General features: G+C 43.5%; 1 protein-coding gene and 1 long non-coding RNA gene across 9 annotated transcripts; both read right to left on the bottom strand.

Moving 5' to 3' along the window:
• Positions 1–28,222: 28,222 nt before the first annotated feature.
• Positions 28,223–33,789, bottom strand: LOC131420667 (uncharacterized). The gene is made up of 3 exons (XR_009223612.1): positions 32,373–33,789; positions 31,185–31,314; positions 28,223–28,435 (listed from the first exon to the last, which is right to left on the bottom strand). It is a non-coding gene; the product is annotated as an uncharacterized LOC131420667 (long non-coding RNA).
• A 3,150-nt stretch (positions 33,790–36,939) lies between these two features.
• FYN (FYN proto-oncogene, Src family tyrosine kinase) lies at positions 36,940–249,032 on the bottom strand. 8 transcript variants are annotated; one of them, XM_058566437.1, is made up of 16 exons: positions 248,960–249,032; positions 220,668–220,707; positions 157,359–157,428; positions 152,138–152,219; positions 105,211–105,302; positions 100,796–101,053; positions 97,234–97,330; positions 90,339–90,437; positions 87,534–87,637; positions 86,422–86,571; positions 83,216–83,380; positions 79,979–80,158; positions 78,162–78,238; positions 77,907–78,060; positions 50,426–50,557; positions 36,940–38,565 (listed from the first exon to the last, which is right to left on the bottom strand). In XM_058566437.1, exons 6-16 carry the CDS (start codon positions 101,040–101,042, stop codon positions 38,357–38,359), a joined length of 1,614 nt encoding a protein of 537 aa, XP_058422420.1. In that variant the 5' UTR covers positions 101,043–101,053; positions 105,211–105,302; positions 152,138–152,219; positions 157,359–157,428; positions 220,668–220,707; positions 248,960–249,032; the 3' UTR covers positions 36,940–38,356. The 8 variants fall into 8 exon arrangements, with proteins under 8 accessions (XP_058422420.1, XP_058422421.1, XP_058422419.1 ...); XM_058566438.1 differs by lacking the exon at positions 105,211–105,302; XM_058566436.1 differs by lacking the exon at positions 152,138–152,219.
• Between the last annotated feature and the right edge of the window lie 10,752 nt (positions 249,033–259,784).

The following is a 259,784-nucleotide window of genomic DNA, read 5'->3' as shown; positions in this document are numbered from 1 at the left end:
ACTGAGAAGTGGTTGTCACCTCCAAGGAATGGGACTGAGGGGAGTGAGCGAGAACAGAGGGCCCTTACACTATTTACACATATGGGCCCTTTGATTTCCTTTTCCACAACAAGCATGTGGTACTGTATTCATTAGAAAGAATAAAGATTAGGGGCCAGCCCCGTCGGCTTAGTGGTTAAGTGCATGCGCTCCGCTGCTGGTGGCCCAGGTTCGGATCCCAGGCGCGCACTGACGCACCGCTTCTCTGGCCTTGCTGAGGCCATGTCCCACATACAGAAACTAGAAGGATGTGCAGCTATGACATACAACTATCTACTGGGGCTTTGGGGGAAAAAATAAATAAAATTATATATAAAAAAAAAAGAAAGAATGAAGATTAAAAAAATAGTACTTATTACCTTGGCCTTGAACTTTCTGCCTTGAAATTATTATTATAATAATCTTTTTTAGGTTAGGGAAAAATAGCATTCTCTGTGGAGAGTTGGTACTGGAATACGTTGAAAAGGCTATCAGTGTTCAGAGATGAGAACAGCAAAGAGAGGAAGAATGTCAGGGGAGGAAAGGAGTGAGAACAAAGACAGGGGCAGCTGAGAATGGTTTCACGTCTCTTAGGTGCCTGTAAATGGATTGGGGAAGCCTGGGAGATGCTTCTGTTGAGAACTATCTTTGCAACACAACCCATCTGCAAGAACAAGGGGAATCTTTTCCTCCATTTCTCCCACCAGCTGTTTGCCCAGATGTGAGGCCTAAGGGCCCTATAGGACGAGACCAAGTGCTGGAGTGTGACTTTTAATGGCTCTTAGCTGGGCCTTCCTTCTGTCTCCATTTATCCTGAGCAGAAAGGCAGGCACTTGGGGGAATGAGTTACTGTTCCTACTTAGAGGCCTTCGCTGGGGCCCCTACTGAAAAGCAGCCTGAGGATGTAAACTGTTTGGAGAGGATGTCCTCAACATGAGAAACTTCTGTCTGAACACGACTGAGGCAGTCACAGTGAAGTATAGATTACAGGGGAAGTGTCAGGGAGTCTGGGAAATGAACACTTCCGGCCCCCAGGAGTCCCCACTGGTGTTTTCAGGCTAACACATACCACTTTTTAGCCGCCGTCACAGGAGAGTGTGCGAGATCAAGATTTGGCCACCCTGAAATATATCTCTTTACCTTGATTGTTTTCTCTGATGGACATTTGACCTCCCCCACTAACTGCCTAAAGAATTTGACATAGAACATCTGTTCCAGGAAGGAGTTACTATCTGATGGCTATAATATAATGTAAAATAGATGTTACAATAGGAAAGGCACCAACAAGACCATCTTATCGGAAATTCTCTCTCTCTGGCCACATTCTCTAGATGGCCCTGCAAGGAGTTGCCAGACAAACATTTACATTTATAAGGGAAATCTCCATTTGTAAAGGTATCTCCCTCTCTGTATTGGGAAGAGGGAGGATGACCTCATTTCTAGAAACTTATCCTTAAGGATAAGGCCTTAAATCTGCATAATAACCTTACTCTTGTTTACTGTGCTTTAGTGGTGATCTCCTGTAACTGACTCCCCCCACCCCCAACATCCTCCTTTGTCTTTAGCTGAAGATGGTATTTAAGACGAGAATTTCTGCTATTGTGCTGAGAAACTCAGTGTCCCTGGTTTCTCTCATGTATACATGTTATTAAACTTGGTATTGTTTTCTCCTGCTAACCTGTCTTGTTAATTATTTGGCCAGCCATAAGAACCTTAAGAGAAAGGGCAGAGGGAGATTCTCCCTCTTCCCCCACAAGAGGAACTCTTCATGGAGGACCTACCATATACTACTTTAATGCATTTAATCCACCAAACAGTCCTGTGAGATGTGTTTACCATCATTCCCACTTTACCTTTGAGGAGTCTGAAGCTCAGAGACATTACGTAACTTCTCCAAGGTCACACAGCTAGTCTGTGGAGAAGGATTCCAGAACTGTCTCACCATCCAGGTGGATGCTACTTCCCCTCCCTTCATGCCTTGTTGTAGTCTGTTCCTACCTACATGCTTGGGTGGAACACAGGTGACTTGCTTTCTTTGTACAGCTCTTGACAATGCTTAAGAGGGAAAAAAAAATGTGTAGGCAATAGAAGGGTGGGGCTGAGACTGTGTCAGTTACACTGGTGCTGCGTTTATAGGGTGATGGCTGCTGTATAAATAATGGGTGGAGTAGTCATGTGTGGGTCGGCCCTCTGCCTCTGGTTAAAAGTCTAGGAGGAGAGGATTTGTGTTTGCCAGATTCTTGAGTTGCTCAGTCTTCTTGCAAGAGGCATAATTAGATAAAGGTCAGCTCTCCCCACCTCCGTAAACAAAACAAAGCCATTTGGACCGAAAGCTCAGAAACTCTCCATTCTACAGCATTAAACTATGAAAAGAAAGGAAAGAAGAAAAAGGAAAGGATTCATTCCTTGGACAAACCTTGATTTTCCATTTTTAAATGCTACGATTTCAAGTGCTGAAAGTGCAGAGTGAAACTATGACACACCCTGAGGAAGAGAAGAAACTCCCGTCATGCACTTCCCTGAGAATGGCCCTTGTTCAAAAGGCCCCCTGGGCTCAAACATCGCTGGCAACTCTCCCCACAACCTCTCAGTCATAGAGCAGCTGCTGGGACAGAGGCAGGAAGAGAAGAAACACCCAGGCTCCCAGTGTCTGGTCCTGCCCTTCAGGGTTACTCCAGTCCCACCGCCTCTAGTGAGCGCTTGCTTTATTCCAGACATGCGCTAGGTGCTAGGCATGCAAACCGAGAGATTCTCAACATGTTCTTGTGTCTCTTTCAAAAGCAAAAACTGTGGCGATGCAGGCAGTTCCCATCCAACTAGCCACTAGACAAAGCTGAAGAATCGCTGATTGCTTCTTCTCCACGGCTTTGGTTGGCAGCTTCTAGTCCAGAAGGGCTGCCAGCCCCAGGCAGATGCCAGGATCCATCACTGCCCTCCTCCTCCACTCCCCACTGAGCACGTGGGCTCTGCTCCACTAGTCCAGATGCCCCTTCGTTCTAGGTGAGTTCCCCTCTGGAACTGTTTCCTGTTCTGTCAGCAGATTGAGTCAGGACCTAACAAATCTAGCAAAGAGGTCCTGGTAACACAGACTCTCACAAGGAAGAATTAGCTCTCAATCTTTTTCTTTCCAAGAGGTTCCTTGACCCCAGTACAGACTTTTTCAACTCCTTCCCCTACTAAGGGGATATTGGGAACAGCAGCTTTTGTCCATCTACGAAAGGTCCTGGCATACCATTTCCCCAGACCGATGGGTGCCTATCTACCTTACATCTGTGTGCTTAAAGGGGATCATTCTAAAGTTCTCAGAAAAGCCAAAGATTATCTGCTCCCAAGTGACTCTCCTCATGGTCAACCAGACCCAAAGTTGTTGGCAGCTTCTCTTGCTAAAAAATCATTAAGTCTTAACACACTGGGGTCCCCATTACTACCACCGTTACTACCACCCCATTACTACTACCAATAATGAGAGCTAACCTTCAAACAGTGCTTATGAAGTGCCAGCAGTGTTCTAAGAACTTTGCATGCATTTACTCATTTAATGTTCATAATATCTCTATGAGGTATGGACCAAACATTGACATTTGGGTCAACAACAGACTGCATACTCAATGGCGGTCCCATAAGATTAGTACCATATAGCCTAGGTATGTAGTAGGCTATGTCATCTCAGTTTGTGTAAGTACACTCTATGTTCGCACAAGGATGAAATTGCCTAATGATGCACTTCTTAGAGAACATATCCACATTACTAAGCAACGCACGACTGTATAATATTGGCTAACATTTATTGAGTATCTACTATGTGCCAAGTGATTTTCATTATCTGCATAATGAAGTGGAGAGATGTATTCACCAGAATCCCAGACAGCTGCTTTCCAAAAGAGAAAAGCAGATAGAGACCAGATTCTGCTTCTTATGGAGGCCGAACACAGCAGCGCAAGTCAGATGAGAGAGAGGAATGTTTGGAAAGGGGCGATAAGAAGGTAGCCTGAGCCTTGCAGAGGAGGTGGAGGAGACACAGCAGTGTGGTAGTGAGGGCCTTCATGGAACAGTGTGGCAGGGAGAGAGCAAGAGGGATCCCTACACCCCTTCAAGAAAATCTATGATAAATAATCCTACATTATTCTCCAAGTCTTCTCTAGTTGGATGTACTCAATTCTTTGACTTTTGAACATGCACATGGGCAGCTTTATTTAGGTTACATTTAAAAATTAGGATGTTACTATAAAAAAAAATAAAATAACAAGTGTTGGTGAGGATATAGAGAAATGGGAATCCTAATGCATTGTTGGTGGGAATGTAAAATGTTGTAGCATCTATGGAAAACAATATGGAGGTTCCTCAAAAAATTAAAAGTAGAATTACCATATGATCTAGCAAATCCACTTCTGGGTATATACCCCCCAAAATTGAAAGCAAGGTTTCAAAGAGGTATTGGTATACCATGTCATAGCAGCATCATACACAATAGCCAAAAGGTAGAAGCAACCCAAGTGCCAGATAATGAATGGATAAAAAATATGTGGTATATCTATACAATGAAATATTAGTCAGCCTTAAAAAGGGAAGGAAATTCTGACACACGCTACAACATGGATAAACTTGGAGGACGTTATGCTAAGTGAAATAGCCAGTCACAAAAGGACAAATACTGTACGATTCCACTTGTATGAGGTACCTAGAATAGTCAAATTCATAGAGACAGAGATCAGAATAGTGGTTATCAGGGGCTGGAGATAGGGAGGAATGGGGAGTTACTGTTTAATGGGTACAGAGTTTCAGTTTTGCAAGATAAAAAGAGTTCTGGAGATAATAGTAGTGATGGTTGCACAACAATGTGAATGTACTTAATGCCACTGAACTTGTACACTTAAAAATGGTTAAGATGGTAAATTTTATGTTATGTGTATTTCACCACAATTTAATTTTTTTTTAAACTTAGTGGTTTATTTTATTTATTTTTTATTTTTATTTTTTCGTGAGGAAGATCAGCCCTGAGCTAACATCTGATGCCAATCCTCCTCTTTTTGCTGAGGGAGATTGGCCCTGGGCTAACATCCGTGCCAGTCTTCCTCTATTTTATATGAGACGCCGCCACAGCATGACTTGACAAGCGGTGCGTTGGTGCACGCCCGGAATCCGAACCTGCGAACCCCAGACCGCGGAAGCTGAACGCATGCAGTTAACGGCTATGCCACCGGGCTGGCCCCTCACCACAATTTAAAACAAAATGAAAATCCCAAAGCAGCCCTGCATGGTAGGTTTCATTACCCTCATTTTACAGGTGAGGAAATTAAGGGGCACAGAAGTTAGGCAGCTTGCAAGGGCTACACGGCTGGGTTTCAAACCAGATCAGACCCTAAGAAGGCCACGCCTGTCTCCTGCACCATGCTGCCTGGTACCCACTGTGGGGGCAAGGTGGCTGTGGGCGTATGCTGAAGCCACATGGATTCATCTCCTTTCTGTGCCCTTTTCCCGCTCTAGACTGCCCTTCCTCCAACACTGTTTTTTATAGTGTCCTTATTCTCTCCTCTGCCTTTCTCTCATCAAAAGGTGCTCTCAGGAAAAAACCTGATCACTCATTTATACCTAAGTTACATGGTGTGAATTTAAATCAATATGCTACCTCTCAGAGGGGTGCTTGCATTTTAAGCCTCATCACCCTCTATGAGATGAAAGCCTTTGTTCCATATTAAAGGAATTTCAGGCATCAGGGAGCCAGCGGGGAAGAACTGAAGGGTGGTGGTGGCAGGGAGGGCAACCATAATCCGAAGAAATGCACTAAATGGTGGAAACTTGAGGCACAGAGTTAGAAGAGAGGTATATTTTATGGCTCTTCAAGGCTCCACAAAGATGTGAGGTGTGGATGCGTAGGAGGTAGGTGGATAGTTCAATTAAACCCCACCCTTTGAGCAAACTTGGCTGCCTGACTTCCAGACTCTGAACTCGTGTTTGTCATCAGAACTGTGCACATCCTAGAAAAGAGAATGTAGAGGGTTGATTTCCTTAGGGTGTCATTTCCCTGACAGTGCTCAATGCCTCCTCTCTTCCTGCTACAGCGTGAAATTCCAGTCTAAAGCAGCTGGGTGCGGTAGCTGGAGATGTCTGTCCAAAGAATCTGAGCAGTCATTCCTTTAGGGTCTAGAATGCACTTTATGCACTCACTGACATACTGCATTGTGTAGAACCTAAGGCAAATCACGTGGACGTGAATGCCTGTCTTCTGGGCCCTCACAACCTAAGACTGAGCTTTTCCCAGGGAGTGGGAAAGACATTACGCCAACAGCATCCAGGTTAAGAGCCCCAGCTCCAAGTCAGGCTTCTGGTTTGAGTCCCTACCCCACCTCCTGCCAGCTGTGTGATCTTAGGGGAGTCTCTTAACTTCTTCGTACCTCAATTTCTTACTCTGGGTAATGGGACTAGTAAGGTGTCTTTTACATGGGTGGTCAAGGCTCCAAATGCATCAGTTCTGGCTGCTGCCTTGGTGTGAAGAAAACATCTCCTGTCCTCCAGGCGAATGAGGACTGTCCCCCAGCCAGAGCTTGGGGAGTGGGGACTTTTAGCCCCACTTGCCTCCTCAGCCAGGCACAAACTGCACAATTGTACACAGCAGCCTCATGGGATGGTTATGAAGATTAGACAAAATGACAATTGTCTGGCATTGTGCCCAATAACTATTAGCTACTATTATAATAATAAGTATTAAATATTAAATAAATGCATAACTCAGTATACCAAGAATCAGTCAATACTGTAAGGGGAAAAAACTCAACAAAACAGTAGATAACACTAAAATATTCATAGGCAGCAATAAGACATTTCTATGCTAACAACTGAATAAGATGTATTGTGTGTCAGAGTCTTCACTGCAGATCAGAGACTACAACTGATGCTGGCCCTGATACCAGTTCCCCTCATTAAACCCAGCATATATGGGGTTAAAACCAAAAGCACTCCTCCCCTTTCCCTGCTTCTCTAAGTTATATTCATATGTAAATATCGTTTTTTTTTTAAACCTTGGTATCCCTGAACTTTACAAGGCCAATAGAAGTTACAAATTGTTAAAAGCCCAGGTGGCCTCACACTGGGCTTCCAGTGAAGTTTTGGCTAGTTATGGGTCTTTTGAAGTTTTATTACAAGGAAACTGATATTCAGAGAATATCAAGAAGCTAAAGCTTCGCAGACTCTAACTCCTTAGCTTCCTGGCACCAGAATCCACCCTCCACCATGTAGGCAGACAACCAAGGACACCCATCTGCGGATTCTGTTATCTTGCCATTCTCTTCCCTGCAAGCAGCCTCACAAGGCCAAACGCAGGCTGGTGGGAAAGCACCGACCAGCAAGGCCACAGGCTCCCCCTCCCTACAAGCAGGCGCGTTCCTCACCACCTTTAAAACCCCTTGCCTCCCATCTCTCGGGGAGATGGGACAAATTTGAGAGCTCTCGTCTCCCGGCTGACATCACTCAAAATAAAAAATCTTTCCCTGCCATAAGCCTGGTGTTCCAGTTTTATTTGGCCCCTCTTATGTGGTAGGTAAAGAACCTGTGTTTGTGTCGGGTAACACAACCACATGTGAGGACCCAGTTGAGGAAAAACCAAAGGTGGAACCGCATTCATCTTGAGGGCGTTTGCCAGCCCCACTCGGCACTTCATTCTGGGGACAGAGTGACTGCTTCACCTCTCAGACCACGTGAAAGCTCAAGTACAAGTCTTTGCTCTCTAAGCTTGCTGCCTTGGTGCTCACCCCTGCCTGGCTGGAGAAAAATTATGTATTCTTTTAATTTAAAAGATCTTCCCTTTCAGCTTTGCCTGACTGGCAGGATGCATATAGAAGTAAGAGTAAATGGGGTTAGTGATGCTATCTGTAAGAAAGATGTTCTTAGAATTGCATCTGAAAAACAATAAGGCCAGGAAATTTTACTCTGTGTGTGTGTGTGTGTGTGTGTGTGTGAGAGAGAGAGAGAGAGAGAGAGAGAGAGAGAGAGAGAGATTTCACTTTGAGATTATGTTAAAAAGAAAAGAAAACAACAATCCCACAGCCCTTTTTTAATCTATAACTGTTCTACCTTTCCTCATGAGCTCCCATTCCACTGCAGAGTGGGGAAAAGACCTTATGATTGTCTGTCAGGGTTAATTCACTCTCTTTCAGTTCAGTCTGTCTTTGGTAATTTTTCAGTCTGTTGGCATTTTTCTCTCTTTCTCTTCAAGTTAGGATCTGGATGTAGAGGAGAGCCTGTGTGTCTTCATGTTAGTAAGGGCAGGGCTTCAGGTCCGTGGCAGGCTTTTCTGTTCTCTGTGGAAATAGTCTTTGTCCCACTGGGCACGTTTCTCTTATCTGAAGGTAATGACAATGCATGACAAGCAAGACGCTTCTAAAAGCTCACCTTGGCTCTCCTGGAAGGGTAAGCTGACTTGCTCTTCACCTTCTCCTGGAGACTCTCTCAAGGAACTAGACTGAGCTTGGTGCAGCTCAGCCAAGTTTGGGTTGTTGATGTCTGTAGCAGAGGCTGCGAGTGAACTCCAGTATCCATTTTCTTCTTCTGCCTTAGTAATAGACTCTTTAGTTGGGCAAATGGCTACCCAGAATAAAGACTGCATTACCCAGCCTTCCTGCAGGTAGGGATGGCCATGTGGACTAGGCTCTGATTAATGAGATATGAGAAGTGCCATGCCCTTCAAGCAAAGGGGCATGCCTTCCTCTTCTTCTTTCCCCTTCTCATTGGCTAGACCATGGATTTAGTGGTGGGGGTGAGCCGTTGGGGACCATGTGGTTGACAGCAACACCCCAAGGATGGTGGAGCAACAACACGGAAGGAGTCTGGGTTCCTGATAACATCAGAACCTATATCCTAGGTATGTAATATTCTACAAGACTCCTATTTGACTTTGGTTTGATTGTCTTATTGGGATTTCCTGCTATAACTGCATCTTAACCTCCCTTCCCCCGCAAGAACTTTAGGTAGGAGATAGGTTTTCCTTGAAAATTGTGGGCATTTCCATTATTAGTAATCTTGAGAAGAGCTCAACCATAGACAGGATTTGAGGACTAGGACAAGCCTTAGACCAGAATGGGAGAATAAGCTCTTCCTCTCTCAGGGCCTCCTGGATAGGGCTAGGACTCTGGATAGAAGGCATATCTTCTGTGGGGAGGTGAGTTAGTCTAAGGGAGGAAGTTGCAGGCTGGGATTCCCTGAAGATGATCTAGTTCTAAGTCAGAAACAGACAAGCAAAGGGGAGCCTGCTCCTGACTAGCATTGGGTCTGACAAGGAAGCCATGAAACCCTGACAACCCATGAGACAACCTCTCTCTCTCTGTCATACACACGCGCACGCGCGCGCACACACACACACACACACACACACACACGGTGGAAACGTCAGCATTCTGGGGAGCTCTCAGGTCCTTTGAGAGAGCCCAATTTCTGGCAATTGATGGGGCTCAAGCCCTCACACTTTGAATAATTTAAGGGAAGTATTACTTGGCATTTGGGTGAGAGGTGGAAGGCCAGTGCTAACCATACCTGGGAAGGAGGTGATGTTTGTCTTTGACTCCTTTTCATTAATCAATTTCCTTCATTGGTTCCGGGTCCCCTTCTTTGAGGGTACCATCTTCCCGCGAGACTCCTCTCACAGGGCAGGGGGCTGTTCCATCTCCTCACTGGCTCCACCCCTCCAGGCCTTCCAGTGTGACTGCCACCAGGTCCTTTGCCATCCTTGACCCTTTCCTGCCCCAGATCTGGCCAACTCTCTGCCTTCCGCATGCACACTGCCTCCTCTGACACACTTCTGGGGCTGATAAGGAAGATACAGAGCAGGAAATGGGAGCTTAAGCTACTTGCCCAAGGCCACAAGGCTAGTAAGTGGGAGCTGGGATTTTAACCCATGCAGTCTAACGCCAGGCTCTGCCCTAAACCCTCCAGACTTCAGAGGTCATCCTTCCTTTAACAAACAGATAAAATGACTCAAGTCCTCCTCCCACATCCTGTGGGAAGTCCAGCAGTGTCCCCAACATTCCCAAGGATTCCTGGGTGGTAGGGGTTGAGTTATATTCTCCTGGTTATTCCCACTTAAATTCATGGTCCCTTCAAGTCCTCTTGCCTCCAGCATCTGCTGTCCTCTGTCCCCTTCCCTCACCCAGTGCAAGAGCACTGTCTCTCCCCCTTATTCTCCAAAGCACACCTAAGCCAAACCAGCGCGTTAAACCTGTTCTGAAGGATTGGAGATATTTGGTGATAACAGAGGGTCACCATGCCATGGCAGCTCAGCAAAGACCTGCAAATCCAAAATGGGGTGTGACAATTCTGCAGGCTCGCCCCTACATTTACAGGGATGGGGCAGGAGTACACATGGAGGTCCCACTCTCACTCCCTCTCCCACGCTCTTCCTGACACCAGCTCCAGCCTGCACATGAGGGACCCCAGGTGAGAACACCCCGGGGCATGTTTAACTCTGTAGCAGCCTCTTTGGGAAGAGGCCTGCATAGGATCGGGGAATTCCATGGTCCTGAGGGAGGGGAGAAGCCCAGTGTGCACACACCCGTTGGCCCCATGCAGCGCTGTGCTGGCTCCTGAGAGCCAAATCACCTCTCTCGAGCTCCACTTTCAGTGCATCACACCGGTAGCTTGAAGTTAGCTATGGTGTGGCGGGGATATTTACACGGTGCAAACTGGCAAACATTTCAATCTACAAATCAGGGTTTTTTTCCCCTAGAGAGCCTGTTTAACAGTACACCACTGGCCCATGGACACCTCACCCCGTGCACAGGGGCACAGCCAGAAAAAGGCCAGAATGGAGCCCTCTAAGGCAGTGGTTCTCAGATTTTGCTACATTAGAACAACCTGAGAGCTCTGGTGGTGGGCTGTCAGTATTTTAAAAGTTTCCTAGGTAATTCCAATGCACAGCCAAAGTTGCAGGCCAATGCTCTAAAACATCTCTTATCAAAATCTAGTGTACATATAAATTGCCTGAGGATCATTTAAATGAGAGATTTGGTTCAGTAAGTCTGGACGAGGCCTGGGATTCTGCATTTCTAACAAGCTCTTGGGTGCTACTGATGCTGTTATTCTGTGGACCACAGTTTGAGTAGCCAGCATCTAAAGCACAGGAGCTTTGCTGTTCTGAGGCCCTAGGCTTTGCCTGTCAAGGAGAATTTCTTACTGGAATTGCCTTTCTCCTTAAGCCCTGACCTCAGCCATTTTTTGGAGCCTATTTGGACCCCTTTCACCCTATTTCGGGTAACAGGACACCAGTCTCCCTTGATGCCTGGAGAAAATCCCCAAATTCCTGCCATCTCATTATGCAGATCACTTCGGTTCTCCTTCCAGACTACGCTGGGAGGCTCGCCTTTCATAACCAAACAGGTGTTTTCCTAAACAAGCCTTTTTTTTCTTTTTCTGTGAGGAAGATCAGCTCTGCGCTAACATCTGACGCCAATCCTCCTCTTTTTGCTGAGGAAGACTGGCCCTGGGCTAACATCCGTGCCCATCTTCCTCTACTTTATATGGGACGCCGCCACAGCATGGGCGGACAAGCGGTGCGTCGGTGCGCGCATGGGATCCGGGCCTGCAAACCCCAGGCCGCCGCAGCGGCGCGAACGCACCAAACCGCCTGCGCCCCTGGGATGGCCCTAGACAAGCCATTTTGCTTCTGCTTCACTTGCCCACCATGCTACACCTTTAGAATTCAGACATGCACCTACACTGATTTATTTTTTGTATCACTTGTTTTCCTTTCCTGTTACACGCGCAAAGACTGAGACTTAGTGATAAGGGCCCTGATGCGGGTGTGAACACCCTGCACAGAGCAGGCCATGGGGGATGGGAACAAAGCGGGTCGCGCAGAAGAGAGGCTGGACCAAGGAGCCCGAAGGTGAATCCCTTAGCCCCACAGGCTGCTGTCCCCAGACCCTTAGCGAACAAAAACGCAGGACTTGTCTCAGAACTAAAATGATGGCAAGTTTTTTCGTAGTTTCTTGTGTAAAAGTGTAACTAGAGACTAATCAGACTACACCTAATTCTTCCTACAGAGTGTGGGTCCAGTCACTTTGACAAGTCTTTTGTTGCTTAAAGTCTTGATTAAAGAAACCTCCTCTGTGTTTCTATAGATGGATCTCTGGACAAGGTGACCCTATCTGAGTATCAGAATCAAGGTTCTGGTACCCACAGTGACCTTACTGAGGCCGGCAGCACTTTCCAAGATCCTGCTGCAGTGCCGGGTTGTTCTGTCTGAGCAAGTCCACATTCCAAGGCCTGTCCTTGCTCCGCCTCGCTCAGGGCTGAGCTGCCCCAGAGCGACTTGTTTGGGGCTGTTCCTCATAGTGATGGGAAGTTAGATCTAATCTAAGCTGCCCTGATGTCCCCTACTCCCTGAAACCCACAGAGTTCTGTTTCACAGGCTGTGCATTTTGCCAAAACTTATCTCTGAGAGGGCGAGTCTCGGTTTTCCGCCTGTTGGAACGTTCACTAAGCAGGGCCTTCCTGCGGCATATGACGCTGGGGCTTCACTCTTGTTCTTCCTACTTGCTCAGGGGGCCGCTATCACAGCTCCATTGCACATAACAGAATTTAGCTGAAGGTTTAGAGAGAGTGGAGGGGAATTACTGCCCAGGGCAGACCAAGTAAGATTATTAGAGCAATTTAGAACCAACTATGAGGCTAGAATGCTTCATTGGCCATCTTTGCCTTGGTGAATATCTCATTGGTCATCTTTTACTTTAGGATCCGCTGACCTCGGCCGTGTGGAGCAGGGTCCCCTCCCCCCAGAGACTTCTTCTCGCCCTCCTTTCAGGGCCCTAGACCACTGTCTCAGCCCACTCAGGGAAGACAATATTCTTGCAATTATATCAGGCAGTACCATCTAGTTCCTTTCTTGGTGGTAACTTTCTCCTTCCTGACCGTTAAAAGGAATCTCACCTTTCACAGTCAACCACATCCCATCAAGGTCATTCCATAAACAACCATCTACCACTGACATCAATACTGGTCCCTAAACACCAAAAGTGATCATGTTATCTTTTTGCAATGATTTTTTTTTCTGTTACATAAGAAATTTTAGGAATATTAAAAACAAATTAGGAAGCTGGCAATTCCTCAAAAAGAAACATATACCCAAAAGAATTGAATGCAGGGACTTGAACAGATATTTGCACATGCATGTTCATTGCAGCACCATTCACAGTAGTCAAAAGGTGAAAATAATCCAAATATCCATCAACGGATGAAAGGATAAACAAAATGTGGTATATCCATAAAATGGAATATTTTCCAGCCTTGAAAAGGAATGAAGTACTGATACATGTTACAACATGGATGAACCTTGAAAACATTATGCTAAGTGAAATAAGCCAGACAAAATTCAGAGAAAAAGTAGAATAGAGGTTACCAGGGGCTGGGAGAGGGGAGAATGGGGAGCTATTGTTTAATGGGTGTAGAGTTTCTGTCTGGGATGATGAAAAAATTCTGGAAATTGATAGTGGTGACGGTTGCACACTGTTGTGGATGTACTTAATGCCAATGAATTGTACACTTAGAAATGGTTAAAATGGTAAATTTTATGTTATGCATATTTTACCACAATAAAAAAAAAACAAATTAGGAGTCTTGGCTCTTTTATCTTCTACAACTTCAGGCAAGAACCTCCTCCCTACAAGTCCCTGGAGAGCTCTAGAGGCGACAGGTGGGGCTGAGGGCAAGGTCAGCTGGTTGTTGCTGCACAGCTGTGCCTGTGAAGCAGGAGGACTGTTTCTCAGATTCTGCTTCTCTTTGGGACTCGGCATCAACGCTTGGCTCCAAGGTAAACCTTCCTTCTCAAGATCCCAAATGTTTTGCTGTTTTCAGTTTTCGCCTGTCTTTTGATTGGGTTGAAGCCAGCTCCCTCCCTGGGATTCATATTCACAACAAGCAGCGAGCGATTAATTTAGCCAGTTGAAATTTATTGTGCACTTGCCTTAACTCAGAGCCGGCTTCTGCTGGGTGTTTATTTCTCGCCGTTGATGCATTGCACATGACAGCCCCTAAGCATCTAAATTTAAAGCACACCATCGTACAGAATTCCTGCTGCCCTGTTCCTCTCGCCGACCCCCTGAAATCTACGGAGCCCGGAGTGCCACACCACGTCTCAGAGAAGGCAATTCTGGATGGCTGGCCTATGGGAACACTTGGGAGCCTTGAGACAGTTTAAGATTGCATTTCATGCCTGGCACATCAAGCTGGTGACTCATTTCATTTCAGGGAGTTTCAGTCAATAAATTTTGACTCTAACTTATAAGCACATCCCACTCCACCCCAGCTGTCGCAAAAAACCACCAAAGAGTCTGAGCCTGGCTCTCAGACCGAGCATGAAGGCATCTGTGCTGGGTCCATCCTCGCTCAGGGTTCACATGTGCCATCAGGCCTTGGGAAGCTCATCCAGCCCCAAACTCTTTTCCTCCTGCCTCACCCCGCTTCACCTCACCCCACTGGCCCATCCTGCCAAGTACTGTCTAGAGAGGACTCTAACGGCTGGTGCCTAACAAGGCAGAACAAAGGCCCGTGTGCTCACCGAGTTCCACTTGGAGTGCGCGACAATTTCAGAGCACAAATGGAAAAAGAAAAAAAAAAAAGGTTTGAAATCTATAGCTGGCTTTTATCAAACCAGAACTTGTAGCTCTCGGCTGACAATCAGCCAGCAGCTAAAACCCGCAAGGGACGGTTCTTACTCGAGCTACTGGCTGGCTATTAGCCACCAGCAGCCTTCTGACCCTTTTTCCAGGGAAGTAACAGCTGGCAGCTGACAAAGGCACTGGCAGAGTGGGCAGCTTTTGCTTCTCCTGAAATGGATATAAGACTGGCAGGAAATAAGGCATTTAAAATACGATGATGATAAGCATTTTCACTTGCCTTTCTTTATTATGCTTTTGGATTCTGGCTCTGATTGCTAAAATGTATTATGTGCTAAGGAGCTTTGATGGCATTTTTTTGCAAAGTAGATGTCCCAGCTCTTTCCCTGTCACTAAAACCAACCCAGATAAAGGTGCTTTCTATGAGTGTTGTTTACTTAGCTGTCTAAAACAATTATTAATAAACAAAGATGATAGACTAGTGGCCATGAGATTATAGGAGCTTAAGCGTGGTGCTGCTGACTAAAACACGGCTTGATCTTACCTGAGCCTGTCGGGCAGGGCTTTCTGTAGTGTTGTAGGAGTTGAAGAGAAGTGAAATTGGGATGAAGTGAAGCAGAGATGGATTAACTAGCTGTGGGTTGGGTAAAGATCAATTTAGCTTAACTTCTCTGTTCTATGCACTGCCCAGCCCTCCATTTTTCTGTCAGAAAGGGCAGAGGTGGTGGGGATACAGCAGGAAGCCCCAGCTGATGAGCAAGTGATTGTGAGATGGGATAACCCTCCTCGGAGAGAGGAAGGACACGGTGTGAGGACCCCACACCTCAGCCACTTTGGTTCTAACTGCTTTGCTGCTTCCTCTCTCATTGCAGGGCACAGCACTGTGGGGTTGTAGCCAATACACTATTTGCAACATTGCTGTTTTTTTTCTGGTAGTAATATTACAATCTGCTATTGTAATGGTTGATCTATATCAAAAGTTTTCATTAAAATGTAGATGTTTGAGGTAATGTCCAAAGATCCCCAGAAAGATGAGGATAAAAATCCTGGGTTCTGAACCCAAGTGGCCAACAGGGTAGAGAAATATCTAGAAGGTCAAAAGGACTAGACTAGATGGAAGAAGTATGTTTCCATTACAGGCTTAAATGACACACATATATGTACATTTTGATTTAGTAACCAGAGAATTTTCAGAACACTGTATTCTGTTTCTTATGTTCTTGCCCAAGAACGAGTCAACTTTGAGAGGAGGGCTTACCTTTCAAGATGGTGGACTGAGCACATGAGTTTCTATCTGCTCTCTCCCAAGGACCCATTAAAATACTAATGAAGGAATATGAAAAAGGTATAACCGCACAACATGAAGAGAATTGAGGATCAGGAATCAGTGGACTGTGGGAGAAGGAAGGTAAGTGCAAAGACAGTTGATTTTCTAAATAAGTTCTCTGTACCATTTTTCTTCTAAATCATGTAGATACATTACTTTGATAAAAAAGATTTTTATTTTTAAGTTGGAAGGAACCTTTGTCATCTTGTTCCTACTCTGGTCTTTAATCAAAACCACACTTTCACCATCCTAAAGACGCGAGCTTCCATACTGTTTTAACAACCCCCAGAGAAAGGCAACACCAGCCTCTTCTTAACTGAGCCATTTCATTGTCTGACAGTCCTCATGGTTTTGATTCACGTTTTCCTTGCAGCCTGAAGGTGACAACGTCCTGTCTGAAGGAGCTAATGCACACCCAGGGAGCAGCCCAGCTCCGTTCAATGAAATAAAATGTCCAGAGCTGTCCTCTTTATGTTTTATATGGCAACACACTTTTATGTGTGATTAAGAAACAAAACAACAAAGGGAGGAATGTACTGAGCTTATCAAAGTACAATAGTTGCTGCTTCACCAGAAAAACTAGTGCTTTCATTCTATTTCTGGCGCTGTTAGGCTGACCCTGGGGAACCGAAGACGCTTTGCTCTCAAATAAAGATGAACACTTAACAGCTGTAGTCAGCTCATGGCAAAACTGTGAAATAGGCAAAATTTGTCATTAGGACTTTTCCTTCATCCCTTGCTGGGTATTTCTTCTTACTGGTCCCTCTCTCAGCTCCAAGGCACTTATTGCTCTCTGGGTGCCAGGAAAACAAAACAAACCATTTCACACTAAAATATCATTGACTTTTTGTGAATTTTACCCCAAGGGATCCAATCAAGAGAGAGAAACTACATGGTAATTGAGATAGGGAAAGTACAATATAATATAGGAATTATTAACTATAACAGGGGATTAAAGTAACAAAGAGTTAGTAAGAAGTCAAGAGAACTCTGAAGACTATAGGAATGGCAGATAAGGAGCCACAACTACCCTTAGGGCTGAGATAGGGTATCCAAGGAAGAGGCCTCCTGGGTTCAGATCCAGATCTCATTGAAGAGGGCACAGCTTTGGCTCACTGGATGGCAGAGAAGATGCTGCATTGGTGGAACTTGCTGGAAAGCTGCCCTCTAGGGTGTCAGGGAAAGTTGATTACAGGGAGCTATCTCACCAGAAATACTCTGCTGCAAAACCACTTGAGGTGGGGGAGGGCCGGGGAATCTGCTGGCCACTGGGTGCTGCTGGTCACTGTGCATTATAGGAGCTGGGCGCTGGAGAAGCTGCTGGCGCTATAGAGCCTGGTAAGCTACAAGAGTCTGCCAAGCAAGCATAAGGGAACTAGGACAGAAAACCCCTTCCCTTGCAGTGTCTCTCTCCAGCATCCTCTATTGACAAGGCTTGACATTGTGCCAGCTGCAAAGGAAAAATATTTAAAGGGTACAGGTCCATTTTTGAAGAACAGGCAATTAAGGGTGAATTTGGACTTGAGAGGCAATACATTGATAACTGGGACACTTTTTAAAAGAGAAAGAAAAGATCAAGACAATGTTGAACCCAATGGATTTACCTAATGGTAAAGTTCCTGAGCAGTCAGACTAGAGAAAGTATTTTGGAGCAGGAGAGCTTTCTAACGGTCCAGAAATCACACTATGTGGGTGACGTAAATGTATATGAGGGTGGAACGGGATTATTAGATGTTGCTTCTAGGTAGGACAGGGGTGCCGTTAGGCTCTGAACTCCTGGTTCAGGTTCACCGCCACTGGATCAGGTTCAGCTGGCTCTGACAGCTGGATTCCCACCAATTCCATTTCTTCTTTCAAGCACGTGAGGAGACAACATTCCCCAGACTCTTTGCTTCTAGATGAAGTATGCAACACGTTCTGGTTGATGAAATGTGAGAAGAAGTAATAAATGCCACTTCCAGATCCTGCCTCTAAAATGTCCCATTAGACCATCAGTTCATTGTCCCTTCACTGACGGCCAGATGAAGGCAGAGGATCCAGTAGAGGGCTTCAAAGGAGCTCTAGGGGATGGTGGTGCCATAAGATGGAAAGAGCCTGAGCCACAGCTCAGAGGAGAGACATGCAGGAGAGCTGCTCAACTCACATTAGACTAGAATGTGACTAAATAGTGTCAAGCCTCTGAGATTTCCGGGATTTTTGTTACCGCAACCAGTGTTAATTTCCATGACTGATACACTGAGCAAATTAAGACCCTAGGATAGCCTCAGTCTTAAACTTAAATAGCAGAGAGATAGTACCCATCATTTCTTTTGTTTGAGCTTGTCAAAACAAGGAAGTTAGATCCTATATTCTCTTCAGTTCTATGTCTCATAAGTGTGGGATATCAGAGACCCAAAATTTTCCATGGCCCACCATGGAGGGCAAAGCATGGCGGCTAGGTTTCCCTACTGAACAGAACAAAGACTCCCTCAAGGTGAGCATAGGGGTGCATTCTTCTCTAACTTCTGGGAGTTTGGTACAAATAGGCTTGACATGGAGGCCCATACTTTGCCTCAGTGCACAAGGGAACTTATCCGGTGCAAGAAGGGAGCTGTTTCCCACCATAGCTCAGCCTTGGCCCCACCAGGTAGCTCTACTCCTGGCCCTCACCGGGTGTGCCTGGAAGAGCCCCGAGATCTGGGCTCCACTCTTCTCTCCATTATTCACTGAAGAGCAGAGGCAGATTTGGGTGCCTCTACAAATATTTAGAAAATGCTTTGTCTTCCATATTTAAATATATAGATATATCTTAAATATGTATGTGTACTTTTTTTCCCTTCATTTTTTCTTTTCATTTTTTTCCTTTTAATATGTACAGGCTCTTTTCGGGTGTGTATCAGTAAAAAAGGAAGGATATTGCACACGGCTTTTCTGCCATCCACAAAAGCAAGTGAGAAATACTTCTGTGGCCTCTTCTATTTTACAGCTGTCGGGCTTCAAAGCCAACAGGGAGACACCTCTACCACCTCAGCCTGGGAGAGGCTTCACCCCAGACCTCTGTGATTCCAGGACCTCCAGAGAACTGCTCTGACCCTTGGGTGGTGTCTTTATGTGACGCCCGCAGAGTTAGCAAAGTCTCCTGAAGGTCTGCCTCCTGAGATCTGACACCTCGTGGGTAAATCATTTTTAAGAGCGCATGGCACTGTATGAAGTTTATGTAGGATGGACATAAATTGGGATCTGGAAAGAGCCCAGTTTCCTGTGGTGACAGGCAGCTAGGCTGGTGTGCTTTAACACTCGGTCACCCCCTTTACTGGACTGCATTCTATCAGCTGGAGGCCTTAGGAGAATAACAGATGACAAAACGAAGGTCTGCGGAGGGAGAGAGAGACGTCAGACACTGGCACACGGCACCGCCCCCCAATCCAAACTCAGAACAGCTTCTAATACTGCGAGGTTTGCTTGGTGCAGGAAACCTATTACACTGAAGGCGGCTCCCTCTAACCCCAGACTGACCCCTTTCTGGAGGTTAGGATGATGGACTTCAGACAAACCAAAGAATTAGAAAGACAGACGTGGGGGAGTGTGGGTGACAGTTTTATTCTCTGAGACATGGTTACATGGTTCTACTTTAGAATTCTGATTTGGGACAAAGGATCGCCAAAAGAACTCACTGAACCAAACATGTTTAGGGGCTTTTTACACTGAAATCCAGATCAGCCCCCCAGATTCGCTGCCGGATCCACATTTTCAGCTCTGTCTTTGGTTCAGTAGGGTTGCACAGGTTGACCTTTGTGAACGTGAGGGATCCTGGTCTACAGAGTTGAGGGCTGTTCACACACCTAAGCCCCAAACCACATTAGCCCTGGAAGACATGCTTATGGCAACTGCTAGGCTGCCCAAGACGTTACAAATCATTGCTCTCCAAAAAAGGTGGATGTTGGGTTTGGAAGTGTGAAGGGGAGGCCAAGGGGGTGGTGGGGTGGACGTTGGAGGAAGGGAGGGTCATCTTCAAAAATGTGAAGTGGCACATCGGGGTGAGACTTGGAACACCCCCAAATGCCAGTGCCTTAGAGGCAGCTTTGCAGGTTTGGAACTGGGTGGGGCCACGGAGGACGCCAAGTGGCATTGGGAGCCACGAACTCTGCTCTGGTGAAGACCTGGGACACTAATGCTGAAGTGGCTCCTTCAATCCCAAGAAAGGGGAGGTGGAGAAGAGAGGAGGCGAAGAGCTTCAAGGCGTGATCTGTGACCGAGGAAGTTTCCCACATGAACTGACCCGCGCTAGAGGCAGCGGCACAGTGCAGAGACTATGAGAGTGGATTCCGGCACGGGGCAGTTGGCACTTAGTTCCTGGCTTCCCCACTGATTGGCTGTGTGACCTCGAGCAAGTCCCTTAGCCACCTTGTTTTCTAGTTCTCTCAATTATAGAGGATAATAAGCTTACTACGTGTGAACTGTTTAGAACAGAACATGGCACTTCAGGGGTTAATTTAGGAGGAGGCGTCATCTAAGTACCTGTAGGGGAAGAAAAAGATGGAAGTCCCTCTTCTCCCCTGCTCAAGGCCACCTTATGCTTCACCACCGTGGAAACTCTATTGGCAGACCAGAGGGCCAGGCACATACAAATCAATGCAGAATTAAGACTTCCCCGGGTTCCTCCCTTGTGTTCAGGCAGCATGGAGTGGTGGAAAGACCCCTGGGCGGGCAGTCAGTGGACCTGGTTTTCCATCACAGCCCTGTCACAGGAGTCATAGGCCATGTACTCAATCTTCCTGGCTTTCATTTATTTACAGATTCCTACAGCAGCTGAATGGGGCCTTGAAGTTAATCTAGTCCATGTTCGTAATGTCGACAACGGCTACCATCAGCATTTATTGAGAGCTTCCTGTGTCAGACACCATGCTTAGTGTTTATGTGAATTAGCTCAGAATTACCTTCTGATATGAGGTAGTTACTACTTTTACACCCATTTTACAGATGGGGAAACTGAGGAAGAGAGCAGTTAAATGACATTTCATATATATTACCTCATTATCAAATTAATATACATGAGGTAGATATTATCTCTATTTACAGATGAAAAACTGAGGCTCAGAGAAGTGAAATATTCCACCTGTCCCCCAAAGAGAGAGTAGACTTAAATTTAAGTCCTTATAAAGTCTCTTGTAATATGAGTAGTCCTTCTCAATTATTTTATTCTTTATTGAGGAATAACTTACATTCAGTAATGTGCACTAGTCTTAAGTGTACAGTTCAGTGGATTTTTATTTACATATACACCAATGTAACCACCAACCTGATCAAGATTTAGAATATTTCTTTCTCTCCAGAAGGTTCCTCTACACCCTCTCCTGGTTAATATCCCCCAACCCCAAGATAGTCACTAGGCTAACTTCTATCACCATTGATTAGTTCTGTTTGTTTCTGAACTTCATATAAATGGAATCATACAGAAAATACTCTTTTGTGTCTGTTTTCTTCCTCAGTACATACTAATTTTGAGATTTTGTCCATGTTATGGTGTGTATCAATAGTTCGTTCTTTTTTATTGCTGTGTAGTATATTTCACTGCATGAATTTATCCACAATTCACTGATCCATTCTTCTGCTGCTGAACATCTGGATTGTTTCCAGTTTTTGGCGTTATGAATAAAGCTGCTATGGATATTCGTGTGCAAGTCTTTTTGTTGGCATATGCACTAATTTCTCTTGGATATATACCCACCAGTGGAATTGCTGGGACATAGGGCAGTAGGTATACGCTTAACTTTACTGCCAGTTTTCTAAAGTGGTGGAACAAATTTATACTCCCACCAGTTGCTCCATGTCCACTCCCAACATTGTATTGTTAGTCCTTTTGCAGTTAGCCATTCAGTGCTATCCCAGCGTAATTTTAATTTGCAGTTCCTCCATGAGTAATGTTGTTGAGACATTTTCCTATGCTTATTGGCCATCTGGATATCCTCTTTTGTGAAGGGCCTATTCAAATCTTTTGCCCATTTTTAAATGAATTATCTTTGTCATATAGATTTGTAGTTCTTCATATATTCTGGGTATGAGTACTTTGTAAGAAATGTGTATTGCAAATATCTTCTCCAAGTCTGTGACTTGCCTATTCACTTGCTTAATGCTGCTTTTGATGAACATAAGTTCTTATTTTTAATAAGGTCCAATTTATCGTGGTTTACATTAATAGTTGAAATCATTTAAAGAAATCTCTGTGTACTCCAAGGTCATGAAGATATTCTACTCCAAGGTCATGAAGATATTCTACTATGTTTTCCGCTAGAGGCCTATTGTTTTACCTTTCATATTTAGGAAAATAATCTACCATCAAATTAATTTCTGTGTATGGTGTAAGTGTGAAAATTCATTATTTTCCACATGGATATGCAAATGATTTGGCACCATTTTATTGAAAAGACCATCCTTTTCCTACAAGATTTCAATGGTGCCTTTGTTGCAAATCAAATAACTCTATATGTGTGGGTCTCTTTCTGGAGTCTCCGTTCTGTTCCATTGGTCTATTTGTTTATCCTTGCCCTAATAACACTCTGTTTTATAGTTTTATAGAAAGTCTTCAAATCTGGTAGTAGAAGTCCTCCAACTTTGTTATTCTTGTCAAAATGGTTTTGGCTCTTCTAAATCAAAATGGTTTTGGCTATTCTATTCTATTTCCTTATAAATTTTAGAATCTTCTTGTCAATTTTCATAAAAATTTCTGCTGGGATTTTGATTGGGATAGACTTGACTCTGTAGATCAAGATAGAGAGAACTGACATCTTAATAGTATTAAGTTTTCTGATCCATGAGGATGGAATATCTCTCCTCGATTATTTAGTTTGAATAACAATAATTTGAGTAAAACTTTAGTATTTTCAAATGGTTAAGGACAGACTTACCATATCATCCAGTAATTCCACTCCTAGGGTGTATCCTAGGTATACACCCAAGAGAATTGAAAACATATATCTGCACAAAAAGTTGTACATGAATGTTCATAGCAGCATTATTCACAAAGGCAAAAAGTAGAAACAATTCAAATGTCCATCACCCGATGAATGGATAAAGACAATGTGGTATATCCATACAATGGGATATTATTTGGCAATAAAAAAAGTACCAATAAATGCTACAACGTGGATGAACCGTGAAAACATTATGCTAAATGAAAGAAGCCAGTCACAAACGACCATATATTGTATGAATCCATTTAAATGAAATGTCCAGAATAGGCTAGTCTATAGAGACAGAAAATAGATTAGTGGTTGTCTAGGGCTGAGGGGATGGGAAGGGAATGGGTGGGCGGTGATACCTACGGGGTGTGGAGTTTCTTTTGAGGTAATGAAAATGTTCTAAAATTGATTGTGGTGATGGTTATACAACTCTGTGAATATACAAAAAGCCATTAAATTGTATACTTCAAATGACTGAATCATATGGCATGTGAGTTATGTCTCAATAAAGCTGTTTAAAAATTTTTTTAAGTTATTTTGTCCATAATATATTGTTATGGGTTTAGACGCATTTTAACACACATTGTGTTCTGACGCATTATAGTCACACTCTGAGGTACTGGGGGCTAGGGCTTTAACATATGAATTTTGGACATGTGCCATCAAAAGAAAAAATTTTATGTATTTAAAAATGTAGATTTCTGGGTCTCTCCCTAGGATCAGAAGAGTCCACAAATCTGCATTTAACTAAAATTTCAGACCCTGTTCTCTCAGCTGCCTGAGTCAGCAGTGAGCCCACAAGGAGGCAGCCAGCCAGGTCAGAGCTGATAACTTGAGTGTCCAGGGCTGGAGACACACTGCGGGATGCCCCTGTGAGCAGGAGGTGGAATTCGTGCCCACAACTTTACCTGAGGCCTTTTCAGTTTGAAGAAAGCCACGTGGGGCATGGAAGCTCTAGAGTCATTCAGCTTCTGGAGAAAGTCTCTGCAGATGTTAGAATCCTCTCTCCTCAGCAGTCCTTCTCCAGCCCGCCGTGGTCTCATCCTCTGGGGAAGCACATTTGACTCTCTAAAGGGTAAGGGGAGGTACTTGAGATAGTTATATTTATCAAAAGATGGCATAAGGAGTGAGGTAGGGTGTTCCTTCAATGTGGCCAGCCGAGGGACAGGACACTGGAGGCCATTCCACATGGAGACATTCTCATTATGAAAAAGACAAGGTAGGGGGGCAGGAAAACAGCCAAAGGGAGTTTTTAATACATCGTTTGACCGGTTTCATCTATAAAACTAGGAGTTTGCCCAGAAAAACAGTCCCTTGTGCCCTATAATTTTGAGATTCTGGGACTCTCTGCCAGAGGTCAGGTTCATCAAATCCAATAGGGCAGCACCTCCTTGAAGTGCTGGTGTTGAGGTCCTGGCTGAAGCTCTGCCTTGTAGCCCCAAATCAAGTGGGAGAAGAGATGTGAGCTGGGCATCTCGCCCTGGTATGACGGGAGTCCTGTTATCCTGGTCCCCAAACCTCAGTCCAAACACACAGCTGCTTGCAGAAGACTGACCACAGGTCACTAGTTCCTGTTGTAGCAGGGACTTGCTTTCTCAGGGCTTGAGTCAGGTCAAGCCCACCTGGCCTGGCCTGGCCGGCTTCTCTAAAAGCTGAAGGCCCCATGGCCGAGACTGCCCTGCTGCCCTGCCCTGGGGGAGCACCCGCAGCTGTGCCCTGGGGTGCTCTGGTCACCAGCCCCTTTGAAGTCCCTTCTTGCCAGCAGGGGCAGACTGTGATGCGGTTGCCAGGGCTGCCCAGACCAGAGTTGAGGGTGGGAGCCTTCCATGGGCTGAGGCAAGTGGGCTTAAAAGGAACACAAAGAGTGTCATGTGGTTGTTCTGCAGCTACAAGTTTCCAGTGGGAGGAAGGTGAGAGCAGGAAAGGGCGTACATGCTCAATGCAAATTCCTGGGCCTCCAGCCAAGGAAGCCTGATTCAGCAAGTCCGGGGAGGGGCCCAGAAACTTGCATTTATTTATTTATTTATTTATTTATTTATTTATTTATTTTGTGAGGAAGAGCAGCGCTGAGCTAACATCTGTTGCCAATCCTCCTCTTTTTGCTGAGGAAGATTGGCCCTGGGCTAAGATCCATGCCTGTCTTCCTTTACTTTATATGTGGGACGCCTGCCACAGCATGGTTTCATAAGCAGTGTGTAGGTCCACGCTCGGGATCTGAACCTGCGAACCCCGGGCCCCGGAAGCAGAGTGTGAACTTAACCTCTATGCCACTGAGCCAGCCCTCAGAAACCTGCATTTTTCAAGATTCTCTTAGGGAATGCACAAGCAGGTTTGGGAAGTGCAGTTTTAGGTTCCCCTGGTTGGAGTTTGTTCAGAAAGCTTGGGAAGGGTCAGAGGTCAGTGTGAGACAGTTTGCATCAGGAGTTGGGAGCCTCCCTCCCTCCCTGGGCTCAGGGGCAAGGGCTTGGCTCACCCCATGACCTAGAACCCCCAACCCAGCCCCCTGGTACAGAGGGAGCCTGGGGCAGTCGGGCTCAGAGGAGCATCAGGCTGGGTGTGCAGCAGGAAGAGCCAGCCCCGGGCTGAGCCCCAGGCTGAGGGCCCAGGAGGAGCCGCCAGGCCCGCAGCTGCAGTCACGATTCTGACCGGGCAATTCTCTCACGTTTGCAAAATGCAGCTATCGTTGCAAGCACTGTGTGCACGAGCTGCTGCTTTCTAGTCTCAACATGGGTCCACGGGATCTTGAACCCGAGTGGACATGTGTCTGCATGCAATACAGACGCACCCTCTCCTGATATGTTTGAAGCCAGCTGTGCCTGGAACTCCAGTGAAGGGCAGTGCTCTGCAGGTTCCCGGTCAACAATGGAAGCTTCTCCTAAGTCAGGTCTTCTGGATTTACTAGCCAGTTTCAGCAATAGGCACAGGCGCTTTAATTTTAGACAATAACAATCCTTACGACAATAACAATCCTAACGTTTACCGTAAAGAGGCAACAGACTCTCCGCCAGGCTACAAGTTTCAGAAAGTTTTATATTACAGCACCAAATCCAGCGATATGGTTCCAATCAATTCAGGAAATAAATGTCTACAATTTATTTGGTTCTCTAAAACTCAGAACTCTTGGCCAAAAATGTGCCCTTTGATCTTCATCCCTTTAATCTGAAGCATTCTCTAAATGCATTTCCATTTTAATGAACAATGCCTTACATTGGCATAATAGTCTTTGTTGAAGAAACTCAGATTGTATTTTAGTATTCCAACTCTTGGATTAAATTCAGTATAACATCCGAGAGCCTAATGTGTGGCAAGTTCCTACCCTCGGTGAGCAGACAGGCGAGGAGGAAAACTGAGGGAAAAGTGGGCAGCGAATGCCATGGAGAGACCAGAAGCCAAGCGTGGGGAGTTCTCAGGAGGGAGCTTTCACTGTGATGGAGGGATAAGAGAAGGCTTCATGAGAGACCAGATGTTTGAGCTGGGCCTCAAAGTTTAGATAGGCTGTTAAAAAGAGGAAAGATGGCAAAAGAACATTCCAGGCCAGGGGAAAAGACTGGAGTAGTGCAGAGCACGCTTGAGGAGTTGCAGGCAATTCAAAGTAGCTTGGATCTAGGGCGGGGTTATGGTGGAGGTGAAGGGAGAGATGAGGCTGGCAAAACAGTGGAGCTGGACTGCAGTGGCCTGAACACTCTTGAATTAGCTCAAATGATGAGATGATGTTCTGCAAGGGTTCGAACAATCTCATGGAAATGGCACGCAGGAAATACAGCAGGACCTCCAGATACAGGAGTGTGGACAGCAGCTGTTTCCAGTCACTCTCTCTCTCGTGGCCCATGATCTCCAGCCACTGCTCCCCCTTTGTCCTGGCTCCTTATATGCAGACTGTGTCCTCTGCTCCCCCATGGGGCCAACTCTTGCCCTGACTCAGCCTCACCTGTGGGCCAAGCGTCCATCACAACAGCCTCTTGATCCTTGGTTCCAACTCGAGGGAGACAATATTACCTAGGGGCCCGTCGATGGATTGATTCCTCCTGGTCAGGTGTCTGCCCTTGGTAACATTCAGCTGTTCTGGTGGGCGCAAGGGTCATGTGGTAAAAACGTGACCTTCAACAGAGGCTGTAGTGTTGGGGAGAATTTAAAGAAAGAGGTGTGGGCTGGGCAGGCCCTCCAAACATGTCTCCTTCCACTAGTGGGGTTGTGGGAACCATCATATTTTTTGAGGAGAACAATACAATCAAAGCTGTGCTTTTAGATTTCTGTCCACCCTGTGAAGGACTGACTGAAGATGAAGGGGAAGATGCCCATATGGATCAAATGTCTACCATGTACCATGTACCATCTACCATCTATGCTAGATGCTGTATGCATATTACTTGATTTCGTTTTCACAAGAGCCCATTTTACTTCTGAGGAAACTGAAGCTAAGAGGCTCGGAGAAGTGAAGTAACTTGCCCAAAGTCACACAGCTAATAAAGTGGTAGAACTGTGATTTGAACCTAAAATTGGTCTAGATGTGAAATCCATGTTCTTCCACCATACCAAGCAGGAAATCAGCCAGGACAGCCTCTCGTGGATGTCTGCAGGTGCCTCATGTGCCACGAGTCCACAGCAAATCCGTCATCTCCTGCCTATTTTCTGTCCCTCCTCCTGGAGGGGACAGATATGTTTTATCTCCATTAACGCTATCACCACCTACCCAGGTATCCAAGCCCAAATCTCTCTAAATCTCAGTTTCCTTCTCTGGAAAACAGAGGTCAGAACAAGATGTCCCAAAGGTAACTGTGAAAACAATTAAATGAGATGATTCTCGTGAAGGGCTCAGAACCGAGCTTGGAGCTTGGCACGTGCTGTATGCCAAATTGATAGAGCGAATGATTGGATGTGGGGGACAACAGGAGTGTCACTTGGAGTTTTATTTGTCTAATTCAAGAGTTGGCAAACTTTTCTATAAAAGGCCAGATAGTAAATATTTTCAGCTCTGTGGATCATATGGTCTCTGTTGCAATTACTCAACTTTGCCATTGTAGGGAAAAACCAGCCAGAGACAAGTGAATAGGTACAGCTGTGTTCCAAGAAAACTTTTATACAAAAACAAGCTGGGTGCCGATATGGTCTAGGGTCGGCCTGTCTCCTGGTCTTTGTTCTGACTCCTTCCATGAGGGTGGGGCCATGTCTCTTTAGTTCATAGATTTTTCTCCGTCTAGCACGGTGCCTGGCACGTGGTAGATGCTCCATAAATATTTGTTAAAGGAATGATTAAATGAGAGAAAACAAGCAAGAACAAAAGAATGGCTGAGAAGGGACAGACTGAGGATCATTGAGTATTGGTTGCAAGGTTCAATGTAGGAAATAGAAACCATGCTAGGTTTTTTAAGCAAAAAGAGGTTTAATATGGGGGAATTACAGACTTGTTGGAAGGGCTGGGAGAGAAGGCTCTATGTTGGACCTCCAGGGATGACTCTCAGAATGTGGCAGAACCCGTCTGCCAGGAGAGCTGCCACAATCAGGAAGGTGGGACTCCAGAAGCTGCCCTGGAACTGTTGACTTCAAGAACTCCACAGCTGCAACACAATGGTCAGAAAGTGGTCAGAAGCTGGGAACACATGCCACTGCTGCCCCACCACCTTGCCTGCTTGTTGGGAGGTGCAGCCTGGCCACTGCCACCTCCACCACTGACTCGACCCCTAGGAAGCTGAAGACTGGACGTCAGTGCCTCCATAATCTTGCTTTCCAGCAGAAAACAGCCAAAAACGGTAGGAAATTGGCTTCTGCCTCACTTTTGCCTTCCAAACTTTGTGCAAATATGGCCCTCATGATCCTAGTGGTAAGGGAGTCTGGGAAATGTAGTTTTTAGCTTCCTCAACTCTGCAGCACCAGGAGGCATCCTAGAGAGATGTGGGGATGGAGTCCCACCACGTTCAGCCCAGCCTGCACATTCTGGTGATCTATGGCTGCAAAACGAATCAGCCCAAACCCTAGTGGCTTAAAACCACAGTCATTTATTTTGCTCAGAAATTTGAAATGTGGGCAGGGCTTGGTGGGGGCAGTTTGTCTCTGCTCCATGAGGAGTCAGCTGGGGTAGTTCAACTGGAGGCTTGACATGGGCTCTGCCGTGTGAGCGAGCCCACACAGGCACCTGGGAGCCCAAGCGCTGAGGAACCAAAGCCCTCAGCAGCAGCCCCAGCCGAGCTCCCAGGCAGCGGCCAGCAGCCACTGACCAGCCCCGTGCGCCGCCGTTGTGAAAGCGGCTCCTCCAGCCACATCTGAGCTGCGCCAGCTGACGCCGCATGGAGCAGAGACGCCCCCGGGAGCTCGGTCCAAATCGCAGACTCGTGAGCAAAATAAATGACTGTTTCTATTTCTGCCGCTAAGTTTCGGGGTGGCTTGTTTTGCAGCAAAAGATCATCAGAACATGCGGGTTGTGCTAAATGGGAAGGAGGGAGGTGAACAGATGGGGCAATGAACAAGAAATGAAGCAGCCAATGCCAAAGAGGGGTCATGGTTGACCTAATGTAAGTCCCCCGCTCCCCTGTACCCCCAACATTCAGACTTACCGGATTTCTAATGCTGCTTTGCTACATTTCCATTTTCCCTACTGTTCTACCCACTGTGGTTTGGGCTGTACGTGCTCAGCCAGCAGGCCAAACCTGGGGCTGAATAAAGAGCCCTTTACTCTCGTAAATACTGCTGCCTGGGGGCTCTCTGTCTCTTCCAGAAACTGCCCCGCAGCAATTTGTGATCATGGCCGAAAAGTTTAGATTTTGAAATTGCGAACTGTCATAAAAAGGCAAGACTGACCTACTGTGGCTCTGATTTTTACACAGGCTTCCAAGTAGCTCGGGTGATTTCCAACTACAGCGTTGTCACAAACAGTTGTGCCAGTTGTGTACTGCACAATTCTAGGGGGCACCATTCACATCCTCTCTTGGCACATCTATTACAATAATTTTCTGGCTGATGGCAGCAAAGTGTCTTGAGGTGGGATAGCTTTTTCCAACTTGCAAAAAGGCAATTTATAGCTAGTGGCAGGAGGCAGACGGAAAAACCTAGTGTCTAATAAATCTTAGGCCAGAGGCAGGGGTTGGTGGGAGAGAAGGAGAGAGTGGGGAGGAGTATTAGGACCGGGGAGGGCCCCTTTGGCCAACCAAAATGGGCCCCCAAGAGATAAGAAGTATGGAGGTTTATGGGGTTCAATTTTCAGCCTCATGGGGCCAGCAGGGTTATAGAGGAGGCAGGATTAGGCCAACAAAGAGAAACAGACAGAATCAGCCAGAGATTCGCCATGGAAGGTCAAAATCTAAGGGCTGACTTTAATAAGTAAATAATGGCCCTTTGTGGAGAGATGGGGATGAAGAGAATGAGTGAACATCTAAATAAAAATACGATAGTTCTAGTGGGGGTGGGGAGCAGGGGTGAAGGATGGGAAGAGGAGGAGAGGAACAAGAATAGCGATTGACACGGGAGGTCACCGTCCACGTGAGGGGCGTCTGGTGCACCTGCGGAATTCCTCCCCACCTCCCACCTCTGAAACCTACATCAGTCACGAACAAACATCATGATCGCAATAGTACAGCTTGTGAATGACAAGGTGGATTACATGATGACTTTTTATTTCAGAGATTGCAGATGGCAAAATCCTTACAGTTGGAAGAAGGTTCTTCATCGTGCATTTGATTCTGAAACAGAATCCCAGCCCAGGGCAGCTTTTTGTTTTATCTATGTATCTTCCAAGGTCTCCTGTGGTTGCGTGTATGTTGCTTTTGTTCTTGGCTTGCTGTTTTAAGTATAGCTTTGCTACATTTCCATTTTCCCTACTATTCAAAAACAACTACTTACTTGAATTAGAGCAGAAAAATACTGAATAGAATGAAGCCTTGCTTTCCCCTCTCGAACATGGCGAGGTCATGGTTTAGTGATAGCAATGACAATGATTAATGCCTCACACTTTCACTTCGAGACCTTCAGAAACGTATCAACAAATATTTTCTGAAATTTGCAGGTGAGGGGGGGAGGTGACGTGGCTCACACAGGATTGCGCCAACTATAGTCTAATTCCTTTTCCCCTTCCCAATTATGTCACGAATTACGCTTTGGTGAACAGTACTGGAGCGGTTCATATTTTAAATCAAACTAAAGTCCACTGAAGTAGGAAAATTATGCATTTTACGTAAATGATGTGGGCAAATTATTATTCAATTTTTAACAGGGTTTTTCCATCACTTTGCTCTGCGCAATGTAATATGGTTAATTTAGCAGAAAGCATTGTTATTCATTCCCTAATTCTCTAGGCAACTGCTGTCATTTACTTACCATTTCCTTGCTGCTCTCTGGGAATTGACAGACCTTCTGGCTCCATTTAGGGTGGTTTGGGTTCCAGAATGTTCTCCAGAGGCTCTGCCTCCCTCCTGGTGTCTTCCTGCACTCACCCCTCAGGAGGAGTCTAAAAATGAAAGGAGTCACATACCTGGATTTAGTTTATGAGTGCCTTTAAATAAATTCTTCTGTGAACACACACCAAAAGAAAAAAAGATAAAATCTCTTGCTATTTAGTAATATTTCCCCACAGTATTACATGGATGCTTGTCATTAAAAACACTATCTGAATAATGCCCATTTCATTCTCTTTTGCTTCCAATGAGCTACTTATTGATTATTACATAGCAAGCACTTGATAGTTAACCAAAGGGAAAAAAAATTCCAAAACAAAACAACCAGAGCACCTTGCAACTGCTAGTATATACCTTCCTTCATGAGTGCACATGTTGCATGATGATTCAAGCAAAACAGCCTAGTAAATGGAAGGAGAGGAAAGAATGCAGTGGGCTCATAAATGGGAGAAAACCCCCTACTAATTGTTAGGAAGAGAGGCGGTGAGGAGTTATTACAGGCCTCTTTCCCAGCAATTCTTTTATTCTCATACTCTATAAATATAGTTCAAACTACATTCCAGTGGGGACACTGGAGCCAACAACCTGCTTAAAACCTCACTCTCTGTCCTTTTATGGTATTATCCACCATCCTCTCCTGTGAGCAGCTCACTAGTCAGAATAAATGATGAACCTATATACTTTTTAATGTGTGTGTGTGTGTGTGAGAGAGAGAGAGGGAAAAAAAGAGAGAGAGATTCAGATTTTTCTTGGCTTGGGTTTGCTTTTTCTTCATTTGGACGCAGTTGCTGAGCTCTTTCTTTTTTTTTTTTTTATAATTTTATTTATTTATTTTTTCCCCCAGAGCCCCAGTAGATAGTTGTATGTCATAGCTGCACATCCTTCCAGTCGCTGTACGTGGGACGCGGCCTCAGCATGGCCGTAGAAGCGGCGTGTCGGTGTGCGCCCGGGATCCAAACCCGGGCCACCAGCAGTGGAGCGCGCGCACTTAACTGCTAAGCCACGGGCCGGCCCTGCTGAGTTCTTTCTATACTTAAAGCATGAGCTTGCCCCTAATGGGGGTTGGGAGTCAGAAGGAAACACACCTAAAGGCAAAAAACACTGGACCTACCGTTAAGCAGGACATAATCTACTTCTCCATGTCCTTTGAGACTGAGTTCAGGCACCACCTCCTCTAGGAAGCCTCCTCTGCACTCCTCATTCTGGGCTGGACGGCACGCCTTTGCTACCACCTGTGCTTCCACCTGGCAGATAGCTTATTGCACCTATCTTCTATGTGTCTCCATCCTCACTGGACTAGGAATATTAATCGTCTCTTTCACTTGCTAGTGCTAAGCACAGGGTCTGGTCCACAATAAGCACTCAAATGTCTGGAGAAGGAATGAATGGTAAGTTCTCACACGTATCCACAGTGCTTTCATCATCCATTGCTTTGAACGGCCTTGGCAAAGGACTCTTCATCCCAGCTCTGGTTCCCTCCTCCTTGTCCAGCGTCTCCATCCTGTCTATTCCCGTTGGCTACCATCTTGGACCAGCAGGCTGACCTGACCAGACCTTCACTTTCAGGTGGCTCTGAGTGGTTTTCCTCTTTCCATCATCAAACCCCCTCATCTTCTGTCCCATTCTCAGTCAGGGACTGCTCTTTGCTGGGTGAAAAAAGGGAATCAAATAAGAGAATCCATATTAATGGAAGTTAATGTTACCTCTCCTGTCTACAATATTTTCATGTTAGCAGTAATATTTTATGGACAACATCTTCACACTGTGATTCTCAAGCAGGGCACAGAAGGGTGCCAGCGACACTACAAGCCATAGACTGGTAAACAATGCACAACCTGGAGGTCTGGGAAAATAATTTTATATGAAGACAAAAACTGGATATTTTAGGGGAATATCAAGTTAGCATAAAATTACAAGGTTAGAATGAGACCTTGAAGGCCCTAGGTCCCAGGGGGTACAAGTTTATTCCCATTGGTGTTGGGACGAGTTCCGGGGAAAGGTTTAGGAAGCACTAATGATGTTCACGTCAGGCTATAGACTGGTCCTTCAAATCACATATTGAAGACTGGTGACCATACATAAACAACGGGCAGGGCTTGTCTTGGGCAGCTCACAGCCAATCCCGGTGTGCTCCGTAGGTTCTTAGATAAGTGTGTCATTTGCAGGTTAACCATTCACCCCTGGGTGGCATCATCCATCTGGCCATCCATCCATCCATCCAACATCCACCATCAGCTCATCATTGCTCTAGGTGCAGGGAGAATAATGGTGAACAAGTTAAGCAGTTTCCGTTCTCAAGGAACTCACAATCTGGCAGTGAAAATGCATTAAAAGAAGAGTTATATTATCAAACACATTATTAGAAGAGAAGTATTCTGGAAAGGAGCATAGTGTTCTGGCTGCTGGGGAAGCAGTCATTTGTCACTGATCACATTCTACTTAGAATAGTCTCTGCCACCCTGGAAAACTACTTATTTTTATTTTCAGTCTTCAAATTAATTTTTAAATAAAGGTTTATCTCCCCCATCCCATGGAATTCTGAATACTTTGCATGTTCAGAAAGAATGAGGTACAATTCAGGAATTTATTATGAAAAATTTCTGAGAATATAGGTATATATAAATTATGAAGGTGTATTTGATATTTCAAAGATGCTAAACATACTAATTTTCCATTTTTCTTCTGTAGTTGTAATCTATTTTTGAGAATTAAATAAAATAAACATATATTATTGGTACCTGCTTTAGTAAATCTGTACCTCACAATATCATTTTTAGAATAAAAGTCTGGGAGCTGGCCTTGTGGTGTAGCAGTTAACTTCGCGTGCTTCACTTTGGCAGCCCGGGTTTTGCAGGTTCGGATCCCGGGCATGAACCTACATATCGCTCATCAAGCCATGCTGTGGCAGCGTCCCACATACAAAAAGAAGATTGGCAATAGATGTTAGCTCAGTGCCAATCTTCCTCACCAAAAAAAAAAAAAAAAATTTGTTTGAGTTCCCTTCCCCCCCCCAAATTATTTCCTTCCTTCTTTCTTTTCTTCCTTCCTCCTTTCCTTCTTTTTCTCTTTCTCTCTCTTCCTCCCTCCCTTTTTTCCTTCCAGCAAATATTTTGGACAGTTTAATTGAATTCCAACGGTATAATATATAATGGTAAGAAAGCCAACAAAAGCCATCTAAACCTATTAAAATACCTTTCAGGAACAAATTGACCAAATATCATTTTATCCAAATACAGCTTGTTAGGAAATGTTTATCCTGTCAAGTGAGGTTCTCTCATGCTGAGCCATGACAAAAGAACAGATGACATCCCTTACGCGGTGGGCTGCAGCATAATTCTCTGTGTACTGCTGAAAACCTTACCTTCTTTCAAGACTCATGAACCATTCCAATTAATACGGTATACATTCTTAAGGTCCCACAGGAAATCTCAGATAAAATTTTACAGCTCCAATGCTGATAGAAAAATCCTCTGGTGCCAAGATTTAGCCACAGGAGGGCTCCTGTCTTTCTCAAGGCAGGTAAACACCCTCTGGCACTTGTCAGGAAATCTTCAGTAGTGTGGCTGTATTTGAAGGATTATGAATACCCCTAACTTTTCTCGTGGATCTGCCTGGTTCCCCACACACCTTTCTTTGCCATGACCAAGGCACAGACAATTGCATCATTTGCTTCGTCTACACTCTGATGCTCTAACACATGGGAGGCCCTGCGTCTACTACGGCTCTCTGGTCCTCCCAGCCCATCAGTGCATGGTGAACCAAATGGCCTCAGAGGAGAGTGTGAGCTCAGTGAGCATGGGTGAACAGAAATCATTTTGTCACGTATACCAGGTCTGAGCTTGGTCAAGTTGTATTCTTTAGCAGGTTTCCTATTTGATTTTAAGAAGGTAAAAAGAAACAGTTTATTAGGAAGGCTCCCTAGGCAACATAGCAATGCCAGATGCCAGCTCTCCTAAGAGAACAGAGCAAGTACTTATTCACTACAGATCACTAAAGACAAAAAATATTTCACCATCATTTGCCTCTAAGGTGCCTTAGATACTTTTCTAAGATACTTTTCTTTCTTAACAAGAGAACTTTCTGGTCAGTGAATTCAGTTTATACACCTCAAACTTCTACAACTTGTGAGGGAGAGGGGCTTCTTAGGCAGTGTTGGGACTCCCTGGAGCCGATGTTTCATTTGCCTGGACTGGTCTACACAGCACTCTCTCGACAGCACATTAGTTTATTGGAAGAAAAAACCCAAAACGTCTCTGATTTCTTTGTATTTATAACTATTCTTTTACTTTTTTCTGCAACCCTACTCTAAGTGTTCCAGAACAGTCCCAGCAAGCTGCATTTCATAAGAGTACCTTTGAGTTAACTCAAGTTCTTAGTTTTGCTTCATATAAGAGAATCCGCAATGAACTCAATTGATGAATTAAAGGCTATACCTTGGTTTGAAGAGACTACGTTTTTTCTTAAAGCATCTCCGTTTAAAGAGATTTAGATTGTTATGACTGTCAGATTGTTATGACTTTTTCAGGTTTTTTTGAACAACCAAGACAAAAATATAAACAAAAATCCTCCAGAGAATATTTGCAAATTATCCAACCTAGTGGGATGTGAAGAATAAAAATAGTTATCTTTAGGGGCTGGCCTGGTGGTATAGTGGTTAAGTTCGGCATGCTCCACTTTGGCGGCCCGGCTTTGCGGGTTTGGATACTGGGTACGGACCTACACCACTCATCAAGCCATGCTGTGGTGGCAACCCACATACAAAATAAAAGAAGACTGGCAGAGATGTTAGCTCAGGACCAGTCTTCTTCAAGCAAAAAAAAAAAAAAAAAGCACACACATACACACAAAACCAGTTATCTTTAAAAATATCTAGAATGTGTTCAATTGCCCAGTAATGTAATAATAATTGTATGTAATAATATCTTTAAAATTTTATCAATTGTATTAATACCAAAAACAATACCATAGTGACTAGGTTAACCAGAAAATCCCTTTGTTTCACCTTTCATTTTTTTTAAATATTGGAAATCCTTTCTAAATATAGAGGTTATTTCAGCAAGAAAACTGTTCTTGTATGATTCCACATGACAGCGGTGATCTTAGAATCACAGGATCTTAGATCTGTAGGAACCAACAGCAAATCCTTACCCAACGCCCTCATTTCTACAGACAGGCCCTGAAAGCAAGAGATGCCAAGGTTCTGTAGCTGACCGAGCGCAGAGCCAGGACTAACAGTTAGCCTGGTCTACCCACTGCCCCTTCCACCACGCCAGGCTGTTTCCTGCTTAGTAACTTCATTACAGAGGTGGAAGGACACTGGGAAATATATATACTGACTCTAGGACAAGAAAGATTCTTCTTGTAATTGCCTCTTTCTCCTACAAGTGGGACACAGAAAATTCCAGTTAGAGAAAATGTCTGCTAAATTAAAATGTTAAAGCATGCCTCACCTTGCTTTAACAATCCTCTGAATTAGCTAGACGATAGCCTGGCCTTTCAGGGGATAAAACAAACAAACAAAGAAAAAACCATTCCAGGTGTTCTGTATGTTTCTGTCACTTGAAATCATTGCACAATGGTTAAATTCACCAGGTGACTCTTGACCACCTGGTGTGGGGACAGATATGTCACTTGAGTACTTTCCATGATTTAAACAAATGAACAAAAAAAAATTCAAATGTAAAATGCTCTCTTTTTAATTACTAAATTAAGAAAGTTAAACAATTTAAAAATGTAAACTCACAAATAAATCATAACAAAAAAGGAATTAAGACTTCAGAGTTGCTACTCAGTATTAAAAACCCAATAGAAATAGGCTTTTTGATTTGTTGTTGTTAAACATACGTAATTCAAGGCTGGTACAAACAGCAACTGAAAATGTAATACTTTTTTTTTTTGTGCATCCCCATGAGATGTAAAGTAGTGCATAGTTATTCCACTGGAGAACTCTTGGACATAGAGAAAGTCATTTCATTAGCAGTACAGGACATTTAAAACACTTATTTTACAATGGGAAATGTACAACCCCCACCCTCACCCTCCCGTAAGTTTTAGTTGCATGAGAAAGTTTAGCAGGTTGCCATGACTACAAAGCTATGGGTTTTAGACCATTTAAATGTGGTTACAAGGTTTATTAAATAAAAAAAGTTTGAAACATTTCAGCATTTGTATTTTTATACAAGAAGTTTGTGTGGTATCCATTTTCCAGTTCCCCTGGTGGTATTGGCCGTTTGCTTGCTTAAATACGCTCACTTTTAGGTCTCAAGAACAAATTGCAGTTTATGTAGAAGCAAATACTGGAAACAGAACTTGTGAATTCAGCTTGGGGCCTGATGAGGGGTCAAAGTAACAGCCATCTACAGGTACAGTCATGAACCAAAAAAGTGCAATCCAAATTAAAAATATAAACCAAGAATCATGCTTTGCAAAAGCCAAAAATGAGGCCACTGGTTTTCAGAATAACACCAGTGCTTTTACGCTGATTTTGCAGTAAAATCCTCACTCTGGTTTCTGAAGCTTTGTGGCCCACGTTGGCCACGGTCTCCACGTTAGCACCCACATGGTGTATGTACAGGAATGTATATATTATATATATTCATATTTATAAAAAAGAAAAAACCAAACACCTGTCCTGATTGGTTTTTGTTAAAACATGAAAAAAAATTTTATTGTTTTAGACAAAGAGGCCACTTTTGGAAAATAATACTTTTTTTTTTAGTTGAATCAGGTGAAGACAGAGTTAAAATCACATAGGATTTGCATTTTAAAAAAAGGAAAGCACTAGGATCGTTGGCACTGGAGTAACTATTTACACGGAACAGAGGTTTGGCCTTTTACATAACATCGATACAATGCATTTTCCAAAGTCTGAGAAATAACAAGGTTCTGTCTCGTATGCTTCACAGAGGAGGTTCGGATTTGGGGACAAGTGTCATTAATGAGGGCCATGGAAGTTCGTCAGCTTCAGAGTCACATGCAATCTGATCCTGGACGGTTCTCGCTGCTCTGCTCGGAGCAGCTGGCTACGGAATTGGAAGCTAATGGGGAGGGGGCGGGGAAGCCTCGGGCCGAGGCCTCTCTCTGCAGACCCAGGTCTTACAGGTTTTCACCAGGCTGATACTGGGGCTCTGTGGCGGTGAAGTAGTCTTCCAGGAAGCCCTGCAAGTACTCGAAAGTGGGCCGTTCTTCGGGGTCCTTTTTCCAGCAGTGGATCATGAGCTCGTGGAGAGAGATGGGGCAGTCCTGCGGGCAGGGCATCCTGTACCCGCGCTCCACCTGCTCCAGCACCTCCCGGTTGTTCATGCCTGCAAAGAGAAGGCCGGTGAGAGCGGGCACCTCCGGCCGCCAGGCCCTGACCACCGCCTGGGGCTCCCCTGTCTTCTGCTTAGAGCCTGTACGTGGTTAAAACATGTTGAGGGCCCCTACCTCCCCCAGAGTGGAACCCTGCCTTAAACGGGACACCGCACCGCTCAGAAATAAAAAAGAAATGTGCTACTGATGCGGGGAAAAACGCGGATGATTATTCTCAAAAGAGTTCTAAGTGATAGAAGCCAGACACAAAAGGCAACATACAGTATGATTTCATTTATATGAAGTTCTAGAAAAGGCAGAACTACAGTGATAGAAAGCAGATCACCGGTTGCCAGGGGTGAGGCGAGGGGAACGCCTGCGGGGGCGGCAGGGAACAGTGAGGGTGATGGAAATGCTCCGTATCAGGGTCGGCAAACTCTTCCTGTCAAGGCCAGAGCGAAGATATTTTAGGTTTTGCGGGTTGCATACTCCCTGTTACCTATTCTTCATTTTTTTTTTTTTTACAACCCTTTAAAAACGTACAAACCAAGAACAGGGTGGGAGCTGGGTTTGGTCCACAGGCCGTAGTCTGCCAACCCCTGTCCTACATCCTGAATGTGGGGGTGTGACTCTTTATGTTGTCAAAACTCACTGAATGCTTAAAATTGTTGAATTCTATTGTATGTAAGTTACACTTCAATTAAGCTGACAAAAAATATGAATGAAGCTGACAAAAAGAATCCATGGAATGAAAAACACTATCCCTTGTTTATAGCATCTATAAGCTCTGCTGATGAATTACATAAGTTAGTTTTCCTCACGCCTGGGCAAGCTGTTGGTGCTCCACTGTCCGAGACCTGTCATCATGCCACCACGGCTGGGCACCGTCTAGCCCAGTGACCCCCAGGTACCCTGAGGTTTGGTAACTCTGATAGGCAGACAGGGCGTCTCCAGGGCCTGTGTTTACTGAGGATCTAGGACAGGCCATTTATCAGTTGAGACCTTTGTGACCCTCTGGGGGAGCTGCCTCATGTTGGAACATTAGGCTGCGCAGCACTAACAGGAGACACTTAGGGAGATTGCTAGCCCCGGAGAGAACGCAGCCTGCCTGCACATTGGCCTTCTTGACAGAACAGGAAATACCACACTTGGGGTGAGGCGAATGCCCTGACCCCTTTCCCAATCGCTGCCAGGCACCATTCTCCAGTTTTCTTTTTTGCCATATCACGTTCTGCTATCACCCGCCAAGCCCTTCTATGTTTTTGCTGCTTCTTGGCCCCAAGCCTGCAATCTGGAATCCTCCCCAACTGCTGACCGGGTTAATTTATAAAAGCAAGAACCTGGGTTCGAGCCCTGCAGAAGCCTAGATAGATATCCTCCCCTTGCCCTCAGGGGTGTATCCAGCAGGAGAATACGGCAGATGCATGCAGCAGCTCCCTTTAGTTCTGGAGGAGGTGGCAACCCGCTAGAACCCTGTCCGCCTGGCCAGAGGAGCCAGGTTCAGAGCACAACCCTGTCACCCTAGGGAGGGGACACTCACATTTTGGGATCTGTTGCCAATTCTCCTTGTTTTGTTGTTACTTTTGTTTTTTTTGTGAGGAAGATCAGCCCTGAGCTAAGATCCATGCCAATCCTCCTCTTTTTGCTGAGGAAGACCGGCTCTGAGCTAACATCTGTGCCCATCTTCCTCCACTTTATGTGGGACGCCGCCACAGCGTGGCCCGACAAGTGGTGCGTCGGTGCGCGCCCGGGATCCAAACCCCGGGCCGCCACAGCGGAGCGCACGCACTTAACTGCTACGCCACGGGGCTGGCTCCTGTTGTTACTTTTGGAGCTGGGTTTGTCCTGGCTCCTTGGCTGTCAACCATGGTCCTGTCAGTCACACACTGGTCCAAACTCTTTGCGGATGCTTTCTTAGTCTCTGCCATTATTATTTCTCGAGGGGATGAAACTTATATGCTATTCCCGCTGGGGTGAAGTAGGCCTTCAATTTAATTATTCTAACATAACCTCGCCCACATTTCGGGGGTGATTCTTATTTTAGGGAGTGGGGTTTGGTAAATGAGTCTAGGTCCCCTCTCCAGTTCGGTGTTCAGTCAGCTCTGTGGCTAATTAGCTTAAATTCTCCTCCAACTGCTGAAAACGCATTTTAAAAACTTAGGATGGAGCGAGGAGCTGGAAGCAAAGGACGGAACCTGGAGCTGCCAGGAGAATGTCCTGCAGTGCTCTGGACAAACAGCGAGGGACAGAGGCCAGCCCTGCCTTATCCACAGTTCCCAAAGCCAATATGCTGTAACACCAGTTCTGGTAACTCATTTGGCAGCAAAACTGATCCGAACTGACCTCATTTGGCCATAAAACCTGACCTGGGTGTGAAGCTATTGACTGTTTTTATTTATTCCTGCATATTGCTGCACAAGTAAGAATGTGCTGCTCTCGACTCTCCTAGGGTGTTATATAAGGTATGGTCTATGCACTGCATGGAGTTTCTAAAAAAAAAAAAAAGTCTGATTCTGGAAGCACATCGAGTCCCAAGAGTTTTGGCTGGGAAGCCTTGGCCTGAGTGACAGCAGTCACCACACTGCAGCCAGCCCAGAAAGGTTAGGAAGAGAGCGTAATCACACACCAGGACTGGCATTTGCCAAAGAGTGTGCTTTGTATTTTAGTACCGTCCTTGGTTTCCCAATATCTCAGAAGACACATGGCCTGAACCTGCTGAAATCCCCCTTGTCCCTGCCCCGGCCAGGAGCCTGTAGGAACTGGAGGAAAGACAGGCAGAAGGTCTGAAGCTCAGAAGGTCTGACAGCCCCTTCTGGAGGTTACAACCCCCCAAAACCAACTTCTAATGCTTTATTCTGGTACTGAGACTCTGTCCAAAATGGCGCCACAGAGTTTAATTAATCATTCTTCTATTGCTCTGTGGAGCTTATGTCAGTAAATGTTTCATTTCATTAAAAAACAAACTGCTCAGGGGCCGGCCGCGTGGCTTAGCGGTCAAGTGCATGCGCTCCACTACTGGCGGCCCGGGTTCGGATCCTGGGCGCACACCCACGCACTGCTTCTCCGGCCATGCTGAGGCCGCATCCCACATACAGCAACTAGAAGGATGTGCAACTATGACATACAACTATCTACTGGGGCTTTGGGGGAAAAAAGGAGGAGGATTGGCAATAGATGTTAGCTCAGAGCCGGTCTTCCTCAGCAAAAAGAGGAGGATTAGCATGGATGTTAGCTCAGGGCTGATCATCTTCACAAAAAAAAACAAAAAAACCAAACTGCTCAAATGGAAAGATTTCATGTATTTTTTTAAAACTCTTAATTCAATCTTGTTAATGGAAAGTTTTATTGGCCACTTGGGTCAAGCCTATTTTCCATTGCTCTGCCCAAGTCTTGGACACAGCAGATACAGCAACTTGACCCTCAATATGTAGCATCTCCTGAGGCTTCCTGGGCAGCATGGCTAAGGGATGGAGCTGTAACTGGGCCCTCACAGGGCAGGATGCCGGCAGGTCTGCACTGTGAGCTCACTGCCTTCTCCTTCTTGCTCTCCACCTCCTGCCTGCACCCCTCCTCTCTTCTCTCTCTTCTCATGCCTTCCTCTCCCCAGGCCTCTCAGAGCATGAGGAGCATATGTAACCAGTTCCATACACGAGGCCAAGTAGAAACATAGCAGTGACAGCTTTGCCAGAAAATTGGGATATAAGACAACGCACTTGGCTGACAATGGCAATCTGAATGGGATTCGCTCTCTCCTAGCCATCCATGAATCAGAACCCACACGGGCTGACCTGAGGACCAGCCCCTTCACAATGGACCTCCCCAACAATAACTGCTCAATCAAGAGAGGCCCACCCAGCAAGGCTTGGGCTAGTTTTTGTTTTACAAATCATAGCTAAATAAAGTGGACTGGGTTCACAGTTTAAAAATAGTATTCTCAGCTATAAGAACTTTGAAAATCATATTTATTTCAAGAATTTCTTTTTTAGCAAAATGGATCTTACCCTGTATACTACTGTAAAGATGGGCCTATTTCATTTATTCTTTTTAGATGGTTTCATATTTTTGTTACAAAGAAAACTGTTTTTTGCCCTCTTTTAGCCACTTTTCCCAACGGCTTTATCTAATACCCAGGAGTGAAGGACAGGGACCAGCAAGGGAAAATATACGAGCCTGAGTGCCAGGGTGGTTAGAGGAGAGTCTTGAGGGACATGGGGATACTAGAAGAGAAGAATCTTTTTATCGTCCTTCCAAAGGAGGAAGCGGAAGGGAGGGAGGAGGGTCCTTGGGAATATTTTTCCTTTTTCAGTGGGGTGAAGGCCGGGGAGAAACAGAAGAGATAGAAACATTAAAACACACGGTGTATGGGCACGTTTTAGGGAAAGGCTGTCAGCAACAGTTTGGGCCTCCAGGTTTCCTGATGGGAGCTGCAATAGAGACCATTTTCCAACAGGAGGGGTGGTCTCCGCCAGCCAGTGGTGTGACTGTGGGAAGTGCCACGTTCACAAAGCGTGCCCGGGCGTGTCTCCTGGTTCCCAACCTCCATATCTGATAGGGGCGCAGGGCTGGGCAGCTGGCAAGCACAGACACACTGCCCATTTCACTCCAGCCCTGTCCTCCTCTGCCCGCACCGCGACAGCTCCTGCCCCTCCTGCTCTCTCACGGGAGTCAGCTGCGAAAATGGGCCATTTCCACCGGTCACTCTCACAGGGCACAACTCAGTGGTACTCAGGTCACAGAAAGCCTGTGTAGCCTGTGGTGTGGAGGTTTCCTTTCAAATTCCTCTTCCCTAGATCCTCCACGGGGGCCTCCTGTCACCATGGATTTCAGGCTTTAAAACATGGCCAGTGACAGCATGGTTTCCAGTCGGCCTGCCCAAAACACAACAGAGGAGATTCTCCAGCCAAGTGGACTGAACTCACTTCCTGCCATTATGACCATATTCTCCTTTCTAATTCATTTTTCTGGTTTCCTCTTGGTTTCTGAATTAAGGTCAAGTTTCCAACTCTCACTTTCCAACCCTTCCTCTGTACGGTTGCCAACAATGTCATTTTCACGTGCGTGTGTTTTCTTTCTCTTCTCTTTTTGTTTTTTCTCCTCCTTTTCTTTTAAACTTTCCCCCTCTTGTTCTTTGAGCTACATACTCACTCAGTAGCGCCTCGCCTCTTTTCTTTTAGATTTTTTAGGGAAGAAGAAAAATTCATTTTCATTGGCAGAGCCACTTCAGTACTTCTGACTTCGCATCTCTCACTGTGTCTCTCAGTGGGCAACTTGACTTCCCCTGGCCTCAGTTTCTCCATTTGTCAACAAAATACCTCAACAGTCACTGTGCTTTTAGCTGTTTGAAAAAAAATGTCTGCTGTGAAAGAAAAGTGTTTGCTTTCCAGCTTTCCATTTGCGCAGCTTCCTCATATGGATCTCTGAGGGGCTGTCTCTGCAGGATTAGGGAGTTGAACTCTGTTCAAGTTTACATCTGGATTTGATTAGGGGTTGTAAGAACCTGGATTTTTGTGCCACGTGAATAATTAAGCACTTTGACAATGGGAACGATGTTCAGTTATCAGACATCCAGATCACTTTTGTAAACTGGGCTTTCCATTCACAGGAAACTAGCCTGTATTGTGCATAAGGCCTTCTGTTAGAGGCTCTCCCTTGCTTCTCTGCACAACCCTGTAAATAGTCCCTTCTGTTCACTGTCTGCCGAGCAGAGCTGTGCTCGTGCCAGGAGGAAGGAGGGCTAAGTTAATGGTGCTCGCTCAGCACACGCATGTGCTATCAGATCATCACGAGCTCTAGTTATCTGACCAGGCAGCAATCAGGACGCTTCACGTTAGGTTTTGGTAAAGGATCCAAGTACAAGACTTGGGCAGATAGATGCTGATCAATGAGCAGAGATGAAAATAAAGGAGTGACCTTGAGAAGGCACAATAATGACTAGTTTTGTTTCTCTTCCCCCATCTTACCAGATAACCTCAGGGCAGCTCTTTTTATTAAGCCCACTGTATTAATAAATACAGAAAGATGGCTACTCAGGTACCATGGCACACACAATTTAAAGTTGATAATACAGTACCATAAAGAACTCTTTTGTCCCAGAAAAGGAGAAGTGAAAAAGAGGGCAAGGGTGCCCATTAGGAAGGCCATGGAAATGCGCAGCTGAGGAGGAAGGGCAGCGGACGCAGAACTCAGGAGCGGAAGGTCCCTCTCTGGCGGCCCTCTTCACTTGCATTCTCCTCCTGTCCTCTCTCTTCCTTTCACCAGCCACACTGGGCAAGAGAAACCTTGTGGGGGGAGGTGACAACATGACTCCTGGGCATTCCAGGCAGGATTCCCTCCCTGAAGGGAACGCCTTGAGCTGGAAGGAAAAGCTCCGGGGACTGTGGCTGGGGGCAGGGAGGGCAGAGGACAGAGCCCCCCTGGCTAAGGTTAGAGGTCTCATCCTGCTTCCCATTCTTCTGGCTGGATTGTCTAACCTCTTCCTACCGGGAGAAAAATCTGCCCCTGTCAGCATGCTGGGCACAGCAGGGATAGTGTGCAGGCAACAATGATGGGCTGCTGAACACGGAGGAATAGATGGCCACGGTCCAGGGCTCTAAGGCGTCTGAGTGGGGCAGAGGGAGGATGGGTTGCAACTTCTAATTCTTTAAGGAAGGCACTATAGTTTCACTAATTTCCCTTGCGTCTTCAAGTCATTATCAGGTGCCTAGATGCATTCACGAAAGTCAGCTGTCACTTGCCAAAAAATCTGAAAGTGCTTCAAATACATGGATAAATGTGATGTGCTTCAGAGAACGTTCCTGCTTTGCCAGATCCTGCCAAATTCCCAAAGCAGGTGTTCAGTTGAGTGCCAGGGCACAGAATGGCCAGGACATTCTGCCTCCAATGGTGCTGGAACATGGAGTTGAACTGACTACAGGGTCAATTTCCCAGAACAACTCTGAGGACAGAAGCCATCTCGTGGCTGGGAAAATATATGCTATATTTATGTGTGGACATGATGGAATAGAGTTAAAAGGCCTTGCAGACTATGGGCCAAATTAAAATATCTCGTTTCCAAAACCTCATAGGCATAATCTTTTTTTTTTTTTCCCTGTCCTATCCATGCATCCGCTTACACTTATTCAGAGTCTCCAATGGGGGAACACTGTGCTGGGCATGGGGAATACATAAAAGGAGCTCCCTTCACCTCAAAGAGTTCAGAGCTACCGAGAAATAGAGACACATAGACAAGGGCTTCAACAGAGGTGTACCAGGTGTCATGGAGGCAAGCAGAAGAGGCAACCCATTTGGTTTGGACATGGAGAAGCCTACACAAAGGAGGTGATGTTTGGGTTGGGCTTTGAAGGATTCTGAGGCAGACAGTGGAGCTGAGAAGAGATCTGCATGTTTGAGAGAGATCTCGTAGTGGGAATGGTGGGGGAGTTGCAAGAGAGAAATCGTTAAGTCAGATCATGTCATCTGCTCAAAGCCCCTTGGGGACTTCCCATCTCACTAAGAGTAAAGGCAAAAGCTCTAACTTTGGAGGCCTTATCTGATCTGCCCTGGGGCCACTCGGACCCCCTGCTCCCTCTGCTCCAGCCACACTGGCTTCCTTGCAGTTCTTCAGGGCCTCTGTGCTCTGGTTCCCTCTGAAGGAAGGTTCCTCCCCGACATATCAACCTGGCTTAGCCCGGCTTCCTTCGGGTCTTACTCAGATGTCTCCTTCCCAATGAGGGCCTCCCTTGCCGCCCTCTCCTCACACCCTCTATCCCCTTTCCCGTTTTATTTTTCTCCCTACCCGTTACCACCAGCCAAGACTGAACATATTTTGCTTATTTATCTTTGTTTATCGCCTGTCTCTTCCAAGAAGTGTAGAAGCTTACAAGGGCAGGAGTTTCTGTCTGGTGGTTCACTGCTGTACTCCTGGTGCCCGCACAGTCCCTGGCATACATCAGGTGCTCAATATATATTTGTGGAATGACTGAAGGAAAGAATTATGAAGGACTGTGCAAAACTAAGGCTTCTGGAGTTTATCTGGAAGACAAGGGGAGGCCACAGACGTTTTTAACTCGGAGAGTAAGATAACCAGGTCTGCGTTTTCTAGGATAATAACTCTGGCGGTGACAATGATAGAATGGTGGTGGTGGTGGTGGGAACCGGAAGCAGGAAGTCCCATGAAGAGGTCACTGTACAAGTGGATGACAGTGCGATATGGGGCAGTGGCAGCGGACACAAAGGGGAAAAGAAGGATTTGAAGGTGCAATGATAGGTTAAAATGTATAGCTCCGGTTTTATGCATCGACCCCAGAAAACTGCTTTTAAGTGCTTTCATTTCTCATATACAACAAGCCATCAGTACAAAATCACTTCTAATCTTGGTGCAAAGAATGATTCTGACTCTTGGCTTACAGAACCTTGACTTACAGTGCTGAGAATGCATTCAGGTCAGGCTGCTACTAGGGAATTTGCGAAACGGAGCTGTTCTCTGGAAGTGTGTCCATCTCTGTTACCCATCCTAGAAGCAGCCTTCTTCATCTGGTCGGGTGATGTGACTCCTCTCCACGATCTCCCTGCTCATCTTAGCGTCACACTTCAGTACTTTTTCTTTGGCTTCAAGGCTCTCATTCAATTTGAGATTGTCCTTCTTCCTCACCTTTTACAAAACTTGCTAACTAACCAACCAATCCCATGTTTTTTCTCCTCATGCCCTTTGCCCTTCGTTTGGTCACCCCTCACATACTCCATTCTAAGTTCCTTCTCTGATGCTTACTTCTGGACCTCCTTTCATGCTGGGCAAACAGCCAGGAAAGCTTTCATAAAACCCATTTATAAGTCACCTTCCCCTCCCTCGACCTCCACCCTCACCTACCCATCAAAGTACCTTCCCTGTGTGTGAAGGCAACAGAAGGCCATTCTCAGGTATGAAAAAACTCGGGAAAATGTGCCATCGCCTACTGTTCTTGAAAAAAGAATTACTAGAAAATACACTCCAGCCAACGGAGAAGTTACTACATCCAGATGTCAGAATGGAAGTCCTGATGGACAGGGATGCGGAGGCTGTGCTGGCGCACCGCCAAGGCACAAGCACTCACTGCAGCAGAGACCTCCGCACATGCGGACTCACGTGGCCACACCAGCAGACAGCGAGGATGCAGAGAGGAAGGTCCTGCCTTTCACAGTGACATCTGAACGAAGCTTAATGAAACTGTCTGTTCCTTAGGAATTGTTATCCTTCATTAAGGTAATAAGGTAATTCCAATCCTATAATTGGAATCCCTCTGTAAAAGTTTCTCCCTCAAGAAGAATGTACTGTGAGATTCAGAAGTTCAATTAAATATGATTATAGCTATGTTTAAAAACAAAAACAAGAAGCACTCACAGCTCGGAACAGGCCTGGGAACAATTTTCTGTGGCTTTCTGTGAGTGAGATGCAGCTCATGTCACTCCCTCACGGACACAGCTCCCTGGCCACGGCTTCCACCAGCCAGGCCCCAGGGCCTCCCCACGGCAGCGCACAGGCCCCTCACCACAGGCTCTGGCCAGCCTTTCCAGCCGCACCTCCAGGTACTTCGCCTCACAGCCTTCTTTTCCTAGGACTCACTATCCTGCAGCTCTTTGAACCGGTGCTGTCCTCCTCGGCCTTGGTGCCTTCCCACTCTTCCTTCTTCCTCAACTTGAGGAGGAAACCCTAGTTGCCTTCTTTTCCATGAAGCTGCCAGATACAGTGCGCTCTCTCCATTACCTCACAGAATTACAGTGGTCATCAAAGCCCCCTGCATATCAGCAGTTGCTCGTAGTACATAACTAAGCATAATAAAGTGGACTGAGTTCTCATTTCAAACACCTTTGCCATCCTCACAGGATTCTGAGTGCAAGGTCCCTCTCAGCACCTGTTGTACATAGATACTTGAATGAGGTGTCCCTGATCTCATTGTCAGAATTAAGACTTGGGGCCCACAGTGGGTAAATTCAAGTATTCCATCCCTTGAGGATGATTTCCTACAATAGTAAATAAATAACAAAAAAGGCTGATTTCTTCCTGGGTTTGATGCATATTTTATGTACCTGACTGTAAGCTCCATGAGCGCGGGGACTAAATTTATTTATTTTCTCACTGTTCTATCCCCAGCACCTGAAACAGTGCCTACCTTGAAGAAGGTTCTAATCAATGTTTGCTGAGAGTATGAGTGTCTTATTTGAACTCACTTCTCAGGTAGAGCAAAAAGCCTGGCACAGTTCACACTTACCGATGCCATGCCGAATGAATGAATCCTAGTCTAAGTTGTAAAATGAGGCCATTTTCTTTATGCGAAAACCAAACTTGGTAAAGGGTTCTCCCTCAGAAACACACACCTGCCTTCCTTCTCTGAGGGCCCCCACCCCCACCCCTTTGTCTCGGCTTCTGTGTGCGACCCTGAGAAACAAAAAGCGGCTTTGTATTACTGGAAGGAAAAGCTTCACAGAAACCCAAAACAACATTAACCTTTTCTCTCCAATTGCATTTAACACACCGGGTGACTGTAAACCTGGGGGGCTCAGAAGAAATTAGTTCAAAATTCAGACAATAAAAAAAGAGAGGCCTTCACATCTTCAAAATCCCGAGACCTGCACATCTCCTCCCCCCCGAGAGGTAACTCAAAGAGGCCCATGCTGGGCTCCAGGCCCCTCCAGGGCAGCCCTTTCTTCCGGGCTGGCTGGCTATTCCCGGAGCGTCTGCCCACTTGTGCCTGCTGGGACCAGCGGCCGCCACAGCATCAATAAAGCTGACCTCCACCGCATCTCTAAATGCTCAGGGCCGGCACTGCAGAGACGGGGAATTTGTCAATTTGGCCTCTGTGCCAACCTGGCTCTCCTAGGAGTCTCGAGGCTACACCAATCCAGAAAGAGATCCTCTTTACTTCTCTGCATTCTCTGAAGATGACCAGAAACAATCATACAAAATGAACAAAGGGATTACAAATTAATCTGCCCTCGCTGGCTCCTCTGACTGCAAAGATAGGACTACAAACTCAGGATTTGCAAGAGACATCAATTCCTCATTAATCTCCACTATCGGTTCTATCACTGCATTTTTTTTTAAGCTCCTTTTTTAGGCAGGGAATGAGGGGGAGCGATGTTCTTTCTTTTCTCAGCAGTAAGTGAAAAATATGTCCTTAACATTTCAGAAAGCGGATTGTCCCTGCGCTATAACCACTAAAGCGTGGAGGTGAAATGGCATGAGTGTCCTTTACGTCACCATCTGTCTAAATGAATGACTTCAAGTGTGGAGAACCAAAACCCGTGGTTTTTTCAGAAAGCATGAATCTGATAATCCAGAAAAACTCCAGGGCCTAAGAATCTCCAATTTCTTTACATTATACTTGCTATTGTATAGCATATTTCAATTGTTCAGAAACGGGCAGTGAGTGGCCTCTGCACTGTGTTCCTCATGAGCCTCTACTCTCTGTGGCCATCTGGAGCTGGGGCCTGCAGCGAGAACAGGTCCTGCCATCTTTCTGCCAGGTCCACTCCATGGGTCAGTGCTACAGAGTAATCAAAAAGCACTGGGGGCTTTCCTCCTCTTTCTCAGAAGCATCTGCAAGCTCCATTTGGGTGGAGGTTCTGCCACAGACACACACTCTTACTGAGAGAGGAGAGACTCTATGAACTGGGGTGGACTGAAGTATCCATACCAGCTGCTAATTACATTAATCCTGGCACACGATTCATGGTGGCTGTTGGTCTACATTCCACGGTGGCTTTTCTCTGGTTCTGCTAAATACCTGTCCACGTTCTTCAAACTCATGCTCGGCAGAAAGCTGAAGATGGGGCTTAGGAGGCAAATGGGGTGAGGTTTCCCCAGGTGGTGCACAAAGAGCATCTGATCAGAGGCCCATTCCTGCTGGGTCCTGCTCTTACCTGGGTACGGCACTCTTCCTTTGGTGACCAGCTCTGTGAGTAAGATTCCAAAAGACCACACGTCAGACTTGATTGTGAACCTCCCGTACAGGGCTGCTTCGGGGGCCGTCCACTTGATGGGGAACTTTGCACCTGTGGGAAGAACACCTGGTTACTCGTCAGGCAGACAGCATCGCATTAGTATGGGCTGGGGAAGAAAAAGCGCTCCGAAGGCGCTTTCAGGGAGCAGGTTCAGAAAGGATGGGAAGGAGGTGAAACAAGGAACAGACTAGGGCTGAGAAGCTGTGGGTCTAGTCCTGGCTCTGTGACCTTAAAGCCAGTTTAATTTTAATTGTCAGATCAAAGGGTTGGACTTCAAAGCCCGTTAAAGCTCTGGCTTCTAGAACTTGAATCTTCGACCATATTGATGTCATAGGTGTGGTCTGGAAGTGGGGCTGACTTGTGATTTAGGAAACTAATTTATATATTTTTTGTTTTGCTTTGAAATAATATTATATTTTAATAAATACACATAGTATTAAATCATAATGTTACTCCCATGGATCCTTTAGTATATAAGATTGTATTTGCTCTTACCGAGGTGCATGAAAACCAGATCAAACCACCACGCTTCTCCCAGGGTGGAGACAATTTGCTGCAGCCCATGTGTTATGTTGAAATGGGCTATATTTCCCCAAAGCCTCACACACCCACAGCAGAGAAATGATTTTGCCTCTGGCTCCTTCCCTCCCTACACTCTTTCTTCCCTCCACCCTTCCCCCAGATAGTGCCCATTTTTAATTCTGGGATAGTTTCTTCTGCACTGTGTGAGCCGTAGCTTATCTCCCTACCTTTCCCTACCAGCCAGAGAGAGTACTATTGAATGCTTGTTTTTGAAGAGTAGTCTTGCTTCAATGACTGTCTTATGAGTCTCTGATTTCTCAAGACCAAGGAGCATATTCATGCCCAAGTCAGTAGAATCTTTTCTTTCAAATTGCTCCCATCATTAAAAGAATCCTCTCTCCAATCCAAAAGGAAGGGTGGGGTCTACCCTGCCCTTTACAAGGCTAGATGTGTGTACAGGGAATTAACATTGATTCAGCAGTCTCTGCTCTCACACATCAGGCTCAGCAATTATAAAGCAGTTCCAGATATTTCATTGAACAAACTAAAAGGAAAACAAGGAATTTTTATTATGGATATAAATACAATTATATGTTTAAAGCATGTTAATTTTACTTAGGAGCTCCTAAAAAAATCATACAAAGGCTGACAAAATCAGAAACTTTCATAGTATCGTCTATGAAATGTGCAAAAGTGGCAAATGATTAAAATCTTTAAATTAGCACGGTTTTAATAACCAGAGGCATGATAAATGACAGCAATTAGATTTTTGTTTTAAATACAGTATATGATAACATCTTTAGCAAATCTACCCTGGCATTTTCTGGCAATATAATTTTCCTCTCCATCTCTTCTATGCCGGTGTGAAATGAAATAATAAAAAAAATCCTGCTATTTCATTATATGGCATCTCCCATTAACACTGGAGCAGAAAAGTTATTCTATAGTTTTCTTTTCCTCTTATGCATTGAGTTATTTTTAATTAGCTATGTTCTCAAGCATAATTATTTATATCTTTGCTTAAGTGTTACATGATTCCACACAAGGCCTGGTATTCTCTGAAGAGTCATTTTGTTTTTAAAGTTTCTTTCAAAGCATTCTTCTCACACTTCCTATCCTCCAGCATTCTGTTCACGCAGCTTCGGACTCTAAGCCGCTGGGATTAATGTGATAGATTTTCTTCAGTGTCGAGAACAGACTTTGCCCTGGACCAAACCTCAGCTGGAGTTCTCTTATTTCAGAGATTTAAAGGTATATTAAATTCATTCCTATTTACACCATCTCTGGAGCCAAATGGCTTGGAAATCTATGTCCATCTTCGAAGCAGACAGAACATTTTTCTCCACTGTGCAGACACAAATCCTGTAAATAAAATGACAAGCAAATGGAGCCTTTCTCCCCTTCTCGGAATCATTCGACATCGGTGACCGTGTGCGTGTTGCCGAAAGTAAACTATTGAAAATTTGGATAAAGTCATTTTGGATTTTTCCAGAGAAGATTTCATAATTGCAGATTAAAAAAAAAAAAAAACAACTGTTAATATATCAGCCAATTGTACTAATCTGCTTTATCATTTTCTCATTATATCATCTACAACAAGAATTACATAAACTTTCAAAAAATAAGTTAAAACAAAGGCTATAAAAGATCTCTGATAGGAAATCATTTATAGATATGTTCTTTGACTTATTAGCAGGAGCTTACTTAAATACACTTATTTTATATTAGTTTTCTTTCTAAGATAAGCAATGTATTTACACCTAACACAGTTTGGAGGGAAAAAAAATGAATGTCTTTGTCCAATTTCTTCTACTTTTTGTCTTAAAATGGCAGCCACTGTTGACAAAAGAAGCTTCTTTAAAGACAATTCATATTTTCCTTTTCAAGGAAGACAAAAGGTTAATAAATTAAAGCACTGATAAGCTAGCTATTAATCATTAACTTGGGTTTCAACACAAGAACTAATCGATGCTCACTCTTCTACTCATCTCATTACCTCTATTTCCTCTCATCTTGGTTTCCCACTTCCTGAGGGTACAGATGCTGCTCCAAATGGGGGAGAGTTCACCAGGGGTTTTTGAAAGGGATCTTTGCAAATGGATATGCAGGTTGCACACTGCAAACCCTAGTCCATGAACAGTGTCCTAAAGGTCATCCAGTATATGACCTATACAATCCCACAGGTGGCCCTGCTGGGGGCTGCGATGGCCTCTATCTTTGGGTGAAGTCAGGAAAGCTCAGAAACCTGGAAGAAAGGATCTCCTGGGTGTAAACATTGCCTTTCCCTTGAAAATAAAGTTCTGTCCTCTCAGATTTTTTCGCAGATATCGCAGCAGGCATAAAGTTAGGATCTAAGTTATCTTCTAAGCAGCACGGATTTGTAGGAAAAAAGGAGCCAATGTCAAGAGACCCACCCTACAATGAACTTGGTATTGTTACGTGACTAGCTGATTCACTGCTCTTGAAATTCTCCTGTTTGGGAGCAGGATTCAGATGCCAATACAATTTCCTCTCCTCTGCACTTTATTGGAGGAAATGTGGCAAACTATGCAGACATGATGGATGATCTGTGCCACTAATATCACGGCCTTTGGAAGACACAGTAACACTCAGTGTACTGTTCAACGTTTAGATGAACTAAAAAAATAAAGGAATTATCATCACTCTAGTTTTTCTTTCTTACTGAATTACTTTAACAGTTAGGATTCTTTAAAGCCCATAGACAAAGGCCATACATAACATACATATACTTATGATGGACTGGAAAGCATCTTTTCCAGTGAATGTTCTCCAGACAGTGTTTGCAGATTTTACCAACCTCCCAAGGTAAACTCATTGCTGAAAGCTTGACCTGCTGCTGTCACTGGGGCCCATGTCCTGGAACCACCAGACAGGTAGAGTATCTTTGTACTCTAAGCATTTACCCCCCTGGAATAGCATAGAGGACCAGTTAGCCTTAGGCTGAATCATTTTCTGTGGTGAGTAAATACACTAGTGTGTTAAATAATAATTTCTTATAAACGTCTCAATCCTGTTCTCTAAAGTCTGTTGAGATGTGAAACAAGCCAGTGGTCATAAGCTTTATGTAACAACAGGGGTCTTACTCGCTCCTCTGGCTTCAAGGACCGTCCTGACTCCCATGATGCCTGCATTTGTATCACCACATGGACCTCCCTCCCTCCCCCCCGAGTTCCTGACCTGTTTAACCAACTCCCTTCTCAATGTCTCCATTGGGAGGTCTCAAACGGCCTCTCAAATACAACATCCCAAATTTCTCTTCCCCACAATTCTGCTTCGTTTTCAGGGTTTGCTGTCTTGTAAACTGCCTAGTGGATGATATCAGGCTGCTGAGACTCTTCCTCATCCGGATGCTGTGTCTATCTGTGCACCACTGTGCACTCAGATAGCAGCACAGGGGCCGGCCCCGTGGCTTAGCGGTTAAGTGCGCGCGCTTAGCTGCTGGCCGCCCGGGTTCGGATCCCAGGCGCGCACCGACGCACCGCTTCTCTGGCCATGCTGAGGCCGCGTCCCACATACAGCAACTAGAAGGATGTGCAGCTATGACATACAACTATCTACTGGGGCTTTGGGGGAAAAAAAAAATAAATAAAATTTAAAAGATAGCAGCACAGGCCTGCCTAGAGAGGGAGCTCAAGAAATCTTTACTGAGTCATCTTTCGCCCTTGCTGCTTTATCATCCTCCATACTGAGTCCATGTCATACCCCTGAACATGTCCATTCCTCTTCCTCTTCACTACTCTCACTCTAGTCCCCACTCGCTCACTGTCACCTGCCTGGACTCCCTGCAATGGGCCCACACGCACAATCTGGTCCCTCCTCCCCACTTCTCCAGCCTCTTCTTGTTATCCTGGGCTTCTCCTCCTCTGCTCCCCTCCCTACCTCAACCTCTCCACCGACCTTCTCTGACCTCTCCCACCTGCTGCAGGGCCACGAGACAGGCTGTTCCCTTTGCCGAAATTCCCCACCCCACTCCCACCCCATGGGTAACTCCTGCTCCTCTGTTCTTGTCCTTGCATAGGGAACCTTTGCCTGAGTATTAAGACTGGGGTAGGTTCCCCAGCTCTGTGCTGCCAGAGCAGCTTGTTCTTTTGAAGGATGTAAATTATGTTAAAAATTTAATATGTTAACACCTTAAGGGGCAGTTGGGGCGAGTCTTCTATGAATAGAGTCTATCGATCCTAACTGACTCTGTTCGCGGAAGACTCACCCTAAACTGTTCAGAGAAAATTGAGAACAAGGGAGTGCTACAGAGGGATAAGTTTGGGAGGGTCGGGGTGGAGGGGGGCCAGGTGGGGACATGTGTGTGCACCTTGATAGCTGTTTCGCGCCGTAGCAATTCGCGCCATAAAATGTAACTGTCTGAATGTTTTGAATTAACCAATCATGTAAAACCGCGCCAACCTTTTCCCGCTTTATGCTCCCAAATCCTATAAAAGAACTTGCCCCCTAAGGCTCGGGGTCGACCCCTCTGTCTCCTGCGAGGGACACGAGTCGACCCGGAGCTCCGCTCAATAAACCTCTTGCGTTTGCATCAAGTTCGGTCTTCTGTGTCTGTGGGCCCGCGTCATCCCGAGACCTGGTGAGTTGGGATTTCCCTCCCCTTCCCCTTGGGAATCCAACATTTGGGGGCTCGTCCGGGATCCACGCGGTAACCCCAGACTCCGAAGACCCCTTGGAGGTAGGCCTGAGTGACTGAGTGTGTGAGTGTGTGCGGCGCCGCAAAGTATTGTTTTATTGTTTTGGTTTCAGTATCGGGCAGCCGCCGCTTCGGCCCGTGAGGACCGAGCGGCTGCAGTGGCAGACGTGCTGGGAACTGCAGGCTGCAACCCTGGGGGACGCCCCAAGGGACAAGGGGAGTCAGGAAAGCCTGACTACCCCCTTTCAGGTAGAAAAAGAAACGGCACTCTTTTTCCCAGGGAGGACACGAAAACCCCTCCCGTCTGAAACCGCCTTCGGTTGGCTTGTACAGACACCAACCGGGCAAAGTTGTTTTTGTCTTGCTGTGTTTTTGATGTTCATTGTTCTGTTTTTGTTCGTTACGTGGACCTCATTTGACGGGATGGGACAGACTATGACGACCCCCCTCTCTTTGACCTTAGACCACTGGACTGAAGTGAGAGCGAGAGCGCACGAATTGGCGGTAGAAATAAAAAAAGGGCGTTGGCAGACTTTTTGCACCTCTGAGTGGCCCTCCCTCAATGTGGGTTGGCCCCCTGAGGGGACGTTTAATCTAACTGTTATCCTCGCGGTGAGGGCTATTGTTTTCCAGGAGAGACCGGGGTCCCATCCTGACCAACGACCATATATTACAGTGTGGCAGGATCTGGTGCAGAACCCACTCCCGTGGGTTAAGCCATGGGTAAAAGCAGAAAAACTAAGCCCCCGAGTCCTGGCGCTGCAGGATGCGGAGACACGGCAAAAATCGAAATCAACTCGAACAGCGGAGTCGGAGACCCCTTCGCCCCCCCCCCCCCCACCCCGGGGTCTACCCTGAGATTGAGCCTCCTCCCGAATGGCCCCCTTTCTCGCCTCCTCCTTACCCCTCCCCCGCTCCAGGATCGCAATCAGGACGGAGGGCGACTGGCTCGGGTCCCTCCGCTGGAACCCGAAGCCGCCGCGGAGCCACTCCGGACGGGCCTGATACCACGGTGGCGCTCCCGCTAAGAGAGTATGGAGCTCCTGCGGGGCCCAACCAGCTGTCACCCCTCCAGTACTGGCCTTTCTCTTCCTCAGACCTGTATAACTGGAAAAATAACCATCCCCCCTTTTCAGAAAACCCCGCCGGATTAACTGCCCTGATAGAGTCCCTAATGTTTTCCCATCAGCCCACTTGGGATGATTGTCAACAGCTCTTACAGGCACTCTTTACCACGGAGGAGAGAGAAAGAATCACACAGGAAGCAAGAAAGAATATCCGAGGCACCAACGGGCAGCCGGCAACGATAGCGGAAGCGGAAGAAGGGTTTCCGCACAACCGGCCCAATTGGGACTATAACACGGCTGAAGGTAGGGAGGCGCTGTCCGTTTATCGCCGGGCTCTAGTGGCGGGTCTCCGAGGGGCCGCAAGGCGGCCCACCAATTTGGCTAAGGTAAGAGAGATCCAGCAGGGGCCCACTGAACCTCCCTCCGTTTTCCTAGAACGATTGATGGAGGCTTACCGCAGGTATACGCCCTTCGACCCATCCTCGGAAGGGCAAAAGGCCTCTGTCATTATGGCCTTTATTGGACAGTCTGCCCCAGATATAAAAAGGAGATTACAAAGGCTAGAGGGGCTGCAGGACTACGACTTGCGGGACGTGGTAAAGGAGGCTGAAAAGGTGTATCATAAAAGAGAGAGTGAGGAGGAAAAGCGAGAGAGAGAGAGAAGGGAGGCTGAAGAGAGGGAAGATAAGAGAGATAGGAGACAAGAGAAGAAACTGACCAAAATACTGGCCGCAGTGATAAAGGCGACAGGGCCAGATCATAGGCAGTCAGGGAACCTGGGCAACGCCCCACGACCAGGCTCGCGCAGACGACAGCCCTAAGACAAGGACCAATGTGCCTATTGTAAGGAGAGAGGACACTGGGCAAGGGAATGCCTGGTTCCTTGCCGGTCTCCTTGGAACACCCCTCTCCTGCCTGTAAAAAAAGCCTGGAACTGCTGATTATAGGCCGGTCCAGGATTTGAGGGAAGTGAACAAGAGAGTGCAGGACTTACACCCTACTGTGCCAAACCCATATAACCTACTCAGCTCCCTCCCCCCATCACGGAAATGGTATACTGTCCTGGACCTGAAAGATGCATTCTTCTGTCTGCGGCTGCACCCAAAGAGCCAATTACTTTTTGCTTTCGAGTGGCGCGACCCTGACATGGGGGTCGCTGGACAACTGACTTGGACAAGACTGCCTCAAGGGTTTAAAAACTCCCCCACCCTGTTCGATGAGGCCCTCCACAGGGATTTGACTGACTATAGGGTTAAAAACCCTCAAGTGACTCTTTTACAGTATGTAGATGATCTACTGTTGGCGGCGGAGACCCCGGAAGACTGTGAAGAAGGGACCAAGCGCCTCCTGGCCGAGTTGGGTGAGTTGGGGTACCGGGCGTCGAGGAAGAAGGCACAGCTGTGCCAGGAAAAAGTAGTCTATTTAGGCTACACACTAAAGGACGGCCACAGGTGGCTGACCGACGCACGGAAAAAGACTGTGATCCAGATCCCGGCCCCAACCTCCGCTCGCCAGGTAAGAGAGTTCTTGGGGACAGCCGGCTTCTGCCGATTATGGATCCCTGGGTTCGCCACTCTGGCTGCTCCACTGTACCCATTGACTAAGGAGAGCGGGGACTTTGTCTGGACTCCAGGGCACCAAAAGGCTTTTGAGACTCTAAAACGGGCATTATTAGAGGCGCCCGCGTTGGCCCTACCAGATTTGACTAAGCCCTTCACCTTGTATGTAGATGAAAGAAAGGGAATCGCCCGGGGAGTCCTAACTCAAGCCCTTGGGCCCTGGAAGCGCCCAGTCGCATATCTATCAAAAAAACTGGACCCGGTAGCCAGTGGATGGCCCTCCTGCTTAAGGGCGATCGCGGCCACCGCCCAGCTGGTAAAAGATGCAAATAAGTTAACTCTGGGCCAACAGATAACCGTAGTAGCCCCCCATGCCTTAGAAAGCATTATCAGACAGCCTCCAGATCGATGGATGACTAACGCACGGATGACTCACTACCAAAGTCTGCTCCTAACTGAGAGAATTACCTTCGCCCCACCGGCCATCTTAAACCCGGCCACACTACTGCCCGAAGCAGATGATGAAATACCTGTTCACCAATGCGGCGACATCTTGGCATCAGAAACGGGGACCCGACCCGATCTGCCGGATGAGCCATGGGCTGGGGCCCCTAATTGGTACACCGACGGCAGCAGCTTTATGGCAGAAGGTAAGAGGATGGCTGGGGCTGCTGTGGTAGACGGGAAAAAGACTCTGTGGGCAAGCAGCTTGCCGGAAGGGACTTCTGCACAAAAGGCTGAGCTTATCGCCCTGACACAGGCATTAAGGTTAGCTGAAAATAAGACTGTGAATATATACACGGACAGCAGGTATGCCTTTGCTACTGCCCATGTTCATGGGGCTATTTATAAACAAAGAGGGCTGCTTACCTCGGCCGGAAAAGATATCAAAAATAAAAAAGAGATTCTAGGCCTCCTAGAGGCTATACATTTGCCTAAAAAGGTGGCAATCATCCATTGCCCAGGTCATCAGAAAGGCACCGACCCCATAGCTCAAGGGAACCGCTTAGCAGATTTGGAAGCCAAGCGGGTGGCACTAGGACCTATGGTCCTGACTCTCCAGGGAGCTAAGGTCAACAAAACTGTCTCCGGTGGGGAACTAACTAAAGAAGAGAAAGTCCTTTCCGTTGCAGAAGGGCGAGAATATCTATCACATCTACACCGGCTAACCCACTTGAGCCCTCAGAAACTAATTAAAATTATTGAGGCCTCCCCGTACCAGGAGCCAGACTTGAGAAAGGCGGCTGAGGAAATTTATAAGGATTGTAGAGCTTGCGCTCTCACAAATGCTGCAGTTACCAAATACCGCACTGGACATAGACTCCGGGGAGATAGGCCTGAAACCTTTTGGGAGATAGACTTTACTGAAATCAAACCGGCCCGGTATGGAAATAAATATCTTCTAGTATTTGTAGATACCTTCTCGGGATGGGTAGAGGCTTTCCCCACCCGAAAAGAGACTGCCTCTGTAGTAGCCAAGAAGATATTGGAAGAAATCCTCCCGAGATTCGGGATCCCAGTAATTGGATCTGACAACGGTCCTGCATTCGTTGCCCAGGTAAGTTAGGGACTGGCCAGTCAACTGGGGGTCAATTGGAAATTACATTGTGCTTATAGACCCCAGAGTTCAGGCCAGGTAGAGAGGATGAATAGAACAATTAAAGAGACCCTAACTAAATTGTCTATGGAGACCGGCGGTAGTGACTGGACAGCCCTCCTGCCCTTCGCCCTGTTCCGCGTCCGGAACACCCCACAGGGACCCTTAAAACTTACACCCTTTGAAATCCTCTATGGGACCCCTCCCCCTTTGGCACAAATAGGGATACATGACCCTGACATTATACCCTCTATACCCTTGTTAGCCCGCTTGAAAGCACTCGAAGCTGTCAGGCGCGACATCTGGAGCCAACTAAAGGAAGCCTACCAGCCGGGTGACCTGCTCATACCGCACCAGTTCCAGGTTGGGGACTCTGTCCTTGTGAGACGACATCGGACGGGGTCGCTAGAACCACGCTGGAAAGGGCCCTACGTGGTGCTCCTCACTACGCCTACAACAGTTAAAGTGGACGGTATAACTTCTTGGGTTCACGCCACACACGTGAAGAAGGCACCCCAGAATGCAGCAGATCTTTGGAAGGTGGAAAAGACTGATAACCCTCTTAAGCTGCGTTTGCGTCGTGGGGACGGCAGACAGACCGTCCAATCCTAACCCCCACGCTCCTCAACTGCTCACGTGGCAAGTCGTCTCCCAGGTAGGAGATATAACCTGGTCAATCCAAAAAACTGTTTCCCCTTGGACATGGTGGCCAGACTTACACCCTGACCTTTGTAAACTGGCTATAGGAACCCCCGACTGGGATTTCATGGGTCGACGAGGGGGGGCAAAACAAGCCGGAGGATGCCACTCCCCCCTTCGCAAGGGTAAACTAAAGGCATACCCCTTTTTACGTGTGCCCCGGTCACCACAGACCTCGTTCAATTGACTCCTGGTGCGGGGGCAAAGAAGACTTCTACTGTAAAAACTGGGGATGTGAAACCAGTGGGACTACTTATTGGGAACCCTCCTCTTCTTGGGATTTAATCAGGGTTAGAGCAAATTATAGCCACCAGATGAGTCGGGGCTCAGAATGCAATACCTGGTGCCACCCCTTAACCATTCAGTTCACAGGGAAGGGAAAAACAATTAAAACCTGGATCGGGAATGGTCATTCATGGGGAATAAGATTGTACAAAGAACGGTACGATGATGGCCTGACCTTCTCTATTAGATTAAAAATAGAACCCCCCGCCAGCAGACCAATAGGGCCAAACGGGATCCTAGCCGATCAGAGGTCCCCTCTGCCCCAAAAATCCCCCGCCAGCAGACCGATAGGGTTAAATAGCCCCAAACCCCCCCAGGTAAAATCCATAACCCTAAATGGGGCCGTAGATATGGTCACCAGATCTGCTCTGCGACCACCATCTACGCCACCTCCCGCAGTACCTACTGAGCAAAGATGGCACAGACTGTTTAACTTAGTATGGGGAGCTTACTACGCCTTGAATGATTCCAACCCTGAAATGACTGAATCATGCTGGCTATGCCTAGCGGTCAGCCCCCCTTATTATGAAGGAATTGCCACCATGGGGGTCTATAATAACACCCCAGACCACACGACTTGTCTTTGGGGCAAAGAAGGGCGGCTAACCCTAACGGATGTGTCGGGAACCGGTTCAGGACTATGCTTAGGAAAAATTCCCCCAGGCTACCAGGCTCTATGTAATAAGATTGAAGTCAGCCTTCCGACTACTCCTGGTCATTTTTTGGTACCAGGACCCAATAGGTGGTGGGCCTGCACCACGGGCCTAACCCCCTGCATCTCAACTAGCGTATTCAATTCGTCACAAGATTTTTGCGTGCTTGTGCAGTTGGTGCCTAGAATTTATTATCATACTGCCAATAGTTTCGAGGATGAATTTGACCAGAGATCCAGATTATGGAAAAGAGAACCAGTATCCCTCACCCTGGCTGTACTCCTGGGACTGGGAGTTGCCGCGGGCGTAGGGACTGGCACTACGGCCTTAGTCACAGGAGAAAGGGGATTAACTGCCTTGAGCAATGCTATAGATGAAGACCTCAGGACTTTAGAACAGTCCATCTCTAAATTAGAAGAGTCCCTCACCTCCCTGTCTGAAGTAGTGCTCCAGAATAGAAGAGGATTAGATCTGCTGTTTTTAAGAGAGGGAGGACTCTGTGCAGCTCTTAGAGAAGACTGTTGTTTCTATGCAGACCACACAGGGGTGGTCCGAGATTCAATGCAAAAATTAAAGAAGAGATTGGACATGAGGCAGCGAAGCAGGGAGGCCCAACAAAGCTGGTTTGAATCCTGGTTCGCTAAGTCCCCCTGGGTGACATCCTTACTATCCTCCCTAGCAGGGCCTTTGTTAATTCTTTTTCTACTTTTGGTTTTTGGACCGTGTGTTTTCAATAGAATCACTACTTTCATAAGAAAAAGAGTCAATGCAGTGCATGCTATGATGCTCCAACGCCATTACCAAGCTCTCCCACGCAATGAGCCACTAATAGCAGACACCGAAAACTAAGTTCTAAGATTAGAACTAGGGACAAAAGAAGAAGTGGGGAATGAAGGATGTAAATTATGTTAAAAATTTAATATGTTAACACCTTAAGGGGCAGTTGGGGCGAGTCTTCTATGAATAGAGTCTATCGATCCTAACTGACTCTGTTCGCGGAAGACTCACCCTAAACTGTTCAGAGAAAATTGAGAACAAGGGAGTGCTACAGAGGGATAAGTTTGGGAGGGTCAGGGTGGAGGGGGGCCAGGTGGGGACATGTGTGTGCACCTTGATAGCTGTTTCGCGCCGTAGCAATTCGCGCCATAAAATGTAACTGTCTGAATGTTTTGAATTAACCAATCATGTAAAACCGCGCCAACCTTTTCCCGCTTTATGCTCCCAAATCCTATAAAAGAACTTGCCCCCTAAGGCTCGGGGTCGACCCCTCTGTCTCCTGCGAGGGACACGAGTCGACCCGGAGCTCCGCTCAATAAACCTCTTGCGTTTGCATCAAGTTCGGTCTTCTGTGTCTGTGGGCCCGCGTCATCCCGAGACCTGGTGAGTTGGGATTTCCCTCCCCTTCCCCTTGGGAATCCAACACTTTGTAGCTGTTACTCTTCAAGTACAATGAATACATTGTTGTCTGAAATGCATCTCTCTCCATAGATAGGCACTGGCCCTGAGGGGAGGAGCATGGCTTTCTGGACGGCCACCATATCTCCAGTACTGAGCCCAGTCCCTGGTGCACAGAAGAAACTAGATAAAGAGGTGGTGAATGAATGACTGAGTAACCGGACAGCTGATCAGCCCTTCCTGCCTCCCCTTCCAGGCTGAACAACCACAGTTCCGGATGGGGCTTATTCTCAGTTCCCTGCTCCTTGTCCTCAGTGACCAGGGTCACTGTCCATCACCATCTGGTAAGGGTTCTAACAAATGCCAATGAGCATAAAAGCATCTGCCACACACTAATAAAACTTGAAAACACCTGGAAAACTCTGCGTTTTTAGTGCCAAATGAAGTGTGTTCGGATCCCCTTTGGGTCTGAGTGAATCTGTCTGAGGTGGAAGGAACCCCAGACTTTGCTCTGTGAGGATCCTGGGGCCCAGTTCACTGGGTTGCAGCTGGGGGGCTGTATCAGCAGAAAGACAAGGGGGCCAGAGGCCTTGGGAGTGTTCACAGCCAAAGAAAGCAGAGAATCCTTTTCTAAACAGACTGGGAAGAAAGCAGGTGACCGGATGCCGATCATTCACCCTCACGGGGCCCTGGTCTTTCTCATTTAAAACAAGGTTGATAATCACCCACGCTTTAAGTAAGAGAAAGGAGGGGGGTTGTGGATTTATTCAGCTACCAAAGTTTGTCCACAAAACAACAACAAAAAACCCAATTTCTGCTGGGCTGGTTTTGTTCTCTCTTTTCCTACCATAAATATTTCTGGAGTTTCCCCCTTGTGCCTGGCACTGTACTTAGTACTGGGGATACAACAGTGACCTCAACTCCTGGCTCTCATGGAGTTTGTGGCTTAGTTGGGGAAGGAGAGAAAACAAATGAGTGGCCATTATGTACGTCAGACAGTGACAAGTGCTATAAAGAATAATAAAATGTGCTACAAGGACAGATCTTGTGGGGCTTGGCAAGCCACACTAAGGACTTGGGACCCCATCCTAAGTGTGGTGGGAAGCCACTGGAGCTTGTGAGCAGCAGTGTGATGACACCCCCCTCACTTTCTCTCCTTGTCTTTAAAACACGGAAGGCAACATATCATTACCTTGACAACGATTTGTGATGAGACAGAATGTGAAAAGCATTTTGACTTTTCAAAACTCTTGAAAAGCATCATGACATGTCAAGGCCCATGGGTGTCTATTCGCAATTAGCAATTGGGTAGATTATGCTTCTATTGTCACTTCTGTCATCATGTTTATTTAACTAGCGGCTCCGGTCACATTTGTGCTATTTTAGCGCACCTTTCACATTTGAATAATACCAATAATCTCAGGAACAAAGGAGTAAAACAACATACTCTAACACTTTGCAAAGCTCAAACTTTTCTATGAGAAATGAATTGTTTTTTCTGAGTTTTTTCTTCCCTGATGCTCTTCCTTTCTTTCCAAGCGTTTGTTTTGTCTCTGCTGCAGGCTCTTCTTCCTTCTCCCACTCTCTAATTACAGGTGTCTGCCAGGCCACAGTGCTGCAGGCTCTTCTCTCTCTGCTGATTCCCACACCCTCCCTCATGACTGACCCTGCCCACCATCTCTATGTGAACTGGGCTGGACACACCAGACACACTTTGTCTCTCATCTGAAGTCTTGGCTCTTGATCAGCAAATGTTAAAGGAAAAGGCCTGTAGGGTGTCTCCCACTTTTATGTCAAATGTGGCAACTATTAATCTAAATTTATTTTTTCACCAAATCATCTTACTATGAATAAGATATTTTATTATAAAGGAGATTCTTGTACTAGGTGGAAAATTTTACTAAATGACTGACTTACAAAGTTTATTCTCACTTTAATATTTTAAGATGTAAACAGAGTCCCTTTTCTTACTATCCCTCTTCTGGGAGTCAGATCACCATTCTGCCAGGCTTTAAGGTGGAAAACCTGAAAGCCAGCTGGGGCTTTGCCTTTTCCTTAAACCTTGGATCTAATCCATCACCAAGGCCTCTTGTTCTCCTCTTTGACATGTCTCTCAGATTGCCCTTTCTTGTTTAAGCTCTCTGCCAAAACTTGGTTTGGGTCCTCATCCCTCTGTTCAGTCTTCCTGCCCTGGTGCCCTGCCTTCAGCTCACTGTCCTTCCAACTAATTACTTTAAACTTCAGCTTCATAATGTGTTCCCCTCACCAACCACAGAGGGGGCTCCTTGCTGCATTCAGTCAAAATCCCCGACCTGGTTTTCATGGACCTCATCTTCACATATCTATTCCGCTTTGGTTCTTGTTGCCCCACACTCATAGTTAATCTAGTCTAGTTTGCTTTCCCATAACCTGGACCCTGCACTTGGCATAATCATACTTGCTTCTTTTATGTTAGCTTGTTCTAAATGCCTTTTCTCCTTCCCCTTGCTTAGCTAAAGCCTGCTCAGCTCATGTCCCACTTCCCTCCTGACGTCATCTGTGATTACTCCAGCCTGTGCACTTGGTGATCTGGCCAGGGCACTTGGAGCCAATGCTCTAAACAACATTTGAAGGCTTGACAACAGGAGCTACCACAATAGCTAAACATATATTGAGCGTTTGCAAAGTGCCAGGCTCGTGCTAAGAGCTTTCCACATAGGAGGTAGATACCAATAATAGTGCCGTTCTACAGATGAGAAAACAACACAGAGAGAGAGGTAAGGTGATCTGCTGAAGACACGTGTCAATGGTGGAACTGGGATTTGAACCAATGGAGTCTGGCTCCACAGCTCAAGTGCTTAAACACTAAACATCATGCCGCCACGCCCACATCTCCAACATATCTTTCTAACTAGTTCTACATGTGCTATTTTTTATCTCCTTAAATAGAAAGTGAATCCTTTGAGGCTGGAGACCATGTTTTATACTTATATTCCTCCATAGTACCTTGCCTAAGGCTAGTTAATAAATGCTTTAACTGGCTAAAGGGTCAACCCAGCAATTTATCTAACACTCTGATGGCCAAAGAAAGTCTCTTCCTTTACACAGATTGGATCAACCAAAGAAAGAAAAGAGTGACAGTACCGCAGTTTAACAAATTAATAATTATTTTCACCCTTTGAGTTATAGGAATAAAATCATCTTTACCGTACTCCAGACAGTCTGACTGAATGCTGCTCTTGGTTTTTAAGTGAAAACAGGATGACCAGCTAAATTCATTAAGTCGGGATGGCTCATCCCACCCGCAGGCGCCATTCTAGTTAATGAAGGTCCTGTACCCCTAGAGGCCAGGCAATCTGTTCTCTTCCGCCTCAAACAGAAACGGTTCTTACTTGATTCAGTTACTTACTGTATGTTATGCACCTTCACGCATTAAGATGATGGCAGTGGCATTTCAGATGCTCGCATCTGAAGACAGCAGAGACTCGCGCTCCCAAGTCTACCTCCTGCACTATGTAAGTTGGCCAGAAAGCAGGGAGCGAATGCTCTGCAGTGACGCAGAGGCCCAGCTGTGGGCTGAGCTGGGCTCCAGGGGTCATTTGTGGAAGGCCGAGGATGGTCATTTAGGAAAGGAGCTTTGGAGTTGGGCTGATCTGACTTGGGCTTGCACACTGGATTGCTGGGTGACCATTTAAAACCTCCCTCAGTCTCAGTGTCCTTGTCCGTAAATTGGGGGTGATGAAAATCTCATAGGATTGTGGTGAGAATTATAAATAATGTAAGGGGCTTAGCACAGCATTTGGCACTTCGTAATAGCTAGCTAAATGCCAGCTACTATTTTATTTGGATAGTAATGCAAAGGCGCTGGCTTGCACCAGGTTAGCCAAAGCTCTCCAGACTTTAAGAAGGGAAGGAAGATGAAGAAAACTCAATACGATCATCACTCAATCACTGAGAACTTACTGACCATCCAGTTAGTCCCCAGCACAGTGGGAGGGACTCTTGCGAAAACCAAGCACGGGTCACCTCCTGCCCTAGAACTTTCCAGGCAGCTGAGGAGACAGAGCTCACAGGCAAACCCAACAGAGAGCTAAATTGTGGCGCTGGCTTTAGGAAGAAGAGGGCTCAGGAGAGAGGGGAAAGAGGAAGTGCACAGGGAATGGAGGCTCCGGGTAGATGTGGCCACACTGAAATGCTGCAGTGCGACCCACCATTCTCCCTGGGTAAGGCCCAAGGCAGGGGCCAGGACAGGCCTGGGTGGGGCCCAGCTCATATTACCAGCTCCGGGTGGTGAGTTGGGCTGTTAAGCATTTTTTTTCCCCTGGTGACCAGGCCAATTCCATAGCTCAGTCTCAGAAAATATCCCCTCTGGCTAAAAATCTGGGCCAAGGTGGAGAAGGCAAAGCCAGCACAGAATAAAAGAAGTCAAATCCTTCCTACACAGAATACAAGTGGTGCCCTAATAGCATTTTCTAGGGGGAAAGGCATTAGCATCAACAATGGACACTGGTTTTCTGAACCAAAGATCCATCCAGAGCCCTCTTTAATTATGAAGCCACAAACTCTGCAAATTATTAAATTCAGTATTAAGTAACGTGCAGTACTTCAACTTTAAAGTTACTCTGGGGAATAAAGGAAAAGAAATCACGAACCATGCCAATAACAGGAAGCTGATTACAGGGTGGGGGAGGGGTGCTACGGCAGGATTAGGACAGGATATCCTGTGAAAGAGGCAAAATCAAAGCTGACCTGACCTGGAACTTTGTGGTTATTCAAACAAAACAATGAGTTCAAACCCAATAAAACCTGGCAAAGCAAAACTCACAATTTTCACACCAGGCCGAAAGAATGACTTGCGAATTTTCCAAACATGCCTGGAGTAATACAACAGTGTGTTCCGCAGTTATTCCTTGTGACACATTCTGTTGCAACTTCTACTTTAAGTTCACAAGGTTTTAGCACCATGTTTTAAAAATAAAAATAAATGAAAAGTAAGTGGTACAGTAGAGTGAGATGATATTCCATCTGAAATGCATAATAGTGAGCAGGGTGTTTGAGAAAAAGGGAGATAGGGAGTAGGGAGGATGTGGGTGGAGAAAGGACAAGTTCAGCCAAGGAAGACAAGAACCAAGGACAAAAGGTAGGGCCTGAACATATTGCAAAGACAAGGGCTGATAAGCCAGGCATGGATCCAAAGTCTGGTGTGGCTGAATCCACAGAAGGAATATTCAGGCTAAGAGGGGTGAGCAAAGTTCCAAGGGGAGCCCCAAATCGAGGACCCGACAGAGAAGGGGTGGAAGGTCCATCAGCAAGTATTGAAAACCTAATCAAGACAACCAGCGGACAAAGAGGAGCAAACCAAGCACCAGGGAGAATGGGGGCACCAGTCCTGGGGTCTTGCAGTTGAGGAAGGATGGACAGGAAGATGAAACACACAGGAGCAGGAGAGCCTTTCGTGGAGAACAGAAAGCAGGCTGTCACGTTTCTTCTACACATCTACGGGGGAGTCAGAAGGTGAGGGGAGGATGCTCTGAGCTACTGGCCTTTCTCCATCACCCTCCTCCCGATGGCGACCAGTGACAACCCAGGATAACTCTCATTGGCAACACAGAATTAAAGAATGAAATTAATGAGCACCTCCTGAAATTATGGGTATTTCATCCCTTTACTCAGGAAGGAAATCTCAGGACCACCAAGGGGACTTTACCTAAAGTGCAGCCTGTGTTGGGAGGACTTGCTTAAGCAGTTGCCTTGGGAGGAACTGAGGGAAGGAGGAACTCTGCTCGCTGTTCTAGAACACCAAAGCTCTGAATAATTCCCATTATCTTTCCAGCTTTCCAAAAGCCAAAAGGGAAGCGATATCCGAATAAAAATTCTGATTCACAGGGCCGGCCCCGTGGCTTAGCGGTTAAGTGCGCGCGCTCCGCTGCTGGCGGCCCGGGTTCGGATCCCGGGCGAGCACCGATGCACCGCTTCTCCGGCCATGCTGAGGCCGCGTCCCACATACAGCAACTAGAATGGATGTGCAACTACGACATACAACTATCTCCCGGGCTTTGGGGGAAAAATAAATAAATAAAAAATCTTTAAAAAAAAAAAAAAAATTCTGATTCACAGCCCCGGTAGGACAGACACTACCTTTGTGGACTTTTATCTAGAACAAAAGGCAAGAGAGCTGTGTGCAGAGCTCTGTGACCATCTGTATGCTGCTGTTCAGAGCTGTGGTGAGAACTCAGACCTAAGTAATAAACAGATGCCTGGGATGCAGCTCAACACAGAAATGATTCCGAGAACCCAGCCACCCCCAGAAGGGGCAGTGAGCCTGGGTGAGTCTGACTTCATGCCACAAAGTATGCTACGCAGCAAGGACCAGCACTGGGGTTGGGGACACGGCTTGGGAAGAGCTGGTGGTCATATTGAGAGTTTGGTTGTAGGTCAGGAAGAAACTGAAGGAAGAGAGGATACACAGAAGACAACAGCCACTTTGAGGCTGCTTTTTTAAACTGGCCCCCTCAGTGCCTGGGATGCTGGGGAGACCAGAGCTATGCTCCTGTGCATCCTCCTCCGGCTGGAAGAAACAGAGGCTTCAAGACTTGGGGTAGTTTTCATAAGCACTGCCTTTCCCTGATTATCCAGATGATGCAAATGCAGGAGTTTCTTTCGCCAGGAAAGCAAGACAAGGAAGCCAAGTGACATTTTTGATGTTTGATGGCAGTCTGCAGTTCCTATTCACACACTTTAAAATCACAGAGGGTGACCATCTGCTTCCTTTTTGATGATTACTAAGAAACCGGGGACGCACAGACCAAGGACTTGCTCTTGACCACTTAGAAACAACCGCCAAATTGCTCTGCCCGAGAAGGCACAAAGGAGAGGGAGACACCCACACGGAAAACGAAACGTGACTGCCCAGGGCAGATGAAGAGGAAAGATATTCCGACAAGCGGCTCTCCCTGACCAGGGCTGACAGCAGTCCATCTGCTTCCTCCGGGCAGAGTCAGGGGGCTGCCAGACGAGGGGGGTGTTTTAGTCTTAAAAGACACTGGGGTAGACTAGCGTGAGTTAAAGCCCCTTTTCCTTTCGTTTTAATCGTTGGCTTTCCACTGTCCTTTCTACCAGGGAAAGTGATGGTCTGTAGACCCATCGCCCAGTCCCTGGCCGGTTCACCTGGCCCTGCAGCCCCACGGGGGCTCAGCAGATAAACAAAGCATCCCTCGCAGAGATGTCGGTGGAAGCCAGGGGCTGCGAGCGGAGGAATACAAATGAGGGCGCTTTGCTGCCTAGTGACGGAAGTGTACCAAACTGGGGATGGGGGGGCTTGATTAGAAGCAGGCTCGGTGCAGTCATGCAACCCGTCAGCTCAGCGGGAGAGACGGCTCCGACCTGGCCCAGGGCGCTCGGTCCACCCCCCTCCCCCCCCCCCCCCACCAGACGGCCCCGCAGGACAGATGATAAACTCTGACCGTGGGCAATTCAAACAAACGCGTTTCCTGCTCGGGACTTAAAACAATAGCTGCATTGGAAAGGCTTTGCTTTTCGTCAAAGGATGGTTTGCTTCCCCAGTATGGGAAGAATTAGATTCAACTCAATAATTAAAACAGTTCTTCCCCCGCCTCCCTTTGACATTTGCTGTTGAGGTCACGGCACACTGTGTGGGAATTGCAATGCTGTTGTTGACAGAGAACAAGAAACGCATGTGCCGACAGGGGCAGAGGGAGGGCATCTCATGGCGAGATCAGCCTTGATCTGCCACCGGATTACAGGGGCCTCAGAAGAGGCTGATTAATAATTCTGCGGGAGCCCTTGAGCTGGAAAGCCGGCGTTCTCAGTCTGATAATCCCCAGTCCCTGTAATACAAAGGAAGGACAGGAATTGAATTCACAGTTCTGAATTGCGAAACTCTAAATTTGAAAGAAACAGGGATCCGCTTCTTTCTGACTGTGTTTGTCAACCTAGCTGCTTGCTTGTTTGTGTTAAATGGCTACTGTGCTTTTTGAATCCAAAATCTGATTATATTTAATTAGTACAGGCATCTGGGATTTCTAATACACAGAGTTATTAAAGTAACAAATCTTTCTAAAATATGTTCTCCATGAAAGAATGTGTTAATTTATGAAGTAACAATTTTTTAACATGAAATAAACATGAAAACTGCAACAATTATGAATTCTTTGCAGTCTAATTTATACGTGACTATTCCTCCAGATGATAATCTATTCAACTTAAACCCTCAATACTGGGAGCATTTGAACAGATACATTTTTTTTTTTTCTATTTAATACACAAACCTAACCGTAAGCAGGTCTTATACAAAGTCTCGGCTGCCCCTGTTTCTACACATATTCCAAAGATCCAAAGATTAAATTGCCTTGACATTTGCTTCCTCAATAATGATCCTGTTGTTAATTTACATCTTTAAACAAACCCCAAACAAACCCAAAACACAGAGCAACTCTACGTTCTGTCTTTGTGATGATTCAAATCAGGAGCGCAGAGTGTCAAATAGGCAGGTCCTCCGTGTGGGGAGACCCTGATGGGAGCAGGACAGGAAAGACCAAGGAGGTGTGTACATGCGTAGGTGCGTAAGTGCGTGCCTAGGTGGCTGTGTGCGTGCGTCGAAAAAGGAAAGAGGTCTGGCTATCCAAACAGACATAAAGCCAAGTGCTGCCAGGAGGAGCGGGAAGGAGCAAAAAAAATGCAATGGCTTCTACCCACTGTCTTCTCTCATCTTCCTAACCACCTGAAAGGAAACACCACCAAGCCTTTGTCACGGACGGGAAAGCTGGGGCTCAGTGAAGCTGGAGCTTCTGCAAAATCCAAGACCAGGACATGCAGAGTTGGGATTTGAACACAGGCTTCTTTAGCTCTGAAGCTCCTGGGCTTCCGGTTACCCCAAAGGCGATCTGGCCGTGTGCAGGGAACACTGGTGTAGCGAACAACTCTCTCTGGAGGTTCTCGCAGTCACAACAGTATCCAATTCCCCGAGAGAGCTGTGCACGTTGCTCAGAGAGCAGGAAAGCTTGTCTGGGAAGAGTGTGGAGAGGTGACAGCGATTGTGGCGATTTCCACTGCTGTAAACAAATATTTATTAAATACCTACTAAGTGCTCTGTGCTGATTTTCAGGCCAGATCACCTCTGTAGAGAAGCAGTAAGACTGGGTCCACAGATACTTGAGAGAACTGTTCTAATAGTGCTTGTGCACGTGCGTGCGCGCGCGTGTGCACAATCATCAGTGATGCTGCTGAGATGCCCACCGGATACTCAGAGTTGACAAGATTAAAAACAGCAGCATGGAGGCAGGGACAACTCTCAACAGAGAAGGCAAATATGAGAAAAAAGGAAAATGTGCTGCGGAGGATGGTGAGCAGACCGCTGGCTCCCAGCTGTGTTCAGGGTGGAGCGGCCCTGGGGGCATGGACGCCATACAAAGTGGTGACTGCCCAGTAAATAGAGTTGGCTGTAACATAATGAAATCATATATATTTTTTTCTCTTAAAAGATTGATTTTTCTTTATTGACTACTAAGTCTTTTTCTTAAAAAATTTTTAGGTAAGAAAATCAAGACCCTTTTCAAGGAAAATATACATCAAACACAAAAAGTCCAAGTTATAAGAATGGTTTTTATATTTTACAACCATCCAAGAGCTTTTATGGACAGCCCATTTAATTCACACTAATTATGTGAGGTAATTATTTTTATTTCCATTTTACGGATGCTAAAAATGAGGCGCAGAGAGGTTAAGTGATTTGCCTGGGGACACCAAGCTTGTAAGCAACAGAGCTAGTTCAAACCCAGGCCTCCTAGCTTCTAACCGCAGGTTCCTCAGCCTCACCAGGCTGCCTCAGCAGCCTGGAGGGAAGAACAGTACCAGTAAAAAACACAGTCACTGTGTATTCTGCCTTTAAATATATGCCCACAAAATGTGCAGGGCTGTATCTACAAATGCTAACTATAGGCTTGTCCTATGATTAACGATTTCACTCCTGGGAATATACCTGAGAGAGGAGGGCATACGTCCGCCACCACAGCAGCTTAATTCATAATGGCCCCAAATTAAAAATACCCATAGAATGGACAAACTGAAATATTTGTACAATGGAATACTACTCAGCAATGAAAAGGAAAGACCTACTGTTACATGCAGCAACACGGATGAATCTCACAGACATAATGATGGGAAAGAAGACAGACACAAAGAGTAATACTATCTGATTCATTTATATGAAGTTCAATTACAGGCAAAATGAATCTGTGGTAATAGAGGTAAAAAGAGTGGTTACCCCTGGAGTGGTTACTGGCTGGAAGGGGATGAGGAGGTCTTCTAGGGTTCTGGCAGTGTCCTGGATCTTCATCTGTGGGTGGTGTCAGGGGCACAGACATATGTAAAAAGTCACTGAGTTGTACACCTCAGATTTATTCATTTTATGGTATGTATATCATGGCTCAATAAAAAATAAGTGTCCACAAAACAAGTCATTCTTATACATAAGCCAGGTAGATGTGAACTTGTGAGGTTTAAATCAACATTAGTCAGTGCTGAGCTTCCTGAAAGCTTATGAAGAGAAACACGAGCCTGTCAAGAATTCCCCCACTGTTTCCTGTCTGTGTGAGCTCTGGAGGAACTGAGGGCGGGAGGGGCTGTGAGTCCTGGAAAGCAAGGCTTGGTGACAGCTGCCCTTGCTGGTGGTTCCAGGAGACAGGTGTGGCATGGATGTGTGAGGACAACAGGACAGACGGCGGATCCTTGTGGCACCCATGGCACAGGCAAGGCTGGGGTTAGCCTGGGAGGACTCTGGGGTGAAGGTGCAGGGCTGGGGTAGGGAGGTGGCTCTGATCAGACCTCAGGGGGAGGGTAGGCAGTGTGGAGGTGAGAGGCCACGGTCCGCTGTGTGGTGGTGACGTGGTGTGGACGGCTGTGGGAGGTGAGGACCTGTGGCAGTGGGCCCAGGTGAGGGCACCCCGACTGACTCTACGCTTGGACACCTCGCTTGGATGCACCACCACCACCTCCTTGAGCTCCACTGATCCAAAACCAAACTTGCCCTCTTTCTCTGAAAAGATCTTCCTGACTCACTCGTTTCTGTTGTGGGCACCTCCATTCTCATGACCACTCGCATTTGACTACTCGGGAACCATCTTTGATTCCTCTCTCCCCTTCCCCAGGGGCGTCTGAGCCTTTCCATCGTGTCTACACTCCATCCTTGCATTTGCTCATTCCCCAAGAACTTAGTCTTGTACCGGACAGACTAACAAGAGTATCTTTTATTTACCACTCACTATGTGCGGGGCACTGTGCTAAACGCTTGACATGTACTGTTTTCCTTCATCTTTGCAAAAATTAAAGAACAAAGCAGGTAAAATATATTTCCATTTTATAGATAAGCAAACTGAGGTGTGGAAAAGTTAAGTAACTTCCCCAAGGTCCCAGAGCTGGTAGGCGATGGAGTTGTGTTTCAAATCAGCGATGCTCCTGTCTGTCCCTCCTCACGCTGGCTGACTGCCTCTGTGCAGTCTTAGGCTTCTTTATAGCGGTAGCTCCTAGCAAAGTCCCTTTCACAGACAAGGCACTCAAATAATTAATGTTGGCATTGCTTAGAGACCCTGACTGGACAGAATTTAGCAAAGAGTTTATGACTGAAGAAGATCTATCTGCTATAATTGAGGGAGATGTACAGGTAACAGATAATGAGCAGTACCCAATAATTTCTAGTTGCCTCTGGAATGCTGTTGGCAGAGGACCACCTTCCCTGGTCTTAACCTTCTTCCTGACACGGGGCTTCTGCTTACAGTTCAGTGGGGTGGTGGGAGGAAAGGAACACAGGTCCAAATTACAATTCTGCCTGTCCCCTGAGAGATGCCACCTCATCCACCCAGGGGGCGACGGACATTTCAGTGTGCCTTTAGATGGGAAACTCACAACCACGTTGAGAAACAACTGTCACTCACAGTCCTAAAATACCTGTGTTCAGCACGTGCTTCTGAACACTGCCTACACTTCCATAATTGCGGGCAGATGCAGCCCGGCTGTGGCCTGGGGGTATCATAAAATCCGACTTGCAAATATTATCAGGCACGTGGACCAGCTGTCTGGAGGCGCTGCTGAACCCCCAGCAGAAACTCCAGCACGCAGCACGCATGCCATCTGCAGAGCACAGCCGCAGACACACACCAGGCCCTTTCTGCCTTGCAAAGAGGCCACGGCAGGGCAGAGCCCTGGGAGGAATTTTATAAACAGCTGGGTTGTCCCAGAGCCGGAAAATGAAGGTCTTTCCAACTCCCTCACACATGCACATTAGAAGGTGCCGCTTAAAAACTTCCATAAATAAAGGGGAAAGGGATTTATAACTAATCTCCATTATTTTCTGTTCTTTTAATCCCTGTCTTGATGAGAGGCAGTCAGTATAGCTTATGAGGGCAGATGTAACAGTGCCAGCCATACCTGGATTCAAATCCTGCCTCTGCCCTTTTACCAGCTGTGTGACTTTGTACAAGTCACTTAACCTCTCTGAGCCTATTTCTATTGTATTTATTGTTATTTACCCGCTTGGACCTGGCACTTGATAGGTATTCTATAAATGCCCCTCCTCCTTCCTTTTCCTCTGTTGTAGCACAGCATTTCTTTTATTCTCCTTGCAAATCCTGGGGCCCCACAGCCTTTGTTTTTTTCTCCAGTTCATTTACTTCTCCTTACTTATCTCTTTCCAGTGTTTGGAATGGATCTGAAGATATTTGTGAAAGGGAAGAGAGAAGAAAAAAGCATTTTAAGAGGGAAGGGTGGGATACCCTATGTGGAAAGTGAAGGAAACACGGTACAAAGGGTGTGAAGCTGATCCCTTGAAAGGCGTCAGGACAGCATCTGGGAAAGTGATGGTGGAGGCAAGGAAGCCAGCAGAAGGGCATTCAGGTCAGCTAACTGGAGAGGAAGGTGGGGCTTGATGGCCAGGGCTGAGGGGCCACTCTGGCCCTGGTCCATAGCAGCTGTAAGCTGTGAGGGGAAACCCGTGAGGGGCTCCCCACACACCGTCCCCTGGGGCCCCAATCCCCCAGGGCCGCAGCCAGAGGGATCTCACTCCATGAATTAAATATCTAGGCCCTAGCAACAGCGCCCCTGCCAGTATCCTGCGGCTTCTGGCCCTGCAACCCTCTCATTTATTGATGGTCAAGGCTGTTACCCACATTCTATACAGCCTAAAGTCCAGCGAAAGACAGAAACAATCCTGCACCCTCCTTCCGGCACCAGGACTCTGCTCACCCAAGGAAGGACGCTTACACGACCACCCGCCAAGACCCACTCCATTCTCACCCCTTCCCAAGTCAAATATTCACGTCTCCTAACCTTCACCTGCTCTCCTCTCCTCTCCTCTCCTCCCAGGTCTGTGAGTCGGGATCTGACACGTTTGCCTCAGGGTAAGCTCTCTCATTTAGGGCCAGGGCTCAGACCCAGTGGCACTTCAGACCCTCTCGGCTCACCTTGACTCAAAATCACGTCCCCATTTTTCTCTGGGCTGCCAGTGCCAATCAAAGCCGCCCGTGTGCCTTTGATTAGAGAGACGGCCCGCCATCTGGCCCCGCACTGTGTGCGTGTGTGTGAGATGCTGGGGCATGCTCGCTGGGTGGGCATTTGGCTCCAGGACAAGAAGTGCCACGGGTTGGGGAAATTCAAATAGCTGAGCTGTCCGACCGACATGTAATTTAGCATTTGGACAGTATCTGTATGAGCCAGGGTCTTAGTTTAATGTTTTTCCTCATCACTTGAGGCTGCTGAGAATGATAAAAAGAGGGAAGAATTGGCATGAAATGAAAGAATTAAAAAAGAAAGAAGAATAAGAATTCCAGAGGTGGCCATTATGAAATCCAGTAGAAAGCGCCACGCTGTAATATATTCCAGTCACTGCTCAGCCTTGCTCGGAATGACTAGGCTTTGGTTAAAAACGACGACAAAGGTTACCCACTTCCTTCAGACATGCACATTATATTCTACAAGAGGAGCCTACATTCAATCACAAACAGCTCACTTAATTCCACACATTTGCCTGTTGACCGCTATGTGAAGATCCGGGAAGACAGAAAATGACCCTGGAATTCCCTCCCTGGTGTCTGGTGCTCTGAAAGCACCTGAAAAGCTGCCCCCCAGGAGTGGCTGCTGGTCTGGGATGTGTTTCTTCTAGAGGCTAATTTCTACAGATCTCAGGAGGGGGTGGGATGGAGGGAGATGCTTAAAGGAGATGGAAATGTTCGACCGACTCTATCGTTATCTTCTGTCCTCTCTCTACATCCCCTTTCTACTCTTCTCTCTGCTCTGGACCCATCTGGGCTCACCAATGGGCTCCTTTGACTTCTGGCTTCTAGTTGGGTGTGGCAGGAGATCTGGAGGATGGCGGAAGAAGGAGATCATGTTGATCCACCTCTGTTGCCTCTCTCGACCAAAGGTGGCCTCTCCTCACAGCTGCTTGTTCTTAGTTCTGGTGCCCACTCCCTGCCCCTGCCTTTCAGGCCGCGGGCCCATTGCTGTCACTAGCCCTGGGATACTGCATCATGCCCTGTTGTTTTCCTAAGTCCTGCCCATGCCTTTGTAAATAACTACTTTATTAAATTCTCCAATGAGCATGCCTTCTGTTTTTGCTGAGACTCTGATGGAGTGATGACTATTACTTGTCTGATCTCTTGGCTTTCCACAGCCCTCTTTCTCCAAAGGCAAAGTGTCCCAAGCCTGGACGCTGTGAGGAGGGCGGCACGAGCCAGGAGGACCACATCGGCAGACACTCACTCACCAGAAAGCAACATCTCAGCCATCCATTGAACCCACTACAGTCTCCCACCTGCAGAGCTGTCCGATCCCTGCCAGATCAAGAACAAAAAACCCAGCCGAAGAATGCCATTTCAGTATTTTCTGGAGGAAGGGCAGGGAAGGAGGGAGGACAGGTTAGGCAGTAAGCGACTGTCCTCGAGGATGTGACCATGAGCCATCCTCATTCAAGTGCTCACCTTGTCTAGCTGTGTACTCATTGTCTTCAATCAATCTGGCCAATCCAAAGTCGGCAATCTTGCATATGAGTCCGTTCCCCACCAGAATGTTTGCTGATCGCAGATCTCTGTGGATATAATTCATGCGCTCAATGTAAGCCATTCCTGCAGCAACCTGTGGAGACCCAGGGAACACGACACATATGTTACATTGTGACTCGACGTACTTACACGTCGTTAAATCTAAGGCAGGAATCAACGTATCACGGGGCCTACCTGTGCTGCCATGTCCACAAGATTTGGTAATTTCAGAGCTCTTCCTTCTCCATCTTTTAAGAAATCAAGTAAACTTCCTAGGAACAAAACATAAAACCATTTCAATTTACTTTGAAAGATAAAAATTCCCAACAAAGGGCTATATTTGGTTTTCTTATCAAAGTAATGAAGTAATTGAATAATGCCATCAATGAAAAAAAAAAGGTTAAAACAAAACAGGGTAGGAACAACTCTATGCACTGAAGGGCAGCAGTTTTACCTTTTAAAAACAATGGTGACTCCATTTCTAAGGATAACAAAAATTTGATAAAACTAGAAGAAATGGGACTCAATTCCCTTTATGTCATGAAGAATGTGTGAAGAGCTGCACCACTTCAGTCTCACTCCCTGATGGGCCCTGCACAAAGGAGTGGTGTGGGGAAAATATCGCCCAGCCAAGTGGTTCCCAAAATGTCGTCCTGGACCAGCAGGAACAGCATCCCTCAGGGATCTTGTTAGAAATGCAAACACTTGTGCTCCACCCCAGATCTACTGAGTCAGAAACTCCGGAGGTCGGGCCCAGAAACCTGTATTTTAATCACCCTCTAGGTGAGTCTGATACATAGGAAACTTTGAGAATAACTGGCCTAGCTAATTTACAGATTTTAAATCACGAAAAGAATATCTGAGGAATATAGGGTAGGGCAGGAGGCTCCCCCTATTAGATCATGGCCAGTCAGGCCTTAAAGACATCTGGAAGCTGGACCTTCAGAGCCACTATGATAACACAGCCTAAAGGGCTCAGAACTAACACCAGGGCTGAAACTCTCTGGATGCTCATGATGGTCATTGGTGATTTGTCTCTTGCTTTAATCACAAAGCTGTTTACCAAATAACCCTGGATACAAAGGACAATCTGCCAGGAAAAAATTTCCAAATATATTTTAACAGAAAGTACGTGGAAAGGAAAAATTACACTGGTGTCCTCTGATGTACAACGCATTGCCTTTTAAGGCTGTTTCTTGTTTGGTTCATCTATTTTTCCAAAACAAAGTAATCTTTGGCCTTATCCCCAACAATATTGCTTTGATTAGAAAGACAGAAAGAGACAGAGAGACAGAGAATGAGAATAAAATGTGCTCTTTAAAAGCATGTCTTTCTTCATTTGATGTTTAAGAAGAGAGCTGAAAAAAAAAATAAGATGAGAAGATGGAGACTAAACTGAGCCCAGAGACCAGTGTCTGATATTAATTGTTCAGCCCTGCAAGAAGGAAATTTAATACAAGCTATGACATTCAAAATAATAGCAAACTATCATAGCCCTCTGTAGCACCCTTGATATTAAAAATGAATGTTTTAATTAGGGAGAGGAGCTGGAATTCCTGACATGTGCAGCATGCAAAAGGTACTGCGTTTCACAAGGATCTGGGCACAAACTCAAGGTCAGAGACTGTTTTAAAAATGTTCTGATTAATACAGATTAGTGGTTACCAGAGAGCAAGGGGGTGGGGGAAGGGGGCAAGGGGTAATGGGGCAGATATGTATGGTGACAGATAAAAACTGGACTATTGGTGGTGAACACGATGCAGTCTACACAGAAACTGAAATATAGTGATGTACACCTGAAATTTACAAAATGTTGTAAGCCAATGTGACCCCAATAAAACAATTAAAAAAAAAAATGTTCTCACTAATGAGCACACAGTTTGTGTTTCCTGGTGGGAATGCTTGACTCATGCAGAAACTAGGAAAAAAGCAAGCAGGTAGCTCCATTTCCCTCCCTGAAACAACCCCTGTTAGGTCACAGTGAGGTGGAGCCTGAACAGGCCTTGCCTGACCTTTATTCATGTACTCGGTGACAATGTAGATAGGTTCCTCGGACACCACGGCGTAGAGCTGGACCAACTTGTCATGCTTCAACTTCTTCATGATCTGTGCTTCCTCGAGGAATGACTCAGGGGACATTGTGCCTGGTTTAAGAGTCTTTATGGCTACTTTTGTGTTTCCATTCCAGGTACCTGCAGACACCCCACAATATTAAGTCAAACCAAAGATACTCTTTCGATGGAAAAAAAAAGTTTTGTAATCAACAGCTATTTCCATACAGTTGGATTCTAAGTTAAAAAAACTTAATACAGTTTTTATTGAACAAAGACAATCAAATGTAAGGACTCTGTCAAGTATTTTCACAGGAAAAATGTGTTTACTTATGGCTATATTATGGTTTACCATTCTTTTAATTTTTTTCTTATTTTGATATATACCACTTTCCTTTTCTGGCTCAGCCATGTGATTGCAAATTTGTACCAAAAGCTCCGGACACTTCTTTATAAGATGAAAGTCCAAGGGTTAGAACAGGCCTGGCCATCCAGTAGCCATCCCTTAGGCAGAAAAGCGAGCACAGAAAAAATCAGACTAAGTCTCATTTCATGAGGTATGCCACTTAAAAAAAATATGGCAACACACTGAGGATGTCTGAAAATTACTTCTAGACTTTCAATTGTCTGCAATGGATGAGCTACTTGACTGAGTCCTTGAACAGTTGATCTATAAGTCAGATTATAAGTATGCTGATAAGTACTGGCAAGAAGCTCACAGTCTACTTGCCCATACTTCAACTGGGAAGGACAATTCCTCAGGTTTACTGCTGGTCAGCCACAACAAGAACAATGACTTCTATCAGCTAGACTGGAAAAATTAAAGAGCAGCTAAGAGGGAACAGAGATATTTGAACTTAACATGTTAAAAAAATCTAGTAGGTCCAGATGCAGGCCTTGTTTATGATCATCGGTTACCTCATCTGTAAAATATAGGAATGGAACTGGATTATCTTTTGAGTCTCTTTCAGCCCCCAAGTTAAAAAAAAATCTAGGTTCTATGTGTATTCCATTAGTCCTTGGACTTTGATTTAAAACTACTTATAAGGGAAACAGAAAAGTCTGCTAAGTTAGATTATGTTATTTTCTATTTGGAAAAGAAGGCTGGTTTAAATTAAGATTAATTTTTATCTTTAATATAATTGATTTTAGAATTAAAAAATTCTGTAAATTGGAGCAACTTTTGTTATCCTGCTAAAAACATGGTTCATATAATTACAACATGCAACCTACAAAAATATAAATTATGAAAGAACAAGGGCTTAAAGAAGAGTTCATTCAAATCTTATGAAATATTTGACCACTAAATGTAAATGAGAAATGTGACAATTTGTAAGTGGTCTTTGCAATTTGAGTGTTATTCTGGAGTGTTATTAGCACCCCCAAATTTTAAACAGATGTCTTCCTTTCTAATAACAACCCAGTTACTTACATTGGCATTCCATCCTGATCTTGAACTACCACAATATGATGTTTTATGTTTAGTGGGGAACAAAATCTTAATAATATGTGTAATGATTTAAAGTTGATGAAGTTTGATAATAAATTTTCCTGTAGGGTCCAATTCTTCCTGATTGTATGAGTGATTGGATTAAAATCCTTAGGGCCCATAGCTTCAATTATGAATTGGGCAGATGAGGGAGAGCAAGGCCATATAAACATATTTTACAATACTTGAGTTCAAGTCCAGAGAGAGAGGGACACAATAATGTGGACTCTGAAAACAACAGTAATGATAACACTCATTACAATAGTATATACATACACATATAAATGTATATGTCTGAGTATCTATCTCTATCTATTTATCTGTGTAGTACTTACTCTTTGCCAGGCTCTGTTCCAAGTGCTTTAACTGTATTAAATCTTTTAATGCAGACCACATCTAAACACTGATAGCCACACATAGCAACAGGTACCTATCTATACTGTTTTTAACTGAAAAAAAAGAAAGAGGATTCCATAAGTACCAACACTGTCTTACTGACAGATGTTTTTGGGTGGGGCCTAAGGCCATGGATTGTCTCTAAGCAAAGCGGCAACGGACCCAAAGGGTGTTATGAAAGCAATGCGAGGGCCCAGTGCAGTCAGCCTTATGAATGACCTGAGAACCAAATTAAGAGAAGTATGTGTATACTGAACACCTACTATGTGCAGGGACTCTAAACATATTGTCCCATGTAATCCTCCAAACAATCCTATGAAGTGGGTATCATTCCAATTTTACAGATGAGGAAACTGAGGCTCAAAGAGGGTAAATAAGCCCCTAGCCCATGGTTAATCAGCTAGTAAAGATTCAAACTCAGGCCCATTGAGCAAAAAAGCCCATGATCTTTCCTTATAGAGCCCATCTGTAGTATCTTACCTTCCCATGTCTTAGGAAGAGGAAACATCAGATTCTTATTGTTTTGGTTTCCTGTTTTGTGCGTGCCTTGATTAACCACACGAAGTAGGACAGAAGAGTACAGCAAGGTATCACCATATTCTGAAAATCTAGATAGCCCGTCTAGCTATCCAGGTTAAGTGTCTTGGTCCCAATGGCTGTGTATATGTTTTTGTTCAAAACTATTCCTTTAATTGGCTTTGAGATGCAGCCAAAACAAAATTGTGCCCTCTGCCTTACCAAGCCACACTTCAGCGAAACACCCCTGACCCAGCTTCTTCTCCAGAAACAACGAATCACGTGCAACTTCCCAAGCATCTTTAGACAATCCAGAAGTTTGTGGGGTACAACTCGATGCAATCACAGTTAAGTTAAAACACAAACCATCAGCTTTCTCTACAGGAAAGGGAATTAATAAAGAAAACACAGTCCTTATAATCCATAATCATGCATGCACTAGGAAAGATGGAAGGTGACGTGCCCTTGAGGGCGACACTGAGTTCGCTGGACAAACGTTTGCAGTTTGAAATGAAGGGCAAGGCATTTGGTGCAGGCTGGAACATTCCCTGTACCATTTACTGGTTTATGAATCGAGACTCATATAATAATATAATTTGAGCCATTTGCCAATCTTGACCACTTACTATCTCTTTTCTAGAAATTCCAGGATTCCAAAATCAAAATTATCATTCCCTACTATTAGTAATTCAAACTTTCTTCCTGGTCATGAAGTCTTTATTTTCACCTTCCATCTTTGATGTTTGGGACTTCCCAAACAAGAGAGCTAGTAATAGAGTAATTGAGTCTCAGCATACCCATCCATACTTCCCCAAACTGCCCATTTCCCAGTCTCTTGATCAACTGCAGGGATTCTCGAGGGATTTCCCAGACATCTTTGGTTTTGACAGACAGATCGGTAAGCCTTGGCATCCCTTTGTGACAGGGAACTACTAGGCGGCAGCAGAGACCTGCGGCTCTCTCTGATGGAGCGGGACAGCGGCAGGAGAGGGAGAGAAAAGCAGAACACGTGAAACAACAACATTTACAGGTGCACAAACCCAGCCAGCGCATAGCGTGCCTCGAAACAGTGCTACGTTGGCAGAGAACTACACACATCTTGGAAGATCAGACGCCACACATTGAAACACATTCATTGGCGGTAGAACAGAGGACGATTTGGACTACTCCATATGCCCAGGTATAATATAGTCTATACATACACACAGATATAGATTGTTTGGTTTCTATACTCACTAAGAAAAACATTTTCAGCCCAATGTGCTAATAACATGTCTTCTGGAACCCTGAAAATACCTCCACTGATTTCAAAAGATACATTTGGACTACAGAATGTCAGCATGACTGTCCTTTCCCCTCTAATATCAAAGGTTTAAGGACTCTCTGGCATGAATATATTTAAAATTGCAACTTCAGTACAGGACTCTTCTACAGACCATTACACTGCTATAAACTAGTAAGGCTGAAGATTACAGCTGGCAGGGGACAAGAGAGGTCACAGGTCTCGAGCGATTTCTTTGGCATTTTAACTGACTCTATTCTACCAGTCAGAAACTCTTGCTTCTTTGATATTCATTAAAAAAAAATCTTTATAACAGTCTCCGATGTATAATTTAGGAGTCTGGTTTGAAAGCAGAAAGAATGAAACTAAAATCTGCAGAAACTCAAGGATGTGAAAGAATTCTATTTCCTACGAAAAAGAGAAAGGAAAAAAGTAGTTATCCCTCATACGTTATGTGGAGGGTTTTTTTTTTCTTTTTCTTTTCTCTGTTTTTTTTAAAAAGAATATGCCTTTTAGAATCTAGTGATGGTAAGGGGAAATTGCCTAAATGCCAAGTTAAACATCAGTCAGGTGAGAAAAGGTAACAATGAACAAAGAATCAGGGCAGTGACAGAAGCTGCAGAAAGCCTGGCCTGTGAGGTGACAGAGCCCCTGCCACACCCCACACCCCCCTGGAGGCGCCTCCGATCCGGGGAAACCAAATGTAGTGCTGTTGCCTTTTCTCCAGGAACCAGCTGTAAGTTACTTTTTATTCCTTTCTTTTTGATAGAATCAGGTTCTAAGATGTTTAGACAAGAAATTATTTGTGTGTCAATATTTCAAAGGCATTTTATTGTGTGAGAGAAAGAGGGAAGAAGAAAAGCCAATATAAGAACAAATCTAAGGTGAGATGGATTTTTTTTTGAGATTAAAAAATGTCTATTGCTCTTCATATCCCTTCTGTCCTTCCAGCTTTAAGATGTTATTAAGGTGCCCTTTCCAACACAATATTTTCAAATGATCCTAACCCTGGGGATCCTGCTGATGTTTGGCTGTAATGAAATATACTTCGGCATTTGAAAAATCCTTACGACATGCAGGCATTTTGAGTCTATTACTTAAGCTCAGGGAGATATTCTGCTCCATTTCTCTCAAATATTTCATTAGAATCCACATAAACGAAAGTTACCCAACGCCCTAATCAACTAGTACTCCGAATGTGGTTAATTTTTTCACTTGCTTAATAGTGCAAGGATCAGTAGATGGGCATTTCTTACTGCTATTTTCAAAAGATTGCTTTTTCTTGGTGCTAATAAATTATACACACATATTATTATTATTATTTTTTTTGGTGAGGGATATTGGCCATGAGCTAACATCCATTGCCAATCTTCCTCTTTTTGCTGAGGAAGATTAGCCCTGAGCTAACATCTGTGCCCATCTTCCTCTATTTTGTATGTGGGACACCACCACAGCATGGCTTGATGAGTGGTGCATAGGTCTGCGCCTGGGATCCAAACCTGTGAACCCCGGGCTGTTGAAGCGGAGTACGTGAACTGAACCATTATGCCACAGGGCCAGCCCCTACACACGTATTTCACCACCACCACCACCCCCTGCCAAAGCCCCAGTAGATAGTTGTGTGTCATAGCTGCACATCCTTCTAGTTGCTGTATGTGGGACGTGGCCTCAGCATGGCCAGAGAAGTGGGGCGTCGGTGCGCACCCGGGATCCGAACCCGGGCCGCCAGCAGCGGAGCGCGTGCACTTAACTGCTAAGCCATGGGGCTGGCCCGTACACACGTATTTTTTAATGAACGTGCAGTTGAGGTCAAGTCATGTACTATTTTTGGGGTTTTGTCATTGTCCTGAAGAACAATATGAAATGTATATATAGGTCACACAAAAAACCACTGGGTTTAATGGGATATAGATCTCTATCTGTATGTGTATACCTAAATCCATCTGTGTGTAAGTATTATATAGTGGGATATACTTGCTAACCTAGGAAAGAAAGCAATCATTTCAACACTTGCACATAAGACCACATTCTTTAATAAAATGTACAAATTGCACACCTAAATACCTAATAAGTATATATTTCTAGGAACAACAAACTAATGGTGACAGTTGGGTGTTAGGACAGAGACTGATCTAGTGTTTAAAAGTTTAATTTATCACAATAGCTGCAGCAGATCTAGGAGCTGTGGGCCACATAAGTCTACGTCTAGTTAGAGATCAAGTCTTGGCGGGAAGTAGAACATGATAAATGGACCCAAATTTCACCCAGTCCTGAGAATGAGATGCACATGCAGCTACTCTTGCGACAGTGCGGGGGGTAAAGCGACGGTAGGGACACAACATCCCCTGTAGCAGTCGCCACATAAGTTCCCTCCCAGAGGCTGCTCTTTGTCCCTTTCCTGGTTTCTGAATTCTATACTGCAGGGGAATGGGAAAAGATAACATCTTTTAAAATTTAACCTATTGCCTTCTACTTGGGGAACTAGAATGTTACACCATCTTTTGACAAACATATGGAACTAATAATAACTATGGTAGAAAAACATCAATAGAACCTATGCAGCCAAGCCCCACCTTGAGGGGTTAGCAAAGAAAACTATTCTACCAGTGACTTCTTATACATCTGTGGTACCTCTTCCCCTCGCCTTTCCCCTTTCCGCTCTATGCCCACCCACTCCCTCCAGTGTCCCCATGGTTAGTAGCTAGTTAGAATTAAGGTTACCTGAGTAATGCTGTACAAGCTGCTGAAGGGTTTCAAACTGGGCCCGGGTGGTGATATAGTATCCACCATTGTCAAGTTTGCGAATTTTATAATGTTTGACGTGGTCTCCTTTCATATCATCCCAGTCACGGATAGAAAGTGAATAGGCACCTGGCAAATATGCAGAGCATTAGCAGCCCCAATCATTGTGAGTACTCAGGCATTTTTTAGGTCTCATTTACTTGGCTATTCTGATTAAGAGTTATAAACACACACACACACACACAAACACACACTTCCACCCAGTGTGTGGAACATAGAAAGAAAACATTCTTTCCTGCAAATGTCAGAAGATACTAGCAATAAAATGATTTTACCCTTGAAAATGCAAGCTTCCTGGATTTTTTCCTACAATACTCTACTCAGTACACTTGTGTGGCCTACTACGGCATAGACCACCGCCTGCTGCCCTGGGGGGAAAGATGAAGAGGAGCACAGACATTCCCAGCTGAGATTGCTACCCTGGTCTCCATTACCCACGGAGCATCACAGAGGCAGAGGCAGAGAGTACTAAAGAAACGTAAGGACTGTTTCTCCACAAGTGAGCTTCCAATTTCTGCTTCACAACACCCTTCACAGGGGCAGATCACTAGGTCTGTAGATCAAGCCGGAAGGCTGCTGCTCTTTTTCCTGGGCCCAGCTCCTCTTTTGGGCTCTAATGAGTTGTTAAATAATGAAAAGGCCAGCAGTTGGAGGAAGCAGTCCTCAGTTATGAAAAAACAAAAGGAATGCAAAAACAACCTGTATGATTGGCGCCTGAGGAACTAAGAGTTTCAGAAAAGCACAATTCTAAAGGACTTCAGAAAATTCTACGATCTTATGTGCCTGGAGGAGTGAAGCGGCCCCAGCCCCTGTTTTGGGAGGAAGGTCTTGATTTCGAGCCTCTGTAGTCCTTTTGGAGCTGTCTGCAGTCCTAGAGCCTGGAGGGAAAACTGAAAATAGGGCTCGGCTCACAAGGCAGGCAGGATATGTGCCATTTAAAAATCCTTGTACATTAGAGATAAGCCTTTCATCCTCTCTGACTAATCCACAGATTTGAATGACAAGCCAACTTCTTCAACGTGTTATTTTACCTTTGGTGGTTTCACTCTCGCGGATGAGAAAGGTACCTCTTGGATTTCCAAAGGACAAAAGCTGTCGCTCAGCATCTTTTCGGCCAAGTTTTCCAAAGTACCACCTTTAAATGAGATCAAAGAAGGGAAACATTTTATAACAATCATTTACAAAAATAGGATAGCGTAGGCTCTTCTGCCCACGAACCCTCCTCACCTCTGATTTCATCCTTAGCTATTTTCTAGATATTTTTTCCTAGCCTCATCTGGCTCCCTGCCAATCTATTCCTGATTCCATCCCTAATCCATCTCTTTCACTCTTTAAAGAAAATCAGATTTGCATTGTGGGATATTTTCCTTCCCTCCGGAGATCAAGAACCGGTTTGCGGTTCTGCCCGCATGAAGAGAGAAACCCAGGACCTTGTTTTGAAATGACAACCGCAGGAGACCCTTCCCACGTGCGTCTACAAGACCCTGGATTTCTGAGCATAATTACAACCCCTGGGAAATAAAACACAGTCTCAGTGTACATAAAGATCATTAATCGAGCACTTAAAAAGTCAGTGAGAACGGATAAAAAACAAAGACATGATATTTTCAGTAACTTCCTACCTACTGGAACTCTGAAAAAAATTGTCCAGACTATCCCTAATTTGGGATGACTCTGCCCTTGGAGGCTTGTTTTTATTTTCTTCCTGTCCAGCAGGTGTGAGGACCTGGATGAGTAAAGGGCATCCGCCAGGCGTCTGGGCTGTGATCTGCGCGCGTGTGCTCTGGCACAGCTGCAGGGCCAGGTTCCTGTGCAGTCAACGAGCATGGCCTTAAGACGACTCGGTGTCGCAGACATTTCATACTCTCCCTGTAATGACACTCATGTGCCACTTGAGGAGCTGTCACGTCAAGTCACCTCACGACCTTTGTTATTTGTCTTTTACCTCTCCAGCCCTGACCATGGCCTGGAAATTAGTTAACATCTCAGCGCTAGGTGCTGAGCGAGCAGCAGGTGCTCCAAGGACCCAAGGGAGAATTTGGGAGCGTTCCATTGGAATCTGCACAGAAAACTGATTTTTAGAATATTTAACTGTAGAAGGATCCAGTTTCTAAAATGAAATTTCAATTCATTATACTTGAACATAGCTATTATGTGTTCACTGTCAAATTCTTTTGTGAATGAAAGAGCTTCACTGAACGTGAGAAAAGAGACACTACATGTCAGCTCCTCAGAGACTTTTAAAGGCACTAGATTGTGCATAACCTTACCCTAGCACTAGGTGGTATAAAGAGAATTACACCAATTACTTGTGTATCAATAACCCAATTAAAATGCAGTGTAAACACGAACAGTGGTGAAAAGAGAGCTGTTAGAACAATGGATGGTACCAAAACAATCGTATTTCAAGATAACGGTAATTACATCTATAAAATCATAGGCATTTTTTTAAATGCTATTTTATTCTTTAAAAAAAAAGGTTTTTTAAAAATTGACCATTGATATAACTTAAATATGAAGCAGGTCAATTCCCAGTTAAATCAAAGTAATGCTATATTTTGGTGGTACCTTTTGTTCTGAAAGAACACAAAGATGTTTGCAAATCTGCTCTAAAATAAAATTTCAATACAGGTTCTTTCATTCACTGATGGTGAAACGCACTCACTAGGAGAAAAAAGGAGCTCAGAACCACTGAGTATTTGAGAGCAGGGAACAAAACACATCTTCTTAGAGGAAATATAAGGGAATTAAAGACAAGAGAGCAATCCAGCTGGGGATTGGCTGGCGTGTGGAGTCTAATCCTCCGTGCAGAGCTTAAACAAACCCAGGGCAAAATTAAATATCAGAGCCGAAGGCTGGGCTCTGTGGCTGACTGTTCTCAACTCCCTTTCTGGTAAGGCAAGACTGCCTCCACTGAGCAGGAGAGGCAGGTCCCCAGGGGTCAGCGGGGAGGCCAGGTTCCTGCATTTGGGAGACCATGGCCTAGCTCCCTTTCCCTCAGTTCTGAAATTAGGGTCGCCACACAAGCCACTCTGACAATTCTCCACTTTGAAAGTGCCCATGAATCCACACAGGTCAGGAGACGGAACAATGGCTGTCCCTTCTGGAATCCCCTCCGCCTACTGACCACCTTCCAAAACTGTTACCAGTGAACTCCTTGGGCCAACTAACTACTAGTCACTATTTACTATCACAGAAGTCAACCGAGACCCCAAAGCAAAGGAAAGGACCATCTGAAATGCATCACCACAGTATTTCCCAAGTTGTGGGGCACACTGTACGTGAGATACTTCTCCCTGGGGCGTGGAAGGTATGTCTTTTCAGTGCTCCTTTAATATTTCTGACTACATGGAGGAGAAAAATCTCATTTGATCTTTAACAATCGTTTGCTCTTCTCTTTCTTCCTCCCTCCCGCCCTTCCTCCCCTTCCCATTCTTTCTCCTTCTCCCTCTCTCTTCCTCAGCAGACTGCAGACTTAGAACCTTGGGTCGGCAATAATACCTGCTCTAGCTACAATTTCATCACATTTTTATGGTTACTTTCTATCTGTGGCAAGTAACACTGGGTTTTCATTTAGGGTACTGATATAAAGTTTCCTATATGTTTCCAAAAAGTGAGCAGGCTTAAAGAAAAATATTAAGTTAATAATAGTACAAGTATCACATAGATATGACAAAGTCCAGGGCATAAAGCCTGAGAAACACTGCATTACCATATTCTCTCAACCCTTAATCGTTCTAGGGAACTTCTTTCCTGCACAATGTTAATGGCATTTTATTGCAGCAACTAACTTTTAAAAGCAAGTAGTTAAGTGAAAACAACAAAACAAAACATACTCTTCTGCCTGGATAGAGTCCACTGGAGCCACATAATTGCTGGGAATGTAACCCGTCTCTCCGGTTGTCAAGGAGCGGGCTTCCCACCAGTCTCCTTCCCTGCAGAGAGAAAAGAGAAGGGAACGCGTTGACCATTTCAATGTTCTGCAGTTACACACCCAATGCTGTAAGAGCATGTGACTACTTCCCAGTCATTCTATCACCTGATTTCTCCAAACTCCGACACAGCCTTCTGTGAGGGCCAAATGGTTACAATCTGAGCCAACTGTGAATTGAATCCAATGTTATCTCTCATCTCTTGCCTTATTTGTGAATTATGAAGGTAGACTCTGGCCATGGAGAGCTCTCTTGGGGGGGTCATTTTGCTTGCTAAGTGTCCTCAACTTGGACGGAGGGGAAGGGACCCAGCTCCAGGCTACTTAAGAAAAATATTGTAACAACAATAACAAAATGGTAATTATGTGAGGTGAAGAATATGTTAACCTTATTGTGGTAAACATGTATCAATGGTATATGCGTGTATCAACCCATCACACTGTATACCTTAAACTTACACAATGTTATATGTCAATTATATCTCATTAAAGCTGGAAAAAAAATAAAGCAAGCACTAATAGTGCTAATTTAGCTAACAGTCTCTGTTTTGCCCCCTATCCTGAGGCAACCAGCCTCCTTTAGTACTACTGGAGAGAGGCAAGCTGTGGCTTTAGTGTTATTTTGTCAGCCATTACAGCTGCAGATCCTCTGAGAAAAGAAGCCTGTTGGAAGCCCAGTAAGGGATGAAGGCATACTCTGAAGACCTGTCTTGCTTGCTCTCAAGAAAATGGGTAGAATAATATCCAACTACAACAGGTTAAGCCTTGCTCAGACATTTTCAACCTGGGGTTATTTCATCAACTATTTGTAGCACTGACCTGAGTCTGGGGGCAGGAGAGGAAGAGCAGGTGTAGCTGTGTGTGCGTACAAGGGCAGGGGGAGAACAAAAACTCGCCAAGGGAACGAGATTCTTAGTCCCACCACTTTGCACAGCCCCCTGTTCATGGGACAGCCTGGTCTGTCTGCGGAGCTCTCAGAGCTGCGGGCAGGGGGATGGGAAAGGGGGGCTTACGACAGCCCTTTCAGCTTAAGCCAAATGAGCAATGAAATGGTCAGAGCGCATGTGCTTCCATTCGCACAGCTGTACGTGTGCCGGAGACCAGGGACGGAGTGCGTGCCTCTCCCTGTCAACAACGGTTAGCAGACACATGTGCATCGACGGGATCCACAAACCCTCCACCAGCCCGTGGTCAGGAGTGCGAGGGGCAGCGGATGCAGGTGCCCTTGCGCAGATGGAGATCTCTCAGACTTCTGATCACCCAGAGGTCCAGCGCCTTCTCTCCTTCCTTTTTTGGTCCTTGGAAGCAGCAAGAGAAAGCCCAGGCCCTTTTTTTTTGAAATCACTTTTTAGCTGAGCTCTGTATCAAAGCCCTCAGCCAGGAGAGAAAATGTGCTGGCTTTTGGCCCTGGTCAAGATCTGCAGACTGATTTGATTAGGTAGAGAATAACCAGCCTCCATGTTAAATGCAACCCTTACCCGAGAGAGTCCCATTCTCTCAATACGGACTGCGAGCGAGGTGACCGATGAGCAACGACTCCAGACAGGATTTAACAAAGTGACAGACAAAAGGTGACAAGCCCACCGTGCTATAGGAGCAGTTATGGGGAAGTGCTTGGTGGCACAAGCAACACAGAATAGCCCACGAGAAAACAGGGTGTTGGCAAAGGGGTTTTTAAAGACTTATGTTTTAATTAGCTTTTCAGTCTTTCCTTTTTCACCCTATTACACAAATTTAAGTAGATAAATCAATCAAAAGAGGGAGATAATTGTTCTCCTACCCAGAAAGTCGTTTATTAATAACTTTAAATTTAGTTCATGTCTATATTTTTATTATGAAATAATTCATACATACCAAAGACTATATGTATATATGAATGCCTGTGAGCCCACCACCCAACTTAAGAGCTGGATTGTCATCAGTCCATGTGGCACCTGTCCTGTGCTCCTCCCCTATCGCATCCCTCTGCCTTTCAGGTTCAAATCATGAAATTAAAGACGTTAACAGGGGCCAGCCCCGTCGCGTAGTGGTTAAGTGCGTGCGCTCCCCTGCTGGCGGCCTGGGTTCGGATCCGGGCACACCGACGCACCGCTTGTTAAGCCATGCTGTGGAGGCGTCCCATATAAGGTGGAGGAAGATGGGCACAGATGTCAGCCCAGGGCCAGTCTTCCTCAGCAAAAGAAGAGGAGGATTGGCATGGATGTTAGCTCCGGGCTGACCTTCCTCACACACACAAAAAAATGTTCACATTTTAACAGTTTGTATTGGTTTCATTTCTATTTCCTCCAAAGGAAATACAAGCATTTCTAAGTGTATCCTTTAAGACCATATGTGGAAGTTTATTTTTTTCTTTAAACGTTGCATGTGTTGAAGGAAATGGCTGTGGAGACCATCTTCACTGTAATATGGGGACACCGTTTACTGCTCTGAAATTCCACTAGATGGAGACATTTCATCATAAAAAATAATATCATCATCTCTCCGCCTTTTCCTTTCTCCCTCCTTCCTCCCTCTCTCTCTCTCTCTCTCTCACACACACATACTCCCACCCACTCCACACCTGGGAAATGCTCCAAAATGGTGAGGAAAAAATTAAGTGCTTGCAGCAGATGTGTATTTTTTAATGCAAGATAACCTTTATCAAATTAGTTCTAAGTGATTTAAATTAAGAAAAAGTAAGTCTACTACCAATTTTGGGGTACATGGAAATGTCACCTGGGGCAGGAAGCCAATACATTTTCTTGCAGGTTGCGACAAACCCGGTCTTGTTCAGAGGATCTGATATTAATCAAGTAATTTCCATTTCAAATCTAGCATTAACTATCTCATTTTGGTTTCGGCACCTAAATAGTTTAGCACAGATTAGAATCCAACTATAGGCTCATTCTAAAGTCATGTATCAGGAATTCATGATTTTCTCTTAAGTGACTCCATTAATCTCACAAGGGTTTTCAGTTACTCAATAGAAAGATAAAATCCTTTTCTCTCTTACTAGGCCGCCTAGGGTCACTTTCTCCATCAAAGGAGATATTAGGTGACAAGGACACAATGTGTTACGGAGTAAACCTCACACGTTGTGCCCAGAGAGGCTGGTACAAACCCAAAACATCTATAAAAAAATCTTTTGAGCAAATGAATAAATCATTTTTTTAATATACTCGAAGCCCAATTCACCTACAAATAAATAATACACTCTTTACAAATCATTCATCTTGATTTAGGAAAACAGGATCTTTATACTATGTTATGTTTTATTTCTTTACTTGAGTTACTGTAGGTAAATTAGCATTATTAAAGCTGCATTTCTTTACACTGTTCAGATATTTCATTAATTTAGAGTTGGTGAGATTTTCTTGAACTGTTATCTTGCTCCGATTCAAACAGATGATTTAAGCCCCGGCTCTGGTCAGGAACAGCTCCCCTTGTTCCTCTAATTTAAAGACTTATTAAAAGAGCCTGTTCCCAGTCCCCAAAGTTGCTCATAGGGCTTGTGGTCCCAGGCGCCAGGAGCCCTGATGGAGCCAGGAAGTAGCATTTGCACACAGAAGTCAGCCTTGATCTGTGGAGCTGTGGAGGGTTTTTATTATAAATTCTGGATTCTTTCTAAATTTGGTCACCACCCATCTTACTTTCAAAGAGCATATCTATAACAATTTTATCAAATGCTTGGATGGGGCTCAAATCCAAGATTTCCTCTTATCACGATGAAAAGAACTTTAAAGGAGTCACCACCCTAGGCCATGAGCAGTATTCCACTCTGTGTAAAACATAATATTTTAAAGAGTCACTGTTTCTAGGTGATATGACTAAATCACTAGTCATGAAACGTGGAAATAGGGAATAAAATCGATGACTTTAAATATTTTGCCAAATGGGTTCAAGTTTAATAACGTCCAAATAGACGACACTGAGCACTTACAAAAATCAGGTCAGTGGAGAAGCCCCCACCCCTAGGCTGGGCAGCAGTGCCGCTGGCTCTGGTACCGCACACACGCATACCACATGGTTCATGCTGCACTTTAAAACACAAAAGCCAGCCCTGTGGCCTCCCGTTTCTGCCTCTTGACAGGGAAAGCAGTGGGAGGACGCACACACTGGGAGGTGTGGCAGCAGCCCCAGGGAGAGCAGAGCCCCATCCCTCCCTCTCTTTCAGTGCCTGAGAGCCAGGGGCTGGGAGAGGCTGGAGGAGGGGGAAGGAGCCACACGCCATCTGCTTCTGTATTATTTGCTTTGTTTTTCCTTCACGATTTTCTCTTCCCTGTTATTACCCTTGACTTCAGGATATCGTATTTGTTACACAAACCTTACTTTCTCCCCATAACCTTGAAAAAGGGTATTTAAATGGCACGTAGGATGAGGAATTCTACTGGCGAGAAGGAAGAACATTAAAGGGAAAAAAACCTTTGTAATATTTTCTCCTAAGAGAACAGGGTCAGAGGCTCAAAGCCCTCTGTAAACGCTAAAGGCCAGGCATGCAAAGCATGAAATATGGACTGAGATAGACTGGATCTTCCGTGAATGTTTCTCCAAAATTTCAACTGGATGCCACCGTAGATCCTATCCAGATTAACAAAGGAAGAAGGCAAGGATTTGACTTGGGCAAGAACTGGCTTTCCAAGTGCCCTACAACCTGATGTGTAGATCCACTTGTGGTGTGGAGAAAACCTCCAGAAGAAGAGCTGTGTGTGGTACTTTCTACTCCTCCTCAGTCCTAAGCTTTTAGAAGTTGGTTACAAGTTCTAACCAACCTCGGCAGAGAGGAAATAGTACACAAAATGGGAAGGGGAAGCGGGGTGTATTTCAGAATTCCAAGTTAGTAGACTGACCAGAAGCGTTCATCTGAGAATCAAACTAACAATAAGGAATCATAAATCAGAGAGATCAAAGCTACATTCCCTCCTCCCTGACCTCCCAGCTAACCCTCCAAATCTTCATGGAACTTGAACAGTTCAGTCCCCTCTGATGGGGCTCTCTGGGCCTTTCCCAGATAAAACCTCACACTGCACTCAGGATGCTGTCCCCACATGTCTCCCTTGGCTCTGCCACCTGCTAGCTCCGTGCACCTGGGCAAGTCCCCAACCTGAGCCTCTGGCTCCTCACAGTCCACTGATGACTGTGAGACACACCTCACACAGGTGCTGTGAAGAATAAATGAGAACGTTTACAGCTCAGCACATGGCTGGCACACAAGGAGCCTTCAATAAATGACAGCTGTTTACTACTTAAAAAAAATTCCTGTGGCTACAGGAGGAGGGTTCTGGTGTGGGGTGGGGGGGGGAGGGGGCAGGTAATATTCTTGATCTGGGTGCTGGTTGTGCAGGAATGTTCAGTTTGTGAAAATCCAGCAAACTGCACACTTTGTAAAAATTGTGGTAAAATTGCACAACATAAAATTTACCATTTTAACCATTTTTAAGTGTCCAGTTGAGCAGCATTAAGCACATTCACATTGTTGTGTGACCACCACCATGCATACTTTTGATACGCGCACTTTTCTGCATGTATTTAAATAAAAAGTCTTTAAAAAAAAAAACTACCCCATCCCTGTTAATGATGACAATAATAATAATTAAAGAAACTACAACCCTGTGGACACGTAGATAGTGTCTTCTGATGTCCAGAAGAGTTACCGGCTTCATATGGGAGGAATTTCGTTCTTGCTGTGAAACGTGGCATATTCTCAGTGTTTGGTCCTGAGAGTTGGGGGGATCCCAGAGAAGGGGTGGGCTTCCCAAGGAGGCAGTTTTCAGGGCCTGAGGGACGGTTCCCTGTTACAATGACCACTCGTTTTCCTGAGATGCATGGTGTGAGGAGGGCTACCTCTCATCTGCCCTCACTCACGCTCTAGGGAAAGACAAGGGGCCAGGCTTCAGGTCCTTCGGCCATCAAAATCCAGTTTGCTCAGGGAACAGAAGACAGAGCAACCAGAACTGGAGGCACAGATGAACTTCCTGGTGGGCCCTCAGCCCCTAAGTGGCTTTCTTTCCCAAGCACTGGGGAGCACTCACAAGGAAAACTAGAGGTGCAGGGGAGAAGGCCTCTGGGACATCATTTTCTTGCAAGCCTGGATTTTTCTCGTGGGCCCTTGTCCATGCACATTGCCTTAACCTAATAGAGGTAATATTCCAAAACAATAGGGAAATATGGCCCATATTTACTCTTCTTCACGGAGGTAGCAAATGTAGGATTTGAAAAGTGAGTGATTCTCACCCTTGAAGTTTCCCCGTTGTCTGTCTAACTGTTGTTCCTACTGACCACGTTTAAAATGCACGCATTATAGTCGCTCAAGAGTGGGCGAAATCACTTCTCCTTTCATCTCACAAAGATTTCAGTCACTTGCAAATTGTCATTATGGGAAAACGCCTCCATGGGCTTCACCAACCGGAATGTTTAGCAGTTTTGAAAACAGAAGGAACTTGTTGCCAGCCCGAAGCGAGGGCTTAGCTAGTGCAGCGTGTGAAATGCGAAGAAAATCTCAAAGCAGAGAGAGGGTGAGGCGGATAGCCGAGCCTCGTGCCAGTCCTCTGAAACTGTAGCTCTGCAGAGGGCGAGGCTGGCGCTTTTATAATCTTTACCATACAACGACGGTATCCTTCAAAAAGCTCCTTGGACATACAGTGCCATAAAATACCACACTGCTCATCGACTCTTCTTTTTTTCAGGTTAAATGGCTATGAATTAACGAATTTAGCAAGTGTTGTTTTAGCATTTCAGATATCTGAAAAGGCACAGACTGGTAACACGAGAATTCTTTCCCAATCTGAAAGTCATGCACGTTCTCCCTCCCTCTCCAAACTTACGAGCTGTTTAATATTTGAAATTTTTCTCCCTTGTGAAAACTCAGGTCATCTTCTGTCCGTGCTTCATAATCATAAAGGGCCACAAACAGGGTCACTCCTGACAAAACAAAATCAAAAGGGGAGAGATTAGTAGACAAGGGGAAATTAATTCCAAGAAATTAAATCTTCACTAAAACCTCATTCTCAAAATCTACATCTAATCAGCACTGATAACATGATGCAGTGTTGTAATTAATGTGTGAAAACCAGAGTTGCAGGGCTGAATTTAGGCCTTAGTCTTTGTAGGGGGAGAATTATTTGATCCGACTAAAACCTGGAGTTGAAGGACTTTTCTCTGTACACTATCGAATGAGTCTTCGGGAAGAGACAGATATTAATATCATGTCCACAACTAAAGGGCAGCAGTGGTGTCATAGTTCAGATTTGCAGAGCTCTGCAGTATCACAGACAGCCTTTATCCAACACACGTTCTCCTTCGCTCAAGAGCCCACGTTAGTTCTGGGTCAAATGAATCACTCTTTCTCCTGGTCAGTAGAATGTAATAGGAAACTCCTTCTGCAGCCTGGGGACATTCAGAGAGGCCCCTCTCTGTAAATGTTCACCCCAATTAGAGGCTGTCTTGCCCTTGGCGTCTGCAATTGTGTTGGGGACTCCCTCTCTATCGCTCTCCTTCTACCTAGAAGTCACCTATCCTTGCACTGACTTGTAGTACTCACTCTTCCTCACAACCGCCGGATGTCTTCTCACCTGGCTGACTCCCCACAGAGGCCCTTCCTGCTTTGCAGAAGTTTGCTATCAACAGCAAAGAATATCCAGCCGTCCCATTTGGCCTAGGACTTCCTCCATATAGCAGGCTGAATTCTAAGATAGCCCTCAAAGATTCCCACTTCCTGTTATTCACGCTTTTGTGCCATCCCCTTCCCTTGAGTGTGGGACAAACCTAATGACTTGCTTCTAGCCAACAGAACATGCAAAGGTGATGGGATATCCCCAAGTGACTAGGCTTCAAAAGATTGTGACTTCTGTCTTCCTAGCAGACTTTCTCTATTGCCACTTTGGCTTGGACACTTTGATGAAGCCAGCTGCCATGTTGGAGAGGCCCACCTGACAAAGAACTGAGGGTGGTCTGGCCAACAGCCAATGAGGAACTGAGTCCTGCCACATGAGCTTGGCAGCAGATCCATCTCAGTTGAGCTGTGAGATGACTAGAGCTTAGCCAACACGTCTTGATTGCAACCTGTGAGAGGTTCTGTCATAGGGAACCCAGCTAATCATTCCTGGATTCCTGGCCCACAGAAACTGTGAGATAACAAATGCGTATTGTTTTCAAGCTGCTAGGTTTTGTGGTAATTTCTTATACAGCAATTGATAACTAATACGTTCCATTTCTCTGCTCTCTGGCTTTTCTTTTTGATCTCCACACACTTCAAAGTGCCTAATGTGGCCTAAAGAATGCACAACATGGATGCTACTCTTTACCAAGCTGCTACTTTGCTGTGTCGGTAGTTCCAGGGGAACGGATGTGCCCATGGGACTCTTCAAGAATCAGAGAGGGAGATGAGCTTGTCTTTCCACCCACCCCAAGTGGGGCCTCCTGTAGGAGAGCTGGCATTCAGAAGGTCTGACCATGCAAAGCAGGGATCATTTGGCAACTGTCCTCCTTTCTTTAGATTTCTTTGAAAAGTTAGAAAAGGACTGGCTTAAAAAAAAAGTGGGAGCCTGTAAGGTCATGCTGATTTTCATTTAACACTCTATTAACAGATTCCCTTCGTTACATAATTTAAAAACAAACCCAACCTCCATTGTGTGGAAGACAAGGCACATGAGGATGGACACTTCCGTTCTCCTACTGCCTCCTTGCATCAGCTGGCAAGTTCTCACTGGGTGTTTTTAGCGTCTAGGGATGGAGGGGAGAGTCAAAGGAGGTCACAGGGACACACAGACACTGATCCTGGCCTTAAAGCACTAAAAGCAGTGGTGCGGAATAAGACATACCTATGTAATAAAGCCAAATAATACAAGGCAGAAAAATCTGCCAACATTTGGAGGTACTGGGTTTTAACCTAAGGGACCACATGGCCTCATACTAAGATTGTCCCTGACTACAGTACAGACCCACATGTTCAAGGCAAGGAGCCCACTCTAGTGACTTTATGAATGATACCTGCAGACACAGGGATTCATATCCAGCATTCAAGAATGAATGAACAAGGTTAATGTCTGTGTCAGCACAATTCAGAGTCTGGCTGCCACAGCACTCAGCAGGCACAAGGAGTGTGTGCTGGGTGCCTTTTTGGCTCTTTTTTTTCCCTCCTGCATCCTCAAGAGACAGACTTCCCTAGACTGCCTGACTGCCTCTTTCCTTCCTCCCTTCATTCCAGGTGTCTTCCAGAAAGGCAGAAAGAATAAGTAAGTGTACCGAGCATTCATTCGCCCATGCAAGACCTGCTTTAAAGGGAAAGCCAGATCCACCATAACACAAGGACATAATGTAAAGCTCTGGGGCAGGTCCCTTGATATAACTACACTGGCTGCTGCATGCAGAGGGAAGAAAATCCGTCAACACCTCAGTAGTGCCAACTCCCTCAGTGAAAAGGCACAATGGGTCCCTATACAAGACATATGCTCCCAGATGAGCTGCGAACATCATGGCTGATGTATATTTCTTTAAATGTTTGTAATAAAAAAATTTTGGAACAGATAATGTCATATATCTAGTTACCATGATTCACATATTGGAAGAAGATTTGGAAGACTAAGGATGCATGAGATAACTTACAAATATTGCAGAAAACATATGTCTGAGAATGCATGCCAGATATTTTACAAAATATTAGCTAAGTCAGCAAATGCACATGGCAGTAAAACACAGCCTTGTGGTGGGAAAGAGAAGGAAACTTAAAAAAAGAGAGAGAGAACGATCCCTTAAGGATACATAAGATTTGATTTTAAAATACGAAAGATACATGAAAATAATTTGGGGGCTGATAAACTTAGTCACATGGAAGATGATGGAAGATCAGAAAGAGAATCAATGGAGACAAATGGCCAAAAAACAAGGCTGCCAAATGACCCCACTGGCTGGGAAGTGACAGGCAGGCTGAAGATAAGGCAGATGAGGGAGAGGGTTCTACTCCTGTGAAGTGGCTCTTAACCAGGGGATGGGAGGAAAGAGTGAATTAATATCTGGAGAACTCAAAATATACAGAACTCAAAATGTACAGAGAGTCTTAGGCCTCTCTCTATATTTTGAAAAAGCTTCCCTAGTTATTCAGAGTCAGCCAGCCAAAGTTGAGAACCATCAGCCTAAACCACCTCGGTAGAAGTTGCATCTCATGACCCACATAGAATTCTCACAGAGCGGCCACTTGGGGTTACCCCATGCCACTGTAGCCAGCACTCTGATTTGTACATCAAGTTCTGGCTTTTTTACAGCCCCCCATCTGCTGGAGGATAGGTAGAGATTGATGAAAAACTTAAACGTTAAATCCTTAGTCAAAGGGAGCTGACCGGAGCACAACTGTTCCACTGCCAAAAGAATTACCAGCAGCTTAATTCTTACCTGTTCCTCCTCTTGTCCGCAAGGTCCCAGTATGAGACGAAGAGTTCACACCCCCAAAGACGGTGAGTCCTTGGCCCCCGGCTGCGTGGAAGTTGTTGTAGTTTGGGATGGAGGTCACGCCGAAGCTGGGGTAGTGCTGAGGAGTGGGGTCTGTGCCATAGCGGTACCCGGAGCTCTGGTTCAGGCTGCCGTCCCTCTCCTCTGTCAGTTTTGTTGCTTCTTTATCCTTACATTGCACACAGCCCATTATCTAAATTCCTGCCGAAAACAAAAAGGAGGCACATGAACTTGGATGCTTCTTAGTTGCTGGGTTGCTTGACTATTAAAGGTTCACCCTTGGACATTTCAGGCCTATGACGGGCACGAGGAAAAGCAGTGGCTAGGGGTGATGCTTAGAAGCAATCTCTGTGCCCTTAACTTGACAATCACATTTGATCCCCACGTGCTCTGGGCGATGGGATCAACACAGAGAACGAGGTTCACTACGTGGTAGTTTTCCTCAAATGCGGTCTGCACCCCTTAAAATTCCATAACGTCACACACGTGCTGAAAGACAGCCCAATAATACTTCTTACACTTTTCTTTAGTCATCTCAAAAAATCATGTATTCTCCAGAAAACGAGTCTATGCACTATTGGAATAAAAATCTTCATCCAGGCAAAGAAAATCTAAAGAGGGTGGAGGAGAGCTGGAAAAGCCAGAATAGAGCCCCAGAACAACCACCGTACTTCTTCACTCATGGGTACCATCCTTCAGGCACACATTTGGTAAATTTTAAGCAATAAGTTGATGATAAGCATCAAAATTAAGAAATGCTTGCTGGATGAAAAATAAAATTGGCAGAAACTAAGAGGTCTGAGCATATTTGTAGGATGTCAGGATAGCCTACGATAACAAAACCATTTAAAGCTGCTAATTAACTTTTCAAATTTCCATTAGCTTTTGACATCTTTCAAAAACATTTAAAAAAATCATTCCCATGTTCCAGAGTAAGTGGTGGTTTAAAAACTCGCGTCGTTGTCACCCTGCACTTCTCTGAACCTACTTCTCCTGCTCCTCATCTCAGTAAATGGCGCCACCAATGACCCACTTGCTCAAGTCAGAATCCTGACAAGTATCCTTATTTGCTTCTCCTTGTTGACTTCTCACACTCCACTGTTCGGCCAAACATGCCGAACTTCTCAGTGCCTCAAAGGTTCCATTTTTTCTGCTCTCCTTCAGGCCTTCGAACATGGCCTTGAACACTCTTTCCCCCTCCTCTTTGATATACAACATATCCTTCATGTCCCAGTTAAGACACCACTTCCTCTACAAAGCCTACTCTGCTTCTCTGGCCCTCCCCTAGGCTGGGGTAGTGCTCTTCCTAAGTGCTCCCACGGCAGCTTGACTTCCCTCATGACGGAGCCTATTGTACCATATTGAAATGTGGCCTATCCACTTGTCTCATTGCCCAATGGACTGTGCGTTCCAGGAAAGCAGGGCCTTGTCCATTTCTGCCATGGCTATATTGCCAGTGCCTGGCACATGGTAGGTGCTCTACAGAAAGCAAATGAAAGAGTGAAGGTTGTTTAGCTCACTATTTTTCTCTTTCATTCTTTCTTTCTCTCTGCATCAAGACCAACCCTTCTTCAGTGCCTCTTATCAGCAGCTTGTCCTGCATTTTTGAATGTACTGGTTTGTGTGAGAAGTGATGATGATTCAGAAATACAAGTTAAGTCTGTTAAAGGACCCCACTTTGGACTGCAATACTCTGTCAAGCTGACAGGGGGTAGGTAGAACATGCAACGGCTGTCCTGCCAAAACTCTGAAAAGTGGCCCATTTGGGACCAAAGAACCAAATAAGAAACACATGACATCATGTGTAATTACATGTATTCACTGGGGAGGGCACAGCTGGTACAGAATGGAAAGGGACGAGGTGGTGAAGGAGAATCAGAGAGCTAGTTTTTCTACAGCATCTTGCAAACCAAAGTGGGGAGTGCCACGTCAGATATGGAGACCTTTGGGGGGCACAGTTCTGAGCAATGCTTTTCTGCTGGACGGGGTCTTGGAAGCAACGTTAGACTGTTCTAAAGCCCTCTCACATTACATGTTTTAATAAATACTTATTGAATTGAATGTCAGTTGCTGAGAATGGAAATGTTTGGAAATGAGCCACCTACTGCTTCAGCTGAGATCACTAAATCTGGAACACATTTGTGCATAAATCATTCGAGATTAACTTACAGTATACTGTGTCCAACATACTCTCGAACTTACGGTAAATGAATACAATTTTAACAAGTTTTCAACAGGAAATGCAAAATATCTCCAAGGCATGATTTACTGAAGGAATTTCATCATTTGTTGTTGGTGTTGCTTCATAAGACTGATAAATATCTTGTGCACTTTATGTTAACTCTTTCATGGTGGAAAGTTGTTCCAAGCTTCTACAAAGGCCAGACAGAAGACACTTTTTGTTCCAGGTGCTTTTTTCAGGGATTTCACTGATCTACTGTAATTAGAGGATGTGAGATGTGAATCTCAGGATCACATCATTTACACCGGTGGTTCTCTGCTGGGGTGAATGTGGTCCCCCCCACCAAGGGACATATTAGGCAATGTCTGGAGACATTTTTGATTGTCACAACTCAGGGGTAAGGGGTACTACTTGTACCTAGTGGGTAGAGGCTAAGGAGGCTGCTAAACATCCTATAATGAACAGGACAGCCTCCAACAACTAAGAATTACCTGGACCCAAATGTTAATAACGTCAAGATTCAGAAATTCTGATTTATGGAGAGCAAAGAATTTATATCTATATCTTTGAAATAGTATAACAGCTGTTTCTTATAGGCATGTGATCAACATGCAATGCAGAATGCCTGCCTTAGGAGAATAGGCATGCAAGGTAGAAAGAGGCAATTTAAAAAACTGACATGAAATGTTCTGATTTTTCTCTAGAAGCTTATTCCTTGTGATAGAGAAAAGAATCTAAAACCAATGAGAACTCTTATTACAAACTACTCTTCCAACTCCAACAAAACCAAACCAAATCCTACATCAGGTCTGCTGAAAGTAGGACCCTATATATAACCAAACTAAGAAAAAGACAACCTTTCAAAATCCACTAAAAAAAGTGTTACCACTGTAATAAATGACTAATAGATTATAGTATACAATTCTATGAAACAATGGAAGGAAAGAAATTGTAAGCTCCTTGAAGTCAGGGATTATTTTTTGGTTTTTGTTTCATTATTGCATCCCCAGTTTTCAGAACAGTGCCTGGCACACGGTAGGAGCTCAATAAATATTTGTTAAATGATTAAATGCAAAAAACCAAAACTCAATCAAAATCAGTTTGGAGAAAACAATTCTCTTTTATAAAAGGGACAGCTTTGTTACCACTTGATGCATTTGCAATTTGAGTAAGGAATGTTTCTGCACAGATCTTGCTTACTCTCTTCCCTTCATTGACAGACATGAAAAAACCAAAATAAATCAGTAAATGCAGGCTCAAGTCATTAAAAGTTAATCACAATGAAAATATTTGTGTAAGAGCTTGTAGTCTTCTTCTTCCCACTTGGGGCGGTCAGACTAACCATTTCCCTACGGAAGAGTCAGAAGATGCTAAATGAGTTGTACTCAATGTGACTTCAGTCTCCTTGCCACAAGGCAAACTTCTGAGCATTTGAGTTAAAATAAAAACAACCTTTATTACGGACAGTTCTGTGGTATGGCTTTCATGGCCAAAGCTGTAGGTCCATCATGAACACAGAATGCACTAATATACTTGCTCAAGATCTGTGGGGCTTTAGGAAACACCGAATAATGCTGTTCCGGAAGTGAGGTCCTGGAGTTACTGATCAGTGAATCATACACCATGAACTCATGACCATCGTTCTCTGTGTGTTGCTACGCATAGAAAAACTGATGGACAAGTACTTTGACCAATAGGATCCTTTGCCTGTGGTCAAAGTGTTTGGATTATAGCTGTGAAGCCCCCTATTCTCCAATTCTTCTGCAAACTGAGGGGCTCTGTTTCTACTATGCAAGTAAAACCTGATTTACTTAAAATGTCCTTAGTCCTGTGGATCTTCTCATTTGTGCCAAGAGCATTAACCAACTCTAGGAAAAGAGTTGCCAAAGAAAGACTCCAAGGATTGCCACACCTTGCTACCGTGAGCATGGCAGACAACTGCATGTCGTCAACTGACCACAGCACTTTCTGGTGCTATGCCATGTGCAGCCTCAGAATCCTTCTTCAAATAGCCCTCGAGTGATTGACTGATGCTGACACAAAGGACGGAATCTATCTGCTACTTGGGCACAGGCTGCTCTGATCCAGAAGGAATTTGGATGAATGTATATTCCTCCACTGAGGCCACAGACCACGGTCTGGTCTGCTAGATGCACATTAACACAGATACACTCACATTTCCTCATATGCCAATCAATGAAGCAACACCTGTATGCTCAGGTTATAATGTCATAGGACCTCTGAGAAGATTTCAGGTGTGTGCAAGAGCTGGGTACCAAAAAGAGAAAAAGGTTACTGGCAGTCTTCTGCAAAAGCAAATTACTTTTTCTTGAGACACATAAACTTGCAGGCAGAGGAGGGATGGCAGCAGGAGGAAGGTGAAACCGACCACAAATAACTTTAATTTTAGTCGTGTAAGAAGCACTTTTGTCTCAGAAACCAACCTAGGTGGGTGTGGGGAAGTGAGAGCCCTTGGGCTCAAGTCGCCATCCTTGCTCTTGACAGCCCAGACTTTGGCGAGTGACAAGTAAAGCCATGTTGGCCTGTACTCTGATGTGGCATGTCTCCTTGGTGTGATCATTCACTATCCCTTTAGCTGGTCTCCACTTTACTGGGCAGGTATCACAATAAAAGTAAAAGAACAAGGAAGGAAACCTAGAAACCAACATAAGTAACTGAGATGGGGACAGTGGAAAGAGAATTTAAAGCTGAATTGTAGATTGACTGCACAGTTTCATACACTTGTCTGGGAGAAAAGCAAAAAGTGATAGCTTAATGAGCAAACCTCCATCTTCAGTCAATAGTACTAACATGAGGCAAAAGGATAAGATGTGACAGAGACACAGCAGAAATGACTTGACGTCCTGATAGAAGATTCATGGCAGGGGACTCTTGAACCTTGTAAAATTGTAAACACCCCCAAGAACCAACCTGAGGCATTTTGCTACATTCGCAATGGGGAACATGAATCCCTTGCAAGTCTAGGGAGGCCTTGCCTTAGTTTTCACTGTGTAACTGCCAGAAGCAGGACGTTTAGAGACAGACGAGTGCCACATCGGTAAGAATGGTAGTTGGGCCACAGAACTTGTCACCCAAATTTCCCAGCGTTTTCAATCCTTTAAGGTGGGGTTTCTTATTTGTAGGACACTGGGTCCTAACACCCCACAAGGGATTGCAGGCAGTGCTGTCTTCTGGGGACAGCCAGGACAGAAAGGCTAGGGATGGCTGTGGAGGCTGGAGAGAAAGCAAGACCATGCTGGACACTCTTAGAAGCACAACACCTCCCAAGGTCCTGAAGCAGGGAAAAGGTCACAGCTGGGATAGCACTTTGGAGACGTAAAAACTTGAGGCCTGACCACATACAGCATTGGTACTGGGTCCAGCCAGTAGCCCCAGACCAGCTATAAAAAAAAAAGAACATGTAGGACTCTGCCAACGAGGGAAAATCCTTTTTGCTGCCCACTGGAAGGATGGAGTGAAAATATGTGCCTTAATGAAAAGGTGGTGTGGTAGGCAGAAGTCTAAGCTGTGCCCAAGATTCCCACCCCTGGTGTGTAAAACCCTGTATATTCCCCGGGACTTGTGAATGACAGGATCATCTCTCCCGTGATTAGGCTATTTTATTTAGCACAGTTGACTTTAACAAAGAGGGATCACCCTAGGTGAACCTGACCTCATCAGGTGAGCCCTTGAAAGGGACTGGGTTCTTTCTGGAGAAGTAGATTCAATGTGAGAGGCGTTCCATGGGATGGATATTCTCCACTGCTGGCTTTGAAGATAAAGAGGGCTATGTGGCCAGGAATGTGGGTGGTGTCTAAGAGCTGAGAACAGCCCCCAGCTGGCAGACAGCAAAGAAATGGGGACCCCAGTCCTACAACAACAAGGACCTGAATTGGGTCAAGAACCTGAAGGAGCCTGGAAATACATTCCTCCCAAGTCAAGACTCCAGATGAGAACAGTCGGTCTACACACCGATTTCAGCCTTGTGAGCAGAGAGCTCAGCCATACCATGCCCAGACTCGTGACTCACAGAACTCTGAGCTAATACATGGGTGTTGTTTAAGCCGCTACGTTTGTAATAATTTGTTACACAGCAACAGAAAACTAATACATATTTTGGTGGGATGGGGCACAATGAAGACGAAGGCTCCAATCTCAGCAGTGATGACCACTGTCAAATCAGGCGCTGTGCTATGTACTGGAACATGTCGTCTCACTAAACTCTCACGACAATCCTAAGATGTAGGTATTGTTATTTTCCCCCCACTTGACAATGGAGGAATAGAGAGGTTTGGGAATCTGTCCACAGCTCGTTCAGGGGTGGAGACGGGATTTGAAGCCAGAGGGAGGCCATGGCCAGCACATGGAGCCTCTATACTAGAGTTGCCTCTTGCCCCATGGAATCCTGGCCAGTCCACACAAGGGCGTGGGCACAAGGATGGGAGGAGGGGAGGGAGAGACTTGTAGGGAAGGTCCCCTGGTTCTATAGAACCCAACTTCATGTGCATGACTAATGGAGGCCCTGATTTCAGGAACTGGGCCTCACTCCCCTACATTCACACCGCACCCCCTGAGACAGTGGACTGGGACCACGCCAGGTGTGGTGAATCACCAGCTTCCTTGATGCTGGTCTGGCATCTTAATGAATGTTTGAGCCAATGACACTAAAGCAGCCCTTGGTTTCCTGATATTTCCTAGACGTGGTGGGGTATTTATATACACGATCAAGGAGTCAGCATCGGTTTCCTTGGTATAAAAGAGAGCTTTCCTACTGCATTTAAAACATGATTTGCTTTACAGGCAAAACTTTCTGGAACATATTTATTGCATAAACTGAGCAATACATGTAAATTTTCCTCCAAGCACAGAATAACGGATTTCTACTCTTGGTGGAGTCCTGTGGGGGAGAGCCCACCCACCAAACACAAGTGATAAAATACTACATCTCATCTCTGAGGTGAGAAAACTGATGTAAAAGCAGAATATATATACAATGCAGACACTGGCCACGGGCGACAATGGGAGGACAGAGCTTATTTAAAAATCAAATCAAAGCTTTGCTTCAGAAATAATAAGAGGTGGAGTTGGACCCATTCTATCATTTATGCATGACTTTGCAAAGGCCCTCTGGAGGGTGAGGAGGATGGATCTTGGTCTATACCGCACAGCAAGGGAACTGAACTCACACAAACCACTCTTAAAATGTTACAGTACTTTAAGAAACAGCCACATTCCTGGCACCTAGAGTATTTTTTTGCTCCCCAGCTCTGGCTTGTCTTGTTCACATGACCCCCAGGCTGGGAAACAGCAGCTCACATCCCAGCAGCATGTTCTCCTTTCCCTTCTGCACAACCTTCCGTTCCCCAATGCCCAGAGATTCTAAAGCACTGAATAAAAAAGAAATGGAAGCATTAGACCCCAACAGTAAGATTTAGCACCGCAGTCAACTAAATGCTGGAACCATTCCCAAACCCAGATGGCCAAACGAGGTTTTAACACCAAACTGTGGAAAGGCTCCAAAGGGGGGGAAGAACATTTTCTTCTCACATTCACTTCACTTTGAATCTCTGGATTAAGACAAGAGTGAAATAGTGAAGAAAATAAGGATATGCTTTAACCATCTATGCCAAAGGGTTCAGAAAAAATTAGAACACAGATTATAAAGTTTTTTAGGCCTTCCCTCACTCCTTTTTGGATCAGAGAAAAGTTCCTTGTGGTTAGTACTTTAAAATTTCATCTTTATTTTTATTGAGATATAATTCACATACCATAATATTCACTCTCAAAGTACTTCTTAATATATTTACAAAGGAAACCATTACACTATCTAATTCCAGAACATTTTCATCATCCCAAAAAGAAACCCGTATCAATTAAGCAGTTACTTTCCATTCCTTTCTCAACTCAGCCCCTGGCAACCACTAATCTACTTTCTGTCTCTATGGATTTGCCTGTTCTGGGCATTTCATATAAATGGAATCATACAGTATGTGGCCTCTTGTGACTGGTTTCTTTCACTCGGCATAATGTTTCCAAGGTTCACCTCTGTTGTAGCATGTATTAGTACTTCATTCCTTTTTATGGCTGAAACATATTCCATTGTATGGATATACCACCTGTTGTTTACCATTCATCAGTTGACAGACATTTGGGTTGTTTCAACTTTTTGGCTATTATGAAAAATGTGGCTATGAACATTCATGTACAAGCTTTTGTGTGGACATATGCTTTCAGTTCTCTTGGGTTAATATTTTAATATTTTAATATACGTATAAGGAATTTATATAGATAAAAAATCCCTAAGATTAGGTAAAAGGGAACACATGTATTGGCAATTTAAAGAAACGAAAAACAACTTGTGAAACATTTGGGAAAATATCATCTTCAGTAGTAATCAAAGACATGCAATTTAGATTAGTGATATACTTTTACCTCAAAGTTAACAAAATTCTAAAAAGAAGTCTGCCCAACAGAGAGGACGGTCCCTTGGAATCAATATTCTCATTTACTGCTGACAAAAGACCAGGAATTAGTGTATAACCTTTTTGTAAAGCAATTTGGCAATATTATCAAAAAAACTTAAAAATGGGCCTGCTCTTTGACCTGTGAATCTGTGCTAAAGAGATACTTTTTTAAAAATGGCACATAAAAAGGTTCTATGAAGTGTTATCTATAATTTGAAAAATTAGAAAACTTGCTAATTGTTTAACAAGAAGGCAATGGCTAAGTAAATTGTAAGGCATACCCATAATGTAAAGTTAAACAGAAATTAAAAGTTTTAAAAATTCTTTTAAATTTACAGAAACTTTAAAATTTCTGTAATAACTTTACAGAAAATTATTAGTAATATGGAAAAATGCTCAAGTCATATTAAGAAGGATCACATGATTGAGACTATATAACAAACGCCTAGAAAATTCTTTGGAAGGAAAGATACTGAGATGCTTGCCTGTGGTGTGTAGGGGATTTCTCAGATTTTCTATACTGAGAATGCACCATTTTTATAATGAGAATAAATCATCTTCATTTTTTAATAAGAAAGATCCCTTTAATCTTATCAGTTACTGATTTAATTTGTATATAAGTTGATGACTATGCATTGATAAAGTATGTTTCGTGAACCGAAAAATGAAGAGAGGGAGAGAGAGTGGTTGATTCCAAAGCTTGTTAAGAGGCAACCTCTCCCTCTGGAAGGCGTGAAAGGTGAAAGGTATCGAGGGACAGAGAGACTTCTGCGTGTGTTTTCATAACATCTGTGCAGGGAAGTGGGCAGTGAGGGAGCAGTGCTGAGAGTGGGTGGTGAACGCACACAGATGAACAGCCATAGACATCTAATTAAGGGCGTAGATTAAGCAAAGCCATTAACAGACAATCAACTCAGAGGACCATGTAGGCAGCAAGTGGCAAGATCTGGGATAACAGAATCAGAGGTGGGGTGGCTGGATTAGTAGGTTCTTGAGAACCTTCGGGCCCCAAGTTCCTGGGTACATGGGGAAACCCAGCAAACTCAGAATGATAGTACTCATTCAAGTCCACCTTGGAACCCAACCAAGGAGCTCTGGTTATTGAGGTATCTGCAGACCTCTCTGTGGGTGAGGTCCAGAAGACCACAGGTTGGCACGGCTCTAAGAAGGTGGGGAGGATGAAGCAAAGCACTGTTGTTCTCTGGATGCCTGCTGGTGGTGGAGGCAAGGCACCAGGCAGAACTAATTCCGTATTTTCCTCTCACTTTTCCTCTTATTGCCTTCACCCCTTCCTGTTGGGACGTTCAACCTGGCATTTTGATGCTTTGATTTTTGAGCCATGGGCCCTAGAATTTGGGGCAATCCAAGCAGGACAGAGAACAGTAAGCAACACCGGTTTATGCGACCTGAAGTTTTTTAAAAACACAAAAGATCCAACAAAGATGTTTCTTCTAATGTTGATATTCAGTCAAGCATCTTTCCACTCTCCTTGGCCCTGTTCAGTAAAAACCACCAGAGGAAAACAAAAATAAAAACAAAAATGTGGGCTTCTATTCATAAACCGGGTAAGAAAAACAGGAAAGTCAGTGTCACATCTGGGCCACAGCGGCAGAGACTGGCTTTCTGGGCTGAATTGGCTGAGGGCCCGAGGGTCAGGCTGTCACCTGGCAGAGCCACAAGAAAACACATTAGCACAAAGCGGCTGTTTGAACAGGCGTCATCAACACCCCCTCCTCGCCAACGCCGAGAATGAAAGCCGAGGAGGTTCACTCTCCAAGGCTGAACAAAAACCCACCATGCCAATCTTTCCAGTCTCTATGGAAGTTCCTCGCCAGATGATTCTACAAATATGGCCTCATCCTTTCAAAAAACAGTGAATTCTTTTTCCCTTTAATTCACCAGTTCCAGTCAAGAAGACAAATTTCCTTTAGAGAAAGAGAATGGACTTTGAATAGGGAAATTTTACTTCTCTTCTTTTTGTCCTCGGGCTCTTGTTTGTGTTCCTGGTCTCCATGTCTTCCTTTTTCACTGATCACTTATGTGATCAGAGCCCATCAAAATCCAGTGCCCTGAGAATTTGGTTGTGAGGCCATGTGCGTCGTGCTTTTGGAACAGAGGCTGACATCGTTTCTTTGAAGAATGACACGAAGTCCGGTGCCCCCTCCTCTGGATCTTTATGTTGGCGCTTTCTCAAGTTGCAAGGAACCAGCAACACCAGCAGCTATAACTTTTGCACCCCTTGGGGTGGTTTAGAGTTTCAAAGCTTCTTGGCAGCTGTTTTGGTGTGAATGCTGATAAAGGAGGCTGACAGAAAACAGACCCCTCTCTAATTCCATGGCCTCTACTGGGATAAGGAACAACAGGGAACAAAGAGAGCCGAGAGGCCGACTGACTCTAATGCCTAACGGAGATGAGGACAGTCTCTGTCTTCCCTTGGGTGTACTTTCCTTACCCCTGGTGAGCCCAGGATGGTTGACCAGGTGGAACTTGCTACAATGAAGCTTTTGCCAGAGGTCTCCCTCGTGAATGCAAGTTGAGTGCCAACACAGACATAAGGAAATTAAAGGAGGGAGATAATAAGTAAGAGGAAGAGAACTTGGAACCCGCTGAAGACAGTCAGTGATACTTTCCTCAGCAGCATATAAAACCAGTATTTGGGATGACAAATTGTGGCTACTTTGTGTGGGAGGTACATGTGTTATGTGGGCTCAACCACTTGTTGATGACCTACTTGGCAGCTAACAGAAATCCAGTCAGATTTATGTTAACAAATCCAAAAAGGGAAGACTTGGTTTATATACCAGCATACATTTTGTAAATACTTATTTTTATAAAATTTATAAAATTTTATACATTTATAAAATTTATTGTAAAGCAGTTCAATAGTGACTTTTTACTTGGCATATGAATGAGGCAGAGTATGATTTATTTTTTAGTGTTGTCTTGCAGAGTAATTGAACTTGAGGTTATCTCCCTAAAGATGATAGCACAGCAGTTTATCTTCCCCTTTTCCCCAGAGCTTGCAGGATTCTGGTATCAGATAGGGTTGCCCAGGGCCTGAAGGGACACAGCCTTGCAATGTTGAGGCCCAAATCCACATCACTGAAAGTGAGTAGTGGGAGGATGAAGGCAGGTGAGGAGTGTGGCAGACTGCTTGCTGTCCCACCAAATTCCTCCTCCTTCTTCCACAGTAACAGAGCTTTAGCTAGGCCTATAGTTATACAGCTTAAGACACATTTTTCAGACTCCCTTGCAGCTACGTGTGGTCATGTCACTTAATTCCAGCTAACTGGTTGTGAGTGGATGTGATATATTCAACCCCTGCATCCTTCAAAAAGGAGTGGGTTGATCTCCCTTCTCCTTCCCACTCCCTGTGGGCTGGAAAGTGGATGTGGTGCTGGTGGACTGGCTTCAACCAGGCAGAGGATGGCAACCCAACAGGGAATGGCAGAGGTGTAGGATAGGAGGAGGCTGGCTCTGGGTGGCCTCGTGGAGTACAGCTGCTCATCTACTAAAGCTCTGATCTCCGACCCTAACATGAGAGGTATAAACATCTACCTTGTGTGACCTACTATGTTTTGGGGGGAGTGAGGTGGGGACTTTTTGTTATAACAGGTAGCCTGTACCCCAACACAAGGAGAAAGTAAATATAACACAGAGGTCGAAGGGTGGCTCTGTTAGTCACCTATTTTTTTCCCTCTGCCTCTAGAACCAATGAGAGCTTTGGTCTCCTTTGGTATTGACAGTTAAACTTGGATTAAGGCAGGTTAGTAGGATAACAACAATAACGAATTGTAACAATAGCTACCATTTATCGAGAACTTATTTTCTGCTTGGTGCTTGACATACAGTATTTCGTTTAATCCTCAGAACAACCTTGAAAGAGTATTTCACAGTTAAGGAACCTTGGGATCACAGAATCTAAGTAACTTGCCCAGGGTTACCCAGCCAGTGGGACGTGGATCTGAGTCCATGTCTAACGCATTCACATCCTCTTCCTACTGCCCCATGCTGCCTTTTGAGAAGCATGCTCTGCTCCTAGCCATTTTCTTTGCTCTTTTGTAAAAGAGCAAAGAGTGTGAGATTTAATGATGTGAGAGTTTTAATGATGTGACAGAGCTGGGCGTTGCTATGTCCTACAGTTTTTTTTTCATTTTTTGCACTATGGCTTAAAGTGCTCTTTTCTTAAAGTATTCCCGCTTAGGACTCGTTCCCAAGTCTCCAGGACATCTTAGTCCTGGAGCACCAGGCTCCTAGTTTACAGAAGGCCTGGAAGCAGTGGCATAGCCTGGGACAAGGCTCTGAGTAGCCATGTGGTCTGGAGCATATCACTCCAACACTGTGGAGCCTGGTTTTCTCACCAGTCTAGCAATGGGCCTCAACAAGGAGCTTGTAGGGTCCATAACAAGCTGAACATTCCTGAAGGAGCCCAGAGCCCACATGCGCACATTCAAGCAGAACTGAGTCCACAGATAGGCAGAGGATGGCTCTCCACTCTCCGCAGCTGGAGGCTGAATCTTATCAATCATGGAGACTCACGGAGTGACCTGACCAAGTGGTCAGGTTTGGCTATGAATGCTCAGATGCTCCCCTGCCACGGCCAGAGCCTGCACTATGGCATATTACGAGAATTTTAATGATGTGATAGGAGCTGGGCACTGCCATGTCCTACAGTTTTTATTTTATTTTTTGGACTGTGGATTAAAGTGCTTTTTCTTACTGTAGTTTTCAGAAGACCCGACTATGCCCTCTACTTCCCTTTGTTGCTAAAATGAAGAACAACTTTTGATCTGGCTCAACCTGCTCAGGTATTTGTGATACGCTTTGGTCTTGACCCACTTCCCCACTCATCACATGAGGCTCCAATTCTCTCTGGCTCTTCCCTAGGGTTGCTAGGTATTGCTGTTCTCCTCCTGAGCTGCTGGAGATGACGACGTTTAAAAGAAAACAATAATAAGAACAAAGAAACTTTCCCCACTCTCCCAAACAAAAGTTACTCAGAATCACCATAGTAACAAATCAGCAGTTTTCAGCTGTTTCATTTCCCTTGCATTCTTGTCTCTCTGCACAGTCCTTTTCTTTACATTCAGCCCTACCTCCAGCCTTTATTCAGCAAACATGTTTTGATCCTCTCTATGTGACAGGCACTGTGCGAAAGGCTGTGGCTATATAGTCATGTAAAGGAGGCCCCTGCCCTTGAGGAGCTGATATATACTTAGGAGGGAGACAGACAAGTCAATCTATGGACTCGGGTTGGGGAGGGAGCACAGAGCGAGCCCGAATTCATCCAGGTAGGTAACTGTGAAGGTGACTGGACACTGGCCCAGGTGAGCACTGCAGGGGGTGGGACAGCACATTGGAGGTGTGGTACGGCATGATTTTACGTGGCTTATTTGATTTGTTCCCATATTTACGGAGCACTGAAACATGTGCCAGGCATATTGCAAGGCCCCCGGCTCTAAGGGTGAAGGAGACAGGCTTCTGTTCAAAAGGAGCTTATAGTTTAAAGGAATGGATACATGGGGCTGGGGAGGTGGCTAGAAATGAAGCCAGATCATAAACAACTACGTGTCCGTTCCTACGTGTCCGTTCTACTGAGCACTCAGTATGGTGCTTGACGCTTTGCTATGTGCATAAGCAAATTATCTCCTTCCATCCATCAATAGGCTTGTGAACTGGGTATTATCATTAGCACTATTTCACAGATGGGGGAATAAGTGTTGAGAGGTCAAGTTACTTGCCTAAGGCCTTACAGCTAGGTTAAACTGGATTTTAACCCAGACCTGGCTGAATCCAAGCCATATATTCTTAACCATGTGCTAACAGGCTAAAGCATTTGTACATTATCCAGCTGATACTTATTTAGTATTAAGTGGGAGTGAAACTGGGTCTTGATAGACATATACTGAATTGGGGAAGAGAAAAGAGAAGCACGGGGGAGCCAGACAGTGGGCCAAGAGTGGGAAGAGACTGCACACAGGTAGACAGAGAGGGATCTGAGTAAGATGTGACTTCCTCAGCTGAACAAACATCTCTATCCATTCTAGCTACCTGTCTATGCATAATTCATACCTCATAAATCATCCCCAACTGTAGCAAAGCTGTAGCTTTGGTTGCACGTGAGAATAAAGATCTGAAACCATATTGCTGCATAGGTGATTTGCTATGGGACTATGTAAGTTACATTTTCTGAGATCCTTGTCCCAAAAAGAAGCCCAACATCTTTTGGAGCTGGTAGCAGTGGGAGATAGAGGCTGGTAGTGCAGCTGTGTAGACAGTTGCCTAAACATGACAAGGACAGACAACAGAGATGGACAGACATGTGCAACGCAGGACATCTGGAGAAAAACAACTGTCCGCTAAAAATGGCACGTGGCAGCTAATATCCAACAATGGACTGATGTCCTCTGATGTTCACAAGAGCAGGAAGAAGGGGCTAGGGTTAGAGTGTGAGGTCCACAGGGGCCCACCACTCTCCCCCTCCAACTGTGGGAAGTTTACTCCATCAAGTCGCGCAGGAACGTCTTGATCATGATGCAGAAATGGCAGTTACACCTGTTTTGCAGGAAATATGTAACATTAACAACTTCTTTGTGCTAATGTTTTGCATGAAATATGTAACATTAACAAATTCTTTGCGCTAATGGTTTATATTTTAGCCATAACAGCTCCACTCTCATCTACAGGCTCACCGCAGTCAGAGGACGGAAACTTCTGCTCATCCTCCAGCAACAGTCGTCAATTGGCAGCTCTGAGCAGCGGTAATTTGTCCCAGCACTAAGCAGGACCAGCCTGTCCCTGGCACTCACACTGAGCTCCTGTGGAGCTGCCTTACAGACTCCAGGTAACGATGACCCGAGTGTGGCTTCAGACTCTGCCCTGGTTCTGGTTCAATACAACCCAAATTGACTCAGCAAATAACACTGGTACACACTTGGAATGAGCCCAGCCAACAGCTCTGCCGTAATTCTTTATGACAAAGGCTGACCTGACATGCTGATTATCAGCCCAGGTGAAAAAAAAAAGCTCCTGTGTATAACTAGCCTACACACCCTTGGTTTCTACCAGGTTTCATCTTTAATCTGGACACACATTCCTTAAACATATTCCCCTCTAAACCTCCTCTTCGTTTCCTAGCCATCTTGCTTCTCGCTTAAGATTTGCATTTTCTACACAGGTTCCACTGTTAAAATTAAATCTTGCTAAAAATGAGTGGATCTATGTATCTCTTATAGAACAAATTGATTATTTATCCCAATTCCTGCCTTTCCAAACCTATTACTCTGTTTAGTAACTTTGTTTTTCTTAACCATACCTCAACTGTTTTAAATCTGTTCCTGTTCTAGCACACTTGCTGGTTAATCGTCCCTTCCATTCTTTTCATTATTTCTCTTGTGCCTCAAACATTTGAGTCTTCTTCAGCTTAAAATAACGGCTCACACAAATTTCTCTTTCTTACTTTTGGCTCTGTTTCCCCGTGGCAAAACAAACAAACAAATATTATCACTTTTTTGGTACCAGAGCATTTTTGCTTTCTCATTCAGGCCAGTTGACAAAACTATCATTCATTTTCAAAGAAAACAAAACAAAAAAACCTACCTCGAACTCTCCCCCTACATTTCTATGTGGTAATTCCAACATAAAGAAGTGATGCTATTGGCAGATGTTTCAGTCTGACAGTACCAAGTACTGGTGAAAATGTGGAACAGAATTCCTGTACACTGCTGGTGGGATGTCAATTGCTACTTTGGCAAAAACAATTTTACATTATTTAGTGAAGATGAAGATGCATCTATCCTATGAGCAGCAATTCCACTCCCAGGCATATACTGTAAGGAAACATGCCTACGTGAACCAGGGGATATGTGCACCCTGCAGTTCTGGCTGCATTTCTTTTACAGCTCCTCAGGCGATGTGGGGGCCTTACTCCACTGCAAGGATCTGGGATTGAAGGTTGACAATATCAACTCAAATCTGTTTTTGGAGCTGGGTCCCCCGAAAGCCTGTGGTTGCAGCTACAGGAAAGCTTACTGGGGAGAAGTGATGGGGAAAGGCTGATCCCTGGTCAAAGACAACTAGTCTGAGGATCCGGGAAAATTCACTGTCGTTTCCTCCTCTTCCTTCTCTCTCACCCCTGGCTGCCTGCATGACGTCTGGCTCGTATGTTCCTCACTGAAACCCCACCTCATCTGGTGAGGTGCTTGGAGTCAGCATCATCATCCTCTTCCCCTGGGGCCCAGAAAGGGTGCTGCTCTGAATGTGGTGCTCCCTGCTGGGAAGGAGGAAGCGTCCGGGTGAGGCTTCAGGAGATAAGGTGGAAGGGTGAGTCCTGCTGAAGAGCCACAGTTGTTCTTGAACGCACAGGTGGGGAGTCTCTGTGCACACCTTTACATGGGCATCCACGTCCGTGATTCTTTGTGTACTGAATCCAACACAAGTACAATGCCTGGGGCAACTTGGCCTTTAATAAATACTATCAAATGACAAACAGGAAGTGAGATAATGAACCTTTTCTAAAGAAGTGAGGGGAACTTTCTGCCTCCCTTTGTGAAGCTGCCCTCTGCCTTTCTACTGCTCTGACTGCTCTTGTTCAGGGAGGTTGTGTAATGGTGGCTCTCTGTCATCCTCACTTCCATTCATTTCTCCTCCTGATGCCATGAATGGCTTCCTCCGTCCCTCCCTCCCCCATCTCTAAGTGAACAAATGGGGAAAGTGCACGGATTGGCTGGATGGCCTCCCTCCATTCGTCCATTCCCATAATCTTCCTATTTTGAAGCTGAAATGTCAACATGGAGCCATTGTTCTTTTAGGTTTAAAAATATCTTCAAGGTGTCAAAAGCTCTACAGATTTCCACTGGGCACCTGAAACCTGCTCTGTTATTCGGCACCAGTAACACGCTGAGAGTGAAGATCATTTGTTTCGTTTAAATTATTAACTGATAACAATGTGAGGTTCTGGCAACACGCACATGTGTGGGAGACGATGATGTTACGTTGGGAGGAAATCAAGATGATGGTCTGATGTAAATACAAATGGAGTTTGGACTGGGTTTCAGGGAGGCCACACAGAGCCTATCTCTGCAATACTTGGCCTTGTCCCCACAGCCTGCCAGGGTTCTATCTCTTACTTGGGGCTGCTGTGGCCCCTGCTGGAGCTGCCTGCTGCCCGCCCAGCTGACCATCTCAAGAGAGGCCCCGGCTGGGCAGTTCATTATTTGCACATGTGGGAGAGAGACAGGAGTGATTTTTCTTTTAATGGTTTCAATTCCACTCCTTCAGTTCTGAAATGAGTTTCCTTCCACTTCTCTCCTCTTCCTCTTTGCTTCATTTCTCATTGCCTCAGGGTGTCAGAGGGTAGAAAGCCATGATCAAGGGGAAGGGTTTATATTTTGAGTAGGTGGCTAAAATTATTCTGGTTTCTTCCCTGCCAACTGTGGATTATGTCAATTTTGATAAGAATAGACATATTCTACTATTAATTACTAATAGGAAGTTACTGATACTTGACTATCTTTGATCTAAAAAAAAGAAACATCAATTTCATATGGTTCAAATTAGTAGATAGCACCTAGACCATTATCTGACCACATAGTAAGTGCTCAATAAACCATAGGCTTAACAGGCAAGCGTATGTGAGAACAGGAGGCATGCCGGAGCCTGGGGGTTCTCTCGGGGTCACGACTGGTCTTTCTATCGCATGCACAAATGACATCCAGTGACTTCTGGCTGCCCAGGAGATGGCCAGTCTGCCATTGCTGGTGTCCAGCCATGCCCCCAAACTAATCACTGTGGATTAGGGATAACATTAACTGAGTAGACAACGAAATGAATTATTCTGATAAAAATTAAGAGAAAATAAAAAAGGAAATGAAGAAGGGAGAAAGCTGATATTTCTGCCTAATAATTTCTTTATTTGATTCACCTCAAGGAAGAATCGACTGCCCAGAATTTTCAAAAGGAACTACAACAGTAGTACGATACTTATGTTTTTTAATGTATTAGTTGGAAGGTGGGAATGGAGGGTTATCTTTTAGAGAGAAAAAGGAGCTTTTAACATAACTCTTGGCTTAAAAATCTCAGTCTGAATCATACTATTAAAGGGCCAATTTCAGAGGTCACTAACACTAACGCGCTCCAGTCAGACAGCATTTTTGCATGTAATAAGCTAATTTTCACCTAAACGCTAATGTTCAAGCACAGACTTTCAGAAGCCCTACTCTGATGACTGATAACAGAGACGGGTGCATGGGTCACAGGGCAGAGGGGGTCATATTTAGCTCCGCTACTTCCTCAAAGCCGTGAAGAGAGACTCTGAAAGCCCTAGCATTTCCAGCAGATGCCCCTTGGCCTGGTATGATACGAAATCAGAAACCTCAATGCGAATAAGGAACAGGTGGGTTTGGGGCAGCCACACTCCAATTCCTTACGGATCACGTCTGTAGCTCCACAAAGCATTGTCGGCCTCTCCCATTATACTGTTCCCCAAAGGGCCCGAGTCGCCTGACGGCAGGACCTCTCCTGGACATGCTGGGAGTTTCGCAGACAAGTGGGGCTCCTAGATCCAATCAGACACTAGATGCTGGGGACGGCCGCCATCTCAAAGTCATCTGAGCAAGGTCAGCTGGGCCTTCTCCTTTACCCATGCTGAGGTAAGAGCAGGGGACTCTGCCAGACAGTTGAGACATTAACCCTTTGACCAGAGTTGAATGATATGGAGGGATGTGGCTTTGCAACATTTGGGGTTAACAGTTTTTGGACTTGTGGCTTCTTTTGATGGTAATCGTCTTGTTAACCATCTACCTACTGACCTATATGCCCAACACTTATTTGTTTGCACAGATAGGCTCAATCGGTTCAGTAATGAAAAGGAGGAAACGACAGAGGAAGAAAGTTCATTTGGTAGTGCTTCGAGAATCTCTGTAGTGCGGAGGTGGCCCTGGCTCTGGGGTGTGATAGGCTGCCCAGCCCAGGAACTGTATGAGGCTGACAACAGCCGTGGGACAGAGGTCTGTGGATCTAAGGTCGACGGTACCATGAGCACACAAGCCCTGTGGTTGCGAGGTGGGAGGGCAGTGGCATCAACAAGGTACAAAGATTCCTTCTTTGTCTTCAATTGTTTGCTCCTGCCTTCTAAAGGAGTCTAAAATGCTCCTGACTTCTGGGAGTGGTGACGCAGAGAAGGAAACCAAAATATAGAACTGAAAACTTATTTGGTAACTTGAAGAGTTTTCTCTTTTGGACTCTGGCCAATTTCTCCTTTCTGTTAAATAAGAAAAGCTCCAACTTTAACTTTTGGTCCTTTAGTTTTCCTGAGAAGGTAGAGAGAATGAAAGAGTCTGAGCAGAATGGAGAGAACAGCTGGCCACGGTTGGGACTGTAAGAGTAGGACACCCAGTGGGATCCTGGTGGATTCCACAGAGGAGCCACGTGGACCTCCTAGTTATAATCCCCAGGCCAAGTGAGCAGGACCAGGAAGCACATACATGATCACAGCCATTCGTGAGGTCGGGGAAAAATAGGGTGCTGAAGATAACTGAGCCCCACACACCTGGAAAGGGAGAACATGTTCCTCAGACCATTACCCGTGACATATCTGTGTTTTCTAATTACTTGACAATAACGATGATAACAGAAACACACAATGTTAATGATAACTAACAGTTAAGTTAATGATGTAATTCTATAATAGGATATGTAAAAACAGACTCAAACCCAGAGACAAATCATGACTTTCTTATGTTTTGCCTATATACAAATTCCAGGGTTAGGCCTAGGATGAAGTGGTGAGGCACTGGCCCTGGGAGCAAAATTTAAAGAGATGCCAAAAAAGCTCAGTGGCCAGGATAAAAAAAAATTGCATTAAGATATTATTTATCTTGATACTGAGTTTTTTAGGGTGCTCTTAAATTATGCACCCCAGGAGAGTACCGCACTTGACTCCCTCTGGTCCCAGTCTGGTAAAAATCCATCAACTAAAAGTGTTAAGTGATTGGAGGACGCCCAGTTATATAATTACAGATGAAAGCAACTAATAGACTCAAGAAAGTCTTCAAATGTAGCCTACTGTTGGCCAAGGACTTCCACTTCTAGGAATCCTAAGGAAACAGCAAGGATGTGCACAAAGATTTAACAACACTCCCTTCAGTGCTATTCATAATAAAAAATTGGAAATAATCTAGGTACTCACCCACAGGGGATTAACAAAATATGGTATCATGCTAGAGTCCTATGCAGCCATTAAAAATGATAATGTGGCAGAACATTAATAATCCTGAAAGATGTTCATGATAAAGTCAAGAGAAATATGCAAGTTATAAAACACTAGGTGGAAATACGACCCCATTTCTCCTGCTTCCACTCTTGTCCTCTATAATCTGGCCTCAACACGGCAATCAGAGTGATCTTTTTTAAAAAAGTTACTAATGGTCTTAAAATGGTTTCCTATTGTATTTAGAATAAATTTAAACTATACAGCCATCTCTGCTCTGGCCCCTGCCTATTCCTCTGGCCTCCCCAGCCATACTGGTTGCCTTTAGGGCTGCTGCACAAGCTTTTCTCATTGCCTGAAATGCTTGTCCCCAAAATATCCACATAGCTGGCTCCTTCCCAGGATTCAGGTCTCAGCTCAAATGTCACCTTCTCAGAAAGGTTTTTCCTGGCATCAGCTCTCAGTTGGCCACTACCCTGTCACTCTATCATATCACTCTGTTTTATTTCCTTCGTAGCAGTTAACACTCTCAGAAATGATCTTATTCGTTTAATTACTTGTTTATTTTCTTGTTTACTGTCTACCTCCCCCCATGAGAAGGAGACCCTCACGGGGGCAGGGGCTTTTCCTGACTGTTCACTGTGTACCCACAGAGCCCCAAACTGTGCCTGACACAGAGCACACGCCCAGTAGGTCAATGCTGAATGACTGTGGGAGATGTTAACATATATCCATACACATAGATTAATGTACACATGTGCATTCACATAAAACTTAAAAGGACTGGAAGAGCCCAGCACATAAGAGTATCTTTGAATACTGAAATTCTGAATGGTTCTAAGTGTCTTCATTTTGCTTAGTTTTCATTTTCTACAACAATAATGTACTACCTTTGAAATAATGAAAAAAAAGTTGTTTTCTCTCTGATCCTCTTTTAGAGTATGGTCATTAAGAAAATGCTGCCACAGCTAGATTGAGACTAGAACCACAAGATGCTAGTTGGAAAAGATCTTAGAGGATGTTTGGTTCAATCCTACCTTTCATTTCAGAGATGCAGAGACAAGGCCCAGCACGGGGAAATAACTGCTGGTTTATACAGCAGAACATGTAAGAAACTAGTCCAGTGTTTTTTTCACTACACCAGTGGTTCTCAAACTTTACACACATGAGAATCATCTGGAAGGCTTGTGAACATACAGACTGCTGGGCCTCACCTCCAGAGTTTCTGGGTCAGTGGGTCTGGAGTGGGGCCTGAGAACCTGCATTTCTGATAAGTTCCTGGATGATTCTGATGCTGCTGGTTTGGGGCCACACTTTGAGAACCACTAGGCAACGCCACGTCACCTCTCATGACTTCCTTAGAAATGTCTTACTCTTATTGCAGGAATGGTAGTGAAGAAAACAGTACCTTGAATTCAGTACACTACAGAAAAGTACAAAGAATTCACAGAAAACCCTGTTTTTTAGGCTCCTCCCCAGAAGTTCCTACTGAAAAGAAGCAAAGGAGACAGGGATAAACAACTTTGAGAGTCTACTCTACACCAGGCATTGTGCTAGATGATCTACATTTTGTTTGTTTAATCTATTTCACTGTAGAAAACCTAAACTCAGGGAAATTAAGGAACTCGCTTAAGAGAAAATAGCTGGGAAGTGATGGAACAGGATTTCAAATCCACGTCTATTTGACTATGAAGTCCATGCTTGTTCTCCCACCTTCAGGACAGAACAAAAAGCTGCCACTTGTGGCAATCAGAGTGGCAAATCAATGTCTCCCACATAGAAGCAAACATCTCTAAGAAACAGTAACACGAAGTCACGCTCCCAGTGAGACTGAAGGTGTATACACCAGTATTAACATCCAACCTTTCCTCTGGGCCTGAAGCCGGGCTTTATTCATTTACATGGTATTCAGCAACTTCCAACCCCAGAAACCCAGAATAAAGATGATTGAGTCGATGCCTGGCTCACTGCAAGTCATCTGTGAAATAAGTGGGAGCGGGAGAATTTAGCATCAATCTTATGTCCCGACAAAGGGAAGAATTCACACATGCTCTGTGGGGAAAGAACCCAACAGACTTTGTAGCTGAACATAACCGTCCCAGTGTTCGAGGAACCAACTCTGAAATCAAAGGCCAAAAGCCAAATATAAATATGGGAATGTATCATTTACCATTTTAGGTCAAAAATAACTAGAAACTAGGTATTGTTCTCTTTCTATTTATTGAGGAGGAAATTAACGAGGGACAAGAAAGTCTAGGTGACAAGGTCACCTACAAACATCCACACAATCAATGAGTTACAATTTGTCCCACATTGTGGTCACACTCCACCCAAGTTTGAGAAAGCTCTGTGAATACTGCAAGTGCAAAGGTGCTTGATAACATTCTTTCACATCATAGTTTTGACCAGAATTCCAAATTAGGAACAAGGTTCAATATCAGTGTGTTATTTCAGGAGCAACAACAAAAAATGTGGTTTTCTTTATCTGTCTCTCCGTATTTCTCATTTCACGTCATGATTTTCCCCCACATTTTATTCCAGATCCCTGAAGCAGCTGTATAACTAGGTTTTACATGAAAATGAAAGGAAATACTTTCTGAGTAATGCTGGCTATGGAACCAGAGGAATGAGGGCTTCAACCAAGACAACTCATGTGATCAGTCCCTTCCCGCACCCTTGCCAAGGGCTCTTGGTGCTGCTTCTTTTAGAAGCTCGTTTTCTATCTCTGACCGGTGAAATGTCTGCACATTTTGGCTGGCAAAGCTAGCCAGTGGAGACCTCGAAAGAAAGATAAGTGGGAAAGAGGGAACAGGGGAGAACGGATATAAAAAAAGGATAGGAGGATCCCGGAGATGCGTACCTGAGAGCAGTTAAAATTGGATATCACAGGCAACTTTGCTCTCAACACAATTATGAATATGTTTAAGGTTTGGAGTGACTGGTTATCTCTGTGCAGCAAATCAAGAAGGTGAACCAAATTCACAGCCCCTCATTCGTTAATGTCTGAAAAGATCTGGTTCTTTCACTCCCAATAAAATGCATGGGATTTTATCTATTATAGAAAAAAGAAGGTCTGAAAGATCTTGCAGAACGAACCCTGGGTCTCAAAGTGAATGAGCTGTCTCTGCGGTCAGCTTCTGAGTTAGGCATCTAATGCGGGACATGAAATTGGACTCTGCTGTATTAAACACGAGCAAGCTCTCTTTTTGCTCCTGACTCTCGCCCTTTGTGAATAGTTGGAGAATAGCCATCTCGCCTTCCCCAGAGGAATGATGCAGCTGCAGCTGCAAATGCAGGTTCAGCAGCCGTCTTCCTACTGTGAAATGTTTGCTTTTAAATATTACCCTAGCCTAGCAGAAATAGCTGTCTCATCACTATATTACACACACATGCACGGGCGACAAGGCTCCATATCTGCATTAGTGTCCATACCTGTGTCCTGGCAAGGATTTAAGAAAAGATCTTTTCTCATTTCTATCTAAATGCACAGTTACTTATTCCATAAGTTTCAAATATATTTTGGCAGTGGGGTAGCCGCTCTTTATTCTCCCCGATTTCACGGTGGCCTTCAGCCTGGGGTAGTTCATGCAGAAGAGAAAAGAACAACTACTTGGCAGATAATACTCTTCAGGCCTTAGGGAGGGCACTCAGCTGGAAAGATCTGTTTTCGTTGGAGATCGGAAGTGCTTTTCCAGCAATTATTTGATCTTTCCTGGGAACTTGTACTTTTGAACAATCTCCCAGCCTGGTAGGAGCACATGGACTTCTATTCTGGTCTCAGCATTATCACTAACCAGACCTGTGACTTTGGGCAGATCATCTGGCCTCTACTTCACCTCAGTTTTCTCATCTGCCTGCTGGGACAATTATCCCTCCCCTGGTTGGTTCATGGGATTTTTGTGAAGACAAAACAAAATGGTATATGTGAAGGTATTTAGAAAACGTAAAAAGCGAATTTATTGTTAGGTGGTATTTGTATTATGTTTTTCATTTTTTTCCTGCCCTGGTTTACATTATTAGTGGTATGTTCTCATTTTCTTTCTTAGAACTGGGTAGGAATTCCCTCACGTAGAAAAGGAGAGGTAGAAAGAGCAACCCAGGCAGAGAGCACCGTCAGGTTCTCATTACCACTTAAAAAAGCAAGCAAAGTCAGCAGGACCAGAACACTGTAACATTGTCCCAAAAAGTCTGCTTCTGCTAGGGCCACAGAACATTCTGGTCCTTATTTGTCTCCTCTTCAGAGGTCCCACAAAGAAGGCTACTGTTGCAGTGTTGAATGAAGGAATGAATGAATCCATCCATCCACCCACCATTTATGGACCAATACTATGTATCCAGCAGTGTGCACAGAATACAAAGATGCAAAATGCCATTCCCATCGCTGAAGAACATTCAGCCAATGGGAGAAGATGGACATGGAAAGCACTTGTCCTGCTCCAATATGGCAAGTGTGCTCTCCTGGAGAAACCCACATGATGCTCTGGGAGCCCGGGCGTGTGGGTCACTCCTACCCAGAGGAAGCTGGGCCTGCAGGAAGGACTGGTGAAGGGGCGAGGTGGGCTAAGTGCTCCTCAGCCTGAGGAACAGCTGTTACGAAGGCACAGATTCAGCAAGGAGCATTCCAGGGAGAAGCCTTGTTCGGTGTGACAAAAGCCAAAGGTGTAGATGGGCCACCAGAAAGTTAGGCAGGGAGAGAGTGAAAGAGGGAGCAGGCCAGGAAGGCTTTTGAGCAAGAGTTGCATGATAGATTTGTAGTTCAGAAAGGTTACTTAACAGCAGGGAGGATGGACTGGAGGGGGAGGGGGAGGGGGTAAGTAACAGATTTAAAAATGAATGTAAACATCTGCATTTCACAACACAGAACACTTGACACAAGTCCCAGTTTAAGAGCAGTCTCCCAAATTATGAATTAACACAACCAATGATAAGTTAGGGAGTGAATATATATGCCTTCAAAAAAAATGTTCTTCAAGTAATAAATGTCCCTTGTACAACTTATAAAACATTTGATTTCCCATATAATCTAGGACAATCTCTTGTGAAAAAGAAAGCACTCTATGCTCTGAAGTGTGGCTGACCATTTGGTACTGCGGTACCAGGAGGAGTCCAGAAGAAACAGGAAACCGCGGCCCACTATGTACCTTGTACAAAAAGGGGGTGACGACAACTACCTGGTAACTAGCTTTGAAGAAAATATCTCAGAAATGAAAAGACAATTTCTAATAATTTGGAGAGGTTCAGCAAGTATTATGGATTTTTCAGTTGTCTCCCTCTTTCTTTGTAGTTTCATTTTTAAGTTTAGGAATAATTTACATACAGTACAATGTATAGATCTTAAGTGTACAGTTCAATGAGTTCTGACATATATATATGTCAGACATATATATATATATATATATATATATATATATATATATAACTTGTGTAACCTAAACCCTCATCAAGATAGAGAACACTTTCATCACCTTAGAAAGATCTGTCAGTGCCCCTTCACGGTCAGTCCCATCCCAGGCAACCACAGTTGTGATTTCTACTGCCATAGATTAGTTTTGCCTGGTCTAGGACTTCATTAAATGTAATCATACAGTACGTACTCTTTGTGTCTGCTTATTTTTGACGTTCATCCATGCTTTTGTACATTTCAGTAGTTCATTATTGCTGAGCAGTATAGTAGTTTTTATTGCTTTACTTATTACAGTAGTTTTTATTGCTGAGCAGTGCTCCACGGTATGAATATACCACTATTTGGTATGCTTTTAATAACCTTCTCTTTTGCTCGAGTATGCAACTGACTACCCCAGGCAAAGCAAAAATGAGAAGGTGTGGGCGTGCAGGTTCGGGTGATATAGCTGGCTGTTCTCTAAACAGTCTGGATGGACTTTATGAGTGGCTTCGTCTTCTAACAGCAACAGGGACTAAAACTTCCAGCAAATCTAGAAAATCAAGAGAGGGACCACTACTTGTATTGTCTGAGTGCTATCTGTTTGGATCACAGGAGCAGATGAAAAACGGTTCCCCAAAGAGAGATGCCAACTTACTGACAATTCATGTACTCAGCATGAGTATTTGGTTAGACAACTTATTTAGATAACTAAAAAGTACTTTAAAAAATTAAAATGTGTCCACAGAGGCCTGCACCTAGTCTAGAATTCTGTACTGTTTCCCCCTAACTGCCAATCCTCTCCTCCCACAAGCAGGACTTTAGCAAGTAGACTGAGGGAGTTCAGCAGAGGAAGGAAGTGATTCAAAAGTATTGTTAAGAATTCACCAGGTTTTAATGAGAGAACTGCACCCATGAGAGCCAAGTAACTACTTGGTGTGATTTAAGTTGTGTTCAAGAGATAATAACTGGAAGCTTCAAGGGGAGCCGATGAGCTCCAGCTAAATGGGTTTGTTGAGCAGCAGAGGCAAAAGGCAAAAGTCAAGGAAAGAAGAGAATTATCTTGAAAGTTTTAAATTCTAAAACCTCTATTTCCTCGCTCTGTGGGACTGTTTAAAAAAGCATCACAAAAGATCCCAAATGACATCCAAAATGCTTATTCTGCTTTCTCCTAGACAGCCGTCACAATTCACTATGAAAATCAGATAGGAAAGTGTTCTGATGACTTGAAACACACTATCTGGGTCAGCTCCTCCCTCTGTCATTGTACACTGCCTGTCCTTTGAAATGAATGAGTCATTTTGGTTCCAACACTCCCATTATCATTGGAAGTGATGTTGGTTCGCACAGTCATGCTGAAGACACACTGGAAACATAACCATCTCAGCTCTGGGTGGAGTCTGATCTGGTTCCAAGAATCATGTGGGTAATGTCCTAAAAAAAAGCTGGCAGGCTTCCTTTCCATTTTGCAGACTAGATACGCCTACTGGCTCTCTATTTTGTCCACCCTATTTTTCTGAAGCAATTGCAAAGTAAATAACACCACCAGCTATCGCTTTTGTTGAGCACTGAGTGTGTGTCAGATACTGTGCTTCATGCTTCATTCTTACAGTCTTTGAAGGCAGCACTATGATCATTCCTACAACAACGATGAGGAAAATAAAACACAGCCTCAGCTTCTACAGTCATTCATTACCATTCCATGTGTTGCTTCTGCTTACCTGTTGGAGGTGGGGGGTGGGAGATGTGAAAGATGGTGCACGAACAAACAGAAAGCAAAATGACCCTCTTCTTTGATCTCCCTCCTTACATATTTTAACATTAAATTTTGTAATTAGGTCAAAGGGAGAGATATCAGTGTTGCGAGTTTAACAATTATTTCTGAGAAGATAGTTAATTAGACTGACTTGGGATACAGGCTGTGGAATACATATTCATTCTGATAGCAGTTACAGTATAAGACACCTCATAAATAAAAGCCTTTGAGAACATTATCCACAGGAAACAGCTGCAGCTGGTAAGGGAACTTTTGACATTAAGGAAATGCAGAACTTCATGGAATTAGAGGAAGGCAGGAGTAATATATCACACAGTAACATTATCTTAGCAAGAGCTGTACCATGTTTGTTATAGATACACTCATTTTACAGCAGTTCATGCTTGCTTACTTCTCTCTGGGTTTTCAGGAGATAAGCATGGCATATCAACAGCAAAAATTAAAAGAAATGTGAACTAGACTCAGAGACATTTAGAATTTCAAGGGTTAGGGCCCTGTGGTTTGGTGCAAAGCTTGGGCCTGTTCAGTGGTATAGAACTGAGCTGCTCAATATGGTAAGTAAGCACTAACCACATGTGGCCAGTCCAAGCCGAGATGTGATGTAAGTGTAAAGTATATACTCAGATTTCAAAGAATCAGTATGAAGAAAAGAACGTAAAAATATCTTACTAATAAATTTTAAAATATTGATTGCATGTTGAAATGATAATGTTTTGAATATGTTGTCTTGAATAAATATACTATTAAAATTACTTTCATCTGTTTCTTTTTGATTTTTCAATGTGGCTACTAGAAAATTTAAAATTATCCATTTTGCCTGTATTTGTGGTGTGCATTATATGTCTGTCGGACGGCACTGGTATTAGATAGTAAGTGAAAAGATGAATCTGAGTTGAAGAGTTGGTGCATTTGTTCAAAAGTGGTAAACTGTCTGCAGTAAAATATGTTCCCTAAGAGGTGAATAAAATGGTTTTAACAGAAAGCAAACATGTATACTGCTATTCTGCACTGACCCACTGGTGACCTCAGGTAAGCCATTTGCCCTTCCTGCGTCTAGCCTCTGCAACGGTTGATCCAGATAATCTTGAATATTTCTTCTAGCGCTAACGTTTTGAGTCTGTGGCAAACTCCTAAGGACTAACAACTCATGGGTGAAGGTGAATTAAAAAAACCCTAAGATTTGCAGCCCCAAATGTTGCCTGCAGATCTCTCACATGTATTGCACTTTTGATTAAGTCTTTCTGGAGCAACAGCTAAAATTTAATGGCGATAATACCATGTTTATGATATACAGACTAGGCTACCCTAAAGAAAAGATGATGCCGTTTGCTCTGTGTATCCAAATAAGTGGGTTTTATATGACAAGATTATACTTCTAACATGGAAAAACTTAAGAGCTCCTTAATAATCCAACGAACACATGTTAAAAGGTGAACCCAAAATGTTCTCAAATATCCTGGGGGAGGGCGAACAGAATCACTTATTCTTTTAGTTCAGGCTCTACCCTGTTTCTTTATATTTTCAAAGCATCTAATTATCTGCTGGAAGTCATTCTGCATCTCCCAGGCAAATTACACACTTTTTACATGATCCCAGAGTTTTTCCTTAAAAGGTAAAAAAAATTTCAATTTAGTTAACTCAATTATAACTAATAGCGTAAAATTTCAGCAGAGTAGAAGATAAATAGCATTCATGATCCCATAAATGTTTTAAGTAAATATACGCTCAAAATCTACGTGCAGAAACAAATTTGGAATTAAGAAGAAAGTGTAGGGATAAATGCCTACACTGTAGGGATGGAATTCTTGCTCCTTATGAAGACCTCCAGAAATACTGCATGATCTCTTCTGGAAAGAACCCCGTGACTACATTCCCATTTCGGTGGAATTTCCCTGTTATGTCTAATTTAAATCGGATATCTTTAACTTCCGACAACGTAGTGACAGTGTGTTCAACAGCTACTAATATAGTTGTCCATTTTGAAGCAGTCCCTGACTTTATTAATTAAATTATTAATTAATTATTTACATGGCCCCAGATTCCTTCCACTGTGACTTTCTGTAACATGACCATAACATCACTAATACTGATCAGCCTTGTCTGTACTAGAGGTAATCTGAGAAATGATTGGTGAGAAAAGAAATGTTAGACATGCAGGTTCTTCCCCTCTCTCCCTCGTCTCTTCGTCCCTCCTTTCCATTCTTTTCTTCCTTCCTTCCTTCCTTATTTTGGTCAGTCTATCCATATCATGCCAATGCAATTCATGTCATTTTTTAACTAACATTAAAGGCAAGTTGAAAATTTTGACTAAACTGCCAAAACAAATGGTTTGTGCTCTAGCCATTCCATACTTTTGGGGAACTTATTTTAAAAAGCAAGAAAGAGGCTCCAACATCACAAAACAATGAGAGGATAGATTGGCCGCCTTTACTTTCGAACCTGGTGGAGTGGGAGTTGGTCAACCCACAAATAAGAGCAAGTCTCGATGGGTCTGTTGTGCAAGATAACCATTTTACTTGAAAAAGGAAAAAATGACCCTGCACTTCTTTCCCTTTGCCACTATCTACAGAACCACATTTGAAAAAACACTAAGAGAAGCAGATTAAAAAGAATAGCTTCTGGCTGGCTTTTCCTCAGCATTTTGTACTTTTATTTCTTTGTTCTTTTCTTGTTCAATCTCATTCCCAATTATTGTGCTGTTTTGGGACACTGGGGACAGGACGTCTGGGAAACATAACACATATTAGTCCATCTGTTTTCTCCGCGAATTCTTCTCAGCATCTTTGCGTGGCAACAGGAAGGATGTGGGCTCCCTTTCAGATTCAAATGAGGCTAATCAGCCCTAGCTCAGGTTGACAACAGCGTGCCTTTGTTAGGCTATAGCCTGAGAAAGCCAGAACCACTCTCTCTAGGTGGGGGGACCATTCCATCCTGGGGCTTAATCTCTATTTTTAACATCAGATCCCTAGTCCACCCCTTACTCAAAATAAATCAGATCAAAAAACAAACAAAAAAACTGCTGACACAGTACAACTCAAGTGCACTCTTCCATTAAGAGAATTCTGATTTTTAGAGCTGTAAAGACCAATGTTTCCAATGTATTCACAGATATCTGAAATAGTGTGGGACAAATGTTCTGAAGTGGCAGTGTCTCCTTCTTTCAAATTGTTTCTGATGCTTGAAGAATGTGATAAGAAAAGCCCACCATGGCTTTTTCCCAAATGTATATTCCTAAGCATGCAAAACTAAGAGGTATATATTTATAGTGTAGCAAACAATCAAAATGAGATTTTTCATCTAATTCTTAAAACTGGATGTTCATTACTAATACTTCCACAAAAAGATCAAAGCAAAACCTCGGAATAGAATGTGGTGCAGTGTTGGACAAATACTTGATTATTGAATTTGGGAAGTGACTCCACTATTAATTCTATTAGTCGGAACTTTGTGATCTTGGCAAGTTATTTGTTCTCTCTTGAGTCCCAACACCATCCATCCACCTATCCATCTATGCGTCCACCCATCCAACAAATATGTTCTGACTATCTACTAGGTGCCTGGTCCTTGGTGAGCTACAGAGGTGAATAAGCTATTGCCCCAGTACTGGGGCAGCTTGTGATAAAACAAGTACACAAACAATTCTAGACAAGACAGCTGTCACTTGGAAGTTACACAGTGCTAACGCAAACTTAGTGGAGGAAGAAATACTTTCAATGGAAGGATCAGTAAGGCTTCATTGAGGAGAGCATTTAGTTTATCACTCAAGACAGGAGCAGGATTTCTAAATCTAGAAATGGACTGGGACATTCCTGGCCTCAGGAACATTCAGAGTAAAGATGGGAGTCAGGGAGTCAGGCAGGCATGGGAGACATTTAGGGAAGAGTGAGGAATCTACTAGGTGGCATGGGGTTTGAAGAATGGGGAGGTGGCTGCTCTGAGCAGATCACCAGCCCAGGGAGGAGGATTGGACTTAATGTGGAGTATGGAAGGGAGGCCCTAAAGAGTTCTGAGCAAGAGTGACTTGGTTTGGTAGCTCTGCACAGGGTGGCTCAGCCAAGGGAGCACCTGGAAGAGAGACGCACAGCTAGGAAGCAGCCTAAGCCAGTGTTAATTAATGAATCTTGATTTAGGGAGGTGGTGGTGAGGGTGGGATGGAGGGACAGACAGGCCTGTTGACTGGTGGAATGGGACTGGGGGACTTAGTTTATCTCTAACACTCTAGATGACATATTCTAGTATTTGATAGTTTAGCACAAGTGAGGTAAATTGTTAAACTGAATTAAATTGTAAAATTGTAAAACAGGGGCAAATATCTTTGGGTGAAATTGTCCCATTTCTGTATTTGAAATCTCAACATTAATTGGTCTTATCAAAAAATTAGTCTTACGGAAAAAAGTGTCAAGGAGCACTAGATTAAAAAAAGGCCAAATTTGGGTAATCCTACTAAAGTGTTTCAGCATTTGGTCTGATCTCTCATATAGGATGGATGGTTTTGTAGGAGGGATAGTTAGCCCACTTTCTATTTTGACAGGGACCAGAGAAATGTGGTTCTTTATGGACTTCAGCAACGCATCCTCCAAAAAGGCCTCTCATAATCCTTCGGGAATAAGACAGGAAAATGTGGGTTGGATACTAGGGCAATGAAGTGAATGACAACATTTAAATGGGGCTGATCAATGAGTTCATGTCCACCTAGAAGGTGGCCTCTAGGGGCATAAAACAGGGCTCTGAGATCTTCAACAACTTTGCCATCATCTTAGATGAAGATATGGGAAATTTGCTTGATAAAATGTTTAGATGAAACAAACTTTTGGAGGGATAGGAAATGTTGTAGGTGACAATCTCAAGACACAAAAATATCTTGACAGGCTAGAGTAACAGGCCAGAATTAAGATGATAAAATTAGTGAAGGAAAATGTGAGGGCCTGAACAAAAAAATTTTGTATAAGTACACGATGGGGGACATGTGGTTTGGCAGCAGCATGTGTGAAAAAGATTGGGGGGGGGGATGCTGTTAGCTGAAAGTAACTTCAATTTGAGCCAACTGTTTGACATGGCTGCTTAAAAGCCAGTGTGATCTAATGTGGTATTTACTGAAATCCAGCATTAGGTCAGACCTCACTTAAGTTGGGGCTCCAAGAAACACTTAGAAATGTGGGTGCTTTTGCTATAAATGTGTTGGGTAAAGTTGCTTAACAAAGCTAGCTTGGCTTAACCAAGGAGAGAGGTTTTACTGGTTATCATGGAAGTCCTCCCCTTAGGCTGAGCTAAGGAGGTTAACAGATCACAATTAAGGAGCTGCCAAACCAGAGGCTGCATTAGCAAGTCTGATTTTGGAGTCTCTTTAAACTGCAATGATAATGAAATTTTAGGCACCAAGAGACAGAGACCAATTAAAAGGGCAATATTGTCCTCTATTGCTTACTAAAGACAATGCTAAGCAACATTAAGATACTGCATTGTCTGTCTGAAGGTGGGACTCTTCAACTATCTGAACAGTTCTGGGCCCCAAGCTGGGGTTTGCTTTCTTGATGGTTGGAGAGGATCATGAGGGTAAGGGGGTGGAGTGCCCATGACTTACTGCCAACTCCCTGCAAGCATAATAGGGTACTGTTCCCACAGGGAAGGAGATCTTCTGACACCTCTTAATACCCTCCCTTGGTGTATAAATTGTGGACTCTGGAACTTCCAAACACAACACTTACTTTATGTCAGCAAATGAAGGGCAAGTTTGTCCCTATTCTCTATTAGAAATATAAAAAGCAAGCCAGTATAATTTCTTAACAAATTGGATTTTTTCTTAAATAGGAAATTTTTTCCTATGCACTGTTCTCCTTCCTTGGGCAGTGTGCCGTTGACCTTCAGGAAAATAACCACATGGATCTTGGTGTCCATGCTTAAGAACAAAAGGCAAGAGTCATGGTCTCTCATTCTCAATTGTTTCTCTTGAGAGAGAGAAATCATTACATGATGGAGTCAGTGAGTTTTAGCCTCAATATAGTATATTTTCTCAAGGCGCTTCCTTAATAGTTGTCCAATAAAGTATTCCTTAAAACATATATATATACATACATACACACACATACCCATATGTATGTGTGTGCATATAATTTGAAAGTCTCTCAAACCATGACTATATAGAATCGAGAACTGGTTCAGAAAACAGTAATTAAGATATTGAAAGGACCTGGAATTATCGAGAAAAACTAATACAAAAACTAAAAACTGTTTTGCTTAGAGAAGAAGACATTTTAAGGAGTCTTTAAAAAAAACTGATGGGTTGTTATATGGAAGAATATTTTCTTATGACTTGTTTTAATAACAAGAACTTCCTAAAGATAGTAGAGAATATCTTGACACTAGAGATGTTCTGGCAGAATTTAGATAAGCAGATAGTGGTTGGATTAGATGAACTTTAAGGCTCCTTCAAGCACAGTAGCTCTATGATTTTATGATACTTTTTTTTTTTTTTCCCTGAAACAGCCCATAGCATTGAAGCTAACAAGGTAATGTGAAGACAAATGCCTTGAGGCCAGGGCTTCTGAGAGCTGAATTCATAGTTGCTTAGAAGCTGAAGGAAGGAATCAATGTTCTCAGACAAAGAAGACAACATCAGTGAAAAGTTCTTCAATATTCTTCCCAGGAAATGGATATAACCATGTATGAAGCAAACCATCAAAATTATAAGGACAAAGTGACAAACATAGAGATTTTAACAACACCTCTCTTAGTGATTGATGGATTAATAAATATATAAAAGATTTGAAGAACACAATTCAGAGGTTTAATCTAATGGATATATTTAGAACTCTATCTCTCCAGCTCCCATCAGAGAATATGCATTTTTTAAAAAGACATTCATGGATGTTTTAAAAACTTGATCACATACTAGGCCATGAACTGAGTCTCAATAAATTTCGTAGAACTAGTATCATACAAACAACATTCTCTGACAACAATAGATGTTTTAAGTTAGACACCGAAACAAAATGATTACTAAAAAACTGTCATTGTTTGGGAATTTTAAATGACACTGCTAATAACTCATGAATCAAAGAAGAAACAACTATGGTATTTATAACATTCTTAGAACTGAGTGATGATGAAAATATTCCATACTAAAACTTGTCAGATTCCACTAAAGTTGTACTTAGAGGAAAATACTCAAATCTTACCCTAGAAAGGAAAAAAGATTGAAAATTAGTGAGTATCCAACTCAAGAAGAAAGTAAACAAGAATAAATCCAAAGAAAGTAGAAGAAGGGAATAATAAAGGGTAGAAATTAATAAAACCAGAAAACAAAGACACATTAGAGAAGATTAACAAAGGAAAAGCTGTTTATTTGAAAAAATTAATAAAATAGACAAATTACCAAAATTGATCAAGAAAAATAGAGAGGGTACTCATAATAATATTAGGAATGAAAGAGAAAACACAACTATAGATTCAGCAGAGGTTAAAAAATAAGAGCATACTATGAACAACTGTATGTCATTAAATTTGAAAGTTTCAATGAAATGAAGAATTTCAGAGAAAAGTCTTATAAACATTAAAGAAACTGGTTCATCAGTTAAAAATCTACTTGTCCCTCCACAAAAAAACAAAACCAATAAACGTTAGGTTTCGTGCTAGTGTTTTAGAGAAAAAAGATGCTTTTAGAGAAAAAAGAGGCAAGTTTCAGAGATTGAAAACCAAAAAGCACTAGTATAACCTTAGTATCAAAATCAGACAAGAACACTAGGAAAAAAGGAAAATTATAGCTAATCTCAGATATTAACACAAACATAAAAATCCTAAAAAAATATTAGCAAACTGAATCCAACAGTGCATAAAATATATCACGGCTAACTTGGATTTTTACCAAAAATGCAAGGATGGTTTAACTTTAGAAAATTGCTGACAGTAATGTCCCATTATCCTATTAAAAGAGAAAAATCCTCTGATCTTTAATCAATAGACACGGAAAAAGCACTGAATAAAATTCAACACTTATCTGTGATTTTAAAAAATAGAAACTTTTAGGAAACTAGGATCAGAAGGGAACTTTCTGGGCCGGCCCCGTGGCTTAGCGGTTAAGTGCACGTGCTCCACTGCTGGCGGCCCGGGCGCGCACCGATGCACCGCTTGTCTGGCCATGCTGAGGCCGTGTCCCACATACAGCAACTAGAAGGATGTGCAGCTATGACATACAACTATCTACTGGGGCTTTGGTGGAAAAATAAATAAATAAAATTATAAAAAAAAAAAAGAAGGAAACTTTCTTAATCTAATAAAAAGTATCAACCAAATCCCAATAGCAAGCATCATATTCAATGGTGAAATGTTAGCAGCTTTCCCTTTAAAATCAGGAACGAGCTAAGGACGTGTGCTCTCCCTACTTCTTTTTAACACTGTACTGCATGCAGGCCCTAGCCACAGTGGTAAGACAAGAAAAATAAATAAAAGATGAAAGATTGAAAAGGAAGAACTAAAACTTATAATTATTTATGGATATGACTGGTTACACAGAAAACCTAAGAGAAATACAGATAAATTATCGGAGTTGATAAAAGGCTTTAGCAAACGGACAAGTATTAGTTCAATATGAAAAACTGTTCCTACGCACCAGCAACAGTTAGACAAAGCAATTTTTAAAAACAGAGAACGCTGTGCTTATTTTCCTCGACCTTCATCGACGGTTCTTCCACACACATCTCATTCATAAGCATAGGACGATAAAAAATAATTCAGAAAAACAAGTAACCTAATTCTATTAGGAAACTCTGAGAGGCAGGGGGCATAATTTCATGGAAGACTTACAGAATTCCTCTCTACTCTATGGTTTTCATAGAATCTTAATTTTTCATAGAAAAATTCCACTTGAAAAAAAAATGAGGTGTTGTAGATGGGGTTACCTTGAACTGTGGTGAATCACACATATTACTGGAAAAGAAACACGAAGAGGAAGTTCCAGCCTCTGCAAATCAAACTGTGACTCAAAGGAAAAACAAGGTTGACATATCTTTTCTTCTACACAGCTTATAATAAAGTTAGCAAGAACCAGCCCTCCAAATGGCATCCCATATCAGGAAGGAGAAAGGTGTCTTGCAGGGAGATATTGGTTAAAAGGTAGGTAGACAGAGAGAGTTAAGTAAGTTCTTCATCTACATGAAGATAATATTGAGAGTTACTAAAAAATTTTTTTTGTTGAAATTTCACTATAATCAAGGCCAGGATGACATTTAAATTCTAAGAACTACCTGATCCAGCTGAGACCTCTTAAACTCTTATTCAATATTTGGGTATATCAATCAGTATGGGGCTTGGTCTTCTCATGTTTTTAACATACTTAGGGAAGCATACTATGGCACATACAATTCTTTTCCACTCAGCGGTTGATTAGTTATCATTTTGGATGAAGTGACAATAAAAATGAGATAAAACTTCGTGGAGAACTTTCTATATTCACTTGGATCTGACTAGGCAATTCACTCAATGAAAACAAGGTTATCTGAAAATACTATATTATAATGTTGTTTTTAAAAATATGTTTAAAGCCTAATTTATTGGAAACAACCAAAATAAACAAAAACAGGAGACTGCTTTCTTATTGACTGATTAAATAAACTATGGTATATTCCCATAGTGGAACAGGATATAGCCTTAAAATCATATGGTAAAATAAATTTATTGACACAGAAAAATATTCATGGTATATTGCCAAGTGAAAAAAACTAGATAAAAAACACTGAGTGCAATTTGAAATCATTTAAAAAACTCTAAATTCACATTGGGGAAGGACATTGAACAAAGTACTAACAACGTGTGTATTTATCTCTGAGTGATGGAATAATGGGTGACTTTTGTCCTTTTCTGTATTTTCTAAGTACTCTACACTGGGGTGTGTGTATTAATGTTGATATTACTTTAAAAATACATCTTAATGAAAATACCTAGAGTTCATACAGTACAAACTTCTGCACCCCTCCAAAATACTCACAAATGAAGTACAGTTTCATGGCAGCCAAAACAACTAACAAAAACAGTGTCCTACTGACAGTCGTACTGCAGGATATTCTTTTTCCTGTTCTAGCTCCGGAGCGGTAGTATTTGGCTTGGAGTATACCAGCGCCCCCGGAGACACTGAAAAGGTTCAGTGCCCATCCCCAGGAGGCGTTTTCTTCCCTTAGCTTACTCTTGCACCACCAATCAGGGAGAGCGCAGAGCCCCTAGCGCAGCACCTGGGGTAGCAGGACTTAACGAGAATTCTGGGAGTGAACAAAAATTCTGTTACCACCTTCAAAATGTTGCTTCCCTGCTCAGCAACATTCTCCAGCTCTACAGCCTGGTTTCCACACCGGTGCCCCTACAGCTCTTCCACCAGTCTCCCACTGCCCCAGCACAGTCTCCACCTAGGATGGTAACTCTCTCCACACAACTGTCCATGCGGTTCCCACATCGCATCCGTGTGCCAGGCCCCACGCCAGTCTTACCCCTCCAGAAGCCTTCCCCTCAGCTCCTCAGGCCCACATTGGTCTCCCTGTCTCTCAATTCCTTGGCTTATTCCTGCACTTGATCATGGCGGGGTGGGGCATTCACATCATTTCACTGTTTCCTGTGCATGGCAGAGTCTCTAAAGGGTTGGGGCCAAGTCCTGCATCTCTTTAATTCTCCCCATTGCCTTCTTCCAGCTCCTAGTACAGGGCTGCAATACAGCAGGTTCTCAAGTCCAGGAGACAGACTTTTACGGTGGAGTGACTTTGCTGGCACTTTTCCCAACAGCAATTTTACGAGCAATCTCTCCCTTTCAGTCTGTCTGCCTGCCTGCCTCCTTCCCTCCCTCTTTCTGCCTGCCCCATCCTTAAGAGCAGAGAATTCCATTTTCCTTGCTCACTCTTCTCAGCCTATACCTACATGGTTTCCTCTCATTCAGCTGCACTGATGGATGGCAAATCACTAATGCAGGTAATCCACGAGCGTACCCGATCCTCTTGCCTTCTCGTTCCAGGCACCCAGGCACTCCGGGGGCGCTGTATCCTCTGTGCCTGTTCCCATCGAGGACTGTGCACCTTTTGGCTCCTCCCTAGCTCCTCTCCTTGCTTTTCAGGACTTTGGTGGTTATGTTATCCATCCATTCATTCACCCGCTCATCCAACACCTAGTTACTGAGTGCCTTCTGTGTGCTGGGCACTGTTTCTTAAACTCACAGATGGAGGTCTTGTTTCCCCGGCTAGACTGGAAGCTCACTGTCTGCTACAGTTACTTAAATGCCATCAGAAAATCTAGCAGTGTGCTCATAAATGTTTGAAAAATATTTAACTCATTGGCTGAAACTAGAAAGAGAAAAGCAATAAAGCGGAAAGCTACAGTTCTCATGTTATTACTCTCCCCTTTGTGGTTTGACTACAGAGATGGTGTAAAGACAAGGAAAAACTCCAACTCCAGCAAGAGTGAGTAGAGCTTTCCTTTTTTTCTGATCCTCTGTCCAGACTGAATGAGACATTGATGTATGTGAAAGCACTCTTTAAGCTGCAGAATATTTTACAAATATGAAGCGTCATCATCACCACCCTCATCATGATATGCATTATCCACACCGCGAGGTGGAAAGTTTGATTCCAAACAACAAGCAACCAAGTCACCTCATTTTGCACACTGCTGCAACCAGCAGCAAAATACAGCCTGGAAAAAAAGCTGACAGCCTGACAAAATCCAAATGGAAAATAAAAATGAGCAAGAACAGCCACATACCCAAAGAGAGCAAACCTGCACTGCTTGGAGGAAGAAATCCTCTAATTGCCTCCACGCTCCCGCTCGCTTCCATCTGCTTGCCTTTAAGGAATCCCAACTACTGGGCTCCTCGCAGCCGCCGCGGAGAAGAGAGAAAATGTGTGCTGAGTGCCTGGATGCCTGTGGCAGGCAAGAACCAACGATGACGACGGAAGGCCCACAAGCAAGGCTAAACGGCAAATCCAACAACAGATTCAATGTTTGTTATGCAAAACTGAGCAAACAATCTCTCCTGGTTGCGAGACCACATGACATAATAACGGAAATCATTCTTGGGAGGAAGGCAACCGTCGTGTGCGTGGGCAGGAATGCTGCAGTGGTCTACTCATCCAAAGCAGCCTGTGAGCCTCCCCAGGGAAGAGCTGTAGGGGGCCCAGGCTGCAGTTAGGTTTCCTGTGGGGAAGCGACTAGAAGCACAGGCACCCGCACTCCCTAGCGTGGGGTAACTAAACCTCTCTTGGGGCCTGCCCTTGGCAAAACTCTCAAGAGGCAATTTTAGTTTTTAGAAATGCCAGCCTTTTTTTGATTCTGGTCTCATTTTGATCATTCTCCCCCTGCCCTCCTTACCTTCATCGCCCCAATCCCACAGTCTCGTCTGCCCCCAACTTTCACTGTTTCTGGGCTGCCCCATGCTCAGGACCTTCCTGGGCCCTCACAATCTGAGGGAGCACTCTAAGGAGCAATTAGATAGTATAATTTTAAAAAATCACAGCATCTTGGAGAACAAGCAGTCCATTTCTAGACGATGAAACGCAGTGCACAGATGCAGAGATAGGATGTGTTCACACCACCAGGTAGTGGCAGAGATGTGAGTCTTCATCTCATACCTACAACATACCACACATACGAGAGAAAAGGGAAGCCAGGGCTAAGTGGCACTTGCTGGTCCCGAGACTACGCTAGGTGACTTCACATACTTTATCTGAGTTCAAACCTTACAATAATCCTATGAGCAGGCTCGAGGAAGTGAAGCAACTTTCCCCAGTCTCAGCCAGTAATGGTGGAAGTTGGGATTCACGACCACATCTGATTATAAAGCCTGCTCTTCATTCTAGCCTGTACTGCCTAGACACTTCAGGATGAAGGAAGCTGATGGAGCAGTTAACTCATGAGACAGGTACCTCTCGAGGGCTTTAAATTCTGCTCAGAGTATACTGAAAGGAGAATAGTATAACGGTATGGACATCAGTGAGTCACCTGGGCCCCAAGATTCAATCAGAATTCTGGAAAGAGGGAAGGTTGTTATTGGAAACTTCTTGGTTTCCTGGTGTGACCCTAGTTTTGCAATGTGTGAGGACCCTGGAAGATTCTGGAGAGGTGGCTTTTGTGTCTCTAAGCAGCTCCCTCCTCCATAGAAGGCTAAAGCTAGAAGGGCAGAGCACTTAGCCTCAAGCACTGAAGGGCGGTCTGGGTAATGCCAGTGGCAGCCAAGCTTGGGCTGCTGGGACACACAGGGCTCTCAGCAGGAGTAGGAAAGGGGCCTGCTAGCTGCCCAACCAGGGTCTCCTTGTACGTTCAGCAACAAAATGCCCTCAGGAATCCCCTGAAAGGGTATCGTTGCCTCCAACCATCACTCCCAACAGAGCAGAGTCTGCTCAGCAGTTCCTGGCCAGGCCAGCTCACCATCAAAGCAGGGCTTGCATTACACAATGGAGCAGTGTGGGTGGTTCTGTTCTGATGTAGAGTAAAAAAACTGATCATGTTCTCCCATGCAAAAGAACAGCTTCAATATGCAGGTTGTATGTATGCAAAATGTTCCCTTGGGTAAATGATGGAATCTCACCTAAGTGGCAAGAACTGGAACAGAGAATCCTCCATCATTATGTCTGGCTCTGGCCTTTCACGAGCATCAACAATGAGGAGGCCTCTTGAGCTGTTGGCCCACAGTTGAGGGAGCACCCGGGGAGAGGTTTTGCTTCTGTATCTGGTTTTCTGAGTTCTCTAAGATGTCACCAGTTAATGTTGAGTAGGTATATCTCCAAGTAATTTCTATCCTTGGTTTGCTGGTTTTAAGATTAAAATCTAACCAAGTCTCAAATCTGTCTCTTTGGTGCAGATATGAACAGGATAGGTATCTGGAAATAGCTTCTGTGTTTTGTCCACTGCTTGATGGTCAAGACGAAGTTTGCTTCTGCTGGAATTTCCCCCTCAACATTTTATTGTGGAAAACTTCACACATAAAGTTTTAATAATTTTACATTGAACGTCCATATACTTACCACCTAGCTTCTAACATTGACATTATATCATATTTGCTTTATCACATAGCTTTCCATCTATCCACACTTTTGGCTGGTGTGTAATTTCTTAGAGCTTCAGTTTCCAGCTATAAACTGTGGGTAACAACGCCTAGGGGTTCTGTGAGGATTAAATGCAATAAGGTGGGGGAAGCACCTGTAAGGACATGTAACCAATTTTTAGTTTACAGACCACACTCTCTCTCTCATCTATGAAACAAAATTGAATTAGTCAAAAAATAATAACAATAATTTAGGTACAGAGGAAATGAGAATGGTAGAATGTTGATAATCTTTGGAGTTGGGTAAAGGGTACAGGGGGTCCACTACGCTACACTATTTATTTTCTATTAATTTGAAATTTTCCATAATAAAACAATAAAATGTTTTTAAAAAACCAAATTGGTCACTGGATTTTGTCAAGAAAAAAGACAGGAATCCTATATTTGAAAAATTTAATAAGAAACCTCTGAGGAAGTAATAAGATAAGAAGTGGTGGCACGGAGGTTAACAGTGCAGGGTTAGGGAGGCCTGGGACCTCTCACTCTCATGGTGGGGGAGGGTAGGGAGAGAGGACAGGGCCCTGGGTACTTTGTAAATGCTCCCCCAGGTGACTTGGTTCACCACTGGGTGAGAACCTTTATACTGGCAGAAAAGTGTGAAACCACACTTTTACAGCATATTAACTGTGAGAATAAATACTTTGCATAACGCAAAGCTTGTGCCTCCAGCTAATTTGCAGGCAGATGACAACCTCTGATTTAGCAGAAAAACTATTTGTAACCGAACAGCCCGCCTCTGTAAGTCAGGGGTGGGTTAACGAAGGACCCAATTAGACTGCATTCCCCCACATCACTTATCAACTGTCTAAACTTGCAGAGCTAAGGGGTTCCTTAGTGGCTTTCAGAATCAGGGACCTGGAGAAATTTGGAGGAGAAAAACAACCTGTGGACAATGTTTAACAGAGAAGTAAAAGGAAAGGCTTCATTTCTTTCTTTTAAAACAAAAGTGTCACCCTCCTGTTCTAGTCCCCTAATTCCTTCCCTTCCCTGCTGTGGTTCATTCTCTCCTGTTCCCCTTTGCTGGCAGCTGGAGGCATGGAGGGGGCTGTGATGGAACTGCTAGGGGAGACAGTGTCTCTCTGGGAGCCTTCTTAGCGGGGGCGGAAGCAGAGTCTTTGAGGGGTAGGACCACATGCGGGCAGCTCCACGGGCTGGCCAAGCTGGGCTACCGCAGGAGAGCAACACAGCAATCTGCTGCTCTGTGGGCTTTCTGCTTGAGGGTAGAAAGGAGAAAGAAAGCTCACGACAGAGGAGACCCACACACAGAGGGCATGCGCACACATGCGCACAAACATACACACACACTCCCTCAGAGGATCTGGCAGAAGTTTTATACCCACGCGCTACTGATTGAATTATATCACCCCCCAAATTCATATGTTGAAGGCTTAACCTCCATTGTATTTGGAGACAGGGCTTTTAAGCAGGTAACTAAAGGTAAACGAGGGGCCCTAATCTAGTAGGACTGGTGTCCTTATAAAAGGAAGAGATATCAGGGATGTGGGTGCGCAGAGAAAAGGCCACGTGAGGACACTGAGGAGGTGGCCGTCTGCAAACCTCCTTGCAAAAGAGAAGAGAGGCTTCACCAGAAGAGGCCTCTCTGAGCACCCGTGATGAGAAAGACAGTGTTGGACAAAGAGGTGAAGTTTTCAGTCGGAGGGCATTCAAGACAAGCCTTGCAGCAGACTGGGTTTAGACTCTAAGAGATGGGAAGAAGGCATCCCAAGCAGAGCAAAGTGAGGGCCCAGGGACGGTGGATGGTGTGGTTTTGCTATGGGATGAACGTGAAGTGTAAGAGTCAGATGTGGTAGAAAGGTGGAGGTCGGACAGACAGATCATAAAAGGCCTTGAACACCAGGTTGAAATATTTCGGCCTTTCTCAGGGGATAACAAGAGCCTTGAAAAGTTTTTAAACAAGAGAATGACAAGATTGATAGATACATTAACAAAGGCAAAGTAAAGAGACCTGACACAGAGTATGCATTTAGTGCCAGGCATCATGTTAGCACCACATTTTTTATCTCCTTGAATCCTCAAAACAGTCGCCATTTTGAAAACCAGAAAGGTAAGGTCCACAGAGGTGAAGTGACTGCCCAAGACTCCACAGCTGGTCAGCAGTGGAGCTCAGATTCAATCCTATGCCCAGCACCCAAGCGAATGCCCTCTCCATTGTGCCACTTAAAACCCCAAGACCAGCTCCCATGACATCACCTACTTTCCTTCCAACAAGAATGGCTATTCAATGGAACAGAGCCTGGAATGTACATTGCTTTTAGGCTTAGGAAGCAGGCAGACTAATAGCAACGATTTCCAATGCACAGGGCACCTCTAGAAATATCATTTTTTCCTTCCAAACAAAGCAGTATGTGAGCTCGTTCTTACTGTCCTTCAATGTTACAACATAGTTGGAGGGTCAAGTTACAAATTTTCCTATTACGTTCTGCAGTATCAAAGGAATCAATGATGGTGATTTGCATATACATTGCAAAAATGTGCAGGGAGAGCAGTTGCCCTGGGTGAGTAGACACCCCAGCATCGACTATTTTTTTTTCAATGCAGTGTCAACAGCTACTCTGAAATATTCTGCCCCCAAATCCTGAAAGAGCATCCAACATCCAGGAAAACACAATGCTGTTTTCTGTGTCTACTTTAATGACAGTTCAATAAGGAATGTTGCTCTTCTAAAACCTCAGATAGATTTAAGAATGAGGAAGAATAAAAATTGGGTTAGAAAGAAAAGTTAATGCTTTAAAATACAAAAATCAAATCATACCATGACATATACCAGCAGGAAACATTTTCATATTCTTAAATGTGTTCTCCTTCAAGAGCAAAGATTTTTAGTATTTTGGAAGCAATAATTACAGAGGTAACTTGGGTGCTATTTTGAAAATTATATACTACTATTATTATCCTAAGACACAATTGTGTCTAACAGTTTGTCAGGGGAAAGACAGAACTACTGAAAGCATCAAATCAATTTAGCACACCTACTGTGCCGTATACCTACTGTGCATTGGCACTGTGACTCGTGCTGGGACTGGATAGATCAGGATAAACAAAGGGAATCACATCAAGGGTTGTTGAAATCACCTTAGAAAGCAAATGATGTCATAAAAGTCTGTTTTACTTTAGAAACAAATTTTAAGAGCTATTCCTTTGAAAAATAGGCAGAATATTTGTCATTTCCTTGTCTACACATGCCTCAAGACTCATGTTCTATGGTTTCTCTGGGAAATCTTCCCAACACTGCCTACCTCCTTATACCTTCTAGAAGGCAGTAGGATAGAAATGGGAATGTGTGTGTGTGCACACATGTGTATGTCTTTGTTGGGGGTCTCCGTCTCCCTTTTGCTCTGTAGATACATTCATATTACACTTTTCACACTGAAAAGTGTGAAAATTGAATCTTGGTAATCATTGAATATTGGTCTCAACTCACAAATCAAAAACCCTTATGGGCATGTACTGTGGCTCAGTGTACCTCTGTTTCCCAAGGCAAGAACAATGCCTAGCACTGCTCCTTAAATCTTTTTTGAGTGAATGAATGATTGTTTCAACTGTGAGCTTTATCTTCGGACTCCAGAGCGTTTGACAGTCCAAATATTCTCCATAGTGGGTGTCAAAAATTTCAAAAATTTCAATGTGTGCATATAAATGTATTTCAGGATAATAAGTTTATTAAGGTATAATTTACATATAGTAAAGTTCTCCCTAAGTTTTGACAAAGGGACACAATTGAGTAAGAGTAGGTGGTCTTACACACTTGCCTAGGCCCTGTCCTCAGGGCCTCTGACAGTGGGCCCTGGGCGCCAGGATTGTGAACGTCTCCTCAGCTGATTCTGATAAAGACCCCTGGTGAAAAATCCCTGGAGTTAGATGAAGCTCTGCCATAGTAGTCTATATTTCCTTTCCTTTCCTCATCCCCAGCCCCATCCATCATTCTTAGTCAGCTACTAATATTGAAGATGAAACCAAAACATTTCTACTCAGTACCATCCTTGGAATCAAAACCTAGGTATTCAGCCACTTGGCTGGAGTCAACTATAATTTCTGGTTATTTAGCAGAAATACAGCTACTAAATGACATTTTGAAATGAACACAAAATATCCACTCAAAGAAATAAAAGTGCTTCGAATCAGAGTGAATAAAAGGATTATGATTTGGTGGTCTAAATGAGCATTACTGTAGGGAAGTGGGAGGGTGAGAGAAGAAAATAGCCCTTACAACACATTGTCCTGATTCCAAATGCAAGCTTACACCTGAAGTTTTTTAAATGACAGATTTCAGGGGGTCTGGTAATAAGAGAGAGCGATACCAAGTCAAAATCTAAAGAATACAGCACTGAAGGGAATTAGGAGAAATTCGTTTATCTGGTTTTACGGTGCCATCCTTCAATTATTGGAGAAAGCCACAGGATAAGAAAAAAAGGTATTGTCTTCTATCCTCTACTTAACTGAGAATGTTGGAAGATGTGGAAGTCTGGCCTCTAATTAAGAATACGGGACAATCTTTGCCCTATTCAAATTTCAATTCTTACAAATCAGCCTTTCTATCTGGGTGAAGTCCATCACAACAAACTCCAGGAGCCATTCTTCGGTCATTTTTTTTTTTCCTAGGATTGTATTATCATCTAATACTTCAAGTAAAGAAGTCAATGGCCAGAGACTCGACATTTGGTGGAAATCGAATCTGACCTTTACTAATGTTTCATTGTGAATAATGCTATGAGTTTCATTATGAATAATACTCAAAACGGGACTGATATATTAGGGGAGTATTTGACTAGTTAAAAAAAAAGAACGAATCATCATGAATCAAAACGGAGGTATATTTGGTGTAAAAACAGATAAAAAACGTACAATGCCTATTTGTTCTGCTGAGGTCCTAGGGTCTACTAGTTTGTATGTATTTTAAGAATCCATTGATCAGGATGGGTCTTTAAGAAAGGATGAATTAAAGAATCACCCTGGTTTTGCAAAATGCCGTTGAGTTACTCCTAAGAGAAAGGAAATCATGGAAACTGCTGTGGAGAAATTTTGGAAGTGTGCTTTACACTATCATTACAAGGCAGAGTATGTTGGTCTCACCAGCTGCCAGGACTGAGAGAAACTGCTGAGCTAGGGGTTATGGCCAAACCAAGCTTCCCTCTGTAATTAGAGTTAGTTGGAAAAAAGTGGCACAAGGAGGATAGAAATATGTGGCCTCAGATTGGGGAGGGCCAAGAAAGCTGATTAAGCTTCTCTCAAGAGATCTCAATTGAAGAATCTAGCTGGGTTTGATCTTGGACTTGACTGCTACGCGCTGCCCAAGACTGTAGCCACCAGCCACACTCAGCATTTGAAATGTGCATTGTCAAAACTGAGACGTGCTGTTAAGTGTAAAACACACACTGAAATTTCAAAGACTTAGTACAAAAAAATTGCAATAATTTTTAATATAGATTGCATGGTGAAATGATAATATTAAAAAAACTGTAAATTATACATGCTCCTTTGCCTTCTCTTTCTATTGGACAGCACTGACGTAGACCTTCATTTCTTCACTCGTTCAATGTGACTGATGTGTATGTCAATTATTTCTCAACAAAACTGGAAAAAGAATAAAAAATGTGACTAGCAGATGGCAACTTGGGTCACGTAAGGTTCGGATGGGAATAAACATCGTGGACAATGAGGTGACATGCCAGGGTGAAGCACTATTGTTACTACTTGTTCAGTGAAACTTTGGCTTTAGGAAATGTGAGAAGCAATCACAAGAGACTCAAGCTAGGCGTCTGACCTGGGCCTTACTCAACCCCTCTGTGCCTCAGGTTGTTAATCTGTAAAATGGGAGGGCAGGACTAACTTCCTGCATGATTAGGTAAGACCAGAGAAGGTCTTTACCTGCATGATTCCCTATCACTCCAAACTCAGGAACAATTCTGCTAAAAACAATTAGAATTAACCTAATAGGTCTTTATCCTCAGCCAGCATCATAACAACCGAGGCCCATCCTAAGAAGTGTTGCTAGTTAATCTGTGTCAGTTCTGCTTCAGATCCTCTCATGGGAACAAGCTTACAGATTCTTCCCTGACTGGTTAACAAGGTGAAATATACACAAAAAACAAGGCGTGCAAATGGGTGAGACAGACGGACTTCACCCTCTCCTAAGGACTTAGAGAACAATCTGAAGAAGACAAATCTTACAAATGATATTGAGGGAAATGTTATTTGCTTTCTTTCAAAGCTACAGATGAACTATCTACTTTTATGCTGTAACCTACTAATTAAGAAACCCAAGGTTTTATAATATCAGTTAACACTTCCATGAAACCCAGCTTTCCCCTTCTTCAAAAATAAAACACTCCCCAATTCAAAACAGTATCACATCTCAAGAATATCAATTTCTGTTCAAACGAGGATATTAAAAACAAACAAACAAACAATGAATTCCACTTCTAAACAAAGATTTGGCTGACTTTAGGACGCCTCAGCCAGCAGCAGCTTGGGTGTGGAAAACTGGTGACTCAGCTGGTGAGTGTCAGAATCTATAAATTAGTTGCCAACATTAAAAAGTTGGGATGATTGCTATACAGATTGAGATTTCCAGTAGTGCTGGGCCCACATCTGTCTGAGACCCAGCAGCACTGCAGCTTTAGGTGTGGTGGCTTGTGTTTCTCCAGCTGCACAGGCCCCTCCTAGCTGACTTTCCTTGTTTATGGACCTCCCTCATTAGATATTCAACTAAGGCAAGAACTGTAGGGTGGGAGACACAGCCAGGGTTGGGGATCGGAGGGAACAGGGATGAGTGGAAAAACTCTGGCTCTCAGCCTGAGAGATCTAGCTTGATCTCAGCTCCATCATAAGAGCTGGGTGACCTCGAGCAAGTCATTTCAGTAGCCTGAGCTGCTGTGTGGGAAGAAAGTGAAAGAAGTTCTATAGGCAAGAAGCCTGTCTGGTACCTGGAGTGTAGTAAACACTCTGCTAGTTACTCCTTCTTATCCCAAAGGCAAGAAAGAAAAATTTTTAGCATAATCTATTATTACAGCAAAATCCAGCTGACCACCAGGGAAATATCTAAAAAAAATTCATCATTGTAAAAATATGAAGGCCAAGATCATGCACTACAGAGAAGTGAAAGAGAGAAAGCAAAGGGTAAAAAATGTCAGACACTATCCCAATGCAATAACCGATCCAGACAAGGATTATCCACTGGTACTCAAAGCACTGGATGAAAGGTAGATGGGGGACAGGATGGTCACAAAGGACCCACGTACCAGCCCACAGATGCCTTACTGACTCGAAGTGCATGTGGACATTGGTGAGGTCTGGTTACCACCTTACCCAAGAGATCAAACTGAGCACTGTGGATGGTGGGACAAGCTGACATCAACCGCCTCCTGTTGCGATGTACTATCAAGTACACAACATCACATATAAAGTATTCTTGCCAAAAGATGTTTAACCTGAATCTAATAACAAGCCTCTAGATCTAACAATTTTCAGGAAGACAGGAGCAAGTTAAACAACACTGTGAAGAAATAGACAAGCTCAGAGTGCAGGACATTCTATACCACAAGCAGCCTGGACAACTGGGAAAGTTTGAATATGGACTGGATATTAGATAACATTATGGAATTATTTTTAAATGTCTTAGGTATGATAACAGTATTGTGGCTATGGAGAAAAATGTCCTTATTCTTAGGAGACACGTGATGAAATATTTAAAGGTAAAGTGTCAAGACATTTGTAACTTTCAAATGGTGCTGCAAAAATTTATATAATGTATACTATATATATGTTACATATATTTTAGAAAGAGAGAATAAAGAAAGCAAATGTGGCAACTTTAGAACAGTTGGTGAATCCAGGTAAAGGACATACAGGTGTTTGCTTTATGATTCTCCCAAACCAGCAGGTTTGAAACTTTTCAAAATAAAAAGTTGGGAAATAAATTGGAAGAGAAGGAAAAAAAAAAACAAAAACAGCCAAAAAAAAAAAGATCAGATAATATCACTACTTTCCCTTTTCATAACCCTCTCAACATTTATATTCAGGTCAGCTTCACTGTGTGCCTTTCCATTCAATACGGTTTTATTTTTACCACTTTAATAAACTTCACGTGTGCTCATTCAAACTGATGTAGCCACTGTCTCAGCTTCTTTGCTGGCTGACATCAAAACCCAGTTTTAAACAAAGCTCTGACGGCATGCTGAAAAGCCCACTAAGTAGGTATGAAGCCTAAGATATCATAACAAGAACTCCTGAAATTGACACCTAATTCATTATCTGGATGGTTTTTAAGCCAGTAAGACTGGATCAAAGGCTGTGAGTGGGCATCGTCTTGGGCTTTGATCTTTTCCAAAGACGGCTCTCTCTCTCTCCATCTGCACTGAGTGTTGATGGAGAAATGACAGGGACAGGGTGCTGGTCAGCCAGGCCACTGAGGTTTGAGAGAGGCTGTTTCCTCATAGAGCGTGCTGTGCCTGAGTTCTGGAGCGTAGTCCAGCAATGGCATAACCTGCAGGGCGGCCACTCTGAGTTTAGTGTTAATGCCTGAGGGCTCCCAACGAAGTGGCAACTAATTCTGTGATGCCTTTAACATGGAGAGGGCCATAAAGGGCCTGGATTCAGAGGGGTGAGTATGAGCCCGGTTGTACCGCATATCAGCTGTACAACCTCAGAGTGGTGATTCTTAGTGAGGGCACAATGGATGCTGTGCCGGGGACAACTCTTCACTGGAAAGGACTATCCCAGACACCGCAGGACATTTACCATCCCTGCCTGACTCCCCACATCACCACATGCCAACACTGCCTCCAGTCCCTGAGAGGAGGACAATAAACACCTCCACACTCCCAAACGCCTATGCCTTAGCATAGGCTAAATTCTCTGAGCCTCAGATTTTATCTGGGGATAATACCTGCTCCACCACCTAATAAGTGGTTTGGGAGGAGCAAACGCATCACAGCTCCTTATAAACATAAATTACCTATACAAATGCTATCACTCTACCCATTCACAGTTAGAGGCAGGGCTGAGGGGTGGGTCCAACCACTGGGATCCCACAGTGTTAGCTCTCTAGTCATGTACTAGAATACACGACAGCTACCTATTCTGAAAATGTTTCCCCTCCGTAAGTGGGAAATTTTGGTTAATAAGTGTTGCTGCAGATAAAACCACACCACAGCGTGAATTTTAGAGTGAAGACTGATGGCAAATACCTGGGCTGTTGGAGCAGACCAGCAGGACGGCAGCCTCAAAGTAGCTTCAAAGAATCTGGTTTAGGATGTCACCAAAACTAACCTGGAATGAGGACACTTCTCTTAGTGAGCAAGGGATACAACGACTGTGGGAATTATTTCAAGGATCGAGTGTACAAGGTAACACAACACGGCTATGCACACCAGAGCAAGGAGCAGCATGCACAGGTCTGACTTTCAAAGGAACTGATCTGTTCTTTACATTTTTCAGCGATGCTCCTGGAAGGGAATCTTAGAGCCTGGGCAGGGCTGCTGCATACAACCTCGCATGGAACCCTAAGCCTTGAACAAAGCCGAGAATGGAGAAAGGAGCAGCGATTTGCAAAAGTTAGTGTGCATAAGAGCCACCTGGAGAGTTAAATGTGAAGACACACACCTACTACAGGGATTCAGATTCTGTCCATCTAGAGGGGACCTGCACTTTTAAGCAAGCTCTCTGGGTGATCTGGAAGCAGGGGGGCTGCAGACTGCCGCTGGGAGAACATGGACACCTCTCCAGAGATTTCTGTAGTCAGCAGGCTTTGCCTTCAACTCTCCCTCATGGAGCATTCTTGTTTTCATTTTATTGCCTTCATGAGTCAGAAATGAGGTAAAAGCGCTTCTCCTGCCCTTAGGTCTGGGTGGTTTTTTTGGGTTACAAAATCGTGTTCTTACTCTTTATTTCTGCTCCCCCCAAACTGTGTAAATGAGATGCGAATTTTATTTTGCTGATCTAATATCTCCTTTATCATTCACTTTTAAATGAGGACTAGGAAATGCTGGCTGGGCAGACAGTTCTGACCCCTCCTTTAAGACCAAAGGCCTCAGGTATTAACAGGGAAGTGAGGGCGGCCACCAAAGGCAGAGCAGGGAAAAGGCATAAGCTTGAAGAACACAAGTGAAAGCAGACACCCACTTCAGGTCATCAGCCACAGTGAAAGGGCAGTGAAATGGTCCAGGAGAATTACCTTCGGGTTGGAGAGGGGGTGCTGGGAAACAAGTAGTTATAAACGTGTGGTTTTTCCATAGACACTTACATTAAAAGTGTTCAGTACCAACACATGTTAAGAGCCAATAGGGTGGTTTTACAGTCTCACTCGACGGCTTACTACTCAGCTTTGGTACATTCCTCCAAATTGTATTCATTTTAAAAAGAACAGACCAATAACGTCAAGTCCCTAAATCTCTGGGCTTGGCCGTCTGAAATGAGATCTTTTATCCTTCTCATCTCCGGCTTTCCAGAATGCATTTTCCACAGCATTCTTGCAAGAGGAAAGATTATCAGAAAAAGAAAAATGAACGGGAGTAAGGTCAAAAGACTATTATACCAAAGCTTTTCGTAAGAAAATATTTATGTCCACAAGCACACACCACACCCTTTCTGGGAAGATATTACTGGCCTGGAAGCTGGGTTAGTGGATCCCAAAATATACCTCACAAAAAGCACAGTTACCCTCCCAAAATAAGCCCTATAATTAGTCTTTTCAAGTGGATTGTCTTATATCACAACTTGACATATGTTGCTTTAATCTCCCAGCTTCAGCAAATGTAGCCATATTGGGCTACAAAAGCTCTCGACGACTCACATTTAAACCAGATTGTGGTGTCACTAGGAAATTGATGCAAATAAACAGCCCTGTGAACCAAAATACTCAATCTCAATCATCTGTAATGAGATCCCTCTAGTCCCTAAGCACATTTTCATCACACTAGGATGGCTACACTTGATTCAAAAGGAAGGCCTGGCCCAGATTGAAACACCATTTCTTCTCGGAGGTCATCTAAAGACCAACACATCTGAAGATGCCGGAGCCGAAATTTAAAATATGAGACAACCTCTTTTGTGTGAATGCTGAGATCACGTTGTGTGAGTTTTGCTTTTCACTTTCGTTGACAGTCATCAGTATAAGCCTTCAGGCACCCATCTGTCTGTCTGAATTCATTTAGGTCATTTCTTGCCTGGAGTCAGGGGTAAAGTAAGAGATAGCCTCTTAGGAGCCCTTTCAGCCCTACGATTTTCTGAACAAACTTCTTTATGTTTCCTAGTTATATATTTACATATAAATAAACGTCGAAATATTTAAAATTTTAATCCTTCAAAATAATGAGTACTTTAGACGTTTAAATTCTTTTTATTACTTCTGTATCAGGTTTCTCAGCCTCAGCATTATCGATACCTTGAGCCGGATCATTCTGTTTGTGTGTGTGGAGCTGTCCTGTGCATTGCAGGATGTTTAGCAGCATCCCTGGCCTCCACCCACTAGACCCCAGTAGCATCCCTCCCTCCCCCAATTGTGACAACCAAAAATGTCTTCAGACATTGCCAAACGTCCTTTGAGGGGACTAAATTGAACCGGTTGAGAATCGCTGCTCTCTATACATTTATGTATTTATACATCTGCCCCTGGCATGGCCAGGAAAAAAAAAATCCCCATTTTGCAAGGCACTCACAAGTTTTAGTTTTAAGAATTTCAAACTTCCTATGACTCACAATGAAGAATCAGGATCTGTGATAACTACTACCCTGAAAGATTTATAAGCAGCACTACTGCTGTCTCAAACTACGGGTGGCAAGGCCTGGGCTCATTTCGGTCAAGACATTTAAGAGGACAGATCTGCTGCCACCGGATCTCTTGGACTGCTCTCCTCCCTACTTTTAGGAGCTCCATTCTTAAAAGACTACCCTTAAGAAATCCTTCGCGATGCATTCCCAGGCGCTCAGTACTGATTGTGAAGGAAGAGGATTAGGGTTGGTATCCATTAATATCATCTACAGAAGCGAGGCCCACCATACTTCTCCAGGGCCAGAGCACCTCGGGGGCAGCGTTTCTAAAGCTGGGCCATGTGTGGAGGAGGGTAAAGCAGAGGCCTCCTCAAGGAGAGTCTTGAGGTGGGGAAGGACAGGAAAATAACATCAGAAGACAAAGACTGGAAGAATAGGAGATGGTAAGTTCAGCCCAGAGAAGAGAAGACGAATGAGGAAGGAAAGTGTCTTCAAGTAGCTGGTGGGCTGGTGTGTGGGAAAGTGAGTGGACGTGTCTCTGTCTGCTTAGAACGTGACTAAGAGCAGTGGTGATCCAATAAATATTTCTCACAGGCCTTCTACGTGTCAGGCCCTGTCCAGGCACGAAGACTAAGGGAGAAGACTGAGTCCCTGTCTCATGCAGCGCATGTAGCTCCATTGTAGTTCAATACAAGGACTAGATAGATGGCTTTCCCTTCCTTCTTCTCTCTCTCCTCCCTTACCTCTTTCTTTCTTTTTAACAATTTGAGCTAAATGTCCAGGTACTTGTTTAACTGCTCGTTTTTTTCCATTTTACTTATTTATTTTTTTAATTTTTTAATTTTTTTTTTGCTGAGGAAGACTGGCCCTGAGCTAACATCCGTGCCCATCTTTCTCCACTTTATAGGGGACGCTGCCACAGCATGGCTTGACAAGCGGTGTGTCGGTGCTCGCCTGGGATCCGAACTCTGGGCCGCCACAGCAGAGCTCGTGCACTTAACCGATACGCCACCAGGCCGGCCCCTGTTTTTTTCCATTTTAAAAATTGTTTTAATTAACACATAGCAAAATTCACCCCTTCTATTGTACAGTTCTGTGAGTTTTCACAAAAGCATACAGTTGTCTAAATACCACCACTATCAAGATCTAGAACAATTTCATCACCCCCTAAAATTTTCCTGTGCCTCCACATTAACTGGAGTAAGCTGTTCTGTGCAGTAAAAAGCTCCTCATCTCTGAGAAAATTTGGATTTCTTCTGTCAGGGATTCTGAAGAAGAGGCTTTTTTTGGCTAGTGGGAGATTGGGCCAGACAATCCCTGAGGCTGTGTCCATCTCTTTGATTCTACGAAACTGAAGGGTTTCGGACACCGGATCTTAAATGCTGGCCCATCTGCCATGACATGGTTGATTCCCTCCAACCACAGGTAAAGGCCCCACCCCAAAGCCAAATTCTTTTAGTCAAAGCTCAAAAATTTCAGTCCAATAATTGGAGCTCTGTGAAGGCTACATAATAAGCACAAAAAAAAAAAATCAAAAGAAAGGTTTGGAAATGAAAGCCTAAACATGGTAATTGAGGCACAAACCAAGGGGACCATCTACTCCTAACCCTTCTTTTTTGTCTCGTTATTTTAGTTCAAAATAACATTAACTCTCAAACTGAACAAAGCTCAATGCGACCACACTTGGCTGCAAAGGTGGCAGTAAAAGAAGTGAAATTAGCCAAGCTCGTCTAAGAACGGTCCACAGGGTTAGAGTAGACGACAAATGTCTCGGGGGTTCCCATGGCTTGTTACGGAGTGGATGCTGGAGGAGAGACTGTGGTGACCAGCTGCGATGTCCCCATGACAGCAAATGAGGCGGGACCAACCCATCCCCAGCAGCCTTCCTGCTGGAAGATTTGCACACCTTCCAGTGGCTTGACCTCAAAGGCAAATGTCCAGTTATCAAGAATAACTGCTTTTTTGAGCACCTAATATGCCCCAACACTTCCTAGCTCATTTTAGTCTTGCAACAACCCTACGAGGCAGGTAACATTATAAACCTCCTTTTACAAATTAGGAAACTGAGGCTCAGAGAGGTTATGTAACAACCAGTAAGTGCAGAACTTGAATTTTAACCCAGGTCTCCTGACCCCAGACACTGTCCTTTTCACTACTGCTAGCAAGGTCTTCTGGGTGGTTGAACTTAATGTTCTTGGTCTCTCACGCCACCGTTACGCTGGTTTGTGGGCTGGCTCCCAGGTAGGCTGGATTCTTAACTCCCTTTCATTTCCCATTCCCCAAGCAGCTAACGGCCTGTTTCTCTCTCATTTCAACATATCGGCCATAAGGATCTCTCTGCTTTGGAGAGGTTTTTTTTTTATTATTCTTTTTTAGTCTGCAAGTTTATTATGCTCATATTCCACGGGTGGCTTAGAATATAAGCTACACTGTCAAGGGTATTCTTTACCCTGTATCTAGGAGCTTTCCTAAATCTAGACTTCTTATTAAATCTTAGAAAACCCTATATTGCTTAATAACAAGAAAACAAGAAGTATGTCATACTGCCAGAAAACACCAATTACATGTAACATTTAATTATAAAATTCCATGTTGTCTAAGTTTAATGCAGATTTAGATGCACAAAACAAGGCAATGGCTTCCTTCTGTGAGCACCATTCTATAACCAAAGGTCTTAGAAATAAATGTGGCAATACTTACCAAAATTTCCCCCGACTATCACAAACTTTATATACACCACATGTCTTCTAATACAGCTGCTGGACTGGTCCTGAAAAACAATACCACAACAAAAGGAAAAATGCATCATTAAACAGAAGTAATTTAATATATATTGTGTTTCCCTTCTGGAAACCACAACGTCTTTCCTGTTTGGGGCACCTGTCAATGTACCAATTCTAACTTGTTTTTCACAGGAAGACGAAACCAACCTCCAAATTAACTTAGCACTCACTAATAATAAATAAATACAAATCTGGGCAATGAAATAAACCAGAAACTGCACTTATAAAAACTTTATTTGAATTTTTAGCCCTTAAAATAATTGAAGATAAGAGAACAATGCAAAAATATCTAAAACTGAACTCACAATACTTTTCCCCCACACCTGATTCCTCTTTCTTATTTCTTTTTCTTTTTTTTTGTTTTAGTGAGGAAGAGTAGCCCTGAGCTAACAGCTGTTGCCAATCCTCCTCTGTTTACTAAGGAAGATTGGTCCTGGGCTAATATCTATGCCCATCTTCCTCTACTTTATATGTGGGATGCCTGCCACAGCATGGCTTGATAAGCAGTGTATAGATCTGTGCCCAGGATCCAAATCTGTGAACTCCGGGCTGCCAAAGCAGAGTGCATGAACGTAACCACTATGCCACCGGGCCGGCCCCTCTTTCCTATTTCTTTCAATAACACACTCCCTTCTCCCCTGCTGGCTGGGAGACCCTCACTTTTCTTTCGTAGACTTCATTTTATTACCTGTAAAATAGGGGTTATTGTTCTGACCTCACAGGGTTGTTATGAGGATTAAATGATATAAATATAATGACACAGAAAGGCTTACAACAGCATCTGGCACTCAGTGAACGTAAGGAGCTATTATCATTCTCCCAGTCACCCAGGCCTGAAATCTAACGTGGCCTTCCTCACCTCCGCCATAGACCAGGGCCCAAGCCTGCCCTTCTAGTCTCACAGGTGCACTGGAACTCACAGCCTTCCCTCCGTTCTCATCATCACACTCTGTCTGGTCAGCATCACTCCTTGTGGAAACTGGTCTCCCGGCCTCCAGTCTCTTCCCTTCCAATCCCACTCTCAAGGCTCTGTGAAGCTTCCTTCCTAAATACAACTGAAAGCCTCAGCAGAAGGCTTTACACCTTCCACCGCTTCCCATCACCTACAAATTTATCCATGAAATCACGTTAGCCTGGGACTCCAGCTCTCCTCAGCATCATCTCCACATCTTCCCATCAGATGCTGTGGCATCGGCTCACCTGAACTACTGTTGGGCATAAATAGTATTTCAGGATATCTGTAACTATAATATAATATGAAAATACCCATAATTTCTATTGCTGACAAATAGCTAATGCTACTTTTATAATAGAAGCAAATGTTAGATTTCAGTTAAGGGTTAGTGAAAAGAAAGAGATAATTTTTTTCCCTATCTAAGTTCACAGACCCCCACTGAATTTCATCCATGGACCCTGGGTCAAGGGTCCCTGCTTTAACTCTTTTCTTCTTCTTGAGCCTTTTCTATCTTGATTGTCCCAATTAGGTAAGATCTTACCCCTCTTTTTCTGTTTTTAAAAATTGTATTTTATTTGATTCAGATACTTTAAGTGTACTTACCATATCCTACTTTTTAAGTTGTAAGGGAAGGCCCTATTTTTTCCCCATTTTTTTATTCCTCCTGTGGCTAATGATGCCTTGTTCCATAGCAGGCACGGTAGGAAGGCATTCAGTCAGCAGTATTCGAATCAGTCAGTGAATAACAGTGCAATCTTGCTCATCCTACACAGACTCAGCTAATATTAATCTGATTGCATCTCTCTTTGGCAGCCAATGAGGTCCTAAATATGTAGATGGGACACCTAAACATTCTCTATTTAGAGTATAAATTACTGAAGTTAGGCAACAAAATGTTCTCCTCTTTCACCTCTCCTCTTTAGAGAGTGAATGCTTGGTCAGTGCTGCTGACTGATGGATCTCCCAGGAACAGACCGGGTGTTTAATCATTCTGGCAACACATGGGGTGCCTGTGTGACAAAGCACAATTCCTGCCTTCACGGAGCTTCGAGTCTAGCAGCTTTCCCAGCTAGTCCAGAGTAGCTGGGAATCTCGCAACCATTTAGCACCTTTGCAAAGACAAGGAATAGCCGCTGATCCCTAAGTACGAGTGCCTTGGTGACGCACACAGGCAAGGCCAGTTAAGAGTTGCTCTGGCTTCCCAATGGTCTCACAGATGCGAGTCTGTGGTTCCGGGGCAGGTAGGTTAAGTAGATGGAGCAGTGAAATTCCATCTCCCCACCTGAGTGATGTTGTCTCTACATGTGAGGTCGGAGAATCCCAGCAAAGTGATGACCATCTCAGAAAGGTCTACTCAACACCCGGCTGCATATTTTACTCCGAACCCCAGTGAGTCTGTGATGGATCAGGCTCAGGTTGGACTCTAGTCCTTCGGTCTTATCAGCTTTTTTCCTAAATAGCTGTAGCTCAGGACTCCTATGTGTCTTTTGCCAAGAAAAACAACAAAAAAAAGCCCCCAGAATAGTTCCTCCTTTTCAAATGAAGAGAGCATAATGATTTTCTCCACTGAAAACCACTCATAAGGGCATTGTGACCATTTTCTTTGGCAGAAATTCACCACCGGCAGCATTTTTCATGCCCGACATCATGTCAAGTGACACTTAGAACGAGTGGGGGTGTACTCCCCCACCCAGTAACTAAGGCTGATGAGATATCCACTCCGAGAACACAGGCTGGACTTGGCACACTCTTTTTATACTTAAGGACATTTAAATCCATTTCATTTGGACGTGTTCCTTTTGTGACACACTACGGTATTAAATAAAAACAGCTGAATGATAACGAAGAGGGCAGCATGACTGTTGAATCTTGTTTCAAGAATCATGACATGTTGTATAGGTGCTCCTTCACAACAACACATTGCACTGCAGGTACTTTTTGTTTCTAAAACACGTAATGGACCATTGTGTGGCTCCTGGTTCAAAGGGAACATTCCCATTACACACTGGGAACAAGTTATCTCTAATACAGTTCTCATCTGCACAGGGCCATGCCCTCTTCCTTCTTCTTAACAGATCCCCCATATTTCTTCAGCCGCAGTGTCTCAGGGGCACGTCACTGCACTCTCAGCTGGAGGGTGGGGACCTGAATGGTCTAAGGCTTTGTACTGTGTCAACTAGCAACATCAGTCTAAGGCTTTGTACTGTGTCAACTAGCAACATCAGCATCACCTGGGAGCTTCTGAGAAACGTCAGCTCTGAGGCCCCACAAACCTACTGAATCAGAATCTATTTTACAAGACCCATAGGTGATCAAACTGAAGTCTGAGATGCACTGGTCTAAGGGAAACCCATTCTTCTGGCCAGTGACTGGTTCAAAAATAGGCATGTTACCCAATTCAGGCCAACAAGATGTGAAGAATGCTTTGATGGGAGCTTCTCCTTATTCTTCTGGGAGAAATTCCCTCCTTCTGAATGTTGTGTGGGATGTGATTGTGATGCCCAGAACTTCTGCAGCTATCTTGTACCAGCCTAAGGATAAAGCTGGCCAGGAGAGATGGGCAAAGACAGAAGAAACACAGAACCACTGGACTTCCAATAATAAATTTCTATTGTTCAGGCCTACTTGAGTTGGGTTTTCAATTATCTGCAGTTGGAAAGCATCCTGACAAACAGTCCCCAATAAAGCATTATAAAAGGAACAGAATGCCAAGGCACTAGGCTCAGCCACACGATGAAGAGTCCAGACAAGTCAGTGCATCGAGAGACCAGAGGAATAATTCAGACTCTTTTTGTTCGGGGAACTGACCCAGTAGTATTTCCGGTTCTGACAACCGTTGTTCGCTTTGCGCATTTCCAGAAGGTATCTAAATCGGCCAGTCTAAATGATCCACCAGTGGAAATGCTGAACACTTTCCAAATTATTTTAACTAGAGTGGTCAACAGTTGTGTTCCCCAGAAGTCACACAGATGTCATTTCCCGCAAAGACAATGGGAGACTAATTGCTCAGCTTCAGACTCTAATAGGGAAGACAACCTGTGACATGTAATTACTGACGGGTACATAAGGAAAAGCTCAAGGCTCTCAGAATCTGCTTCTGGATCCACTCCAATAACTTGGGGAAAAGGGAAAAAACAAACAGAGAGCCAGCTGGTCTGGGAAACGATTTGAGGGGCTAGCAGCTTAGGTAGCCATCCATACAATTTTTATACATCACTGGTACTTATTAAAGACTTTTCTGAGGAAACCAAATAGACCCGCTATTATATAAAACCATATGGCTTTGGTGTAATTTTGCTTCATATACAGGAGTGATGTAGTCAAGGAGAACTGGGTGTCTAAATGGATGTTATCTCTTGTGTGTCCTAGCTTCTTAGCCTCAACAGAATATTTTTGGTTTGTGTTAGTTTGATGGAGAACATGCTTTCTATCATCAAGTGAACACTAGTTGGTTTTCCATAGAATGTTCCTCAGGTTCGATCACCTCAGGACTTTTTTTCTCTCCAAATCTTTTTGCTGTCTCTTCCCTGGTACCTCATATACTTCTACAGCTCCAACTATCACCCCATGTCATGACAAACTACATCCCCAGATCTATCACCTATGTTCCCAGTTTCTCTGCTGCACCTAGATAGAAAGTACCTGAGGGTGAGGACTTTGTTTTGGTCACTGCTATATTCCCAATGCTTAGCACAGTGGCTGGCATTGAGTATTAAACGTTTATTGAATGAGTAAGTGAAAGGCCTCACTCAGACTCTTAAGCTGCCTCACGGAAATTCTTGCCATCACTTCCTAACTGGCCTCTCTGACTCTGGTCTTTCCTTTTCCTGCTCTATCGACACACATGCAAGCTCTGGATTACAGCACTGATCATGTCGTTCCTAGAATGTCTCAGCTGGGAATGACTTACCAGCCCAGCTCCGCACTTTCCAGGTGAGAAACTGGGCCCAGTGAGTAAGACTTGCCCAAGGTCTTACAATTAGTGGGTGGCAGAGACAGGACTATAACTCAGGCTGCTGACCCAGTGCTCTTGCTACCATGCACTGACTAGTTCACAAACCTCCAGTGGTCTTTCAGTAGAACAGGGCTAGGTATGTCAGAGGCACTCAATAAATATTTGTTGACTGACTAATTGGATAAATGACTGGGTCTCTTTTGCATATACCAATGGTTTCAGTTTTTCTTAAAATAGAACCTTGTTCAAGAAAAAGACAATATCCCAGTACACAAAAATGGAGAAGAGAGGAGCTGCTCCAGACCTCTGCCCCTGCAGTGCTTCTGAGCCACCTCCTAGGCACCTCCAGGCTTAGTGATACTGCTAGAAAAACCAATGACTTACACAAACTCAAACGCTTCAGCTTTGCACTCACAGCTACCCACCACCATTCCAAACCCATCTTGGCCTTATCCTGCATTTCTTCTTCCTAACTCATGCTCAGCCTTATCAAAGCACTTGCTGTTTCCAGCACACATCCCTCCTCCAGGCCTTATCTGCCCTGTTTCTTCCCTCTTATGTGCCCTCATCTCCACCTGCAAGAATGGAGAACAACCTTCCCCTCAAGCCCACCTCTAATATAAACCCCTCCCTGAAGTTCTTGCTCTGGAATTAACCTCACTCGATTCATACCTCTACTATAGAACTTACCACGCCGTCTGCCTCAAGGCCAAGAGTAGCCTCCTTGAGGGCAGGAATGTACTCTAAATTTATCTTTGAACAGTTGGCTCCTTGCCTGGCCCAATGCCTTGCAGAGAGGAGGTACTTCTAGTCATTTTATTTCATTCAAAGGGCTTTATCCTTTTTAATTCACCTCTGTGACCAAATTACAAAAGTTTTGTAGTGGGGATTCCAAGTCTTCCTCTAGCCCAAGCAGGCTGATGATAAAGCCCGCACATACTTGCACAGCCCACTGGAGAGGGAACAGGCGTGTGAGTGTTTGCTGAGTCTTATTTCCAAAAGCAAAGAATGGAGGGGAGGGGACACGGAGAGTGACTTCCCCTCCCCTCCGTAGCTCTCCTGTGGCTTCAGCTGTCCTGGGCAGCAAGCTGGGCAGCTTGTGCACAAAAATAAAGATAGATTTAAAATATAGTCCTGTCTCCTCCCATGCTACAATATTCTCTGCAAGTCCAAAGTCAATTGTCTGAAAAATTAAAGCGTTCCAAATGGTGGGATAATACATTAAACAAGCAAGAGCATAAACAAAGCCCCATTGCAAGAGAAGAGGACCGGGAAGGAGAAAACACAGTGTTTCCTAGGAAACCGAGGCTACTCGAGGACTGCCAGTGGCCTTTCCTCCTCTTGGGGGAGTGAGGGTGCTCTGAGAAGGCACCACTGACCCATCTGCTTCCTCTGCCTGCAAGGGCCCTAATCCTTCTGGCTTCAGTCCAACAAGTTGGAGAGACTTGAGCAAGGTTGTGGTTGTTGTTTGAAGGCACTCAGCCAGCAGAAAGGAATTACTGACCACAGGAGAAGAGTGCAGGAAGGTGAAACTACAAAAGGCCGGCTGCTCCTTTCTCGTTAGCTATTGCCAAATTGAGAGGGAATCAGAGGCTTAATGCGGAGAAAGGCACCACCCAACCAGCAAATGAACTTATCCTCAGCTGCCCAAGAGGCCGGCTCTGAAGGCCGACCAGAGAGGTATATTTTGGGCTCACTGGCACAAATGGTTGAGCTGAGTTATGCAAAGGGGCAGGTGGAGGGCTTGGGTGGGGTTTCAGGGCTCCCCCTTGCCCCTCGTAATCTCGATCAATCCCAAGCAGTAGTAGTGATAAAATTCCTTCTCCTCCTCCTCATAATAATATATGTTTAAACCTTTAGGCTGAGGGTACCCAGTTTTTTTGGGAAGAAATAAATGAAGTAAATGCTATTGGAATAATTAGTTGATTGTCAGGAGGAAAAAACAAAGATTCTGCTTCTATAAGACTCATGAGTATATATTTATAATAATCAGGTCTTTTCTTTCTGGCAATGAGTTTCTGTCAGGTGATTACATCTTAAGTATCAAGTAAAAATTAAATAGAAACTCAGTTTTTTTAGTACACTTGAATTACCTTTGACTTGCCCTTGTAAATGAAGCTATTTCTAGGGATCTGCAATCCACAGTCTGAACAGAGATGTTGTTTTGCTGTGATGCAGGCATAGCTGCTGGACAAGTCCCTGAGCTCGATTCCAACCTGATTACTACTCTCAAGACCCTCCAAACAGACATTCTGTAGTGGCCCCCGGGGAAGGCCCTGAAATGCACACAGTATCCCAGTGCTGCCAAGATCAAGGTTAATAATGACGTGTGCGAAGCCTCTGGAGTGGAGGTTGGCTACAATATTAGCATCCCAGAATCTTGAGGCTGAATGGAATGCTAAAGAATATTTAGTCTGGTAGTTTTTAAGCTACTTTTTAAATATGTACCAGAACCTTGTGTGTTCTCAGACACATACACACAGGCGCGTGCACTTCCAAGGCTTATGCTAAAACTCCAATACATGAGACAAAAGTGGAACAGAACAGCTCTGGTTCAAGAGGAAAAGGACTCAAAATGCCAGCACCTCAGCCATCCACCTGGCCCACCAGGCACTTCTGGGGAATGCTAATGTTCTAACAACTCTGAAAATCCCAGATCTAGGCCCCTGTCCCATCCAATATCTGAATCTTGTCCTCAACACCTCTTCTCGTGGGTATATAGGTTCTCAATACAGCAATGATGGTGACCCAACACCTTTCCTTTTTCTCTACCAAGGATCTATTTTACCCACCCTTGAGGGTCCCATGTTTTGAACCATTTCACCTCTCATAAAAACTGCATTTTTGAAGTGATAACTAATTTATTTGCCCAGCTATTAGTTGGAGTGAGTGAGATTTCGACCTTAAATCTTAGCCCCGCTAAGCTTGATAAACTCAGGAAAATTCCTTAATAACGTGAAGGGGTAAACCCTGTAGAAGCTTTCCTTCTCTTCCTCTGCTTTTTATTTCATCAGAACAAATCTCCATCAAAAGAATGTCAAATACCTAGGAATAAATCCAACAAAAGATGTATAAGACCTTTACACTGAAAACTACAACACATTACTGAGAGAAATTCAAGACCTAAGTAATAAAGGGTTATGTCACGTACAGGGACTGGAAGTCTCAATATTTTTAAGATGTGAATTCTCCCCAAAATTGCATCTTCCATGTCATTTTAATTTAAAAAAATAGCAGGTTTCCTCCCCTACCTCCTACCCCTGCCCCAGTAGAAATTGACAAGCAGATTCTAAACTTACATGGAAACATCAAGGGCCAAAAGCCAAGATAATCTTGAAGAAGAACAAGGCTGGAACACTAACTCTATCAGATATCAAGATTCATTATAAAACAATAGTATTAAAAGACAGTGTGGTATTTGTGCAAAGATAGACAAACAGACCAATAGAACAAAACAGAAGGTTCAAAAAATAGATATACATGGACAGTCATCTAATTTGTGACAATGATGACACCGAAGTTCAATAAATGATGTTGAGTCCACCAGGTGTTGTGGGTTGAATTGTGTCCCCCTAGAAGATATGGTGAAGTCCTAATGCCCCAGTACCTCAGATTGTGACCTTATGGTAAATAGGGTTGTTGCAGATGTAATTGGTGAAAATGAGGTTATACTAGATTAGGGTGGGCCCTAAATCTAATATGACTGGTGTCCTTATAAGAAGAAGGAAATTTAGACATAGAGAGACACAAGGGGAAGAAGGCCACGTGAAAAGGGAGGCAGAGATCAGAGCAATGCAGCTGCAAGCCAAGGAACGTCAAGGATTACTGGAAACCACCAGCAGCTAGAAAGGGACAAGGAAGGATCTTCCCTGGAGCCTTCAGAGGGAGGATAGCCCCACCGACACCTTGATTTCAGACTTCTAGCCTCCAGAACTACGAGAAGACAAAGTTTTATTGTTTGAAGCCACCCAGTTTGTGGTACTTTGTTACAGCAGCCCTAGGAAATGAATATACTGGGTATCCGTATGAAAAAAATGAATCTTAATCTCTACCTTACACTAGGCAAAAACCAGTTCCAGAGGGATGGTAGAATTAAATGTGAAGGGTAAAACAATAAAACTTTCAGAAGAAAACATAGAGAATGTCTTCATACCGTGTGATAGGTAAAGATTTTTAACAAAAACCAGAACACAAGAAAGTGTTAATCATAAAGGAAAAATATGATAATCTGGACTATATTAATTAATTAATATTAAAATTAAGACTGTCTTTATCAAGTGACATCAACAGAATCAAAAGGTAGGCCACATAGTGGAGAAAATAATTACAATACATATATTCAGCAAAGAACTCCTACAAATCCATAAAGAAAAGGCAGACAACACAATAAAGAAATGGGCAAATCCTTGAGAAGAAATTTCACAAAGAAGGAAACCCAAATGGCCAATAAACATATAAAAGATGCTCTAGTTTAGTCATCAAAGAAAAGTAAATTAAAATCACAATGCATTACCAATACACACCTACCAGATTGGCTAAAATGACAGAGACAAAACCCACAAAGCGTTGGTGAGGATATGGAGCAACTGGAACTCTCATACAGTGCTGGTGAGAGTGGTAATTGATAAAGATACTTTGGAAAACTGGCAATATCTGTTAAAGCTGAACATATCCATATCCTACGACCCAGGATCTCGCCACCAAGGAATCTATCTCACAGAAATGTTACAGATACAAGAGGGTTCCTAGCAGCACTATTTGTAATAGCCCCCAAATGGAAACAACCCAAAAGCCCACATACAATAGACGGGTTAAGTAAATTTTGGTATAGCTATACAATATATTACACGGCAATGAGAATGAACAAATTATAACTCGTAACACGGATTAATCTCCCAAGTATAATGTTAAGAGAGACACGAGTACATACTTAAGATTTTATTCATATAAAGTTCAAAATAGACAAAATCAACCTCTGTTAGGAATCATGCTATTAGCTACCTTTGGTGGGAGTGGGGTGGTTAAGGACTGGAAAGGGGTCTCAGGGGCTTCTGGCATTTGGGTGATGTTCTTTCTCCATCCAGCTGCTGGTTACAGGGGAGTGCTCACTTTGTGAAAATTCATTATCAGTGTACTTAACAATTGGTGTACTTTTCTGTATGAATGTTATACTTCAATTAAAAAAAGTCAGGTGGTTAATACAGTGAAACCAGAGACAAAACAGAGCTCTTATGAGTACTGAAGGCAAGAGAGCACAGCAATTTAATTTAAGCAAGATAATTCAAAAATTTGCTTCACTAAAAGCTTAAAAATGCCATTCCATTAAATCGTTTTTTATTCACTTAAGATGACTGTCATGCCAAAGCTGTTTTATTATTATATGTTAGAATGGCATGAAGCAAACACAGTTTCAAAATAAAATAATAGAAATCATTTTATCTTAGTGATTTTTTTTTAAAGTGAAAATTTGGATATTCAAGCCCAATTTTTTCACATCAATTAAAAAAGTTTTCTGGGGCCTTGGATTATAGTCTGCAGGACCTCTAGATGGGAAAGCCCGGGGGATGAAGATGTATTCTTTTTGCAGCACACAGTAGGCACTCAACATTTCCCTTCCAGAGTCACCACATGAGATCAGCTCCTTCCTGCCAATGGAAGCAACAACAGTTCAGCTTGCCTCTGCAGCCTTGCTGTGGATAAACGTATAGTTTCCACCTGACAGTTTGAAATACTGAAAATAACTCCCAGGACACCATTCCCGCCTTTGTCAATTTCCAGACTCTTCAGATTCCCACTGTGGAATACACATGGTCACGAGGCGGAGTCCTGACCCACCTCATAGCAGCCAGCATCGCACAATTGGAGAGGGAGTTCCGTCCCCCAGTCTCGGGGGCAGCTCGACCTCCGCCTTCTGCGAGGCCCTCTCCCGCTTCTGGTCTGAGTCTGTGCAGGGGCGAGCCCATCATCATTAGACATGTGCTCTGCACAACTGCTCCAGCTACCACAGAAATAAATCCCTTGGAGCGCAGAAACCATATGGCCAGACTCTGGCTTTCTCAGATAGCTTTGCTCTCTCAGACTCTCTAGTAGGGAGATTTACTTGGGCATTTCCATGGCATCCTAGACTGTAGGACCCCTCATGGGAAGTAAGAGATGGCTGCATCCATTGTCGCCTACACTCTGAGTTGGGACAGGAACGGTGTGTGAGGGGACTGTGGAGGATGTGGGGTTCCTATGAAGGAATCTTCATTCACTCTCACCCTGAGAGGAGAGCCTGGGGACCGGGGTCCGGGCACTGAGCTGCTCTCCTCCACGCACCCGAGGAAATCCAGGCCTTTCTGTGGCCACTCCATTTCCCTGAATATTAACTTCCCAAAGGAGACTCCTTAGATTCAAACTCTGTTGTTTTTGTGCAGACTTTATGATGCTAATTCTACTCCTAACTTCACCATCTGACAATGATTTCATGCGTCATTTAAGAAGGTTTCTACATCCCCAGTTAGAGCTCTCTCTGGTAAGAAAATAACATTTGCTTTTTAAATAATTTTTTATCATAAGTGGTCACAGAGATTTTCCATCTGAAAATATAATAAATCACAAGAGTCAAACATGATAATCAGTTAAGAATTTATGGGGACTGAGAAAAATCATCCAGGCCAATTCCTTGAGAGCCGTTTACCTAGATGACTCGGCTCTACTAGCTGGGGGCAGGGTTGGCAAGCTATAGCCTGTGGGCCAGAGCTGGCCTGCTACCTGTTTTTGCACAGGCCATGAACTAAGAATGGTTTTTATATTTTTAAATGGTTGAAAAAAAATCAAAAGAATATTTCGTGACATGTGCAAACTATAAGAAATTCAAATTTCAGGGCCTATCAATGAAGTTGTATTGGAACATAGCCGTACCCATTAGTTTACATATTGTCTCTGGCTGCTCATGATACAAAGGCAGAGCTGTCTCAGCAGAGATTTTATGGCCTGCAAAACCAGAAATACTTGCTATCTGGCCATTTACAGGAAAAGTTTGCCAACCCCCGAACTAAGATAATTGCTATGTTTTTGCAGAAGGTTGTTCACTATGATCTCACTCTCTCTTACGGGTTTTGAGCTTCTGAGGGTCTCTGCAATCAGTCAAAGGCAAGTTCCAATGCTGGTGCCAATTTCACACTAACCTGGTAAACCAACACAACCCATTAGAGCAGCGCCTTTCAACCTGTGGTCCGGTAATCAAGTTAGTGGGTCCCCAAATTCAAGTTGGTTGGTTGTACCCAGCATTTTCTTTAATGAAATAAAAGAGAAAAACATCAAGGGCATTATTATGGACTGAATTGTGTATCCCGCTCCCTGCTCCCCCACAAATTCGTATGGTGAAGCCCTAACCCCCGGGACCTCAGAAAGTGACTGTATTTGGAAAGGGGGCCTTTAAAGAGGTAATTAAGGTAAAATGAGTCCTCGGGTGGGCCCTAATCCAATATGACTCGGGTCCTCACAAGAGGAGGAGATTAGGACATGTGCAGAGGAAAGACCATGTGAGGACAAAGGGAAAAGACGGCCATCTACAAGCCAAGGAGAGAGGCCACAGAAGAAATCAACCCTGCTGATACCTTGGTCTTGGACTTCCAGCCTCCAGAACTGTGAGAAAATAAATTTCTCTTGTTTAAGCCACCCAGTCTGTGGTACTCTGCTATGGCAGCCCTAGCAAACTAATACAGGCATCATACACGGTATTATTCAGTGAAAAAAATTTTTTTCAATCACACATGCATGTGATATGGTTGTGATGCAAAAATGTACTACATTCCGTGTGTCACATCAAAATAAATTGAAGAACTCTGTACCGGAGGGAGACGTACACGCTTGGTAGCAAAATCGCAGAGGGTTACTCTAAGTGAACTGAGACATCAGAGGGGAAAAGAGCACTTACTGAACATAATATAGGCACTTTGTATACAGTATCTCATTTAGTCCTCACATAACCCTATGCAAAGGGAATGTGGGAATCTTCAGCTGATAAAGAAACTGAAGTGCAGAGAAGTTAAGTGACTCACGCAAGTGGCAGAGCCAGGTCTGACTCCAAAGCTTATATATTATTCCTCATCATAAATCAGTTTCTATTTCTGTGTCCCAGAGAATAGAGTGTGGTTTGACAATATTAAGGGGTCAGAGGGAAGGGGGAACATTTATAAATGAGAATAGCTGATTTTACTGGACACTCACTATATGCCAGGTACTGTACTAAGCTTTACATAGGTGACCTCACTTCACCCTATTAACCACCCAGTGGAATGGGAGTAGGTTATTCATGTTTTTCAGCTGAAGCATCTGAGTCTGGAAGAAATTAACTTGCCCAAGGTTACAAAGCTAGTAAGTTACAGACCCAGGATTTGAACCCCCACTGGTCTCACACTGAGCAAAAGCTCTTGCCCATCACAATCTGTCCTTGGAGCTGACTGTACTTATTGTCATATAACTGTTTGCTGGTAGTGTCCATTTGAAAAAAATGCATACTTTTTATTCATATGTCCAATAAATGCTAACTGAGCACATACTATGTGCCAGGCCCTGATCTGAGGGTGAAGGATACAATAGTGAACAAAACAGAGAAATCCTGCCATTGTGGTGATCGTCTGGGTAAAATCTTAATGATGTAACCACACCATGTTGACTGAAATCACCTCATGGGTAAGGGCAATGAGTAGTAAGGTTCAGGTGTACTGAAGGCACAGGCCAATGAAATTGTAGAAAACAGGGGAAGGCGGGTAAAGTTTACTAAATAGAAGTTTCCAGCAATTTCATTTAATATCCTTAATCTCATTTAATAAGCATCAGACAATCCTTGTAAAGTCCCAGTAAAGGAGGGTGGATATTGCTGTGTGGTGTTAGGGATGTGAGCAAGAACTATATGTTCAATTTCAGCTAAATGGAAGAATTTTAGCTAAATCAAATGAGATACCAGTACGATAGTTAAGAAATCAGTCATGAGAATGTGAGAAAAAAATGGGCTGAGTAAAAGGAAACCAGGGCACGGAGTATTAAGAATTTTAATATATTTGTGGCAAATATTTTTCCTAAGGTTTCTTTACCTTTAATTGTATTTAGGATTTTTCATGTATAGAAATTTAATATTTTTACTTAGCCAAGTCTATTGATTCTTTCATCAAGAAATAATCAGGGAAGTGAGCAAATATTTAGATGCCAAAATGCGTACTCCATGTTATTTATAATGTCAAACATGAGAAAGTTTAATTGCATAGTAATAAAATGGTGAACGGTTAAATAAACCATGTCTATTCACACAATGGAAAACTCCACAGTCATTATTTAATCACATTAGAAAATGATCACAATTTAATATTAAATCAAAAAAGCAGGATCAAAACCATACACACGTATATATGATATGCAGCTCCCAAACAAAAGAGGGGAAATAAATATATCCTAATGTTGCTATCTCAATATGGTGTGATTAAGAAATATTTTTATTTTCTTTTTTATAGCTTACCAAATTTCTACAATGAGTGCATATTTTCAAGTTAGGAAAAAATAAAAACCATTTAAAATAAGTTTAAATCAAAGAGAAAGTATGCATATAGTATCTCTACTGTGCATCTTTGACTTGCTGATGGCCTTGGCCACCACAGGCCTTTGACCACACCAGCGCATGTGGCAAATTCTGGTAATGTTATTTAAAAAATTAGTGTTTCTAAACTCACCTGCAAAAAGGTTTCAAAATAGATTCGGCAGTGGCCAGGGCAGTCACCAGGATGAGATGATGAAGTATAGTGAATTCTTTGGCTTTGACAATACACTCATTCAACAAACAATTACTGCGTCCCTGTCATGCTTCAAGCACTCTGTTAGGTACTGGACGGTCAAACTGGGTCTCTGGAAACAAATGACCCATTGGGCCGACACTGGGCCTATGCACCCTGACTCTAGTAAGATCCAGCGGCAGGGCAGGGCTGGGCAGGAATGGTGCAGCCGCGCCCTCAATCCTCCCATCTCATTTGGGTTCTGACCCTCCCTGGATCTGTGGCCCCGATAAAGGCTGGCTTCACCTCTCCAGCTCCCGCCACCTCATTTGTAAAACAAGGATAATCCTGACCCAGTTCCAGGCTCTGTGGCAAAGAATAAGCGAGAAGCATTCTGGGCTTGTTTTTATCTATACAGTGCCAGATGGATTCTACCTGCTAATAACAAGTGTTGCCTCCTTCCTTGGAAATTGTCTACTTATTCTTTCAGAAAAAATAAAGGCTTGGAAATAAGGTTCAGTGATTAAAGGGATATTCCATATTTTTCTTCCTCAGAATATCTAGATTAGCAATTACAAAAATGAATAACCGTTTCCCAACCTCAGACAAGAGCAGAAGGAACTCGAAGTTCTTGCAAGGTTCGGTAATAGTCCAAGGACAAAACCAGGTGAGATGCTGCTAGTCTTTAGGGAAATAATTCCATCAGAACCACCACTGCAAAAATCTAATAAAATTAACTTACAGTTTTCCACCTCTCCCTTTTAGGAAGGGTAATTTTAAAAAAAACAAACAAGTGTTAACCTATTTGTTATAAAATTTAACATTTCTAAGGAAGACTAAAGGGCACTGAAATACCAACCATTACGTCCAAATCAGGTGTAAATATGAAAATCTCTCTTCTCTCTCTCCCAAACCGAACTCATCTTCCAAACACTGGGAACATATACAAATCAATGGCCTATTATAGACAGAAGAGGAGGTGGGAGGAGCTGGGAAGAGATGGGGAGAAACATGCAGATCTAAAATGGGGCACGTTTAGGTGAGAAGTCTCCCTTTATTGGCTACTAAGGCGAACACATAAGCACCGTCCACACACATTCACCGAGAAAGTACTGCTCTAACTCCTAGTGTCTGCATTTTATGTGAAAGGTTAGGGGTGTTTTCCAGTTGTTTCTACAACATCTTCAGATTCCTTGTGGTCCTTCTACCATGGTAAGGATTGGTAAATGGAATGTTCCAACAGCTTTACAAATATCTGGACTAAAATCTCCCACTCCTCAAGTCTTCATTTCAGTGAAGTTACCTGTCAATAAGCACACAGGTAGGGCAGGGCATAAATGGCTCAGGTGAAGCAAACACCTCTGTTTACTTTTCTCTGTCTCATGGGTGACACAACAGGTATGGTCCCCTTCCCACTGCTCCTGCACCTTCTCCACCCGTTACTGCTGAGTCCCAAACACTCCAGCCCTGGATAGAGGCCTGCAGGAGCAGCAGCCATAGGTGAAACCTACATGGATACTGACTATATAGGGACAGAGCTTGTAACTTCCAGCCTGGGTGGGGCGGTACTGTACAAACGGCAACCATCGTTTCTTCCGAAGGATATGAGCGTGCTATGATATATTCAGTAATTGCTCTACTTTTTAAGAAGGAGTTGTAAAAATCATATTTGAAACGCATGTGGATGCCCTTGGGTATGAGTCACTTTGTAAAGCAGGATCAAAATGGATCCTCTGTTATGGGTTCCTGCTGGTTCTTTGATTCTAAACAACTTTATTAATGTTAATAAGAGTTACGCACACATCAATGCGAGAATAAATTCCTTGGGTTTAGTGGCGCTTCAATTAATGATTTGTAATAAGCAACGTAAAAGGCTTTCTAATTTTCTTTCGAGTAATGACACACTACCCCAGAAGAGCTGAAAATCAGGCAGAGGTCTCACCGCAGTGGGAGAGACCAGGGGATGGGAAAAAGAAGGCTCCTCGGCTGGTTGGAGGCTGCCTGAGGCTCTGCAGGAGAACTCCTCTGCTGAGGGCGTGGGAGTGATGCAGGAGGGACAGACACAACTCGCCCGAGGGATAATGAATGCGATGAAGGGAGGAAAAGAAAACTCACAAAAAGCGAGCCTGACGCAGAAGGAATTTACTATAATCTAAAATGGGAACGACTCTCTGCAACCGTGCTTCTGAAATCTGTCACAGGATTGTTCTGTTTTTTTCAGAACATAAGTTAATACTATTCATTGACTTCCAAAAATACCCACCAAGATGAAAATGGAATGTAAGTCCCAAGGATGATGCAGCAGAATTCCCAATGAATAGGTTATTTTGCAGTGACACAAAGCTCTGCCTCAAGTTTCTGGAAACCTAGCTCCAGACTGAAGCCTCTCCTGCCCCGGCCTGCAGATCTCTCCTCAACTCTTCTTGTGGCAAACCAAAAGGCCCATGACTGACATCCTCTGAGGTTGGGGTGGGATGCCATGGGGGCTGCAGTAGAGACAAGTATAAATGACAAATGCCTCAATTCCATGATTTGGGAAGAGAACAGATCAAAATTTTAATCTAAAAATCTCCTCAGTGTTTGCTGTTCCATACTTAATTACCTTATACTCCCTTACACTTTATCCTAATGCTTCACAGATATGGAAAAGACCTCTGCCAACAAATAAGACCCCACAACATAAAGTGCTAGATACACAGTGACAGGTGTAAGGGGTGTCTGCTCGCAGTTGCTGAGAGTCCAGTTTTATACCTGAGAGATATGGAAACACCATCTGCATCACTTATAATAATCAAGCGACTCTCTAACCTCTGGCAGCGCCCTGACAGTTTTGCTTAGTGGTCACCTCCCACCCAGCAGATCTCAGAGCACGTTTAACGGGTACTGCATTTAGACATTCCGATGTAAACCATATCCATTACGATCATGGCAGGGCTCCATACACTGTGTGCATTTCATTTAGGATTAGCTGGCTTTTTAAAGGAGGTCCCCATTTTTCCTGTAACATCTGCCTAGTCACCCTGAAGCAGCATACATGGAAATTCTTACAACGTGTAGTTTATCTAAGCAAATAGTTATAGGGAGAGAAATTTGTTGGCTAGGGAAATGAACATCAAATTCAACAGAACTTCCAACAATGCATTGCTCACTCTACAAATTATCAGAAAACTGGGGGTCTCTCCAGTGGTCCAGATCATACTAGAAAAACATGGGCCAATTACAAAAACAGCAAGTGCATCTGAGACTGTGACAAATGAAAACAGTGTCTGGGTTGTGCACCGTTTTTGGATTACTCATTCCTCTTCCACTGGTGTAAGAGATACAAATGAGTGTTCTGTAGACAGTCTATATGCGAGCACAGCCTTTGAGAAAAAGGCTTTGCCTCCATCGTAGCTTCCCTCAATGAATGGCACGAATTTGTTGGGCACCAGGGGAAGATCTCTGTGTAAGAGGTGACCAAGCAGGGTGCAAGATACTGATTAGGTGCTAACAAAGAGAATAGAGAAGTATCAGATATCATCTTGGTCTTCAAGAGGTTTGCGGCCCATTTGGCACATAAGCTATAGACACATGCCAAATTAACCAACAATGCAATACTTAACCCCTGACTATTTACTAAGATGGATGCAGAATGAGTCTTGAAGAAACTGGGTAAAACTCCTAGATTTCTCAACCATACACGTTTTCCTTGGCTAGGAAACCATAAAATTTGGAACCAGAAGACCAGAATCCAGCTGAAGTTCTTCTAAGACAAACAGAAACTTAGTAGCCTAGCTGTTTACCCATTTTCTCTATAAAAAGGCCCCACCCACTTTGAGAACTGTTCCCTGGATCCTCCACCTGCCTCAAAACAGCAGCTTCTCGCTGCGAGGCCACCCAGAGTTCCAAGGGCATGCTGCCGCTTCATCCTCCGAGCACTGTTCCTGGCTAATTGGCGGTTTTTTGGATTTTCTAAATCAGGCACCTTTCAGGGCTATACATTTGGTTCTTTAAAAAGTATTAATTCAATCACTTCAAATATTTGGGCTTCATTAAAAAATTTTTTTTTCAAATTATGCTGCTTTTATGGCTTGAGTCTGAAAGGTTTCACACTACAGATCATTTTTTTTTAAAGTCAACAGATAACATTAATAAATGTACAAGAGGTTTTCTTATTCTCAAGCTACTCTGAATTGAGGACCACAAATTACAAAGTTGATCAGATCCTGGCCAGTTTCGTTCATCATATATCCTCAGCTTTTTAGTTTCACATTCTCCAATCTGCAAAGAGTCAAGTACAATTACTGTTAACATCAGGGAAGGAAGTAACCCACTTCATAATGTTTTCAGCCAGCGACTCCTGGGGGGTGGGTGATGGAGACCACAGAGGCAAAGGGTAATATAAGAACCTGAATAACAGGTGTCTTTGCCCATGGCTTTGGCTGGCTAACATTTAACGTTACCACTCCGAGATAACACAGAAACAATTTGCTGAGCATAATCTCATTTCTGTAGCAAACAGTGCAAATGTAGAACTACCTGAGGAAATAATTTGTGGAAGAGTATGTGGAATTTCAGCTTCCCAAAGAAGCCATGCTACATTAATGGGATATTTTGCTTTCCAAGAAAACATCACAAATATCCATCACGTCAGGAATGGAGCAAACCACATGAATAGAGAAGAAAAGTATCTTCTTTCCTATAAATGACCTTCTCCCCTCTAAATAGTTTCCCATGTGCTGATTTACTGAGGGGATAAGACAGTGTGGACAGAGCCACTGGTTCACTGAAGTATTCTTATCCTCAAATCCACAGTTTACATCAAAAGCTGCTAAAGTAAACCAAATAAACTTAAAAAGAACATTTCATTCCTGCACGTTTAAAAGCCAAGGAAGAGGCATCATGGTCCTGAAAATATAGGAAGGCCATGCTTAAGGACTCAGAGAAAACAGGGCAGAGTCAGGCTTTGGGGAACATCCATATTTCCTGTTACCATAAAACTCTCAGTCCCTGGAGAAATTGGGGGGAAGGTTTTCTCTACCTCAGAAGGGACCCTCCCTCTTTCACTCTACTCTGAGCCCTCCTTTCTTGCCACCTGAGCACCGTAGAGGGGTCTGGGAGCTCATAAGCAGACTACTGTTGACTATTCCACTACCATATTTCTGTCCTAAATAAGGATGGAATACTACATTGGTAGTATCAATGGAAAACCACTGATATACATTTTTAAGCCAGAAGGAAGCACAACTTTAGGTTTTTCTTTCATTCAACTGAGTGGCCAAATTTTGGAAACATACATAACTGCCCCAAGTAGCATCTAAAGCAGTGAACGGTGAAACCGGAATCTTTTGGTCCTTGGTTTTTGTTAACTGCAATATAAAACATAACCCAGCCTCTTGGTAATAAGGGGCTACCTCGGCAGTTCTTACACCAACAGAAACGAAAATGTGGGCGGTGGCTCATTAGCAGAACTCGGTCCTTCCCACAAGGTTGGCCTAAGTGGGTACTGCATATGAAATAGCATTGTGTGGAAACTTGGAGGCTTGAACATGAATCTGCTGTGTCAGCATCCCACAGTGGAAAGAAGTCGATGAGGACTTAAGAAACCCAATTCTGCTACAGGCTTCACTGATGATTTTTTCTGCGACTTGAGTAGTCACTTCACCTCATTAGTCTTCAGCTTCCTCATAAAATAAAGAAGGTAGACCAGGTGACTCTCACGTTCCTTCTAGGCCCCTGCCCTAACCCTCCCCTGGGGTTCACCTCCCAGAGTCTCTCTCAGCCTGCTTCAGCCTCCAGACTCTCCAAGCCTTTAGGAAGGGCCTCTCAGAGCACGGAGCCCTCTGTCGGCCTTACCTTCCTCCAGGGCCCTCTCTGCCACCCCAAGGTAAATACCAGATGGCCCGAAGTGTGTTCATAAGCCTGCTGTTTGGTCCTACCATGTGTTCTCTATGGCTGGTCCAGGGGTTGGCAACACTACCTTTGGGGGCTTTTCCACCAACTAAGAGGCTGTAAACCACAACCCCTCTTCACCTCAGCTTTCCCATCACCAAAGTGGGGCAAACGACATCTTGCTCAAAGACCTGCCCAATGTTAGGAGCTTAGCCATGCTGAACACTGCCAGATAGAATTCAGGACACCCAGTTAAATTTGAATTTTGGATAAACAATTGGGGACATACTCATACTAAAAAGTTATTTACTGTTTATCTGAAATTCAAATTTAATGGGGCACCTTGTATTTTTTTTTATATGCTAAGTCTGGCACCCCACACATGACAGACGCTGCTGTTGTTGGGGTTAGGTACCAGGCTGCCCCACCAAACCAGCCTCAAGCACAATAAAACCACCACTGGCCTGACTTCTGGGTCTTGGGAACAAGAGTCTACATGGTTCAAGTTGTTTTCTCCTTAATCTCTCCCCCCTCCTACAACTGCCCCCTACTGACTTCATATCACCACATTTCCTACCTGGGTCCCCTCCCTGAGGTGCTCAAATTGTCTACTACCACCTTACCAGTCATAGCCCCCTCCCTCTGGCTGATGTGTAATTCGTACATATGTGTCACTCATCATTTAATGAGTCATCAGCTTCCTCTGAAGGAACTGCTTTTTTTTTAAAGGTCATTTATAACCTCAAATTAAAATAATCGCATTGTAGGCCGTCAAAAAATTGAAATGAAGAAAAAGTAGGCTGTGTGAAAGAAAGGCCTTGTGGAGGATGGGTGAGAATTGGCACCACCTAGAAACTGGCTCTCATGACAGTTCCTCTAAGTGTTTCTGCTTTTCCTGGCCTTTTCCTTTTCTCTTCTTCTGAGCCCACAACAGCTCTCAGGGTAGCTGAGGACCTTGTGGATACGGGGCAAATGGAAGGGGAAATGGAATGGAGTGGAGTAGGAAGTGGCGGTCTACTTCGTAAACTGGTCACCACTCTGCCCTCTGCCTACAGCCACTCCCACTCTAGGACACCACTGCAGTCCCCAGGGTCCCTTAGCGCCCCCATCTAATTTAGACTGTGGAAAACACACAGCCTGACCGGACTTTCACATTTTCGAGCAACTTGTGTTCAGAGATGAAATACAACTGCACAGGTTTGTAACTTCCGGCTCCTGACTACGGGTCAAAATGACTCCAGGGGCCATTAACAACCCTCTATCTCTCTCCAGGACAAGTCAGTATAGATGGCTTTGAAAGCTAACCTGCAGGAGGGCAGGGGTTGGCTGGAGATGGTGGACACATTTCAGTGACTCAAGCACTTCCAACTGGGTCAGCCCGATTCCTCCTCTGGCCCAGCTCTGCCCTCCTGGGAAGGATCTCTGTTCCTAGGTGATTCTATCCAAGATGACCCTTTATCTTAATATCCACACCAGTCAGCTAAAAGCACCTCACCAACCCATCAAAAGGAAAAGGCTTAAAATGAACGAAATGACAAAATATTATATAACAGATAGTTCACTATCCTTCTCAAGCAAATAGCCCTTAGCAGAGTGACCTTCACTCAACCTTTTGGGAAGACAGGACTGCTACATGTTCTGGCTCACCAGTCAAAGTAAGATGAATTACTACTAACATGGATTGAGAAATTCTGTCTTATAATTTTGCAATACCTACTGCAGGGTAGCTGGAGGCACTAGGGGTCTGTCCCACTGACTCAGAATACACCATCCAATTATCTTTCTATCTCTCTAACTCTGCCCTGAGGTTAGGGATGTGAATTTTTACAGATGATAACAGAGTTCCTGTGGGGGTGGGGGTGAGACTGAGGGTGGGGACAGGGAATAACACTCTCTGAGAATCTCACATGTCCTGAGAGTTCTTATTTAGTTTTCCCAATAGCCTAACTAGGAGAAATGGGCCCCTTGATCCAAGCAGGATTTGAACTTGTGTCTTTCGGACACCAACGCCCATTGTCTACCACACCCTGTTTCATTCAGGGTCTTGAGCCCTTGGGAGAGTGGAATGCCGATGCTTTTTCAGAGTACGCTCACGACAGGAACGGACTAAACATTTCACAGGCTTATAACAAGGCTTCTACTGAAGGGATTTATTTTAACAGAGGACTTATTTTTAATGTCTTTTCCAGGAAAACAGTGTCCAGTATTTAGATGGTTACATTTCATATCTTGAGTTACACTTTGGTAGTGTACAAGAATGTTTTTCTTAACAGATGATGGTGAGGAACCCTATGGCAAGACAGACATGGGGCTTTACTCCTGGATAACAGGAAACGGTCTCGTTTCTTCAAAATCTTGCACAGTGAGCCAGGGGGAGTCTGGCCACTCCTAATGCATCAGTTCACTGTTGTTAACAAGGAGTTGAAAGAGCAGTTATTTCCTTCTCTCAGATTCGTTTTACTTTCTTTCTCATTAAATTGTATTTTTTAGGAGAATTCTTATTCATAACCATGAGGTGTTTCTCTCGCTCACTCCCTCACTCACCCCCAGGTAACAGTAAAACATGGCACAAAAGGCAGGGGTCTAGTGCCCTTTAACCAGCTATCTGTTCAGAAGGCCGCGTGGGTTTGGGGTACTCTAAATTATCATATTCTGTGTCTAGTGAACTACGAAAGGTCAATCATTGCAAGGGTTTTGGAGCCATCCTCGGCCCCCAAGTCAGTAGGTGGAGGGGTGGCGCCCAAGAACCTGCATTTTCACAACCTCCCTAGGTGATCTTGAAGCACCCCCAGTTTGGGAACCATCCTGGTGTAGAATATATTGCTATTAAAGCTGAGGTTAGAGGTCAGTCCCTCTGGAACCAATTTAGCTTTGCTGTGTTGCAAAGAAATCCGCATATACACTGTTTACCAGTCAACGGACCAGGAGGAAATAGGCAATACCGTCAAATTACGATAATTTGAAGGGAATTTAATAAAGGGGCTATTTACAAAGAAGTGGGCAGGGTGCAGTAAAGCCAAAAGGTCTAGTGCAGCCCCTGGGCTAGTAATGAGGGGGAATCGGGTAGGCGCAGGCTCTGTCACATCCCAAGGCCTGAAGGGGCAAGATGACAGAGTGGATACCTGAGCCTGGGACAGAAATGCTGGGGGCAAGGGCTGCCTGACAGGAGCTGTGACCATCCTTTAAGGGCCACTGCCAGTCTGAGAGACCCTGCAGGGAACAAGTATCCTGACCTCACTCTCTCCCTCCCTCCAGTCTTGGGCACTCCCCTTGCTGAACCTAATTGGAAACCAGAGGCAAAGCAGGCCCCCAAGGGAGGCAGTGCAGAGAAGTCAATTTTCTGGAATGCAGAGCAGAGCAGAGGAGGGAGGAGTGTTTGGACCCAGAAGAGCAAAGAGGAGAAGCGTGGTATAGCACCTCTAAAGAAACCACGTCAAGGAGCGTCAAATCTTCACCCTCAGCACCAACAGCAGCATTCCACACACAAATACTGAAGCATCTGATGCTCTGCCTCGCCCACTCATGAAAGCATCTGAGGGTACAGGTCACTGCAGGAAGGACACGACTTTGTCCAGGGAAGTATTTCACAACTAAATTCACACATGTACTTCCACATACTTACTGAGCACCGACTCCCTGAAAGACACAATATTTTACTTTAGCCTTGTAGTAAAGGTGTCGGTGTCTTTTATGTGAAAAACAATAGGGCTACCACCGAGAGAAGCGCTGATTAGGTTTAGTGAAGCCCCTGTTGCTATTCTTTCTAAAAGAAGCCAAAATAAATACTCTACAGGAAAGGAAAATATCTCAGGTTTTTAAAGTGGAAAAAAAAATTTGCTTTAACTGTATGCACTCATAGCCTATAGCAAAAGTGACCCATTTTTTTTTTCTTTTTAACATATATGACTTTCCAGTTAAGTTTTACCTCCACGTTAGCAGACGATTAAACGAATAATGTGCTGTCAGGTGGCCTGAAACAAAAGGGCTGAGGGATGGATTTATCCCATCTTTCATCTTCCACCCAACCAATGTTAGTTCCACTAAGCATAAGAAGTTCTCAGGAGGCATCCTGTTTGCTTGCTGTTCTCTACTCTGTGGTCATCTCCAGGGGTGCCCAATGATCAACTTCTGAATCTCCCATTCTCCACGTGTACCTGTTTCACCAGCATCGGTGAAGGAAACAGCCTCACAAGTTCTCTGAGTTAGAGCGCTGTGCACTACCAGGGATGCCCCAGGTGATTTCAGAGGCACATCACAGAATTACAAAATGAGAACCTACTCCTTTTTCTTCACTTTTCAAGACTTCTCAAACACCAAAGTCCCAGCTGGATGTTGCATGTCTGCAACAGCTCTATAACACCTGCTAAGGCCCCTCTGCATCGGGGAGCTGTGCCTTAGGCCCAGAGTCTTCTGCAGGCAAAGGCATCAATGAGAATGTGGTAACACTCTTATTTTCACTTATTTACTCTACTGACTTTCACCTGTTTATATCAAATGATACTCATTTTCTACTTGAGCAGGTCCTATAGAGTTTCTTTCTAAAATAAATTTGGTTTAGTATAAAAAATTAATTTAAGAGAAAATATATAAATAATACAGGTGGTAGATAGGGAGAAAATCCTACAGGTGGTATACAAATGACTAAAGTTTGGGAAACACTGATGTGATATTAAGTATACTACATAAGTCAGAGAGACCTGGGTTTTAGTTCTAACCGCCATCAAATAGGCAAAAACGACTAATTTTTTTGCCTTGTAAATAAACATTTCTTTCATTGAAGGTAGGAGCTCTTCCGGTCAGAGGGTTGCAGTTCAGAGAGAGGAACAAAAATTTAGTAAAATTGTTTTGTAACCTGAATCCTATCTGATTGTTCATAACATACCAGAGATGCCTGATAAATGATTAAACATTAAGATTTAAAGATTTATATATAGTATACTATTGAAGGACGAAAATATGGGAGTATAAATAATGAAGCGAGAGGAAGATCAGCTAAAGGCTGCTCTCCTCCTCAGGTCTAACAAGGGCGCCTTTGGCAGTCACTGTAACGTGAAGAGAAAAACATTCTCGGGACTGGCCCTGTGGCATAGTGGTTAAGTTCGCACACTCCACTTCGGCGGCCTGGGGTTCACAGTTTTGAATCCCAGGTGTGGACCAACACACCACTCATCAAGCCATGCTGCGGTGGCATCTCACATACAAAATAGAGGAAGATGGATGCAGATGTTAGCTTGGAGCCACTGTTCCTCAGCAAAAAGAGGAAGACTGGCAACAGATGTTAGCTCAGGGCCAATCCTCCTCACCAAAAGAAAAAAAAGGAAAAAAAATTCTCTGATTCACAGAAGACCTTCATTGAGAGTATTCCAGGGCCATCCAGACGGAATAAATTACAAAAGCAATCTGTCATAGTACGTGCATCTTTTTGATGTCGGGCTGGTAAAAATCCTGCATATTCAGTGGTACTGACCAGGGAAAACACTGTCAATAGTCCCCTGCTACATGAACTGTAAACCTCTTAGACATTTTGTTCAGCCCTATTTCATCTTAAGTCACCCAAAACCCCAAATTCTAACCTCTTGACAAATGTACATTTATGTGCATGTTCCTTTCAAGTGAAGACCTCAGGAAATACTAAATCAACCAATATGTGGTGGCTTTCTTTCTTCTTACAAATGTGAATATGAGGAAGCCAAGTGTTTAGGCGTGCTCACACTCTCTTTCACGCACACCTGTACACCCCTGCTCCCTACGCCCCCACCCTCAAACCCCCCCTGAGGGCAGAGCCAGAAATTAATGCTGCCCAGCCCATTCCAGAAACAGGTGTTTGAAACAGTGTTCTGCCCTCCGGAGCCCTGGTTTACACGTGCGCTTTGCTAAATACCACATATCAGCAGACACTCTGGAGCTGGGGCCCTTTTCCTATGCACTGTCTGCTGTTCACTTGTTTCAAAAATATTTCTACAATGCATCTATTGTTCTCTATTCACTATATAATCGTATGATACATTGGCAAGCAACTGCTCCTCAATGAATAAAAGTGTGTTTACCAAAGAATAATTGGAGTTGCTTGGCACAGGGAGTGGACCTTGCCCAGCACCAGCTGATGTATGTTGCACACGTAGAGTCCTCTGCCTTCTGCCCCTGCTAGATGTGCAAATGGTCAGTACTTGTTCATTTTGGGACCTCAGTTTTAGCCATATAAGATAGAGGAATGCTATTTTATGCTGTATGATTTCTTTTGTGAATTGTTTTTTTTACTTAGTTGCTAGAATTACAGTAAACAAACAGACTTTAATTTTACTTAAGTTCTAAAGTTTAGATTCAACAGGCCATAATAGAGAGCAGCTGATTTTTTTTGGGAGGGGGGTGAGTTTCATCTAACGTAGAGTTTGGACTTATAAATGTAAGTATAGCAAACATTGGACAACGTGGGTCAAGATGCTTCTGAGTTCCTTATTCTAACAGGATCCAGTTTCACAAAAAGACTTGTTTGAGGACAGAGGGCAAAACATGGTTTTATGTTTCAGGGCCTCTCAAATCCTATCTGTTAGGATATTTTTGGGTGTCTGCCCCATCCTTGTCCCCTTCTCTGGGAATCTATCCTGCCAACAGCTCAGTAGCAAGCCATGTGACCATAGCTAGTCCAGCAACATATGATTGGACAGAAGTGAACAACTGACCTGAAGGAGGCCCACCCCTAAATGCTGACTAAGAACCTACAAATTGTGTGGTTTGGCTTAAAAAGATAAGTTAAGCCAATCAGATTGCTCTGCCAGGAATGTGGAATTAGAAAATGGAAAAGCTGTTACTAGTTAGCTGTGGGTTGCTAACCTGACAGATCTTTCTAGTTGAAATGCTTTTTTTTTTTTCAATTTGGGGGAGGGGAGTAATAAGCAGAAATGGCTAGACTAGGTATCTACAAAATCTTTTGCCTCCCAAAAAACATTTTGGGTAGAAAATATTTCTAAATCACTGCTCTTTAAATGTAATTAATAATTATTCACCTAGGAGAACACTTGAGAAAGAAGAAAAGCATGTACATAATTCCTTAGTGACTGGTGCAGGAAGTAGAGGCTAGTGTTTGGTCCCCCTGATGCATGAAGTCTTGCAGGCCAACAGCTGCTGGCTCTCAGGCATCACAGGTGACAAGCAAAGCTGCAGCCTTGCAACGAGAGCACAAAGGAAGAAACATATGTGCCAGCTCCCAGGGAACATGTCTGAGGACCCTCTGCATCCCAGGCCCCAGCCTGGCATGTGGAATGTGCTCCAACATGTCTGTGGAACTGTACGGGACTGAATTTGGCCTAAGAGCAGCCTTAGGTAGAAGTCGGACAGGCTTAGAGTTAAACTGGTATAAGTGAAAAGAGAGAGCAGCTGCTATCAGCACTGCATCTAGTGAACGAAGGGCATTCTGAGAACAGGCCTGGCTGGGCAGAAGGGGGGGGCGGGTGCCAGGGCCTCCGAGAGGAGAGGGCAGATGGTGATGCTTCAGGGCAGCGAACAGAAATGCCCACAGCAAAACCCCGAGACTCTTTCATCTAAATGGATGTGTTAATGGCTCCCATGGAGCGGGCATAACAGGGCTTAGCGCATATGCCTCCGTCTACTGTACTGGCTGTAAATAAACCATGAGCTTGTCTGTGCCATCTGCTTAGTGTGCACTTTGTGGAACTGTGTGAAGAGAAAAAAGTGTTTGGGGCCAAATGGTTAGAAATACTTTAGTTGTATACTTAGGAACCAAATATGCTTACACAGCTAAATCACTACATTTCCTTTAAGCGGGGAATTAAATTAAAATTCTCCTTTTTTTATAAGGGAGGGGGCAGTGCTGGATAGTAGGAGGCCATCCAGCTTCCAAAAGGTCAAAGAGCAGGTCACAGGCACAGAATGAGGCTGGAGACAAGTCTCCTACCACGGGAGTTAATCAATCTTGAGTTAGTCACACTTGACCAGTCTCAACTACAAATTCTTCATCTATAAATGAGGAGCTTGTCACTCATCCTCCTCAGGGCGGTATTTTGAGAATTAACTCATGTCTAAAACAGGAAGTCCTTTAGATAAAAGATATTATGAACATACAAAATGTCTTTATGGAGAGGGTCATGCCCTCTATAAAGTACCGAGTATACATTATACGTGATCATTGCCCTCATATACACATTGGATTGCTCACTGCTCCTTTTTCTAATTCCTCGAAATTATATAAATAATGTAACTAATTCATTCATTAAACAACTATTTACTGAGCATTTAAAATGTTCCAGACCCTGGAATAATATTCATCAGAAGTAAGATACCTACAAGTACAATTAAGTTCTGAAATCACAGACTTAATGTGTTGCAAATACCTTCTAAAATACACAGTTGGATTTGTGTTTTCAAAATTAAACAGTTGGTATTTTCCCCACTTCTAGATTTGTGGTTATCTAAAAGTGATTTCAAAGAATTCAAAGAGCTCCCTCACCCAACCTAGATGATCTTTTCCTAAGGCCTAAACACTGCAGCAATTTTAGATAGATATTATACAGATGCCTAGAGAATCCAACAATTGAAGAACTATAAACCAGCATGAGCAAATCACCCCAGTTTATGAAATGCAACCATGAGAGAATAATCACACCACATTAGCTTCATTTACAAACCATATCTCATCTTGATGGAGTCCCCAGAGATAATGCAGGTCAAATTGAGAAAATGAATTCCCAGGCGTGCTCAAGTACTTTTTATGGCGCTGAACTTTGGTTCTATCAGATTTGCTTAGAAGAAAGACGTAATGAGTGCGGTGGTCAGAGTTAGCGTTCTGGACTCAGACAAACCCCCACGCCGTATGTATCAGCTGCAGTCCTAGATCAGCTACCTCACCTCTCCAGGCCTCGTCACATACAAAATGGAGATAATAAGACCACTGATCTCCAGGATTGCCAAGAAGTGTCAGTGAAACAGCAAAGGTCTTAGCACGTGGCCAGGACTTAGTGAATATTAGCTACTACAGAGAACTTCATTGTGTGGTAACAGAATTTGCATGCAAGCCAGAGTGTCATCAAAGGGGTGTTACCGAAACTGGAAAGTGGGTTGAGGATGAGAAGGGAGACTTGGCTACTTCTAAGTTCCCACGGCAGCTCTGCTGCCCTCGCTAGGCAGAAGGCACAGAGGTGCCAATACATTTGAAGGAGATGGATGTTCCTTCCAATCTGTCCCAGCAAGATACGAACTGAAGGAGAGAGTGCAGGCTGCCCTGGATGCAGCCCTGGCAAACCTTTATTTCTCATCACGTCCCAATGTGAGAGTGCCTCAGTGCCATCTTGATTTATGTTAACTCTGAAAAGAGAAAGCATAGTTTCCTCCGGAGGAGTTTAGAAACTAAAGGGGAAAATCCCATGCCAACAAGCTATTTCAACACTATTCTTATTAAGAACTTTTAAAACAGGTCAAATGGTGGGGAGAAAACAAAACCTAAACTATTGGGTAAACTTCCAGAAATGGCTTTGGTTTTATGAACTAAGTTTTTATTCCAAAGACGAAAGTGAGGAGAACGATAAAGCCACATTCCATTGATGAGGTCCCCGATTCTCACCAAAAATAAAACAAAGTCAAAGCCTAAAGCATGAAAAGACTTTTTTCACTGAAAGCTTTTGGAATTCTGAAGGAGGAGGATAAAGATATAAGTAGAGCTACAAATTTAATGCAGGTAAATTTTGATCTTCCTTTTAATAAAAGGTTGAAATTAATTAAGAACCCGAAAGGGAAAAAAGTTTCCCTAAAAATTTATATATACATAGTATACAAAAAGTTTATGTAGAAATTTTATATACACAGTACATAAAATATACACTATGTGTAGAATCAAATTAAGAAAATATAAACCTAAATTATGAATTTCACCCAGTGACAAGAATATTTTCAAGGATTAATGCTAAACCAAATAAATATTTAAGGAATATCTATTTGGGTTTGAGCCTTTGGAAAAATGCCATACTTGTTTTATAACAAAAAAAAAAAAAAAATAGAAAATGGGAATAAAATAAAGACAATTTTTCAGCCAAAATGAACTCAGATGGAAGTCCTAGGGGGCAGAAATGCAAGCCAGGATTTGACAGCTGAACACATGAGTGCAGAAAATATTTGAGTTGCTACTTTCAGAAAATTTATGAAATGTAATTTCTGGACAATCTCAACATGCACGGCAGGTAAGCTGGTGCATTCACAGTTTTGTGTGTATGTATGTGTATGTGTGCACTTTTACAAGATTCACCACGAGGTTTCTTTGAAGAGTTGGCTTCCCTTAAAAGGAATTTGATAAACAAAAATTTAATTTCGTCACTATTCAGTAACACAACCATCTCATGAAATCCAACTCAGCCACACAGGATGAGACATTGAAAGCTGAGAAAGATCCAGTCCACATTCAGTCAAAGATCGCCTCGCTGTTCTCTTGGGAGCGGAAGCAGTGTAGACGGGCTACAGCTGAGGCCCCCTGCAGTCTGTAAACTGTTTAAACATCTTCCCAAATAACAGAGAAAAACTGTCATATTATTTCTGATTGCATAATAAGGAGCAGATTTGAATGCTAAATTAGGAGGAACCAAAATGTTTATAGCTTTAATTGCCCAAAATGTCTTTCAATTACACTTAATCTTCTAATAAAAAATTTATCACAAATAAATATCAACACAAACAAAATTCTCCACTAAACTAGTATTAAAAAATAAATTTGGGTAACCACTTCCTCCCTTGTTGAACAATTGAATACATACATTTGCTGAAATTCAAAATGCAGTGTAGTTTTAGTATGGTCCCACTTTTGTAAAATATGTATCTAGAGGAAAAAAATACTAGAACAAATTACCCCCAAAACCAGAGAAACTGGTTGTCTCTGAGTGGTGGAACTTCAATAAAGTAATTATATCCTTTTCTGGGTGTTTCTAATTTTGCTAAAATTTTCTACAATACTAAATGTAATATTTATGGAACACATATCAGGTGCCAGGCAGTGCAGCATGCTTTCTTTATCTCACAGAATCCTCACAGCTTCATGAGGTGGGTATTATTATTACCTCTGCAGATGGGGAAGTGGAGACCAAAGCAACTAATACTTGAGGGGTGGTGGCGACGTGAACTCAGACATGTCTGTCTCATAATCATTCTGCTACAACTGAATTTCACTTGTGGCTAGAAAAAAAAGTATGTAAAAATAAACTTAAATGCTACATAGCCAGGTGTAGAGCTAAGGGAGATAATATAGTTCCAGACACTTATGTGTAAGATTTTTATTAGGTACTCCTTAAATGCCACCATGATTTTTTTTTTTTGTATTTTCAGAAGTATGGCATCTACTTGAAGATAAAAGGAAATTAATCAAGTCTTACACAACACTAAAACCAACTAGATTTAAATCGGTAATAATATTTACACAATATCTTTCCAGCGCGGATTCAATTACCTATAACCCCTCATTGATTCTAACCCAACTCTGAAGAAGAAAGTAACAAAAGAGTCTTCCCTTTTTAGAGGGATAAAATTAGGACCCAAGAAAATGGTCCTGCATAGATCATACGGAGGCCATGATTTCTTAGTGGTTGAACTCCCATCCCAAGCACACTACAAATCAAAGAAACATAAGTTAAAACAGTAGAGCATCATTTTTCACTTATCACATTGACAAAAATCACAATCAATGAAAAATATTATCATAAGAGTATTGAAAAACTGGCACCACCGTAAACATTTAGTAGAGAGTGCTTTGGCAATAAATATGGACCAAACTTCAACACGTGCAAGCCCATTGACCAACCAACTCTCCTCCTAGGGACTTATTTTAACGAGAAAATTAAATTAAGTATGTAAAGATGTATGTTGCAATGTCGGTTGTTCAATGCAGTGTTGCTTATAACAGAAAAACCAATAATAACCTAAACATTCATTGAGAGGGGAGTTTGCTGCTGTAGCCCCAGAATTTAGTGTAGTGTCTACTACATGTAGCACTAAAAACAAATAGTTGGTGGATGAATGGCAGCACGATGAATAAATTAATAGGATATAGCTACACAATTGAATTTGATGCAGGCATTAACATTTCTGATGTAAAGCTATACTAAATGACATAAAAAGGAGTCCACAGCATTTTGTTAAGTGATCAAAGCAGACTACAGACTAGCCTGTATAGTACAATCCCATTTACATAAATTGTATGTATGTCTACCTGTGTATACATGTGTAGATGTCCGGAAGGACACTATAAGTGGGATTTGAATAATTTTCACTTTTTTCTTTATACTTTTCTGTATTATTTGGATTTTTTTGAAAAAACAGTATCTAATATTTCTATTTGGTTGAGAGAATTGTATTCTTTAAACTTTCATCCCAACCACTCAAGCTATGGAGGAGGATAATACTACTAAGTAATAGATAACATTCAGAGGATAAAATTTAAGACAATTTCTTTTCCTTTGATTTCTCAAATACTGCTGTGCTAGAAGTTCTCTTTTCTGCAACTTACTCCTACAATGTGCCTGAAACAGACTGAACACAGGCATATCTGTTTTAAAACATTTGCAATAAATGCCCTGGTACCCATTACACTGAAGAGAGACTCTCAATGTACGATATTTCACTCTTTTGACTTTCTCTGTCCAGACCCTTCTGAACCTGGCCTTGTTAACTTTCTGGCTGACCCTCATAGCCCGAGGATGCTCTCCAGGCTCTGTGTGCATCCAAGTGCATTTGCCATCAATGGACTCCATCTGTCAGCTCCACACACAAAGACCTCAAGTTATTTGGCAAAGAAACACTGCTTTTCTTGAATGCTGGATTGAGTATAAAAGTGGGTGGTTTGTATTAATAACTAACAGTTTCTGATAATTTCTGTGTTCAATCCAGGAGAAAATACATCCATCCCTGATAAACAAATGACAAAGTGTCTCTCTCTGGATTCAAACAAGAGCAATGCAATTTCTCCTTTGGGGCACTGTCTGGTTACAGCAGTGCCCGGCTGCGATTCTGGCCTGCCCCTGAAAGCAGGAGTCAGGGCCAACAAACGCTGCATCCATGCACATGTGCCCTGAAGAATAAGCCAACTGTGAGAATGGCCGAGAGAACACACACGAGCTGATGACTGACAAGTTGCCTCCTCTGGATGCCATTTATCTGAATTACAAAAATTTGCTGAAATTTCTCTCACGCCATGCCAATGCATGGGTTCACCAAGTCAAGAATAAGTTACACATTTTGGTTGCATATTTTCCCCTAAATAATCATGCACAGATTGAGAGCAAGGTGGAGGGCTGGGAGAACAGACAGACTGCTGGACGAAGACACACATGGCAATTCCTGGGTGCAATATCGATCCAGGTGGGTGCTGAGGACAGCAACAGCAGACACCCAACATGCAAAGCATTCTAAACACCTCAGGCGCGAGGGTGGCTGGCTTGATCTGATCAGGCTGATTAGGCATTTAATGTTGCAAATCCTCTTTTAAAAAAAGGCACCATTTATATGAAGACAACTCTACTAAAATGAGCTTTGAATTATATTTTCAGTGGTGGCAACAGTCTGTAATCACACCTGTCTGATGTGGTACCACTCATTTACAAGTGTGGCCAGCCGAGGAGCCTACGCCGTTCGATGCCCATGGGCCTCCTGAGAAAGGAGCCCAGACCACGGCCTGTTGCAGGAGCCACGGTAACAGGACTTGATCTTTCTGCCTGGCTGCTGCCATTGCTGACTCGTTTTCTCTGATGCTGCTGTCATGTGCCTCATCTACCTAGAGCTGTCTGCCTCTGAGCCACAGCTGTTTCCAGAGGGACATAAAACTCAACAAACTGCAAATAAACAATACAGAACATGATCTCAAGCTGTCATGCTACTGTTTCTCTAAATTGTAGCACTGTGGCAGCTCCCTGCTTTACAAGCATCATTTGACACTCACTTTTCCCTTTCAGTTACTTCTTTCCCTTGCTTTTACTCTCAGTCCATCAGCTCCCTCTATTGCCTAACTATGTCCCTCTTGGACCACCCCGCCCCACCCCGCCCCACCAGGACTGGCTCTCAGGCTCACCAGGCTACAAAAAGTGTTCTTGCTAAGTTCACCAGCAAGGTAACCTCCCTTGTTCTCAAGAGTTTAACACTGTCAGTGGCTCTCCCTACCAATCTTGGCCACGTTTGATCATCTTCTCCTGCCCAAGCTTCCCCTCTGTCTTTGCTCCTTTTGGTCAGAGGCACAGATATCTTCCCAGGCCCAGAAACTCAGAGTCTTATCTCATCCTCTTCTCTCATCCTCTTCATCCAGGCAGGTTGCCACCATCAACCCTGGAGATTCGGTCTTCAAAGAGGTTTGCAGTTCATCAAGATTTAATACAGATAAAATAAAATAATAGTCCCAAAAGGAGTCTGTAAACTATAGCACCATATACAAATACAAGATATCAGTATGGGTACAATCATTTTATTTCATTTCTGTTTCCTGTTGAAGTCATTCAAACTCTTATTCCAGCATTTAATTCCTTCTGTAATCTGGACTCACTTTAAGTCTCCAACTAGATTGTGGATTGTTGTCTTAGGACAGTCCCCTGAAATCGAATATTCTTTCCTCTAAGAACCTTTCTTTCAAAACACAGCACTCGAACCACCTTCCCCAAGACCTTGACCCAGATTAAATTGAGTTTTAGCCACTCCAGTAACCCCTTGCGCAGAATTTTAATTAGTTTAACAGACACATGTGCATTGCAGAGGTCTTTATGTAGTTTCCATTTTCCTGCTTCTTTATTTTCTAATTTGCGTTTGTTTATCCATTTCTCAAATTTGCACAAGTAGGGATCATGTCTTGATACGGACTGTTAGTGACCAAATGACTTCAGCTCATTACTGATGACAGATTAGTCCCACCTCCCCCACTTTCTTTTATATACAAACAAATTTTTAAAATATTATTCCCACACACTCACCCTTGGTGTCTCCTCCAGAGGGTCTGACGATGAAAGAGTTATTAAGAGTATTTAAAAGCCTCATTTCAATTTGGGAGCAAGAAAATCACCCATCCCTGATAAAAACAGCTTAAGGATAGATTCCAAACACCCAAGTGCTATTTTCTTTACCCCACAAACCCAGGAACATTACGTGACCATGACACAAGCTTGGATGACATCCCACAGCGATCAGATGATAGATGTTTTCATTGGTTTCTCCTTAAATTAGGGCTATTAACGCCAGCATGATACTGAATGGGAACCCTCAGCAATAGAGCTCAAATTGTATCTGACAAGGCTCACTTCATAAACCTCAACTGTTTTCCTACTGAAGAGATGCTGTATTAAGTCAACTCTGTTTATACAACCATTATGCATTTATATTCTCTTTAAAGATAAATGATACTTTTATGAAGAATGAATTGCACATAAACTACTACCAGCTTTGGAAATATGCCAAAACACACTCATTTAAAATACACAAAACAAAAACAACCAGCCATCAATACTTCTCCCAACCAAAACAAGGGGTGTACAGAATTCTCTTTTGTATAGTAGGGCGATCTTAATGAGGAAAGCAAAATTAATAAATATTACTGTTAAGAAATGACCTGAGAAATAGATTTACTGTATCTTACAATAATTATACTAATGTATTTACTATAGAGCTTAGGATATTTTAGTTTGAATTTAAATTATGATATAACTTAATATTATATACAGTCATGTGTCACTTAATGATGGGGTTACGTTCCAAGAAATGCGTCAGATGATTTCGTTGTGGTACAAACGTCATAGAGTGTACTTATATAAACCTAGATAGTATAGCCTACATCTAGGCTATATGGTACTAGACTTATGGGACCACCGTCGTACATGTGGTCTGTTGTTGACCAAAATGTCATTATGGGGCGCATGACTGTATTATATAAATTAGAATGATCTAAGTGAATGAGCAAAAATACCAACATTCATTCATTCGCTCACTGAATATGGATTGACAGGTGCTCTGATAGACAGGGGAATATGAAAAGACACTGTCTCTACCAGCTCAGAGTCCTAAGGAAAACAGACACTCAAACATAAAAACAACAATGTTAAGTACTGTAATTATTCAATAGGCTATGCTTGGCAACACCCACATTTAAGAAGTTGGATGATCACAAAATGGGTGAGGTAGAGATTTATGTATATTGACCAGGGCCATCTCCAAGCAGTATCTGTTAAATGATCCTACTTATGTTAACATATAAGAAATGGATAAACAAACCAGATTACATGGAAAAAGGTCGGAAAATGAGACCCATCCAGAGGTTAACCGCAGACCTCTGGGAAGGGGAGAGGAAAGAAATATGGTAAAAAAAAAAAAAAAAAAAAAGCCTTTATCTTTTTACTTTACATACTTCCGTTATTGTCTGAATTTTAAAAATAACCTACGCGTTCATGTAATAGCTGACTAATGAGGGGATAACAGTGACTGAAGCAGACAGTGGAGGAGCAGCCGGCAAAGCAAACTGAGATGAGCTAGAATAGCAGAAGGAAATTCAGAAGAGGGTGGAGTCATGGAAGCCACGCAGGACAGTGTTGACAGGGAGGGCCGGTCAACCAAACCACCAGAGCATGTAACAGAAGCGGAGGAGGATGAGGTCCCAGGAAGGACATGTCACGAAGGAGGAGGAATCTCTAATTTGGGATACGGCTGTCTCCATGGATCAGCAGCAGTGGAAATAAGGCCACAGCAGGGTAAAGATGGGGTGTGAGGGAATGAGCAGCAGTGTAGACCAAACGCCATAGGACAGGTAATATGCGTGAGCGAAGTGAACTGGGAGCCAGCAAAATCACGCTGCCCCTTCTGTCTCTTCCATGTTGCCAAATAGGTACAGATAAATATTTGTCCCCTTTGCAAAAATCAACAGTACAGATGTGATCATCAATGGCAATCAGCATTTGTGGCCACAGACTTCAGGTGTGGGGACCCACAAAGAACCGGACAGAGGCCCAGGAACCACGGACAGGGGGCGACACTACGCAGCTCCAGCCCCAGCAATGGCTGCCCAGTGTTGCCAGATCATCTTTTTTAAAGAGAAGCCATAAATCCAGATTTTTAAAAATGTGAAATATCCTGCCTTTTAAATGCTGGCTCAAATTTTTAAAAAACACTGGACTAGGGAAAATACGTCTCTGGGCCACCTCTAGCACTGTGACTCTACAAGTTTGGCATTGAGGAAAAAATGTCAAGTAAAAATTTTATTCTTTTCCTCCTTTTTCTAAGAATGAGAGCTTTTCACATGTTGCTAGGCTAAGCGCAAAGACTTGATGGATAAAAACAACCTCTCTTTTTTATTTTTTAAATATACAACATTTGAACTAAAAAGGGCTCAATTTGCTTTCCTTTAAGAGTCTACACACTCACATACATTGCTGGTAAACATTTAATCCAAATTCTTGTATCATGCTAACATAAGAGACCTCAGCTAACTGTTACAAGTGTTAAAATGTGTGTTTGGGTGGGAAGAAGAAATTAACTGGTAATTTTTAAAAGGAAAACATGAGGAAGGACCAACAATTCTCACAGAAAATACATAAACACTCAAGTGGACTTTCAGTTTATCAAATTACCTCAGGAAAGAAATTCCCATTTGCAGCTGACTTATATTACAACAACACACCCAACAATTGCATTAGAATACTATTTTTAATCAGTTCATCATATTATGCCTCAGGAACTGAAAGCAAGAAGTACATAAAGTCATCAACTATGGATACAGAACATTTAGAATTCAAATAGTATTTTTAACTTGGAAAACAGTGGAAAAGCGTAGCATGTCCGCAAAGGAAAGGTATCAACAGCTGACACTCTTATGTGAGTGCATGGTCTTTAAAAAATCCCCATTGTACACTTTTCAAATGATTTTCCTCCTGACCCAACAAATACAATCTCAGGTGAGTGGAAAAAGAACTCTGCACATTAGGCTTAACTTTCTATTGAAATTTAGGAGAAAGCCTTGACACTGTAATCAGTTAGAACAGAACCCTGTGTAGCATCTTGTTAACACACTGGGTGACATTCTTGCCTAGGGTTCCCTGTGTCCGGTCTCACTACCTGTCTTGTATCCCTCATCTTCAGCTCATATGAAAAGACATACTCTGCCCTAGCTTGTCTTTCCCTGTTCACTCTGTCTCATCTATTTTGCCTTCCCTGCTCGCATTCATTACTCTGGATTTCTCTTAGTGTTTGTCAGAAAGTACCTTTATTTTATACTGTGACAAGGAACTGCTTCAAGTTTCCTTTATTTTTGAAAGCTCCTCCCAGCTCCCATCTCTGTGCATTGCAGGCATTTCCTCAGACTGCCAGGCCTAACATTAGCACTCCGTTGGTCATGAAACCTGCTAAAAGACTGAAAGAATCAGAAAGCCATCACCTCTGATGTGTCAGAACAGTAGTCCACAGAATCTACCAGGATCTCTCTGGGCTGTAGGCAAAGAGGCCCAGACCATTCTCTGTGTTTTCAAACAAGACAAAGATTCCACTCCACAGGCCTTTGGGAGAACATACCTCTTTTCCATTTAGCTCTATGCTTTCAAGATCTTTGCTGAAAGCAGATTTAACTGCCTCAAACAAACACCAAAGAGTTAGTTTTAGAGTTGTGTTTCCCACCCAAACAAATTTGGCAACTGAAATAACATGGAGCTTCTGGGATTTATATTACTTAGAGACAGCATCATAGGAGAAGCAGCAATTTTTATAACTAGACAGACCTGGGCTCGAACCCTGGCATTCTCTAGACAGCATGTTACCAGGCAAGTGACTCGATTTCTCTGACTTCAGTCTCTTCATCACTAAAATGAAGATATCAATATCTACCACATAGGATTTCTGTGAGGCTTAAATTATATGAGGTAATATAGAAGAGTGACTAGCACAGCACAGCAGTAAACAGTGGTGTGAGGGAACCGAAATTAGGAACACATGTTCCCAGACTCTCCCTTCCCTCAGTGGCTGAAGTGGATTCTGGCTTTGCTTTCCTGGTTCTTCCCCTTGCCTTCTGGGACAGTCTTGATCCTGGCCGGTCTGGAGGGTATTTTATGACGCAGAATCAGGAGGACAGGTGGAAGGACAAGTGGGTCACGGTTAGGAAAAGCCTGTAAGTTTGTAAGGGCTGCAGAGTGTGAGGAAAGCTGATGGGAGAAAGAGAGACCTGAAGCATTACCGGGGATTCTATGTCCCCACTGTTGTATTGAGAAATACAAGTAAAGAATTTGCTCTTTTGAAGTTACTGTCACAGGACTGTATTGTTTGACTCGAACATTATTCTGAAACTAGACTGTGTGGGTCTGGATATATAAGGGTTAGAGGAAGTATTATATCAGTTTTATTTTTATTTAATTACACAAACTTGGGAGTGGAGGTGACCCATAAGCAAGAGGCAGGCGGAAGTAAAAACCACCGAGCCGCTTTCCTCATTGTCAAAGGAATGCAGGGAGGCACTGGGAGGCGGGCGACTGGTGGTCAGAGGGCCAGACGCCAGGTCCCATCACCCATCCCTGATTCATTCTGATTCTGGTGAGTCACTAGCATTTCTGTGTTTCAGTTCTTCCCTTGTGAAATGGCAGGATGGGAGGGCTCTATTATTATGGCATACCAGTTGTCCTTTTAAAAGTTACCTGGGAGGGATGCAAGCAGCTGGGTCCTCCCAACTCTGGCTTGTATTGCTCCTTAAGCATCAGAAGTATGCATGTGTATGTATGTACACACACATCTAAATGCGTGTGAACACACACATACTTGCACAAATTCTGGAGTTATCCCTGTAGAAACCACTAACTCATTTAAAAAGAAAGCCTTCAAAAGGATCATCTGGTAAATCCCTCTAAATCCAAATAAGAATATCCCTGAATCTAAAAAGATGAGTAGACTCTTCTTTTTCTAAAAATCTCCACAGGGGAGGTTTGCAGCATCCCATTAATGATGTACTTGATTTTCTAACCACTCTCATATGGGAAAGCTCCTTTTTGCTACATTTTTAAAACTGCACTCCTGCCTGCATTCCCAGGTCCTCTTACCACACCACAGTCACGCGTCACTTAATGATGGGGATACGTTCTAAGAAATGTGTCGTTAGGTGATTTCATCATTGTGTGAGCATCATCGAGTGTACTTACACAAACCTAGACGGTATAGCCTACTGCACACCTAGACTGTATAGTACTAATCTTATGGGACCATCATCGTAAATGTGGAAACATCGTTATGTGGTGCATGATTGTATTCTGTCTATACATGGAACATATCACCTTCTAACAACTAACTAATTTACTCATGTATTAATGTTTACTGCTTACTGTCTCATCTCCTTTCCCCCAATGAGAATAAGCTACCTGGTTCATAGATGTATCCCAATACCTAGTATGGTGCCTAGCTCATACCTGGCACTCAATAAACATTTGTAATTTGAAGCTGAATTCTTTTTTGCTTAATCTTTGATAAAAATCACAAATCTGTAGACCTGGAAGCAACCTTAGAAAGGGACCTTAAAGATGAGGAAATTGAGGCCCCAAGTGGCTTGCCTGAGGTTATACACAGAGTTTCCCAAGCCCTTATGAGTGCCCTTTCTACTTCACCTCAGCACCTCATCCAGAACTGTGATCCTAGGGAAACAGATGGCTTGGGTGGGAGGTGGCCAATGAGAGAGGCCAAATCTGAACTCATTTAAAGCAAGAGTGTCAGAGAGAACAAGTTATAGCATTTATTTACAAAACAGTGAAGTCTCATATAATAACAATAATTTGTGCATCAGCAGCCCCTTTCATCTAAGGATCTCAGAGAGCTTATGAAATTCTCAACCCACAATGTGAGGTATCATTATCTGCTCTCAGACAAGGAAGCTAAGAGGTTGGGTTCTACGGCCTTATGCAGGCTGGTTCAAAGCCTCTTTGGGACTACTCCATAGTTTTATGTCCTCTCCATGTCCTCATCCTTATCAACATCAAAACCAGCTTGAAAAAGCTACAACAGTTATAGTAACCTCCCAGTTTATTTTCTATTAGGCATCTCGAAAAACATTCAGGCCCATTGCCAATCTTTAAGCCAGTGTATAGAGAAACAACACTGTGCATTCAAGGTGTTCAACCACGTAACGCCACCAATGGCTGGGACTTCCTGAGCTCGTCCTAGAGAAAGGCAGACCACAATGACATGTAAGGTCCACAGCCGCTTTTGGGGTAGGGAATTTTTTTCTTTCCTCAGTTTACTGCCCTTGCCCCACATACCCCTTCCATCTGTGGAAGGCAAGTCAACTCTGTCAGAATTTTTACCTGTCCACACAATTATAGTGTCTACAATTACCCCCTAATTATTTAGGAACCACATTAAGGTCCAATTAGATTGAGTCAATACAACAAGCTCTGTGGAGGAGCCCATTTAGATTTTGATCAGGTGGCCTTCTTTCCTCTTTGGGGAGATGAGGGAAACAGTGGTTTCTGAATTCTAATACTTCTCACCATAAAGCTTTCTCCAGGCCCCTTATTGCACACAGGCAGGAGGGCTCGCTCTTCTTTACTCTCTTATTGAATGAAGACGCCAGTCTAACTTGTCAATCCGTCAGTGCAGATTGAATGACGTCAGTGCAGATTGAATGACGTCAGTGCCACAGCAGCCTCTTCACTTGCCAAGTGCACAGCATGCGTCCCAAGCGGAGGAACCTTCGTTATAGTTTGCTGTGTACCCTGTGAGCCTCCTGCCCTTCCGCAGTTCCTGGGACCACACTGCTGACCTTGCCCTTGGGCTGGGAGCTTTGTGGCCAAACTGCCAACCAGTGTTTTGAGGTTTGCCGGCCCCTTGGAACAAGTGGAAATCCTTACTGAACTCAGGATTTCCCAAACTGTCTTCTGAGGCGCCCATGTTATGTAGGATACTCAAAGGTATAACGTGGAACAAGAATTTTGTCATCAAAAAAGTTGTGAAACTTGGGTAGAAAAATACTTGGGTGGTTCCTCAAAACAGTAAAAATAGAATTACCATATTGACCCAGCAATTCCACTTCTGGGTATATACCCCAAAGAACTGAAAGTAGGGGCTCGAAGAGATATTTGTACACTCACGGTCATAGCAGCACTATTCACAAAAGCCAGTAGGTAGAAGCAACTCAAGTGTCAATTTTGGTTGAACAGATAAACAAAATGCAGTATGTACATACAATAGAACATTATTCAGTCTTAAAAAGGAAGGAAATTCTGACACAATATGGATGAGCCTTGAGAACACTAGGGTAAGTGAAACAAGCCAGTCACAAAAAGACAAATGAGGGATCTAGAGTAGTCAAATTCATGGAGACAAAAAGTAGAATGGTGGTTGCCAGGGGCGGGGCGAAGGGGAGACTGGGGTAGTTGTTGTTTAAGGGCTATAGGGTTTCGTTTTTGCAAGATGAAAAGATTTCTGGAGATTGGTTAAGCAACAATGTGAATATACTTAACATTACTGAACTGTACACTTAAAAATGGTTAAGATGGCAAATTTCATGTCATGTGCATTTTACTACAATTAAAAAAAATACATTCAACAGTCTTCTTTGCAGAGGGACGTCTCAAAGCCTTTAAATGCTAATGTGCATTGGGAATCCCCAAGAGAGGAATACAGCAAGCTGCTTTTCCCAGCTTATCTGGCCACACAATCCGTTTTTCACAGAGCATCTCATGGGACCAGTGTGCTTCAGAACATACGTTAGGAAATGAAACTGAACTGAAAATTGTTAGAAAATAAGAAATCCTATTTTTAATATTTACATAAAGGAAGGCAAGATTCCAGGGCCTGAAGCCAGATTTTCAGAAGTTTTAACTCAGTATCATCCTGAGAGAGGAGAACCAGATTCTATCCTCAACTGTGTTACTTATTAGCCACGTGTTCTCGAACGAGTCATTACTTTTTCTCCTCTGATGTATGCTCAACCTATCTCACCAGTTTGTGGTGAAATCTAAGGAGAAAACATATGTGAAAGAACCTGAAAAGGACCAAGTGCTGTTCAAAATGTAAGGTGATTATTAGGTACTTATGCTTATTAAGGCAGCAGATAGCTTCAGGCAGCGTTAAGAGCTCGGAATAGCTATTAGGCCCCAAACAGGCACTAATAAGCACAGAGGAGAACTAGACGGGAGAAAGAAGAACCATACATTGAGTACTTATAGTGTAGCAAAAGGAGAGACCGGGAGACCGGGAGTCAGAAAACATAGGTTCAAAGCTGATTTTATTGCTCTCTGACCTTGGACAAGTCATTTAACCTCCCTGACTCCCAGCTTGCTCAGCTGTTAAATGAGGTAGCTGGAGATAGTCTCAAAGGTCACTTCCAGCTACAGGAATCTATGAGATACTGAAACAGACATCCTGCAGTACCTGCACGACTCCCTCATCAGACACCTGAGGGCTTGCTCTGTGCCTCACTGGGTGCTGGGATGCAGAGATGAGCTGATCACTGTCTCTGTGATCCCTGGCAAGCAAAGAGGGAGCCACTGGCCTCCAGACCAGCACCAGCGATGAGACTGTGCACATGGGGGATGTCAGGGACTTATTTCCTTTGTATTATTCTCCTAGTCCCTCGCCTCTACGCTTTTTAAAAGGGCGTTTTCAAAGTACCTTACTGAACTACTGGGGAAAAGTTGCTAAATGAACAGAAGTACAGACCTCCACAGAAATAAGGCTGCCCATTCCTGGGGACACATCTTCCTGCAGGTTCAGTGACTTTATGAACAGAAAATGTGAGGTGCCCACTGCTTGTCAGCAGACTGACCACCTGCCATAGACACTCTCTTGGAGGGGCAGTGTCAGTGCTGCAGGAAGATAGGGGAGAAGTGGCTGGAAAGGGACATGCAAGGAAGCTGGGGAAAGAAACAGTCTTGGGGAAATGGGAGTAGGCGAGCCAGCCCCATAGCAAACGAGCCGGAGATTCTGAATGCGCCGTGTGCAGCGACAGAGAACAACCAAAGGTCTCAGGGAGGTAGGGGACAAGGTAAAAGTGTGCCTGCATGAGGCAGACCACACACAGGGAAGACTCTGGGTCCCAAATGAGTGGTAGGATGGTGCTGCAGGGACGGAGGGGTGTGGCGAGGAGGCTGGGACAGCTTAAAGGACAGATGTTTAAGGCTTGCACTAAGGTGATGTTGATAAACAGAAGGGATGAAAGTGACTGCTCTGTGGAAAGAACGCATGGTAAAAAGTTATCAGTCTATTAGACGCACGGAGTAAGAAAGCATGCTCATTCTTGGCTTTTGGGGAGACAAGGCAGAAGGAGAAGTTGATCACCCCCTGCAACGACTGAGGAAATAACGAGATGGGCTAGAAATCAGTAGTGGTGGAAATGGGATCTCTCTCTCTCTCTGTCACATTTAAACTGAGTTGGTAATGAATATATTGAGTACAAATGTCCCATGTAGAAAAGGTGTGAATAAAAATAAATTTGTAGATATGCAGACATAGGCATGGGAAAGACCAGGCATGAGGGGTGTTGCAAAACAGAAGGGGCTACTTGTAAAATTTGCATTTAGATCAAGGATTCACATCTTTGGGTCCATTAAGAGGCATTCAGGGGGTCCAGAGACCTCCTGAAGTAATACACTGTATCTGTGTTTGTGTGTATGCGTTTTTCCGGATGGAGGATTCCTAGCTTTCATCTTCTCCTCAAAAAGGCCCCAAACAGTGGTTTAGTTGGCATTAAGATCCTCAATATTTGGTGGAAAATTTCTCTGTCTTCTTGATAAATCTGCTATGTGAGAGCACATTAAGAATTAGGTGCTAACTTTGTATTTATTAGCAAATTTAGGAACCACAGAAGAGTTACTCTCCTATCATCTTGTCAAAATTAAGGTACATTATAACATTCCAAAGACTATTGACACCGGCAAACATATTTAACTCAAATATTTTAAACTTAAAATGTTAAAAGCATATTTAGAACTTTGTAAGTACAGGTTCCTTACAAAAGGTTTACTATGTATGGTATTTTAATACAAGGGTACCTGGATCTGTTAATATTCACAGCTAGATTCAAAGACCTGCCAAAAGCAGTTATTGGAGCTACTTTTAACAATCATATCCCTTTTTTTTCCCCAAAAGGATGTTATCAAGTAGACTGTGCGGTAACGACTATAAATTTGTGATGTGCTTGTGTTACTATAAATAAATATTGCACATTCTCCCAACCCATTAATTACTGTTCACCTAAAGCAATGCAATTAAGAAAATGTTGAATTCTGAAAATGGGAAAAGCCCTCCTGTCTCTCTTAGGTAGTTTTACAATCCTAACAATAGACTTAATGAAGGCTTTTAAGAGAGGGACGATTACATTACAATGACCGGGGCATGTAAAATTCATTACATAGATCCTTCTTCTGCCTGATGTATTAAATGCCTCATCACACCCTTGAGTGACGTAGGAACAAAGAATAAAGAAAAATCAGAACTTTCTGAGTGAACATCTTATGTCTGAGATTTAATTTGGCCCCGAAAATCACTCAGGACTTAATTCTACACCCAAAGTATGAAGAAGATAGGCTTGGTATCAGATAAATTATGAAATGGCCCTAGGAGTGCTGCTGGCTTGTTGGATATAAATTGACGTCGCAAACCATGCCATGATGATGCTAAACAACAATCATACAAGTTGATATAGCTTTTTCCCTTGAAAAAAGACAGGGGCTAAAACCACAAAGTCCACTCCCTGGGGAACTATCTGGGAGCACCCATCACCCTCAAGTGTCCCCAGAGATTGCACTTAACTGGTTTTTGTTAAATTTATTCTTAAGTACGTCATGTTTTTCTGTTACTATCATACATAGACTTGTTTCTTTAGCTTCACATTCCATCTATTAGCTGCTAATATATAGAAATACAATTGATTTTTGTATATGGATCTTGTATCCTGTGACTTTACTAAGTTTACTTATTAGATCTTTCTAGTACAGTCATGTACCACATAACGACATTTCAGTGAACAACAGACCACACATATGACGGTGGTCCCATAAGATTAGTACCATATAGGCTAGGTGTGTAGTAGGCTATATGATTTAGGTTTGTGTAAGTACACTCTATGATGTTCGCACAACTATGGAATCGCCTAACGATGCATTTCTCAGAACGTATCCCCATCGTTAAGCGACACGTGACTGTAGTGGTTTTATACATTCCTTAGGGTTTGTCTATATCAACTGTCATGTTGCCTGTGAATAAAGACAACTTTGCTTCTTCCTATCCAGTTTTTCTGCCTTTTGTTTCTTGTCCTTGCTCTCTTCCCTTTCTTAAAGAGCTACAACAGCCAGTTTCACCAGCAAGGAAGTTCCTGCCAGTGCACGCCAGTGTGCCTCATGCCATTTTTGGCCCTTGTAGAACCATGAAGACTGCGCCGTGGGGAACTGTGGCCTTGAGCAAAAAGATCCTGATCCCACCAAGCCATCTGCAGCAGACAAGGGGCCTGATTCAGAGCCTCAAACTTTAAGGGACAAGAATTTATAATTGATTTCCTATGGTTTAATTACTTGTACCTTTCAAGATGCTGACATGTCAAAAAGGAAATACCCAAAGGAATTACTGAATCTTTGGACTTTTGAGCTAGAAGGACCGTTAGAGATTAAACTCCACATCTTATAACAAAAGCGAGGCTTAGAATGTCCAGTGACTTGCATAAGGCCAGCCAGAGGCAGAGGGGGATCCTGCTATTCTGAACAGGACATGAACTGAGAGTTCAGAGACCTGAATTCTAGCCCTGAATAGGCCAGGAATGTGCTCCTGCATTAACAGACTATAAGTCTAAAAGTCTAGAGGAGACCTCAGATGCTCTGAGTCCTGGTCCAAGTTGAGAGAATGACTTAGACCTATGTGAATATGGGCATCTTTTTTGAACTGTTGCTAAGGGTGTTCCCTAAACCCAGGGCAAGATTACATTTTCCTGCACCTGGCCAATCTGAAGCTGGCTGTTACTAATAACAAATGAATTTTTCTCTCCCTGCCCTGACCAAACTTACTCCGAAATAAGTTAGAAACTAGGATCTCACAGAGCATCTCTGGCCCTGTTTACACCAACTGCTGAATACAATCATCTGATATCATCACAAAATCCTAAAAGCTCGGTTTAACATCTTAGGGCTCACACACAGCTGCTGGGTGTCCCGGCTGAATTCTTCTCTTACATATTATTTGTACCTTTCTCTTAGAAGAACTTGGCAGAGCCTAGAAAATCACCAGCCTGTTTAGCAAGCATATAATATGCTCCTTCTTCACTAGCCAAGGGATGTTAACAAGGATGTCCTCAAATTAGCAAGCATATTTCTGCCAATCAAATACATATTTATTTGAACAGCTGAAATTCGAGGACTTTTAGGAAGTCCAGTTCTTCACATTACCCCTCTTGTCACAAAACGTCAAGCATTCTTATTCATCAATCACTTCTCTAAAATAACCGTCAGTTGTCACTGCTAAAACAGAAGTTCCAAGAGGTCAAAAGTATTTACTGAGATCAGAGCAAGGCCTCAACTGGACAAAACAGAAATCAGACAATAGAAAAGCATCACTCATGGTTGTTGGATGTGTGTTGGGCGAAGCTTGTTTCACCAGAGGAGGTGAAGCTGGGAGGATAGGAACCACCATACTAGCTACCCTTGCACAGGGGCCTTAGGAATATGACCTCATTTGACCAGCAACAACCCTATGTGGGTAGATATAACATCTTGAGCTCCCAAGGAAGCCAGTTAAGTATCTTGCCCAGGGTCAAACAGCTGGTTAATGGTAGAGTGGCAATTTGAATCTAGATTGATCTCTCTTAAGTCCATCCTTTTAATTAATTTTATTATAAAAGTAATATAACCACATTTACAAACGTTGAGAAGAAAATCCCTACAATCTCATAACCCAAATACAACTGTTAGCAGTTTGGTATAATTTTTGTAGGGTTTTCTCACACATGCATTTTGCTTTCAAAATTAAGATCATATTCTCTAGACAATTTGGTGTCCTGCTCCTTTCTACTTAACAACCTAAACATTTGTCCATTTTATTTAACAATTTTTATAATCACCATTTTAACTAATATATAATATTCCATTGAGTAGATGTGTCATAGTTTGCATAATGAGACCTCAACTGTGGAACACTGGGGTTCTTTTAAATTTTTTTGGCAAAGCACAAGTGTTAGTTCCAGGATACCATGCTGACTTCCCAAATATGTAATGTCACCATCAAAAATTTCAGAGAGACCATACCAATCCATAGATGATGAAAAACTATGATTAAAATATTTTGAAAATGCCACCATCACTGAGCTCTCTGGCCTGAAATCAAATAAATGTGATGAAGGCTATTAATGAAGGGTGACCCAAAAATAACAAGTTAAAAAAAGCTGCACTTCTGAGACTCCAGAGAACACGTGCTTTTAATGGTTTAATGCTCTACTTTCAGTTTCACAAGAATGCCAACAAAAAAAAGTTATTCTCACCAAAATCTAGATTTGGAAGAACGGAAATTCTTTGAAAAGAAAACATCTTATCAGCTTTATATATTAGAGTGGTCAGAACTTACAAATGAGTCCAAAATGCTCACCCAGGACTGTGTCATATTTCATAGTTAGTTGCTATTCAAAATGCCACAGACCCATTTTTCTCAGGTCAAGTGAATGAGCAACCACAGAGCAGCTCTGAGTTCTCATTAAATAACCCTATAAAGTAAAAGAGACAGCAATGTCAAACCCCGTGTAAGTTTATTTGAATTTATAAAATACAAAGCATGGCTGTCAGAAAATCTCCTGTGTCTGGAGGAAAGTAATCTCCAAAATATTTGTGTGCCTCCCTGTGGATATCTGTTTTGAAAGCTTTATTAGAATCCACGCTACCATCAGTTTGATGTGGAAACAGCATACTTAAATGCCTGGCAGCATCTAGCTGCTCCCCAGATAGAGCACTAACGATTACTGCTAATCTGGAAAAACTGAGTGAAAATGGAAAGAACTGGGTATTTCATTCCTACTGAGATGGAATCTGCTCCCTAACGACAATGTGATTACAGTCCATGCAAGATAACCTTCACCCTTCCCACAAGGGTTGTTTAAAACCTACACCTTTCTCTTCATATCCCAGCTCTCTCTACCCCACACTTTGATGGTGAGTTATACTTCATCAGACCCTAATGACATCCTTTTCCTCTCCAACATTTATCTAATCCTGCATTTCATCTTTCCTTTGGACTTCCCCTTCTCTTAAAAGTTCACCTGTTTACTTATGGGAATGTCAAATGGAATGTCCAAATATAACCACTTTGGAAAACAATTTGGTGTTATCCAGTAAAGTTGAAGACGCATATACTCTAAGACCCAGAAATTCTTCTCTTAGGCACCTATCCTAGAGAAATTTCACAGCAAGATGCACATACAAGAATGTTCATAGGAGCACTGTCTAAAACAGTACAAAATTGGAAATGACCCAAATGTCCATGGAGAGGAGACTAGACAAATAAATTGTGATATATTCACACAATGCAGGACCATATAGCAGTGAAGATAAATGAATTTCATACATGTCACTTCATGCACCAGTAGGGATGGATCTTAAAAAATGAATGTTGATTGAAAAAAGCAAATGGTACAAGAACGCCATTTATATATAGCCCTGAGGCAAACAAAACTTAATAATAGATTGCTTGGGGAAACATACTTACATAGAAAAGCCAGGAAACGACAAACACAAAATTCACAACAGTGGTTCCTTTGAGGGAGAGGAGTATGGCCGGGGAGGAACACTTAGGGGCTTCCAAAGTACTGGTGATATTCTAGTTCTTAAGCTGCAGGATGGGTTCAGGGGGTTGTCGTATTTCTCTCCTCCTCTCTCTCTCCCTCCACGTTCCTCTCTGTGTATGTATATACGTATGTATCCTACACACACACACACACACACACAGTCCTTTGTATACATCACCACCATAATTTTTCATGTTACCCTGAGCCCTCGACCCACCTCCGTCAGCGCCTCCTTCCTGGCACTCTGATCCTCTGTGGATCCCTCAGCTGAGACCCACTCTTAGACCAAGTGCTTGTTCCATCCCACTCCCTGATCCAGTCAAATATGACGACCACTGAAGACCCAACGTGATGTCCTTTGTACTCTACATGGACTCACCTGGAGTGTTTATCCCGGCCACTACTGATGAGAAGGTAAACTCTGCAATGATGTCTCGCTCAGAAGGTGGTGCCAACCGCATTGCAAGGGAGCCTGAAATGCCCCTGAGCACAATGGTCATTTGCTAAATTATACCAAGGAGCTGTAGGCGGCAATGCTGGCCTGGCTCTCCCACGGCCGACCCAACCGCAGGGTCTCCTGCTGCTCCATCCAATTACTGCTACCCAGCCTGACTTCCCCAAACCACCCCTTCCTCGTTCCTGTAAATAATCTCAGTTCCACCCATCTCTCACACACCCAGGCTCCCAACCTGGGCATCATTCTTCATTTTATTTCCCTCTTTTAAGAGTAAGCTCTGGATGACTTTTCTGCTCTAACTTCAGTTAGACTCCCTCAGGAGTCCCTGATCTTGGTACCACCTCCTTAATTTAGACAAAATAAAGATCTTATTGGATTTTTTCTATTTAGGAATGTTTATTCTAAAAGGTTCTGTTTTTTCCAAGTGTTTATTCTAAACATTTATTATTTATTATTCTAAAAGCATCTATTTCCTACTCAAAAATTAAAACTGATACAAAAAACATATTTCGTGGGGCCGGCCCCGTGGCTTAGCGGTTAAGTGCGCGCGCTCTGCTGCTGGCGGCCTGGGTTCGGATCCCGGGCGTGCACCGACGCACCGCTTCTCTGGCCACGCTGAGGCTGTGTCCCACATGCAGCAACTGGAAGGATGTGCAGCTATGACATACAACTATCTACTGGGGCTTTGGGGGGGAAAAAAAAAAAACATATTTCGAAAGCAAATGAATTTGGCAAATAGTTTTTTTTACCTCAGTTTTCCTCCCCTATTTCCACAAGCCTTCTTGTGGAAAAAAGACATAAACTGTAACCACTGTCCTGGAGAGCTGAGTCTAGGTAATTTGATTTTTTTCAAAAATGTTTCATACCATCTGCTTCATAACATGAAAACAGTACAGCACATCTCCATTTTCGCTTTAATGGGCCTATTTTCATTGATCACAGAAGACATGCTAAAGTGGAGACTGAACATGAAAAAAAATTATAAGAAAAGTTTATGCAAAGAGCTGGTATGATACTATGAAGCAACTCTACACTCAGCCCTGTGAGGAGCAGGATGCTGTGTAACAGGTCGGGGGCTGGATTAAGTGGACGACTTCAACAGAGAATTCTGAAACCAGCAATAAACACAGAAACTGAAAGATGAGTCTGAAACACCAGCCAAGCGAAGGTGATTCCAAAATGAGAGGTGACAAGAACCGACGCAGGGACCTGGTTATGAGAAAAGAGAAAAAGAAAAAAGGAGGGCCTTTGGAGAAAAGCCTCCGAGTTGGTCAATTCCTTCAATTTGGGTGAAGCGAGCTCTCAATGGGGCCAGGGGATATGGTGATATAAACGAAAATGCAAAAAAACTGTCATTCACCACCTCAAATTTGAGCAGAGATACAGCAATGGATGTTCACGGTTAAAGTATCAGGTGAAATGATGGCTGCCTAAAATTTACATACAAACAGGCCTGGCATGCACTGATTTGAGCTCTACTCCCCAAAAGAAAATAAAAAACAATTTCTATATTTCCAACAAAAGCAAGTGCTTTTAATCATGCTCCTTGGTATTTACCTAAAGGAGTTGAAAACGTGTCCACACAAAAACCTGCACATAGATGTTTATAGCAGCTTTATTCATAATTGCCAAAACTTGGCAGCAACTAAGATGTTCTTCAGGAGGTGAATGGGTAAATAAACCTTGGTATATCTGGACAATGAAATATTACTCAGAGCTAAAAAGAAATGAGCTATCAAGACATGAAAAGATATGGAGGAAATTTAAATGCATATTACTAAGTGAAAGGAGCCAATCTGCAAAGGCTACATACTGTACGATTCCAAATATACGACATTCTGGAAAAGGCAAAACTATAGACACAGTAAAAAGATCATTGCTTGCCAGAGGTTAGGGGTGAGGGAAGGATGAATAGGCGGAACACAGAGGATTTTTAGGGCAGAGAAAATACTCAGTATGATACTATAATGGTGGATACATGTCACTGTACATTTATCCAAATCCACAGACTGTACAACACCAAGAGTGAACCTTAAAGTAAACTATGGACTTTGGGTGATGATGATGTGTCAATATAGCTTCATCAATTGTAACAAATGTACCATTCTGGTGGGGGATGTTGATAATGGGAGAGGCTGTGCACGTGTGGAGGCAGGGGGCATATGGAAAATCTCCATACCTTCCCCTCAATTTTGCTGTGAACCTAAAACTGCTTTAAAAAATAAAGTCTATTTAAAAAACATTAAAAACAAAAAACAAGTGTTTTTTCCTGCCCTCACACATCTCTGTTGACTCTGAAATGACTCTCTGAAGCTTTTTACTTTTTCCCTCAAAAAACTTTACACAGTGTCTTCTTGTTGTTGTTATATTCACCACCTAGAAAACACAGAGCCTAATTATATTTTCCTCTCAGTCACCGTAAAAATAGAATAATGAAAAAGTTATTTGATTGGCTGCAGCCAATATTTATTAATACCAAATACGAGAAAATACAGTAAATATTATAGTAACTGTCAAAAGTTTTTTGTTCTGCCAGTTCATGGGTTATATACGAAAAAATGCTCCTTACATTTTGCCAAGGAGGCTGGCCCCATACCTAAAACTTCACTGTGACAACTTCTAAGTTTCACGAACAGGTTTCATAAGTTACTTCATTTTCAATACCTAAGGGCTGTTCAAAATGTTTCCCATTATCAAATTTACTTTTCTGCAAGAAGCATCACCTTGATGCATGGGTCAAGCTCTCTGGTAAAGGGAAAAAAAATTTTCCCTCATTCGATAATAGCATAATAGGCAAAGTGGCAGTTACATTGTTTTTTAAACCACTGTTTCCCCCCTCCCAGTCTAGGAGGACTACTTTTCAGAATATTCTTCTAAAGATGGACAAAACCTTCCCCCTCCAAAACCAAAAAAGGTTTTGTTTGTTTTAAATCACTGTAGCATTAAGTCTTGATGAAGAGCAACAGAAAAAATAATGTCGTGGAAAGAAACCTTCCTCCGACCCATTCTTCTACCCTAAGTACGAATTTACTCCACATCATACTTGGGAGTTATCCAATCCTTGACCAGTATTGTCCAAAGAAAGAGGGAACAACAAAGTCAGTAAATTATTTCATGCCCTCCCTTCATCAGCATCTTTTCATCTAACTCCTATTGGGGATCCTTGTGTATCGATTTCACAGCACCTTATGCCTCCCCTTCACTCACCACAGTTGTAGTTCACACTTGATGACTATCTGCTTCTCCATAACCAACATCACACAGCTCTTCAGTGGCACAGTCAGTACTTACTCAAGCCCCAGAGGCCCACACACTCTTTCCATTACATCACGTTGCCTCGTAATGGACTCTGAAACCATCTCACTTTCTCTCAGCAATCTTACTGGGAAGGACTATTGCAAAAGGATGAATTGTGGTTTATCCCTTCTTCTGTTAACATAAATGATCCACACAGCATCCCACTTCCTTTCTTTCACTTTACACTCTGACTATATTCAGTAGTGGCACATTTCACAGCTTAATGAACAACACCCCTACCTCTTCCGAGAAGTAGCCGTATTCACCCGACTGTGGGGGCCGCTCTCCACACACCACACATAACCCGCAAAGGAGGATCAGTCTTTAGTAGAGGTGAACCCTTAAAACAAAGATTAGGACTCCACATCTAAATATGGGTTTCTAGTCCCTCCTTAAAAATCACCTGTGGGTAACATCCACAGGTGTGTTACAGGAAGTGGGGCTCAGGATTGAAACCCACTGACATCGGAGAACCACCGTGTACCTCTGCCCTCAAAGCAGAACCAACCTAAAGAATAACCAAGCACTCTACAACTCTCCCTTCCCCTAGGAGTGCCTCCATCTCAGGGTATTTTCACAGGATTGTCAGAGTCATAGGTTATAGAGACAGAGCACCTGGATGGCAGCAAAGCATCTGACAGTCACTCAAAGCACAGCTGAGCAACATGGGAAACCCTGGGCCAAGTGACAGTTCAGCTTGGTGGACTCAGAGTTAACTGACCACTCCGAGGGCACTAACATCACAGAGGAGTAGCATCGCCCTGGAGGGAGGTCCTTGTACAGCACGACTTTGTAGGTTAGTCCTTGGTTAATATTTTCATCAAGATGAAAATATTTGGAGATCACAAATGTAATGCTTTTGGAGATCACAAATAATTCACAGCTGAAAGGGGATAGTTAATTAATTGGAAGAAAGAATAGAGATTTTAAAAGATAGCAGGCTGGAACGACTGGACCAAAACAACAAGAAAAGAAGAACCTAAGAAACGAACAGAAATAAAATCTTGCTTTTAATTGTAAAAAATCTGTGTATTACATTTATATAGGATGGTGTCATCACCCGCCCTACACCCTCCAATCTGCTCAGCTGGGACAACTCACCCCTGTTCACAAGTTCTGCCAACGGGCCTGACCCCAGGCTCTGAGTGGGTAAGGCTCCAGGCCCCTGACACTCAGACTTACATCAGTGTTATGACCCTGACTGCAGACCTGGGGCGTCCTTTGACTCTTTGAGCTCAAGTTCCTGTCTTGTGCCCAAAACACTTCAGCAGTTGACTATGTAACTTGTTCTTCTGGACCCAACTCTTTTCATTAGCTTCCTGGCTGGAGTCTTGTCCCTGTACTTGACCAGGACTCCTCTCATCTGGCCCCTCGACCTGCTCAGCCAGCTAATTCTGCTGCCAAACATCTGTCCATCTGGACTGCCACCTACGGAAGAGTGTCCCAGTGCTTTGCCTTACCAGATTGTCCTAACTGCCTCCTGTTCACTGCTCACTGCTGGTACCGTCCCCATGAGCGTGCCCAAACCCATGGATCTATCTGTTCTCTGGATCCCCATCTGGACTGTATTCTGGATCCCAAGCTGATCCCATCCTGCTACTGACAGAAACCCAGCCCTTCTACATGGCAGGGGCAGGGATTCATATTTTAAAGTGTTAAAGATGTATATTGAACACAAGCTCAATGCAAGCTGGAAGAGTGAGAGAGTGGCTAAATTGGAGATGTAATGTTGATCTGCATTATGATAGCATTTGATGATGCAGAACACATGTGCATCTCACACGACCTAATAGTCTTAGGTGAAGAGTCCTTACTCTACACTGGTCAAACCATCTCTGAAGTACTGTTCACGTCTGAACGCCAGGTTTTTAAAGAGACAATGACATAAAGGAAATGCATCCAGGAAGAAGTAACCAGAATGACAGAATTCCTGACATCAGGTAATATAAGAATATTTGTAAGAACCAGAGCTGTTGGCCTAGGAAAGGAGGGTTTGCAGGGATGGGATTTTCAGGTGCTGAAGAGCTCTCAGGTGAAGAATGACCCAGAGGCTTATATTACAAGAGACAGCTTGGGGGTCTGCAGGAACACAGTGGAAGAGGTGGGCTAAGGTAGTCAGTGCTGGTCCCGTCTCCACTCCTGACTCAGGTGACCCTGCATCTCCAGCCTCAGTTTCCCCCTAAGACTGGGAGGATACGATTTCAAAGGCCCCTTCTCGATCTCAGAGCCCATAATTCTTCATCCTTACATTAACCCCAACATGGCCTTGAATGATCTGAGGCCTGGGAGACGAGGTCAGTTCCTGGGTTTGCAAGTGGCCCTTTCCAGGAAAATCAAATTCTTTAAAGTAATGTATGAAACAAGTGGTCAGAAGCTTTATGTTTCAGGAAATGAAAAATACAGAAATTCCCAAAGAGAAGGTGTGGGAGGCAGAAAATGTCCACCCCTTCCCCAATATATTCATTTCCTAATCCCTGCAATCCGTAAATATTGCCTTATATGGCATGATAAGATATCATAAAGTTAAGGATCTCAAGAGTAGGAGCTTATCTCGGATTATCCAGTGGGCTCTAAAAGCCATCACAGGTTTCCTTATTAGAGGGATGCAGAGGGAGATTTAATAGAGACACACAGAGGAGAAGGCAATGTGAAGGCAGAGGCAGAGACTGGAGTGATGTGGCCACAAGTCAAGGAACACCTGCAGCCACCAGAAGCTGGAAGAGGCAAGCAACAGACTTCCCCACAAAGCCCCTGGAGGGAATGCAGTCCTTGATATCGGACTCTGACCTTCAAAATCGTGAGAGAATAAATCTCTGGTGTTTTAAGCCACCAAGTTTGTGTTCATTTGTTATGGCAGCCAGAGCAAACTAATACAGGTTTCCTGCTTAAGTAAAACTTTTTTGTGGGCCAAAAGTGGGCAGTAATAACCTTCTTTAAGGGGAAAGCTTGCATTTTTATGTACTTTTATGGCCTATTCCATATGAGTCTCAGAACAAGTACAGCTCTGCTTTTCAAAGTGTTTATGGGCAATGACAAAAGCATCTTTTAAGCCCTTCTTCATACATATTTTACTAATCATCTCTACTTCACATGCAATTTTAGCAGACAATAAGTCTATGCAAGGCAGACAACCAAATGATTGCAACCTCTACCCAGCAGGCCTGGCTGTGGTGGAACAAATTATGCAGCATCTCGCGGCTACAGGAGAAAGCCTACAGAGGAGGTGGGAGCTCATCTCAATTCTCTATTGTAATGTGGGCAGCGTTTCTCCCCACTCTCTCCTGGCAACATCCAGCTCTCATCTTGTACAATGATGAATGCTTCTGAGATGAGGAATACAATAAAATGATCCCTGAGCCTAGGAACTGGCCGTGGAAAGAGAATGAGTGTCCCGCAGGCCTCCTCAGACTCCCACTGTCACAGCATGCCATTCCTGGAAGTCACTCTCATGCTGTCACCAAGAGGACCACCTGGTGGGACCAGGTCAGGTTTAAAGAGATGGTTCCCCTTTCAAGTTTCTAATTTCTCCTTGATAAAAACATCATTACGATCTTTAAAACCATAAATAAGGGAGAAAGTCCTTTCAAATTCAGTGAAGAGAAAACGAAAGATGTGTATAAAATTACCAGTTAAATTACATGAGGCTAATGATGATTCACTTGCTCTGCTGAGCTTCAGTACAAGAGAACATCTCCGTGGAGTGGAAAGAGAAGGGTGTTCCAAGTCTGAGACCTACTTTTGGATCTTGCCACTTCCTAGATGTAAGTCCTTGGGCAACTCACGTCGCTTCTACAGAGCTTCATTTTCCTCATATGTAAAATACGGCAACTGAATAAGAGAACAAGTGGCCTAGAACAGTGGTTGGCCCACAGGTGTTCATTAATGTTCAGGGAACAAAGGAATTAATTGTTCTGCATCTAGGACTAGGCAATCCACCCCCAATTTTTCAACTCTTTCCTTGAATCACAACAAATTTTGTTATCTGTAGCTCTTCTGTTATCACTATCTGCCTGAGTTTAAAATGTCTAGGAAGAGAGATCTTTTATTATCTTGGAAATTCTTTTATTATTTTGGAATTGCCAGAGGGTATGTTTTCTTCTTCTTGGACAGCAGCACTTTGTTTTACAATCTAGAGATTTATGTTAAAGAAAGTTGGTCAATTATTACGGGTGATGCGTAACAACTATTTTTGGTCCAGGACTAAAAATGTTTGCTCTTCGATCTGAAACAGAACTCTATGCAAGTTCCTCCCTCCTAAACACCACCCCCCAACCCAAAGCCATCCCCTTTTCCTGATCCCCGGTCACCAGGAAAGCAGGCTGTGTGAAGCCTGGCCTTTTCTCACTGACACAGCGGCTGGTCTTTCCCAAGGCCCAACTGCCAGTAGAATGGGTCAATCTGTGTGTGAGGCTGGGCAGGGGGCATGGAGAATGGAAGCTAACTTGGCATCCTGTAGGCCCTGGGCTGGCAGTTCTGAGCACGTGTATCAGGGAGAGCCTAAGGGATAACTCTCATGTGCAGAGGGGAGTTGCCCTCTCCTGTCCCCACAAGCACCTCTGAGCCCTGCCCTCCATTTGGGAAGCAACGGCTTCTACAGATGGCAGGGGGTTCTGCTTATGTTGTTCCTCCCTTCCTCCTCCTCACTCTCTCTCCTGCCTCCTTATAGCAACCAGCATACACAGTGAATTGGTGCACCCCAACGTCAAGCCCTCCACATTCCCACTGGAGACACATCCTCATGCCTTCCCAGTGACCAGCATTCTCAAGCCTTTGGACACCCCATACAAGCACTGCTGACCTTCTGACCCCTGGAAATCCTATTCTCCTCACTAAAGAAAAATCTTACATGAATTAATTTTTCCATCTCTCAACCAGCTGTGTAGGAATCACGCACACAAGGCTTTAAGGCTTGGTTCCAGATGCAGTCTCGAATTTTGAACCCTCAATTGTTTAGAATCAGATTTTTTTCCACAAGACTATTAGCCCCACAATAAGAATCTAGGATATTTTTACCATTTCTCTTGGGATTTATGAAAACAAAAGAAACATTGAAAAATGGAGCAACTTCTATGTACATTCTACATTTACAGACTAACACATTTCAAGGAATTCACTGAGAAAAAGGAAACAATTCTAAAGCAGGAGGTAATTTTTCTATTTACTTCTCTTTTTGAATGACTGTTTTTTATTTGGGGAGGCCTCTGTGCCTATTGAATAGATAGTAGTATTTGTGGCCTGAAGGCAGCTATCTAAACCCTGCGAACAATCGGAATAGAAAACAGGAATTCTTGGTCTCACTGAAACATCAGAAATGACAGGGGCCTCTTCTCTCAAGGCAGGTGCCAAAATACTTTTAATCATGCCAGACAAAGGCCTTATAGGATACATGAAAATCAACCCTCTCTCCTCAGCCCTTTGAGAGTAGTTATGACCAAAGTAGATGCGATTTTAATCAAATCCATTTAAATCATGATTTCAATTACTAAATAGGATGACTCAATTTAATCAGCTTTTTATTTTTAAAAAAAGTGCATTTTTGTTTTCCTGACATAACCTTATTACATATTCTTTAAAATTCAGTTGAGTAAGGGTTTCACTTTTAGAAGATGCACTTTATATAGTTGCATCAGTGATTTATGGAAACCATACTCACAAGTATATCCCTCAATAATTCCAGAAGATTCTGCACAAAAAAAAAAAACAAGTTTTAATGTTTTCCTTATGATCTAACTGCTCCTCCCTCTTTTATCTTCAAACTCTCTTTGCTTGCCCAGATTACTTCATTCTTAAGAATTATCTATTCATTTGTCTGCTTGAAACTTTGCATTTTTGGAGAGAAAGCCAAGGAATGATTGTCTTATCTCCATATAATGCTATTAACAAGCATGGTTTCCACAGATAAAAACACATAGACGGAGAAGAGGAACATGATTTCTGAGATACACAATAAGATTTTCTACTTTGCCACGTACCAAAGTGGCTTTCACTGGCTCTCATTACCCTTATTTTGGTCATATGCCACTCACACAGGCCTGCAGCCAACATTTTAAGAGGGCATACTAGAAGCCAGGCACCAGGCTTAGCACATGGAAGGATTCAGACCTGACAAAGCTCACAGTTCAATAGGTAGCTTTGAAGCAACAATGATAGCTTTGAAGAAGTCCATGGTGGCAGGGCAACCCCATCCAGATTAGAAGGGAGAGTGTCAAGGAAGACCTCTCTAGAAAGTAACATTGCTTTTTTATTACTTACTCATAAAAGTAATTTTTGTGAGTAAAATTTTTTTTGTGAGGAAGATTAGCCCTGAGCTAACATCTGTTGCCAATCCTCCTCTTTTTGCTGAGGAAGATTGGCCCTGAGCTAACATCCGTGCCCATCTTCCTCTACTTTATATGGGACGGCTGCCACAGCATGGCTTGACAAGCAGTGCGTCGGTGCGCGCCCAGGATCCGAACCTGTGAACCCGGAGCTGCCGAAGTGAAGTGCACAAACCTAACTGCTACACCACGAGGACGGCCCCTCATAAAAGTTTTTTAACAGAGGTCACACAAATATATTGTCTCAAATATTCTATCGAGTCCAAGGTAACGTGGGGCATGGGAAAGAGAAGGCTCTGGATCCAGACAGATCTGATTAGAATTCTCGCTATTACTGTGGTGCCTTGAGCAATGCATGGTAGGGAACATGGTTCCCTCACAAGAGTGTTGTATGGTCAAGCGCGACACATACAAAGTACTCAGTACAGTGGAAGTCCAATAAACTATAGATAATAACTAATAATTACAGAATTTATGCTAATTTACCTTTCAGCTTTGACATGTCAAAAATAAAGCTGATTTTCCATTCATAGTTCTGTCTTTATAAAAATGTTCAACTGAAAGAGAAAACTCAAAAATCTATTAAAAAAAAACACACTATGACTTCAGTGATTTTTTCCTTCACTTGAGTTGGCCAACAGGTATCATTTACTTATACACTGGAGGCACACCCTATACTAGATTCTTCTTGGCAGACATTTGTAAACACAGGCAAAAAGAACAGTTGATACATCTGTACTGGACAGCCTTCCATTAGCACTAGAAAAAGATTTTGGAATTGGAACTTTTAAATTAGTGGGAACTCCTCTAGGGCGGTTAAATGTTTTTCAGGTCATTAACTAGTTGACTGAGAGGGTGCAGGCAGAGGCCTTCAGAGGCAGCTCAAATTCATGCAGCCCAAGAAGCGTTTCCCACCTCACGTCTAGCTTCTCTTATTCTGAATTCCCTCAGTACTTATAAATACCCAACCCACATGACAAGGTTGGTCACACTGTTCACTCCTTCATTAGACACTCATTGCTGCCGGGGTAGTACCTGGAGGTACAACAGACAAGGCTCAGCCTTCCAGGAGCTCCCAACCCTCGGCGGCCTTATGAAGCGTGCTTCAGACTGGTAGCCAATAGCACTTTACCCTTTTTGACACCAAGCCCAAGTCAGAAAACAAAAAAATATGTGTGATTTGTGTTTTTAAGTTAAAAAATGAAGAATTTTACTTGGTCCAGGAAAAGAGACCACTTTACTGATGAGAAAAATGAGGCTTGGAGAGGAGAAAAGATTTGCCTGAGGTTTTAGGGCAAGTGAATAGTAGAACTGAAGCAAGAATTTAATTCATTCCACTCAGGGCTTCCTGCCCCATTTATGGAGTCCTCTTGTCGGCCTGGCACTGGATTGTCCTGGGAACACAAATGAACAGACCCGCCTCCTCCATCAGCTGGAGCTCCCGGTCTCGGGATAGCAGGACTCCCCTCTGTCTGGGCCACACAAGGCCAGGCAAGCCCCGCAGCTTGGAGCAGCACCAGGCCTTTCCTGGACTGCCCGCCAGCCCTCCAGCTACGTCGCCCTGAGGTGGCTCCTGAGGGCCTGGCCCAGGAGGGCCACAGTGCTCACCCCCATAGGGAGTGCCTTTGCCAATCCCTGGCCTCCACGGCCAAAACCTAAGTGCGTGCGGGTTCTACAAAGGCTCCCTTCTGCCTGGCCCTGACTAGAGCCTTTTTATTTCCCTGAGTCCCCTTGGTCTATATGAGTTCAAAAGGCCATGACTGAAAGTAGATCACAGACCATTCTGCAGAAAGCTAGGGCCTGTGTGGGGTCAAAGGTCAGGGGTGGCTCATAATTCTTCTAGAACGACTTTCAGATAGTATATTTCCTCAATTTGAAATAAATGTACATTGTCTGCATATGCAATGGCTCTAGTTTAGGGAGAAGAACGTCTCTTACACACAAATTCAAAATGAGAAATAACCCCAAGTCATTCTAGGATGACAAAGTGACAGGCTCTGAGTGGCTGGGGAATGGAGAAATGCAACTCAGAACTGCTGAAAAATTATACCCAAGGCAATGTGATTGGGCAGCGGAGTTTGGGGCAGAAAAGGACCCTGTGGGTGGCTAGTGAGACCTGCGTAAGTCCAGCCTTTCACAGGAGCCCGAGGTACCTGGGAGAGGAGAGAGGTACAGGCAGAGAAGACACGGCCAATGTTTGCAGAAAGAATGAATTAATGGTTCCTTCACACATCCCCGCCATCAAGCAGCTGTTTTGGATAGCCCAGTCCTCATCTGAGCTTCCAGAGCCCCTTCTGCACAGCTCTATCACATTGTATAATAATTACCCGTCTGCCACATTCATTTTTGTCTCAACAGAGTCCAGCATGGTGTCTAACACCAAGTGGGCACCAAAAAAATGTTAAGTGAATGAAAGCATGAGCTGTTACACAGTGACTGTGATTCAAAGGTACAACTAGGGCAGAGGTAAGCAGTAGCCATCTGAGAGGGGAGGAAAAACCAACAACAAATGGACTAAAAGGGATTTCCCTTAACCAGTCTGAAGATGGAATGCTACCCACCCCTCACCAGCCCCAAAGGCTCATCAGCCATGGGACAGCTGTTCCATTCTATTTTTGGGGTGGGGAGACATATCTTACAGCTAAAATATATGTTCCCATAATTATTAAAATTGAGTGTTACAAATAAGGGAAGGGGGAAAATAGCAGGTTCACCTAAGTGAGCTAAGACTTTCTATTTCATATATCAGCTCCATCCCCAACTCAATCTCTCTCTTAGAAACCTATGGATTCAGAGTCACAATCCCAAGTTTAAAGTGGACCAAGTCCTGGGTCCCAATGGGAAACCCTTTCTAATTTACAAAGCATGTGCTCTCAGTGCAAAACTTCTCAACTTACTTTTTCCACGTCTAGATCAGCATCCTGCTTCTTCAAAAAACTGTAGAAGAAAAAAAAAACAGACATCAAAAGAGAACTGAGTACTCTTTGCCTGTAAACCACCCGCAAAGCACCACCATAGAATTTCCATTTGCTGCAGACAATCAATTTGCCCACAAATTTTTTTCTTGTTCACACAATTGTTGATAAGTCACAGCTGCCACAAACACTTGCCTGCAACTGCAGACTTGGCCCTGTACCACCAAAGGAAGTCAGCATGAGACTGTAACCTTCCAGAGCCAGGAAAGGTAAGGATGGAGGTCTTGAGTGCATACACACACACACACACACACACACACACACCCCTACCTCTTCTTCAGAGAGCCTACAAGTCATCCATAGTTGGGACACATTAAAAATGAATCTTCCAAGGTCTCGTTCAACTTACCTGTTGGCTTAAATCTCCCCGTAGCCCCAGCCTATATTTGCCCCATTTCCTGTCTGACTGTGGGTGGGCCTCACTGTTAAAGCAGCCTTCTTGGGATGGCTCCTCTTTACCATCAGCTGGGGTTCCCCTCTCTGCGAGGTCTGCCAACCCACCAGCCTGTACCAACTTGTCCACAGAGCTCTAGCCCCAGGATTACCTTGTGCCAAGCCCCTAGCAAAGTTAAGTGCTGATTCTGATGGCACCCATACCCACTTCATATTAATCTTTAAAGTACCAGGAGCAGGGTGGCAGATTTCCAGTTTGTTTATACACTCTGCCTACAACTTGCCAATATGATGGTACCTCATTTATTATTTGCAATTTTATTTATTTTTTTAATTTTTAATTTATTTATTTTTCCCCTAAAGCCCCAGGCGATAGTTGTATGTCATAGTTGCACATTCTTCTAGTTGCTGTATGTGGGACGCGGCCTCAGCAGGGCCGGAGAAGCAGTGCGTCTGTGCGCGCCCGGGATCCGAACCCGGGCAGCCTGCATCGCAGCGCGCGCACTTAACCGCTAAGCCACGGGGTCGGCCCATTATTTGCAATTTTAGCCGTTTGAACAAAGCTTCAGTTTTAATAAGGTATCTAAAGAGAACAATAAAAATGGTTGACTGGATTATGTTGACAACAATATGTTAGGGCAGAAAGTGATAGGTTTGAGGAATCTGAAGGAAAAAGAAAAAGCAGAGGCAATTTTTCCTATCTTAGTAGAGAGTCAAACTTTTTTCAACATGATTCTTAGCAACTTTCTTCCTGGTCCACAGTTTAAAATATCCTCATTAGGGCCGGCCCCATGGCGTAGTGGTTAAGCGGACGCGCTCCACTGCTGGCGGCCCGGGTTTGGATCCTGGGTGCACACCAACGCACCGCTTGTCAGGCCATGCTGTGGTGGCGTCCCACATAAAGTAGAGGAAGATGGGCACAGATGTTAGCTCAGGGCCAGTCTTGCTCAGCAAAAAGAGGAGGATTGGCATGGATGTTAGCTCAGGGCTGACCTTCCTCACACACAAAAAAAATAAAAAATTAAATAAAATAAAATACCCTTATCATAAATTACTATCCCCATCAAAACCATCTCCCCCCACACACACAAGAGAATTTTTATGCTGTTTGAAAGAATGCATAATTAACAGTAACATCTTTGTTTTGTTTAATCAAAGATGACTCAGAATGAAGGAAAGAAAAAATGACCATGGGGAAGAGAATTAGAAACTCATATATTATCTTCTGCAGATGGGCATTCAAATCATGAACTCACTGTAGACATGCATGCGAACCAGCACGGAGGCTGGAGGGAGAATATGCTAATGAGCACGCCACCACAGCTTGTACCTTAGCAACCCACATAACCTTATCTCTTTCTTCCTTCTGAGACATGCTGTCCTGCCCTAACCAAGGAGATGCCACCAGGAAATATAGGCTTTTTCTTTTGGCTAACCACCAGGGATCTAGACACTGCTGAGCTGTAAAAATGGGAATATCCTCTGTCCAGAAATTTTAACTGGCCTCCCTATAACCAGCAAAGAGTAATTCAGTAATGTGAGAACTTTCCACCCAAGGGAACATATACACAGTGGAAGTCTGACTTCCATTTCCAAAGAGGTTTAGGAAGGTTGTCATTCTGATTTATAGAATGAAATTTTCTATTTGCAAGGTGAAAGATTCCTCTATCTGCCAGAGAAAAAGCATTTGGAGAATCATCACCCTTTTCCAAAATAGTGAGGAAATTTAACCTCTCTCACGCATACAGTACCACCACAACCACACAGGATGCCCAACTCAACAACAGGTTCTGACAGAATGAGTCTTCACTCCACCGCATTTTAGCAACTGGTACCAAAAGGAAAACTGAAAACCTGTTTGGAGCTGCTGGCACAAAGAATCTGACTACCACACAAGGAATCTTATTCGTACATACATATATATGGCATCATCCAATTTGTTTTTCAGGCTTACTAAGCAGATAGAGTTAACTAACAAAGACAATACAAAAATGCATCATCCTGCAGCCATAAACCAGAAGGATGTCACAGCTTTAACTTCAAAGACTCCTAGCAAGCACACACGGCCTGAGATATTTTTAGGCACCAGCTCCATTGTTTCGAAGAGGATACGGCTGGATGAAATAGAATTTCCTAAAAGTAAAATTCACACGGCAATCCCTTCTAGAATGAAGAGTGGCATTTGTTTTTAAACTAGGTATATCTTTCTTAAACAAAGGCTGTGTTTCTGAAAAGTTGAGAATAAATAAATTTTGGTCATCCAACGTTTAAGTGAAATAGAGGTACATTTTATTTAAATGACTCCTACATATTTTAAAAAATCGTTTTTTTTTTAATTGACCAATTATTCTCCTACTTTATCTTTACTCTAAATCTAGATTGTTGGAATATCCAAGTTTTAAGTTTCTAAGGCTGAAGGCAAGACAGACCCTTCCCTCCCCATATATGTGTGTGTGTACAGATACAGATATGCATATGTAGTTAGACAGATATTTGAAATAGCTGACCATGTATTCAATTGTGGGCTTGTGGGCATTAGGGCATTTTCCATGCTTTTATTCTTCCTGCTGAAGTAGTGCTGATGTTTTGTTTGAGAAACATGACTGAAGTGACCCAGATTCCCCAGTGGAAAAGGCTGATCCGTAAATGTTGCAGATGTGTGATCGACTGCAGGAATGGAAGCCAGAGGACAAGGCCCTGGCCAAAAATGAACTGCTCCCAACTGTTTAGATCAGATCAAATCCTCCATCTTTGGGAGAATACATGAAGAGTTTTATTCTTAGAGTTTTCTCTAAAAATAAAACTTTGAACTCTCTCTCGATATAGCCATCCCTCCAGCCCAGACCACTCTTGTGTTTCCAGATGCCCAGGGGACATCTCCTCAGGCACCTCACAACAGGGCAGTGCGAGCAGAGGAACAAACAGACACGGTCAAAAGGGTGTCGGCCACTTGTTCTGAGAATGGCAAGAGGCTTGGTAGTACTACAGGACAGAGGGGCCGAGGTAAGAGGATGCTAGTGGGCTGGTGGGAGAAAGGTGAGAAACCTAGGCAGAGGCCAGAGCATGAGAGCAGAGGCCAGCTAGGAAGTCAGCTGGTTAGGCGCACACCTCTGCACTGACCAGTGTATTTTCAACCTGCCTTTATCCCAGGAAGGGGCAGGAAAATAGATACAGCTCCCAGCATATTCCTGGCACTGGGCTAAGCATCGTCACTCCGGTCTCACCAACCCTGCTGGGAAAGGATAATTTTCTCCTAATTGGCCTTCAGGGCCCAGGACAAATCTCTTTTCACTCTTGTTTCCCTTTAGTCCCACTTCTAGGCAGAACTAGACTCTTCTTCTGTGTTCTCACAGCTCTTTACGCAGTACCTGTTTCACTATCTCCCCTGCTTGAAAGCCACCCATCTGTGGCCAGGATGGCACAGTGCCTGAAACACAACAGGGGCTTGTGCCATCTCTGCTGATGGAGAGGTGAAGGGTGAAAAGGAGCAGTGACAGAGTAACTAAAGAAGAATTGACCAATAGAGATGAAGGAAATGAAATGGACCTGGATCAAGCTGGCCCCACTCCCTCCTGCATGTACGAGTAGGAGTGTGTGTTGGGGAGGGTGGAGGATATGAACCTGCGGTGAACCCACACACTACACACAGCATATCCATAACCAGGAGATGACCTCTGCTTTAAATTTAGTCCTGTGTCTTTAGCTATAAGTAAATTACAAAGATCCAATGTGGAGATTCTGCTATCACCTTTAACATTATCCAGTGTTTCCTCTTTATTTAAAAACTGTGACTGAGAAACTGAGATTCGATACATTCAAGTCATAATCATGTCTCATATGTGATGAAGGAGATTTAAGGGCTGTGATGAACCCAAGATTTAAATTGTGGTTTGGGTTTTTGTTCGATTACTTTAAGAAAATGAAGATTGAGAGAGAAATGAGATACACTTTTCTCTTGCCACAGAATCTCCTCTATTCCCAATTCAACCCTTTTCACTACTTGCAAAAGATTTAAAATACTCATTGACCTGCCAAAAAACATCTGCACGTTACTAGACATGTCTTCGCACATTCACATCTGAATGGCTCCTTTCTGCTCCAGTGATCATAGCTCCATTCAATCAAAACTAAAGTGAGAACCTCAGAACTGTATGTGGTGTGCTGTCACTGGCGACTGAGGATAAAATGGCCATTTGATAGCAACTTCCACATCAAGCGTGTCAACAGGGACACTGTTCCTCCGGTTATTCTTAACTTAGGCTCCAAGGCACAAAAAAGACCAGGCAGGGCCAGACTCTGCCACAATCCCAAAGAAAGCTGAGACACACACAGAGTGCACACAGAAGCTCCTCAATGTTTTCTGGTGAAGGGGAGGCACCTGGCTCCCTGCCTGAAGCTCGGGAACAGGCCCACTCTCACGGTGGGCTCCCTGAGGCCTCCACAGCTGCACACGGACACGCAGGGCAGTGTTTGGGACCGTCCATGCTCAGGGTCACCACACCTCCTGTGTCCCCAACAGCTGGCGCAGGACCAGCTCAGACAGGGCCCTTTGTTGTAGGGTATTCCTCACTGCTCCATTTCCCCAAGAAAAATGTACTTTCCTCCAGCCATTCATTCTGGCCCCAGACTAGCTCATTCTCCTGTGTCCTCCTACACACGTGAACCTTCTAACAAGGTTCGAGATGGCAGTAACTGCAACCTCTTCTCCCATCTTACCCCACCCCTAGTAAAGCGGCAGTGAGAAGTACATGTCCCCAATGGTGAAGGGCACAGGGCAGTGACAAGGTTGGTAACAGGTCGATGCCACTCGATGGGCTACTTCAGCAGATTGACATCAAGGGAACCCCGAAGGAATCTGAAGGAAAGGGTCCAGTCTGCCAGAGGACAGCAAAGGTGGCTGGGAATGCCCTTGAGGCTCCTGCGCCAGGAGGACATCGTGGGGCTCAGCCAGTGTCGTGTATACTTTGGCCTACTACCTCACTCGTTTCCTTTATATACCTCACTGAAAAGGTAATACATGCTCATCGAAAATCTGGAAAATCTGGGACCTCTGTTACAATGCTGGAGCTTTTCCCTTCTGGTCAGTTTTTCTTTTCATATAGAAATGTTCACACTCCACTGCAGCACCTCCATCTTGCATGTGACAACTGACAGCACATACACCTTACCTCTGATAGAGGCAGACAAGAGGGGAGGCACCCCAAATGTGAACAAAGTACCTAGCACCATGAGCTGCAGGGTCTATTTCAAGTAGTAAGGTGCAAGACGGAGGCTCTACCACCTAATGATGCCTCTCACCACCGACCTATGAATTACTCTCTAAAACACAGAATTTTGGTCCACAGTCAGGCAGGAAGCAGTTGCTCTATCCCTAGCTCTGCTATTTATCTGCTCTGTGACTAGGTAGGGGGAGGGGACACAGCAAGTGTCACATATTAAACAACCCATGGGGGCCAGGCAGGTAAAATGAACGAATAAAGCAGGTGAGATGGTGCCGGCGTGGGCTGAGAGCCCTGCCCCTCCCAAGGGGCCAGAGGCAACACTGCTCAGGCAGGCCGCCGCCATGAGAGAATGCAGGCTCAGTTTTGCCAGACCTTCCAATTTTTTTCAAGAAAAGCTGGAAATCTCAGTTTTTATACAAAACTGCCCAATTTTAAAACGTTGGTTTAAATTTTTTTCAACATAACACGTGGCCCAATAAAACATAAATAAGGGTATAATCCAGCCCACAGACTGGTTTGCTATCTTTATAAGTCATAAGATCTATCCTTTGTTTTTTGTTTCTGTTGAGGAAACTGACTGCTATCTGCCCACCACTTGGGGTTTAAGAGCACAGAAGGGGTTCTTATTATCATATAACAAAATAATCCAAGTACATTCAGATGCACAAAGCAGGGTAACATGATCCTTTATATTTTTTTAAACCAAGGTTTACATAAATGCTCATACATGGGGCTTGATGTTCGGTAAAATTATTTGAAATGTATACTTAGGAACGTTAGCTTCTAAATAAACAAAAGAGGCAAACTGTAATAGCCTTAGAGAATAAGGTGTGACCAACCGACCAAGTGGTGAGGTGAAGGCCTGACTGGAATGGCTTTGATTTTTCAACAAGCGCTGTGTGGAGACAGTGCAGACAGCCCTTTCAAGAAGTACTGCAATGGGGCCTGCCAGGTGGCGCAGTGGTTAAGTTCGTGCGTTCCAATTCAGCGCCCGGGGTTAGCTGGTTCGGATCCTGGGCGCGGACCTACTCACCGCTCATCAAGCCATGCAGAGGCGGCCTCCCACATAGAGGAACTAGAAGGACCTACAACTAGCATATACAACTATGTACTGGGGCTTTGGGGAGACAAAAAAAAAAAGAAGAAAAGAGGAAGATTGGCAACAGATGTTAGCTCAGGGCCAATCTTCCACAAAAATAAGAAAAAAACGTACTGTGACGAAGGGCAGCAGGAAAGTGAGGTGGCTGCCACAAGAGAACGCGAGGTGATAACACCTTATTTTAAAAATGGATGAAATTATAGATGTTTGTTATGTTGATGGGATGAGCATTATGTTAAAGCAAACAAACACATCCTAGTACCAACTAAAGAAATCGTGTCAGCAAAATACTAGACAGTGTTGGGTGCAGTAAAAATTTTATTAGTAAGAGTGAAGAAGCCAAGATCTAGTTATACAGGTTTTCCTAAACAAGAAGTCAGAAAAAAATCTTTACTACAACACACATTGCCCCACATTTTACACTGTGCCATTTCTGTATTTGTCCTTTTTAGCCTACTTCTAGCAGAGTCTCTCTTTGCTAAAATACATTAGTTGCCATGGAAACGATGTCATAGTGTGTAAAACCATTTACTGTCCTTGGAAAGGCATTCATGATAAAATTGAACAGTAGCATGTTTTAAAAAGAGATCCAACAGAAAGCAGTTGTATAAGAACATAGCAAGATCTCAAAATCGTGACTTCCAAGTATTTCTCTACTACCAACATCGTGTGTCCCAATTTTCCCCAAAACCAACCAGACAAGCACCTTTCCTCTTCATGTTCGCCAAGTGTACTTAAAACAAAATCTCTGACCTAATGTTGCTGGAAACAATAGACTCACTGTAATTCACACTTACTTCCCCTGGTGGGGAGGGGCTGGGAGACCGTGGCATCAGAACGGTTTGCAGACCTCATAACACCACTGCTAATGGGAGGATTTAGTTCTGTGATACATTCTGCTGTCCAACTTTGTTATCAGAGATAGAAATAAGATTTAGGACATAGAGATTTAGACTTGCATTTCTTCATCACCACGGATTAGCAAGACATTCCCTCTTTTTTCCTCTCCAACTCAAATATTCATTCCTTTGAGAAAACATACTGAGCAGCTCTCATGTGACACACTGGTGAAGAAAACAGACAGGCAAGGTACATGTCCCCTGGAAGCTTAAAATCTAGTGAAGCCAGCTGGGTGAGGGTGGGGGCATGAAAGGCCTCCTGGGCCTGGGTGAAGAGCTGGACCTTACTCCAGCTGCAACAGGAAGACACTGAGGGGTGTCACCCAGCAATGTGATCTCACACAGATTTTTAACAGCTCACTCAGCTGTTGTGGGAAGTAGGACTGCACGTCAACAGTAGAGGAGGACAGAGCAGTAATGCTATCAGAATAGTCCAGACGAAAGAGGATGGTGTGAAGCAGATGGAGAAATGTGATCTCTAAGTAGGGTGACCTCACGCCTTGGCCTGTCTGTGAAAGTGCTAGATTATACCTATTGTCCTGGCAGGCTGACAGATAAAGCATTTGTCCAGATGTTTCACTTTTTAAGCCAAGTATCATTATTAATGTTGCATTAAAATGCACCAAGCTTGGGTTTGGTAACTCCACTTTGCATTTCCAGCTTCTCCCACAGTCTTGCCTACCAGCGGGAGAGATGCCTGTACAGTGAAGAGAATTCTCACCTTAACATGTGATTAAGCCTGAATGGTGACCAACGACAATCCACCTCTTTTCCTGTCCCTTTCCAATCTTGGCGTAAGTAAACACTTCTCTTTCAAGGAAAACATGCAGGATGCTCACCAATAAAACAAAAAGAGCTTGGACACGAGCAGCTAAGGGCAGCTAACTCCTCCCAGTCTCCATTGGTAGTGCCCCACCAGACACTGGCTGCACTGACCAGTTGGACTGTGACCCATGCTGGGCCTGAATGCACAAAACACCATCAGAAGGGTGAATGGGAAACAGAAAATTACAGGTTAGGTGTACATGAAATATTTGCAGGAAACAGACTTTCTCAAGAATGGTGTAAATGCTCTCATGACAGTGTTTCTGCCATTTATTGATAGTTATTCTATCTCACTTTGCAATATCCCTTTCAGTAGCAATGAGCTAAAAAAGAAAAAAATGCAAATTTAATGAAAAATTAAGTTCTGAATTTCTGTTTTCCAAGAAAGTTGATGATGAATGTTAACTCACACAAAATGGTTGTTGTTACTTATTATCCACCAAGGGAGCCCGAGTGATATCATTCACTACATAAACCATACGTCACACATCTGCTGAAGAAGCCTCAGCAACTACTTCAAATGTTAATAGTTATCATAATAAGACTGTGCCCAAGGATGACAATTTAACACATGCAGCTATGGAAGGTTCACTAACTTAGCCCTCTAGAACGCATGGCTTTTCTTTTAGATCAAATGATGGCTATTCTCAGTTGATTCTGCTTATTTTTGAGTTCAGATTTTTTTGTGAATATATGAAAAGTCAAGTGATAGCTTTAATGTGTTGGTTTCATTAGTGGAAGAAAAAAACTTCACAAACAGTTAAATGATTCCAGTTTTATGTTAGTAGTAACAGGTGTTTTAAACAGAAAAATCAGTTAATTCCAGTAATAGTTTGATTTTTTTCCTTCTATTTCCTGGGATTGAAATAAATATTGTGGAAGTTCATTCTGTCAAGGTGAAATATCTCACACTATTGCAAATGCTACTGTAAAACTATAAAAAGTTGAATGTAAGAGATGAAATGATTTGTTTTTACAGTGTAATACAAATACAAATTTTGTGACACTAGAGACAATTGTCCTTACTAAATCAAGAAACCTATGGAGCAGAAAGTTACTTGTTATTTGGTGTGACATATGCATAATTCATAACTGCATTCAAACAAGTGGCTATATCCTACCAAAAGCAAAAGAAAGTACAGATGTAGAAACAGACAAATAGTTAGAAAAACTGAATCACAAAATTTTTGTGACGGTGTTTTGTGAATTAAAAAACGCTTCAGCATCGCAGTACACGCCTTCTATTTTGCTGCCTGTCATCATCAACCAGGTTTTAGAAATGTTTGAGAAATGACAACCTAGGTGCGCCATAATGGTATGACACATGAATCCTGAACAGGTGGAAATCTTTGATCAAAGCAATGAATGAAACACCAAAACAGTATAGCTTTTAAAGCCTTTAGCCATTTGCAGTTATTAAAAATGAGGCTTGCAGATAGGAAGATGTTGAAATTTATCCCAACAAAAGCAAAGGAGGAACTAAATACACTAAATTACGAGAACTCAAACAGTGTCCAAGATTTAAATCTGAAATTGTATTATGATGTTTTGGAGTATCTCTACTTGTGATGATCTTTTTATGGTGCTCCTAGTTTTAACTGGATACATTTATATTCTGTACCAGAACAGAGTGAAACCATAAAGATCTACAATTCTGTATCATCTAAAGGTGATAAAACATTCAAAAGGACCATAGAGAAACTTATTTTCATGAGTTTTGTCTTCTAAAAATATTTATTTTTTTAATTTTTATTTATTTATTTATTTATTTATTTATTTATTTATTTATTTGGTGAAGAAGATTGTCCCTGAGCTAATACCTGTTGCCAGTCTTCCTCTTTTTGCTTGAGGAAGAGTGGCCTTGAGCTAACATCTGTGCCCATCTTCCTCTATTTTGTATGTGGGTTGCCGCCACAGCATGGCTTGATGAGTGGTGCAGGTTCGCGCCCGGGATCTGAACCCGCGAACCCCAGCTGCTGAAGCAGAGCATGCTGGACTTAACCACTACGCCACCGAGCTGCCTCAAAAATATTTATTGAAGATAAGAATCCTGAATAGGAGTAAAAGACCTGTGAAAATATTCAGGCTAAAATATTTACACATTTCAATATAAAAAAATATTAGTCTGAGAAAAGCGTCCATTTACCAGAATTTGCTTTGAGCTTACATGCATCTGTAGAAAGAGCTATTTTCTCAGCTGAAAATATGATGTATACATAAATGACAATCAAAAATAGTAACAATTTCAGATATTAACTATAAAACACAACTTTAAGGAGATTGCAGGTAACTCTATGAGAAAATTAAAAACAATTCATTCTTCATAAAAAATATCAGTGATGTGGGTATTAGAGACATATGGCTAAAAACATGACTAAAGTGAGTGAATATGTACCAAGAATAATTGTCTTATGTTATTTTTAATGTTTAGATAATCAGTGTAAAAAGATTTTTTTGCTCTGATGTATATGGACATATGTTTTTAATTTTTAGAAATTTTATTTTTGAGAAGATTTTGAATAGAACTATTGCATAGGTGCAAAATACTATAAAAATGATGTCATTAATAAATCAACACTTTTTTTAATTCTGTAATTTTAATTATTTTAGTGACTCTTTTCAATACATGTTATGGTCCCCCATCTCTAGCTCTCTTGGCTCCCACTGACAGATGAGGGAAAATATGAGATGTACTTATGTTTTGAGAAGATGTGCTCAAAGTGTCACAATAATTTTGTAGTAGGAAAATACATAAGCAGTATCCCAACAGGTAACTTCCCACCTCACTCCATCCCATCAAATGCACACTTTTTAAACCAAGACTAAAGATTTCCCTTCCAAAATACTAGGCATTTCAAGAAACAGCAGGATCTAAAACATCTACTTAAATGCAGCATCATCCTTATACAAATGTCAAAGAGAGATGAAATATATTTAAAAAAGAGCTAACTGGGGTTTTTTTCCCCCCTCTTTCTCATTGGAATGTTCTGGTAACTACTTATGAATTATATTTGGAAATGAATCCTTTCATAAATTCAAGCTTTATTTAGTACATGAGAATTGCATAAAAACGAAGAGCTTCTCTCCTCATTGTCAGAGACTATAATTTCTAGTATTCACCTTGATACCTTCAAAATATGGAACTGAAGGATCACATCCAGTAAAAACTATCTTCTAGTCTGAGCATAATGGTTAAGTTCATTAGAGAAAGGCCTAAAATTCTAATACTTTCCACTGACCTGAGGCTCCATAGCAACTGAAGTCCTTCCTTCCAGGGCGCTCAGAAGAACTGCCGCTAGCTAAACAACAGGAAGCCAAAGTCCCCACTACGTTTTGGAATATCTGGTGGACAACTCTGCCCCTGGAGAGAACAGACCTTCCCACTTCTCGCCTCAAATGAACGTAGTACAGGTATGCTAAGCCATGATTTACTCAAAGGGAAAAGCGTACTATAAAAGTACAAGTAAGTAAATTTGTCACAAGTAAATAAATCACCACCACCAGCACCATCATCACCATAATCATGTTAAAATACAGCTCAAATGCAGTGTGGTAGGTTTAAAATATACACTTACCACTTGGCTGTATATAAAAGATGTTACTTCATTTCCCCATAGCTGAATTCAACTTGATCATGACCATTGCATTTCTGCTTACGGTAGAAAAAACAATCTTGCTACTTCAAGATCACTTAATCTCTTCAGATTTAAAATTTTAGTTGCTTCAGGGCAATTAGTCAAATTAAACTCATCTCAAACTGCCTCTCAGGGGTGTGTTCTTCTCCCCTCCCCTCCTTCCCCCAGGGGGAAGGTTACAGACCACCACATGATGGGAGAGGACCTGGTCCAGGCACTGTCCTCCACGCCCTCACTGGCCTCCCTGGGAGGCTTCAGCCCTTTGTCTTTGGGTATTGGCCTGGTTCTGCTGATGCGACTGGTAGGTATCTGCGGCCACCATCCCAGCCAGTCTCCAGCAGTGAGATTGGCACTTCATTCTGTGCCCTCTTCATTCTACCCCAGGCCTCTCCCATCCAGCTCCCGCAGCACCTCCACATCTGGCGAGGGGGCCTGCAGGACCGTCAGGATTTCTCCTATACTCTGTGCAGGCCTTAGGGAACTGGGTGGAGACACCATCTCAGGGCTTGTTTCTGCCTAAACATGCCCCCTGCAGGGCACACTATAAGGTGGTTTCCTTCCAAAGTTCCAGGCAGGAGGCAGGGTATAAGTGCTCTCTGCATACAGATTCTCCTCTACCCAACTGGAGTGGGGGATCTTATCGACCCACTCATTTCTTACCTCTAGTCTCCTCCTAATCTCTACAGGCTCCATCCTCCATCCCAGGAAGGTATTTCCTCCTTCCTGCAGCCTCCCCCCTGCATGGCTTACTGTACAATATATGCCAGGCCTTCTGAGATCTCGCTCCTTGAAATGCCCAAATCATTTTTCTTCTAACAAAGCCTGCCTCTTTTAAATGAAGGCCTAGGCTAACTCTGGTCTCTGAAACATGCTTCAAGGGCCTGTTTTGGAAGTCAAAAGCTGAACAATGTCTTCTTTGTCCTAGACCATATTCTGTCCTCCCCCTGAAGTGATGGAATCCTTAGCCTCAATGGGGGAGACACCCAGGGCAACCAAAATGAGGAGGAAGGGAAAGTAAATTGAATACCAGTTCAAAATATTATCCCCACTAAACCAGCTGGTCATAATGCAAGGTCTCAGAGCTGCCAGAACACTCATCCAGGATTTTTAAAAAGTACAACATATTGACATATCATTCTTCTAGAAGACACCGTTTATACATATTTGAACAAAGGGCAAAAGGGATCTACAACTTTCAGTGTCTTGATTTCTTTATATCTAACGCCCTTAATCTCTATTCTACTGTTGAGTGGAGGTCCATTCCACAGGAAACCATCCTTGTTCAGCATCATCTTGGAACTCTCCACTTCCCTGGTTTCTTCTTCCTAGGGCCTTCTCACCTTTGTCTCTCCTCGTCCATACCTGCCACGCTCACTCATCACATCCCTAAAACCTCAGACCCTTTCTTACCTGATCCATCATCCCAATTCCAGCTCACTCCTCTATCTAGTCTGAACCCTACTTTCAGCTGATCCAATTGCTATTTTCTTTAGTCTCTTAGAACATTCTCCCCACTTGACTATTCAAACCAATTCTCAACTCTAGGTCACCACAAGGTCAGATTTTCCATTCCAAAGTGACAAGTACTACCAGGCAAAGTTACAAAACTGGGCTAAAGGGAACCATTTAAAATACCTACAAATTCTAATGGGCCTCACTATGTCTATGTAATACTTTTTATCCATCTATTAACACATTATCCTGTATTTTCATGGCTGTTTAGACTTTTTCTAGATTCTCCAAGCCCCTCCCCCATCTCCAAATCTTCTAATCTTGAATGATGGCACAGCCTCCAATTTCACTGAAAAGCTTCAGGACGTTCCATACCTCCGAACTTCTCTCTTTTCACCTAAAAATTTCACTGTATCTTCATCTATCTTGCAGTGATAGTTAAAAATCACACGTGTAAAGTACTGTGCCTGCCCTTTAGTAGGCATTCAGACTTGCAAATACCTTTCTCATCTGTTCTTTCTCCCTCCGAATTACTGCTAATTTTTATCCCTTTGCGGGCTATAGTAGGTTGAATGGTGCTCACTCCCCCCCCCCAAAATACGTCCATCGGGAAGCTATGAATGTGCCTTTATTTGCAAAAAAGGTCTTTGCAGATGTAATTAAGTTAAGGATCTCAAGATGAGATCATCTTGGATTAGGATGGGCCCTGAATCCAGTGACAAGTGTCCTTATAAAGAAAGGAGAAGGTCATGTGAAGACACACAGAGGAGAATGTCATGTGAAGACGGAGGCAGAAATTGTAGTGATGGGCCTACAAGCCGAGGAAAGCCAAGGGCTGCCAGCAGCCACCAGAGGACAGGAAAGAAGCATGGAACAGTTTCCCTCCGCGCCTCCGGAAGGAATCAACCCTACTGACAGCTTAATTTCAAGACTTCTGGCCTCCAGAACTGTGAGAGAAATTTTTCTGTTGTTTTAAGCCACTCAGTTTGGGGTAATTTGTCACGGAAGCCACAGGAAACTAACACAAGGGCTCTTTCTGTACTTATCACGATCTAGCCCCTACCAATCTTTGTCAATTCCCTTCCATCCACTATCCCCTCTCTCTCCAGCCTCACTAACATCACCCTCTGTAGTAGATCATTTCCATGTGTTTTAGCTCATCCAGGAGCACTGAGAGCCCAGCTGAGTGTCCTGGTGGGGAGCACAGGGCAGGGTTCTTCCCACAGTGGCAGTTCTGGATCTCAAGTGCATGGGAGCCTTGTTGTGGGGGTGGAGACCAGGGTGTGTCATCCCCTGGAAACAGAAACTCTGTCACAGCCAGGGATGTGAGATCAGGGAAGGCAGCAGGGTTTGCCTTGGGCCCCCCATATCAGGGACACTTAACACTTTCCCACACTGAACTCTTTCCCCATATGGCTTGGATGGGCTGAGGTACAATCAGAGAATGTTTAGGGCTGCAGTTTTCCAAGCACCAATCCTCCTTGTATCACACTTAGGTATAAACTAACCAGACTTCCCAGGAGCTACTGGCACCCAAAGAGGCATCTGGTTCTGCTCATTATACCGTAGTCCTTATAGGTTCTTCCCTGCCAAACCTCACTGGCCTTCGCTGAGCAATTCTCAGCTTCTTAGAGAACTACCTCCAACTCTTGGAGGTCTGAAATCAAAAATCTGTTGAATAATGACTATAAGACAGTGGGAATTATATGTTCAACCACACTTACATGAAAAGAAAGGTGCATCATCTATGCTTTGGCCCTAACTTGCAGAGAGAATTAGAAGTTGGGGCCACTGCACTCTCACCCAAGGAGGTGGAACATAGGGTGGAACCTAAAACATTATGTGCACCAAAATCTGGATTCTAAACCATGTCTCTAAGCATCTAGCAATGCAGAGGACCTAGTGTATTATCTACAAAAAGAAAATTGATTCCAGATGCATCTCATCCTAGAAGTACTGAAAACACTTGTAAGACCTCCCAACTTAGAAGTTTAGAATCATAATCAACAAGCATTTAATAAATGCACAGTTCAGTGTCGTATTACACAGCACAAGGCAAATTACATGAGGCGTGCTTTCAGCCTTCCAGAAGCTTGCTACTGAAAATGGACAATATTGACACTGACATGTACAAAAGTGACTGAACTCGAACAAACTGGATAAATACATGATAAATACACGAAGTAGTGACATTATACGCCAGCCAAGGGGAAAGTGCATTTTGTCACACTTTGGCGTGTGATCTCCCACATTTAATAAGGTGGTGGTTGTGGCAGTGGAGAGGGGGCCAGAAAAAGTGCTGGAATCATAGACAGTGCACGGTTAAGGAAGCAAAAATGTTCACTGCTGCTTTCCAAAGACCATAATGGCATTTCAAACAACAGTGAAGCACCATGTACCCCCTTCCCCCTCCAGGCTGCAGCAGTTGGTCTACATCCACAGAAAGAGTTCTGACTGCTCTCCATCCCTCAGATACATTAAACCCAGCATCCAAGTGAGAGCTAGGCAGGGGAAGCCATTAATGAGGAATCACAGAGAGCTTTTCACAGGTAGCTGAGAAGACTTAAATGAACGGCTGACAAACACTGCCTGTTGCGCTGTTGTGTCTTTTGTTACAGAAATGACTCAGTAGTCCCTCCTCCCCACCACGGAAAACATTTTATAAGGCTTACTTTCAATCATTCTTTTGAGGGACATACAAACAGCAGCCACGTTTGGGATTCAGTATTAAATCATTACTTTGTAGGACCTTAAGTCTAGGCTAGAACCCTCCTTTCCTGCTAAGGAGATTCTTTACATGGTGATGCTACCAAGTGAACAAAATTAATGCATGGATTTATGAGCTTGGTTTTTTTTATATATATACTTTTTAGATTCCATATATAAGAGAGATCATATGGTATTTGTCTTTCTCTGCCTGACTTATTTTACTTAGCATAATGCCCTCAAGGTCCATCTATGTTGTCACAAATGGCAAGATTTCCTTCTTTTTTACGGCTAAATAATATTCCATTATATGTATATATATTATATTCCATTATACATATACCATAATTTCTTTGTCCATTCATCCACTGATGGACACTTAGGTTGTTTCCATATCTTGGCTATTGTAAATAATGCTGCAATGACCATGGGGGTGCATATGTCTTTGAGGTAGTGTTTTCATTTTCTCTGGATAAATACCTAAAAGTAGAACTGCTGGATCATATAATAGTTTTATTTTTAATTTTTTAAGGAACTATGCTGTTTTCCACAGTGGCTGCACCAATTTACATTCCTACCAACAGGGCACAACATCCTCACCAACACTTGTTATTTCTTGCCTTTTTGATAATAGCCATTCTAATAGTTGTGAAGTATCTCATTGTGGTTTTGATTTGCATTTCCCTGATGATTAACATCTGTATGTCTTCTTGGAAAAATGTCTATTCAGATCTTCTGTCCATTTTTTAACCAGATTTTTTTTTGCTATTGAGTTGTATGAGTTCTTTATATATTTTGGATATTAGCCCCTTATCAGATATATGATTTGCAAATACTTTCTCCCATTCAGTAGGTTGCCTTTTCCTTTCTCAAAACGACCAAAAAAAAAAAGAAAAAAAGAAAAGAAAAAGTCTATTCTAATATTTAAAAGCAACAATGATCACTGTAAACAAGTATAAATTTTCTGTTGCTGTTATTCACTTACAATACATTGAGTTTGTCTAATAAGCACTTTTAATATGTATTTAGAATTACTCATAGTAAAGCATGTTCTATTTGGGGGAAATAAGCAAAAAGAAAAGAAAAAGGTAATGCATGTTCACGGTAACCAAACAAAATCCAGTCTGGACAGAACAATAAATTTTAAAAAAAGACACTTTTATTCATTAAGTTAGCATATGTGAGAAGCTAAAAAGTTAGAATGACCCATGGTTTGGTTTCTAAGTATACTCAGTTGATGTGTACTTCAAACAATTCTATTTAAATGTTATTTTAAGTTTTTAAAACTTTAAAACTTACTATTGTTTGTATTTTGTGTGTGTTTGTTTTGAAAACACAAACTGCAAATTAAATTTTTTAAAAAAGAAGAAAGATAATGTGGCCATAACAATGGCTATGAAATAGTACTTCTTTAGGCTTACTTTAGAATCTGGCCTAGTTCTGTATCTTCTAGAAGTAAGGGCTAATAAATATAAGCTAGGTGTCAGGTCTAGACAGTGCTTCTGAGACAAGTAAAGGAATCTATCTATCTATCTATCTACCTACCTACCTACCTACCTACCTACCTACCTATTTACCTACCTACCTATCAAATTTAATGCATGGAGAGGAAGGCACTCCCACAGCCAAAGCTGGGTTTCGTATGGCTGAGGGACTCAGTTAAATGCTACTTTGAGAGGTCCAGAAATGGGTAGGTGCATAATAGGTGAACAGCTGCCTTCTCTAGTTCCCCCAGGCCTCACAGACTTTCAGGCATAATACTGGAGGTCCATCCTGCCACTATTCCTTCTTCAGTCATTCATATCGTACTCTTCCACTCTCCTCCAGATTGCACTTCCCCCTGGTTTTGGATGTCATTGTGCACTACTGGTAACTTCCTACTGTTTTTAGTGAAAATCTTGTTGGTGAAAATCTGATGGCAGAGGGCAAAGAAATGACTATTTCCCTGATCACCTTAAATTTTTAACAAAAGGCTCAAGATTACGAACAAAAGATCTTTAAACAGATACCATTCTCAAAATACCATGGGGGTTCCTAAAACAGCCTAGGACAATCATTGAACCTAAACCATATGGGTCAGTAGAGAGTAAATCTGTCACCATCAGAAACTACAGAAGCTCAGCATCCAAGGAGATGCCAGCCCAGCCCCACAGATGGCCGGGAAACCAGCTCCATATTCCACGCCCTGCCCCAGGGCCTGTCTGAGTAAACATCTGCTGAGTATCTACACTGTGAAGGACATTGTACTATATGCTATAGAGGAACCAAAAAAAAGGGGAGCAGCAAACAACATTTTTGCACACTTGGGGCCAACAGTCTCCTGAGAAGACAGGACTCATACACATTCTAAGAGACCTGGATTCTAGTCTAAACTAAATTAGCAACTGGATGTATGACCTGGGGCAAGTTACAAAAATTCTCTGTACCTTGGATTCCTCATATCAAGATTTAACTAAAAACCTGGGTATCATTTATCAGGAGGCAACTGAGAGACACAAATATTCAATGCAAGAGAATGAGGAGACTAGGGGAAACTTCCCAGAGTTGGGACTCCAGCTGGGCCTTGAAAAATGGATAGAATTCTGAGGGAAAGGAAGGGTTAGGGGATTCCAGGAAAGGAAAACAAAAGCAGGAACACATATTGCATATTAACAAGACAGTAGATTGACGCCTGGCTAATCAAGTGTTAGCGTGGTGGTGAATGAGGTGAGCCAGGTATGACTAAGAACGTGGAGATGGTGGAAGGCGTTGAACGCTAGGCTAAGGAATACGGTCTTTCTCCTATTCGTTGGGTTGTTAGTGAAGAGAGAAAGCAAAAGAACCAGTATCTACATCAGCCTGCACATCCATTTTGACTTGGATCAACACCTTCTAACTCAATGTAGACGGTGTAGGAGTGAAGCAACTGGAATCATTATTTGCAAACCATGGGAGAGCCTGAAGGACAAAACATATCAAGAGAATACAGATCGGGCAAAAGTGTATACAAAGGACAACCACAGAATTGGCATTTTCAAGTAGGAGATGATGATAAAAGATACAGAATGACAGAATGTTAAGGTTCACTGATAACTCAGCTCCTACATCTGAAAACAATGAGGTGCTCTGTTTGTATTTCTAGGAGGTCAGACAATAAACTAGACAATAAAAAGGTGAAACCTTCCAAATTCTGAGAGCAAACAAGAGAAACCATTAACAGAAATTGGCGCTTTTCAAATATCCTTGTGTGCATGAGCTTAGCTATAGGCAACCTATCACACAATTTCTGGAATAAAATTAAAATCAAAATCAAATTTTGCAAGTGACAATATTTGAAATTGCTATTGCCTCTAAATAGATACACTACAATGTGTGGAAATGAAGAAACCTGTTGGTGTTTATTTGCCTTTTCAGTAGAATTTAAATTGGGCAGGATTTCACGGAAATACAGATTCAGTAACTTTTTCTGGGGATTAAAAGAAGAAAGGATTGGGAAAAATGCCCTGGGCTTTGTTGCGGGAAAGGCGATCTGGCTCCTTTTAATTTTCCATTAAAGCCCTACTTTTCAGTATAAACCAGATGGAATCCTTATACAACTCCATGAAAAGCCTACTATTTTTGGGTATCTCAAAAGATGGAAGCTCTGAAGAAAATGAAAGTGTTTGAATTCATCAGAGAAAATCCCACCAGCACATTCAAAAGGAGCAGGTACTTAGAAATCTTAAAAATACAAGGTAAGAGGTCTTTCTGCGATAGATTTCTGAGCCCAGCCTCCCCTGGGCTGCTGCTCCCTCTGGCTCCAGGTGATCGCTGATTTTCTACCACTTCATGGCCTGCTCCACCACCGTGGCTGAGACTCATGACGTCTGCTTCATTCCCTGTCTTTCAGAAGCTGCCTCCCTGATGGTTCCATCCTCACTGCCATTCTCATAAACAGAAAAGACTTCAGTGTTCAACCCTGCCCGCCCCATACCTAGGGAGTCAGAACAGGGTCTGGGAATATGCATTCTATAAGATCTTCAGAGGATATTCATGCAACCATGACCCTAAAGCTCTTTCCTTATCATGAGATAAGACCTGGCTCAATATACCCTGTTTGTCGTTCTGCAGGGTGGAAGAGGGCTGATGTTTCCTGCGCGTGGACTGTGAGGTTCTGGGCCAGGAGGTGGTGGGCACTGTGTCCACCCTCACCGTTTACAAGCTCGTTTGAGAGATGGAACAAATTTAGTGTGAAGAGCATAGATTCGGGAGCCAGACTGGCTGCTTGGGTTCAGATCCCAGCTCTGCTTACCAGCTATGTGACCCTGATGAAATCATTTAATCTCTATGCCTCAGTTTCCCTACCTGTTAAATGGGAATAACAATAACAGCAGCTCATGGAATAGTGCTGGGTGTTGTGCTGGCAAATCAGCCACGAATAAGATACAGTCCCTGACTTCCAAAGAGCTCATAAGTCAGTGAAAAAGACCGGTATCTGCCCACTCTCCCACCCAGCTGACTCCACTTTGCTTTATAAGTCAGGCTGTGATGAGGGTGAGGATGAGGCGGTGACCAAGTGCCATGAAAGCCCAGAGACAGGACCAAAGGGAGGGCTTCCCAGAAGGTAAGGGTTGAGTGGAGCCATGAGGAGTGAGGTTTCCACAGGGAGTAAAGATGCCTCTGTAACCCCCAACACTTAACACCGAAGCAACTGCAAAGCAAAGGCAAGGAGGCTGAGAGCAGGCAGGGAATGAGGAACCACAGCTTTGAGGCAAGAGCAGGCATGGGTTTAGGAGCCAGACAGACCTGGCTTCTCTAGTAATTAGCTGTGTGACAGTGGGTAAGTTACTTTACCTTTCTGAGACTCAGTCTTCCCCTTTGACCAATGGGGATAATACTACCTGCCTCATAGAGTCGTTATGATTAAGTAAATTACTGTATGTAAAGTACTTAAGGCCTCTGAAGTTCAATAAAAATGGGAGGTATTATTATTTTCATGGTGTGTTTAGGGAGGGGAGAGTAGCTGTGGTGTGCTCTGTGCTCGTTTATACTATCACAGAGAGAGGTACACCAGGCCAGAAGTAAGTAGCCCTCAGAAAAAGCCTTCTGAATCGAAATAGGCAATGGGCTATGACTTTCGCATACTGTATTTTTTTCTCCCCAAAACTTACAGTTAATAGGTGCTCGATACATATTCGCACAAACCAACTGAGAGCTGATTGAGGTCACGGGTCTACAAGGGCAGAATATGTGATGATCTCTGCTTCCCAAGAATAACCAGGAGGAGGACCCAAAGTCGGCTTCACATCCAGAGCGAGGCACAACGCTGGTCACTCTGGAAGCAGGCTCAGACGAATGGGAAAGGCTCCCATGCAAATATTACAGCTCAGAGCCTTACAAACGTTGTTAAAGTTTCATGAGTCAGTAAGCATTATCTTTTCTTCCCACGTTTTTATTAGACCATAAATCCAGTTCAATTTATATCCTTCTAGGATTACTGTGTTCTAATCAAGTCCAGAGTGCCACTTATTCCTAAGTTGTCTGTACTGCATGCCACACAAGTCCATTTGGATAACACTGTTCGGGCTACTCACGTGTTTTAGTAGCTAAAAATTAGATTTGCTCAACTAGAAACACTATTAAAAAAAAGATTATATTCCTCTAAACAACCCAAATCATCTCTTTTTCAATAGGAACCAAATGCATGAAAAGTCATAACGCGTGGGGTTTTTTCCTTACTCCGTAGTTTATTATATCTTTAGAAAGTCATGATGACATTCTGAAGTCGAACTCAAAGAATTTTCAATGTAAATAGGTTAAAATTCTGGTTATCTGTCTAAAACAAAGAAACCTGTTTATAGGGCTAACTTTAGAGTGCTTTTATGTTTTCTATTCTCCAGAATAGAAAAGATTCCACATTTCTTAAGAAGACTTGCTAAAAATGCCGTTTTCAATCGTACTGTATAAACACATTTCCCATCTTTTCCAACAATCCTCAAGCCAGAACCAACAGTAACCCAATCTCTTTCTAAAATATTCAAAATTTCCTTTTATGCACACAATACATTTTCATCCTCCCTTCCCTAAGGGATATATATGTTATATGTACGTATGTTATATGCATGTGTGTATACGTGTACGTGTGTATATGTATACACACACATATACTTTAACAACAGCAGATAACACTTACACTGCTTTTCCTGTGTGGAGGACTATTCTGAGTGTTTTACATTATTAACTCATTTGTTCCTCACAGCAAACCCTGGAGGTAGGAACTATTATCTCCACTTTAAAGGTGAACAAAGGGAGGCACAGAGAGATTAGGTAACTTGGCCCAGCTCACATAGCTGGAAGGGGTGGAACCAGGTCCAGATCCTGAGCCCATGCTCTTGACCACACCTGGGCTGAAGGGCTTGAAACCTGGCTTTAAGTGGTGACTCTGCCACTTTGGACAAGTCACTTAGCTTCTCTGGGCCTCATTTTTCCTCATAAGTAAAATGAACAGGTTGGACTACACGCTCTCTAAGTCCCTTCTGGCTGTATGTTCTTTGGGTTTTATACACGTCTCTACCTTGGTCTGGGGAGCAGCCGAGTTGTAGACTTCCACCTTCTACTCCCCTGACGCTGCTCTGGCTTGGTTCAGAGTTCTTCAGTGCTAAATCCAACTGCACTTTTCATTCCTAGTCTTGCTTAACCTCTGGGGCATAACCCTCCCTTCCCGGGGATCAAGGACACCTCTCTCCCCAGGGCCCAACCAGTGCTCTGGCTGCACCTCTCCCACTCAGGGCCTGGGCTCCCCTTCTTCCTCTGCTCCCGGGCTCTCCCTCAGCCCTGCCTGCCCCTTCTGCTCTACACACTCTCTTAGTGATACTGCCACACCCATGGCTTCAAGTATTTTGTAATTTGCTGCTAATAGATTTATATTTGAGTCCTAATCCTCACTCCAGACCCATCTATTCAACTGCCTATGAGACACCTCGACCTGAAAGTCCAGAGTGTCCACAATCAAGTCATCACTTCACGCACTGGCCCCTGCTTTTCTTACTGTATTGCTTGTCCGCATGTCTCTCTCCACCTAACTTCCCAAGAACTCCTCTTCTGCCCCCTCCAGACACTGTCTCACCCTCTCTTATTCTGTCTCTTTTGCTCCATCCCCACTTCCATTCCTTCCATTCAGACCCTCATCTCTTGCTCACCTGTTTCCATAACTACCTTCCCGGCATCAGTCTTGACCGCCTCTGGTCAACAGCCCACAATGTAGCCAGATAATCTTTATAAAATACAAATCAGATCAAAGCAGCATTTCCACTTACAACTCTTAAATGGCATTCCTGACAAAGTACTTACAAGAACATTCTCGATTTTTCCTCCAGTGCCATCTTCTTTCTCTGTCCATCACTCTACCACCCCCACCCACCCTGAACTACTTGCAATTTCCCAAAAGGTCTATGCCCTGGCCTTCTGGGCTGCTCCTTCTGAGGCAATGACCTTCCCACAACACTCAACTAGCCAACTCCTACTCTTCACCTCTGGCCTTCTCTGCCTGGCCAGCCCACTTTCCTACTCTTGCAGAGTTCATGCTCCCTTCTGTATGCTCCCTTGCCCCTGTGAGGACCCCTAGAATCACAGCATTTACCACAGTGGTCAAAGGCTTTCTTGTGTAGGTAAGTTCCTTGGGGCAGGATCAAACCTCTTTGCCCCTGAAGCATCTAGTTCAATGAATGAATGCTGCTGAAAGAGTAAATATGTAGGATAATTCACAAACTCTTACAGACCTATCTGTGGACCACAGAGGGACCCAACTTAAAGAATCACACAGAGTAAAAGTATTTCTAGTACCAACATGCTTCGCTTTCCCATTTTTAAATTTAAGTTAATTTTTTATATCCTAGGTGAGCAATAGATGAGGGTCTAAACGGAAGGAATGGAGGTAGAATGGACATTTTATTTTTTATTTAAATATAAAGTTCTATTTCCCAACAACTTGAAGTATCAGCTTCCAAAGCACTTATGCCACCACCCCCTCTTATGGCATGTAACACATTTTAATTAATATCATCATTATAGCCCTATGTAGTATTCTGCATATTGTGTAGGGGCTAAGAGCAGGGCTTTGAAACAAAACTAAATTGGGCCTGAATCCTGACTTGACCACTTACTAGCGATATGATCTTGAGTTAGTTACTTAACCTCCCTTGCTTCAATTTCCCATCTGTAGAATGGGGATTATAATCCACTTTATAGCATTATTGTTAAGATTAGAGCTTAAAAAGTGCTTGACACACATTAAATGCTCAATAAAACTTAGATATTATTTATTATTTTTATCTCCTCTAGTAGAAGGCAAGCTCCTGAAGAGCCAGGACAGCAGAAGTACTCATTTTCATGACCCGACCTCCCAGCGCCTTGCACACATGAACACACCGGGCTAACGTCTGCAGAACAGATGGATATAATGAACCGTTTATAGCAAAAATACGTGCACTAAGTATGATGACTAGTATGGACAGAATTGCTCCAATAATTTGGAGGCCTGTGGAGAACAGGGACCATCCAGAACACTAGTAGTTCGCCCTGTTCCTGGAGGTCTGGAAGCTCACTTAACTTCCATGGAAAATGCAGGACTCACAGTCGCCAAGGCAGGGCAGCTGCGTGATGGAGAGGACCCAGGCGGAACTGAAGAGTTGGGCAGGCTGAAGCATGCTTCCCATTCGCATGGTCTGGGGCAAGAAGTTTCTCCTCTGGAGTCTGCTTAATTTCCTCTTCCAATTTAGAGAAGGTAAGACTGTGATTTCTAAGGACCCTCCTAGCCACCCTGGAGTCTAAAAACCAGCAGATGAAAAAAACAGGCCAAGAAAGATGCTACTGGAGTAAAAGAACCATACCAAAGTCAATACAGGAGGCATCAGATCACTGAATTACAAGGGACCACTGAGTGGGAACTGGCCACATGAACCGAAAAAAAGCAAGGTTTTTTGAAACATGTTTAAAATGAAAAGATCTGAACTTATAAAATCAAAAGAACAAATGCAATGATGGGTATAGGCTCTAGGTTTCCATCTAATTTAATTCTGCTCAGCCTATAAACTCATTGAGGGCAATGACTGTGCCTCGTTGAGTGGCAGCATAAGGCAAAGCTGCTGGCCAAAAATACATTTCTTCTTGACCTTTTTTCTGGTCACATGGCTAAACTATATTTCCCAGGCTCCCTTGCAGTTAAATGTGGCCATATAACTAGCCCTCATGTAAAGGATGTAAGTGGAAGTGACAGGTGTCATTTCCAGGCCAAGGCATTTAAAAAGTGGGTGCACCCCTCCACTCCCTCTTTTGTCCTTCTGCCAGCTGAAAGCTGGTTAAAATGGAGTGCTATGGGATGGTGGAGCATGGGGCCCAGAATCACTGCATGGAGGAAGGCCACCCACTGACCAGAAATACCCATTCTGGACTATTACATGAGGAATAATAAACCTCTTTTGCTTTTGAGCCATTAGATTTTTGCAGGCCTATTTGTTACAGCTTCTAACATTAGCCTCATTAATCTAGGAGCCTAGCACATACCAAGGACCTAAGTCACATTTGTGAAAACAAGATAAATAAGCCCAGGTTCCTTCTCTCAACGTGCTGACCAACTAATGATGGAAACAGACACAAGCCAAACAAGGCCTGCTGCTGAAGTTGGAAAACAAAGTCAGAGGCATGGTAATTTGTTTGGAGGGGAAAGGGTGGAGAAAGCATCACAGAGAAGACTTTTGAGCTGGGCCCTAAAGGTTAAATAGGACCCAAGCAAATCAGACGGGGTTGGAGATTCCAGACCCAGAGAAAGCATAGGGTAAAGGTACAGAAAGCAGAGTGTGCATTTGTTCACATTCAACCTTATCATTATGTCTCTTTAACTTGGTCAACATGAGTTTATCGTGCACTGACTTTCCTATCTTGGGTCTGGCATCAAACAAACAACCCTTTGTTTTTACAGTACACTCATCAACCCTATCGCTTTTTTTAATATAAAATGTTCCATGATGAATGTCCTTAGAAAGTGCAAAAGTAAACGTTTAATGAATCATAACAACTCTTTTCTAATAAAATTCTTGAAGAACAAACTTGAGACGGTTCTATTACTACTTATCGTAGTCAAGGAGCCACGCTCTTAAGAATCAATGACTTCAACCTTTGTCCTAAGTTTTGACATTATCGATTAAACATGTAATAGTCACTGGCTTGCAAAATGGAACATTAGGCCCCAGAATTACATTAACATTTCCTCTTTAAGAGGAACATCAAGCAGATGGTTTAAGAGTTCAGTCAAAAGATCGTGTATATCGTTTGCTCACAGCTAAGTGCCCCTAAAACCTGAGATGGCTAACAAATCACTTCCTCCAAAAATCTATGAGTCTCTTTAACTGAAAGCAGAGTACCCATGGGGCAGGGACTGGGGAAAAATGCACAAAGGGTGGAAAATATTGCAGTCACTTGAGCGGTGAGAGGAAAGGATGTGGGTGTCTGAAGCCTACCCTGAAGCAGGGAAGAGAAACCGTCTCCAGTGGTCTTCCAAATACCAATTTAATGATGTATTATCAATGCACCCAGGAACTTGTTTAAATATAAGGGCAAAACAACATCACTGGGCTGACAATTCATTTCAAAAGACTTGAGCAGTCCTTAGACTTGAGAGAAGCGAGTCAGGCTGCCTCACTCCTATCAAACACCAATTTAATTCGCTGATTCAGAAACAAAATTCTTCTGCTCCCACACCAATGTACCCTACCTCAGCTCTTAGTATCTATCCCTGAAAGGAGAGGGGGTTAAAACTGGGCGGAGTGGAGACTACCTTGAAAGTAAAGCAACTCTTATGACAGCTAGAATCATTTCCCCCTTAAATCTAAGGAACACTGCAGCTACCAGTCAACACTACCAGTCCATGAATACAGCAAAATGCCAGCACCTGCCACCCCGCATCTGGGGCCTTTTATTTTTTGGTAAATGTGGCAGGAAAGATTCTGAGAGAGAAGATCAACTGCTATATCTGAGAGAAAGGGAAAACGCAGGGAAGAGAAACAAGAAGCACAGCGCCCATCCTTGGGTACTTTGTGTGTCTCCTCTCTATGCACTGAAAGGGCTCTTTGTGTCACACACACACACACACACACACACACACACACGGCGAGTCTGTGTGATTTATGGGGGGAGGGGCAAGAAGGGTGATTTTATTATCCCTCTTCTCACTGAGTCCCAGCAAATCTCCGCCTGGGCCCAAGCTCGGTGGCTTCTTTCTGGCCCAGTCCCCTCCGCCTGTGGCCGCAGAGATAAGAGAGGGGAGGCGACCAAACAAAAACAGTCATCGATCTAGGGAAGTAGAGAGGAAATCCAGCGAGCAGGGAAGGGAGGAGAAAGGAGCCTGAGGGAGCAGAAGGGGTGGGGGGCAGAGGAAGAGGAGCGAAGGCTCCTGCACGGGGGACAGGGGAAGGGTGGGTGGGTGGAGGCACAGGAAGAGTGAAGGGGAGGATGGGGGAAGTGCAAGGGAGGTGCCAGAAATAGGCAGGAGGATGCAATGGGGAAGGCGACGGCCGCAGAAGGAGGCCGAGAGGTGGAGGAGTGGGGCAGGGGTGGGGTGCGGTGGGGAGGGAAGCAGCACGGGGCATCAATTATTAAGTGATTACATCATCCCTGACATTAAAACAACACACACAGCCCGGGTCCCCGCGGGGGGCCCCGAAAGGAGGGCGGGGGCGGAGTCTGGGGCAGCCTCGCCCCCAAGCCAATTCCCATTCTCATCCCGCGCCCGCTCGCGGCCGAGGAAATGGGTCCCCATCCCTGCGCTACCTCCGGGCCGCACCGCGCAGAGGTGTCCTCCAGCCCGGCCGCGGGAAGACTCCGAGCGCGGCCAACTCCCCGGCAGCCCCGCGGGGCGCCCTGGAGGCGGCGGCGGCCCAGAGACTGCAGCGCGGGGCCCCGCGGCGGGGGCGGCGGCCCGCGTCTCCGCAGCATCCCCGAGGCCTCCCGCGACGCATCCCCGGCCGCTTACCTGCACGGCGCTCAGGCTCCGGAGCCCATTCACATGGTCCTCTCCCCGCCCTGCTCCGGCGCGGCTGAGGCGGCTCCAGTGGCTCCTCGGCGGGCCCGGGAGCCGGTGGGCCTTCCGAGAGCGCCGAAGGGGCGGCGCCGGGTGTCCCCGGCCCGGCGGCCGGATCCCTCCCTGGCGCGGGCGGCGGCCGCCGGGCGGTGCAGCGCGGGCGGCGGCTTTGTGTGCGCCCGAGGAGCCCTCCGTGCGCGCGGTGAAGCGCCGCGCGCCGGGACGGCAGAGGACGCGGAGCTCCGAGGTAGCCTCGCCTCTGCTCCCGCGGCCAGCCGGCGGGCGGGTCTCAACGGCCTCCGGCTCGCGGCGACCCCTCCTCCTCTCCCGCGGCAGCCCCCTCCCCGCCGGCTCCGCTCCTGACAGATGGCGCAACTGCAACGACACGCCGCCGCCGCCGCGGCTGCTCGCAGCTACTCGCGCTGATGCTCCAGCCCCTCCAGCCCGGCGGAGAGTGAGGAGGGGGCGGGACGCACCCTGAGAGTGGCAGGCCCCGCTGCCCTATCAACGGGCCCCTCGGGAGCTGTGGGCGGTGACCATTGGTGTCTGGGACGGGGGCGGGGCTGCAATGGGTGGGGCCACCGAGTGGGCTGAGCGTTGCTGTAGCAGCGGGCATCCTGGCCCGCGTGCCCGTGTAGGGTGTGAGAGGGGATGCGAGGTTGGAGGAGTTGTGTGTGTGTTTTTGAGGATTGTATGGACTTGTGAGGTAGTGGGTTCGGGCGAGGGAAGGAGGAGAGAATATGAGCTGCAGTTTCTGCTTTGCAGAAGGTTGCAGCTGCCACTGCAGAAAGGCATCTGCCATTCTCCCCAAACCATGGGAACCTGCCTCGAGAAAGGGCTCTCTTGCCTTTCTGGTGTCTGACAGTGGGAGGAGAAATAGGGAAAGTGTTAGGGTGGTGAAAACGTTTTCTCTGATAAACTGAAGATTGCGGAGCAAGGTAGAATGCCATCTCAGAAACCTGGGAAAGTTAAGAGAACCCTGGAAACGCACGATTAATATTATTAATAATAATAAGGAGGAGGAGGAGGAAGAGAAAAAGCAGAGGAGGGAGAAGAGGAGAAAATTAGGATTAGTTTACTAGTCTCCTATTTTTGTGGACACACACACACATATATAATTATTTTCAAGCAAAAGTCTGGAGCAAGTGTTACTGAAATGGGAGGAAGAAGTTGGAGAGGACAGGCGGCCACTAAGGAATCTGCAATCATAGAACAGAGATTTGTTTGTATAGTTTTTTCCAAAATCATGTTTAATTGTAGCCATTGGTTGTCATTGGTTTCTCATGACACTCAGCCTTCTCATGTTTCTTCCTTTCACTGAATCTGAGCTTTTGCTCAGATTTTCCTTAGTGAAATAATAGCCAGTTTAGTATACAGTTGGGAGTGCATCAGTCTTTATTTCCTATCCAGCTTTTCTATGGCAGGATGTAACTTCATAAAAAGAAACACTTTGGCTTCCTGATTTTCTTTATAGGTAATTCCTGTTTACTGAAAGTTCTGCTTTAAGGCATGCTCAGATTAGTTCTCCTTAATGATTTTGGCACGAACCCTACCCTCCTCCCCCAGCAAGCCTAATGTTCTGAGAAATATAAGCAAGTTGGCTTCTGCTTCTATGCTCAAAATCTATATTACTTTTCCTGCCAACTAATTGTTTTAACTGTAGTTTAAAAATATCAGTCACTTTTGCTGACTTTTTTATTTTTGCACACAGTACTTTTTTTTTAATTGCTAACATTCATTAAACGATGCTCATTTTTATGGATGAGGAAACTGAGGACAAGAGAAGTTAGTAACTAAAACTCAATGTGATAGTATAGGGTAGTTACTGTGGCTTTTTTCCTCCTTAAGCAAAATGATAAATGAACATAGTCCCAAGAAATAGAACCACAACTAGGACTAGAAGATTTCCATAGAAGAGAATGTCAACTTCATCTAGTCAAGAATTGTTTATCTCAAGCGAAGGGGGTCGTCTTCTTCAGTACTAGCCTGCCATGGCTGTCCTAAGTTTATTTGAATTGAGATGGAAAGGCTCTTGTCTAGAGCAATGATTCTCAGACTTTAGCATGTATCGGAATTACCAGAAGGAACTTGTAAAACACTGATTGGTGGCCCCCAGCCCCAGAGTGTCTAATTCATTAGGTTTGGGATGGGGCCCAAGAATTTGCACTTCTAACAGTTCCCAGGTGATGCTGAAGCGGCTGGTCTGGGTACCACCAAAACCTTGAGAACCACTGGTTTGGAACCAGGCTGTCCAGTGTAGTAGCCACTAGTCACACATGGCTATTAAGTACTTGAAATGTAGTTGAGTATTTGAAATGTGGCTAGTGCAAATTGAGATTGGCTGTAAATGCAAAAGATTTATTGGATTTCAAAGATTTACCATGAAAAAAAGAAATGTAAAACATCTCATTAACTTTTATGTTGATTACATGTTAAGATGATAACAGTCAATGTATTGTGATAACTAAAATATATTATTAAAGTTAATCACCTATTTCTTTTAATTTTTAATGTAGCTAGAGAATTTAAAATAGCATATGTGGCTCACATTATATTTCTATTGGATAACACTGGTCTAGAGTTGTTTCTGATTCCAGCTCCACAGTGCACACTGTTGAGAGCACCTTGATGCAGCAAATCTCTTACCCTTTCTGGACTTTACTGTTCTCACACATAAAATGGAGATATAGTAAAACTGATCTCACACTACTTGTGTGAAGACTAAATGGACATGGAAGCAATTTATGCATGCCTTCCTCCTTTTTAAAGATAAACTGTCATGTACTCTCAGAAAAACCGCTCTTAAGATATAGACCTCCTCGGAATTCCGTGTTAGACGGAATTTATCTTACATGATATCTGGAGTAGGTTAGGTAAGGCACCTCACTGCTTATGGTTTCTTCAAGAGGAGTCACTTTTTAGCGTCTGTAACTCTAATAGCTTCTTGATCTAATTAGTGGGCAAAAAGAAGAGACAATGCAATTAAAATGACAGATTAACCTGCTCCCATCAAGACTTCATCCTGTTTTTGTAATTCTTTCCTTGCTTACCTTTTTATCTGTTGCCCTTCTTAAATGTAGCTTTAAATGGATTTGGCCTCCTCGGGAGGATTTGCTAATGGTCTGAACAAGTGTACAGAGTACTGTGAAAGATTTGGACACTCTTCCCCATTTTGATCTGCTATGCAGGTCTGTACAGAGACCTTGATTAAAGATCCAGGACACTGTCCCTGGACTCCTTGAGATAAGTCATATTGTCCTCTACATCCCCCCAATTTTGTTTTATTTTCTTATGGACAGGTTAAATGTACAAATTAGAAGGTAGGCATTGTTCTAGAATTTCTCTTTGATTTGACTAGTAATGGTTATTTTTATTTTTCTATTTCTTTCACCTTAAATTTTCCTATTTCCATCTGGGCTTTCTTTATTTTGTCTCAACTGAATTTCTTATTCTCTTGCTTTTAATGTAACATTTTCCTTGTTTGTATGAGTTAAAATATTTTCTTGCCTTATTATTACATTTTAGTTTTAATCTTCTCTTAAATGTCAATTCAATAACACCACATATGGCAAGGGTAAGAATCCTTAACATAGAGTTCTTAAAAATCAACAAGAAAATAAAGATGAAGACTCCAGTTGAAAAACACGTGTAAAGGAAATACATCCCCACATGACCAGTAAATGTGAAAAGAGATTCAGCTTCACTTGTAACAAAATTAATGTAAAGATATAGTTTTTCCAACTACCTAGTTGGCCAAAGACATAAAAGGATGTAGGGAAATGGATACCCACATTCTACTAGTGGGAGTGTTAATTAGTGTAACCCTTCTGGAAGACAATTTAATAACATTTATGAAAAGCCTTAAAGTATATACCTTTGACCCAGCAATTCTACTTCTGGGAAAGAATGGAAGAAGTTTGCAAAGATATACCTATGATGCAAGTAATTGGAACATTGTTTATAACATGAAAAATTGAGGAAAGTCCATTAATAAGGGATTTGGTGGATGGGAGCAGAAGGCCTTCAACCCTCCCAGCCCTGGCCAGGAGCCTCTCTGGATACCACCTCTGCGGCAAGTCTTCTTCAAAAGGGAAGAAAAACGGCAGAGAAGAGGAAGAGGAAGAGAAAAGGGAAAATTAAAGCAGCAAAGGAAGGAAAAAGCTTAAAGAGTTTTATTGTTTCTTCTGGAAAGATTTTCACAATAAATTTTAAGGGACAGAAGTTGAACAACAAATTAGTAAGTATGTGTGTATATATACATGTATTTATGTTTATACATATATTCCATTGTTTTTAAACTTTATATATGTAAATTTTCATTGAAAAGTATGCAAGTACGTATACAAAAGTTTTAACAGTGATTTTCTCCAAGTTATCAGATTATAGGTCATCTTTATTTTTTATCCTTTTCTTAATTTTCTGGACTTTTTGCATTGGGTACTTATTATTTTTTAACAGAAGAAACAATAAATATTTTTAAACTTTTTCCTTTCTTTGCTGGATTATTACCTGGTGTGGTTCAAGTGTTGGGAAATAGGAATTAGTCAACCTTGAGGGTCTAAATGGAAACAAATTTAATTTCATATACAGTCATGTGCTGCATAATGACATTTTGGTCAATGATGGACCGCATGTACAATGGTGGTCCCATAATATTAGTACCATACAGTCTAGGTGTGTAGTAGGTTACACCATCTAGGTTTGTGTAAGTACACTCGATGGTGTTTGCACAACAAGGAAATCGCCTAACGATGCTTTTCTCAGAACGTATCCCCATCATTAAATGACACGTGACTAGTAATCTTCCAACAGATCTCCTATAGGAACCCTTGTGGGAGTCTAACAAGGGAGACTTTCTTGTCATAAGATGGCCTGTTCCTTTCTTTTACATCCCAACTAGCTGTACCTCCCACTCTGGCCCTTTCTTACCTACTCACTCTTACCTATTTCCTGGCTCCACTCTACGCAGTGATGGTACTTGGGACTCCTCCTGTGTGGCTGAGCCACTAGAAAGTCCCACCGTGGTGCAGATACCTGGTCAGAAGCCTTCAGACTCCCCTGTTTGCAGGTATAGGTTGGTTACGCCTGATCTTTTTTGGATGAGCTGAGCCTGACTTGCCACCCCTGAGGAGCCACTCAAGAGCCATACAGTGAGACCAGTAGGTGCTCTGTGTGTGTGTGTGTGTGTGTGTGTGTGTGTGTGTGTGTGTGAGAGAGAGAGAGAGAGAGAGAGAGAGAGAGAGAGAGAGAGAGATATCTGGTAGAGTATGCCCTTGATGATTCAGATATTTTTCTGGTCATAGCCTGTTGTAGTCCTAAAGAAAAAAAAGATAATGTCTCAGCTTTCTAATTACTTTAGTCATCTACATCTGTATGAGACATGGATTTTATAACGCTTATCTTGCCACTTTCAAGAATTCAAATATTCTATCTGTCAGATTGTCAAGGGAAAAAATGAACAGAAGGAAGAGAAAATTATTATATCAGTCAAGGTTTTTGGTTGCAAGCATTAGTAACTAACTATGTTTAATTTAAGCAGAAAAGGAATGTGTTAGAAGGATATTGGGTGGCTCATAGAATCAATGGGAAGACTTGAGAACCAGACTCAGAAAATAAGCAGGAACCAGGAATCACCATGCAGGGATATACCTGAGGATGCTCTGTTGGAGCCCTCACACTGCCAGGGGCTTCTAACACTGCTGGAGGGGGATTCTAAGCTGTCTCTTCATCCTCATCTCATTTGCTGAAGATACAAATTCCTGGGTGGCGGCATCCAATAGATTGGCCATACTGTCCATAGGGGTTGGGGGTCAGGAGGCAGAGGAGGGTAAGCGGTATCTGGCTTTCTTCAGCTTCTGTGGAAAAAGGTGAGGCCTTGCCCCCAACCAACTCAAATGATAGAACTTTTCCCAAAATAGGAGGGGAGATGGGATGCTAGGACAGACAAAAAATGACAATGCCCCCTGTAGTTGTTCACCAATGTCTCTGTGATCCTCAGTGTTCCATGACAGAATGTCACTACTCATTTAACAGGAATGTCTTCCTTCCCAGTCATGATTCTGTTCCCTGACAAGAGGATGACAGGCTAGGTCCCACATTTATATTCCCCAGCGAGGTACACAATATCTACTTGAACATAATGTCTCACATGAATGATCTTTTAACTTTCATTTATTCTACATTTCCCATGAGAGAGCTAATCGTCTCTGAGAGTGAAGGATTTATGACAGGTCTTGTAGGGATGTGAAGCTTCTGAGGAATGGGAAGGTGGATAGAATTTCTATACTTGCTCTTACCCTGAGAGCCAGCATAAGAGGCTCTGTCAGTCTCAGCCTCTTCCTGTTTATTATCATCTTTCATGTAGAAGACATTCTTGTAGTGGCTTCCCAGCTCACAATGATTCCCACCTTCTGGGAATAGCTTCCCAAACCCAAAGGTGGGCTTCTGGAGACCATGTCTATATGAAGTGACTCTGCAACACCCCAGCCTAGCCATAGCCAAATGATCAGGGGTAGACACTTATCCCATAACGAACCAAGTATTATTTACTGAGAATTTAAAAACTGGATCAGAGATATACAGACATGGGTGTATTAGTCAGGAAAAACCGACTGCTATAACAAACAATCCCCAAATCTCTGTGGTTTTACATAACAAACATTTACTTCTCTCAAGTCACAGTCCAATGGGGTTTTTGTTGGGCAACTTTTCACAAAGTGATTCAGGGACCCAGGCTCCCTTCAACCAGGATTTTACTGGATTCTCTTCATACAACTGGGAAACAAGGGACGAGAGAGAATTGCATGGTAGGTTTTAGGAGTCAGACCTAAAAGTGACATATATCCTTTCTGCTCCCATTCTATTGGCCAGAAATAGTTACATGGCTGCACTTACATGCAAAGGAGCTGGGAAAGGTAGTCTAGTGGCATTCCCAGGAAGAAGAGGAAATGGCTTTGGTGAGTATTTAGCTAGTGTGTCACACTGGGAGATGGTAAAACTGAGCAATGCTCTGAGGAGACCATCTACAAAGTCTTGCTGCTAAGTCTCCTTCAGTATTTTGGCTTCTTCTCTTCCTCTAACTTGGTTAGTCAACTCCTTCTTGGACTCACTAAGATATCTCAGTATCTGTGCAATACATATCTTCTTATGTTCAAGGTAGCCAGATATGTTTACATATGAACAATATGGTGTATGTATAAGGACAACAATTACAGCATTTTTATAATCACAAAAGATTGAAAACATCTTAAATTTTTCTCAATAGCTGACTGGTTGAATAAATTAAGTTACTTGCAATGGATTGTGCCTTAAAATAGACTAAAATTTTTTGGACCTGGTGGAAAGTATTTTTTTCCCCCTCATCTTCTACTTTAGCATAGCTGACCCAGTACCTGCCCTCACTAATCCAGGGAAAATAGGAGTGGGGAGAAGAAATAGGTGGACTGAGGAATTTTCAAAATATATCCATGAGGAATAAAACTTGAAAATTTCTGAGGAATAACAATTACATCTAGGATTCCTCAAGGAAGAAGTTTTGCCCTTCACACACTATCAACAGATATGGATGCTAACTTAAAATTGGTGCCATCTGACATGTGCCCTGGCAGAACCATTTCTTGCCCTCCTCGTGTCCGGCTTGACGAAGACTGCCAGATTATAAAACAAGCAAAACAAAATGCTGGCCAAGTTAGTAAAGCAACCCCCAAAATGAAATTTAGAGGAGGCTAGCTGATATTACTTCCAAATTTTAAAATTATCTTAAATTTTTGTATTTTGTGTTTATGTGAAAACCCCTGGGTCTGTCAGAACCAATAATAAAAGCAGAAATAATTATACGGGGTGTGTGAATTTGGCAAGTGTGGGTATGGAAACCCAGACCTCTGTTATATATATATATTTTGGTGAGGAAGATTAGCCCTGAGCTAACCTCCGTTGCCAATCCTCCTCTTTTTCCTGAGGAAGATTGGCCCTGAGCTAACATCCGTGCCCCTCTTCCTCTATTTTATATATGGGATGCCTGCCACAGCATGGCTTGATTACCAGTGCCTAGGTATGCAAACAGGATCCGAACCTGCGAACCTGGGCCGCTGATGCAGAGCACGCGAACTTAACCACTATACCACTGAGCCGGCCTCTCTGTTATATTTTAGAATTTTAATATTTGTAGCTTATAAATCACAGGCAACTGCCCTGATCTTTAGGGGTCCCAGAACAATCTGAAGAAGCAATGCTTCTTCATATGAACCACGGAATCAAAAGTCCAGTGATGGGGCCAGCCCGGTGGCGTAGCGGTGAAGTGTGTGCTCTCTGCTTCGGTGGCCTGAGGGTTCGCAGGTTGGATCCTGGGTGCACACCGCCCCACTGCTTGTCAAGCCATGCTGTGGTAGTGTCCCATATAAAGTAGAGGAAGATGGGCACAGATGTTAGCCCAGGGCCAATCTTCCTCTGCAAAAAGAGGGGGATTGACATCGGATGTTAGCTCAGGGCTGATCTTCCTCACGAAAAAAAAAAAGTCCAGTGAAAATAAAGCAGCCAGAGATGATCTCAGATAGACTTAAACTATTGATGAGCCTATAGAAATTATATTAATTTCAAACCAAGAGCATCAAGTTTACTAGGAATGGTTTATTGAAAAATCAGAAAATATTTAATACTGGGGTAAAACTGAAATTTATTCCATCCTGCATTCAATTTGTCACTCACTTTAATTCAACTTATTTTATTTAATTGCCTTTGGGTAAGCTGTATGCATTCCTCAAACTCTCTCTCTCTCTTTCTCTCACTAGAAAGAGAAACATTTTATTTCTATTCAAATCTGAAATTAGATAATGACATCCCTTTTACCACTAATACTTAACATTGTTCTGAAAATTCTAGTAAATGCAATAAAACAAGATGAAGAAATCATATATATAAATAATGAAAAAGAGACAAAATTCTTATTATTTCCTTTTGATGTGATTTTCTACCTAGAAAGACTGCAAGAATCAATTGAAACACTATTAAAACTAATAAATGAATTCAGTAAGGAAACCAGTTGCCAAAGATCTTAAGATTAGATTCTAAAAACAATGAGTGAGGTGAAAATTGTGCACAGCCAAAATCACCCTTGAAAATTCTCCAAATTGCCCCTAAAATACTCTGTACTTGGGGGTTGTATAAGCAACTCTATCTGTATAGATGTATAAATACACAGTAATTCACAGCATATTAGAGTATATATGTAAAACAATTTAATAGTACTAATTTTTCATGCCAAAAACGTGTTTGAATATGTCATTATATGCACACGTGATATATCTTTCCATAGACAAAATATCAATAACCTTTTTATAAAGCTAGTTAGAAATTTTAATTTTTAATAGTCTCATTTATAATAGCAACCAAAAATAAGTAGCGGTTATGTCTTAGTTTGAGTTCCCCTTGAAGCTGACCCTGAAACAAAGATGAGTGTCAGAGTTGTTTATTGAAGAGGAATCCCAGGAACCCAGCCTGGGAATGAGGATGAGAGATAGGGAAGGGAAGGGAAGGAAGTCAATAGAGGGTACATTATCAAGCCAGTTATTCCTGGGGGCAAATAGAGCACCACCCTACCAGGCCCATCTGGGAGGCAATGTGAGCACACCATAGAGTTATTCCAACAGAAGGCAGAGGAGGCTGGGTGTTTACCCACCAACTCTCCACCGTCATTGGCTAAAGGCTATTCCTGGGGACATAAACTCCAGACTTTCAACTTGTCCTGCCAACAGGCCTGCTGTGCTCCTATGGCCAGAAAAGACCCCTCGTAAGGCCCAGGGATGCTCAGTCAGCAGCCCCTGGCAAGTAGATGGGAATGCCAAAGGTATGTGATGGGAAGGGCACTGGCAATGTCTACTACAAGTTAACCTAAAAAGGAGTGGGACTTATGTATAACCACACATTTCTACTGAGAATCATAAATAAAAAAGATTTAAATGGAGAGATGGACCATATTCCTGGGAGGGAAGACTTAATAATGGTAAGATTTCAATTTCCCCACAATTAAACTATAAATCAAATATAATTCCAATTAAAATTATACTGGGGCTTTTTTTTTCTTTTACGTTTATCTGGACGGAAAAATGAATGCATAGCTAAAATTTTTTTAAAGCCTTCATGTAGTGAATATTACTCTTGAAAATCCTTTAAATAATGATGAGAGGGTACTGGCTTTACCAGGTAATAAAGTAGATTGGCACTGGTGCAGGGATAGACAGACAAACAAAAAGAGAATAGTCTAAAGATTGCAGGAACACACTCAAATATTTATAAGAATGTAATATATATTATATGTGGCATTTCAAATCAGCTATAAATGAAAGTAATTATTATAAATATTATTGGGACAAGTTAAATCTTACATCATGTCGTACAGTAGAACAAATTCCACGTGGATTTTAAGATTAAAATGTATATAATTTAAAATATTAAAGTACCAAATAGAAGAAAATAAAGGTGAATATTTATGGCTAAGTCCATAGTAGAATGAGTAAGTGCAATCTAAGCTTGACACCTGAGTTAGAATCCTAGAGGAAAGAAATGATAGAATTGAGTACATAAAAATGAAAAACATCTATCAACCACCACAAACAAAACAGAGCAAAAGACAAAAGAGAAAGCATTAATATATTATATATATAAAGAGTGCTTGAAGTTCTTGAAAATCAACAAGAAATATTAAAACACTAATAAAAATTAAACCGGGCAAAATATCCATTCATCCATTACTCAACAAATATTTCATGAGAGCCTGTTAAAT

The sequence above is a fragment of the Diceros bicornis genome, chromosome 23 (assembly GCF_020826845.1).
Source record: "Diceros bicornis minor isolate mBicDic1 chromosome 23, mDicBic1.mat.cur, whole genome shotgun sequence".
Classification (NCBI taxonomy): Eukaryota; Metazoa; Chordata; class Mammalia; order Perissodactyla; family Rhinocerotidae; genus Diceros; species Diceros bicornis.
This window is presented reverse-complemented; position numbering and strand designations above follow the sequence as displayed.

Coding starts and splice junctions, on each gene's coding strand:
- FYN (XM_058566437.1), bottom strand. CDS start 101,042: ATGGGCTGTGTGCAATGTAAGGATAAAGAAGCAACAAAACTGACAGAG. Junction 87,638..90,338: donor GACTCTATCCAGGCAGAAGA/GTATGTTTTGTT, acceptor TCTCATTTAAAG/GTGGTACTTTGGAAAACTTG. Junction 86,572..87,533: donor CGAGAGTGAAACCACCAAAG/GTAAAATAACAC, acceptor CATATTTGCCAG/GTGCCTATTCACTTTCTATC.